Below are 276,321 nucleotides of genomic sequence, written 5' to 3'. Positions count from 1 at the left end.
AACGCGGGCACGCCCAGGTGCCGCCTGTCCTTAGCATGGGCAGGCGCTGTTTGCCCGCTCCAGGAGGTTTTTGACTGTCAGAACCTTCCTGGCCCCATCCCGCTGTGGTCAGCTTGCAAACTCGGCGCCAAGATCTAAAGCTGAGGAACACCTCGCCTGTGCTTTCAGGATCTTTGAAATAAAAAGAATGCATCGGGTTTGTGCTTTCTTCATTTTAAAGTAAGGTGGTTATTTCTGTCACAGAGACAGCTTGAAAATTTAAACCAATACAGACATATAAATTGTTGCCAGGGTTAAGTCGAATCAGATGTTTCCTTTAGAAAAGAAGCCATCCCCAAGCCCACGGCCAGTGAAGGCAGATGGTCTCTAGTAGCAGAAACAGGAAATTTGCACGGGGTGAAATCGCTCTGGCGTGCTGCAGTATGGTCAGTTTGCTGGACCAGTGCAAAAGGCCTTCAAGTGAGAGCCTTGACTCAGTGTCTCTTCCCTGCTGTTATTAAGAGGCAAGTTACAGCTGGGATTGTCTGCCCTGCAAGAACAGGGCACATACCTTTTGAAATTCTGTGTTCCAGTTCATGGTCACAGTGATGCCAAGGCATAGAATTTCAGGAGTCAGTAGCCCCGTCCCTCCATTTCGCTGGAGGAGTGTTAGCACAGAAGTTGGTCTGTGTGCTCAGCCAATTTTACTGGCTGGCTCTTGCAAAGGCTTGTGTTTCTCAAATGTAAGTAACTCATGGGTGTCAAGGTGATGGGGTGATACCAGCTTTGGTATCTTTGGTTCCTCTAGGTCACTGGGCCAATATATAAGGCCTTCCTCAAGGTTTCTTCCTGAAACAGTGAACACATGTCCCTGAGGTTGCAGCCCTAGCCTCTCTGACTTGAACTTGAAAACAGAAGTTTCTCTGTAATTACCATCACTACACCTTCATTTTAGGATCAGCAAAAGTGCCCAGCTGGCTCAAGGCAACTCTGCTTAGTGCAGTACCCTATTCCTGACACGAACCAGCACCACACCACAATGGTTGAAGAAAACAGAAAGAATCCTGCAGTTGTCAGAAGTAACACCTCCTCTGCTGGCTTCTTCATCTTTGGAAGTCTGATATTGACTTAAGCCCCAGAGCATGAAATTTAACATCTCTTTCACAGACTACACATCACACTGGCTATTCCAAAGCAGAAAGGGAAAGGGAAGCCTCACTCTGTTACTTTACAGATAAAAAAGAGTGCCTTGTCCTCCTGTAGCCCCTTCCTTTATTTTAACTGTGGAAAGGACAAAAATTCTGTGGCCCTCTCTTTGTAAGAAGTAAGGTGACAGTTGTAGCTTTGATATTTTTGTTGTTTTGGTTTAATGCTCTAAAGTGCTATTGCATTCCCCCCAGCTGGCACAGAATAAAGCAAGGCCTGGGCTACCTACACGCAGGAGAGGAACATCACTGCTGCAGTGGCTGTCTTCAGTGCCCCCAGTCTGAAACCCACTTATGTAGCTCTTCTCAAACTGAGGGGATGCCCCAAGAAACATCCACATGAAGGAATGCAGGGCAGACCTGCTTCGAGTAGGGATTGGCACGTGGATGGGAATGCAGCAGCACCAAGAGGCAGGAGGGAGCTAGGAGAGGGGCTGGCAACACAAGGAACATGAAGGGTGTCCTTGACTGCCAGAAGTGAAAAATTGTCCTGGCATGTGTTCACCTCAGCACAACTTCACTTACATAGATTAAATCAGAGTCCAATCTTGCTGTGTGCCAAAGGTACAGCAGTCTGTCGAGATGACAGTAGCAACTGCCTGGTGGTTTTGCATGTCCAATGCAAGCCCTAGTCTCACCCAAGAGGAGAGCAGCCCAGGTCCTGCTCTGACTTGTGCTGACTGCGCGCTGGACTGCAGGAGCAGCTCAGGAGTGGCTTGGGCCCCCCAGAGGTAGCAGGGAAGAGCTATGGCTGTCAGACTATCTGGAAGCTCCCTTCAGGCTGGAACTCAGTATAGCCTATTTTCAGGTCCTTTATACCTCTTGAATAGCCCAAAAGCATGAATGCCAGTGATGAAAATAGGTGTCATTATGTTATGCTCATAAGCGTTGTTAATATTCCCAAGAGTGTTCTCTTCTAGCTGCTTGGAAGCATACATCATCAGTTCCATAAGGAAATACGTCATGAATCATTGCTATATGTTGTGATTGGAGAGATAAAATACCAGAAACTCCAAAATGGAAAATGCCAGTTTTTTAATGGAGTAAGCACAGGTACTATGTAGTATTAGAAATACGACTTTTCCTTTGGAATGTCCATGCTCTTAAGTGTGAAGCCAGAGGGCACTGAGCAAATCAAATATGTAAATTAAAATTGGACACGAGAAACTTTCTGTGCTCATCTGTAATAGCAATGGTAATTGAAAATGATAAATATAGAAGTACGCATATGATTGAGTGTATCACCAACATACAGAGGTATTTCCTTTTAATTTTTAGCATATCAGTATAAAACATGTAGTGTTTCATTGTTTCTGAAATAAACATTTGGTGAGAATTTCAGCTCTCTGAGTTTATAGACACCACTAGGGAATTCTTCATTTCTGACAGTATTATTTTACGTAAATGCTTTTCCTTATTCACAAAAAGGAACTATCCTTCCATTGAAACCAGCAGACTTCTGCTAGCCAGCTTCAAAGGAAATAGGACTAGGCTCTAATTTGCAAAACAGTATTGGAGGATATATTGCACCAAATCTAAACTATACAGAGAATCACAATAACAACAACAACAACAAAGCCATTGATTTCAGTAGGCTTACCTTCCTAAGTCAATATGAGTTGGAAAGTAGTCTTAAAAGATTGCAGCATGCTAGCAATAAAAATTTATCATAAAACTCAGTGCATTTTCAGGATTAATTTTGCCACAAACTTTCAAAACAGCACAACTTATTTATTATCTGGCATAGAGACACTCAGGATAAAAAAACCCACTGGCTTAATAGCACTCAGTCAAATATTTAGGTCTCCTCAGAAAGCTGACAGCATCTAAAATGAGGCATGAGTTTCATAGAGCTGATGTTAATTCATTCCGTATATTTAGCTAAATAAAAAACCAAAGCAAAACAAAACAGTATTTCAAAGATGCTTACTGCACATACTTATTTTACAAACTGAGACCAGGTACTCTCTGTGCAACGATTACGCATATTGCAGCTTAACCTGGTGAGATGGTATGATTTGTACTCAGACTTTTTGCTCATAAGCATTTCTCAGTGTTTGCCAATGTTCAACAGTGTTGTTACCACCCATACAAAAGTTGGCTTCCAGGGGGGCTGTTAGAGAGCTGGAACACCTTCTTTGACTGTTCCCTATAGTGTAAGATAGAAGAAAGGGGAGAAATGACTACTAAAGGGATTCAAAGATACAACAGACATGTGTTCTCAGATACTTACATGCTTCTCTCTTAGATATCAGTCCCCTCCGCTCAGCTCTCTAGTCTGTACATGAAGAAAAACATAACCATAGTTCTGAAAATCAATTGAATTGCTTTGACTGCTCATGCTTGATAATCAAAATAAGTGTAGGTGTATGCATTTGCTGGACCAAGCTAGAGTGCTGTCCAGACTGCAAATCTAAAGATGATACCACCAGAGAACATTCTCTCAATTGAACTTTCTCCTCTGTGTTAAGAACCTGCTGAGAGAGAGCTTTTTGGTCTGATGAAGTGAAAGCATGCTAATGTGTTCCACTCAAGAATAGGGATTATCCTTTAGACAGCAGCGGCTGGCAGAGGCAGCTGGCATCCATCTGGTTGCTGTGGCAGGTATCTGCATATTATCTGCCCTGGCAGATCACATCCAGTCTTTGTAATAGTATGCTTTATGAAACTTGCGGGAGTCAAGAAAGTTCAGGATTAAGACTGTAATGCTGATTTTCTCTGTAGTGAGCCATATAAAAAAACTTTACCTTGACAAGTAGTGGTCTTTTGAGATGTGTCTTGTTTGCATCCCACAGATGTTGATTTACTATTAAAACAATACTTCAGACGAATAATGAACACTGACAGGGCCCAGATTCAGAGGTTATAACTTCCCTCTAAATTCACATGTCTCCTCTTGTTATTTGATTGCCTATAGGCCTCTTGAGATGTCCATGCAATAGGAAAAATAGAGACTTAGGTGAAGTTAAGCCCTCTGAATCTGGATCCTGGACCCATTACAGAGCTTTATGGGCAGTGAAGAAACTGAATAATGTCTGTAATGTCTGTTTGGAGAGGACTCTGGAATTTAGGCTGGGGTTCTTCGTAAGACTGTAAGACTTTCAATAGGAGAGGAGCTGTATGTTCATAAAATATCTTTTAAAATTCCGTTTCCAAGCCTCAAGCCTTTGTTTCAGTGACTTCCATTGAGAATTTAGACAATGAGTTACAATTTTTGCCTGTAATACTGGTCATTTCTTCTGCTGCTTGTTATGTTTTATTGGAATAAATATGCTTATGTCACATGATTTTATCCATATAAAATCTGCTTTTCTACAATCAACAATTCCACACAACACCAAAATTCCTGCTAAAATGGGGCACTCAACACCACTGAGAAGTGAAGAGAAACAACCCAAACTGCCCAGGAGACAAAACCGAAATGTAGCAGACGAGGCTCAGCATCTCTTCTGTTGCAGGGTTTCCGGAAGGATTGAGCACACACTGTTCCTTCTTCTGTTGCTTTCCTATTTCTCATTCAGTTTAGATGTTCTTTAGATGTAAAACTCTATGATGGTGTGTTTACTGTGTTATTTATACATTAATTTTATTGAATTAATTAGCAACACAATCCAAACTACCATCCTCCTCTGTCCGCCTGCACATTAATACTTTCGGGATTAAAGTCCACGTACAAGTTCCATCACCACAAGCAGGGAATTGCATTGGGCCACTCTCAGTGGATTCCTCATTCCTCCAACGCAAAGTGCAAGAAAATAAATTTAAAATGTAATTAAGTCACTCAGCAGCACGCTCCCCGCCTCTCATCACTTCCCTTCTTTGCCTTCAGTTTCCTCCCTTCCGCTGCTTCTGGTTTTTTGCCCTTATTTTGAGAGACTGACTGACTGCATTGATTTCCACCATCAGCCCATTAGGCCACATGTAGGCAGCCAGATCTCCACCCAGCTCATTTTGCCCACTGCCAGCTGCTGCACCTGGTTTCAGCGCAGCTTATACACACACAGCTTCTCCACAGCATCACCAGGAGTGGTCATCACTGGCCACCATTTCGCACCATTCCCTCCAGCCCCAACTCCCCCAGCACAATGGTGCAGGCAAGCGAGGTATCTTAGTGTTGGGTTTTGGTGGTGAAACCACGAGCCCTTACTGTGTAAACACGGGTGGTGCTCAGTGGTGCCTGTGGGTTGTGGTGGAAAAGGGTGGAGCTGTGCAGCCGCGCGTTGGTTTGGGGCCGGGAGGTAGCTGGGGCAGAGGAAGGGGAAGCGAAATGCAGACGAGGTGCTGGGGCCTGCCAACCTATGCTGGGGAGCTGCACGCTGCAGGGGCCTTCACTTAGGGATGTTTGTGTGGGAACAGAATGGGGAAGCATGAACTTTTGCCATTGTGACCCCCTCATCCTGGATGACTCACGGATGAGATGGGGCAGATACATCCCTCCAGGACTCTGGGATTTCCTGCCCAGTCCGATTGAATGGAGATATCACAGCCACTGGGTAGATCCTGCAAGGCGCAAAGTATTAGCCTTAGTTGTGGTTTTTGTATGGTGTTCATTGTGCTGACGCCTATGATGAAGAAAACCAAATGTTTTGCACAAGATGTTTGTTTTGATGTTGAGGTCTGTGGATTTGTGTCTAGATTGTATCACTCTTTTCATGAAGCTATTTGGTGCTTAACCAGTTTTCTTGCAAATACAAGGGTAAAGCTGCTCCAGTAAAGACAAAAATATACGTATCTTTCTTTTCTTATATATATATTTTTAGAGTGAAGACGATTAAGCACAAGATGTTATGCTAAAAGTCATGCTGCATGTGTTACTGGACAGCAATGAGTTACTGAATGTTCATACCTTTGGATGCACTCACCTGAACAAGCCTTTCCCCATGACTATCACTGGCAGGCAGGTATCTGGGATGATGACAGCAAATGATGCCCAATTACCAAAAATAGATTCCACGACACTTAGAACAGAACATCTACCATGTTATGGTAGATATACAATTTACCCCACCAGACAGAACAGCATTTGTTATATTAGACTGATAACATGCATCACTTCCTTTGGCAGCATGAGTATACAGTTCAAATCTGTTGGAGAAATGGGCATTGTGTGCCACCTGGCTCTTGTTAGAAGACAAATCTATAGGGAATTGATGACAACATAGTCCTCTATTCCCTCTTTTCTCACACATGCTGCAGGCTGCCTGGTAACCTCCTTCCCTCCACAGACAAAGGGGAGCAAGGGCTGAACTGTGCCTTCTCAAAAGGCAGCCCTTTCCCCTCCTGGAGGTGTTTTGGGGAACAGTGGACAACTCCACACCTTGTCACAGGCCCCACGCTAGGGGCCAATCTGACACGGAGAAATCGTCTCCTCCTCCCCGCCTCCCCCTAAATTCCCACTGATATACTGGAATTCAGCGTAGTGTGCATCATGGCTTCATAGCTGTAAGACTGGCTATATTTTTCCTTCACTGATCATTAGTTTGTCAGAGTCAAAACAATACTAAATTATAAAATAAATTCAGGACAGAGGCTGCCAGCTTCCTTTAGCTTTATTTTGTTTATTTTTCATTTGTCTGCAGCCACTTCCTGGCTTTAGAAAATAGTGTTGTCTGTGACTTGTAAATAAAATTAGGTCAAATAATAAAAACTATTGATGGCAATATAATAATTTTATGGCAAGTGATTAGAAGGATGTAAACAGAATATTACAACTTTAGGATGTGTACGGACGATACAGCATGACTTTCGCAGGAAAAAGACTACCCAGAATTCTAGGGCAGCAAGCTGCAAAGAGCAGTTAAGTGGAAAATGGATCTGTTTGCATATAGATGCCTGAGAACCAAATATAATTTCCTATTAGATCTTTTTAAAATCCCATCCTTTATGCCTGTTTGCTAGCAGAGAGGACTCTTTAAATCAATAGCAAATTGGCTAAGTGACAAACTTGATCAAAGCCTCATTATGCATGAAAATTTCATTTTGCTGGCTCTGGCATTATGAGGGGGAAGGTTTTGTGGCTCTCTGTGTTTCCTTTGTGCTTTTCATGCACTATAAAGGAAACTGCAAATTTCTAAAATCCCCACAGTGGGCATAGGGGAGCAGAGAGAGGATGCCAGCCCCTCATCTGTTGTCATCCGGGAGGACAGTGACAGCCCCTCTGACTCCAATGCTGTCCCCAATGCTGGGCCCGCAGAAGGGTGAGTGTCAGGCCTGGGGTGGAGGGCTTTAAGGGTGGGAAAGAGGTGTTCTTGCTGCACTGACAGGTCATTTTCTTTGGAGCTGATGCTAGCTGGTCCACATGACCACCACCCCTAGGCTTCTCCAGCCTGCAGACAGTCAAAGTTTAACAACCCCAAAAAGACAACACAGATCTTAAGATGCAGCCCCAATCCCCCAGGGAGAAGCAAGGCAACACATTGATGCCACCACCTTGCCTCTGTTAATGCAAAGTGCACAACACTTCGGGCAGTGATGCCTGTAGGACAGAGCCACCTTCCCCAGCAAATCCACAGAGGCTTGAGGAGATGCCTCCATCTCCTCCATGATCTATGGCCAATCAGAATATCTGGCCCAGGGCCTAAAAACACTTCTAAACTTGTGTCTCCTTATCTCTCCTGAAGAACTAGAATACTCTTTCCTGCCTCCCAAGAATTATACAAAAATAAATCTTCTTGGATCTGCAGAATGCTTTGCTGACACTAATTGTGTTATAAGAAAGAAACAGATTTATTTTTAATGGAACAGGACACTCATTTCTAAAGAGCATGTTTGAAGTGAAAAAAGTATTCAAATTTAATAAGAGGAGCAACATGACCTCTGCATACTTCCCATTGCTTTAGCAAGGCCAAATCCTTTTAACTTTACCTCAGCTTGTGCTAATCTCCATGAGGGCTCTACACACAGGAGCCTTTGCCAGCACCGAAGCTTATGAAGATGACACTAGTTAGACTGCCTAGAATCAACCACATGCTGCTGCAAAACAGCTGGAAATTACTATTCTTCTCCCTCCATATTCATGCCCCCTCACCATGATACTGTCTGAAGTCTTCTGTCTCATCCTTCTGCACTTCTGTTCCCTTCCCTCAGTCCCAAAGCCAGTCATTTGTTGGGACAGATGCAAGGCTTGCTGGGGGCATTTTCTCCCTTAGGACATAGACAGTTTGCTCCATCAGGGTTTTCATCACCTGATGATAGATATAAAGGACAGTTTTCACCTTTCATTCCTGTGTGCCAGCTGGCATCTACAGAGTATGCCTGGGTATTTCAAGGAGGTGAAGGGGTGTCAGTGCCTGGATCTTGCTGGTTTTCAACCGAGCGACGCACATCATCTGCTCTGACCCATCCTCTACTCTGTGTCACTGCAGTGTGAATTCTTGAACCTGCAATCTGCTTGATTTCTGCCAGTAGTAATGCCAGAGAAAAAGAAAAATTACAGCTGGATCATCAAGAAAAGCAACCGTGGAGTGGGGCATTTTCAGATTGGTGAATTGTACCAGGACACCCCATCTGCTCCAGTTTTCAGCTCCATGGGAAATAGGTAGATCAAATATCCAACAGAGGGAAATTAATTGGCTGAGGTTGTAACTTCATACACACGTTTGGTGGAGGAATACAATAGCTAGATTTCTAAGATTTCAGCCCGACCATTGCAATGATGATACTCAAAAGAGAAAAGAGAAAGGAAGAAAGGTGCTGCTTGCCGCAGCTTTATCTAATACGATCTCTGGTTACTGCTGAGGAAAAAGAAACCTGCTTTGCTTTAGGAAGCGAAGCAGACCCTTTCTGTAGCACCACCAAGTGGTTGAGCATCTCTGGAAAATCCTGTCTGCAAAACAAACAGCAGTGCCTCACAGCAACATTTTCTAACTACTTTACAGTCTTTTAAGTGGTAAATATGATTTTTGGCCTGTAAAATGGATGTAAATTTGGATTAATGTCAGTGAAGCTGGCCAGAGTGTGGGTGAAGACAGTATTAGATGTGTTGCACTCAAAGCTGTCAGGAGAAGACTGACAAAACCTTAATACTTATCTAGTTTTGGTGTGGGTCAGCAGATCTCTTGATCTCTGAACCAGGACATGGATGTATTAGGAGTGCTATAGGCACAGAGTGAGAGACAAATTTTTTCACTGGTAAGTGGTATCAAGAATCAGTGGTAGGCAAGATCTTGAAACGCTTTTTTTTAGCAGAATTTACTTTTCTTCTCCTGGAAAAAAAAAAAAGTGTTAATTTATAAATCAGATTTAAAGTGATTCATGCAAGGGTGATAGAAATTAAGACAGGGGCTGGTTCCTGGCACCATTAAAGGCTGCTGGTGTAAAATTGTCATGTGCCAGTGATATATGACCAGTGAAACTCTTTCGTATGACATGTTACAAGCTGTTGCCACTCTATCTTCAGGGTTGCTATTCAAGGAGGGTTCCTTTACCTTGAGTCCTGTTACAATGGAGAGGAGCCTCTAACATCTTAGTTGCTCAAGCTCACCCCCACTACAAAGAGACTTCCAGGGAAAGGGATTGCCTGGGATGGCCTTTGTAAAGCCTGGGTCCCAACATGGTCCTCAGGAGCATAGAAGCATCCAGCTTAGGAGCCCAAGCCACTGGCATTGTCCTGTTTACAGCTTATTTGAACCCACAAATCTGACTCATGGAAAGAGTAAAGTACTGCTCCTGGAACAGACCATCAGGATACATCTGTGTAAAACGGATTTAAGCAGGTTTCAATGCAGGAGCAAAACCCTTGCATCTGTGGTAATTAGCCCTTAGAAAGGCATGTGGTGTAATATGTCTCTCAGCTATCATGTCCTCCTTTAATTGCTGCATTCATCAGTTGTAGGTATCATTAGGTCTCAGCCAATGACCCCTACTTGTTTTCTGGCCAAGAAGCTGGACACTGAAGCTTGTGTTCATCATTGACCTTTTGCATTAGCTCTCTTCTTTCTCCAGGAACAGCAGGGACCAAAGGCATCTCTACCCTTCACGGGAGCTGCTCAAGTGAAAAGAGCCCCAGGAGTAATAAAAGGCCACCTTCTTCTGTACCAGCTAATGCTTCTGTAATTAAAAAAGCAGGTGTTCAGTGGCCATTCTGTTTGCCTGCCTGCAAACTTGCAACACAGCCAGAGATGCCCGAGGTGCTGCTGTTTGGAAAGCAGCAGAAGGACTCAGCATTCCTAATGACAGAGATATGTTTTCAAAAATACAATTCTTAGCATGACAGGCAAAGATGAAAGGGACCTGACATGAAGTCTGAGGTGAAGATTTGCAGATTGCCGTTTCAAGAAGAGCAGCTGCCAGTTTTGTTTGTTGTTGGACTCATCCTCCAGTATGATACTGCAGACATATAATGGGAATATTTTTACTTGAAAAGAAGAAAAGCACCAACACACCAGGATCCATCTTAAACAAGCTTCTGAGAGCTCAGTGTGATTTTCAGAGGAAGTGATTATGCATGGCTGCCACGGCATTGGATCAGAGCATGGCTATTCAGCACTCCTGACGGGAAGGCTAGATTGATCCTATGGGAGAGTAGATAAATTGAGTCAAAACACATGGCAGAGTCTAATTTCCAAGGGATTATTATAATCAATAGTAACTCTGTGTATTTGTGCATGTATGTCCATGATATAACAAACAGCAGCATATATATATATATATGAATATATATAAACAATAATATCTACATACATGTATGTATGTACACGTGAAAGCTCATATTGCTTGAACAGCTGTAGTAGGGATCTTGTCAACATTAGCTACCAATATTAAAAGTCCTTTTATGTTTATGTCAACAAGGAGTTGAAATATTGTTCATCTGTAGCTTTAAAAATATAATCATAGCACTACATTCAAGCTTAAGTCAAGCTGACTGTTTTAGTACAAAGCTGGGCACCTCATTGTAGCTCTGGCCATCTGCATGCACGCTATACTTAAAATGGAAAAAGGCCTCTGGGGAAAATGAACCAAATTCACCCTGTGTACAAGCAGCCATGGCTCCTTTGAGGTCTGTGGAATGTATTTGTTTACACCAGTAATGGACTTAATCCAGAGACCATTGTTCTTTATGAGACCTCACTTTTCTTTGTGTTTATGCCAGTGTAATTCCACTTTGGTAGGAATAATACTAATTCATATAAGTGGTGAAAAATTTTATTTTTGCTTTTCAGCATAGATGCCAGATGACAACTTTTATAGCCTGTTTCCTTTCCTACTTTACTGTAGTTTTTCTGCAGGTGCTGTTCCTCTGATTTTTTACATTTACTTCAGATTTCCATAGTCTCAAAGAGAAGGCAACCAGGCATTCAGTGCCCATATCAACTACCTACTCCTTAGAGTGGATGTTTTTCCCCAGTTTTTCCTGATGCCAAGGAAAAACTGATTGCCATGTTGCCTTCACCAGCATTTCCCTCCTGCCACCACCACAGCTGCCACCATTCCAGCCAGGAAGGGCTGTGCTCTCCAGAAGTTCATTAATGCTACTTGTTAATTGCCCAAAGACTGGAGACAGAGGGGTTCTGTTTCATGTGTATGAGGCATCCCTTATCTTCCTTGTGGGTTGGCTGGGTAACCTGATTTTCCCTGGAGAAACAGCTAGCAGTTAATAACTAAGGTGATATCAATAAAACCAGGTCAAAAATAATAGTGTGGAGGTAGCAGGCAGCATTGAAGAGCATCAGAGCCAAACAAAATGGCTTAATATTTAGCAGCCAGGAGTGTAGACCACAACAAGGAAAATGTCAACTCTCCCTATAATGCAATTATCGAAAGCACACATCTATCTCTGCTCTTTTACTGTCAGACTTTGTGTCTCTGGACTTAACTTTGCACCCAGTGCCACCAAAACAATTACCTTTTTCCCTAAGTTTTGCACTTCCGGTCAGTGGCAAAACAGGTGAACAGATTTGGACTGCTGATTTCATACAGGCTACTTAAAAGAGACCAAGCACACCGAGGGTGTGGTAGGAGAGGTTAAAGTACAAGCTGCCTTTCCTGAAAGCCTGTCCTCTCACCAACTGATGTAATTTCCCCTGATAGCTCGAGCATTAGCCCTCTCTTCAGTTTAAAAATGAGTCCCCGAGGAGCCTAAATTAAAGATGCCCATACAAAAGTGCAGGGCCTGACCTCTCACAGCTGCACCAGGCTAATAGTGATTCATTGTGCTGCTCCGTGTTACAGTCCAAGGGCAGAATAAGGGGGCAGGGGAGGGCTACGGAGGCATTTCAGGCTCCTGGTTAGCTCATTCATAGACATCTGGTGTCCCGCCTCCTCCTCACGCTTCGGTGCATCCCACCCCTATTGTAAAGAAAATCCACTGCTTTAGAGATCTGAGCTGCTTGGGCTGGACAAAGACCAAAATTAAATCCGCAGCTGCCCAGGAAGAGGCTTTCTCTGTCAGGGGTTATTATCGAGGATATCTGATGAGAGAGCGGAGCGGGGAACTCCCCTCACCTCTGTCAGTTCCAGTTACAGGTTTGGATGGATGCGTGCGCACATATTTGTCTTCCTTCACATAAATAACACGGGCCACTCTGCAGCTGATGTGGACTGTTGTGCCTCCACTGACCCAGTTTAGCTCCAGAGCTTTATGAGAGGTATGTGACCCACTGCACTCACCACGTTTGGCTGGACTCTGTTAGCAGCCTGCAGGAAACACTCAGTGTCACAGGGCAGTGAGGCCAAAATACCCTCATGGCAGCTCCTTCACCCTCAATGAAGTTGCATCAAGGGTAAATTTGAATTGACAAAGGCCAGGTCCTATTCTCACTTACCCTAGAGAGAACCTGGAATTGCACCACTAGTTCCCAAGGAGTTATTTTGGATCTACAGGGGCACAAGCATGAGCAGAATCTGGCACTAAGTTTAAAGGAGCAAAACAAAGAGAGGTTTATGCAAAAAGGAACAGCAGCAGGTGGCACGTATAGGTTATATAGCCCCGGGTTTTGAAAGGAAAAGAAACATAAAGTTAATAGAAAACCTTTGTGGCTACTAAATATGTTTTATTCTTGAATCCCCTGTAGAACTGATCAGTCCCACAACTTACAAAAATAGATGCAACAGGTGTTAGTTTGAAGTCTTTTGTGCTTCATATTAAGGGCACTCATGAAAAGTTTATTGTCACTGAAACCTGGAGGAGAAAGCAGGATTACTGTGGAAAAAAAATCTGCCCTGCTACACTAGAGCACATCTGAAGCTATTTGACCAGGGGAATTTTAATCTACATCTCAAAAGCTTTGCATATCTGATCACCATTCCTGCTATCTCTGTCTAAATAGCCTCATGCTGGCAACCTGACCTATTTAGTTGGTGGCTGCTCCTTCTGTTCTCTACATCTCATTTCTTCCAAGGCATGCCTTGGAAGAAGATGAGAGTTGTTATCTGATTTTCTCTTGATTTCATTCTTTAATCTGATGTGTTTCCCGTGTTTTCTTGGGCACATCAACTAAATTGCAGCTCTTTAAGACAGCCAAAGACAAGTTGCCGCCTTGGGACTGACTAGCCTGGCTGCAGCATGGGGGTGTGAACATTATGCAAAGAGCAAGATAGGGAGCTGAGAGTGGGATTTCACAGCTGCTGTGGGGAACTGGATGACTGAATCCCATTAGGGTTGCAGCAAGGTTTGGCAACCTTGCTCTTCCTGGCCTCCTTTGAAGAAGACTCAGCACAAAGCTGAAGTTTAAATTTTGCATGAAGCAAGAGGCACTGCTACTCCCACAGGAGTGAGTACTGCTCATTGCTATTGCAGTAGCTGAGCTGGAGACTGTGGAAGGATCCCCAGGCACAACTCCCATTACCTTACATAAGGATAAAAGGGACTATAAGGAAAAATAAGGAGAATTTCAAGCATTGTCAGAAGATATTATCAGTGTTGAAAATCTGTCCAAATCTGTCCAGGCAAATCAGCTAGAAAGGTAACTGCAATATATACCTGTACTTTGGAAGACTTGTACATGTTTATACTATATTTAAGAAATACTATAAATTATAAATTATACTATATTTATAAAAGTGATCAGTGTTCTTCAGAGATCCACAGGCACTTTAGCAAATGCTGTGTGAATTACTCATGTGATCTCTTCAGTCACCACAGAAAGCTTGGTCAGCAGAAGCTGGCTTCCCTATGCATCGCTAGGGCAGCAAATGGGAAATTCTGCCCCAATTTGAGAATACTATGGGATTTGGGACAGCAGTAGGCAGCTAATCAAAGTTTAGCCCAAAGATGGGCCCTTCCAGACCTGTTCTACACAACATCTTCATTAATAAAAGTTCTTGACCAATTATGGAATTGTTTTACCTTTAAAGTACATTTACTTTGCCAGACAGATGAGAAAGGGCTCTGATGTCTCAACAGACCAAGCTACAAAATTAGGTGCTTCAGCGTTACATCTTGTCCTAAGGGTGCCACAGTGTTCCTTTGCCATCTGCTGCTGGAGCAGTGCAGGAGGGTGACCAGGCAGCGACGAAGCTCTGCACCCTGCTGAACCCAAGTGCCCTGGGAAGGTCTCCCACACAGCTGCTTACTCACATTTAGACACAGAACATTGTTAGAGCATTGCAACAACATGCTGTTTTCTTGTCATTTGTAAGCATGCAAGAGGTTTTTTGATAAGTAAAAAACCTACTTTAAAATGGCTTAATTTTGACTTTGAAAAGAGACAATTGAGTTGAACTGCCTTGAAATAGTGTTTGTTTTTTACCAAATACTCCTATTGAAAGGAGCAGAAGAAAGCAGGGCAAGAACAGACAGACCCCACAGATCCCTACTGAGGGTTAATATAAGGCAGAGCAATATTAAGATTCTCCACAAGACCAGGACTCATATTAAAGAAAACAGTTGTTTTAAATAAACTTACTGGTAGAACCTGCATTAGAGAACTGCCAAAACACTCAACCTTTTTTCTCAATAACTGCAAAGAAGACTCAAAAATACAGACAGACAGAGGTTTCATTGTCAGAAATGTGCAAATAAGATAAAAATGTACAAGAAGAATTTTAGCTACACCTAAAATGTTGCTATTTTTGAAAGCAGTCTAATTGGTGGTCTTGAGCCTTTCACTGCACTTAAGATCTTTCCCCAGAGGGAATTTTCTTTAACTGCAAGGACTCACTCTGCCACACTGCACTGGAAACAATATGAGAAAAGGATTTCTTCCAGTGGTAAAAGCATTTCAGCAAGCACACTGATGAGGAATGTCTGGGATTTAAATACAGGGAAACCCAGAGCTGACAGCCTGGAACAGAGGGAGATGTAACAAGGCAACTGAAAAAAAAAAAGAAAAAAAAAAAAGAAAAGTTAATGACAAACATGTGTAAAGCATAAGGCAAGAAAAAGAAAACAGGGAAAGAATGGCAAGGATCCCGTGGCAAAGTGACCGGTGGTGAGCTGTCATGCCCAAAGCCACAGGATGAGGCCCACAGCATTTATTGCTCACTGGAAGTAATTTTTCAAGTCAAGGAGCAATACTTCTTTAAGAAGGGTAACTGAAGGGTAACTGAAGCCCTCTTAAAACAAAAGTATCATTGAAGAGAGACTAATAAATCACCCAGTGACTAGATTTTTTCATTTGTAGTGAAGAACTCCTCTCTCAAACCAGGTCGTTGTGTCAAGCCCGTCCCTGTGGTATTAACAAAGCACTTCAGGATGTGTTTATCTCTATTAAGTACAAACTTAGGGGGGACCTAAGCACTTCAAACTAGGTGTCAGCACTTTGGCTAGGAGTTTTGACTTACTGCTGGGAGAGTTAGCTGCTAGCCTGATCTTCCAGCCCCCCTTTGTCTGTATAAACCCATAGTAAACCCCTGCTTCTGCTTTCTGGATGCAGACTGGAAGAGAGGGAAGGAAAGAAGCTCCTCTGGGTTCCTCTGCCCAAATGTATATGCCCAACTCCCAAGCATAGGCTTTTGCCCAAACACTTTAGGTATAGAGGAAGTTTGGGCTCACACTCAAGATACAGTAGAGCTGCACCCTCCAAAACTCTCTTCCTTTTTGCAGGCAGCAGTAATGAATTTGGCAGGATTCATGCGGTGATGTACATTTGCTTGTTGCATTCTTGATTCCTTTTTGCAGGAATCAAGTGCAGATCTCTAGAGTCAGCCACCATCTCAAGACAAATTTACCTCTAGATTTTGTCCAGCAAATGTTGAAATCAGGGCTGCCTCTAAGTAATTCAGGCAAAAATGACAAACACTGAACTTCACTTGCTATAGTACATTTTTTCTCAGTTCTCTTTTGCCAACACAAGAAAGCACGCCTAGTCTTGAATGGGGATTGTGCAGTGAAGACCGTAAGCACTTAGATTTATTTCAATGCTCTTCAGGAGGAGGATAACTTTTTGTTATGGTGACATGAGAGAAATTGAAAGGAACAGTAAACAGCACTCCAAAAACTCTTCTTAATAGATGTGTTTCTTTTTATAGTTCAAATACTTTCATGAAGAGGGATTTAGCTCTGTGCAACCATTTGAAACAGAAGCTCTGTTACTGAATTAATTTTATAGGTAAAGTAGTAAATTATACCAGTTCTAATTACTGTGAAATAGTAAACCTAAGGAAACTGAAGAGCTCTGTGAAGGCAAGAGAAAGCAAATCAGGATCTGAACAAAGGACAAAGTAGTATGACTTAGATTAAGCCTTTACTCTAACTGTTTGAGGTTTGGGGCAGACCTTCACATGTACAAGCGCTGCATCACTGAGCCACAATAAGTAGAGAGTCAGCATGAGTTCTGCAAGGGGCAGGTCCCTAAGATGTCATATGAGACACACAGTTCTCTGCCAGAAGTATTTGCAGAGCACCCACTACAACAGCAAGATTACATGTGAGTAGTGATCCCCCAGACCAGATGAACAAATAATGAAACCTGTATGCAACCCCTCACCCTACCCTTGGTCATTCCTGTAAACTTTGGTGAAAGTACATCACTTCTAGAGAATTCAAACGTGTGATTTCTGTCTTGCATTATGGAGCTGCCAGCACTTCTGGAGCACTTAGCTGCAATGCTTGAAGTCCTTGATCTTATTCCTTGACCTGAACCAAAAATTATTTTTAAGGGTTGTATTTAACAAATAATACCACTATCTATTGCCAACTGCATTATAAGTATTCCCTGTCCATACTGAAAGAATGGAGAGAAGAAATAGAAGATTCTTTGCCTTGGGAAGATTTATAAACCAATAAAGCTCCCAAAGCACTGGAAAATGTATCATGGGGCTGGAGGCTAGAAAGCAGTATGAATCTATTCTAGTTGGTACTTGCAAATTTTGTTTTGTAACTGAATTCTTTACCTTCCCCTATCCCTGTCCCACACACAACCACTCCAATGACTAAGGAAATCAACAGAGAAAGATCAATGTCCATGGACCTTGGATCTTATTGCATGAAAGATGCAATTCCACAGAAGGCAGGGAGGGGAGGATGTAGAAACACCTAAAGTTAACATAAAAATGTAACAGGTGCTTTGGTTGCCACCAGCCACCTTGGACTGCTGGATCTCTCTGCTGTGCCTTACTGCTTTTGCACACCTTGTCTTTCTCCCTCTTCTTTCTTGATCAGCACCTTTGGGCAGGGCAATTCATGTCTTTGGGCAGGGAGTTTACAGTGGACAGAGGGAGCAGTGACACAAAGGACAACTGTAGCCTGCAGCCTCACTTCCTACAGCACCACAGCTGAATTTTCCCTGTGTTGTTACCAGATAAATGTGCATGTGATAACACACTCTGAATGGTGTACAATGTCTCATGGCCTGACTTAATCAAAAGAGGTTCGTCTGAACCCAAAGGAAGCCATGAGAAGTCATCCCACTGTTTCTACAGCTGCTGCAGCTTTAAAACCCCAGTGACTTAGGGAGGGAGGTACAGGGCTGTTTCCAGTAGTGTCCCTAACCTGCAGTCACTGGGAGGCTGTGACATTCTTCTCGAATGCTGTAATGCAGTTTGATCACCGAACACATTCTACTACAGAGGTACTTTTCATGGCTCTAAGAGGTTATTATCACCTCAGTTAATTATCTGTAAGGGTTCAGACTCTGGCAAACCTTAATTATCCTTCCATCAATCTCATGCTCACAAAAGCTTAGTAGGGCTATTTTTAGCAGTACAAATATCTCCTTCCTGAATGGAAAAGCTGCTCTTTTACTTGCATATCTTATTTTTAAATGTTAAACACATTAGACAGAACGAAGAGGGGTATTTTCCTCTCTTAGAAACCATCCTAAGAATGTGTAATCCTTAATGGATGTGCTAAAAACAATACCATCTTCAGACCTGAATGTATGATGTTAGAAATCTGGTATGGGGACGAGACAAAAATTATCAGAATGGGGTGCTTGAAGTCCACGTTTAATCCTACAAAATATGTGACTGGGAGAGTGGTTTGGTGCCCAGAGCATTCCAGTGGACAGGTGCCTAAATAAGTCTTCTCATCCAGCGCCTGTTAGGATAGGGTTTGAACCTCTGGGCACTGGCATTATATGCTTGATGTAGGAATAACACCAGCTTCATTCATTCAGAGCACTTCGTTCATCGTCGCTTTCGTTTCTAGCTCTGAGGGTCGTGATGGGATCTCTCAAGGCATCAGCTGAACATGTACCAGCGTAGCTACTCTGCCTGAAACTCCAGGCAGCTGGAAACAACATTATCAACTGTCCCTCAGTGAGGTGTTTACTCTGGAGCTTAATGATGAGCATTGGACTGTCTCAGTTTGAACAGAAATAGCCAGTAAACATGCCCTGAGGCCCAGCCTGCTTCCCCGACACCATAAACCACATTTGTTTAAACCATAAACCATATAAGCCAGTACTATCGTCTCTGATAATGTTCTTATGCTGCTGTGTCCAGACCCTGAGAAGGGAACTTGAGAAATGAAAGGCTTGCTCAGTACAGGAAGATCTGTTAGCTAGTAGGTATTCTGGTAAGCAATTCTGATGCACTCATAGGAAAGGAGAGGATTTTCTGAGCTTGAGGTACTGGAAATCATTGCTGGGTGTGTTACACATTTTTCTCTGTGCCTTTGGGTGAATTGCTTTGGCCTTAATTTTGTGTCAGGAAAGAAAAGAGGAGTGTGGCTACTGACTTCAGTGGGATGTGGATCAGGACCCTTGTCGCTCCGTAATTTTTAAGTTTCCCATCTGTGTGAAAATTTTCTTTTAAAACCTCACTGTTTCAATTTACAGACTTTGAGCACTCCACAGAGGTTATCTAAGGGAAGCTTCCCAGACTGCACAGATTGGAAGTATCCTGCTGCCCTTCCCAGGTCTCTGGCTCACAAGCACACCATCTTGCAGGTTTGATCTCACTCCCTTGCAAGAGCATTTTGAGTTTCCAGGGCAGGGAAGTACTCATCAATAAGGTTTTTTGACCTAACTGACACCAAAGTGTGAACTATGCAAACACACTCTGGGAACTGCAACGTTTTGGTTTTATGCCACTAACAAGGATGTCCATTATCTATGTTTCGATCACATCTCTTGCAGTGCTCTCTCTAAACAAGTGGCTCTGCAGTGGCTCTCATCTCATCTGGTTTTGCTTGTGATTTCAAATTATTACTGTAAATCAGTTATAATGTAAGCATAATATTCTGCATCTCCATGCTATGTATATCCTGATGTGAAGTTTGGTGACAAGGGAGAAAAGAGGGGAAAAGAAAACATTATCAAAACTTTGTTTGAAAGTCAGAGCAATAAAAAAAAATCCTGAAAGTTTCAAGGCAACCCTGATTCTTTCTCCACTTGTTATGTTTTCCATCCTTACTCATAACTCTAGGATTCCTTCCCAACTCCAACCTAAGCAATATTGACAGGAAGGGATTATCCGCTGGAATTTGACATATTTATATCTAGAGAGTGCCAAAGGAAAGTCTTTCTGAGTGGAACAAAGCCGGCCTTATTTGAACCAGCTTCTTCCTCTAGAATTGTAGATGGACATCAGGGTGAGGCCCAGGAATTAATTGTGTGATAATTTTTTTCCTCAAAACTATTTTTTTCTAAATAGTATACACAGTAAAATGAAAAATTGCCTCTTTGGCTTTTATTCCTCTCACAGTGAAACTGGAATCACTTGAGAAAAGATTTGTCCCCTTGATGCTAAGCACAGCATCGAGATAGCATCATGTTGGAAAATATTTTGAGATGTATTATTTGCATATCCATGGCAGCCAAGGGGACACCTGCTCCATAAGCTCCAATATAAAAAAAAAAAAAAAGCAGAGTTCAGGGGTCTCTTTGTCTGAGGTCTAGCAAGCTACAACTGTGATGCTGTATTAACTCTGAATAGCTCCGGGCTTTAGTATTTGCATTATAAATGCAGGAATTATCGAGCTCTGCTCACATAAAGAGATTTGCAAGTTCTTTCACTTTCTGAGTGCATGAGCAAGCACTGACTCCAGAGAAGTTACATTATATTGCAATAAATTGTATACTAGACACTCTGGAGAGGTTTTGATATGTGAGCAAGCAGAAAATACACTTCTTGCTTTGGTGTCCAAGGCAGAATTGCCCTTTGAGCATCCCCGGTCAGTGTTAGACCAAGTGGCTTCTTGGGCAAAGGAATCGCTTTGTTTGCTGTTTGACCATCTCATGCCTGGATTTACAAATAATTGTGCACAAAGTCCTGAGCGTAAATATTCTGACTCTGATCTCTGGCATTGGTGCATTTCTGCTCATGGCTGGCAGATGGTGACAATGATTGAAATGCACACAGAAAGGCCAGGGCAGCAGCAATGTGCAAGCACTCAGAGGACCAACAGGGATTATTATTATGTCACAGTGCTAAGTATCACATACAGCTGATATTAAACCCAAAACAGCTGCAGCTTCCCCTTAACTAAACATTTATAAACCAACCAGGTGATGACACAATAGAGTAATAAGGCAGGAGAGCATTAAACACGGCACACGGGCGGGTGCCGCGGAGGGACCTGGGCAGGGACCTGGGCAGGGGCAGGGGCAGGGGCAGGGGCAGGGGCAGGGGCAGGGGCAGGGGCAGGGGCAGGGGCAGTTGGCGCCTGTCCTTTGCCAGCCGAAGGCGCCAGGCCGGACATCTTCCCGGTCCCTGCCCAGAGAAGGAATTCCAGAGGCTCGGACGGGCGGGAGCACAGCCCGCCCGCCGCCACCGGGGGGCGCCCGCCGCCCTCCCCGAGCCGGGCCGCGCCCTCCGCCCTGTGCGGGGCCGGAGGTGGTTCGCCCTTCACTTCATCTCCCCTTTCCCTTCAATCCTCCCTCCGCTTTTCCAAGGTCTAAATAGGCCCAGTTGTTCAGTCTCTTCTCTTGGAATATCTTACCTTCGATCATCTCCATTTTTCTCTTGGCGGGTCTCTCCAGCCCAACCACTCCTTTCCTGCAGCGATTCAAACTGGACAGAGACTGCCCTTGGCAGTGCCGAGCCGGGCAGAAGTTTTTGGGCTGCTGTGGTGTTTGTACATCTCAGACAGACTTTTCTCCCATGGTCATTAAACTTCTCGGCAGCTTTGTTTACAGTACTAGCTATGTCAAATAAGATGGTACAAAGACTAAATCACTAATCCATGTTTTAATGAAACCTCTAACACACACATTTAGGCCACCAGACCACCCATCTTGGTTATTTCACTTGAGGCAGTGGTTGAAACCCCGCTGGGAGAAGTCCAGGCAGCAGCACAAGATTTATCTCCACCACATTTGCAAACATAGCTATTTGGGCAAGCCCTTTCAAGAGCGATCAAGTCCACAGTGCCTCAGTGTAATGGTTCCTCCCTTCAGGAGAGATGAAAATGAAGGCAGACATTAATGAACCGGCTCGATCAATACCTCATCAATCAGGTGGACAGTTTCAGTTGAAATTTGTTACTGAAACAGCACATTACTGATGAACTAATAATATAAAGGAACATTAGCAATGCAATGTCTTGCTTGAGACCTTCTCTACTGCTTTATTACAAAGTGTAAGAACTAGGACTGCATGTGCTCTGTGAGCATTTAGGAGGGAATTAGAAAATGTTTGTATTGGATGAAAATGTCAAGCCAGATCTAAAAGCTGAACTTCCAGCCTGCCAAGGGATCCTTGTCTCTGTGCCTGCCTCCAGACATGTCATTATTTATGGAGAATTATTATTCTTAATTATTATTCTTAGTTAAATAAGTAATTTCAATAGCTTGCCATAAAAATTAAGTTACTGGAAGTGTAAATATTAATTTTTTAATCTTTGAGATCAAATACAGCCCAGCTGCACTGCTGGCTTTACAGCCTAAGTTCCATTGTCATGCAGCTACTACTGTCATGCATGACTACTGTCATGCAGCTTTAAAGTCACTTTGTGCCCTTTGCCAGCTTGTTGTCTACATATTGTATCAAACACCTTTAGATGCAAGGGCGTGGGTGCTCACCTGCCTTGTTGAGCATATGTATTTTAATAACAATTAGCTATTTCTGTGACTTCAGCCTCAAGAATTGCCAGGATATGATGATGCCCATACTCCTGAAAACACCCTTTCCCAAACTTTTGAAAGGCAGACATCCATCATGAACCTGGTATCAGTTTATGGGCCTTACAATCCAGCATTCAAAGCTAAGCAAAAGGAGCAGCTTTGGAAAGACTGCACAGGTTCTTGCTGTACATTGTTTCTGTTCTACATGCTTTGGGCATGGAGAAAGTCTTACCAAGGCCTTGCTGGTGGTGTCTGACATGGCACTCATTCATTGTCTAGATCATGTATTTCACACCTCACAACCACCATCTTGGGCTTCCAAGCCCAGTAGTCAACATTGCCACATTGATCTGACTCAAGCCCCGTTTTCAAGCCTAGGCTTGTAACCACAGTAGGTAAGAGCACCTCCACATTCCCCCACGGCAGCTGAGACCAAATATACGGCTGCAGCACATGTGCTGCTTCCCCAAGCCCTCTCCTGTACCCCACTGGAAGCATCCTGGGAAACACAACAGTCAGTAAGCAGCGATCAAAAAAAAGGTGCAAAGAATATTCCAAATGTTTATTATGTATTAAAAATACTGCAAATAAGCCATACAGTTCATTTCACAGTAACCTAAACAACGTTGTTCAAAAACTCGAGAAGTCAACAAAGAACAGTGCAGTTCCAACAGTGACAACAATGGTTACCTTAATGCCATGGGTCCCTCTTCCTTTTCTGTTCACAGTGGGAACAACACTAGATATGGCTGAGTATCTTATTTACCTAGGAGAACTCCTTTTCACCTGTGCTGTTCCCACAAGCACATTACTTCTGGGAGATGCCATTTCTAGGAATTCTTCATCTAACACAGTCAAGGATCTATCTAGTGCAGGCTGAGGTGGGCACGATGCCCATGACCTATTTCCAAGGCATCCATGTGCACACTCCTTTACCAATTCTTTGGAAAAGTTCAAAAGTAAACGTGAAATATTAGAAATCCTCTCCAAAAAGACAGAAACCCAAAAAACCTCCATGACAAAGGGGTTTTTAAAAGAGCATCTAGAGAATTATGACACTTTCTCCTCACTCTCAGCCATCTCCTAGAAGGATCCTGATGCCCCAGCCTGATGACAAAAATGGTGACAAGAATCAGGCACCAAGTCTTGAATACGTAACAAGAGTTCAGGTCACTGTCAGCTGTGTGAAAACTTGGAAACGTATATGCCATAGAAGCAATTCTGCTGATTTCATGGTGATTTTCCTTCTTGTGTGTTTTGGAGTGTATTATTATTGTTGTTAGCATGCTTGTTAGATATGGAACACAACGGGTGGAATTTTGGTCCTTTACTCTCTCATTCAAATTTGTGATCATTTTTACAGAGAAATCCTGTATCAAAGACCAAATTAGGCCTTCCCAGGAAAGACACAGCTTCATCATGTAAACGGTCTAAAAATACGACAAAACCATTACTGTACCCTCTTGAAATTAATCCCATCCTTCAGATGTCCCTTCCAAGCACCGGTCTTCTGCACCAGCAGCCGAAGATGCTGGCAAAGGAGCCTGTTATCACAAAGAATCAACCTCTCCAGTCACGTAGTGGAACCCATCTCTTAGGCCTTAGCCCCAGGCAATGCCACTTACCTCAGACTTGTGTTAGCTCCTTGGTACAGATTAAGGATTCACAGAAATCTAGTACAGCTCAGCTGACACCTGGTAAACTGGACACATGGCTGAGTCCCCAACTCCAGAAACAGATGAGGTGCTTCAAACGTGCTCCCCACTTAAGTTTACCACACTAAACAGTTAAAGACAGGGTGTAGTTTTGCTCATTTGTTCCTGAAGCCAAAACATACCAGTAAAATCCTCAGTGTGTAGAGAGCAGCTGTAGCCCTTCTGTGTGGGATATCTGGTGTCATAGTGTGAAACACCTTCATGCCATTAAATATGTGCCCATGCTAACGAGGCTGTAAAGCCTTGGTTACACCATTACAGTTACAGCGGTACAACTTTATAGAGAAGATGAGCCCTTAGAAACTCAACCCCCAAGTAACTCATGTTTTCTTAAAACAGAATTTAAGGAGCAAACAAACAAACAACAAAAACCCCCAAAACACTACACAGAAGAGATATAAAGGAAATAAGCAGAACTGTCTCTATTATTATTCTCATTCTCTTTGGAGGTATCAAATTGCTTTTAAAAAGAGTAAAAAATGGGGCATACAAAAGCTATTTTCCTTAATCCATTATGTGCCCAAGAAGCACTGCTGCCTAAACTTTTTCATGTATTTTTTCTACTTTCACAAACAACCTTTCCAGATCATTCCTCAGGTCATCTACTGAGCTTTTCACAGACTCTAAGTTGTTCTCATTACTTTCTATTTTCACTGAGTAGGCGACTAAACTATCCACTGCAGTTCTTATCATTTTCAAATCAGAATCCACCTGGCTAACAGAAGATCTCAGTTCATCTACAGAGCCTTCCACAGAAGAAAACTTCTCAAGGTAGCCTTGAGAATGTGCTTGACCTGCCTGAAGATTTCCTTGATCCAACAAAGTACTGATTTGCTTCTGGACATCCTGGAGAGCACCGGAGGATGGCAGGTCACTGATACTTTTCCTTAAGTTTTCCACGTCATCGTACAGCGAGGTCTGTGCTTCACCAAGACTTTTCAGAACATCTGTGACTGAAGTTACATCCATATTTGAGAGACCCTGAAGGGTACTAACGCTTTGTTGTAGGGTACTGAGTTTATTCTCATATTCTGCCTCCTTAGAAAAGAAAGATTGCAACTTTTCACTGCTTTGAGCAACAACAGAAGTTAGAGACTCCAGGCTGTCTTCTATATGCCTCAAGCGAGACTCCAGTCCTTCACTGTTCTTCCCAAAAGTTTCTAATGCTCTTCTGAAGAGTTCATTATCTTCCCATTTGTTGAGGTCAGCTTTAACTTGCAGTAAATCTTCATCAAGTCTTTTAATGTCACTAGGGAGCTGCATAATTGAATCCTCAGCTCTCAGAACTTTCTCTTGTAAAGCTTTTAATGAAAGGTGCTCAGTGTCTGCAGCCTCTTTGAACTTCTCATGTTCTTGTTTGAGGTTGACTAGTTCTTTCACTTCAGTATACACATCAGACTCCATGGAGTCTATTGTACTCTTCAAGGTCTCTATGTCCTTTTCTTTGATTTTCATGGATGCTTGCATCTTATCAAAAGCATCTTTTAGCACCTTAATTTCATGTTTATACACATCTGCCTGTTCTAGTGAACCAACCTTTGTTTTCATATTGTTGATTTCATCTTGGCTCCTTTGCTGGACTTCAGTGAATACAGCAATGTTATCATTTATAGACTTTGTTAGCTCTGTTAGTCTCTCTTCCACTGTGTTTTCCAGAGATGTGAAGTCTCGTTCCCTCGCATCCTTCACCATGTGGATGCCATCAGACAAGTCTTTCAAAATTTCATTTTGCAGCTTCTGAAGCACTTCACTGATCCGGTTTATCTCACTCTCCCCTTGTTTAACAGCCTTCTCGGTAACCTCCTGCTTCTGCTGCACAATTTTCATCATGGATTCAAATTCTTCAAATGTGGTTTGAAGAGAATGTACCTAAAACACAAATACACCCAGTTAATACCTGTAATTTCATCCTTTCCCTTTTTGTCCAAGATCCTTATAGCCCTTGTTACCAAATGAAATGATCATCTTGCAATCCTTCATGCTCCCTGCCTGAAGTGACCCTATGGCACACAGGTATGGGAGGCATAACAAGTCCGGCTTCTAGAGCCTTACAGCTCTATCATAGATACATATCTCTTCTGTTGAGCATCCCTGGCCTCACTGACCTGTCACAGATGATCCAGCAAATCCATGTCAGTGAAAAAAGAATTCAAGTCTCCAGACTTTGCATACAGACCACAAGTCTGTAAGGGAGGAAAGGGAGGGGGGGAAAAAAGCCAAAAGAACATCTGGCATCAGCTTCTGAATATAGAAAAGCTGGGATTACACTTTATCAGTCAATAATAGCAAAGTCCAATTCCTGACCATGAAAAAGGAGTTTCACAGTAGACAAGAAAGAGAGGCAGGAAAAATCAGGGGGAAAAGGGAGCTGGGATGGACTGAGGAATAGGAGCAGTAATCATGACATTTTACTGCTCCTAGACACCAATGGGGACACAATAGATCTTTCTTGCTAAGTATTTTTTAAGATAAAAAAAATTAGAAAGGCTTTAATGTTCTAAATACTTAGTACCTCCTTATTCTCACTCCTGCATACACCCACATGCTCTCAGTGAACAGGGCTCATGCATGTACACAGGCAGAGAACAAAGGCGTAGCAGCTGCCAAGGGGCCTGCCTTGCATCTAGCTCAGGTTAACAGAAAGTTGCTACCACCGGATCAGGTAGGCTATTAAACTTCCCAATTACAAAAACTACCTTTACAAGTGGGTTTAGTAGCAGGAAGAGGGAGAACGGAAAGTGGTGAGTGGCCACCACTTTCATTTACTTTCACATTCAAAGGTAAGATCCAGGCCAGAGAAGAACACATTACTTCATTTTGAGGCCAAGCAGAGTATCGGTCTTAAGACTGATGGGTGTGTGGGTTGTACCTTTTTCAACTCGGTAAAGCAACATAAGAACTCCCACTGGCTGCAACAGGAATCCATCACCAGAAGATACCTCGAGGCTTTGGCAGGATGGCAAGTGCTGAGTAATGCATGTTGCCTTGCCTCACGCTACTCCCTGTGCCTAAGGGGTATATTAATCAGTGGTGCCACATGCACTGCCATGTTTACTGATTAGATACACAGCTGGAGGGGTGGTTTTATTTTATAAATAGAAGTAAGTATATTTTATATGGTCCTAGAAAGAAATACACAGAGCTGTCTTTTTTTTCTTTGCAACTCAAGGAAGCTCCAGCAGTTCCCAGTCTAACTTTGAACCTAGAAGTTATTTTCAAAAGACTTAACAGACTTCCTAACTAAAAATTAAGTTATTTTTATGTGTTTTTGCAAAGCCCTGGCCAAATCCTCTTCAGTTTTCATGGAAGTCTACACTGTGTAAGGATTGTAGAGTTTGCCATGAGATTTGCCCTTGCTTCAACAGATCACTCCAGTTTGAGGAATACCCATAAAGGTGACTTCTTTTTTCCGCACTCTTCTGTAAAAAGGTTTCTGACGATTTTACATTCCCCACACTGGTATTCTCTAGTGCTCCCATACCAAACTAGAAATGAGCTAAGGGGAAGGGGTGGAGAACGTAGTACTACATTGCAGCTGTGCACATTGGAGAAGGTAGCATTGCTATGCACATTGCTATGCACATTGCACCAGCCATTAGACTGATTTACCAACCTCATTTTCATTACATCTTAGCTGTCATTCATTCTGATTCTTTCCACAAAGAGGTTTTTCTGTATCACTATAAATGGAGTTTAGAAATCTTACAGGAGGGCACAGGAAAATTCTCCCCCTCTTATGACAGAATTTATTTTCTTTGATGCACTCCAATTAAATCACCCCATTTTGTATTTGCAAGTAACTACCTTCAATTGTCAGTCTAAGAAAAGGCATCAGAAATAGCCAGAATGCTCCACAGGGCCAGGTCCCTGCTGCAATATGACTGACAGAGACAGATCCCATCGCTCCACAGTGGAAGTACTTTATACCTGCTCCTCCACTGCCTTCAGGCAATGCTCATGGTGTAAAAGTTGGAAGCTATTCTCCTACACTTCCAGCTGGACCAGCCATTTGGAGATCAGTGAGCTCTGATATAATTAAATTGGCCTTCAAATTAGACCAGCTTCTAATCTGACCTGTCCTAACCAAGAGCCACCAGGGCCCAAAGCAAACCCCTTGCACAAGAGGGGTAAAACTCACAACTCCAAAGCAGTAGTTCATATTCACTACGCAGTGGTTTGTGTGCACCTGCAGGTGAGTTTGCCTTTTTGCCATGCCTGGCTGGTAAGGTTTGAGCCATGAAATATTTGACATCGCATATAGGACATAAAAATGTACCTACAGCTAATGACTGTGTCTTCTCTAACTGGTCATATTGTCTTGTGTTTAAACACCAAACGACCTTGGCCTCTCTGAGAATGGTGCTATGTTAAAGACTAAACTTCCACATCATTTCCTTTCTCCTCGATGTGTAAAGCAGATGAGTTTACATAATGCTTACTCCTGACAGGAGCTCCCTGCAGTCAAAGACTGAAGGGCAAAGCCACACAGCAGCCTGCACTGACCACATTCTGCAAGTACAACACAGGATTCTACACCTTTGTAAAGCAATGAAATACAGCCTGGTCTCCTCTCCTTCAAGTACATTCTTCTGTAAAGACAACACCAAACTACAGCAAGCAAAGCTTTCAAGGTTACATCGAAACTCTGTGTGGCCTCTTTTGCCCACCTTTTATTCTTGCACTACTGTATGTCTAACATCAGCCATCTGCTGTACACAGGCAAGTAAGTTTCAGTTCTCTTTGAAACCGACTATTTATAAACTTCCTACAATATAGGAAGTTTATAAATATACCTGTATTTATAGTATATACTCTCCTAGAATATGTAAGGCGTACCTATGATTTTCTGCAATGACATGGAGATGGAAGGCAGCAAGTTGTACCCATTCCGTTGCTTGGAAGGGCTTATATATTGCACATACATCTGGGTTCTGTACTCACATATTATAGTTTTACATCTTGTAATCGCAATTTCTTCCTTCCTACTAACAGTCCATAAAAATGCCTTAGAAACTAGTAAAAAGCAACCTTTGCTAGTTCCAGTCATGGCCCTGTCAACAGTGAGTAAAACCCCCGGATTTAAAATTAGCTTCAGAAACAGCACTATAGCCCCGAATTTTACAACCCCTTTCCCCCCTTCACGCAAGTTTTCCTTTTCCTTCTTGTTGTATGGGAGAGGAAACACCAAGACTGACCCTACAGTCTCCACGTGGGCAGGCTGCTGTGCTTGTGGAAGTACTACCGAAGAGGATCTCTGCCAGTGCCTGCCCCCTCTCCCTGTCCCCCCATCACCAGCCCAGGCCCAAGCTCACGGGGAACACAGGGAATCTGGATGGTTTGCCGTGCAGAGAGCAGTCAAGCTGAGACAAGAATTTCCTTTTCTTTGATCTGACTCGGTCATAACTTTACATACCGCCTTCCAACAAATTTAACTACTCCCTAGACAGGAGCTTGGTTGCATGTTGATGATATGCATTCATAGATGCCATTTTTAAAGGCTTCAGGCACCCTAAGATGTACTCAGTTGGGCAGTGCTGTTTGTGAAACTCCAGCTGAGAGGCTAGTCAGGGCTTGAGTGAAAAAAATGAGAAGGGAAATGAGCATTTATTTCAATTCACTTGAGCCACACCCTGTGCCAACAACTTCACAGCTCTTCCAGAGTCCTGGACTGCCTTGGACACTGCGTCTCACTCCCTTGGCCGGAGACAGCAGCAGGAACGTGGGAGGCAGGGTACAGCAGAAGCAGCGTTTCTGGCACAGCCTCTGCTGTTCGGTGAAGCTGACATGGGGTTTGTTTTCTAGAGAGTGTGGAGACATCGAGACAGGACCCTGCCACGTCTGACGGCGCTGCCACATCGGCACATACACCTGGCCGCTCGATGCGGCAGCTGGGTTAAATGATTTTCGGGCCTCGGAGATACAGAATTACGGGCCGCAGGCTCTCTCGGAGCGGCAGGTCTGCACCGCTGCCAACACGTAAGCGTGCGGGCTGCATTCCATAAAATGGCTTCAGGCCCAGGTCCTGGAAAAGCGAGCTGGGGGCTGCGGCCACTGCCGCGGGGTCCCGTCCCGCCCCGTCCCGCCCAGCTCCGCCGCCTGGCAGGGATTCCTTGCTGCACTGAGGCCACGTTTGCAGGCACGGGGAAAACCGCGGCCCTGACTCCCATCTGCCCCTCTGATGCCATGAGAGCATCTTTGAGGGAGCACAGAAGGCGAGGGGAAGGCGGGGGGCGGGGGAGCAGGACAGATTTGCTTTCCCGCAAGCCGGGCCATCCGACAGAGGCACAGCTCCTTTCAAGGGGCGAACCCCACGTCCTGCCCCCCGCCCCGCCGAGCAGCACCGAGCGCCCAGACGGTGCCTGGTCTCCCTCCCGCCCGCCCCCGGCGGTGCCCGGCGCCGCGCTACCTTCTGCACCACGGCGTCCAGAGTGCCGGCCAGCTCCTGCCGCTGCCGGACCGAGGCCTCCATCTCCCGGGCGCTCCGCCCGACCTCCTCCCGCAGCTGCTGCACGTACCAGCCGGCGGGCAGAGCGGCTCCCAGCACCACCGCGGCGCCCAGCAGCAGCGCCCAGCCGCGGCGGGGGCCGGCGCCGGAGCGGCCCCCCCCGCCGGCCCTGCCGCCCCGGCCGTGCCCCGCCGTCGCCGGCTTCTTCGCCGCCGGCTCCTCGGCGCCGCCGGGCTGCGCGCCCTTCTCGTTGGCGGCGGCGGGCGGGCTGCCCCCCTTCGCGCCCCGGTGCTTGGCGGCCGACATGGCGGGACGCCGCCGCCGTCGTGCGGAGAGCGGGAGCAGCGGGAGCAGCGGGAGCGGACGAGGGAGGGAGGGATGGAGAGAAGGCGGGGGCGCCGGCCCGGGCAGCGCCGCACTCCCCGCCCCGCCCCGGCCCCCGCCCCGGGGAGCCGCCACGCACACGGGGATGGGCTGCGGGCCGGGCCGGGCCGGGGGGCGGACGTGGCGCACACGGGGGCCCGGGGGAAGGCAGCGGGACGGGGGAGCGGCGGATGGGACGGAGGGGCGGCCCTCGCCCCACCCCGCACTGACAGAGCCTCTGTCGGCTGCGACGCCCGGCGCGGGGCTGTGGGAGCGGGGTGCTCCAAGGCCTCCGCTCTCGCAGCTCCAGTCCCCGGGTGTCCCCCAGCCCAGCCCAGCTTGGTCCCGCTGCTAGTTTTTAGCCTTGCGGGTAGTGTTGGTGGCAGAGCGCGGCGGCGTTCCGCCGACGCAACTTGTGTACTGCTGGGTTATGATTTGGGCTGGAATGACTGCAGCAACTCCGGAGTGACTTGAGAGCAAGGCGTGGAGAAAAAGTTCTTTTCTCCATCCGCAACCCTTCCATCCCCTATCCCCCTTCTAGTGGCTGTAGAGCAGAGACTTGGCATCGGGCTGGTCCCTGGGGCTCCCAGCAGCTGCCCTGGCTGGCAGGACCGCTCCTGGCCCGACACCAGCGCCCATCGCTCACGGACGGCTTTGTCCGAAAGCGAGAAGAGGCTCAGCACCGCGAGTGCCCGCGGAGCCGTTCCGCTCCGAGCCTGCTCCGTTTCCTCCCCACGCCTACAGGAGCCCGCTGCCTTCATCTTCCCGACGGAGCGAGTCCCGGCACAGGATAGGGAAGGCTGAGCAGGCCTTCTCCCTGAGCCGCTGGCTCCAGCTGGAGCCGCCCCGTGTGCGCAGCACGGGGCCCCGCTTGTCTTCTTCATGCTCTCTGTTTTTCTCCTGCGAATAAAGAGGCAGAGGGAGGTGAAAGCTGAGTGATTTGGACATGCCGGCAAGAAAAGGAGAGTAGGGAAGGAGGGAGTGGGGCAGAGCAGAGGGATAAGGTGTTGGTGCAGGAAACAGTTTATTGTGCGTTATATTAATCAGCAGTCAATTCGGGGGGCAGCATCGTGTTGCTGAGGATCCTTATGCAAGGGAACTGGGTGGGCTTGAACCCGGAATTTTAGGGCACTGGTAACAGAGGGTTGGATATGGGTATTCTGCGTGGTGAAAAGGGGAGGAGAACGTGCACTACACCTCTCTTCAGGTGAAATGGAGATATCATATGGGAATTACTTTAAAACGTCTTTTGAAAACCTCACAGATTTTCCAGCATCACAAAGAGCTGCCTAAACCCTTTGGAGAAACTGAGTAGTTTTGTCTTAAACTGTTATCATAGACTTGCTTGATTGTAGAAACTTGAAAAATACAACATAAGTCTCCTTCTGCTGTCTGTCTACTGCTTTGGACCAGACTATAAAACAGGTGTTAGCACAGAAAAGCTTAACTGTTTCAAAATTACATCTTGAATTCATCAGTGTTGTCCTTTAGCCCAAACTGGCTAATGTAATGACTATTGTCTAATAGGCATCTAACTGCTCTGCCAGATCACTGATGAGTTTTAGGGTGTTTTGGGTCTAGACCCTTAATCACTGATGGCTTACAGGGAAAGATTTTTTTGTGCCCTTTTATGTGAAGTTGTCCACACATGCACAGTGCAGGGCCAAGGTGTGTCACTTCATCTGATTATTGTAACTGGGTTACGATTCTGTAAGTGAGTTTTAATTTTTACAAGAAAGGACTGGGACATATTTTCTTTTAACCTTAATAGATAAATTGCAGGCAACAGCAATACAGACTTTTTAATATACTAGCTGATGGAGTAGATTGCACTTGTATTTGCTTGGCCTTCTTCAGTTCTTTAGTCCCTGTGCTGATGTCTCATTCACTGTTCTCTCTGAAACAGGAAGCCAGATTTATCCTCCTGTTCAGAAACTCTGTCTCATAATGTGCCTGAAAATTCAAATGAAGATGCATATTGGAAGTTGCTATTTTAGAGTTAATAGAAGATGACTTGCAATTATATGGAGTCTGCATGTTGCTGGAAGCTTCTGTGAAGCACACGAATCCAGGATTCTGGACCTAAGACAGTGCTGTAAAAGCATCCAATGTAACAGAGTTTGTACTGGAGAATCCTAAAATTCTAAAGCCTAAAAGCCTAAAAACATGCTAAAAATCTTCTCCACTGATTGGTCCCCACACTTCCCCGTGTTTCAAACAGAAAATAGAGCAGAATAGAATAGAATAGTCTGGGTTGGAAGGGACATACAACAATCATATAGTTGAACTGCCTGATCAAGGAGACTACTCAGTTTCTAGCATCTCCTTCCTCCTATCCGATAGACATGCTGAGTAGTAAGGGTGTCAGGATGGACTCTCAAGGACTTTTGAAAACTGGCTTTCATAGCATTACAGGACAATCATTCAACAAAGTATGCTGATCCCATATTGTCCCTTTCTTTCATGATTATTAAGACCAGAGAGGCTTCTATAGCAGACTTCTATTACTGCCTCTGCCTCGCATTCTCTCAGGGGTTTCATGACTAGGATCATGCAAATCAATTTAGACCTGGGCTAAAAGCAAACAACTCCTAGACAAATAGTAGTAATGGTGATAGTTTCAAAAGGATTTGTTGTTTTTTAAGAACAATGCAACAAAAAGTTTTTGGCAGTTGGTTTCTCCCTCAGACATGCTATCCTCTTCTGTATTTTAATGTTTCTATCTAAAGCTAGCTTTTAAAAAGTCTGTATTCATGTTTGTATCTGTTAATATTTGCCCATATTAAAGATTTGCTTTTGTGTGAGACAAAAGCAAATTCCGTTCAAGACACAGGGCCAATGAATGAAAATAATGCTTTAAGGCTCTACTGGGCTCCTGGGCAAAGATCTTAGAAATGTAGCTTCAGTGTCTCTAAGTCATAAAAATCTCAGTAGCAACAAGCTCTTTCCAATCCTACACCTAAGCTGCTGAATTGCTGGTGCAAATTCAATTAATTTCCTTCTCATGCTTTTAACACTGAAATGTTTGGCCAAGAGGCATTCCACAAGTGGAAGTTCATTACATTAATATGTAACTCCTCACAAGATAAAAACTTGAGGCGCTAATGTATCTGTTTCTCTATTTGATTACAGCAAGAAATTAAATCAAGTTTTGTCTTGGAAGACCTTTTCTTGGTCTTTCCTTTAATTACAGTACATTCTTTATATAGAGAGATTACATATATATATATATATATATATATATATATATATAAAACTTTAGGCTGAGTATTATTTAGAAACAGGGAATCTTAAAGCTAGCAGGATGACAGCCCCTGATGGCAGCCCGGCCATGGAAATACAGTTCCATTCAATACTTCTGCCAAGGCCTAGGGTGAACTGAACTGTTTGGTCTGTACACGGTGTTCTAATCAGTAACTACTAGAATGAGTTATAAGAGGAGAATTTATAGTGAATTGTCTCAGGTATTTGTGTCTCAGCACAATTCTGTCAAATGCACAGACCTGAGACCAAAAGTCAGTAGCTGAGAGGATGTTGGAGTGACTGCACGTTATGGCCACTACAACAGAACTGGGTTAACTGATTGCCCTGACCCTTACAAGTAACAGAGAGCTTGCATGGGGTCAGGAGTTGTCTTAAATACATCCTAGAGGTGGCTGGAGCTGATAAGAGGGGGCTTGCACTAAAAGAGATGAGGACCCCTCAGAATACTCTTGTCTTGCTCAATAGCATGAGAGCAGAAATCTTCAGCAGCAAACAAAGCAGCCTGGGAGGGCTACAATAGCAGAGTTTCCACAGTAAAGATCTAGCCACAGCCGTAGTTGTTTCACACTTTATGAGAAGGGGGATATTGGATTTCTATTTAGAAAGGGCCTAGAAAGACCAGGATTTGTAGCAGTACCCTAAGACCCAGGATTTTAGCTCTGAAGCCGTTTATTTCAGAGTTTACTATAAGAACTGAGCCATATGGACTGCATCAGAGACAATAATCAAGAGGATGACCAATGTTAAGTATCAAGGGATGTAAATCTCTTTCAGGTAGTAAGGCAGCATAAGTAACTCATACCATTTCTCCTTCTCCCACTTGGCAGTGACAAGGAAGATGTTAGTGATGTACTAACCAAGGCTTTTCTCAACATGGAATCAATACAAACTATTTCTGACCAAGAATACCATTCTACAAATAGCTTCTCATTGTATTTGACACAGTGGGTAAAACTCTTTATTTCCTATGCACAGAAAGACCAACGACTAGTGCTGAGGGGAGCATGCAGGGGAGTGTGCAGTAGGAATTTGCTGAGGTGGTAAAGTTGCTAGACACTGCAGATTGGTGTAGTTGGGGAATTTACTGATGTACCTTTCTCTCTCAAAAGCGCCAATATTCTGTTTTGCCTCTGTGTGAATTTAAAGCTAAATACTTCAGTGGGGAGAAGCAGCAATTCTGTTTGCCTCTCACAACAGTTATTTCTCCTTGGAATACAGGAAACTCCACAGAAGAACAAGCTGATAAAGCATCCTTACACCTGCCTTGTAGTCTTTTTGTCTTGTCCTTGAGCCTATTATCAAATCTGGGCCTGATGATCTCAGCCAACCCAGAGTCTTAACATCCATCTGTTAGCGCTAAAGCCAGTCTGCCTGGCTCAGTTATTAGGATTAGGGCAAAATATCTTGTGACTTCAAGTTATGTTCTCAACTTAGTTGTCATGGGACCTGGCATAAACAATAACATGCCTTGCCCTTGCCCTTTCCTCCCACTCTAACCACCAGTTAGCCACATACTGGCACATTTCTGACCTGCAGGGCCAAATGCAGCTGCACGTCTTACCCACTCGGTAGCTGCGTTGCTGTTTGCTGGACAAAGTGGTGCATTAATTGTAGGCTTTACTGTCTTTTACTGGTAACAGTAAGGAAAGGTTATGAACCAACCTGCTGCAAAGGTTGAGCACAAACTAGTCCTTCATTTCAATTAACAGTGCTTCTGTAGTGAAAGGCCAAGAATTAAAGTCAACTTGAGACACTAGTCAAAATTCCAAATTTGTACCTTTGTTGTGGTTTAATTCCATCCGGCAACAAAGCACCACACAGGTGCTCACTCTCACCCCCCAGTCCCCGCCCACTGGGATAAGGGAGAGAATCAGAAAGTGAGAAAGCTTGTGGGTTGAGATAAAAGCAGTTTAATAATGGAAATAAATTAAAATAATAATAAATAGTAATGAAAAGGAAAATAACAAAGAGAGAGAAATAAAACCCAAGAAAGGCAATTGATGCAAATGAAGACAGTTTCTCACCACCAACTGACCAGTGGCCAGCCAGTCCCCAAGCCGTGCTCTTCTGCCAACCTTCCCCCTGTTTTTATTGCTGACCATGATGCCATATGGTATGGAATATCCCTTGGGTCAGTTGGGGTCAGCTGTCCTGGCTTTGTCCCCTCCCAACTTCTTGTGCACTCCCAGCCTCCTCACTGGTGGGGTGTGGTGAGAGGCAGAAAAGGCCTTGACAGTCTGGAAGCACCGCTCAGCAGTAACTAAAACATACCTGTGCTATCAATACTGTTTTCAGCACAAATCCAAAACACAGCTCCATACCAGCTGCTGTGAAGAAAATTAACTACCCCAGGCAAATCCAGCACATATATGCATGTGCTATGTAAGACACAAGGACATTAATCCTCTTAATTGAGCAGAACAAATTTAAAGGCTGTACAGTTATTTTCCTGCCTGACGTTGTGGACACTCAGACAACGAGAAATGAGTGTCATTTCGCAGTGGAGAAAATCTCTGCAGTAGATAATCTACTTCAAGATCCATATACTGGCCTATAGCTTCAGTGCCTCTAGATCAAGAAGGAATTGAAACCAAAAAGGAGGTTAAGTGCTGAGTACTGCAGTGTCTAACTTATTCTTGGCCTTTGGACTGGAATCTCAAAGCATGTCCTTGGTGCCTCTGCTATGCACATAGATGTACCTCTCTGATAGCTAGAGAGAGACAGAGAGATAGACAGAGCAAGCTATGCACTTAAGAGTGGGCTCCAAAACACCTATGTGCTGAGGGAGAAGGGCACTGCTACAGTTGGAAAAAAAAAAAAGTTGTTTTAAAGCCATCTCTTTCTGTAATGCCATCTCTTATTCTGTGATTTAGGTGATATCCCTGATATGCTTTTTCTTTAAAGTTAATCTTTCATATAAGGAGCTAGTTTACTTTCTGAGGCTGAGGTACTCCTTTCGTTTCTGTGCAAGCTAGGCCACAGAGCAGCACAGGTTTCCACAATTGCCAGTCCACACAGACAGCACACAAAATGGACCCTGAGTCACTGGCCCTGGTGTTTCCACGAGTACTCTTTGTGAAGTTTTAATTTATAAATTAATTAATAAAGCTGTTTCAGCAGCCATCACAGCAAGGACTTGAGTTTTCCCCATCTTTCAGATTGCATTTAAGCAAAAATGGATGTAAAAAATAATAATAATATCCATGGAAGCGATAACAGTCTTGTACAAGGAAGTCTTCATCACGGTCTTCTCCAAAGCCCTTTTGATCTTCTTTCAGACTGTCGTTGCCATGTGACATCCACAAAGTGGGGCAAAGTGGGGCAAACACAGTTATTTAAAACATCGTCTTCTTTACAGAAGCTATCGGATTAGGCTGTTCAAGTTAATCCCATTTAATGTCTCTGGAGGCCCGGCTCAGAGCGGCAGGGCTGACAGGTGCTCTGCAATGCTGGGAGCAAGTGCTCCCACTCCAGCAGGGCACTTGGCACTTGCATAGCCAAACTCCATTCCCTGCTTTCAGCCCTTGCTTTTATACCTGAGGCTAATGGGATCTGCAGGGGGCTTTGGTCTACAGTGGGTGAATACAACACCTATTCCGTATAGGTCACTACATATGCTAAAGGTTATTTGCAGGAAGGGGAGCTCGATGAGCGAGGCTCGAGTTAGTGAGCTCTTGCCTCAGAGGTGACTTCCAGTGTTTTGCCCTCCGTGCTTCCTGGTGGGTGAGGCAGTGGTGGCACGTAGCTCCTGTGACAGGAAGAGATGATGACCCTGACAGGTACTGCTGGCCCGGTGGGTACGTGAAGCTGCCCAGTGCATGAGGTCAGTGCAGCAGTGAGCAAAGCATTTATAATGACAGTGCTGCACTGCCCCATGCTGCGTTCCTCAGCGGGCGCTCAGCAGGCCTCCAACATCGCAGCCATGAGCCAGACGGGTGAGTAAACTCCTCCCGAGTGGCTCCTCTGAAACTGAGGGGGCGGGGGTGGCACTGGGGGCCCAAGATGGCGGGGGGGGCACCTCACAACTCCCCCATCGAGACACGGAAACCAAGGCAGGAAAGCGTACTTAACGCTTCCTCAGCAGTGCAGTGAACAGAGATGGGCACACTCGCCCTGAGGTTGCCCCGTTACCCGCCGAGCACAGGCGCCGTACCCCGCACCCCCCGACTCTGCCGCTGTCCCCGTCCCTGAGGCGGCGCGGGGAAGGGGCGGGGCTGGCGCGGGGAAGGGGCGGGGCCCTCCCGGGCCGACGGGGCCCTTCCGTAAACACCACCCAGCTCTTCCCCTGCCTCCCCCCGTGCGCCGGCACGGCCCATTGCCAGCGTGGGGGAGTCCGCGGGAGCGTCTTCTCGTGTCGCCTCATGTTTCTCCATGCTTAGTGCCCGGGCCTGGGTAGAACGAAGAGATGTAGACAGTTCCTGCCGGGATAGGCGGACGTTGACCTACGTCCCTTGGGCTAGCTTGCCGCTGGCAGGCAGGAAGAGGTGACGCGCCTCCCCCCCGCCGCTGGCAGCAATGGGCGTGCCCGAGGAAGACACTAATAGTCCGGGCTGGGTCTTTAAACCCGGGGGGGCTGTTCGGGGCCCCGGCGAGCGCCGCGCAGGACGGCCAGGAGGGACGGCGGGCAGTGACCGACCGGGGTGAGCAGGGCAGGGCAGGGCTGCGCTGCGCCGGCCGGCGGCCGTGCCACGCGGTGGGGTGTCCGGGCACGCACGGGCGCTGAGCCGCGGGGTGAGCCCGGGTCAGGGCTGGCCCGGGGGCTGCCGCCCACCTGTGCGGTGCGGGTGACTGGGGGGCGGCGGGCTGGCCACTCGCTCTGCTGCCCCTGTAGGGCACCCGCTGCAGCAGGTGGGTCCCGCAGTCCCTGCCCTGGGTCGGTAGTGCTCCTTTTGTCCCGTGTCTAATGGGCTTTCGCCGTCCGCTGGTGCCAGCCGGCATAGGGCACATCCACGGGGTTCCCCCCGTGCAGCCCCGGTCCAAGGGGCAAGAGTCCCCGGCATCTCCCCGGGACACTGAGGGGCGGGCGGCCGGGCTCGCCTTCGCTGGGGCTGACAGAGAGTTCTCGCTCTCCGCTTCTGCCCTCCCCCCCCGGGCCTGCCCTTGGAAACGTTGTTTGTTTTGGTCGGGGAGTGCCAAACTCCTGCCTCTGGTAACTATTAAAAACATGGGGCCAGGGGAGGAGACAGGCAGTGAAACAGATGGAGGAAGAGGAGGAGCCGCCGGCTCCCCTCGGTGCCGCTCCCCCCGTCCCGCGCAGGGAGCGGAGCGGGCAGGGCAGACACGGGCTCCTCTCGGGACCGCGGGCAGGGCTCGGGGACACGAACTCATCCCGCTCTTACCGACAGTTTTTAAGCCTTCCTGAAGAGAAGTCGCTGTTCAAAGGGAAGAGCTGCGGAACTAAAAAGCTAGAGGGGAGAAATGACGGCTGTAAGCTGTGGAAAAACAAGCAAGTAACTCTTAACAAAGGCTCTTTTCTGCTCCTGTGCCGCAAGTGCTGGCAAAGGTGGAGTCAGTGAAAGGGAAACTCGAGCCCAGATGAGATTCAGTCGGTGCCAGCTTGAAGACAGTAAGAATGTGAGCCCAGTAGGATAAACAAAGTTAAGACCTTTATAGTGGTAAAACTAGACTGTGCATTCGTAAGTCCCTGTGTCCATTCACACTTTCTTTGAACAAAGCAGGGCTGTGGAAAACCTTTTCTTGAAGATGGCATCTGAAGGAAAAAAACCCAAACTGTTCCAAACGGTTGTGTTTTTTGTTTTTTCCCCCGGGTGCTTCGTAAAGTAACTTCTAATGCAATCCTTCAGGAATAAAAAATGTATGTCCTCTAAAACTAATCTGATTTTGCAGTCTTGATTGGTTCTAAGTGATCAGTTGGGTGAAGTGGTGACCATATGAGAGCAGGATGCCTTCAAGCATCTACAATTTTGTATTCATTGTATTTTTAGTAAAAGAATAATTCACAACTGTCTAAACAGCAGCAGAAACATGAGAATTCAGTTCTTCATTGTTAACTAGAATCTTGGTGTTGCTACATTTAGAAGATACTTTTAGCTTGGTCTCCCATTTAGAGTTTATCATTAAAAAACCTGCAATATAGTAATGAAGGCCTCTGAAGATACCCAACCTAATAAGAATGTAAACATCAGTAGCTTTTAATGCAGAAGAGTAAAGCAGGTTGAAAACACAGGCTGATCCTTTTAATAGAATAGGTAGGATATTAAGCTTTGCATTAAAACAACAGCCTAATATGTAATACCTAATGAACAACTCAGAAAAAAAATATTGTCTATTCAAGATGGTGAGTTACAAAGAGAGATTAAAAGGCTAAAGAGCTTTCTGAAATATTTTACGTGGCCATTATACCATTTTAAACTTAAAATTACTTATGAAGTTGGCCATTACTAATTAATGAGAAGCTCTGTACTGTCTACAAAAGTGTAAGAAAAATCAACTCTTCCAGTGTATGCTATAAAGAAAGGACTGACTCAGTTGTCTGTTGTTGTAACTAATTAGAAATGCCTTTTTTGGTTTGTACTTGCCTTTGATATGCTCAACAGCTCTATTTTGCCTAAGTGCTTTAGCTGTTAGGCAGCATATAGAAAAAAAAAAACTACAGTTGGCACGTCCAGATTCTGCTTGTATATTCATGTATGTTTAGTTTGGTGTGTTTATCTTTTAAGCTTAGAATTTAGCAATAACGTTCTGAATTTGCAGCATACACCCATTCTTCCTTCCCATTGTGTTTGAGGCATCCTCCTAGGAAATGTATTTACTGTGGCAAAAGATTGCAATAATTTTTGTGTGTCATCCCCTATTGCAGTGTTGAAACTTCTTATTTAAGTTAATCCTTCTGAATTCTGTCAGCTGTGCTGGCAGCTCTGCTATCTGCATGTGTGTGTGTATTGTATATCTATATATATATACACATATATATACACATATATACATACACATATGCAGATATGGTCCTGTACATCAAGATATGTCTTGGGCCTCTTTGAAATGCAAGTATTTGTTGCCAAAAATCCTTTTCTGGGACTAGTGTGTAAGGGCTTAATGTATGTAGACTTCTAATTTGTACCTTAACCATTTGCCCGTCTTGGGAATCAAGATTTGATTGGAAGATGGCAATGCTGACTTGCCTTCATGGCTGGTTTAGTACTTCTCTTAGGAGCACCTTGTAAATCTGAATATTTGTTAGCATTATTCCAGTTTTTAGGAAGTTCTTGGAATGATGATGTATAAATTGTGTGAGAATTCAGGGGTTTTAATGGTCATTTAACTTTTTCCATGTACTTAACACCGGGACTGAAGCAGTAGACTCCTCTTGAAGTGCTCATACTAGGCGAGTGATTTACAAGACTCTTTGTGCCACTTCACTGCTACCAACGTTAATCAAATCTTTCGATGGACCACGTGCAACATTAACCTTTTGGAGGTTAGTTATTTATGTGTAAATAAAGGGGTGTTATACATGATTGAAGCCTGGAAATATTGTGTTCTCATACTGATCCAATAAAAAACAGTGGGAGGGTAGAGTGAACTTTGCAGGCTCTGTAGGGTTACTGAGTGATTCCACATCAAGAACCTGGAGTGTGTTCGACAGATGGGTTACTTGTCATAACTAGTCTCTGGTCAGCACTGACTTTGAGACCTGTAACACACATTTTAATTGAAGAAATAGTCTCTGTTCTGTAGCATTAACTAGTGATGACTCATTTCTAATTGTACCATAATACAATTCACAAGCCAAAATATCTCAGCCTCCTGGGTTTTTTAGGTTCCCTCGCAACTCTGTCTTGTTTGCTCAGTCCTGTTTTAAATATCTGCTTGTTTTCAGTTGCTTGGTAGAAATTACAGAATTGCTGTTCTAATAAGAGTTATGATGTTAAGGATCACAGGTAATGCTTCAAGTCTTGAATGCATGACCTCTGTGTCCTAGTCTGTCCTCTGTATCATACTGGCTTCTCCAGCAGGGTAATAAACTATTAGCTGTATTCTTGCTAACAGGATCACTTCTTTTCACAAAGAAACAGCAAGAAGTATGACATAAATAAGGGGCTCAAGTGCATCCTCTTTCCTCTTGGGAGAGGAGGAAGAGTAAACATGCACTTAAGAATTGTTAATCATCTCAATTAACAGGGAAGTGCTCATCAGTGTAATAGCTTGTCAAGTTACAAAGGCCTGTTCAGGATGAGCTGGTACCCAAAAAGTCAAATGCTCTAAGCTGTAACTAGGTGCCAGCATAAAGAGATCTTCATTCTTACTACCTTTTGTCTATCCCAGGACCCCACAATATGTTGACTCACATAAGTACACACAAAGATCATCCTTTTATTGCCAAAAGTGGCTTTTTCCAAGTTCAGCAGATGCAGAGTGCAGTATTCTCTGCTACTGGAGTTGATGCAGTTTAATCATAAATGAAATTATATTAGTTAAATTTGCTGGTGGAAGCCATTGTTGGCTATGTCTCTTCATAAAGTTTACTACAGAATGCTTCCTGGCCATAATTAGAGATGGACAGCTACTTTTGGTATCTGGGCCAAATTCCTTTGGTAGTAATTACATATGACTTCCAGCTTCTCATTTTAATAATATAATGAACATATTTTTTGCTTCCTGTCATACAGCTATTAATCATCTGTATGACACTGTGCAACTGTCCAAATTTTCTGCAATTGCAGATTATATGCCTGGAAGGCAGTTTCTTTACATAGAAGCACTATGAAGTGTTACACTTCAGTGGTGGTTGTCTATGCTAAATATAACGTTAGAGGCTCAGAGTTGCCATTTGACTGAAAACGGAAAACTTATCCGCCCTCACCCCTAGGAGGAGAACTTTTTGGGTCTATGCCATTGTTGATCTGATTCTGAGCACAGACCCACCTAAAGCAGCAGGCCAGACCTTCAGCTACACCCCGTCAGGAATGTAGTATTCTAAATTACTTGCAAATTCTCCCCCTGCAACTTCTGTGTTTGCTTCACAAATGTTACACTCGATGCTGTCTGTTTGTGGAAGGAAGCTCATTGCTAAACATCCCTTGGTGAAGTCAGATGGGGGATGGTAACATCATGAGATGCCTTTATGGACATTGAAAACTTAGAAAATTCTTGCAACAAGCAGCTTCAGGGGTTACTGTGGGTAGTCTTTAATTTTTTTTTTTAAATATAACCAATTTACAGACTATCTCTAACATAATTATTAAGGTATGAAACAGCTGAAGGTACAAAACTTTCTTACAGAACAGGTACAGTTTACTGATAGCTGTAGGACTATGCATGTCAAGCCAGATCCTTTCTGTAACAGCTGTAACACATTCACAATATAGTGATGAGCATCTGACTGTTTTGAAAAACAAACAAAAAAATTAAGTGCTGGTTTTATGGGAATTGTATTTGTCTTTCCAGGTCTCGTTTACTGTTGCAGCTAAAGGGAATCAGAATGCCTCTCAATGATGACCAGAACAGTGATTCAGACTCTTCACGCCTCTCAGAAAGCACAGCAGCTTCTAGCGACTCGGAATATTCAAGGCAGAGCTTTAACAGTGATTCTTCCAGCAAACCCAGTTCCCCAGCGTGTAAGCCTATTTCAGCCTTAGCTGCACTGTGCATAGACTAATAAGGCTAACTTATCTTGTTTCTCTTTGCTGTCATGGGTAGAACCTGGGATTCTGAATCTGTTTAAGAGTATTAAGAGAAAGGCACGGCTTTCTCTCTGCTGTGAAGCAGTGCATCTCCCTGTGTGTGGAACACCACCAGCAGCAGTATCCATGGGGGTCTCCCTGGGCACTCCTACCCTTCAGAAAGTGTAAGAAAAGTGTGCCACCATGAACATCCTATTCTTGAGCTAACCTTGGCTTTGATAGCAGTCTCCCACTCAAACAGATATTGCTTTGTGCAAAGGGTGGGTTTCCTCTGTTTGATGCCTGTGCTTAAAAATTAATTCTGTAACTTACAGATTTGTAATACTATATCAAGTTATATGAATTAATCTCTAATTCACATTTTTCTTTCATAAATATTAGAATCAAATGGAAAACGTACATTTGCACAAAGAAGATAATTTGAGTAATGATAAATAAAACCTTGGTTAAGATGTGGTTCACGTTTGTGTCTGTAAGCATTCTCAGACCATGCAAACTTTTTACATCTGTGTAAGTGAATCTTACATTAAAACAAGTCTTTTTAGTGGAGCTGCAATTAGCAGCTGGCTCTTTGTTACCAGTCTTCCAAATACTAAAGTTAAGTGATAGAATTTTGAGGTTTAGAAACTTTGGGAATTCGCCCTTGCTTTCCAATGTAGTGTTTGTTTTGTTGTTACTGCTTGTTTGTAAAAAATGAGCGTAACTAAGGTTCCACAGAAGGTGAAAGATCTGCTGATCATAAGTGAGGGGTTCTCAAGTCAGTAACTTCAGAACCTTCTCAACAGGCAATAAAACCACAATATAGCCATTATGTGCTGAGAATTATAATGGACATCTGATATCTGTTATCGACCATACTTTCGATCTGGTAGATTTTACACAACAGTTAATAGGAAATTTGTGGAATGCAAGATCCTGTTTTAAAGGGGAAATAAAAGATACCTTAGTTCAAGTGTGTACATACAAAATTGCTTCACAAAATGTTTTGAGGTTTTTGTGGTGTTACCCCTACACACACCCCTGATAAGCTGGGAGTTTCCTGAATTAGTGTTTTAAGAAGATATAAAGACCTGGTAATCTTAGGTTGTTTCTTCTAGAGTCCTAGATTTCAATTAGCAAAATTCCTGTGTTTCAGTATTTTTCAATTGCACTTATCAACTACAGATACTTGGCTTGAATTGATCTTGTTTATTCCAGCAGCAAGCCCTCCTAAGGTTATTACATTTGATGAACTGATGGCAGCTACAAGAAATTTGTCAAACTGGACTCTAGCTCATGAAATTGCTGTAAATGCAAATTTTTGCATAAAACATGAAGACTTCCCACAAAACAGGTAGGAGCCTGAATTTTGCAAAAAGCAGCACTGGTATTGGGAAGAGAAATGAAGGGAGCGTGTTTTGGGAGCTGTGATCCACAGCCCAAGGAAGATGTGGTTGCAGGGCATAATATCTGGTGAGGTGTTTCCCAACAAGTGAAGCATCTAAAATAGTTACCAAGGATGAAAGCTAATTGGGAGTCTTTTCTGCATCTAATTGCCTTACTCCACAGCTTTGCAGGCACGGTGAAACAAATTGTACACAAGGCATTTTGGGATCATTTGGAATCGGAACTGAATGAAGATCCTCCAGAATATGAACATGCTATCAAGCTCTTTGAGGAAATTAAGGAGGTAATCCTCCTTCTATGTATTGTTTTGTCAGCTTAGGTCTGAGATCTCTTAGTTCACTGAAGGGTCTGCTTAACTTAGTCAAGCCAACACCTTCAAGTTCTTCCTTTTAAGATAAGCCATGGCTTGCATTTGACAGTATATTTATATTAACCAGGAATATGTCCACAAACACACAGTGGCATGTTCACTCAGCTTTCACTGCGTGATGAGGAGTTAAAAATGATCTCTTTTCACAAAGCTTCACATCTCTGCTAACCTATTTCCAGAAACATACTGTGAGCTTAGGGCATGAACAGAAGTATAAACATGACTGCACCTGCCTACTTAGACTTCATTGTTTGACTATCACACAGGTGAGCATACAAACCTTCAATCCTGGCACAATGCTAAATCTTCCAGAATTTTAACTTAGTAAATGTTTGTTTTACAGGGCAGCCTCCCAGCTTTTGAAGGAGTCTAGTTGTGCACTTGCTTTCTGTTTTACTGACTTTGAGCATTTTTGGAGATCTGTGCTGTGTAACAGTCCTTTTACCCCTGCTACCTTAGATAATGTTCAGTCTTAAAATGTGTGGTTATAGTCTACATATACTTGACATTAGTATTAAAATCTCACTTCTGTGTGTTTACTAAGTGGTTTGGTTTTTATTAATAAGCTTTTCCTTTTTTTTTTTCCCCCTCTAATTTAGATTCTTCTTTCCTTCCTGACTCCTGGAGCAAACAGGATTCACAATCAAATTTGTGAAGTTCTAGATACGGATCTTATACGACAGCAGGCAGAACATAATGCTGTTGATATTCCTGGGCTAGCCAACTATATCATCAACACTATGGGAAAGTTGTGTGCTCCAGTAAGAGACAACGATATAAAACAGTTAAAAGCAACTGACAACATCGTAGAATTACTGAGGTTGGTATTGGGTTGAGGTTTGAGGGCTTTTTAGAGGGAAAAACCTCTTTCCTGAAAGAGTTCTGGGCAGTAGAAATGGGGGGTAAAGCCTTAACAAGTTTTAAATTGTGTCAGTTTACATAACACCTGTTCTGACACCCTGGCCAGATTATGTATCTTTGTAATGAAATGGGTAGGATACCTCTATGAAATTAGGCAGCTCTGAATATCTAAGCCAACAACTCTTGCAATAATCTGTGTTTCAGAAACTGGTTTTTTCTGTCTTGTTCATCCTTACAAAATGAAAGCTGCACATTTGTACTGTTCCTTCTTGAAGTGGTTGTTGCATTCTTTCTCTGGCAGGCCAAACTTCAGATTAAAAGCTCTTTAGTTAAGATCTTATTACTTGAATTTGAGTAAAACATTTGCATAAAAGGGCATAAGCCACTTTACTGCTCCTTAGGTACATGGAAATATTAAGAGTAAATGCTGGTTGTTCTTCTGTGGATGTATAAGGACCAGGGCAACTGGTTCAGAAGGATTATTTATCTTGGTACAATCAGGGTGACTAAAAGGTTAAAATCTCTTCGTTTGGACTGAAATTGATGTAGTTCCTGAAAACCTTTCTCTTACAGTTACAGGGTTGCAGCACTTAGTGATGCTACATTTGTCCTGTCTCTGTAACTTAGGCCAATCCCTATATACACTGCTCCTTCATGTATTCCAGATGATAGGTAACATCTGTTACTCTGAAATACCAATGAAGGAGTTTACTTCTCTCAGAAGTTAAAGTGCCAATGTAAACATACTTCACATGTGCAGGTTAAAATCAATAGACTAAATTAAACTCTGAGATTTTACCTTCTTCCTTTCAGACAAATATTCCACGTTTTGGATCTGATGAAAGTGGATATGGCAAACTACACAATTAAAAGCCTTAGGCCATACCTCTGGCATAATTTGGTGGACTACGAAAGAACAAAATTCCAGGAAATTCTTGAAGAAACACCAAGTATGTATCGTGCTATATTTAATTCAGACTTTTCTCTAAAAAGAGGACCATTTAAAGACATGCTGTGGAAATCTATAAGTTGCAGTTAACTTAGAGGAAAACTTCTATTTCTTGTCTCTAAGTAATGCAAAAATTTTTTGACAAGCAAGCTACCACTGGGTGATTGCTTAACTTGCTATAACGTTTATTTATCTGTAGTCTGGGGCATTTTCAGACAAACTTATATTTGCCAAACTGGTTGGTATCTGAAAAACAAACAGTGACTCTTGCTGTCTGGATGCAGAAGCCCTACACAAGGATGACACTTTTCTCTCTTTCATGCACAGCAATTCTGTTGTTAGTCTGAACTAAACATGTAAAACCAGTTAGTGTGTCTGAAAATTGGATGGGATAAGATCAAGTTTTTTAATAAACAAAAGGCAGGCTCTGAACGAAATTTCTTGGATGATGCAAAGTCAACTTGATCCACTATTGTAGGTTTTGTGTCACATGGTTAAGTAGTGTTCAGAAATACATCTTCCAAGAAGAATAAGTAAGCTTGCTAAAATCTGGAGCAGGGGCTTCTAAAATGCACTGAGCCACTGACGGGGCCTGCAGTGTTTGTATACACAGCCTGAGGAAAAACTCTATTAGCAAATTAAATGCTTTAAAGAGTTCTGTTTCTCTTCACCTCTACTTTTCTGTCCTATGTCCCAACTTAAGTGGCCTCTGAAAAACAATGCTTTGGGACCTCAAACTTTGATACTTTTTCTACCTAAAAATCTTGTTTGAAATCTAATAATTTATTTCTGGGTTTCTACAAACTAGTAGAGTATTCAGGTGACCAGTGGAACATGATCAGTGGAAAAAAAGTGAGGGAAGGAATTGACTCAGCTGTCGACTATATTTGAGTCTTCAGAAGTTCAATTCTCTTATGTGTACAACTCTCTTTTTTTCTCAAGGTAGTGCTTATTTTGATGAAGGCATGCAGTAAATCTGTGCTATTTGCAATGCTTAGGTGCCCTGAATCTCACAACAGAATGGATAAAGGAATCCATAGAAGATGAATTGTCATCTATTTCTGATGAGTCTTCATCGTCCCCTGGTGCTGATAGTAGTTCAAAACCAATTATTAGTCCTACACTGGTGCTAAACAATGGCTACTTGAAACTGTTACAATGGGATTATTGCAAAACAATTCCAGAGGTAAGTGTATTTTGGTGTCTACAGATTTCCAGGTATATGAAATAATTGGTGTAAATAATAATCCCACTATTGAGTGACAATAAGTGGATGTTCTCTTGCACTCCTTAAATTACTGCACAGTAAATTTGAAATTTGGAGATTATATGCTAGTTCAGTTTCTGAAATTTGAGACAGGCAAGTCAACAACTAGAAAAGAACAAGGTAAAGGTCGTTTTCCCTCTCTCCAATCATAGCTCACCAGCTCCAACCTTAGAGCAGTCTTGGCTGTGGTCAAAGGCCGGGCCTTATAGTCATGGTACTTGGCTCTCTGTATCTTTACAAGAACTGACTGTAGCATCCTGTTTTCCTAACAGCAGCAGGAATTTGTGGGATTGCTCTTTAGAACAGAATAAGTAAAAACTTGAAGCCCTCTAAAGCAGATATTTATCCTTTCTCAGCGCGTGTTTCAAGAACCAGTGTTCAGTTTTTCCCTTCAAGTCCTGATTACTGACCTCTGCAACTTTCCATAACTTTCCATAAAGCCAGTGTGAAATTTGCCATCAGTCAGGGCTAAAATTTGCATTTGCAGGGAGGGCTTTAGCTACACTTAGGATGGCTTGGCAGAGAATTTACTAAATACGTGGGGATGCTCTTGATGCTCTCAGTCCATGGATAGAAGGGAAGCCACCTTATTCTTACCTTTCTGTGAACAGTTTTGAATAAGAGATGCACACAGGTGTCCTCTGGTGGATCTAATTTGCCAGACTATGAAATTGCTACCACCTACAGTTGGATATTAATGTCCTTGCTGCTCAGTGGAGGGATATGATTAGGATGAACTTTTTTTAACCTAAAATAAGTCACTCCAGCCACATCTCGCTGTGGGAATTACTTATGTTCTTGGTATGATTAACTGGCTTTTTGCCTGTAGCAGGTTATAATATCATTTGCAGAACCTGCTCTGGTGGTTGTCAAGCACAGTTGTTCATCATTATCTGTCAGTTACAAATCCTGGCATTTTTCAAAGGACAGAAATCCAGAAGACTATTCTGTTTGTAAGCCTGGTCACTGCAATGTCTTCTGGATCCTCTGAGCAGTCCACATCATGGGCTGAACTGCTGGTTGCAGGCTTATCAGCATTGGTGAGGAATGAGATGCAATGGCCTCAGTTTCCTCTGCACTGAAGGCATTACTTTTCTTCCCACCACAGGGTTACTTCTGGTATTGTATATAATGCCACTTCATACTATACTACATATTTAGGGTATCTCACCTGCTGTCTCTTCTGGCTTTGCATATCTGTGATTAAAAAGAGTAATGCTTCATGACTACATCCTAGATCTCTCCTTTTCCTGTCTGTCTCCCTCGTTGTTCCTAAATGAGTATTATTGTTTCAATTCCAGACTCTAATAACAGATGAAGTTCGTCTTCAGGAGTTGAGAGAAAAGCTCAATCAATTAAAAATCATAGCCTGTATTTCTCTCATAACAAACAATATGGTGGGTGCAGCAATTGTAGATGTGCCTGATTTTGCAGACCAACTGAAAAGGATCTCTGTTCCTCTTCTTGAAGGCATGAACAAGAAGTAAGGCCTTGTTTTTATCACTCTTATTTTTTTGACAGGAAATAGTTGGAAACAATTCTGATGTCATAGCTTGTTATTAGTAGGAATATACCAAATTTTAATAATTTATGTATTCCCTTCATAATATAAGTCCACTGTATGTTAGACACATGTTTTCAAAGTTAGATTTTAATAATCTTAATCTTGATGTTGGTGTACAGAATTTGGAGCCTAGTAATAAAGTTCATTCATACACTCCTAATATTGGAGAAACTGTGGCAATACATTCACTAAATTGTCTTGCCAATTGCTTCAAACTTGTAGATAGTTCAAGTTACTTGGTTACCTGTTTCTGCTGCTGCTTGCACTACAAGCAAGTCTGATGTTATAAAATAGTTTTCCACTCTGCTTTTTCTCATGAAATGCTATGCACATGGCCCAGAAAAACACCCAGGCACAAGGGCAAAGTGAACTGGTGCCACTGCTTGCACATTTGGTATTATTTTTCCCCACCATTTGAATCACAATTGGGTCCTTATTTTATTTTCCACATAGAGATTTTCCTGTATCTGTAGATGTACATAAATCTGCAACAGTAAAAGATAACTTTTCAAAATTCTCTCATTGCAGAGAGCAAGTTGAAAATAAAATGGAAAGGAGACAATTGAGGTCACCTTACAAGCTATGCCACAGAAACTGCAGAAGTTAATGCTTTTCTGTTTCTTCCAGATCCTTTGATTTGAAGGAGGCTCTGAATGCTATTGGTGTCCAGATTTGCAGCAAAGTGAACAAGTCTCTAACTGAAAGAGGTCTTCCCACTCTTAGTGAGGAAATGCAGAGTAACTTAATGGGTCAAATCGCTCATATTGTTGAGAAGAATAATCCTGTCTGTTCCTTGATTGGTTAGTAAGATACTACATAACTGTGTGTTAACTTACTCCCAGCAAGCTTAATCAGCTGTCTAGCTATCTTTTAAAAGCACTTTCTTACTGCAGTAAAATACTGGCTCAACTAAGACTAAGGAAATGTTGTCCACCTATAGATGCTGTTCTTGGTGTGCTGCAGAGCATTTCTAGTCGCAGCTAGAAATAATTCTAAAAGTGCTTGTACAGACAAGCCTAGACAGCCTGGTATTTTGGAGAAGAATTTGGGAAAATGTGTGCTATTCAGTATCCTTTCTGTCCGTTCTGGGTTTACCTAATATGGAATAGACTCAAAGGAAAAAAAACCACTAGGTTTAATGTAACTCGTTGCAGTAGATTTATGCTGTGTCCATCTTGTAGTAGCCAAATTTAAGAAGCTTTCAGTATTGTTTCCCATGCCAACACAGTCTTGGGAAAGAGTTACTGCTTACATAGTTGGATTTTTTTTGCTGTGTTGATGTGCTTACAAAGCAACTATGGCTTCATCTTGCCATTCATTTGTTCTGAGCATACTTTCTATTCTATTTCAGACAAACGAATCCAGCTCTTCTTGAGAAGCTTGCTTGCTCTTCCAAGTGTCCAGAAGTGTATGCCTACTATGCCAGGAGGCCTTTCTGTAATTCAGACAGAGATGGAGTTTGTTGGATCTCAGTATGCAAGCATTGTAAACTTCAATAAAAAAGTGTATGGACCATTCTATGCAAACATACTTAGAAAACTACTTTTTCCTGAGGCACCAATAGAGAAAGCAGAAGCAGAAACAGCTGGCAATTAAAAAATGTACCCTTTTTTTTATTTTCCAAGACAGAGTGGAGAAGTCAGATCTCTAAGAACAGCCTACGCTGGTGACTGTTGATGAAAAAGGTCTTGTAAAATGTATACAGATAGTTTCTGAGATTCACTGTAAAAAGAATTAATTTCAAGCTCATATATATATATATTTTAAGAGAAAAAAGTTTGTTTAATGGATTGTCACTTGTAATAACCAGCGATTTATTAATTTTCATGGCAAACATTTATTAGGATTTGCAGTGGGAAAGAGCTGGCAAAGTACTTACTGTTTTGCCACCAATAAAACAAAGTTATTTTTCAACTCAAATATATTTACATATAGCAGTGCATATTATGCAATGACAAAACAACTGTAGATAAAATGTACTGTGCTTACATTGTATTTTTGTAGAGTAACATCAAAGACAACAATTATGTTTCTGAAAATACTTCGAAGAAGAAAGTATAGCATAACTGCTTCAACCAAACCCAGGTTCATACTAGGGCAAGTTTGGGTACTCCTGCAGTTACTGGAACCAGAACTTTGCCTCTGTTACATTAAGGAATGCCAGTGTTATAAGCTGTTTGCAATATAGCAGTTACAGAAGCAGCATTCACCACTTCAAGCAGGAATCATTGAAAACTTCTCAACTGTATTGAGGTTAACGATAAACACATAAGAAACATGATGTTGGGGAGGTGGAGTAAATTTCTGTATATAATGTTTATAAGCATTTTGTTTATTCAGTGGAGGTCATACAGATCTTTAATATGTGTATGTACTGATCTTTGATCTTAATGGATGGGTATTAAGTATTTTCAAGTTAGGTCTTTCTGACCTTTATTCCCAGAAGCACTTAAGGCTGACCTTACAATGTACCACAGAACACCTCCCCCTTTTATGCCCTCATCCAACAGACTATTAGTCTTTCACAACAGATTCTTAGGTCTGAAAGCAAGTACCCAAATAACTAGTCATTCTTGAAAATGTGATTAGATTCACTTTTATGGAGTCTCTGAGAAATGCTGCTGTTTTCTTCAAATTCCTTTGGAATAGGCCCCAATACTTAGTTCCCATTTAAGGCATTGGGAATCTTGCATACAGAAAATTAATAGGCTTGAAACTGAGAAATGTGGAAGTGAACTTCTCCAAGTTTACACAGGCTTTATTTTGCATATTTCAGATTACTGGGATTAGACACTGCTGGAATACATAATATAGACATGTTCTTGTCTATGAAATTGAATAATTTACTTGAAAATGATATTTTAATATATTACCATATAATAGTCCTTTTAAGATGTCGTATATAAAAAACCTCAGTGTGGTACAGGTTATAGCTTGTTTTTAATATTTTATATTACAATCTATTTTTTATGAAGAGACAAAAAAATAACCTGTAAAAGCTTAATGTGTCACACAAATTGTATGTGTACATTACTATGTCTATCATAGAGGTCTAAAAAAAACTGGGCATTATTAGCACTGTGGTTTTGTAGTCTGTTTTTACAGGATTCTGTACCCTTTATAGTAAGGGAAATTAATTCTAGTCAGTTGTTTCTCAGTGTCCAAGGATGTTGGTCACATGTACATGATATGGAAAACTTTCTTCAAAATGCCTTTTTAGAAAAATTTCACTAGTGCACTTCTATTCTAACCCTTGTAAAAACATTGCACAAAATAAAGATGAATACATATTTTAAAGGGAACTGTCTCCTGGAAAACCTGAGAGAAAGGAACTCTTAGAATATAATAATTGTGCCACTAGTTAAGTCAGGCTTGCTCACGTGAATATGGAATTTTGATATGCAGTTCATGGTCACCAAGAGAAAAATGCATTTCAAAAGCAGTTAGGAGGAATTAAATCTTAGCGATTTGCTACATCTTGAGAAATACCTAAATGATTCTGAGCTTAGTCAAAAGAGGATTTTGTAACATTTGAAGATGATTGCTAACGTGATTATGAACTTTTTATCATAATACTTCATATATATTGTATTGTACAAATTAATATCAAACTATAGATCTTTAAGGAACTGGGAAAGCTGTCGTACTAGTTTTTACCAGTAAATACTCAAAAAGTAGGGTTCATCTGTGGGTTTTGGTGATTAAGATGACTTGCAAAGGGCATTTTATAGCATGGCCTATGTTTCAAGTGATTGTTTAATGTTTTTTAATGTTTCAAACGTGGACATTGCATCTGTTTAGTGACATATGTTGCATGCTGTTTACGCTGCTGTGGCTGAAATGCACTTGCCTCTGCTCTGACATTGTTCTTGTGAAACAAGATGCCATTCTGTAGCAGCTTTCTTTGTTAAAAAAACCCAAATACTTGAGGGCTTGGATGCATTAAATTTTGTTTGTGATACCATCAGTGGTGAAAAGTTATTTATATAAACTTTCTTAAATGCTGTGGATTGTTAAATGCCAAAGGTAAATGACTGCACTAATAATATGTTGTGACCCTTTTTCTGTAGCTTCTCGGGAGCGGCTCAAAGGTAGAGGAGTGACTTTAATCCAGCTGCACAAATAACATTCAAAACAGCTGCTTGCTTAAATCTGACTAATTGGAAGAAGAATGTATTTGGTTTGCATGGCAAAGTTGGAGGGGTCGGGCTACAGGGGTGGCTTCTGTGAGAAGCTACTAGAAGCTTTCCCTGTGCCTGACAGAAGACTTGCCACGTACTAAACAAATTTTCCAGACTGACTGTGCACTTTAGGCAGGAAACCAAATAGAATTGGTCTGAAATATTGCCGTGCTTTATGTTTAACCTGCGCCTTTATGTCCGAGATGCACAGAGTGCAGACCCAACTCCGTGAATGTTACTCACGGGGAAACTGAGCCAGAGCAGACGTGTGTAAGCACTGTTTTCACACTGCTTTTAAAGCGTATTTAGCAATGACTATATGTGAACTGGCAAAAACTTACTGCCACGGGAACCTGCAGAAATCACTGATGTTTCTCGTTAATCTTAAACTGAGAAAGATGAGTAGTCCCCTATTTGGGATTTTGGTTTCTCTACAGCACTGGAGAGGGAAAGCAAAAGAGCTTGTAGGTGATCAAGCTACAGCATTCAACATTAAGATAAGAAAAAAGGCAATAATAATGATGATTATAATAACAATAATGATGCTAAAAGCTTATGCCTCGTGTTGCTTTACATGATAAAAATTGCAAGAAATGAGTTTGTACCCCAACTGCTCTGTGTTCCCTCCGGCCCTGCCGCCTCCTGGATCCCCGGCTGCGACGCCGAGGGGGGCAGTGGCCGGCTCAGGGATTCTGGGAGGACCCCGCCCGAACGCTGCCAGGCGCTAAAGCCCCGCGGGAGGAGCCCGGGCACTGGGAGGGGGGCTCTGGAGAGCCCTCACTGCTCTCAGGCATCGCCCTGCCCGGGCTCCGCGGGGCCGGAACCTTCGGGCGCGGCGCCGGTGCGCGGGGGGACGCGCTGGGGTGGAGCGCCGCGGTCCGTGGGTGGCGGGCGGCGATGGAGGCGCTGGGGCTGGGGGCGCTCAGCCCGGAGCAGGCGGCGGCCCCGGTCAACACGGTGGAGGTCAGCGCGGGGGGGGGGGGGGGGCGGGAAGGGGCGGCGGGCGCTCCCGGAGCGCGGCTGGGCCGGGCCGGGGTGAGGTGGGGTGAGGGGGAAGGAGCCCGCCTGCCCGCCGTGCGGGACCTGCGCTCGGCTGCTGAGGTGCCGCCCCGTCCTCAGCCTTTGCCCGGCTCGTGTCCTGCAAACGCGGGCACAGAGGTTTCAGCCCTTTAAATCCAGCTGATTGCCTCACGTGGGCACAGAGAGGAGATGAGGGCCGAATTTCGAGTCCCTTTGGTTCCACGGGGCTTTTCCTGTAGGAAGAGCACTCCAGGCGTGGAGCCTCCGTGTCCAGGGTGCCTGGCGCTGTGTTTTGCCATGAATTCTTCTACGTGCTCCTACACCGTGAACTACAGTGTCACATCACAGCCACGCCGTGGCCGCGTGCTCCTAAATGCTGGGTGTCGGAATTATGAGATGTTGATGCTCCGTGGATATTACTTTCTGCAGGAGCGGAGTGATGCGACCTCATTCTATGCTGTCTGGATATCTCTCCTCCCAAATCTGGGATGGGCTCCCCATGCCGCGGTGAGAGAAGATGGGGTTGATTTAAAGTGGTGTTCCCTGTGATCACTGAAGAATAGAAATAGGGGAAAGTTTGTAGGAACCTTGATACGCTTAGCACTCGTCAGCCTTGCTGAATCTTTGTAGGAGTCAGGGTTCTGGTGGGTTTTACAGAGACTTGTGTCTACAAGTGCTGCTCCCAGGACTGACATTCTTGCTTATATTTTGTAAAGTAAAAGTCATAGGAAGTCTTCCCTTCCTAGGAATATAATTTACAGTGTTGACAAAAAAAATGCTAGTTGATCTTAAATGAGGACATAGTAGTAAGGAATTTTCTAAGAAATATATATTCTCACAGAAGTTGCCCTTGGAAAAGGCAGTGTGCTGAATAAATATTACTCAGTGCATCCTGAGTAAATATTGCATAGCACATATGGCTTACTAAGATGATCCAGGTCATTTTTATCCATCTATGTTGGCTTTAGAGAGTCTTCTTTTTTTTTTTTTTTCTAAATGGATCTGATTTGAAATAATGTTAGTGACTAAAACCCAACAATAATAATAAAACAAACAGATAAAAAAGGTCAAGCATCTGAGGTGTTTGGTTACTCTTTGGAAAGATATTTCAAACTGTTTTTTGTTTTCAGGAAAAATGGAGACTTCTTCCAGCATTTCTAAAGGTTAGTGATACACACTCATTTTGTGGCATGAGTGCTTCACCTCCATTCTGACTTTACATTTCCCTCTTCTAGCTTTTGCTGTTTTTTGCTATTCCCAGAATATCTGTTCTCACCTTTTGTGTGGATTTCACAATTATTATTTTGTTTTTAGTTCTCTGCAGTTATGGATAAACTCATTCCATAGATCGGTTTCCTTGTTAATTTACTGATTATTTTGTGGACGCATCCTCTTAGAGCTTTGCATATTCATATGGCTGTTCTCAATGAACAGTGTATATGTGTAATGGTTCCAGATTATTTTACTGTTTTACTGGCACTCAGAGTCCTTATTCATGGTCTTTACACAAGACTAGTGTCAGGTTCATGACTGTGTTTGTCATAGGCAGTGTGTAGCCACAGACGTGGATTCTGCAAGGCTTGAACACGTTTGTCATCTGAAAGAATTTAGCACAGATCCAAAAGTACCTATAAATGCTTATATCTTAATTTCTGCCCTGTATGATTAACATTATTGAAGCTAATTTTATTTGCTGCATGCATGTATTTTTCAGGTGAAAGGTCTGGTAAAACAGCACATAGACTCATTCAACTATTTCATCAACATAGAGGTATGTGCTTACCTGGTGGGAAGAGAGGAGCTTGCAGTACACAGAAAAGGCACATGGTTCTATTTTGGTTTTTTTTCCCCTCCAGATAAAGAAAATCATGAAGGCCAATGAAAAAGTTACAAGTGATGCTGACCCAATGTGGTACCTGAAGTAAGCATGAAATGATTTCCATATGAGTAGCAGCATGCATACTGTCTCCTGGGTTTGTTGTTGCCTATAAAATGTTTGTAGGCACTTGTGTAGGTATAAATCAGAGAGTATATTCTGTGGCTTATCTCTTATTTGATGCAATGAACAATGAGAGACTTAAAGAAGACTCATGTGAAACAGACTTAATAACCAGCTGTTAAAAATACCTTATGTCACCATTATTCTGTAGTTCAGTAATCTCAGATGACAGATTGGAGTTTCTCTTTGTCTATTTGCAAAGGTAACTTGGGGTTTATTGCTTATGCAGGTTAAATTTTAACTAACTAGACCACAACTCAAATACAGTGAATTACTTTGGGAAGAATCATTGCTCATGATTAATCAGCCTGTACATCAGAAGTTACATCAAAGTAACTTCATTTTTCAGTATATGTAAAATTTTGCTCCCTTCAGGTTGCCTGAAAAACATTTGGCTCATTTTGAAACTGTTTGTATTACAGGTACCTCAATATCTATGTAGGTACTCCAGATGTGGAAGAAAGCTTCAATGTGACACGACCTGTATCACCTCATGAGGTATTAATGTTTGCATCTGTCTTATTTGTTTGTTTGATCTTGGGAATGTCTTGGATAGTAGCTGCATATCATTTTATTTTGAGTACATGCATGCTGTGTTAGGTGATACAATGCCTGCCACCATCACTGTGGAAAGAAGCCTCAGCAGTTTAAACATCATGTAATAAAGTTTTTTAATTTAGTTTTTTAATTGTATTTTTTTCTGACGGGTGAATATAGCTGTATTCTGTAGTTCATAGTAGGTGAATTTGAGTGGGTTTCCATGAAAGTAATGAAAAGTACTTTGCTTGCTTAATCTTGTGACACTCCTTATGACAAAGCTTAAGTCCTCACACTACAATGTAGTGTTCTTTGATATTAACTTCTTTTTAATATTAGCCTTGCTGTTGTCTACACTCTAAGTCACTTCAGTCTCCCTTTTCCTTGTGGTCTTCTTTGGGAACATATATCTGATTTTTTGCTCATATTTTTTAAGTCTGGGTCAGAAAACAAATATGGAAACTTTGAGCAGAAACAGATGAAAGTTGATAACATTATAAGAAGCTGCAGAAGAACATTAGCCTTATGGGGAGTATATTTAATTTCTTTGCACCGCTGTAAGCATGTAGTTTAGCAAATGGACTGTGTACTTCTGGAATAAAGATGCATGTTGGAGAACAAATGCTGTTCTGACTGAAATCAGAAAGTCTGTTGGTTTTGACCAACAGGATATAAGGTAGCTTCTGTATGTGCAAGAAAACCATAAACTAACATAAACTTCGGACCTTTTAGGATTGTTTTTAGGTATCTAGAGCCTTTCAGTTCTCTTGAGAGATTGCTCAGGAACACAGTTTTCTCTCCAGATACTGTGCTTTGAGATTTATACCACTGCAACAGAGGTGATGACAACCTCTTTTTGGCCTCAGAATGGGAACTGAGCTTGGAGCTTGCTCTCATTTACCGGCATACAGCCTGTTGTTAACCTCATAAATCAGCTCATATATCAGATGCTTTTTTCCTTGCTATATCCACTTGATACTTGAAGATGAATTGTTTGGGGCTTTTTTTAATGTAATCTCAATTGCCATGGAATACATTCTGTACTATGGAGGAGTTCTGTAAAAACAAGTCGTTTAGTGGCTGCTGCAGGATCTGTCTCCAGTGACCTGACTCAGATCTCGTTGGTTCAATGGAAAGCTTTTAGGGCCAGTAACTCAGCCATTGACAGTGCAGTCAGATGTAACACATGACAGTTCATGCATCTCACAAATGTGTAGCTAATGTTAAATCAGTAGATATGAATGTGCACAAAATGCAATGGGGAAGATTTATATGAATGAAATTGCATGCAAAAAATTATTTGTGACCAACAACTCATATCCAAGAACCCAGGTATTAAAATGCTTGATTACTTTAGAACTAAAGTGACTGTACATGCAGAAGACGGCAAAATAAATGCTTCTAGATCAGATTGACCTTGAGATTAGAATAACCTACTCTTGCATCTCAGATACATCCTCATTGATACCTAATGTAGTGCATCTTTTCTCTTTATTTTTCAGAGTGCTATCCACACATGAAGGTCATAGTTATTTTCTTAAATAGGATGCTGTTTAGGTCAGGTCAGAGGTACAATTTAAAAAAAAAAGAGCATCGGATATGTATGAACGTGCCTTTACATTTTTCTTTTGAAGGCTTTTAAAATTCCTTCCCAAAGACACCTAAAATGATCAGATTTTTGTGAGGGTCTGAGTCTGTATCAAGTCAGGCCTATCTTTTACCTTGAGGTGTCTGTAGTAAGAAGGAAGGTGATACAAAAATGCAAGTGGTGGAATATTACACTGTAGTTCATAGTTCATATTTTATATCTATGTCTTGTGTTAAAAAAGCACACACAGAATCCCAGGGCCTTTTTTTTTCCCCCTAAGTAGTACTAATGAGGCTGTCTAACTCTCCCTCTCTTGCAGTCCTTATGGGAGTTTCATGAACTATTCATACAGATGAATTTAAAGTAATTAGAAAATGGAAATATTCTCAGTTACTTTTAAAGTTGATGAAGTTGCTGTGAGCACAATGGGACCTGGTTTCCTGCAAGTCACAGTTTGAAAATTGCTGGTGCAGTCAGTATTTTATTACTAGAGAAGTGGTTTACTTCTTAATGTGGAGAGAAGGAGCATCCAGTTTGCGATAATTCTTGGGGCATATTTTTCCATACAGTTGCATCTTCAACGCACAGCACAATCTTAGTTGCCTTTTATTACTGCATAATCAACTGAAGGACTATAGAACCATAAATGTGCAAGTCTGAACACTGATAAACCTATAATCCTGGAGCTGAAAGGTATAAAATGCTCAGTGAGGTCATGAATGACCTGCTGCGAGTGCTCTGTTGTGTTCAGCAAATGCAATAAGGCTGGTCTTGCATGAAGATATACAATACCTTAAGGACTGACAACAGTCTTAGAGTGAGACTGGGGATCAGAAAGATCAGATTAGAAATGACTGAGCCTTGAGCTATATAATGTCCTAGATATGTATATCCTGCTTCTCTCGCTCTCTGAGGAATTGGCAAACAGATTCTGCGAATCTTTACAGGAAGTGATTCTCTATTGAGCGTTCTGTAAGTCATCTTTAGAAATGGTACTGTATAGTGACATTTGCTCATTCTGTTTGGTAAGGTTACATCATGTCTCTCTTACTCTTCCATTCTGTCAAACTTCATGTGACAGCACAACTCTTCAGCTGTTGAGAGCCTTCATATAGAAATGTCCCTGAGCTGAGCACTGCTCAGACATGGTATGGTCTTTGTGCTGAGTAGACCTGTTTGTTTAATTAAGCAGTTTGGAAGTCATGCTCTGCAGTGTTGTCTTCTGAAGACACAGATCTACTGGCCTCTTTTGAAACATCATACTAGTTGTGTTTGGATTTTCTTGGGTTTTGTTTTAAATAAGAGAGTCTGTCAAACATAGTTCAGGTTCATGGTCTTGGTCAAGCTTTGCTTTGCTTGATTTCTTTGTGAGGACTTACAGGACACAGGACAAACACATGGGATGTTTTAAAAGAGATTCTTCAGCTTGTAAGTCAACATATAACAATGTGACTGTTCTCCTTTTAGTGCCGCCTGAGAGACATGACCTATTCTGCCCCGATTACCGTGGATATTGAGTATACACGAGGTAGCCAGAGGATCATCCGCAATGCGTTACCCATTGGCAGGTAAGGTACTATATATTCAGCTTCTGGTATTAGTTTTCCTTTTGTGCCATGCTGGGAAGAGTTTTTACTGCAAAATACACGTAGGCTAACCTTACTTCCTTGTTAAAAGAATCACTGAGCAGGCAGATCTTGATAAACAGCTGTAGAGGATGTGATTTTTAGGTTCTAAGATTTTGTTTTGCAAAAGTGTCTGATTGTCTCCTTCCAAAGATGTTGTCTATGATTCTATTGATATAAAACCAAGGAGGGAAATACCTGAAAGAGTACTGGAGCTGCGAGTTGCATTATTGTAAAATGAAATCAAGCATGTTTGCTTTATAGCCAAATTACTCAGTCTTCCATACTTCATATGTAGAGATACATCTGTGGAAGTTGGATGGTAAAATCAGTAAAGCAAGCATTAGTCCTGCTGTACAAGGTTAAGCTCTCATTTAAAATTGGTTTAGTTAAAAACTACAGTTATGTCATCAGAATGGTTTTAAGGGCATACATGCAAGAAGTCTTTTTGCTGTTAAAAACTGTTAATATCCAGTTATTATTTCCATGGGAAATAATTTTCCTCATCTGTCCCTAGTATTATGCTGGTTTCCTTTTGCCAGGTGAGTATATACAATGCTTGTTTGACATACAGTTCACACTGGGACAGGAAAGCTGTATGTCCTTTACACTCTTATTTCCATTGTTTGGCAGAGTCACTGATAACCTGTGTGTTTTAGAAACAAAACAAATTTAAAAAAGCAAAAAAGGCAGTATCTTTGGACCTTTGTGCCTTTAAAAAGGAAAATTTCATTTGAATGCTTAGTAGCATTCCAAATTTTCAGTGCTTTTATGCACAGTAACTCAATAACTTTATTTTCCTTTTTTTAGATTTCTTCCTGATAACTTCTGATATTTTAAAAAAAATTAAAATATCCCCGTAAAGAGAATAAATTGCTGTTCTCTGTGATGTAGCAGCAAAATATTTTATTGTGTGCAAGCAAAATAAATAAGATACTTTAAGACATCTGTTTCATTGGAGTTTTCAGTAATGGCATATGAGTACTCTGTTTTGCAGTACCTTGTACTAACTGGTTCCTGCTTCTGATATAAATAGCCAATGCATTGTGTGTGATAAAAGATTTTGCTTGTTATATGAAGCTTCTTATCTCTAGGAAATACTTTCTCAGTGAAATGATTGGAGCAAGTAGGTTATCTGCATAGAGCACTGTAGTGACAAGATAGCTTTTTATACTCTGCAAAAATACAAAATTTGAGTTCATCAGGGTTTTTTTTAATGTATAAGAATATGAATATAGCAAAGAAATTAAAATAATTTATAAGATTTGAGTACAAGAAATGTATCCTGATCTTATATTTTATGGAAGTCAAATTGAATTAATTATCTCAGAGATTGCAAATAGTAGAACTCATGAATAAATTTTGTCAACATATGTCTTAGAAAAAAACACCTGGAACACAGATCTTATAAAGGCTGTCCAAGAAGTGAAATTCTGTAAGGTGGATCGAAAGTCAACTTTTTTGTAGAAGAGACTGAAGGGCATGGAGGTCTTTTGGTAGATGTAGTGATAAACTGTTCTTATTTTTTGCAAAATACAGCTTTCTCTTTGGAAGTAAACTATGATCTCTTTCAAAAGTTGTAATGAAAATCTGAGAGTGGAAAGGTACGCTCTGAAGCTGACTATAAAAGTAAACTTTTTAATAATAACTGCAAAATCATTGCTAGTTATTTGTTGAATAAGCCAAATTGAAAGTGAACATTCCAATTCCCTGATTTATCTCAGGGTGGTAGAATAATTTGGGTTGAAAGAGACCTCTAGTACAGGCTCCTACTCAGAAGGGGGTCAGCTCTGTGATCAAACTGGGTTGCTCAGTGCTTTATCCTTTCAGGTCTTCATGACCTCCATGAATGGAGACTTCCCAGCTTCCCTGTGCAGCTTTTCCACTGCTTGACCGCCCTCATGGTGAAGAAGTTTTGCCTCATATCCAATCTGTGCATCTTTAGTTTCTCTTCTTTTTTAGTTCCCTAAGCATTGAATTAGTTTTTAATTTCTTGGAATGTTTTTCCACCACATGTTGCATCACAAAATGCTTGCTGCAGACTTCTGTGCTAAGACACCAGAGAAATCAAAGCTCCTATTGGGGAAATTTCATGCTTAGGTTATGTATTAGAGGCACTGTCTGTCTGCAGCCAGAAGGTGTCATTCCTATATGGGAAATGAGATATGAACTGGCTTTATCTAAGTAAAGCTGGATCTGCAGGGGCACGTTCTTCACTGCAGCCTGTTTTCGGAGACCAGGAGTTTTTGCATGAGTTATCATTGGCCTTGGTGACTCTACTTGTCACAATACCTGTAGTAGCTGCATAACCTTTAAGTAGGAAGTCTGTGGTTTCTGCTAGTTGGTGTCCAGTTTCAGGTCTCTTTTCAATTACATGTTCAATCAAATAAGGTGGGTTTAAAGGAAAAACCTGTTGGTTATACCATGCATGTGCTCTAATTACCTTAAACATGTTTTCTCCAGTTTGTTCAGTGTGATTTTTGTTCTGAATTTGACTCTTCTCTTTTACTCTGAATCTAGAGTAAAATTGTAACTGGTTTTCTTGCAGGATGCCTATAATGCTGCGTAGCTCCAATTGTGTTCTTACTGGGAAAACTCCAGCAGAATTTGCCAAACTTAATGAATGTCCTTTAGATCCAGGTATATTTTCACTCATGTTCTTTTTTTTTTTGCTGTCTGTGTTTTTGTTTTAAATTATTTTCAGCAAACAAATACCTCTTTGGTATGTTTCCTGCCACCATGAAGTCATTGCAGAAACTTCTCAAGTGTATGCTTGTAATGAACAGAAATCATCAGGCTTTTGAAAACAGTAAGACATGGTTGAGAGCATGGATAGTTTGTATTTGTAGATGAAGTTTTCAACCACAAAAACAATATACAAAAAATTTTAATATTGTATTTTGAATTTTGTATATAGTATTGTATAGTGATTTGTGATATGGGAACAGAGATGGAGTTCATTCGTGAAATCTAAGTGGATCAGGGAAGAGTGGAGTATAATGGTGTCCTCCAGAGGGGGAACTCTTCCTTTGCTGCCTTTTATAAATCAGGAATAAAGTGTTACATGGTAATATTTGATATGTACAGAGGAGATGAATGTTTGATTTTTATCTGCTACTTTTGAAGCATGCACTGGACCTGTGCTGGGCTTGCTTGTGGTGCTAAGGTACAGTGACGTGCGCTAGAGGAGCATTAATAGATACAGTTTAAGAGAGGAATCTAACATGGCTCATGTGCAGATTCCTTATATTGTCTTAGATACAACAAAGGTATTAAAATACATTTTTAAAAATAATACAAAAGAAGTTTCTCCCTGGAGTGCTGAAGAGACCAAGTCAATAATTATGGAAGACTTATTCTCCTTATTTGATGTCTTTATGATATACTCTTCTGACAGGCAGTATTTTTACCTAATTTATCAAACTAACAATTCTGTTATGTCTTTTAATAATTATGATTACGTTACAGTTTGGAGGTTTTTTACAGCTTTACTTTATCTGTGCCTGTGAGTTCTTTTTGTCTGAGTACTTCTTAAATGAAGTCTTAGATCTCAAATACTATATGTGAGCCTACCAAAAGTCCTGTTTTGTCTAGTGAAACATATTTGTAGTAATCATAAGTTCCACACCAAGTTTGTTCATTACTCTTTTAAGGGAGAATTTACTCTTCTGTTTTGCACTTTGTGTATTTACGGTTTACTTTTTAATAATTTATGTTCAAAGACATATTGAAGGAGGCAAGTAAGGCACAATGGTACTGACATGTCAAGTCTTTCTTTTCTGTTGCCTAGGTGGCTATTTCATTGTTAAAGGTGTAGAGAAAGTCATTCTTATTCAAGAACAGTTATCCAAAAACAGGATCATTGTGGAAGCTGATAGAAAGGGCACAGTTGGCGCTTCTGTTACCAGGTATGGTAAATGCCTGCAATTACATAAAGGAGGTAAACTCAAAGCTTTAGAACTTCATTGCTGTAGTTGAAATAGCTGTGTAGGTTTCTTCCATGTATAGTTGAACAGGAAAAAGATATAGATATTCAATGTCCCTCTTTTGCTACTGTCATTTTGTATGCTAAACATCAATCCCAAAATCACTTAGTACAGTATTCCCACAAAAATCAGTGAGAGTTGCTCATGTGCTTCAGGATTTATCCCAGATTAGGAAAAGCAAGTTTGAATTTTTAACAAAGTGCACTTCCTAATTGATGGTGTTTGGTCTCATTTTGCAGCAAGTAACATGAAGTTGCTGCAGTGGAAATTGGATGTAACCTTTTGTCTGCCTCTGCATCAAATTGACATAAAAACTTTTAAAGGCAAACACAGTGGAGAAGGAAACAAATATTTTTGTACTGCACAAATTACTGAAAATAGCAAGGTAGTTTAAATTCAGCCTTTCCTCAATGATTAAGTTTTATTTATATTTTGTTTACCTTCTGGTTGGTTTCTTTTTAAGCTGCATCTGGTATAATATGGTGCTTGTCACTCAAATGTGAGGGCTGTTTTTTTCTTCTCCAGAGGCCTCTCACACATCTCTCCTAACTACTTTACTGTTTCACAGTAAACCTAGATGAGGTTAACATACAACAGAGTACGGTTACCTCATTACTGTTGTTGCAGCAGTACTTGTGCACAGTTTGACCTTGCTGGTTACATCAAAATTGATGATAAAAGCATGCAAAGATGATTTTGAAAAGTGCAGACTTCTACTTACCTAAGTAAGTATCTACTTACCTAAGATATTACTTAAGTAAGTATCTACTTACCTAAGGTATTACTTAGGTAAGTATCTACTTACCTAAGATATTCCAAATAGTCCCCATCACAGGTGATAATACTCTATTTCCTTGGAAATACAGGCTGATGTCTGGCTGTTTTAATATAATTTTTTAAAGAGGAGAGAGTGGGATTAATTCAGCTGAAAGATTGTTCAAGCCTGCTAAGTTTTCTATAAAAGATTTTAGGAGTCAGTGCAAACATTCTGTTGGACATAATATTATTTTTTTTAACTTCAGTTCCACTCATGAGAAGAAGAGCAGAACAAATATGATTGTGAAACAAGGAAGATTTTATCTGAGGCATAACACTCTATCCGAAGATATTCCCATTGCTATCATATTTAAGGTAATACAGCTGTTAGTTTGGGGGAAAAAAAGGCAGAAAAAAAGCTGTGCTGCAGCTCAAGAAGGAAGATTGGCAGCAGCTCTCAAGTTAACGTGTACAGAAGGACTTGGCAGGGCTTAGAGATTGGAATTTTTTTCCCCTGGAAAGTCATCTTTATTGTACAGCAAAAAGGAGAAAAAGTGCCGCGTTTTTCTGCGAGGAGAGCACTGCTGTGCCAAGACAAACGCCTGCCACCCTCTCACTGCCTTGTAAGGTCCCTCTGTTGCTGCAGAAGGTCGGAAGGGTTTTGGTTTGTTATGATTTATGTTGCAAGCTCATGTTAAGGGTCTTTGGTTTTGACCCCAGCCTGTTCCCAGCTGTGACTTGTGTAGTGCTGAGTAGTTAAACACCCTTTGATTCGGATTCAGGGATATGGCATAGCCATGAGCTCACTTATACATGACTTCCAGTCATAGCTGTAAACAAAACTGATAGCCTGTGGGGCAGTCCTGCAATTCTTAGACCTGTTCCTAAATCCGATAAAATGACTAGAGTGGCTGCATTTCCTGAGCAGTTTACTTCACCTGTGAATGAGCCCTGCCTCCATCCCAATACCTCAGAATCCCTGCCTTTTCAGTGAGACTCACCAGTATCTTCAGGGCAGTGAATGCATGGACAGGCACTGTAGCTTTGAGGTGATTTCTGGTGGGACTGACAAAGGGCTGTGAGAGGCATCCTATTCTAATGCTGGGCAAGAACTGGGGAGTATTGCCCCTCCAGCTGAGCTGGTGACAAGGCTGTGCCTTGACCCTGATTGCCTGTGAAACTGCCAGAACTGCTTTCTTTCACTCTCTGCTTCTCCCTTTCATTTTAATTCACTCAAGGGTGCACACACTGAATGTGTGATCAGTGTGACATAACAATGACTTTACCGTAGCTGCCCAGCAGGACCAGGAGCAGGCTGGTAGCTCATCTGTCTGTGGAATCAAATGCACAGACTGCAACCATGGAGGTTTTGGGTGGACATGCACTGTCCAGCTGCTGGAGAAAAAAGGAGGGCATGGCTCATGGGACTTGTCCTGCCAACAGCTGGGAACTCCTTCCTGTCCTATAATGCTCTGCTACTGCCTGTGGGTTTGCAGCCTGATACACTGTGTGTGCAGAAGGAAATTGGGCAGCAGCCTTAGAGTCACTGTTCGCAGGGAAGGTGGCTTAGGGCACAAAAATGCCACTGCTTGGATCTAGGAAAAGCCCTCTTTTTGTCTTCACTGTAGTGTTTTGCAACACAGGTTTGTAGCGGTAATATCAGCTCGAGAAAATGATTTGCCAGGAGAGGGCAGTACGTGCTCACGGCATCCGAACAGTCTGGGCCCGCAGCGCTGATGTGTTGGCATCGGCAAGTGCAGGCTTGTCAATGTGACCACAGCTCTTGGGCTGGGTGAGAGCTGTAAGAATCGGTTTTCATGTAGGAAGTGCTTTGGTACTAGAAAATAGTTTAATAATTGAGTTTAGACTTGAGAAATAAATATCTGTTATCTCTGATTAAGCAAATCTCTTCAAGTTGGAGGACGTTTTAGTGACAGTGTTAAAGGAGGTTGAGAAATTATTTATGGACAGAAATGCCTGTAAAAGTGCCAGAATTAAGTTAAAAACTTTTGTGTTTCATCAAAGTGTTAATGTGGCTCTTAATCCATTTGCTCCATACCAAACAGCTGGATTCCACCTTCACTTACAGACTTTTATTATATTTTGTCACCCCGTGCTGGTACAGACAAATACCTGCTCACGTAGAGTAACTGGTCCAGGTTATTAAGTCTGAGGAGATTGTTATTGGGTTATTTTTCTGAAGCAGGATTGTTCTGACTATTTGATCACCTTCTGACAGTGCTTGCTATAATTATCTATATATGTATCTTTTATATTTTAAATAATCTTGCATAGTTTTTCATTTATTGAATAAGAGGTTACAGTTTTTAGGAACTCTTGGCTGTACTGCTTTTTAATTGTTTATGTTGATTTAATGAAGTAGCAAATTAGCTGAGTGTTCCATTCTTGAGTGGTACTTAACTGTTCTCATGAGCAGTCATTTTCCTTACCTTTCCTTTAATGACATGAAATTTGGGGATCTTCTGTCCACTTTCTGTGAGTCTCCAGCTGGAACCTATAGCAGTCACCAGTCTCTGATCTTTTTTTCTTGGGCATTGCTGTGTTGTGGTATTGCTTTGTTCTATTTAACTACTAAAAGCAAGGTTACAAACACAATAGCCCTGAAACTGGAGAATCCCTAAGTTGGGGATCCCTGTCCAACCTCAGCTCTCTCATATTGGCGGTATTGTAAACAAGAGATTTGTTGGAAAACCTAGGAAAATAATTCCTTTCTGCTGACACCAGGCCTTGGGCATAAAGCATATGTCTTGTTTTACTAGTAGATGTTCTGCTTCTTGTCACGTAGAGATCCACATCTGCAAGGGGCAGAGTTAAGCTGCACAGACAATCTTAAGTGCTGAAGTTTTGATTACCTTTGAATCCTTGCCTTTTACTGTAGCCAGCTTCATGTGTAATTTCTAATTAAAAATAAACTGAGAAAGCAGTGGCAAATACTGCTCTGCATTTCCTCCCAGACCAGCATCCTGGCTCCGAACAAGTTCCACAGACCTCTGTGTTTTGACTAAGAAAACAAATAGTTATTGGTAGAGGGCTGCTATGCAGTGCGTGGGCCACCTAGAGGGGACAGTGCTGTCAGGGACTCCCTGAGAGTCAGTGGGAGAAAGCTGAGCAATTTTGAATTGCCTTTCTAGTCCCAATAGCTTTAATTGACCTGGTGTTCCTGCAAATCACTTAAGAGATAGATCAGGTGCAGAAAACCATTGTAATATTAGAGAAAAGAAAGCAAGTATTGGAGATCTATCATCTACTGTGGATTTAAAGCTATTGCAACTGTAAAGTGGAGGTGTACTAATATATCCCTTAGACATTTTTGTCAAAAAGAAGGACTGTGAAATACGGAGCATTAGAAACACCACTACTGACAGAGCTGACACCTAAAATTCCTAAAGAACTCCCTAGACTGCAGTATAAGATCGCCCTCATGTTCCAGGCATAAAGTCAGGAAAGACTTAAGGCAAGACCTGAACATAGTATTCCCTGGCCTTTCTTTTGGTGAGGAAGCTGTGGGGAGGGGTGGAAATAGGGTGGATCTAAAGGTCCCTTTAGATCTGGATATGTAGGGGGACTGGATCATATAGGGTCACCCTGAAGGAGGCATCTGCCTTGCAGTTCATCTTTATCCATAACTGCAAGCCCAAATGATGTTGTTCTGCTGCTTTGATTTTCTGCCATCCAGACCTGTAAGGATCTTTGGGGTTGGCACATTCAAATGTTTTACAGCCAGTTGTGCCAAACACATATAAGTTGTGGTTTTGCGAAGTTTAGCACATTGACCACAACTAACTGAAATTTGATAGGCTACAAATTTGATAGGCATAGTGTCTGTTCTAGGACAGACTTGGAGTATCTGCTCTTCAGATGTGGAGTTGTTAGAGATTTGTAGCTGTGCTAGCTTAAACAATCTTCCCTAACCTTTCTTCTTAGAAGTGACAAAAGCATTTGTGCAGTCCCTATATATGTAAATGCAGTCTTTGGTTTGAAGTAGTGATATAAATTGGACAATTTTGTCCCCAAAGTATGTATTCATTGAGGTTCGAAAGGGCTGTTAACTGCCTTGTAATGGGAAACAGACACAGCTAATTTGCTTCCTGCTTACTTTGTAACACTTCTTCATTAGTTAATATAAATACACAACCGCAGTGCTATTTAGGATGTCCTGAGTTGACTTGCAACCCGGGGAGACCTTTGTTTTAGCTGTGCCAGTTGTGCACAGCTCCTGGGGCTGTGTGAACTGTGCGTAGTGGCTTTTTGAATATGTCAGACTGTGAGGTACACATGCTTTACCTGGGGGGCTTGAGCAGTTTTAGGTAGTAGTGAGCATTAGGGGACATGTGGAATATTTGTGTGGTATGTAAGGGTGTTTCTGTCCTGAAAAACGTCAGGATTACAGGTGAGATGGTTTTGCAGGGAGCTCACTACATTGCAGTGAGTTAGAGTTTTTTGAAGGTAAGGGCTGTTTTTCTTTTGTGTTCATGATCTTGATTTGGTAGACTTGAGTGAGTCCTGGGAGCTGAAGTAAGTGAAGGTTGCATGCTGCACCAAAACTGGTGAGAGAAGGAAGAGAATTATAAGTAACCTAGAGGGACTTGAATGTTGAATTTTACGACCTGAGTCACTAGATGAAGTATCTTTAGTTTATGTTGGAGCTCTAAGGAGCTGCTCTAGGACCTGCGGCAAAAGATTTGAATAGCAGGTCGAGTTTCATTTTTACAAACCTGTGTTAGGCTTGGAGCTGTTTAGGTGCAACTCTAGAGGAACAGCTGAATGGTGGTCTTACTGAATCTGCAGGATTATGAGTTCCCATGGCTGTAGTTTCATAGCTCGTATCTTCTGAATTATGAAAGCTCCAAACCAATTCTGTCTGTGATTTCAACCTTGAACTTCCCTGACATCTTTTTAATCCAGTCATCTGCCTGTCTCCATTCTGTAATTTAGCCTGATGGACTGCAGAACTACATTCTAGGGAAGTGCCATGGAAACGCCTAGACATCATCATTAAGACACCAGCTGGGGGAGGAAGAGCTGGGCTCACACTCTCTCGTGCACGCTCTCCTGTGTACGTGTGTGTGCACACACAAATATTGATGTGCACACGTTTTGGTCAGTGGGAAGCTCTCTAGTCCTAAGAAGTGATTGGCCCTATTTGGACCACTTTTCCACTTGAACTCAGGATGATCTGAATATTCTGAGTGCTTGCTTTGACCTGTCTGTTTTATGTCTGTTGACGACTAACCTTCAACCACGCTCTTCAGCAGCCTGCTACCATCTTCCTCCTCATCCTTTAGCTGCCACTGTCAACTTATCCCTTTACAATGACTCCTTCTTCCCTCCCCTGTAAAATTATCCCTATGTGGCATTGCCTTCCAATCAAAAAGAAACAAGACATCTTGTCTCCTGGTTTGCTTTTATGTTGATTCCCTTTCCCTCAGCTTTGTCCTGGGACCATAAGTGCTTTAAGCTTAGGGCCCATTCCTACATTGCACGTCCTCAGTGTTTCTGTAACACAAGCAACAACCAAGAAATATTTTGTTGCTGACCTAATGAGGTTACAGGCTAATTCTGAAGTAACTTTTTTGGTTTAGTTTGGTTTTTTAGTTGTTGGGTTTTTTGGGGTTGTTTTTTTTTTTTTTAGAAGTGTAATATCAGGGCCAAATTTACTGAAAAATTAAATGTTAACATTACAAACTGTCTGATAGCAGCATGGGCCTGTTGTTTACCCTGTTAGTTTTGCAAGCAGGTGTATTTTTGCATGCAAGTTTGCTCAGGATTGTTGAGATTATAGAGGAGAATAAATAGGTCTACTTTTAGGCTGTTGTATCAGCGCATCATCTTCAATCATTTGCCTAAGTTTTTAGTCATTACTCATAAATTAATTTCTCCCCATTTGCACATATCTAACATATATGTTTGGTGGCAGATCCTAGCCTTTCCCACTCAGAAATTCAGAATTCTCAAGTGAATTTGCTGTTACGAAGTTCAGCTAGAAAATCTGTGCTGGTATAATGAAACGTCCTATTCTCATCTTTTGATCAGCGAATCATCAAGTTAGAAAAAATTATCAATCCTCTTTAATTTACTGTGGCTTTCTGTTTTTTAGTGGACAAAAGAACATAGTAAAAATGAAGATTGACTTTTTTTTCCACTTGTTTTTTTCACTTATTTTATGGCACTGTCTGGTTGCCATCCCATAGTTAACCTGATGGACAGAAATAGGGTGATATCAGCTTGCAGTTGATGTGCTTTAGATAAATACATTTGTGGTATATGTGCCTAGAATGGCACAAGAATTTTGTTCTTCTGTAGGCTAAGTGCAATAATTTTATGAATCCAGTTGTCTTTCTAAACTAGTTTGCTGGTCAGCTATTAAGTCCTAGACACATGGAAAAACTACTGTTGTGAAACTTCCATGCTTTTGTAGACTTTCTTACGAGTCTAGCTCTCGGGCAATGAGGGATTTTGTTAACTTCTCTGCTGAGGTTTTTTAACTACTGTGTGACCTTATTTAAAAGGGTGAGGAAGTGTAATAATACTTGAAAAACAGAGATCTCCACTGCAGTAATATCACATGGGCAAATGCTGGTTCTGAAAAGAGCCTTGAGATCAGAGGGGTAACTACTCAGTGGGAACAAACTGTGATGAAACATGCTTACCCAGTGAAGTAATGGTGTCTTGATTTGGCACTCAGCTCTGTCTGAGATGGTGGAATTGTGATCTGTGCTTTGCACTAAAAGAGGAGTGTCCTCACCCTGTTATGAGCGTATGGTACTTTTTCACTCCTTTTAATTTCTAATAAACCACAAGGTGAAAAGACAGAGTTTGAGTTTAAAGGAACTTCAGCCAATCACTTCTTTGTTGAAAAAGAAAGAAGTGAAAGAAAAAAGAAGAAAAGGAAGCTGGATACTTCACAATTAGAGCAACAGTTTTGCAAGGGAATAGCATTAGCTAGGTGTTAAGCAAAGTGACACTCAATGAAGGCAAAAAGAAGAGAAGGTATTTCTGTGTTTTTGAGGAGAATGTGACTTTTTGGGATACTGCCAGTTTTTAATGAGAACCAGAATACTAGGATCTACATAGGCCATTATTTACAATGGTCTTTGTGGCAGGCAGTTTGGAGAATAATGTGAATGCAAACGTAACTTCCTCACAAAGTTCTGAGAAACATATTATAACTCAGCCAGAAGAGGTTTAGTGAGATTATTCCATTTCTTGGTATGGCAGTGCTCCAGGCAAATGTGTGAAGGGGGGAGCTTTAGCACCATCTGGAATCCACAAAAGCCTTCACTGCTGGCTACCACCTTGAAACACTTACTGATAGAGAGATTTTTCTAAACCTGTTAAGAGCTTTCTTAGTTTATTAAGCTCTTTTCCGCGGTATAAAGTCTAACAAGGTGTCCAAGGATCAGTGAAATAACAGAATGTCTTTCAAGTGGAATTGTGAAGTCATCTTCTAAATGCAAAGAGCTGCAAAGGAGGTAAATTGTAAACGTTTCTCAAATATGATGTGCTACATCACAGTCAGCTGAGTTTGCAGAATTGCTTGTGGTAAGAGACTGTGTGTACTCTTTCAACAAATTTCATCTTCCTTTCTTTATTCTGACTTGGTTTTCATTGTTACACACATTGGGTTGTTATTACCTAGTTTGTTTTTTTCTTAAGAAAAAAACCATAGAATTTAACTCGTATCAGTGAAGGAAAAAAATGGCTCCCCAAAAAGTCTGTGTGTTCCTGCTGCTTATCAAGATTTCCATTTAACTTTCTTCCATAGCTAGAATATGTGCTGCCAGTGCCAGATGGCACAGTTTCTTAGAGAAGAGCTAGCTCTTGCTTAGTAGTAATGCAGACAAACAATACCAAATTAGCATAAGCAAATGTCAGTGAGTTAACATAAAGCCTTGTTATTTCTGTCTTTTCTTCTTTTCCTAGGCCATGGGTGTTGAGAGTGACCAGGAGATTGTACAAATGATTGGCACAGAGGAACATGTGATGGCTGCATTTGCTCCTAGCCTGGAAGAATGCCAAAAAGCTCAGATCTTTACACAGATGCAGGTGTGTCTTTTCACATGGCCAGAGGCCATAAAAATCCAAAGACAGTGGGTATTGACCACTTTGCTGTGTCAGCAGTGGACATACACTTTTGTTTTAAGGTTTGTTTTGGGGGGTTATTTTAAGCTGTGGCTTTTTAAGGGGTCAGGACTTGTCAAACATGAGACTTTGCTCTCATTACTTAACTGGGGAAAAAAAAGTCAAAGTCAAGAAAGGCTTTGTTTTCAGAAGCCTGATATTATGTGTTAATGACATGACCCTATATATGACAAGTAGCAATGTCCATAAAATTAGAGGGGTTTTTCTGAGGACTATGCCCATTTTTAAATAGGAATTGCACACCTCATTTCTCAGAAGCCCTATTAATGTGGATATGACCATTTCATTATGAGTAGATGTTCTCCTCCAATTCTAATCTCTTGTATGAAGCCCATAATAGTAGCCACCCCCTGTCCTGCTAAAGATTTACCAGAGTTCTCTTAGCTCGTGTACTTTTTTAAGTAGCTGGAACATGGGCCATTTTTCTGGGAGCATTTCCATCATGTACATATTAATCTGCTAGAAGAAGCTTTTGAAGATTAATCTTACTTTGCTCTTTTGTTGTAAACTTTGTCAAATGGTGATGCTGGAGGAACACAGATGAGTGTGAAGCATCCAGGAGGGTAGAAAAACAGAAATAAAGAAGTTACTCTGTGCCAGAAATGTCAGATGAAATTAATAGAGAGCTAGCTATTTGTGGAGGAAGGCAAGAGATGGAAAGGATAGTCTGTCATTTAGTAGAGAGGGTAATTCTTTCGCACAGCTTCATGGCTTCGTTTCCAGGCAGGAACTTCCTGTGTGGGCTTGGATAGTTTCTTGACTCTGAATTCTGCAGATTGATTGACAACTGGTAAGAGTAAGAATCCATTAATCACTGTAGAGTACTCCAGGAGACAGACGTGGATGCCACACAGTAGCTTTTGTGGATATTAAACAGTGAGTGCTACCTCATGGTTTAATATCTGAATGAAACTTAGCAAGTACACAAAAGAACCAGAGGTTAAAATTCTAATAAATTAACTAGATGTCTTTTGCATTTATAGAATTCTTTTTTCTGTATCTCTACAATATTCTTTTAATATTGTAGTATTTATGTATATTCACCACTTTCCATTCCAAATGTCATCAACCTATGATAAGCATGTTGTATATTTAATTATAGTAAATTGTGTACATTTTCAAGAGGTTTTGTTTTTATTAGCATCACTTACATCTTTGTTGGTTTGCAGGTTGCTTGGAGTTTGTATCATCTGTGGCTGGTGGGATTGCACATGTTGAGGAATACATACAGATCTCCGTATGTGTATATTTGTGTAGGTTACAATTCTGATATTAACTCAGGTTAATTCTGTTTCTTGACAGGCATTGAAGTACATTGGAAACAAAGTAAGAAGGCAAAGGATGTGGGGAGGCCCAAAGAAAACAAAGATGGAAGAAGCCCGAGAGCTGTTGGCTTCAACTATTCTGACCCATGTTCTTGTATGTAACGTTCTAGTTTTTTTCTAAACTGGGATACGGTTGTGTAATTATTTATGCTGTGAGCTTTGTTGGCAGAGAAAAATGTCTTTGATGTCTTTGTAGCTGAGATAAAGTAAATCATCCTAAAAATAAAGGGGAAGACTTGGATTGAGTCAAAGAAATCTTTATGAAATCCTGTACCACTGAACTACTTATCATACTGTGCATTTTTTTTTCTGTACTGCCAGGCAGTATCGGCTGTTAGTTCAGGACCTTCATGTCATGACCTATACCTTTATTCTGATTTACTTTCATTTGCTATCTGTTTCAAAGTCACTAATGTATTTTTTTTTTCATTTTTTAAGAAAATAAAGCTCACAAATCCCTTTTGTAACTCCTCAGTCAGCCCAGATTACCAATGATTTAAACGGATGTGTTTGTCTGAATAAGAACTAAGGAAGTGATCCTGAAACATTGGTATATTTTTGTTTCATTGAGGGTTTTTTTGATTTTTTTGTTTACAGGTGAAAGAATTCAATTTTCGTGCCAAGTGCATATACACAGCAGTGATGGTACGCAGAGTAATTTTGGCTCAAGGAGAAAATAAAGTAGATGACAGAGACTACTATGGAAATAAACGTTTGGAGTTAGCAGGACAGGTGAGTTTTTACTTCAGAGCAAAGTGTTGTTTTGGGGTTTTGTTATTATCTGCTTTTAAAAATGCAGGATAGGGAACATTTGTGTCTTCTCAGTTGAAGTGTTTTTCCTCTCATTTTATTTTTGTTGGCTTTTCTGTGTTGACTCACAGATATGCTTCCCCAGTTGAGACTAATAAATTATATCCTCACTTCTGTATTGCCTCTTTATACCAGATAAAAGGACAGAGCAGTGCAAACAAGGCATCACTTCTAGTTCTGTTGTAACACTGTTAGTGCTAAGAAGACAGCATTAAGATCCATCTTCCAGTGTTCCCCTCTAAGCAGCTGTGTAAGGCAATAAACTGGGAACAAGGAGGTGCCTGCATGTCAGGTCCAGGCTGTCCCATTGTGGAGAACCCAGCTTGTGTAGCAGCTCACAGAACAGCCACTCAAACCTCCTGTAATTTGGAGCCCATAAGATTGCTTATTTGTTGTCAGCTGCTTTTCTGGCCTCTAGAGTAGCATGAATTAACAAAGTAAGTGGTTCGAGGTTAACTGGAGCAACTAATGAAAGTGGATTGTGTGGACTTCTCTGCCTGCAAAATTTTGGCACTGGAAGTGGTGGAATCAGTAACAAATGGCTGTGAAGGAGGGGAGTGGTTTGAGGTCTCTGACTGGCACCATTCTTCTGCAGAGAGGGTGGCAGTTCTTAGCTATTGGCCAAACTACATTCCCCTAATGCTGTGGGAATTTGCTTATCAGATGAAGGAACTGCATGGATTTTTCCTTGCCATGTGTGGTTATTTGGTTAAACAGTTTGTATTAGGATTGGACTTACATTAACACCGAGCACAGCAAGTAAGTTGGAGTTTTGGTATCATCCCTAGTTGTTGATCATGATCAGAAATTCAGACCATAAACTAAATGCACCAGATTGCAGAAACTCTGCATCTCTGCTGCCCACACCATTTGTATTGGGTTTTCTGTTGCAGCACATGTAATGATATCTGTTCCTTTTTGCTCATATCCCATGAAAATTCTCATTTTATTGTACTTTTTAAGATGTGTGCTTGCATGTTGTCTCACACTCTTCCTTCCCACCCTGCCCTGTCCTCCATGCACACATGTAAACACACACACAGAGAGCATGCAGTCATTTTAGAGTAAGAAACATGTGCTTTGCTTCCTAGTTTTCTGAAGAAACTAAGATGACACTCTTGAATGGATTGAAAGCACAAATATAAGGGAAAAAAGTCTTCCTAAGCTGTTAGGAAAAGAAATTAATTCTTCAAATTAGTATGTTTACTGTAAATCAAATTTTTAATCTTCTGCTAAGGCAGAATATATTTCTAAAGTGTAAGGGGTAGTAAGTGGATATTAGGGCAATATTCTAATGGGATAAATATTTTAAGCTGTAATGGATTTATTTGGTTTCAGGTGTAATGTTGCTGTAGTTCAGTATGACTGTAATCAATAAAATTAGTTGTTCCTTTGTCATTGTATTGTTCTTACTTAACTGGATTAAAGGATTAAAGGAGTTTTTCCCTGAGATTTTTAGAGGCAGAAAGTAGAACAGGTAAAAAAGTTTTCTACAAGCTGTAAGAAGAATGCCTCTGCTCACACAGATGTTAACAACCAAAATAGTTTTAAATTAACTGGGAAGAGGTTTTAAATGTAGAGGGTCATCTTAAGAAAGCCAATATATTTCTTTTCTACATCAAGGGGAACTATTCAGGGGTTGTAACACTTGATTAAGAGTAGTTTTTTCTCTCTTGTCGTATTTTAAACTCTCATTTCAAGCTGAACACTTGAATTCCTCTTTGCCACGTTATTGGTGAAATATTAATTTGATTGGATTACAGACTAAAAAGTGTGGAGATTTTTTTCCAGTTTCTAAATGTTTATGTTTAGCTAAAGTTTCTGTGGATAAAATGGTTGGTGGTGGTTTGTTTGTTTTGGGCTTTTTTTTTTTTTTTTTTTTTAATGCCAACATGTTCCTGGCATAAAAATCCTGTTGATTTACAATTTGAATAAAGAAAAAAAAAAAAAAGAAAGTATTCCCATGCGAGAAGAAAAACATAGCGGTCTAGACAATGTAAAGACATAAAAGGCATTGTGTTTATAAAAATGTGTGAAAACAATAGCTGCTAATTTCACACCCCATGGGACAAGAGAATACGAAATGTGCTTTAGCTTTAGATAACAGAGTTGTATCCACTCGCCAAGCTGGTTTACTGAGCTTTCTCTTAGTCTTTCTGTCACTAGAGGCTCGGTAGGCCAGGTGCCAGCTGAGGTGTTAGCAAAACCTACCGATTTCAGGCTTAATCTTTTCACCTACCTTTTCTCTTTCCTTAATGTGTTCATTATTTGCTAAGCATTACTCTGTTCTTTGTCCTCATTTTTTTTTGTTTCTAATGCAGCTTGCTTTGTATGGGTGAGATATGGAACAGCACCAAAATCCGGCACCCTGGAAAGCAAGGGATTTCTACCCTGTGACAAAAGAATACCGCCTTGACTTCAGAGATTGCCTAATCCCAGCTGTTCTGATAATATAATTAAGGCTGCCTAATGTCTTTAATTTTGCAACCAGTTTGTGTGAAAGGGAGAATTTGGCACTCTAAAGGCTTAAACGCTAAATAGCAATCTCAAGGCGCCTAATTAGAATTCTCTGACATTAAGCTAATTGCTGAAACTGTATTTCAGCAGCTTAACTTCTTTATTAATTTTTCTTAGGATTTTCAATGAAAATCAATTGATGAGCTGTCAGTATTTTTTTTCCTTAAATATAATTTGCTCTTTCGTGCTCCTTTCTGAAGCAGGCTGAAAGGCCTTGGACTAACTATGAAATCCACTGAATATTATCAGTGGCATTCCATCCTTTTTCTTTAATCTCTTGCTCTTGACCTAGATAATGTGGTTATTGTGAGATTCTTCTTTGCCAGATAGTCAGAGCTCTTATAGAGCAAGAATCTGTGAGTGAAATTGGCAAAGTATGACACTTTTCAGCCTAGCAAATAGTAGCAAGTTGCTGTACTTGGGGTGTAACTCACATTATTAGTTCAGGGAATGGGAAGGATAGTGTGACTTTATAATCCCAATGGCATATGGAATTATGACATTTTTGCAATTTTGCGATCAAGGAAACAAATATGTAGACACTTTCTGAGTGATTTTTAAGTGTTCCATTAAATGTTTTGTTAAATGTTTAAAGGTTGCTCAAACTTGTGGAGATCAAATGGATGCCATGGTTTATTTCAAAGGAGTCTAGTTCTTATTTAACAAGACTAACAGTCATCTTAAAACTGTGCAGGTTCCTTACTTTTACTTTTTCCCTACTTTTGAAATTCTTCCCTCATAATCTAGTTTTTGGAGACTCCAGTGGGTTCTCCTTCCTAATACAATGCTTCATAAAAGATGCTTTTATTTCTGATGGAAATCTTACTTAAATTAACTGTGATATCACAGATGAGTTGCAAGTGACTGGATTTCTTTTGACAGTGGTGACAGAATAACTTTGTAACTGTTAAGGGTATTATAAACATCAGAAGGGAAAGAAGGTCTGGGACAACTTCCTTTCATGCCAAGATCAGCACTAAAAACCCCATTTTTCAAGCAAAATGTCTCTGTTCAGAGTGGCAATAGAATTCCATTTTTGTCAAGGGTTAGCATACAGCGTGTGTTGTCATTGGTTTTACAATTTAAGTGTTTCTTGTGTCTTAAAAAGTAGACTGTCAAAGATAATCCAGTCTTGCTCTCTGAGAAGGCCAGTGGGAGCATTTTGTTGCAAATCAAGGATCTGTCTTGAGCTTCCCAGTGTTATTTGCTGTACTTATATTCTTAACTGCATTTGTGATGCCAGTGAGGTAGCTTATAATTTAAGTTAGCTGCTTTACAGTGTCATTTGCCAAATGCTTTGGTCAGCCCAGCTGGGGAATGTAGGTAGAGGAAAGCAAATGAAAGCTAGTGGACAATCCCAATGATAGAGGAATGAGTGTTTTGCTTCCTTGTCTCCAGAAGGTGAGGAATGGTGGTGACTATGTCTGACAGAGACAGTTACAATTCAGTTTAATTCTGCGTATACAGAAATTAAATGGTACAATTGATTCCAGAATGTCTTAACTGTGATGGATGAATACATGGATTGTTCAACACTACAGTATTTGTACACTGGGAACTACCCTTTCTGGCTTTGGTAGCTACTGTGTTTTTAGTTCTTCTGGCACTTGGAGCTGCTGCAGAGTTGAGTCCCAGGACAGGACTGCTAGGCTTTTGAATTTACCGTTTGTTTGCAAAGCTAAGCATTGTGAACACTTAAAATGTATCATGTAATGCAGATTTAAGTGTTTTGAAAAGCTGTTAGTGTCTGCAAGGATAGGCTGAGCAAACTGAAGAAGCAAAGCAAATTGGAGAGTGAAAAAAACTCAGATCACAAACTTTGGTAGCCTTTTCATGGCTATTTTCACAACTAGAAGTTATTAATATACATATACAGGAAATAATTGGTTTAAAAAGCAGCACTTTTGAATGGTTCTATTGCTGGGTTGTTTTATTTTAACTGACAAGAAGCATAAAGGCAGAAGTATTAAATGCGTTTCCCCTCCCTTTCTCCATTTCCCTTAATCCAGCTGTTTTGTATTTCCAGCTTCTTTCTCTTCTATTTGAAGATTTGTTCAAAAAATTTAACTCTGAACTGAAGAAGATTGCTGACCAGGTAATCCCCAAGCAACGTGCAGCTCAGTTTGATGTCGTGAAGCATATGCGTCAAGACCAGATCACCAATGGCATGGTCAATGCCATCTCCACAGTAAGTGGGTTTGTTCTCACTTTGGTATGTGAAGTTTTTTCACCCTAGTGGAAAACGTTATGGAAATGTGCAAATTCTCTTCTGATGAATCTACTGGTTTTTGTTTGAAGAGGGCATCTATTTAACATCCTTTATAGATTAAAGTTACAAAACTCTGTCATGGACAGGGCTTTTGGAATTCACTGAAGAATAAATAATCATCAAGCCACTTTTATTTCAAAGTGATGTTTTTGTGTTTGTGAAGGAATGGTAGAAACAAGCAAATTTAGAACAGTGATCATTGTATTTATCCGGCGTGCTGGCTTCTAGGTTCTACTTGACTATGGTGTGTTTTTTTATTATTGTCTGGATTTAGCTAGGGTCTGGTTACATCATTTGTCCACAAGATGGTTGGAAAACAGCGTGAAAACAAACAGAACCAACCGACCAACCAAAAACAAATAAACAAAATAAAAACCCAAACAACACCAAAACCCAAAACCAAAAAAAACCCCACACCAAACAAACCAAAAATCACAACCTTAAATTTGAGCTCTTTAAGGGCAGTGCCTTTTTATTTTAAAGTTGCTACTATGAACAAATTTTCAACTTACAAGTTAGTACTTCTCTGCTAATGATACTGAACTATTTAACAGGGAAATCTGCTGCATGCCATAGTATTGAAAAAAAAGCCCTGATAATTAGCCTTTAAATATTTTTCTTAGTTGGATTTTAGCCTGTGTCTGCCTTCTGCTGGAATGGATATTTTCATTCATGCCAGTGACAAGAACAGTAATAGTTACTAACTTTGTATTTTACCTCAGACATCTGCTAGAGCAATTTGTGAGATTGTTCCTGAAACCTGTCTACTCGCTTGTAAATTACTTTGAAATCTATGATTTTTTAAAAGAAATTAGATTAGACTTAAGTATTTTAAGAGCTGGTAAAAATTGTGGAACCTAATTTTTAATCTCTGGAGTTCTTGAGAGGGCTTTTCTGCCTAGCATGAAATTAAAGTTTTTCTTTTTTGGTTCTTGTGAACAAAATTAACTCCACAAATTGCATCCAAAGCCACCAGCAGTCTGTAACTTACAAATCCTGGTGTTAAAGCTTATCACTGTTTAATTTTATGAGTGCCCCAAATGTAGTTAAATCTCTACAGTGCATGTAACCAAAACAATTGACAGATTTGTTTCTCTAAATGCTGGGGCTTTCTTCTAGCCAGTGCCAGTTTTTCCATTTGGACTGACAGAGATAAATCTGCAAATATTCAGTACATATTCAGTAAAGTCTTCCTTCTTCCACTGTCTTTGGACTTTTTTTTACTGCCACATAAGCAGTTAAACACCATCTGCTCTTAAGCATTGAAAAATAATTTATCAGGAACAATGCCCAGTGCATACTATTCAAGAGATTAAGCAAATACCATGAAAATCATTCTTGGAAATGACAATCTCCAATCTCACCAGAATGCTTCGATGATATTCTCCAAGAGCATGAAATAACTCGGCGGATTCATAATTACACCAGTAGCATGCAAAAGAATTCATAGCCCTGCTGCATCAACTACAGTGGTGTTCAGTGATATTTCCTACAGGTTGTCTTCTTACCCTGGAAAATACCAGAAGAGAGGGTAGGTCAGGCAATAATGCCACAGACCTGATAGAAATTTCAGCATCTGAAGAATCACCTGATGCTACTGAGGGAGCAGCTTCCCGTTCACAGGAGTTCTTGATAGGGAGCTCTCAACTGAGAGTGGTCTCGCAACTGCCCTGGGCCCATTTTGGTTTGGGATTTTCGGCAAGTTTTGAAGGATTCAGCACAAAGAATTTTTCGTAATGTTTCTTCAGGCACCATTTTTACCTCCTTTTTCCTCCAGTCTTTTTGATTTCAGATTCTTGTGGGCAGTGAAGAAGAAACCACATGCTAATTGAAACTACAGATGCAATAATTTCTAGTGTGAGGAAAAAAATACTCATTTATTTTGGTCTTCCACTTATATTCTCATAATTCCTAGTCTTTAAAGAATGAAATGGTCAGTGAGTGAACCCTTCCCAAGAATGCTGAGGAGATGAACAGGTTTCTTTTGACTGCCTTACCATTGGGCATTCCATCTTCCCATTTTCTGTTACAAATTTGAGACTATTTGATAGTCTCTTCAGTAGAAGAAAACAGCAAAATCAGTTGTATCAGTGGTGGTTTCTCGCTGTTCATCACTAAGTTGGATTGTGCTGTTAATGTGTAAATAAAGAAACCAAGCAAATCATCCTCTAAAAGGGTTTGGTGTAGTATAGCAAGCAAGCTTCAAATTATTTGTTAGTATTGGGTAGCTGAGTTTGTCAAAAAGGCTACAGGAATTAGCAGAAGGCAATCCCTGGGGAAATGTTATCTTTGGACTGACCAGTAACATGGTGCCTGGAGTGAGTAGTTGTATTTCAGACAGAAACTTTCCGTGCCCAATGACTCAGGTGCTGAGAACTGTATCTGGCGTAGATGTCACGAAGGCAAAACTTGTAGAGCCAAATTTCAAGATTACAGTAGAAATTATTAAGTCTGCTTGGCATTGAAACATATTTTTGTCCTAGAACATTGTCTGAACTCTCTTTTCCTAATGAAAACCGCAAGTGATAGTTCTTGTGACAGTCCTGAAACATGAAAACTCTGGTATATGCATGGATCTTGCATTTCATACGTGGTGGAATTCTACCAGGGAAGTTGGGTAGACCTACTCCACACACACAGAAACTCTTCTGTGAGAAGACACATCAGTGAGTCTTTTTTCTCTGGATTCTAAAAACAAAAGGCTTCAAGAAAGTACAGAGGGCTTTGATGTCAGACTTCTCTAGCATAAATGCCTGTGCTTCCTACAAAAATAACAGATCACAAAAAAGGCAAAAGTGGAAGCTGGTGGGATCTATTGTAAAAGTGTTACTTCACCCAAAGACCTCTTTTTACAAAAAAAAACCCAACAAACTATAAAACGAGAACAGAAAATAATTCAATTTATCTAAATTTGAGTATAGATTTATCTGTAAGGGGCAGATGAAGAAGAATCTTTGTTTGATTGACTATATAATAGCAAAAGTATCCTCTCATCTGAAAGAGCAGTTCTTTTGTTTCAACTTTTTTTTAATACTTAGTACAGATACACTGTAACTAGGAGTTTATATGCAGATAGGTAATTAGAAAGTTGTTTTATATAAATGGGCAACATTTGCTTTGCAAAGCTCCTCAGCTATCATTCTGTCTAGATACTGGAAAAATTCAAGACAGGGATAAACTGAAATAATTTTTTAAAAACATTGTATTCTACAGGGAAATTGGTCTCTAAAGAGATTCAAAATGGACCGCCAGGGTGTGACACAAGTATTGTCCCGCTTGTCTTATATATCTGCTCTGGGAATGATGACTAGAATCTCTTCTCAGTTTGAAAAAACAAGGAAAGTGAGTGGTCCTCGATCACTACAACCATCTCAGTGGGGGATGCTCTGCCCTTCTGACACTCCTGAAGGAGAGGTGAGAAATTGCTGTTTTGCTTTCTGTGTTTCTTATCCTGAGGAATGGAGACACCTGTTTATTTTGAAGCAGGTGATCCTCCATCAGAGGAAGAATTCTGATGAGGAGGTTTCTGGAGAGGTAGATTATCCTCAGCCTGAAAATACAACTTGTCCATCTTCTGACAACCCTCTTTACATCCTGGTCTTCCTTACTATATTGCCTTCTTTCTCCAGAGTGGGTTGTCTGGAAACAGTTCTGAAATCATTTAGCTATATGAGAACAACATGAGGACCCCCCCAATTTTGCTGCAGAACTACTTATTCCCTTTTGATCAGAGCAGAGGGAGGGGAGTCCTAAACTCCTGTCCCTTTGTTCTGTAATAAAAGTTCTGTTTTGAAGTTGCAGCATCAACCTGCAATTTTTCTAGAAACACGTACCATTATTTCTTTAGCCATTAGCTTGAGGAACAAAACCACCTTTGTATATTTTACATTAAAGATATCATCCAGTTATTTGAGCCAAACAATTGATGCTGACAGTCTTTGGTTTGTTTTCCTTTTTTTCTCTTTTTTTTTTTTTTGGAATATACTGGAGAGGGGGGAACTCTGAACTTTCTGTGTTAATATGTAGTCAATATGAGCTAGTCTCATTAAGCAGCTGAAATATAATTGCACTGTATAATGTATTTGGATCTTTTTTCATTTAAAAGCATCAATGTTTGTGTCAGAACTTACAGAATATTTGGAAAATTGATAGACTGATTTTGTATTTCCATTATGCTGCTGAGTAGCTGTTGCTTTGAAGAGAGAAATACAGCATTATACATGTTTGGATAACTTAAGAACTACAACTTCAGTGCCTATATTTTTTATTATTTTTATTATTTTGTAAATGCTAAAACACTGGAATAGAAGGAATAAAATATGTGTGATGTGTTGCTTTTTTCTTTTTTTTTTAGGCTTGTGGTTTGGTTAAAAATCTTGCCCTCATGACTCATATTACTACAGATATGGAAGATGGCCCAATTATTAAATTAGCCAGTAATCTTGGAGTTGAAGATGTCAACTTGCTCTGTGGTGAAGAACTTTCATATCCAAATGTGTTCCTTGTTTTCCTTAATGGTATGTTACTTCTCAGCAGTCTTGACTCTGATTTGTTGCTGACAGAAAGTTAGGCTTCAGAAACCCTCCAGCAATTTTTGGAACACCGTAGATGCTGTTTTCCACGTGTGAATAATTTCCTCTAAATATTTCTATAGGGTTGGGCAAAGTGGACAGACCAGATCATGACACTTAGCTGCATGAAGTTGGGTCTTCAGAACTCTGACTGCAGATGTCTGTAGCTGAGAAATTGAAACTTTTTTCAAATTTCAGCCCTGTTTTTAAGCCCGCTTGCAGAAATATGTACATTCGACTACAGATTTTTTTGTTTCTTCAGACATAGACCAAGGGTGGTGCCATTCATAAAGTACTTCTAAAAGAAAATAACTGCTAAATTTGTAATACATTTATAAATTCAGAGCTTCATTTACAGAAAGTGTTTAGTAATCTGTAATCTCTATTTGTTTTTATACGTATTCGTGCACTTTAAAGTGCCTTTAAGAACAGAAGCATCTATTGTTTGCAAAGTTTAGCAATGCTGTTCTCTTTAAAATCACCTTTTAAGGGACATGTTGCTTTGTGAATGATTAGAAAAAATTAGACTTCGGAAAACAGGCCTCTCTTCTTTGTTAAAGGGATGATTTGGCACATGTGCTCTGCGTCTGCACGTTTGTGTTTCTTTTACAACTGATCTTGTAGTGTTTCAAAAACAACAGGTACTATGATATTAGATTTCAAAGTACTGACATTTTTATAACTACAACTGTGATTTAAAAATAGCCTTTTGTCAACAGCATCCACTTCCAGGGACTAGTATGTAATGTCTGTCACCATGAATAAGTTCTCCATTTACCTTTGAATTAAGCAGAATTTGTTCTTCAATCCTGCCTTTTTCCAATAACATAAAAGCAGCACTTGACCAAACTGCATTCCTTTGCTCTGCTTTTCTATAGCAGTATGTTAAAGATAAGATTCAGTCAAACCACATGCACCCTCTTCTGTCTTGTTTTGTGGTCCAAAGGAGAGTGCAGAGCCAAAATATTGTACTCTTCCTTCACAAGCTCAGTCTGTGGTATGGAACAAGATAGTGTTTTGTCAAATGTAGATGAACTAATACTAAGTGAGGCAAAACAAGTTACTGTTCAATCTACTAGTTTGTGGGTTTAATCCATAATAAAATTTCAGACTTGTGAATGGATTACTTGATCCTGATTTAAACCTGTGACCTAAGAGGGCAGAAAATCTGTTAAGTACAAATCCTTTAAGCTATAGAGACCTTTGTATTGTCTTATAAACTCCCCGAACTACCATCCTTTGTCTTCTCTTTTGAAGTTTTGTTTAAAATGTGACCATGCTTATGTTTATATATTGAGATTACTTTGGTCAGGTGACTCTCTAACTGAATTTTACTCTCTTGTTTGTTCATCATGCATCAAAATACTTAAGTATGAGCTAGAGTGCCCTGCTAAGATAGCTAAGTTGAGCAAAGTACCTGCAGGAGGAATTGTGGTGATGATGTGAGTGATCATATATATCAAAAATACCAGGACTTTCTAAAATTTCAGACAAGGCAGCAGGACAGTTCATTGGTCTGTTCTTGGAGACTTTGGATCTGTCTCAGTACAGGTGAAATTGCAGACTTCAGAATTGTTGTTTACTTGTATGCCAAGTGGTGAATGGCCACCGGAGCAGAAACATATTTGAAGAACGCTGGATGAAGCACATCATTTGGCTTCTCAGGCTATTTGGAGATGTGCAGGTAGATAACTTGTGAAATTCTGACAATTTTTTACTTAGAGGAAAAAAGAACCAATTCTTATACACGTAAGCAAAAAGAAATTTTACGACAACTCTTATTATTTGCAGGAAGCAGGAAGTACTTCTATGCATGCTACACGTGATCAGAATTTGTAAATAGAGTTTTAGATGTGCAAAGGATGCACCAGATATTTATTCTCTTTCTGAATAGGTAACATCCTTGGTGTCATACGTGATCATCAGAAATTAGTCAACACATTTCGGATAATGCGTCGAGCAGGTTACATCAATGAATTCGTTTCCATCTCTACCAATCTGTCTGACAGATGTGTCTACATTTCCTCTGATGGGGGCAGATTGTGCAGGTAAACATCCTGTCAGAATTATCTCACTACTGAACTTACTGTAAGCACTGTGTTATGCACTGTACAGATACAAGCAAATTCAGTAAGACTCGAGCATCTTTTTTCTCCTTAAATAGCCCTCTTTCAAAACAGACAGGTCTGAAAATGTGCGATATAGTCAAGCAACTTATAAAACAACAAAGTCCAAATATATCCATTTTACCTGTAAACAAAAGTCAAACAAAAAAAAAAAAAAAGAGAGGAAGTAAAATCAGTCTGACTGACAACTCCAGTAATGTTCAGTGTCCTTGGAGGAACATTTTGTAACTTCCTGTAAAGTGAGAAACAAGCAGCCACTCGTTTGATATTCCATGAGTGTCATATCACATTTTAGACTGAGAAGCTGCTCTTTGTCTTCAAGGGCAAAACTTCTGGTGCAAAACTTCCTCAGGCATGTATACTTGTTTGCTGTAATACAAAGAAGTATGTCTCACAATTTTGGGTTATTTCATTGCTTACCCTTAAGTAGACAGGGAATTCAATAAGCCTGTAAGAAAGGTTACCACCTTGAGATGCTTGTGGTCTTTATTAGATAGAAAGAGCACCTGAGTAACAGTCATGTCATGGAGGAAAGCAAAAAGGAATTGGCTAGCTAAAATGAAAAGGAGTAGAACATAACAATATTTTGAGGCAGAAGATCATGCTGATTTATAGTAGCAGCTAGAGACCCCAGTCAGATTATGACAGCACTGTGCTAGGTTATTTATGAGTAAAACATCTCCAGGCCCAAGTAATCAGCCTGAAGAACAAGGCATAAAAGTTGAACAAAGCAGAGATTGGGAGAGGCAGAATGAGTTAATGAATATATACATATTTTAACATGGACTAGCTGTGTGCATATTTTGTGTGTACTTTAACGAAGCAGTAGTCAAAACTGCAGGTGGCGTTCCACCTTATCCATTTATTGAATCTCAGAGTGTGCTGAATACAGTTTGAGGCATGCTAGAGGCTCTAAACTAATAAATGTACAAACCATCAATTTATCATACCGGGTCAAGAGATCCAGAGTAGGGGCATATTCAGTGGCAGAGAAGTCATTCTGCAGTCAGGGTTCATATCAGCCATTCTGTGGTTTTGGAGATGCAGCAAAGCTTACAATGTCTAATATAAAGATAAGGGAAATCATGTAGATTTTCAGGAGTTTACCAAGTTTACTTTGTGGCACCCCTCACCCTACAATTGTTCAAATACCCCTGTTAACCATTTTAAAGTGCTTATGAGTCTTCTAACCTTATTTAGACTTTAGAGGGGACTCCACAAGTATCTTGTAGCTATTTGCTGCTCTTTATAAAAGCAACTTGTCCAAATAGCAACAGCCCTTGACGTTTCATTCTTGCATGCCATCCTTTGTGTCAATGTTTTTGTTTGGTAAAGAAGCCTTCAGAGATCCATGTGCTGTTGAAATTTATGGATTCATCTGAGATCACCCTTAGTAAATGCCTGTACTTTACACCATGTAGGTAACCACAGAATGCATTCTCACATGTGGACACTTGAGCACTGACTGCTCACTCAGTGTTCTGTGAAGTCCGTGCAATAGCCACAGTACTTAATCCCATTCTTAGCTTAGTAGATTTGGAAATCTCTAGTCTTTAAAGCTGTCATCATCTGTAGGTAAAACTTAGAAAAAGGTTAGTTTAAAGATTTAAAGGGGGAAAAAAACAACTTCCACCTCAACATTGAAATCTTAATTTTTCTGGTACTCTTTTTAAGTACTTCATAGACAATATGTCAAACCAAGGTCTGAATAAATACTGATTGTATTTATGTGGATTTATGAGTTAAAGATGAATAAATTTTAAAAGTAATTTATATAATAGGTTGTGGATAGGTTTTTAATAGAAGTGTAAATTAAGTTACTTGCCGAAGTATTTGCAATGACAATCCTTTTTTTTTTATTTGCAGACCTTACATAATTGTCAAGAAGCAAAAACCTGCAGTTACAAACAAGCATATGGAAGAACTGGCTCAGGGATACAGGTACACAACTCAAGTAGACTATATTAATCTTCAGTAAATAAGTACTGTGTGGAAATACTTCAGCCAGTCAGTATTTCACAATCTTAGGGTTAGCTATGAAGAGAACAAGTCTACTCTCCTCTATATTAATCATTGCTGTAATGGAGATTTTCTGTTTAAGTCAAATTAAGTCTGCTCTTCTTGTTTTGTTACTACAATGAAATTTGGTGATTATACAGAATAAACACTTTTGACAGCCTCATCTTTCTGCAAGTGGAAGGCCTGAGGCAGTGTCATCCTTCTCCTGACTGAAAAATCAAATACCTCGAGGAAATATCAACTTGACCATCCTAAAACAGGCACATTCAGAATTAGTTTTAGAAGTCCTTTAAAATTCTTAGTTTGTGTGTTTGAAAAAAACACACAAAAGTATTTAAATTTAGCTCTAACTAAATTTCACGAAACCATCACAAAAACTTGCGTGATTACCCCTGTATTTTCTTACATTTATCGAGATGATGAGTACATACAGGAAGATTTCATTGCTTGTTCAAATAAGTAACATTCGTCAGTCAGACTGTGTGAAGCAGTGACTGGGAAACAGGATTACTTTAAAAATACATTTTTCTTTTAATATATAATATGCACAGAAATTTCCTGTAGAAGTATTTATCTGGTTTAACTTTACATATTACATTTCTTTAATATATTTACTATGATTTTATGTTTGCAGAAATATAAGACAGTACTTGTAGTGTAATTTTTAATTTATCTGTAGGAATTTTGAAGACTTCTTGCACGAAGGCCTCGTCGAATATTTGGATGTCAATGAAGAAAATGATTGTAACATCGCACTATATGAAAATACAATTAATAAGTAAGTATGCATTCAGACACTGACACAGGAAAAACTTTCATAGGTGACCCTCTGAAATGCAAGCATATAAATAATATTACTGTTTTCACATGTACACACTGCTCCCTGCGAGTGGTTGAAACCACTCCAGGTGAAAGCTAAAGAAAGAAGTCTGTTCACACACATCCTAAATTATCTACAGGATAGTTACAGTAAATGATTTTGGTTTTGGGAGATCTGTTCCTGCCAGTAACTCCTAAAACAGTGGAATAGTTCAAGGTTTATCCTTTTTTTCTCTGAATATGGCTTCTTTTTTTTTTTTCATTCTAATCATTGGGCTGCTCATCGTAAGTAATTTTATACAAGAGGTACCCAGAAAGCAAATGGTTCCACATGTTAAATGATTATCTTAGCATGTCACAATCATTGTTTGGAAATCTCTCTTATGTCTGTTCAGCGACTCTAGACAGCCACCTTACAAGAAAAGAGGTAAGGGAATGAGACCTTCCCTTTGACTGTTGGATGTATAATAGGCCCTGATAAAAATGTCTGTATCATTCTGTGTATTCTTTACCACATGTGTTGAAAACATTTTTGGTACGTGGTTTTCATTCAGAAAGATTTCCAGATTTGTTGTATTTTCCACATACCTGAAGGACCTGGTGCTTTTTTTTCCCCTCTGATTGTGATTAAAGAGCCCACGTTAAAGGAAGAATTTTTAAAGAATTTTTAGGTCCTATCTTTTTAATTATTTTTTTAATGTTTCTCTGACAATATCCTGTAAACTGAAGGCTGTGTATGAGATGTTAGAACTTATCTCCTGAAATGTTTGATCAGCAGATTTATGCAGAAAATGCATTTTTCAAATAATCTGTCCTGGTCAAGTACTCCTGGAAACCAATAGAAATACATCATTGATTTCAGTGGAGGTGGATGAGACCTTCAGTTATCTTTAACCTTTGCCAGATGAAATGCATTAACTCTGCTAATTAAATTGCATTGCTCCTGCCCAGGCTTATGAAGACTTTATCACTTTAAGAACTTACTCTTGCATGCTCTTGACTGACTTCTATATACATGGGTAAAGACACATGAATAAAGCACACACAATTGCTGTCGTTTGTGCCAAAATTAAATAATTTCCACAGAGCACCAGAGCCAAGAAATTTAAGTTACAGGACACCTGACTCAGCTTGGAAGGTTAATGGGAGTGTATCCCATGAAATCAGTGCTTAGGCAAAAATAAGAGGAGACAGTGAACTCCAGTGGACTAGTGTGAGGAAATGACTCCAAAACAACTGGCAAAAAGTTGGGAGATTCTTATATTGTCTATTTTGAGTTTAGCTTCAATGCTTGTGGCTAACGTGCCATAAATATCTGAGCTTGCATCGTATGAGCACATTGCTCCTTGTGTTTGGTAATGATATTCCCTACATCCTGAGTAGTTGATTTGTCCTCCTTTTCCCCAGATGACCATCTTGCATTTGAAATGGCATGACCATGTTGGTACAACTTGTTCTCCACTATTGTGAAGTATCCCGTTAACATTCCTGCTTTTGTAATGTAGGCTTTTTTTAGCTACAGTATCCTCTCTTTACTTTTCCAATCTAATTAGGGGGATTTTCTTTGAGGGATTTGACTCTCTTTAATGCATTCAATTTCTTCCTTACACATCTGTAGCTCTGATTTTTAAAACTCACGAGGTTGCCTTCCTTTCTTGGGCCCGTTTCCAGCAGTGGCATTTTTGACCTGCAGAAATTGAACTGCTCTGTAAAGTTTAAAGGTCTCTCATTACCACTGTGGAATACTTCATAAGATACCGGAATCTGCATGTGTTGCATCATCTTTGGTTGAAATAGGATTGACCTCAATGGAAAAAGACTTGTGTTGAATATCCTGTCTGAAATATGTAGTTCCATGCACTTGTACTTTCTGAAGAGATTGTTGAACTTCACTATCAGTAAGTCTTAATTAAGCCTCTTGTTTTATTGTTCGAGAAGTGTCAGCAGGTCTGTGAAGTTCTACAGAATAGGGGAGCAGTCTCTGCTTTTAAGTTTGCTACTGGCTCTTGAGACCATTTTGCTATTATTTGACTGTAGTTGGGATTCTACCATTTGTATTTTCTTAAGACAGGCTTTAGTTAACAAGTGAAAGAAAATAGTGGCTGTTTTCTGTTAGCAGGTGATTTTTAGGTTGCTCAAGCATATTTGTGATTTATAAAGATTTCTAGGACTGATAGAGGGTTTCATTGGCTTACTTCTCAGGGTTTCCAGATTTTTTTTTTCACTTTTCAGATGGCATTTTTTTTCCAGTAGTACATACATTGTTTATGTAAGTTCCTGCTGGCACTTGTCTTAGACCTGTATGTACTTGTGGGTAATTCCTCAGCCTTTGTGAGCTTATAGTGCTGTCATAATAAAGATTTTTCCAGTCATTTCCTTTGCAAGGTTTCAAAGTTTAGTAAAAAAATGAATGTGTTTAAATAATTAAAAGAAAGTCTTCCAAAAATCTTCCAAGAGAAGTCAAACATTAAAGATGGGATTTTCAGAATGCACTGGGTTTAGATGTGTGGGAGAAGCAATGTATGCCTCAACCCAAGCTCTGTGTAATAAATCCAGGACATGAAAGATAGGCTTTGAATAGGTTTGGTTATAATTATCTGTGTTTCATAATTCCCCATTTCCTAGTTACTTATCTTGATTTAAATTCATATCTGCTGCAGCCAAGTTTTATTGTACACTTCATCCTTAGTTATTAGTCACTCCACTTGCATCCCAATGCTTGCTATGGTTTAATTGTCTTTATTGAGCATGGACTTTCTCCCATGAATCTCATGCCAGATAGAACAAATTTTGTCATCTCTCAGTCTTTACTCCTTTACCCTTGTCTTTTTACTTCTCATCACTACTGTCTTTTAACAATACAATCACTTCCAAAACATTTGCAGAGCTTTTGAAATAGTGTTTCATTATGCCATATCAGCTGTGGCACTAGGTCTAGTTTGGACACAGATGTTTTCCCTTTAACTGATGCTATATAACTAACCTTGGAAAACCAAAACTACCCTTCTAGTGTTTTTCAATACCGCACTCTGTCTTGCTCTTCATTCCTCCATCTCCCCAGCGGATTTCTGGATCTCTTAGGTTAGTAATCTAACAGGGAAGACTCTCATTACATGAGGAGACATTTCTTAAGGCATACTCTATAAACTGATGTTTTATTGTCTTACTGAGCTCCCTCAGATTGTTGTTATCTGGAGGCTTTTTTTCCCATGATGGAATAAACCCTCAATTATTTCTCCTTCATTTCTTTTCATATGGAAACACTTAATGTCAGAAGAAAGTTGCTGTTGGGTTTTTTTTAAATAAAAATAAAAATCCCATAGTGAATCCATGTCTTAAGGTCCTACTGACTTACATGTTCCTGAACAGAATTGGAAGTCTTATGAGATTAAATTAAATAAATTCTACTTGTTTGTTCACAAGCCTGCCATAATTAGTACTCTTTCTTTTAAGAGATACAACGCATTTGGAGATTGAGCCTTTCACGCTTCTTGGTGTCTGTGCTGGGCTGATTCCATATCCTCACCACAACCAGTCCCCGAGAAACACTTATCAATGTGCCATGGGGAAACAAGCCATGGGTAAGACTTTATTTTTTATTCCTTTTTGAAGTGTTATATAGTTTTTGAAGCTATGTAGCAAAAGTGACAAACAGAGAAATTGTTAACGTAAAAGCTATGCTAGAAAAAGTAAAAGAGCACTTTCCTAGCTTTGAGGAAAAAAGAGTTTACCTCTGAAAGTTGGAAAAATTAAAATGAAAAAAATACCAGTCAGTTTTACTTATTGAAGACTATATCTGCAGGTCTTAAGACTTAAAAGAAAAATTGGATAAACTGGGACACTTGTGCTTTTTTTGTTGGATTTTATTGATGATCATCATGACTTTTGAGTTTTTGGCATAGCTGCAGGATTGGAATTTTTTCTCTTTATGCTGTGATGTACTGTGTGTTTCCAGACAAAAAGATTTAAAAAGTGTACTCACAAAGAGAGACAGAGCAGAGATTGAGGAGCATTTCCCTGAATAGTTGAGTAGGTGACCTAAAAATAAATATATAAATAGTTAACATTGTCATCAGAGAATAAGAAGAATCGAAATGTGAAAGAGAGTGATTAGTTACTTGAGCACTTTCTGCAGCTGTAGTTTAGATTTTGGACTTTTTCTGTTTTGGATGAAGAGGGTAACTAATGCCTCAGCAAAGTGACTGAAACAAAATTAGTTTCCTCTCATGTAATCTGACAGTGTCGTATCTGGTCACTCAAACCCAGCTGTTCTGTAAATTTGCTGTTGTGGGTAATTGACACCAGGTAAGTTCTAATCCTTCCTTTAAAACACAGCTAAAGTAGCATTAAAGCATCCAAGTCATACAGCCCATAATCAAGCCAGAGCAAGTCCCACAAAGGACCTGAGCAGTCATACATCGTTCACACAGCTGTATTCAGACTAGTGCTGTACTTGCCACTTTCATGTCTCGTATTGATGGCTTGCTTGCAAGTTGAGAGCTACAGTAGCACAACTTTGTGTCGTGAAGAAACTAACACTTCAGTTGGGTTTACTAAACCTTTTGTTTTGTTCTGTGTGTTCAAAACTGAAACACTGCACCTTTTGTGAGGCTTCTTCAGCATAATTAATAGTGAAGTAACTGCCTTATACTGAACTGTCATGTTCAGCGCATCAAAACAGCAGAAAATAGCAACAGATGTATGTTCTCCCTTTAAATTAAAAGAAAAAAAAAGGGAGGAGGGGGGGAAGAGGAGCAAGGCAATCTTTTTCCTTACAGTTCTCCCCCGTCCCATTATCTTTCCCCCACCCCCGAGTCTCTATTTTATGACTATTAGTCTCAGAAGGTTTGGTTAGTTACCACACACAGTTAAGCAGGATCAGTGTGTACAGAAAGCCAATTCAGTATCTGTGGAGTTCTTTTGTAGTTTTCTGTGTGAAGGTTTTTTTCCCCGTTTTGTTTTGAGTGTCATTTGCAATTCATTGTCTGTGTTTTCTGAGGTTGGTGTATTCAGCTGCTTTGACCCTAGGTCTTGCACATTTAGCTCCTTGGATACAATCCTCTGACGTTCCTGCTGACGCGAGGAACACAAAAGCCATTGAATATCTTGAGCAATAAAAAAAGCCTTTGTTTCAGTTTGTTATGACAAAACACCTGACTGAAAGAATAAGCAGCTAGATAAAAGTACATTTTAAAAGTTGGCACATGACTTGAGCTATATTTTTGAAGTATCTGCAAACACCTGAAGCTTTTTTAATAACTGTTTTAATAAGTGGCAATATATAGGGGCAGAAAAGATTTTCTCTACGCTTACTGACCAAATGAGATCTAGGGGATATTCCTGAAACATTACACATACTTTTTTCTCTTATTTTTATGAAGAGATGCTTCAAACCCTCACCTTTAAGTAACCATCCACCTTTTGTGCTTTCTTTCCCCACACTGAAATTGCAGAGCAGGTCTTGGTCCAACATGTGGAAATTGATATGTGAGACCTCTGTGTCACTCCCTCAGCCGTCAAAACCTGGGGGAATGGAAGGAACCCTGGGGTTCAGACTGGGAAAAGAGAGCCTTGAGCTTCTCAACACTGACCCACCCCCTCTGACTACATCACAGGGCTGTGCCAGCAGCTTTGGACAGTCTTTGCTCTTTTTTAAGCAACACTAAGCCAGGGAAAGGTGTGAAAGCACAAGTAAATGGAGAGTGGACATCAGAGCTTGCAACGGGGTCTGAAATCTGGTATCCCTGACAAGTCCTAAAATATTAATGTTTCTTTAGGGTAGCATTAAATGTCCTGAAAAATACCTCCCTTTCATGGGTAGATGAGTGATCATCTTGGATGCGCTTAGTGAGAAAACTGGATTTCAGTAATATTAAATTGCAATTAATTCCCTCACTTATAGCATAGATAATTTATCATATGTTGCAGGTTGAACTGTAAGACTGAGGGGAAGTTAGGTAGCAAATACAACAGCAGCTTCAAGGACCTCAGTTGAGTGTTGACATTTCAGTACAAGGTTAACAGTTGTAGCTTAAAATCTCAGAAGTATTTAAGATTAAAATACAAGATGCTGTACTGTTTGCATTCCATGTGTTGCTAGAATAATGGTTAAGAGGATCAAGGGCTTCTACAGTTAGGGAAATAGTTTTAAATTATATTTTTAATTCCATAGAAAAATAGAAGGTTTTACACACTACCTCTGTGACTGTGAAGTGTTATGATATTACAAAAAAAAAAAAAACCTCTTACTGTATCATGTACATTCTACTTTGCTTCTGTGAAGCAGTAGAACCCTTTATATACGGCTTTGCCTTATGCAGAATGTGTTAAAATTGAGTGGAGAAGAATCATGTGCTTCAAGGAACTGAGGGCTGGTGGTTTTTTGGTCTTTGACACTTGTGAAAGGTTTGTTGATGGACTGAGAGCCAGAGTCCTCCCAAATTTTGTACGGCTATCCTATGGGCAGAGAATCTAAACAACCTCAAAGCAAAAACAGCTGTTGCTGGTCATCACAGCTGGGTATATTGTGGCCACAGCTCTGTTCTGCCACTGCCCTTTGAGGAGTGTTTGTGCTCTGTGACAGTCTCATTTTGACATCTCTCCCTGGTGGCAGACACAGACACGCTGAGGCAGAAATCAGCCAAACTACTTCCCCCCATTTACCCGTAATCTTTTTAACTTACTTCTTAATTTTTATACAGTGAAAGGAGAATTACTGATGTTTAACATCCAGATCATTTAATACATGTACTGTGAAAATCTTTCTGAGCAGAGTTGGAGCTCCCTCCACAAGGTTTACTACAGCATTTAAAAAGTGTACTTCTTCCTCTCTTGGTTTGTGCTCATATAAAAGGACAGAATAGTAGAAAATCCATGGTGAAAACAGGGAAAATACAGAAATACAGCAGTTCTTTTCTTGGCATGTGCAGTAATAGCCCTTTTGGCTCAAGTAGGTTGATTTCTGTATCCTTGTTAATTGTGACTGTATAGTTTAATGTTGCTGTAAGTAATACACCAGAGAATTGGATTAACACTCATTTTAGCTGGCTGTTTGTTCTGGTGTGTTCTCAAAACTTTCTGCATCAGAATAACAATGCCTCATTTATGCTAAATATCAGTAGATAGCATTTTTATAGTGATTACTTCACATTGAAGAATGATCAAACGCTACTTTAAAAGAAAGAAAAAATCTGACAGGAAATGGAAAAAAAGGAAGGAATGCACACGTGCATTCAGAATATGTCAAGTACTGAGAAAAGCAAGAAAATTATCTTTGTTGTATTCAGGTCAACCTTGTGTGTTTTGCTTTAACCAGGGCTAATTACCAATGAAAAAAATTGGTTCTTGCTGTTGGGATAATTATAAATGCAAGTCATTGTGAGCAGGGTTTGTTATGGTGAACTTTAATTATACTTTACTTTTCCTTGACTGTTTGGCTGGAGCAAACAAGGGCTGTTCTTTCAGAGAGAAAACAGAAATAAAGCTGGTGACTTCCTTCATTTCAGTGCCCACACAGAGGTCTCGTCCCAACACACCAGTCCTCAGAAGAGAGCTGCTGCTTTATTTTAAATAAGCAGATTGTGGTTTAAGGCTGTGGTTTGTTAGCCCAGTTTAGAGAGAACATTATTTGTAAAACCATTAAATCCTAGCAATTAGGAATAATATATGGCATGCTTTTTTGGTTAATTTATTTCACTTGTACTCTTGAATCACTCTCTAACCAGTTTCTTTTCTGCTAGGATATCTGTCATAGATATATATGTTTATGTTTTCCATTTGATATGGTATTTGACTCCTGAAGAATTGCCTGAATACAGTGTATTACTGACTCTCAAAATCTCATTAATGTCAGTCTCTCCTGTCTCCTGAACAGTAGCAGTTCTCTTAGACTTACCTGAACCTCTGATAAAAATACAAGCTTTGAAATATGTGAAACATCTGAAGAGAAATCATTTGCATTACCTGAAATATGTAAAGGTGTCATCTGAAATCCTTGGTTTGGAGGAGACTTACACAGATTGTTACTGGAGTGTAAAGGACAAGTTTAGCTATCTGGTGCTCCAGACTTCATCATGTCATAGCATCCCCAACCAGTGAACCATAGCAGGTGCCACATATAACCATCTCAGAGGAGAGAAGAATTGCAAGAATTTCAAAAGTGAGGTTTGGCATGACTTGCTCTGGAAAAGATTTTTCTCAACGTCAGGAAAACGTACCTATCTTTGAAACATTTAAGATGAACTTTACAGTAGACAACCTGTACTGAAAGCACGCAAATTATTCATTCTAGATGCAGAGGGGAAAATGGTCTAAACCTTTAAGTTCTTGATTTGGAAGTAGATTTTCCTATCTGTATACTGGGAAAACCAGGGTTTTTTAATCAAAGTACAACGAAAACAATGCCTAATTGAATTCTAAGAGAATATTAGAAATAGTAGAGCCTTCAGATAGTTGGGTGACTGCAAAGGTCTTCAGGGTTGATGAATCCAGGCCCTACCAACTTGTGTCTTACTGGAGACAAAAAATACTGTTCCAGGATGATTAATTTTCTTATCCAAGACAAAGATAGAAAAGCAACTGCTGAAAAGCAAGAAACAAGTAAAGCCTGTCAACTCTACCAGATTTTTCTTGTCATTTGAAAAAGCTGTTCCTGTGGCTTCAAATCTACTTTCCAGAACTAAAAAAAAGCCAGGTGTGGAAGAGCCTGCTGTAACAGTTCATTTTCAAACAGTATCTGTTGAGCTGTCTCTCCGTTCTCATCCTTGGGAAGGATAGACCTATTGTGGTTTGGGAGAGAGAGCTTAGTAGCAAGGACAGGATAGGTCTTTGGACATGCTCATAATGCTGCCTGGTTTTAGAGATTTGATTTTCTAGACATTTCATGTAAATACAGGCATTTGGAAGTTGCAAGTAGATGCATATAAAATGTGAAGCTGACCTCCCCTATGGACAGATTTGTGTTCAGATGTGCTCTTTTCTGGCTATGTGAAGTCTTCGTTATACACTGGCTACTTTGACCTTTCCAAGAAAGCAGCCAGACTCTGAAATTGCAGGAGAAAATAGAAAAGCCTTTGAAAGACTTATATCCTAAGCACAAGCACTGCAGAATATTTAGCGCTTAAAACTTTAAAACAACTTCTCAGACTATAATTTCTTAATTGCTCAGAGACATAGCATAGTTGTGGTACAGCAAACTCTAATAACATACGATTGCCTTAACTTTTGTTCTGCCGCACAACGGTTTATGTTTCCCTGCTGGGTGTTAATTATTTTTTCCTCAGATTTCAGAAGACGTTTTGGCAGTCTGATGGGACAGGGCCAAAAATTTCAGTCTCAAGCTGGGAGGTCTATACAAAGGGTTGAATTCTGAACTGTAAATTTAAAATTAATTTCATGTAAAAAGACAAATATATTATGAGTGAACTTCTACTGTAGTCCTTTTAGCAATGATGCTTCTAACTTCGGAAAGTAAATCAGTCTTGGCTACTGCTAATGGTATGCTTTGTTCATGCTTTGTCACATTCTAACACAGGCTACTGTTGAACTAATTATTGCCCAGAAAAAGGAAGGAAATATGATGTGGGAGATGCAGAACTTGATCCACAGTTCCTCTTGAACTCAGTGATAGTCTTTCTATTGATTCTCATGAAATTTTGGATCAGGTCTCTGAAACACAAGTTCAACTCCAAAAAAAACCCAGTTGTGGATATGAGAACAATAAAAGCAAACTTCCTACTTGCAGTATTTGGTGTCATGATTAAAAAAACTCTTATTTGCATTCAGTCAAATGGCTTTTTTTTGTTGTTGCTCTTTCTGTATTGATGCTTAGGTTTTCCCTTTTCAAGAAAAACTAAATAATTCTTTCTGGAAGCTTAAATGAAGAAACTACTTACATGTTTATTTAAATATAATAATGTAAAGTTGTTTTGATTTGGTCTCTTATAAATTTTTTCCCCTTCTTTTCTTGAAGAATTTCTGTGTGGTTTTAGTTAATTTGCACTTGGGTAATTTTTGTGCCCAGAACATTTCTAGAAAACTCACTAATGTTCACATACTTTTGTTTTTCTCTTACATGCAGGTACTATTGGATACAATCAAAGAAACAGGATAGATACCCTTATGTATCTCCTAGCCTATCCACAAAAGCCAATGGTAAAAACAAAAACAATAGAACTGATAGATTTTGAGAAACTGCCTGCTGGACAGAATGCCACAGTCGCTGTGATGAGCTACAGTGGTTACGATATTGAAGATGCTCTTGTCTTAAATAAGGCCTCTTTGGACAGAGGTAAGAACCATCACTTCTTTCCCACTTCTCTAGTGTGTGCTCCAATACATATTCTAATAAACTTGTTGTCTTGTAGTGCTATCCTGTAATAACTCTTACTGCAGTTCTAAGCATTAGATCTCCAGTTAAGAAACTGAATTCCAAAAGTCGTTCGAATGCTTTTGTTTGTTTTCTGTGTGAATAGTGATTGTAATTCCATGCTTGCAGTACTGTGGTGAAGTTGCCAACACTCAAATAGACTTCTGAGCCCAGATATTATAAGAAAAAATGGCTAACTTCTGACCTCAAATAAAAAAGTGTAAATACTTAGTTTACAAAAAACATAAGGTATTAGTTAGTCTGTTCTGTTGGGGTTGCTTTTTAGATGGTTACCTGAACCTTTGTTCTTTGCTAACAGAGAGATCTCATTATTTTCGCCAGTAACATAAGCAATAGATGAAGTTACACTTGTGAATAGATTTAGGAAAGGAATAGAACCCAAGGCAGTTTGTGTTGTTGTGAGCTTGCTGCTCTGAAGGAGCAATAGCAGTATTGCCTACTTTCTGAGAGAAAATAATAGGATTGTCCAAAGCAAAATAATTCAGCATTTATTCAGAGTTAAACTAATGACCCACTTCCTTAAAAAAAATATCAACTCTGCAGCACAGTGTATTTTAAGTAAATGTACATAAGCACCAAAGAGAAGGTTAAGTGAAACCCATGTGTGCTCTCTCTCCACACTTTTTCAGGGCTTTATGTTAATGCTGCTGGGGGTTGGAGAAGAGTTGCCTGAAAACTTAGTCTCTCTTCTCTCTCTTTTCTAAATAAATTCCTTTGAGAGCAGACCCAGTGCAGTGATCAAATTGGTTTTAGTTTCGGGTGGCCAAAATCAGATTCTTCCATCACTTCATTCCCCCCCCCTCCAGCTCCCTTCCTCCTAGTTGCTAGGCAGCAATAATAGTATTCCTAGACATGTATCTTTGGCATTAATGTCTGCTGCATTTAATTTACGCCTTCTTTTCTAAAACAACAACAGGCATGATTTAAAACTGAATGTTTTCTGGTAGACTGGTAACATTTACAGGGAGAGCTGTGGTGCTTGTCAGGAGTTGCTTGACATAATCTAAAAATATAGATGTACTGTATGTGGCCATAACCATCTTTCAAATAAGCTGAATTAACGCAGAATTACTAGAAAGCCTTGCTCTTGGTTGTCTGTAATTCTAAATGTGATTAAAGTCTTTGGTATCATGATTAGTTGCTGTACTTGGAGAGAAATTCCAGAGATGCTACTTTTCTCATCTGAAGCCAAAAAACCCCTTATTTTATAACACTATATGTAATTCTGAATTCTTTTGCTTGGGAAAAAAACAAGTGAGTAATGGGATGCTTATGTTAAACACTCAGTCATTACTTTCCTGGTAGACTAGCTTGTGTCAGCCACAAACATGAGTAAAAGTTCAAGTTTCTTAGAACTCATGAAAGGAAGAGATGCTATTCTTGTCCTGTTACAGTCTCTTCTCCTATGTTTGGTCTCACTGGGGACCGCCAAAGGTAAGAGAAATGATGTGTGCCTGTGTGTGCAGAGATATAGAAGCAGATGAGCACAATTCAGAATAGGATTGTAGTCCTGTGTCTAAAAAAAGTATCATATGTGGTCTGATGTTTAAATTGTGAACCACTAGGTATCCAGGTACAATGTTATGCATATTCAAGCCAATGAATAATCTAACTAATTAAAAAATATTCTATGTTCTGTAGCTCAGTAGGTGGATCAGCCTTCTTGTTTGTGTTGCATTTTAGGTTTTGGAAGGTGTCTGGTATACAAGAATGCCAAGTGTACGCTGAAGCGCTACACAAACCAGACATTTGACAAAGTTATGGGTCCAATGTTGGATGCAGCTACCCGGAAACCAATCTGGCGCCACGAAATTTTAGATGCTGATGGTATCTGCTCTCCAGGTATGGCAGACTGCATGTTCGTTCATGGCATGTTCAGAATCTTAGTAGAAATTAATGCTCTGTTACTATTTCTTGTGCACCTGGCTTTACACTTAGTGTTTTGGGGTTTTGTCGTGAAGGTTGACAGTATTGTAATGGAAAATAAAAAAAAGGTCCTGAAAGCAGTGTGGTGTACCAGTCATTGGGGGGGGGGGGGGGGGGGTTTCTGCATTAGAAAAGGAGGCTTTATATATTTAAGTAGAAGAGTGAGTCTTTAACAGTGAGAATCTGTTGAAGCATTAGAGCTTGTATTCTTCTTATATCCCCAAACTGGCAAACTTTTAGTACTGTAGTTTTTTGCAAGTTGTCTCTCGTGTTCTGTTGTTTTTTTAAGGATATAAATAGATTCCTTGCTATTTTGATTTCATGCATCAAAATTTCCTAGCATGCTGTCAGTTAATGAAGTTGTTTGAGGAATTAAAACCGTGTGGTTTTAACACTTTAGAAAGACGTTGTGAGAGAGATAAGAAAATAAATACAACTACATTTACATAGGAGGATAAGTGTATAACTTTCCAATGGTAATGGATTTGAGAAGGAATCCTCCCATACTGTCATCCTTCAGTTAGAAAATGGCTTAATAGATCTGCTGAGATCCAATAAGAAAGGTGTTGTAAAAGGCACTAAACTTAATTCCATTATAGCTACACTATTGGGTCAATTTTGCTCTTTAGCACATCACAATGGAGCTTTCAAAGTTAATTAAGAAAAAAAAAGGCAAGAATCTTCTGAAGTATTAGGGTAGATAGGACTGGGTTGGACTCCAGACTGAGACTGTTGTCAGCATGTGGGTAAAAACCTATTTGAGATGGTTCATATGGACAGAAGAGGCACATACTGAAGTTTAGTGTAATTTTGTGAAGAAAATGGGAGGTGGGTACTTGGTGTGCAGTTGTATCACTGGGCATGTTACTGATTTGTTTTCTATGTGAAGGGCAGGATAAGGGAATGGAATGGGAAAAAGCTATATATGACACCAGAATGAATAGAAATATGTAAATGCAGGGAGAGATCGATGTCAGAAATTTAGATGTGAATTTCTAAAATTTGTTCATTAAAGTGTTGCTTGTTAATATTCTCCATACTTAAAACAGATGACTTCAGATATTTTTTGTGCAGTCTTTTGACCAGGGTATGTTGAATAGCTGTTCTCTCAGTGCACCCAGCATGCAAGCTGTTCTGTTTTGGTTTACTAAAGAAAGCTAGTTTAATGATTCCCTTACCATGCAATATTTAGTAAAATAACATGGCATACTTCCTGGGCATGTTCCTCCCAGTTTGTTTTGCAGCTTACGGTTTTTTAAAAGCTTAAAATGTATTTCTAACACAGGTAGCCAGATAGGATTTCATGGTGCTTTTTTTTCTTGATCTCTGTAGGTGAAAAAGTAGAAAATAAGCAAGTCCTTGTGAACAAATCTATGCCAACTGTGACCCAGACACCTCTGGAAGGAAGCGGTGTGCCTCAGCAGCCACAGTACAAAGATGTGCCAGTAACGTATGTTGCAACATAACTTTATAGTTGGGGAAGGTACATGGAGGAAAAGTATCTGGGAAAATACCAGCTTCTAGAAAACTCAAAGGAATAAAATTCCCTCTGCAAATTAGATCGAGTTCTCTAGGCCTTGATTTTTCAGGGCCTTGGTTATTCTCAGAAGTGTGTGGCCACTTACTTACTCACTAGTAAGTTAGATTCTGACACTTGGAACGCTGGAATTGTGAAGAGAGGGAGGAACTCTCCTGAAGATGGATGCACAGAGAGGCATCCCTGAGTAGGTTTGGAGAAAGTGAGGAGAGAGGTAAAATAGTGGAAGAGGGAGGAGATGTCACTCATGATGAAATGGTGGAGAAACAGGAGAAAAGCAGGATGAGTGGGAGGGCAGAGAACGTATGTACTTAGAGAGGTGGCACATGTCCTCCATACTGGCTCCCACAGAAAATGGCCAGTGCTGACTGGTGCTCAGCCTTTGCCTTGCCGGGCAGGAGGCTGGGAGATGGAAGTCTTCCTATCTCAGGGGCTGACAGTCAGCTCATTATGGCCATTCCAATCGGAAAGGCACCAGTGAATGGGAAAGAACAACCAGTAAGAGGTTTTCCCATCTTGTCCTGAAAGAACCAGAAAGGGCTTCTGAGGTGTGAGATTAAAATTTTGCATTAAATGTAAAAATAAATAAATAATGAAGGGCTTGTCACTGTTTTGTCAGGAATAACCTTGACAGTTTGGTAAATTAGCAGAGAGAAAGGCAAGCAAGTGGTGCCCAGATCAGAAGGGCAGGAATCACTTTGCTGTACATTTTTGTGTTTCATAAACAATAGAAAGCTCTAGGTTTACTGCACGAGCTTATTACTAAGAAGTGAGGCAACAATATAATTTTGTTCTTAAATATTCAAAATATATTTCTTAAACTCCCTTCTTCAATTATAACTCTATATTTAGCATTTTTTTGTTTGACTGAAGATCAAGAAATTTTAAATATATAAGGAAGCTTTTACTGTCAAGAAATGCCCATGTGACAAAAAAATAGACCTTGCTCTTTACAAGCTCAGCTTAATTCTCCCTTAGTTTCTGTTGTATCTCTTGAACCTTTTATTTTCCAGAAACATACTGTACTCTGGACTTACATGTTTACATATATATGGGGAGCAAAGATTTTATATATATATATATAAAAGTTCCAAGATTACAGTTTGGCCAGAAGCTTACCAATACACAGATAGTTGTTTGCAACTTGTGTTTGGTTCATCAAAGTAAAACTAATGTTTTTGGCTTCTTCTACTAGCTACAAAGGCGCCACTGACTCTTACATTGAAAAAGTAATGATTTCATCAAATGCAGAGGATGCTTTCTTGATCAAAATGTTGCTAAGGCAAACTAGACGTCCAGAAATTGGAGATAAATTTAGCAGTCGTCATGGGCAGAAAGGTAAGCTACACATTAATAAAAATAAATTCATGTTGTGTATGCCCACTATACATACACAATATCATCATCCATGTTTTCATTGATTAGTTCAGATCTTTTATGAATACAGTGACAGAAAACCATATTCCTTTTTTTGTTTGAGTTCACCTAATTTAGCAATGATGTTTCTGAAACTGAGGGCAGGTATGGACAAACACAACTCTCAGTGGACTTATGAATCTGGAAAATAGAAAAAATAAAATAAAAAAAGAAAAAAAAGAAGGTTGAGGTTTGGTTGGGTTTTTTTTTCCAAGGTGAGAATTTGGGTTTAGGTGATAGGTTTGTCAATGGGTTATCGAGAGAGAAACTGGAGAAAAGAGTGAAAAGGCCTATTCTGAACGGACAGAAAAGATCAGAGATTAAATGGAAGGTTTGCAGTCATCTGTGCAGACATACTGCTCTAAAGACTGAAGATAGATAGCTCAGAGCAATAGTGTGAAAGGGAAGCAAATCAGGAACACAACTAGGAGTGTATCAGCAGAGACCGTAAAGAAAATGAAAATGTTTTTAAAATACACCTGGGACATGATCTGGAGCACTTCTGGATCTTCAAACCAAAAACTGAAAATGGGTTCCTGCTAGGAAGCTGCTTGGTGACTTGTAGTTCTCAAATTTAATGTTAGTAGTAAGATGAAAATCAGTAACTTGTTTTCTTATCTACATTGGACTCCCTTTGACCCTAATGTCAGAAAAAATGTTTCAGATCATTCTCTCTGAATCTCAAAGGGTTGGGAGGTGTGAGAGGGGTGTTAAGAAAGAAGTAACTGAAAAGAGTCTGACTGTGACTAATTTAAAAACATGTTTTAATCCTATTGGTCTCAGTGTGGGGACAGGTTTTGACATGTTCTCATCTCTCTGTACACTTGGAAAATCTAGATTTTTAGTATTTGCAGCATGACTTTCTGCCTTACAGTATGTGCTGTGCTCTTACCTGAATGTTCTGATCTTGTTACATTTTTAGGTCTTATTTTGGTTTGAGAAGATTGATTGGTCTCTTGTCAAATGTGGTGGGGAGGTAAAGAGTTTGATATTACCAAATCCTTTTCATTGCAGCACATACACCCCTTGTGATCCTGCCTTAGTAACTACTACAATAAAAACTTACTTCCTTACTTTGACTTCTGAGGAACTGAAGCAGAACATTGAGTGTGAAGCACACTAGCCTCTGACATTTAGTGACATAAGTATCTTCTAGGCCTGTGTGGAGAGCAGAGGGAGGGAACTGAGGAAATAACAGAGGACATTGTTTAGATTTGAAACACTAATACTTAAAACTAGTTGTAGGTAATGAACTTTGCAGAAATGCATCAAATTGCAGTACTAGCTAAGGGACGTCTTGCAAACCAGCTGGCCTCTTGTGAGCAGTGTTCTCTTTGTCAGAAGACACATGGGAGAGAGTGTTTTGTGTTAGGAGGAACTCCCCGAAAGCATCCCTTTCAGCACCTTGTGACAGTCCTACTCCTCTCCCAGCATCGTGTTGGGTTTGATCTTGTGCTGATTCACCAATTCATTTGTTATGATCCTGTATTCCTGGAGCAGAACCAAAGAACTGTGTGAGCAAATATGCCCTGGAGTCAGCAGAGATCTGGTACTTGACAACGTCCATATGTAGATCTGAGGCAATGATAAGAGATGAAATTGCAGCATATGTCACTAGTAGACAGGCAGTATGCAGCTCTGGAGCTCTCGTAAATGAAGCTTAAACAGAATCACCTCCAGCATATTTAGTGCTTGCGTGACTGAAAGAGGTATGAAGAGTGGTTGCTTACAGCTGACCCCAGGCATAAGCAAGAAGTGATTCCTGTGGAATGTGACATTTTTATAATGTTCCATGCCACTGTTCACTTCTTTACTCATGTCTGTAGCCTGAAGTCAAACTTGAACTCCTTTATGACTTTCCAGGGCTATGGAAGTACATAAGCATCAGTGGCAATGAGATGGCCAGGTGTAACTGAAGTGAAAGACTATATCTCTGTCATGAGATGCAGAGCTAACCACAGTAATCCACATTTCTGCAGTCTCCAGGTTAGGTGATCAGGACATCTACCCAGAGCAAACTTGTCAATTAGAAGAGATAAAATGGGTGCAGAAGGCAGTAGTTGATCAAAGTGTCAGCTGTTACCAGGTGTTGCCTCAAGTTTGTGTGTTCTCTATAAGACTAGTGAACGCAGCTTTTCTCCACCTCTCTCCAAGCTTTTCTCCTCCTCTCACCCATACTTCACAGTGTCTTTCCACAGACCCACAAAACTGGTTCTTGAAACTCTGTATTCTCAAGAAATACTTCTGTTGTTTCTGTTGTCATTAAGAAATAGAAACTCTTCTGATGTGCATTGAAACATTTCTCCTGATTGTATTTTTAAGATGGCTTTTGATCTAAAAGTAGGAAGTTATTCTCACTGAGTACCCAAGCGATTTGGAAACCAGTACTGTTGAAGGTTTCAAAAAATTAAAGAAGCAGCAGTACATTCTTGACTTTCCTTATAAAATCCAGGCTAGTTCTTAGCCTTATAGGATAGTTTCGCTAGGTGATGAGAGAAAGATCATTAGCTTCAGAGGCAAACAGAAAGAGCTGAACAGTTGCAATGATTCAACTGCCCTATTCCTTCCTTTTCTCAAGGAGGGTCCTCCTTCAGGAAGATTTTGTGTAGAGTCTCTTTTAAGTACTTCTTTAGTCTGATGCACAGTGAAGTTGTGCAGTGCTTAAAAGCCTATGACTGCTGTTAGAGCAAAGCCTATTTCTTGATATATTTTGAGCTTCGCCTAATTAGACCTTTCTCCTTAGAAGTGATAAGCAGCATTTTAGCAGCAAGTTATTAGTTATTATATAACAATACAGTTGGTACTCTGCAGGACAATTTTTCTTACTAGAATTAAAAAAATACCAAAACCCTACAAATTATATTAAAGAAGCTGCTTGGTTAATCATGATAAATATTTATGGAGATTTGCATGAAAAAATTAAGCAAGTTAAGTTTTTCTCCTCGTTTGGGCTATTGATGTGCACCTATTGAAATAGTTAGTTGAACAGAATTTAAATGGAACTGATTTTCATATCTCTTCAAAAAGTAAGAGAAAGGATGCTCCACAAATCTAGAACCATCAGAGAAGAGAAAGTGGAAGAATGACAGAAGGAAAATGAATTTGTCAGGCAGGCTGCAGTATTTCTTTAGGGTGCAGAGGGCCTTCCATACCACTAAATGTACATAAGGCATTTCACAGTCTAGAGCAAACCAATACCTGTGGAAGTCCCATGGTCATGAAAAACAATATCCTAAATGCTGTAGGGAACTTTGAGAGCAGCCATGATTAGTCTGACATTGCATCAGGAACATTGCAGCTGTTGTGTTACAGAGTTTGCAGGCATGTGCTTGTAGCTGTGCAGTATACCAGTCTGTAGTAATCCCTTGTGAGCAGGGGAGTGATCATATTCTAAATTATTACCTTCTACTAGGACACATAGCCTTCCTGGTAGTAAACCTCCCAGTTCACTGGCTTGTATTGCGTTATGGGAAAAGATGTTACAGTAAATGGGAGAAAGGAGAAATAAAGATACCTTTGATAGATACTTAGAAAAAATACTGACAAGAACAGTTCCCTGTTTTGCGACTTAAGTATACAACGAAGAACCAAATACTGACAATGACAAAACTGGAGAAAAGGTATGAAAAGGAAAGAAAAAAAATCTCCTTTGATAGCTGTTTAAAATGATATGTAGTATCAGCCTTCTCTGACATCAAACCGGGGAAGGATCAGTCATAACAGAAGAATATAGACAATCATGAAACAGAAATCGTAGTATTAACAGTTTAACTTTTTCCATTGAGAGAATTTTTAATTAGCCCTGGATTCTTCTCTCATCTTTGTCTGAATGCAGGTGATTACTACTCCAAGTTTAATTTGTGAGTGTTAGCTTTAAGCCTGTTATAGGGCCGTTTAAACCTATGATGAGCTTAAACTAACATGTACCATGGTTCAGTGAGAAGGAGAGAAAGCATATTTCTGTCTGTATTGTCAATCTTTTTTGTAAAATATTTTTATTTTCTAGAAGGAATGCATGAAGATGATATTTGATTTTATGGAATTGTAATAGTAGTAGTTTGAAAATAATTAAATATGTGCAAAACAAGAGATTGCACAAACCATGTCTCAAGTTTTTTTATGGTCTTTTTCCTGTATTCCAAATTGATTTGTATTTCAAAGCTGTGCTTTGTCACTGGGGCAGAAGGAAGCAGAGTAAGGGAATTAGAAAGTGTCTGGGATACAACAGATTAAATCTCACAAACCAGCTTTAGCCTTTTGTTACAGAAAAGCCTTTCGTTAAATATGTAGGTAGATTTTGTAGGCCTCTGTAATAATACAGATCTATGTCACTGCCTCTGTGTTTGCTACCTTCTTTGTGTCCTCTCACATGCCAACATGGTATTGGCAAGGGTCACCACTTCTGGCGTGTCCACCACACCCTCTTTTCGCACGAGTCCATGCTTTAAGTGCACACCTTCCAAACTGCCTGTAAAAGGTTGCCTTTCCTTCAAGGCCTGTCAAGAAAGAAGTATATGGGGAGAAGGAAAAAAAAAAAAACAAAACAAATGAGGCCACTATGTTGTGTTCTGAAATGCAAATATTTTGCTCTATTTCAATATTCATCTTCAAACTGGATGTTGCTGGAAGATCTTTGGGACTGGGACTGTCCCTGTAGTCTGTAAGTCTTTAAGGTTCTGCCATCTCACAAATGAACAGCTACCTACCAGAGACGATTTATCCTGAGCTGCAGGACTTTGTTTTAACTATATTGCATCACATATTTTCCAGAAGGATAAAGAAACCTTTTTTGTTAATTATTTTGCTGTTTTAATCTCATATCCTTCAAGCAAAGTCACTTTTCAAAGCACAGAAGGCTAAAGAGTTGTTAAGCTAAAGGAGCTTCATCTGAGTTCCATACAAACTAAATTATTATATTTCCAGATTTCCTCTTGCTTTGCTACAAGTCACAATGAGGAAAAAGTTGGGCTCCTTTGATGTGAAAAAAGCAATATAACACTTCTCTGAAAGAACATTTCTCAGTCTCTCATGTGAAAAAGGATTAACACCTCCAACAAAGGTCCTGTAGATCACAGAACTAAGCAGCAATACTGAACAGTATTCCTGAGGAGTGGAAAAACTGTATTTAAGCAAGAGATTGTTTGAACTGGCAAACAGAAGCTTTTTAATAGCTGAAGATCTAAGATAAAGGATTAAACCTTTCTGAAGTATCTGCACTTAAACAACTCTAAAGACAAGGAAGCAAGTTTAAATTCATGAAAGATGGTCTTTGTTTTCCTAAATGAACCATGTTCTTTAGTGTCAAAACAAAATCCATTCACAGCATTGTCAACTACATAAACTTCATGACAATACTACTTATCTAACAAAGTTGGACCTTGCTTACTTTCTGAAATTTTTTGCTAGTTTGAGCATCTGCCTTCTGCCTGCCCAATTTCATAGTTGAGAACAACTTATCTTTCTCCTTTTAATGGGCACTTGTGCAGTGTGTATAAGCAGAACATGTAAAATAAGATGTTAGTTTTAAATGGCTACTTGTGTCATTTTCCCCCATGTTACAAGTCGGACTTAGTACTTTATCTCTAATAGAACATCAGTGGGTTTATAGTAATTAAATGGTTGAAGTGGCATTAAGAAGAATTTGCTGTTATCGACTGCAGGAATGTGTGATGATTAGTAGTTATTAGGCATCAGGAAAGGTAGGGATTTCTTAGCTTATTTTTATCTTCAGAAGTTGAATATGAAAAAATGTAAGAATGCTATTAAAACTTCTCATGCCGTTTTTTCTATTTATTTTTAACAAAACTACTGCTTGGCTTGCTGTCTTAAGAAGAAAATCACAGCATTTTTTTATCTCAAGCAGCAAACAGGTAACCTTCTGACCTTTTCAGTAAATCCTCAACTGAACCTCTGAAATTAGGGTGATTTAGCGTTTTATGGCACAGAATAAAAATCTCTAATTCTGTTTCCAAATAGTGTATCCTGAACACACATTTTATTAAGCTCCTGACTCATTCAGCCATGTGTATTTTGTAAAGTTCCTATGGTTATTGTTTTACAATAGCTGCTTCCAGAAGCATTGTAAGGGTTTCAATTAATCAGCTCTTTGTGTGCTTCAGACTATGCAAATTTATCACATCAGACCATTCAGCAGCTCATGGGAAAGCAGTGTACAAACTGTATTGTCTTCTAGCACCTCCTCTCATTTAGAGTGATGTTTTTAATAAGAAAACTAATCAAGTTTACTTATGCATTATTTATCTGTTAATTTTAATTCCGTTCTTTACCTCTTATGTCAAATGGGATGTAGCAAGTGATAGGATAGATCAGTGAATGATTCAATATTGAACAAAGCTGATGCGATGCAGCACTTTTTTCTTCTAGACTTGTTTTATGCTTAGTTAGCCAACGCAGTATGTAATTAGAGAGTTTTGAAGCAGCTGTACTTTTTTTGTTTAGCCTTACTAATTTTTGCAGATCTGTTTGTCACTTGTCCATAATATACAGCGCTGTGTTACAGCTACAACTTCGCTTAATTATGTGACGTAGTCTTATTTCTCAGGAGTATTCCCAAATTCTGGCAGATCTGGTAAACCAAAAATAGATGCCTTTCAAGTTAGTTTTAGTTCTTTTGACACCATGTCATTAGAATAAGTAAACAAGTGCATTTAGTAATGCGCTTCTTTTTATCTTGCTGATAGAAGCTGGTATTACTGCTGCTTCTATTCACTTGTCTCCTTTGCTCTCTAATGTCCCTCCTGCTGGTAGTAATTAGTTTTCTATATTAGGTTGTTTTGACTTATTTGATGATTTTTTTTTTTCATTTGGCATGTGTGTGTATAGAAGGCATCTTATCATAGCCTGGTGAAAAACTTTCCCATACTGTTGTGTTTTGTCCCTGCCCCCTTCCATCCACCCCCCTTCCCCCTCTGCTAAACTGGGGTTTTACAAGTCTGGGTATGTTCGTGGCTGTCAGCAAACTGTAAAACCAACCACATGAAAGGCAGCAATTCTGGAAACCCAAGTTTCTCCTGATTAGGAAAAGAAACTCTTAAAGGACAAAAGTACAGGGGTGAGGGGATCTTTATGCTCTGTCAGGGCCTTGTGGAGGTACATGGGTTTGAGATGCTGTCAGCATTGATGCTGATAACATGTGTGGGGCTGGGGGCCATCATGCATAGTCAGGGGGCTGTCATTTACTGGCTGGCATACAATAGCACTGAAAAACGCTGCCAATGGCTGTTTTATACTTGCATGTTAAACCACTGTAGATGTCTGATTTAGGTTTATTCTAATTTAAACTGTTACCCTTGCATTAAGCTGCCATGCTTATTAATGCAATTTTTTTTCTTTTTGATGTTGTAAAAATTTTGTAGCATTTTCACTGATTTTCCCTCTTAAGGTGACATTATGAAATTGATGTGCAAAGTTTTTTTCTAGAATTTAATTTGGTTTTCAGTTGAAAAGAAATGAGATGTTGCAAGCTGCTAGATGCTTTTTTGCTCAAACATATAACCTTCTAGTTAATCCACATTAAAAAAAAAATTTGTTTTTTGCTTTGTCTACAGCCTTTTCTGGTTGTTAATATTTGATTCTTGTACTAGATGAGTCTCCAGAATGTACAGGTGAGAGCCAATTCAGGCCCACTGCAGTATAGCACTTATTGCTCGATTTCAGATGCAGCGTATAAAAACTGTGAGAGGAAGGGAAGTAAATGCAAGTCAGTTATTCTGTATGTTCTCTGTGAATGCTGGGGTTCAATTTTCATGTGATGTCTAAATCAGTAACAGTTAAGAAATACTAGCCTGTAGTAAAGCCACAGAGCAAAATTGCCCACTAGTTTTAGTGTGCCCTATTTATGAATGTTGTATGAGGAGTACTTGGGCATCTCAGTTGTGAAATGCAGTTCATACTTGAACAGGGCAATATTTGGAATTTGAGGCTGTTTTGAATCCAGCCTCTTCTTTTCTCTTTACTGTTTTATTAGCCAGTTGCAAGTGATAATTCCACTTACGTGGATTAATTCACTTGATCGCTTTTTTTGCAGCTGTTGGCTTGCCTGGTACTCCCCTGCTGCAAACCCGGCTCAGTGATCAGGCATGAAAAAGAGTAGCAAATTCAGGAGCTTAAAGTGCAGACCTGCAAGCATTAGCCTCTCAAAGAGCTTCTGAAGGCAAGCGATCACAAAATAAAACCAGGTTTACATTTTAAAATGAATTGAAGTTATTTGCTTCTAGAAGTAGTGTTGTGTGTAGGAAAGGTACCTTTCAGCTTTTTTAACAGTTTTTATGAGTAAAAATGAACTTTCTTAAAACATAGGGGAGAAAGAAGCTTCTCTCTGTCCTCTAAATACACACAGACGTGCTATAGATCTGTTAAAAACTCAGCAATTTCTTAAAATACAGAAGCTTAGAATTGAGGCTTTTTAGCTTTCCCTTTTCTCTTTCTTCTTTTTTTTTCTCCCTCTGTAAAACAGAAAACTTTATAAATGGCCTAGTGAGCTTCACATTGCTGGATTCTGTCTAAATATTTTGTTTTTAACTTCTAAGCTCATTATGCTGTCTTTGTGTTAACTTGTATTAAAATCTGTCAGCTATGACTGGTCTCATAACCACAGTCAGCGGACCAGAATAAGTTAATTATTTACTTGTGTCACTAGTGCTCTTCATCTAATGAAATGCACAGCTGTGTTAGATCTGCAGTTGGGTGTGTAGGTCCTATTGTTACACAAGTCAGCGGAGGGTAGAAGCCGCTATGATGGAGAGCCCTCAGTTCTTTCTGCTGTTCTGCCTTTCTGTGTCGATTTCATGGATCTTTTATCATTCACTTTCACACAAAACAAACAACACAGTGGCTGTCTGCTATGGGAACCAGCTTGGCATATAAAAGGTTTTCAGAGCCTAAAGTAATTTTAAGTTAGCTAAGATTTAATTTTTGGCTTACAGGTGCCGTGAAGTCCAGATGCAACCTAATGCTTTCTCAGAAGTAAATGCAAATAAGACAAAATGTTTGCACCATAATACATATACAAGAAAGTATGTATAAAATTTTAGGACAAAACAAAAAGCTGTGCACACAAGAGATAGGGTGTTGGTGTGTTGTTTTTTGAGTTGGTTTGCTTTTTTTTTTTTTTTCATTTTCAGCAAATGATTGCTGCTTGGCAAGGGAGGGATGGAAGGATGTTACTGATTTATCACAGTAGAACAATGAAAATTAGTTTCAGTAGGTTTAAAAACTAAATACAACAGCACGCACACACCCCCCTTTGCCCCAGACTTTCCAATCCTTTTTTTTCTGCTCCCTTCCCCCACACTTACCATTCTCATTCCATTAGCTACTGTCCCATACACCTATCCCTGTCTTGCTTGGACAGTGGAAGAGGAGCTCCCTCCTGAGCAGACGCCAATATCCCCCTGTGAACTGGCTGGTCAGGGGATGCCTTTTTAGGGATGTAACCAGTACTCTCAGTCTTCCAGGAGCCCCCTCCACTCCAGGACTGTTCCCAAAGTGTGCTCTGGCACAGTTGCAGTAGGCTGATCTCAAATAGCTTGCAGACTTTTTCAGCTCTAAGGGCTTCTGGAAGAAATTGTCCAGCTGAAACAGTAGCTTTGGTTCAAAGGAGTATGGGCTTAAGCAGCTGCATTTTAGCACCTGAATTTGAATGTCAAATCTCTTGATCATTTATAGCTGCAATGCACTGATCTGTAGAATTCACTGTAGAAACAGTTGTAAGGGTTGTAAGGAAAATCTTGGGATGCATGATAAAGCATTTTAAATGAGTTTGTGTGTTTCTGTTTACTCTTTCCTCAATAGTTCTAGAGTATGGAGGATTTTCTTTGTTTTACATCCAATACTGATAGAGATTAAAAAAAGCTTCCAAAACTTTTAAAGGAACAATTTGTGTTCATGAACTGACAAAATCAAAACAGTCTGTGGAGTGGATTGTACTTTGTAATTCTCAAAAGCAGTCTTTGCTCAGCAAATGAATGTTACCTGAAAAAATCATTGTTGGTTTTTTAATGTATTTTCCCCTGCTTATCTCCTCTCAGTCATTGTCAAAGTCCCAACTTGATATGTTTTTATTGACAGTATTTAGCAAAGATACATCTGATAAACAAATTTCAAATCAATAATAATTTTTTATGTCCAAAGACATATTGTAAGAGGCCACCTTTCTTAATATTTTTCCCAGGAAATTATAGCATCAGCTTTAAAAAACAGATCTCCCTTGAGGTGTTCCAGTCTGACTGGACAGAAGTTTCTGATTGCCTCTGAAAACTGGACCTAAACTTTCTTTCCTAATTTGCTAACTCACAAACCACTGAGAGCTTTATGTAAGCATATGCTAATTTTGCAATTCCTGTGACAAGGGCTCTCTTCTAGTCTGCAGGTTGGGAGCACTGGCCATGGTAATGAATCTGGGTAAAAAGTTATCCATGAGAAAGAGAGGAGGAGGAAAACACTAAAGAAAATCTGGTGATGAGCGTCAGCCCTGCTGGTGGTTTGCTGTTTTGTGAATTGAAATGTTTTCTCTTCTGCAGGGGTGTGTGGACTGATTGTTCCTCAGGAAGACATGCCATTTTGTGATACAGGAATCTGTCCAGATATCATAATGAACCCTCATGGCTTCCCATCGCGTATGACGGTCAGTGGTTATGTTACAATTAAAGAGACAGTGTCGCCCAATAGGGAAAGAGGAGGAGGTTAGCCAGAAGAGACAAAAAAGCTTGAAGCATGATTTCACTGAGAGTATTCTCCCGTCATCATGCCACACGCTTGCCCTCCTATAAGTATCCAGCCCTCTGTTTTCACCTGTTTTGAAACATCCGACTGTAAAAGGAGTAGGGATGCAGGCTGTTTGTGCATCATTCTCATTTGGTTCTTTATCAAGCTAAGAGGAATGCAACTGAATACTTGACTTGCATCCTTTCTGTTTGAAAATTTCTTCCTCTCCCTCCTCCTTCCCTATTGCCTGTGCCCACTAAGTTAGCTGGGGCTGACTGTGAGGTGAAGGTTGAAGAGGAGTTTCGATTACAGTTCTAGACGTATATATCTATATATCTAGAGTTATTACATTATACCTGCCTCACTGGAACTGATGCAAGTCTTGCACCTGTGCTGCAGGGTCACACTAAATACCTCACCACCTGGCCCTTATAGGGGACCTCACTGATTACTTGGTACAGCCTCTGATCTTTATTCCTTTGTTGGCGTCTTCCCTTCTGTTCCCCCTGCTGCACTGCAGCGTGTCAGTCCCTAAGGCCGTTTCCTACAGCACACGGCCACGCTGGAGGATGCCCATTTTCCAGACAACTGAAAAAAGTGGAACTACCTGACTCTGGATCTTAAGAGGTGTTCCCAGACCCTGCCATGAGTCCAGTTTTCCCCCTTCACACAGGTTCTCCCTTGTTCTTGGGTTTCTTCCACTCCTCTTGTTGCTTGTAATAACCCCGGCTGCCATGTCGGTCACTTTGCCTGACAAACTTATGTGCCCATACTAATGACCAGGCTGTTAACTCTGCTTTTCTTTGCACAGGTAGGAAAGTTAATTGAACTCCTAGCTGGAAAGGCTGGGGTCCTCGATGGCAGATTTCACTATGGAACAGCTTTTGGCGGCAGTAAAGTTAAGGATGTGTGTGAAGATCTTATTCGCCATGGTTATAACTACCTAGGGAAGGACTACGTAACATCTGGTATCACTGGGTAAGAATCTGCTGTATAGATTTAGATTTTTCAGGAGAGGTGGGAAATCCTGTTGGGACACATCTGAAAAATCTTCTTATGTCTCAGAGCAGGGACTTTCTCTTATTTGCAAACTGCTTTGTGAGATGGAGAAAAGAGGATGAAGAATGGCATGAGTTTATTTTTTCTTAGAAGTATTTTGTGGTTCCACGTTTTAAGAATTACTGGTGTGTATGTTGTATAATGGGAATGGCCCTTGTGGTACATATGAAAATTTCCCAGCTTTTACTGCCTGACAAAAAAGCTAAAATCAAGGTTTTCTTTCTGGCAGATTGTAAGAAATTTCAGGTTTCTGTTGGCAGAAAGTCTTATATGCTTGGAATGAGATAAGTATTTTCATGTTGACTTTAATAATGCTGTAAATATGGATTTGGAGGCAAGCATCTGTTCCTTGGGAATATTTTGTGTGCACTCTTTTTTTTTTCTTTCCTTTTTTTTCTTTTTCTTCTTTCAATTATACAATGTTTCAGTCTGGCATAATACTCTAGTCTGGAAACTTCCTGCTGTGTTGATCAGACTGGCTTCTGAGAACAGAGTTCAAAGAACGTAAGATAGTTTAGGAACAGGAAAAGGCCATATGGCTTCACATGCCTGCCCTTCCAAAATGTATCTTAATCCTACCTTCCTGCTATTTTTATTATCCTTTCAGTCCCCTTCTTCTCAAGGAAGGAGTTTAGGTCTCTTTTGCAAGTTTTTTTTATATACTTTTTATTTTAATTGCCTTTCCTACCAACTTATTCCATATGTTGCTTCTCTTTTTGTTTCAAAGATACGATTTTGTTTTCCTTATTCACTCCATATTCCATAAATTGTATATTAAATATTCTGCTGTTGAAACACTTTCTATTGATGTATCATGGTAGCTTTTAAAAAAATCTGACTAATCATGTTTCCTAGGGAGAATAAAATCATTTAGCTCTAAAAATCCCCCATCCTAAAACTTCAACTTTGTAGTGCCCTATTTAGAGAATTTGCTTAAGGATACTGATATTTTTTTCCAAGCAGATTTCACAGGCTTAATCTGTTTGTTATGAAATTTGAAGGCAGATTTCATAACAATGTGAAAGTTTGCAAATTTCAGATGTCTAGTTAACTTTTATTATTTTCTTCAATAATCAGCTTTTGGAATAACACTGCGTAACGTCAATAATGACTCTGGAAGGGAGGTGCAATACTGTTGTCTCCTGCTTGTTTTTACATTGTACAGACATTTATTTCTTTTTTTAGATGAACCAGTGGCCAAGCTGAGTCTGTCTGTGTTAAATCTGGTCATTCCTAGTTCTGAAGGTGGTAGTTGGGCTGAATGTGGTAGCTGGGAAATGACTGAGGGCTTTTCACTGTTGCTTTCTGATCTTTAGGCGCTTACACAGTTCTTACAGTTGGGGGTGTTTTTAACACAGAAATCTTTAGCCATTACTCCAGCTCATAGAATGGAGTAACACCCTCTATTGCTTACAGATGTTCCCTTGCTGATGCAAGTGCCTAAACACGATCCTCAAGAGCCCTTTACTCGGCTCATCTGAGCCCCCAGTGCCAGCCAGGGCAGAGGTTTTTGTCCTGTGGATGCTGAGCAGGGCTGAAGGGGCAGCTGTGCTCATGCACAGCTACTCCAGGAGGGTTTCCACCCATCTGGATCTTGAGTTGTGCAAGGAGTGGAGTGCAGGGAGAATTAGTGGCTGAGTACTTTCAGGCTCATAGTGCGCCAGTGCTAAGCTATTCTTGCAAATGCAAATTTCTTAAAGTATTCCTACAAAAAGGGTGTTTTGAGCATTTATGCTGCATATATTTGTTTACGTATATGCTTACCTTTGTGAAGGAGTGTAAATAGAAATACCCTAAATCACCCTTCAGGGTCTGATACATTTACAGTCCCTGTTGGTTACTGATGACACTGTTGAAACAGTCTTGTACAGGGAGAGGAGGGACTTACCATGGTACAGCTGAGACAGGCACCTGCAGCTGTAGCAGCATGTCTGCCCAGCACAGGACCAGAGTTCAGGAGCTTGTTCTTCTCCGGAGAGGATACAGCAGCATATGGTGTTGGAAGTGTTCAGAAGGGTTCCCTGGGAGTGGGGTTCAGACTAATTGCCCAAAAAGCCCAAACACATTTTTGTAGGACTCGTGATTTCCAAATTGTTTTGAATTTCTCCTATGCACGACACTCTTGTCTCTCTTAAGTTGATGTGTGATAACTGTGAATATTGGTTTTCTTTTGATTTTTATTCTTTCAGGGAACCTTTGGAAGCATATATCTATTTTGGCCCTGTGTATTACCAGAAACTAAAGCACATGGTGTTGGATAAAATGCATGCAAGAGCTCGAGGACCCAGAGCAGTGCTCACCAGGTATTGTTACAGGCTAAGCACAAAATTCTTGTGTACATTCAGAAGTGTGCCCAGCTGATGATGCATATAAAACAAAGTTTGTTTACCTTCTCATACTTGACACAAAATGCTATGACCTATCATTACAGTGCTGCAGACTAAAAACTCTCATAGTAGTCTGTGGCAGGAGTTTGTTCTGAATGTCCAGAATGTGTGGTCCAAAACTAAGTCTGCTTCTCAAACTTGTTAGCAGTTGCTAAAAATACCACCTGCTGAATCACAGTACACACTGTGGCTCCTTCCTGTCAGATTGCCTGTATCACAGGTATCTTAGGAGGTTTGTTTTTTCTAATTTTGTACTTCTACAAAATCAGTTATGAGTAGAAGGAAGAAATTCTTTTCTAATATTTCAGCACCCTTTGGTAAACAGCAGATTAATATTGATGCAGCCCCTGTCTTCGCCTGTCAAGACAAAGTAAATGGATTGGCCCTAGTGTAGTGCAAGCAGGCATTAGAATAATGTGCAGCCCTGGTGTACTGTACTTTGCCTTGCAGACTCTTCCATTCAATTCTAAAACTGAATTTAGGCTTGTATGTGCCAGTTCGCCGTTATCATTCAATACTCCGCTGGAGAATAGCACTTTCACGCAAGTAAATGGCAAAAGTTACAGAGATTTCAACAGTGAACCTCCCTGTTTATTTGCCCAGTTACAGAGATGTCTTCAGTTCCTTTGCACTAAGCCTGAACTTGGTTTTCTCTCCAGCGAAATGATTACTTACCGTGTTGGTGTCTTCTGGTGTCAAATTTTGAAGTCAAGCAAGTATACTCTGAGTAATAGGTAATATAAGCTCCTGAAGGTGGAGTGGACCCTTTGGGGAATTTGAAGCCTCCTGCTTTTACTGGTGCTACTTACTTTTTCTTCTGAAAGCCAAGCTCTGTGGCTGCTTGCACTCACATTCTAAATTGCTGATACTCCTTACTCACAAAAAAGAATTTAGTGGCACAGGCTTTGGGGATGCTTCTAGTGGGTCATTTAGTTCACCTCTCTTCATCACAGTAGGATTACTTGCCAAAACTTGCCAGAAAATTTATTTCCAGCTAATCTTGAATTTTCTAGCAAAGACTATTCCAAATGTCCTTTGCTGTTCTTTCTATACTGTTATGTACACCGTTATACCTCACCTGCTTGCATGGTGGTACTCTTTGACCAGTCAAAATTTGTACTGATTCTGATGGTAGAAATCTTTGTACTGTTTTTAAGATGTAAGCACAGCCGTGTCTATCCTGCCCTTACTCTTCCCTATAACAATCATCATTCATATTCTTTAATTCTTAATTTATTTTTATGCCTCTTATCATATGCATGGATCCACTTCTCCTGCTCTGTCTGCACGATAAGTTAGCAAGTCTGTCCTCTTATGGGTACAGCTTCTACCTGTTGATGTGCTATTAGAGAATGGAGGTGCAGGTCTCTGCTGTACTTGATACAGAGGTGTCTTTCTCTTTTGCTTTTCATTGCATATTTCCTGTGCCTTTTTGCTTTCCAACCTCACACTGTCTGTAGGACAAACTGAAGTTGTCTCGCATTTTCCGTGGAAGTAAATACCAAGGCAAGAAATCATGACAAGCGTTCGTAATTCTTGTCTGAACTTTTCCATCAACCACACTGAGAAAAGCAAGTGTAGCACAACCATTATTTCCTACCACAACTGCTTGCTTATATGAACATAAATGATATTCCCAAATAATAGGCTATCTGCCCTATTTTCTCTTCTTCAGTGTGTTAGGCATCTTATTGGTGCTTCACATGAAAATTAAAACTCTCTGTCTTAGCTAACAGTGCACAGGGTTTACTGGACCTCCTGGCTTACCCAAATCCCTTGATCTGCTTTTGTACTGTTTCCCCAACCTGTCAGCTGTTTAGAGGTACTGAATTTAAATGAAACCTAAATTCCAAGTCAGCATAATGTTTATATGTAAAGATGAAAGTGGTGTTATTTCCCCCACCCCTTACTTTCTGCAAATTCTTTGTTCCAGTCAGTAGCATCATACTGTGTAACTCCAGCTCTTTATCTGACTTTCAGGACAGCTAGTGGATGCTCAATTTATGCTGCCTCTTGACTAGTCTTTTAGGAATTTTCTTTTTTCTCCTCAACTAATTAAACATTTGTTATTGCTATTGCCTCTGTGGAGAAAGTCTGCTTTGCCAGCTTTCATACTCACTATTGTTTTATCATCCATTGCACTTCCTGGAGAGTAGATTGCATCTAACATTCTTTTTTGATTTCAGAAGTAATCCTGTAAGAGCTTCCAATGTGGAATTTGGCTGTCACTGTCTTGAAATGCATTTTGTTATATATCAAATGTACCTTAACTGACAGAGCAAAGCTATATTTCCATCTGGAATAAGGCAGAAGACTTGAGCTTCTTGAACATCACTGATTCTAGCTATCGTCCTGATTAAAACAAGACTTTGTAGAATTGCAAAGCAACACTTTTTGTCAACACAGTCAAAACCCACCAGGATGTTGCCCCTGAATTGGTACTTGTTAAATGAACCGCAATACTTAATTTCAATGCCATGAGTAGTTGACAATTAATTTATAACATAGTTCTATATATGGTGTTGCCCAGATACCCAGTCCTGCTAAATCTTTTTAAAAGATAAGCTGCTTTTAGTTTTTCTTACAAGAGAGCAATATAAGCTTTCTACATGTATGGTTGTTCTGATGGACATTGTCAGAGCCAGTTCCTGTCATACTGCAGGGAAGCAATGTGATGACACTGGTCAGGGCTCCTCTCTGTGCTCTGGGGCTGGGAGAGGACAGTACTCCCTCCTGCTTCAGGCAGTGTTTTTTAGGTAATACTCCACTTCTTGGACATCAGTGTTTCAGCCAACTACTTCATTTCGAATTAGCCGCTGGTTTTCCCTAACAGGCACAAGGGAGATCTGCTGAGACCTACAAGGCCTACTTTTATTCATGGGGGTAGACTTATTTCTCCCCACTGACCAATGAAATAAGGAACACGACCATTAAGCTGAATGCACTGTTCTTGCAGAAAATGCAGAATTAGTGCAAATGAGTTCTTAATGTGCTTAAAAACAGTGAAGTTAATTGTTTATGCTTTTTTCTAAAGGCAGCAGTTAAGTAGAATGAAGATCACTTGGCCTTATTTTTTATTTAAAGAGTCACTGTGTTTGTTTTAGCATTTAAGGATTTTACGAACTTATCTTTTTTTCTTAATAATAAAAATACCTCTTTTTAATGATATTCCCAATCTTGTTTTCAAGAGTCTGCTTTGTTTTCTGATGTTATATTTAGAATAAAGAAAGAAGTTAGTTGCCCAGGGCAACAGCTGCAGTGTACATGTGTATAGAGGGAAAGGGGAAGCTCAAATGCTTTATAAATACTGTTTAAACATAATCAACAACTTTTGGTTGTGAGGAATTTTCAAACTCATGTGAGCTGGAAGAAGAATCTAATAGACTTAAGAAGCGGAAGATAGACTTCCTTTCAAAGGCCCAGTCTCAATACTGAAATTTTTGATACTTAAGAAAAAATATTTTTTAGGTAGGGATGTTTTTGTTTTCTTTTCTTTTAATGAGGTCATGCTGACAGTGGGAGTGAAACAAAAAAGCTTAAGGTTCGAGTTGGTTTTTTTGGGGGGGGCCTTTTTGTATTTTTTTAATGGGATTTCATCAGCCTTAGAAATCTTCATCCTGTATCTGTTGGAAAACCCATGGCATATCAACCCATGGAGTTGAGGCACCATAATTTTTCAAGAGATTTTATCCTCCCACAGTTGGATTGAGGCTTTATTTGGGCTCACGTTTATATAGCTATTTTGCCATTTTATCCTGTGGAACAGCACCTGGTGAAACTTCTAAAAGTAGGCTTATGCATTAAGTAATATTGTAAAAGTCAGTTTGTAAAAAGAAGTCGGGCACTTCTAGCACTGTAGCAAATGCCTGTATCATTGGAGGTCCAAACTGCTTTTAAAATCTGCCTCTTGGGTCTTCAGAAGAGAAACTGCATTCACCACAGGGTTAGTCCTTTAAAACACATCTGAACAGTGATGGTGCCATCCTCTGGGGAGGGGGCCCTGCAGAGTTTAATCAGGATGTAAACAACTTCTATCCATTCTCCCAACAGTGGGAAAAACAGAAGGTTATATGAATGAAAAGGATGATTTGAATTACAAGCAGATTAGTTTTAAAGTTCCAGTGTGGTCAAAGTAAGAGAAATTACTTCTCCCTAAAAACAAATACAACTTATATCTTTAGAAGATATTTTGGTCTGGTAATTAGATGTATTTTTTACTTGTTACAGAAAATTATTAGATATTGAAAACTTTTATAAATCCGTTTCTCTGAGTTGCAGTAAGTTGGCAAAGCCTTTTTTTTAACGTCTTCAAAAATTCAGTTGTTTGAAATAATATTAACAAAATATACTTCAAAAGTTATAGGCCAGATCTGTCATTGAATATTCTAGGTGAAGTGCAGTGCTACAGGCATCGGAAACAGGAGGTTTCATTGAGCAGTTAAGCCTCAGTAACATTTTTTAAATTTCTTCTCCTTGCTGCCACGTTTCAGAAAATATATGAAGATTGAAATATTTAATAAATATATAATAAATGTGTTTAATATAATAGTGCTTCAGGAATTTAGGATTGGTTTTGCCTCATAGTTTGCTCTGATATTTACAACTTAAGTGTTACAGCATTGTGCTAGTACACGAGAGTAGAACTGATACTGTACAAAATTGCAGTATGACGAACAAGGTGTTAAAAATTTTGACTGTGTCCAACAAAAAAAATGGCTTAAGCAGTCTTAATGTTAAATAATATATTGTACCTTACCTTTTTACCTCAACATCTTTAGTGTGTACTTATATTGCTTTGTTAAAACTTTCCTCTAGCACTATAAGGACAGGGAATCTTCCCAAACAATAAATAAGAGTTTGACTTGTGTTGAGGAACTAGAAAACCAGGAACCTATACAATACAAAAATCAGTCTGTTACCCATCAGACATGAAAAAAACCCCAACAAAAACAACTAGATAAATACTACTTAAAAAATAAAAAGAGTAGGATTTCATAATGAGTTAACAATATGTGTACTACTTGTTTGCTGATTTATTTTGGTATTCTCTCCCAGATCAGAAACATTTTTATTTTAAGAATTTAGGTTTAGCTGTAGTTCAGCTGAAACATTAGGTTGATGATTGATTTATTAGCTGGTGAATACTGATTCATCATTCAGCTACGAACTATAATGAATATCTCATCAAAAAAGAATGCCAGATCTGTGTCCTGATTGTCTTGGATACTGTTCTGTCTCTTGTTCTCACTGACTCAGCTACATTCTGTGAGGTAGAGCTGTGGCCTGATGCTGCAGTTGCTGTTGACAGAACTAAACTACATCATATTGCTAGTGCAGGAGCAACACATTTGTGAGATCAGCAACTCTGGTTTGTAGACCGCAGTTGTCCATTGATCTTGTACTCTTCCTGCAGTTTGAAGCCAGTCATTCCTAGAGTGATAGAATGTATGTTCTGGAATACTTACTACGTTTTTTCAAATATTTATTTCAAAGGCAACCCACTGAAGGTCGATCCCGTGATGGTGGTTTACGTCTTGGGGAGATGGAACGGGATTGTTTGATAGGTTATGGAGCCAGCATGCTTCTGTTGGAGAGACTGATGATTTCAAGTGATGCCTTTGAAGTGGATGTTTGTGGACAGTGTGGCTTGCTGGGGTACTCTGGCTGGTAAGTTGTCAAGTAAATATGCCTCTGTGCAATAGAACTTTCTCCTTGGTCATAGTGCTTCTCCATTTTCAAGTGCTCACATACACCAATTAACAGTCCTATGCATCTTAATCACAAGAGTGTCAATGTTCTAAATCGGTATTTGGAAGATTGTTGACAGGGGATGGTTCTTTGTTGTGGTCTGATTGGAGTTAGTACTAATTTGAGTGTGTAATCAATGGCCCAGAGATCTCTCCTGTTGTGGGAGCACAGGTATTCTCATCCACAGCCGTGGATCCAGCTGTGCTTGTGGGAAATGTTCCTTTCAGTCTGTCTGCTGACTTCCATCCCATCCTTGCAAGGGATTATCAAACGCCCAATTATATCATCTGTTTTTCATAAAGGGGAAAATCACTGTGTCAATGTACTTGACATTTCTGCCATCAGAAATGAGGTGACTAGCTAGGCTGGTTGCACACCTTCTTGGTACAATCACTTGTCAAACCTCACAAGGCTGAAGAGACGGTGGGCACAGAAGAACAGGAGAAGAAAGCAACATCCCCTGCTTTCTTGTCCTCTAGCTGTGGAGTTCATCATACCATGCCTGTGTTCTGTCCCTCCCAAATGCCTTTTGCTTTGTAGTCTTGTAAAACAAGGAGTTCCTCTTCGAAGCATCAGACAAGTGCACCAATCCCATGTTGGAACTTGAGAGACAAGCACCTGTTTGAAAATTTAGATGGCTTTGCCCACCTGCATTGTCCCTAAGCAACTTCTCTCTAGACTAGCTAATGATTTTGCTGTCTTAGTCTGAGACCTAAACCAGTACTGAGTTTGTCTCCAACAATCAAACTTTTTTATGTAAGGGAAACATAGAACTGGATGTCAAAGCTGTGTGGAGCTCATGATTTGTAGCACTGTGTGCTTTGCTTTAGCCATCTTTTCTCTTCAGGAGTTTTGAGATGCTAGATTTAAAGTTGCCCTGTAGCATGCTGAAAATACACCACTATTATGAGAAGATAGGCAAACTTCTGGTTATGTTCTTTAGAGGTGAGGGAAACATTTTGCTTTAGCTTGGTTTTGTTTTAGCCAGGCAGAAAAGCAGACTTATGAGACTGGTGGGAATTTGAGATACAACGTTCTTGCAAACTTTGTGAAAACAGGTGACCTGGAATCCCATGACTAAGGGAGGAAAAAATAAATGGTGTGAGTTCAATTTACAAGTTACTCTAATATTTAGGGCAGGGAAAGATGGAGAGTTTGAAAGAGCAGGAGAAAGATTGATTTCTAAACACCTCAAAAGAACATTGTTGGAAACTTGCCACATCTTGGATATCAATATCAATCTATTGGGAGAGGCAGGAAATCGGACTTTATTCACTTTAGTGCTTCAAGAGTGATTTTTCCATGATATAATGAAGTAGGAAAGTAAGGTGTGTTCTCAGTTTGTAGGTGTGTAAAAGTGGCAGCTACTGTTTCTGCCCTTGATCAGACCGTTCTTCTAAGCGTGTGGCTTCTGGCCAGAAATCAAGCACCATATTTGTCTGCTAACAGCAGCAGTTCTGCTCCTTGTGGAGCAGAAGTTCAGACAGAGGTAGGAAACACATGTGTAATCCAGAGGCAAGATGAGGCCTACTCTGTGCATCCTGTTGTGGTTGGTGATTTTTAGTTGGGCGTGGCCCTGCTGGTTTTTGTGCAGTAACTCTTTTTGAGAGTCCTGTTTTGCTTGAGTGTGTGTTCACTGCATCTAAGAACTGAGGCCTTTTTCTGATCCAGGTCTCTTAAAACTACTACAATGCAAATAATAGTTGAAGGAAATTGTGTGAAAGGAGGGACATGCCATAAGTCAAACAACCAACCACTTCTAACAGTGTAAAAGTATTGCCTTAAAAAGAAACTTGCGTGCAGATACAGCTCAATTATTTTTTTAATAAGACCTTGACTTTCAGAGCAGTCCTTGAAGATTTTCAGAGCAGTCCTTGATTTTCAGAGCCCACAGGAAGTGAGGGTGCCTTGAAGAAAATTAGGACTTTGAACTTTAGCAGTAATATTACATTTTATTTTTAAGGTGTTGTCAATACATTTTATTTTTTTTGAAGTTCGCAGCAAACCTTAGTAACTCCTTAAATAACTGTGAAAGAAACTACTGTCTCAGACAGAGCCAGACATTCTTGCAATCTGACTCTGTGAAAAGCTGTCTGATGTGTGAGTAATCAATAAGAGAAAGTTTCTGCTAAATTATATGCTGTGTCTACCAGTAGCTTAAGCAAGTGGCCCTATAATGAGCATCACAGTAGAGACCAAGTCATTAAGAGAAACTTCCAAACAGGCCTTTTCAGTGACTCTGGCGTTAATAAGACATTGCTGCAAGAAACCTTTTAGAAACATTGTTTGGTGGCTAGCATTAAGAGTGCATATCTTAAGGAAGATGAGCCTTTCCTCTCAGACAAGGACTAGCCACTGGATATGTTTTTCTGCAAGACAGTAACGGCAGATCAGTGTTGGGGCCTGAATTGGTGTTTTTGCAGAGGAAGGAGGCTGTTGTGGCAGTGACAGAATTTGTCCCTGTAGAAAATGCAGTTGAAACTTACTATGATGTACTGGTTTTATGCAAATTTTCCAACTTTGCTGTTGTACAGATGCTCAGGGGCAGAACTCCACTGAATGCAACGAGCAGAATTTGGTCCTTTTTTGATGATACTTTGAGGAGTTACTCTGACTGTGAGCACTTTAACAAATACATGAAGAAAAATTTTGTTCCTGGTTCAGATTCAGCCTTGATACATTTGCCTTTTCATAACCAGTTCAGTATCAATTCTAGTACCAAATGGTCTTTCAAGTACTTGTTTCTGTGATCTGTTTGACAGAGTTTTGTGCTTACTGCACCTTAAACTTTCTGGGTGGTCTCCATCAAAGTACAAAGCAGGCTTAGAACGGTGTAGTGAGTAGTCTGTGCTCCGCAGTCTCTAGGAGCTCTAATCAGATGCCAAACATTGCACAGCAGAAGAGTTGTATCTTGTCAGGCTTCCAAAGTTTGCAAGGCTGTTCCTGTTGAGAACAACTGCTTGCTTGTTGTCATCGGAGAACAGCTCCTGTTTAGATCACTTCCTCCCACCATAAAAATATACCTATCCCTATAAATATGGACTGGGAGAACAGTCCAGCAATAAACCTGCAGTTGAGGTCTATTCTGTTTTAAAGGCCTGCTAACATTTCCCTTACCTAACAGTGTCTACAGGAGAGAGCATGTTCCAGGGAAACACCTAATTCACTCTATTACCTTCTTACTGCCTATAGTCAGATTTAGACAAAGCTAAAGCAATTACTGGGAATAAATAAAGCTTAATTCCTCATCACAAACTGCAGAAATGTAATTTAGACTTCTGTACCATTGGCTAAAAGTTTTCTTGGTTTAAAAAAAAAAAGAAAAAAAAACCATGTGAAAGTCACGGCAACTACAGTTTTCTTGGAAAATAACCAGCTCTTTGACATGCTCCTAAAGTCTGTTTGTACAAGAACTAGCAGACTCTGAAAAAGTAACTGGAAGGCTAATGCCAACCCTCATAACCAAGAACTTTACCATGGGACCTGACCCCACTGACTTCCACATGCTGTAGGTCAGGTTGTTCACTGGTAACAGAAACAAGACTAAGCACTGGCTTGATTGTAGATGCTGACTCTCAGCCTCATTCTGTACCTCAGAAACTTGTAGAAGTTTTGCTAATTCTTCCTTAATTGGATCTTCAGACTATTATGACTTTATACCAGGAATATGATTTTGAAACACAGGAACAAAAGAAGAACTTTTTTAGACCATTAGGAAGTACTTAGTCACTCTCCGTTCCCAAAGAACGGGGTTTTGCAATTCTCCAAAACCAGAAGATGGAATATACAGAAGAATGAGGAACTAGGGAGGTTGGAAAATTATAAGAAATATATTTAATTTTCTTTGTGTATACACAGAGTAAGAAATTAAATAATTTAAACAGTTTCTACCACCACTGAACTTGAGTCCCAATACTGGAAAGATGGCTGAGTGACTACCCTATATATTCCTTATGTAGTCAAGTTTATATGACAAAAAATCCCTTTCCTCCAGAATTTTAAGATCATTATTTGAGCAAAGAGCACGAAGGATGTGTGTTAAAGCAGTTATACTGGTTTTCTAACTTGACTAAAGCTTTGGCTGTTCACACAGATGTAAGATGAGAGGTGCCTCTTTTCTGGAAAGTGAAATTATTTGAGATATTATAGGGTGAAATTGTGTAGAAAGAACCTTCTTTCTTCCTGCATCTTCTTTTTGTGACCTATATATGACAGAAACCAGACCATTAACCATTTTTTGAGAAACACTTAGCTTTGTTCACCTCCTTTCTGTCGTTAAGCAGTGCTGAATTTGTGTTGACAGTTCTGTGAGTGGTGAAGAAGTAGAAGTCAGTCCTGCTCAGCTCCTGAGCATTGTGATTGTCCTCCAAGAAAAGTGCAAGTTTAACATTAAGCTCCTATTGGCTTCAGTCAGATTATTTAAGGGCTTAAAGTTATGACTTACTTAAGTGCTAAAATGTGTCTCAAGCACTTTGCGCTTCCTAGGACTGAGACCACTGTTTAAATGCAGGTGGGCAAAGAAACCAGTGGCTAATGGCAATTGTTTCCTGCAGAAATTCATTTATGGACCAACTCTGACTTTCTTTTTATTTGTTTCCCTAGGTGCCACTACTGCAAATCGTCGTGTCATGTGTCTTCCCTGCGCATACCTTATGCCTGTAAACTTTTATTCCAAGAACTGCAGTCAATGAACATCATACCTAGGCTAAAACTAGCTAAGTACAATGAATGAACAAGATGAAAAAGATAGAAAAACATACCTTAAGAATTGAAATCCAGCATATACAACTGGGAGGTTTTTTGGTGAACGGGAATAACTCTAAAACCTGAGTGGGTAGAAGGGAGGTGCAAGACAGTAAGAAATCTTTCTTACGTATCCTCCCCATTTTTAAATTGACATGAAAGAGTCTGTCAGCAAAATACGCTAGGAGCAGTTCCAAAAGCCTTGATTAGTCGTGAACAGGACATGTGGGAATTGTGGAATAAGACCATGATCCAGCAAAGCATTTGGATTACTTCAGACAATCCCATGCTTGCTTTTGAAAAGTTCTTTGCTGGACTAGGGCTCAAGCTGAGCTAAATACACATCTTATTCATAGAGGTTAAAAATGTTTTCCAGACCAGTGTAATATGAAAGATTAATAAATGTTTTAAATAATACTGGGTGAATATGTTGATAGTTGTGTGAGGATGGTAAAGTCTTGTAATGTCTAAACCATTTTCCTCTTCCTATAGCGTTTTGTTAAAGCGTTGAAATTTTCTTAAGTAGTGTCAAGCTTAGAGAAATTAAACTGCTTTCTCAAGAACTTGATATCAGACATTTTGAGTGAAATTTCAATGTGCAGGTGCATTTCTGTGCAAGCAGTGGTGTGATTGTGCAGGTAATCTGCTTTCAGCTGAATGTTCTCAGTTTGCATGAAGTTCAAGGGAGGAGGTGACTGCACACATAGCAAGTGCATACTACAGCTTACAGATACCCATTCAGTTTCTACTGAGTGTAGTAGATTTGATAATACACTGGCTCAAAGCCCTGAAAAGATGGGTTGCAAACACTAGTAATGATGTATGCTGTCATAGGACTGTAGAACTTTTTTAATATATGGGCATAACTACTTTTTAGGAACAAAACTAAGCATACAAAGAACAAGAAATCCTTCACTGACAGTGAAGCAGGTTTGAATGACCTGAAAGGATTTAGAAAGGGAACAGCTGAATTTTTTCATGAGATCTAAGGCCTAGAACTAAAGCAGTGGATGAACTAAGAGTAGCTTAGTACCCTAAACTCACTTGAGCCCTTACTCAGCAAAGCATGCTGTTAACTCTTTAAGCAAAGGAGTAGTCCCACTGAAGTCCACATGAGGTCTGTGCATGTCCATGTGCTTCAGTGCAAAGCAGCACTCTGGATCAGTGAGGATACAGAACACTGCCTATCATGTGAAAGTCCTGAGTTGCTCTTTGTCTCCTCATATGGCTGAATTGTGCGTGCTGATCCTGCTGATCCTGACACTGTTCATGCAGTCATGTTGCTGCTGTTCTCTTAGCTGCTTAAGGAGCACAGACGAGCATCAGCCTGAGTAGGCTTGCTTTTTAACCTTCCACCAAAATGCTTGAAATAGGAGTTTTGTGTTTTGGCTTAAAAGTCAAGTCTGAAGAAATAGATTCTACTTTTCTTCACTTTTTTCCTTTTTTTTTTTTTCCTTTTTATTTGTAATTGTACTAATGACGACACAGATGTCAACACAGCACATTTGGATTGGAAAAGCTCTTGAAGCACTTCTACCAGAATCTGAATAGCTCGGGGTTATTTACAAAGAGTTATAAAAGAGTGACTGCTTCGAACTGGAGGAAGAGGTTAACCAAAAGCCCCAACCAAATGAACAATCTGTGCTTTGGTGCCTGAGATGGCCCAGCTGCCGCTCGGGAGCACCAGCAGAGGGAGTGAGCCTCTAAGGCTACGTGCTGGCCTGCACCAGGGAAACCTCGCTGAGGATTCTTGCTTGCTAGTTCTCTCTTAAGTGGTCTCCCACGTTGGGTGGCTGGAGCTACAGGACATGAAAGACTGTGCAGTGTGAACAATTACACCTGTGAAAATTTAAGCAGATACAGCAGAGATAGAGGAGGAGCAAAGGAGTGTGCTCATGAGCAACCCCATTGAGAGAACAGGTCTGTGTGTGGACTTGAGGGGGAACCTTGCAGCTGGCTTACCTCAAGCCAGTGAAAGCATGGGAATGAATGGTTTTGTGAGGCTGAAGGAAATCCTCTGTAATAGCTGAAGTTTAGGAAGAAAGGGGCAACTTTAAGAATGATGGATCCAGTAGAACGTAGAAATGAGACATGTCTGGCAGTAAGTTGGGGTCACCCACTATCAACTAATCTTATAATAACTACCTCAGTTCGATTTACACATCACTGCTGCCTAACCTAAGCCTGTACATACACAGGAGGCTTATCTGAGTGCAAATTTGAGTTGAAACTCTGATTTTCAAGTTTTATATTTCTCTAAGAGGCTGCCTAAGTTCCCTCATAATAGACACCTGCAAATAATCTCTTGGCAGTGGAATAAGCATTACAAAACCAGCAGCAGAAACGGAACAAACCACTATGGATTCCTAGAATATGGTTGGTCAAAGTGGCAATTGAAGGAAGGAATCTTACTGCAGTCAGGAAAAATTACATTGCGTGGACCGATGAGGTAAAATGCATTCTCAGAACCTCAGAGCTGTCACACTACTTTCCTCTGGTGAGCCTCATCTTTGCAGCCCTTTGAATTATCTTCCCAGACAATCTCCCCTCCCCCCCTTTTTATACCATGAATGCCTTCACAAAGAGGTCTTATGTCAGCTCGCGGCTGTACGGCCGTAGCTACACTTGCCCAAATCAACCCTGCCATGACTCTGTCTAACTGCTGAATTACACACAATATTCTGAACAACACTTGACAAAATCTGAAGGCTCTAGCATAAGGAGCTGTGGCTAGAAAACTACCATGAAGTTTTAATTCCATTGCAACTTCTTTAATCCCTGTATATAGTGTCCAGGACAAGCTTTCCAGAAATGCTGTTCAGCATGAAGGCCATGAGCATTAGTCCCAGCTGAAATGCTGAATACAGTCCACTTTCTGCTACGAGCTAGAGGTGTGTGCTGCGATAGAAAAGACACCTAACTCCATATGACATGTTTAAGTTGCCATTTACTTTGCAGATAAAGGATTCGAAGCTGTGTACCCTGTTGAATACTGTACATGTCCAGCCCTACTGTTTGGCTGTGAGAAACAGAATGAAGCTGAGGCTGGGCTGCAGGATGCAGTGGGGCAGAGCAAAGTACAGGGCTTTTGGCCTGTTCTGGAACTGTGAGCAAGGTAGGTCATTTGTTTAGGGTTCAGGAAAACAGCTTCACTTCAAATCATTTACGTAACCCTTACTAGTTTTTTACTTTTTTTTTCTTTAAGGTAAATGTATCTAAACATAGAAACTAGAAAAACAAACTATAAAGAAAAATGAAACCAGACTGGCCAATTTTGGCTTTCAAAGAGGATATATTATGAAATTTGGGCATACTGAGATGTAATAATTTTAAGGTGTGAAAAGTAAAGAGCTCCCACTAAGCATAATTGGTTTCGTTTGCAATGTCCATATCTTCATTACAAAGAAGCTTCAGTGTGCAGCAAAGAGAGCTTTTAATTCTTTGGACTTCTGACTTGTTGCTTAAACAGGGAGGAAAACCAAGGAAAAATACAGACCCATGATGATGAGAAATCACTGTCTTTTCTCATGTTTTTTAATGGTAAATAGAAAAATATCTGTGGTTTATAGCAAAATGGGAGTACATCATAATTAAATGCCTATGAAGACTGGAGGATATTTCATTGGTTTGTGATAACAATGTAATGAATAGTGCTGTGTGTCTGAAAGTGGATTTGGAAGCCCTGCTCAGACCACACCTGTAAAGCCTGATGGCAAGAATAGCTGGCATCACACAGCTGTAAAACCAAACTAGAGGGGCTGAAAATGTATCTGTACTTTCTCTGCCTTGAGGCTCCTGAGGACAAGGATGGCCCTAATGTGATGGAGCACAAGCCTTGAAACAACCTGCCTGGCTTGCAGCCCTCCCCCGTGACCCACAGAACCCTCCTCATCCGTGTCCCAGCACAGGCACCTCTGGAGCTGTGGCACTGAGCTGGCTGAACGCTGCTGAGAGCCCCCTCCAGCCAGGCCTCTCCTCCCATTGGAGCTGAGGATTGTTTTACAGCCCATTGCCATTTCAGCAGGGCCACGGGGCACTTGATGAATTCCCGCCTCTGAAGAGGACGTGACTTGCCCAGGGCCACAGAAAGACTGTGCCAGAACTGGGATCAGGGCTCCACGGTCCCCAGGTGCCAGACACGTGCTTGCCTTAAAACTGAGCACTTCATCAAACCGTAAAATCCAGCCAGATGGTGACTCTTTGCTATTATCTGGATCAGTGCTGGGAGGCTTAACGTGTGCAAGGCACGGTGAGGATGCGGATTCCAGTTTCTGTGTCTAAGGCTCAGAAGCCCGGAAAATGGATCCATTATTTAGACCTAAATCGTGCTAGAAACTTGAACATATTTGAACACAAGTTCTGACTTCAGTCCATTCTCCTCATGAAGTGTTTCCATCTCAGCATGGACCCACCAGTTTCAGTGGGTGAGCTCTTTCTCTGGAAAGTTCTTTCAGTGAAGTTCTTTCTTTGGGAAGGAGTAGAGAAGTGCAGGAGTAAGGACAACTGCTTTGTTGGTCTTACTCTGTCCTGGATATGTGGCCCCAGTCAGACTCTGTGCTTTCAGGTAGCAAAGACTGCATGAATTCAGTTTTGCGTCTCAGCAGTTATTGAAGAACTCACTGTGTGAGTCTAGGAGGCAAAATACACCCTCCTTGCCTTCCATACTTATGAAAATACATCCCAGAACACGAGAACAGTTAAACGCTCCAAACCAAGGTCAGAGCCAATACAGAGAATTTTTAAAGATCCAGTTTTTAAAAAGCAGTTTATATGGCTTTATTCCTGTCTCAAAATCAACAGCAAAGATTTTGTGGTACACCCAGCAAATGGACTTAGGTCTTTGTTCCATCTTCAAAAAAATCCTTCCAAGCACATGAGCTGCCCATTGCTCTTTACATCTCACTGCTAGGGGAAAAAAGAAAAAAAAAACAACAGCTATATATTTCTCCTAATTGCAGTTACCCCTTTACTTGTTTATGTCCTGGGGCAGGTACCTCTAAGGTGGTTCCAGTGACCACGTATTTTTTCCAATAACTTGGTTGTGCATGTCGTTGTCCCCTCCTCCCAGTCAGTATATAAGCAGAATGTTAGTTCCAAATCAAAAGCAATTCCCTGCTGGTAACTGCAGCAGAGCCTTTGTCTTTCGCTAGCATGAGTTTTGGGGAGCTACTGTGACCTATGCATATGCTTTACCATTCCAGACGGTGCATGGTAGTTATTGTCTACTCGACAATAAAACATTATAAACAGAAAATTAACTCAAAAACTAAGAAAGGAATCGGTGTGCTAAATAGCAAAGTTCTAATTTCTTGCTAAAATTGTGTTCTAATAATGGAAACAGTTTTCCCTTGAACTCCTAGTGAATTGCAAACAAACTGCATTCAGGCCTCCCCCTGCCAGTCAGAGGCAGGCACTGAAGGTAATTCTCCGTGCTCCAGGCGGATCAAAAGAAGCTTATTATCAGTCTATCATCTAAAAGGATATGACAGCTTCACATCCAGTTGTTCGGCAGCTGAGATGCAGTCTGGAATGGATCTTTTCTGTGTCTGTTGTCTGTAACAGCTTTTAGGGCTGACTCTTCTTCCAATACACAGTACAAATCCTCTGGTAACTGGTACCAGCCACACACAACAAAAGCCTGCTAAATCTGGTGCGAGCTCGGAAATCGATGACTGCTTGCCCTTTTCTCATACTCAAGTCAGCAAGTGTCTCCCAGACTGAGCATTCTGGGCAGCAGCCCTTGGGACAGGAGTTCTCGACTCCCCTGGATATTGATACTACCCAGAAGAGTGAATTCCCTCCCTCCATGCGGACTGACCAGTGTGAACAAGATATTTCCACTGATTCATTTTGGCGACACTGGCACTGCACTGCTTCATAAACCTGAGAAAACTCGGGCTGGGCAAAGTTCCTTTCACAAGCATTAATAAGAGGAGATCATTTAAGACTGACCTTTGCTCATCTTCAACAAAACTTGGCTTCAGACATGTCTACAGTTACAGCAAGCCAGCCACAATTCAAGTTACTTTTCTTTCAAGCTAAAAGGAAGGTGCCCCCTGCCCAGTGCATGTGCAATCCATCATTTGCATGCGTCTGCTCTTCTGCTGCTTTTCTCCCACATACCTGCGTATGTGCCTGCCTTAGCCACTTTCGTGTGGTGCTTGTATCAGTTAAAGCCTTTTGAAGGAATCGGTGCACGTGTTTACATAGGCAGCCTTTTGATGTTCCTCTTCCAGTTCCTGCATCTGTCAGCATCATGTTCCCCAAGCACATACACAGAGTTGATTCCAGAAGTCATCTGTCAGCTTACTCCGTATCCTGTCCTTCACCTATATGAATAGCTTCCTCAGGGGTGTTAATATATGTAAAATAAAGTTAACATTTCCTGTTCTGGTAATAAAGATGAGTAAGTGGGAAAGAGAAGCCAACACAGAAACAAGATCCTTCTCTGTTTCTTCCACGGGATTTGCCCAGTAGATGAAGATAGCAGAAACAGAGGAACAGGGCTGGGAAGGAGGATGGACAGAAGCATGGGTTCATACTGAGAGGAGGCTGCTGGCGCGGGCAAGAAAATATGGAAGCTTTCACAGACCACAACCACTGCTAAAATAATGAAGTGTCACTGTGTGTTTGGCTGTTGCCAGCAATCTTACAGCCTGTGCAGAGATACATTGGATCCAGAGGGATCCCCTGAGTCACTGAAGTCAGATCCCTGGTATTGCAGAGAACCATTTTACGTGACTCCTTTCACAAGCAATTCATATCCGTTCCAAAAATTAATGCAGGCTCTCGTCCCTGATAGTCTATGGGAAAACTTCTGTAGAACTTCAGCCTAAAGTTGCCTTTAAATAGAATTAGCTAAATTAATAGATAACAGTTTATACTTTTTTGTTCCTGTGCCAGTAGTTTTCTTTTGTTGAAAATGCTTTTCTTGGGTTTTTCCCACAAAATATTTGTTACAGTTTCATACAGGTATTCAGAGTCTAGTACCAGAATAAGAGGCTTTTTTTGGCAAAAAAAGTTTGTGTGGTTACAGCCTACTGACACAGTCAGCTGCAGAGTGGTAGACGAGAAACTTGCTTTTCTGAAAGATCTCAAATTATGTAGGTGATAAATTGATATGAACTGTCATACTTCCACTCTGCTCTGCTTTGCTAAACCATCAAAAGAAACTCACTATCAGTTGGTCACCTAAAAGGGTATGTCAGCTTTGCCTCCAGTTGTTCAGCAACCTGTAATGTGTTTTCTGTTCCCTTGATGACCCTGCTCTTACCTCCGTGCACCAGGACAAGTTTGTATTCTTCTCAGAGTCCCTCTCCACTAAAAATACATCATCTGATGCAGTGTAGGGTTAGTGTCTGTATATTTTATGGCTTGTAGATGATCTATGTAGGCAAGAACTTGGAGTGAAAATTCCCAGTTGTGTACTTTTTGCATCCTTGCTGAGACCTGCCCGTTGTATCAAATCGAATCCTGCAGCATATATGTTAAAAACAAACAAACAAACAAACAAACTGGTGACTTGCAATGCTTCCATCTGAAAACCACCAGCCTGCAGCACAGGAGATGCTCCATGCTTTCAGAAGAATCAAGCATGTGATTCTTTTTAAACAGGTAAGCAAAGTCCAAACAAGAAACAATAATGGAGATATGGAAGTGCACCGAGGTGATCTGAGACACTGAGGGGGGATTAGGTAAGCAGGAAGGCAACATCATCGACATATTCCACAAGAATGTGGGGACAGGAACTAACCAGGAAAGGCAGGGGGTAAACACATTGCAACAGTACCTCTGGTCTAACAGAAGTGCTACTGCCCACACATCATCCTCTATAGCAAACATGGCAAAGAACAGCCCAAGCCTCTAGATATCCAGGCGGCACTAAATCCCACCCTTCTCATCACCCCCAGAAAGAACATAACCCTGTGTTCACAAATCCTGTGTTTTTATTTTGCTCATCCCTGGAACGTCAACAACACGGGAGCAGCTCTCTGAAGGTTTACACCGGTGAAGGCCGAATTTTCACACGCAGGTGTTCCACGCTCCCAGTAGCCAGGCCACTCCCTGCCGCTGCCCTCCTGCAGCGGGAGCGGGCACCTCCCCGTGCCCGGGAGCGATGGCGAGTGCCCTCGGGCTCCTGCCGGCCCAGGGCTGGGAGCCTCAGTCCCCGGGGCTGCCGAGGGCTGTGACCACCCCTTGGAAGCCTTGCAGGCACCAGGTAACTCCCCGCGTACCGGCAGCGTCTCCTGGTTTTTAAAGCTAACGCTAGTTTCAAAACTCCTCCGAGACGAGCCCTGCTCAAAGATAAAAATATCCCTCACGTTTTCGTGGGGCTTCTGCCTCCCCACAGGCCCCTCACCCACGGGCTTCCCTCGGGCTCCTCTCAGGGCTTGCACCATCCACGGTAAAGCCTTGGGAGAAAGAGAAAAGGGGATAAACCATAAAAAGGTGGGGAAATGTCCCTGTTTTGGCGGTGGCAATCAAAAATATCCTCACCCACACCGTAAGGCCCACAGGGCGTTTAGCGGTGGGGCTGAGCGTGTCCCCCTCGCTGTGCGAGCGGGATGCCGGTCCCGATGCCGGCGGGTGTGAGGGAGGCGAGCGGGTCAGGGCCCCGCGGGGGCGGCAGCAGGTGGCCGAGAAGCCCCGAGGAGGCCGGGGCGGGGGCGATGGGACCTGGCGGAGAAGGCCGGAGCAGCAGCAGGAGCCGCGGGCCGCGCCGTCGAGGGGAGGCGGCGGCACAGGGCCCGTCGTGCCTGTCCCGTCTGGGCCCGGTGCGGTGCCACCTGGGACAAGGCCAGCCCCGGCGGCACAGGGGTGGTGGAGGGAAGGGAGGTATGGAAATCCGCCGTCGAGAAAGCATAGAACCCTTTCTTTGGGTTGGAGTTGGTTTTTGACAGGGAAGGGGGCAGAGGGAGGAGAAGCATCAGCCTCTCCGCGCCTTGCTCCCGCCTCGCCCGACAAATACCCGCGGCGGGCAAAGCCGGCCGGCCACCCCTCCGCCACCGCGAGAGCTTCTCCGCCGACCCTGGACTCGGTTTTTGCACTGTGTCTCTCCGGTATTATTTTTACCGGCTTCCTCTCCGTGCACACTGGGCTCCCCGCGCCAAAGCTCAGCCAGGGGGTGCGCACCGGCGGCCCCCCGCTGCCCGCCCGCCTGCCTCGCCGGGGCCGAGGTGCCCCGCGTTTCCCCCGCCGCCGGCCCGCCTGGGGATGAGAAGGCACTGCGGAGCGCCAGGCTTCCCCTTTAACAACCTCGCCGCTTGTTTTGCTGTGTGGGGTTGGTGGTTTTGTTGTTTTTCTTTTTTTTTTTTTCCCCGAAGGGGAGAGGGAAGGGGGGTAGTCTGGGTGTAGGGAGGGGAGAGGGGGAGAAGAGTGGAAAACGTTGGCTCTGTCCATGGTCAAAGTAATTCAGCTATAATCCCCCTTTCTCTTCCTCTCCTGGAGCTCTATTCATATTCTAATCACAGCTTTTCCTTCCCTAAACCAGCCACTTTTATCAGAGCCCTAGCTTTGCACTTTTACTTCCACTTCCAGCACATACAACCGCATGCAGAATAAGCAACTTTTTTCAGCCTCTGTCCTGCCTGCCTCTCCCCCCTCAATCCTCTAACCCGAAATGGGATCTTCGCATCCTGGGACTAAAGCTGGGAGGCAACACCAGTTCGAAAACGCACCCGTTCGGTTCTTCATTTCTCTTGGCAGTCGGGATCACCCACCCCCCTGCTTTCCGCCGGGTCCCACGGAAAGCTCTCCGGGCCAGCCGCTCTCCGCTGCCAGACAAGCCGGTGGCAGGCGGCCCCCACCCAGTCTTGCCCTCGCTCCCCGAGGCCCGGGGAACGCATGGGAGTCCCTGCCGCAGGACTGCAGCGCCAGCATCACTTGCCGAGACACTGGCTGCTTCCCTCTCCCCTCACACCCCCCTTTCCTACCCACACACATCGTCCTTTTTAAATTTTTATTATTCTACAATAAACTAAGCTTACAAGATACTTGGGAAGCTATGCAGCTTCCAATGCCATGTGCCCGCTAAGGATCCCAACTCAGAGCCCATCGGGAGGAGGAGAATGAGGAGGAGGAGGGGAGCTCGGCCGCGCTGCACGCACACTCGGCAGCCCCAAAGAACACAACCCCAAACCTACTGCCCGTTTGAAGATCTAAGCCAATTTTGATCTCGGGCTGTAATGAGCCAAGGACCTTGGGTGGGGGCTGGGGGAGGGAAGGGAGGAGTGGAAAGACCGCTGGAACTTTAAATAAGAAAAACGTTTCTAATGCTCTAATAGAAGAGGGAAGTCGAAGTGTTGGGATTGCGTAGATCTAAGGCCCCCCTTTTTGGAGGAAAGCTTTTCTTATTCAAAACAGCATCACAATGGGCTTCACATTGAGCCTTGCCACATCCCCATCTGAGTAGCAGCCATTCATCAGGCTGGCTGGCCTATCAATGACATTTCTCCCATCAGGGCTTCTATAAAATGATGCTTTTTCCCATGAAACATCCGCAAACATTTTGACGGGTCTGGCTTTGCCCTGCTGGATTACGGAGTGTCCCTCTCTCCCGCTCTACACCCCCCTCCCCAACTATCTGCCTCTGCCCTCCCTCCCCACCCCCTCGCCGCCACCCTGCTCCCTCTCCCCCGCGCATCTCTGAGATAGGGGCTCTCCACACCCCGGGACCTTGGGGCTCCCGTCCCGTCCATGGGAAGAGCATGCATTGCGGGTTGCTGGAGGAACCCGATATGGACTCCACAGGTAAGTCCCCCCCCGCAGGCAGCGGGCTCTTCTCGCCCGTCAGGGAGGACTTTTTAACTTGACCGTGGCGGCGGAGGCAGCGCGGGCGGCAGCGGGAGGAGCTGCCCGCCGCACCGACCTCGCAGGCAAATGAGCCCGGGTGTGTGCGGGGGAGCGAGGTGCGGGGGCCGCGGAGGGGGAGCTCTCGCTCCTGGGCTGGAGGAGCCCTGCGGTTCCACTTGCAGTTACGATGGAGCAGAGGGTGGTTTTTCTTTTTTCTTTTTTTTTTTTTTCTTCTTCATACGCTGCCGGCCGGCAAACTAATTGCCCGTCCTCTTCTACTTTTAGACGCTCGCTTAGGTTTGAGTAGAACCTTTCAGAGGGGAGAGAAAACGAGGTTTATTAAGGAAGATGGTTGGTGGGCTAGGGCAAGCCCAGCACCGAGGTCGTCTTGTCCCGCGGGCAGAGCCGGGACTTGGCCGATTTGGAGAGAAGGCAGTTTGGGGAAGGGCAGGGTGGGTCTCTCTCCCCGCTCCCCCAAACGACGCCCTGGACGATCCGGCAAGCGGACGGGAGAAGGGCGGCTGGAGTCCCACCAGCGAGCGCCGCCAAAGGGGAGAAGCCCCGGCGGGAGGCTACGGGGACGGCCTTAGTGGAGAGGCCGCCGGCCTCGAGGGCCGCAGTCCGCGCCCCGCCATCCGACGGCCGCCTCTGCCGCCCGGCCCGGCCCGGGGACGGCGGCGGGGGACGTGGGGCGGCGGGTGCCGGCTCTGCCCGGGGCAGGGCCCAGGCCTAGGTCTATCCCACGGCGGCTGTCAGCCGGCAGCCTCCCGAAACCGCGGGCCCAGCTCTCCCGCTCCCTGCCGCCGCCCTGCCCGTTCTCCCGCGGTTTCCAGCGGCCGCAAACGCTGCGCTCTGCCCGGGGCGCAGCCCCAGCGCTCCCGCGTGCAGCGGAAGGCAGGCGGCCGCCACGGTAACCTTTGAGATTTTCCTTTATTTTATTAGCACAGGAAAACACTCCCTGGTCCCCTTACTCCATCCCTTCCTCCATTTCTGCCTGCCTGCCTGCCTGCCCTCCCAGGCGTTTCCCAGGCGGACAACTCGCACTTTAGGGACGGCCCCCGCTCTGCCCGCTCCTGATCTGCCCGTCCCCTCCTGCAGCCGCTGCGCCGGCTATGACTGCCGTGCAGGGGGCAAGGTGGCCGGGGAAGTGGAGAGCTGAGCTGTCCCAGCCCCGCAGCCGGATCAGGTCCCCTCTGCCCTTCCCCGACGGCCTCGGTGGGCCGCGTTCCGCCGGTCTTCGGGGCTCCGCAGCTCCGTCCCGGCTCCTCCGGCGTTGCCGGCGCCGTGCTGGTGCAGCTGGTGCGGGTGGGGACGGGCCAAGGGGCGATGGGGCAGGGCAGACCCGGCCTCGGAACCGCTTCGCTCCCTGCCATCACGAACCCGTCAAGGGCTCTCCCATCCCTCGTTTCCAAAGCAGCCCGATGGGCATTTTTGTATAATTTAAATATTGATTAAAAAAAAAAAAAAAGAAAAAAGAGAGAATGGGAGGGCGGGTTGCCCGACCCCGCTCGGCTGTTCCTGCAGCGGTCCCGGCGCGGGGCGCTCAACGCACCGGGTGGGCTCGGCCCCTCTCCGGCCACCGGCGACATCAGCCGGGTTTGGGCCACATTTACTGCGGGGCCCCCAGGACTGTAAAAACCCTGGCGGGCTGTTCCTGGGAGAAAGCGTTCGGCGGGGAAGGAATCGTTGTGTTCAGGTCAGAGCGCGTGCAGGAGTTAGTAGGGTGTTAGAGAAAGTTGCTCTCCTGTCCGGCAGCACTGCCGAGGTGGGGTTAAGGGAACGGGCGGCATCATCTCGTTGTCGAGTGGAACGGGCTTTTACGAAAAGAAAAAATCAAGCGTAACAGAAAAAAAAAAAAAAGCCCCGCGTTTTCTATTCCTCCTTTAAGAATTGTACATCCTCCGGCTGAGCCTCCGTACTATTCGTTCCTTAATTTCAGTATAGTTATAATAAATGGCAGCATGATTGATTAAGATAATATTAATCAAAAAACATTTTAGTCTTGCTAAACAGATGGCAAGAAAAGTGGAGCTTTGCAGTTGTCTCATTCAGACACCTTAACCTCCCTTTCAGAGGACTTAATCCAATTAGCTTTTCTCCTGAGTTTCAGTTGTTATGTAAAGATCCTTTTGCATTGTGGAGAAATATGGCTTCATTGAAAAAAATAAGTCATGTTTTAATTTATCCTCAACAGTTTTCCCCGAAACCAGCGGGATTAAAAAAAAAAAAAATCACCCGCGATTCTAATTTTGAAGTAGGGGAATGGTTTCGTTCCTTCACCTTCCCCCAGCAGTGCCGTGTGCTTCCACCGAGTTTGGTTCCCGTTTCCCTAACCTGTAGAGTGACCCATGGGGGCTGTCACCAAGGCCGAGGGGATTTCTGGCCTCACGGGGTCTCGGGGAGCCCCCAGCCCATCCCGGGGCCCGGACAGCGGCAGCGCTCCCGCAGCAGCGCCCGGCCCCGACGGCCCGGCCTGGGCACGGCGCGGTGGCGCTGGCGAGGAGCTGCCCTCGGAGCTCTCCCGTTGCCCTCAGGCCCGGCCCGGGGTCGGTGAATGGGACACCCACCCCGGAGGGCCACACGCCCTTCTCGGTGAGTTTGCGGCATCTTTCCTCTCACCGTTTTGCCGCCGCCTTTAGCTGCGTCAGGCGCCTGCCCGCCCCCAGGGGTAGTTTCTCGGACTCGTACCTGCCCCCAGCCAGGCCGGGAGCCGTCGAGCCGCCGGGGAAGTGTGTGGCCCCCTCTGGGGCTCCCCCGCCCCTCCGCTGTGGGTCACAAAGGGCTCATCCCGGGAGGGCTGTGTCTGCGTTTTGGGCTTGCTCCGCCTGCCCTGCGCTCGGCCCGGCTCTCACCCCGCAGCCCCGTCGGCAACCCGACACCTCTGTGCCCGGAGCCTGCCGGGGAACTGCGGACCGCCGCACCAGGACCCCATCCCCGCCCCCGGCTAAGCGCACCGGCGGGCTGGGTGCTCGGAGCCAGCGCCCCAGGGCGCCCCGAGGGGCGGCTGGGCCGGGGGAAGGAGGCTTTGCGGGCTACCCCGAGCGTTAATAGCGGGTTTCCACAGCCGCAGCCCCCCCTAGTGACATCGGCACGGTGAGTGCGGGGCGCTGCCGGCGGGGCAGAGCTCTGGCCCCGGTGCTCAGCCCCCCCGCGCCGCCCCAAGGGAGCTCTCCCACGCAGGACTCCCCGCCGGGCTCTCGGGGGCGCCGCCCGGTCGGGAGCGGCGTGCGGGGCCGCGGGGCGGTGTGGATTTCCCAGGTGGCCCCCAACTTCTCTTCCCCGCGGCATCTGCCGCCCCTCTCAGGGAGCAGGAGCCGGAGGAAACAGAGGCACGTTCTTGGAGCGCAACTTTTCTGCACAACTCAATAAATATCCCTCGTTATTTCAGTGTTGGAGCCAGGCAAAACCTCCGCTGGTTTCCAGGCGCTAGATGGATGAGGTCCTTGGGACGTGAAGCTGAGACTTAGGAGCTGATCCAAAGCCCATTAAAATGAGCAGAAAGCTTTTCAGTGCGGTCAAGGACACTGGGATTAGGCCCTTAAAGCAGTTTGTTTGAACCACGAAAAGCTGGTTCTGCCGCCTGGGTTGAAAACTTTGTGGCAGTGGCCAGATTTCAGTCTGTCTTCTTAACAACATAGACAGGTGTTGCAGCAGTGGTGGGTGGGTGACCTTTGCGACAAGCCTGCCATATAAAATGATCTAGCATATAAGCACTGATTGAAGGGAATTAATGGCTTTCATATCCTGGTTCAATTAATGAAATTACCAATAGTGGTAGTAAGTACTTGAATGCTAGTTGGGAATGGAGCTGTGACATTTCAGAATATATGTGTGATGCTGAGTTGTGGGATCCTGCATTCCAGTTTGTTTAATCCAAACGAATGGTTGGTTTTGCTTCTGAAAACTGTTTGCTTTGCTTATTGCAACATAGTAAAGAGGAAACTTGCTATTGGCTTTTTCCCCCTTACTTTCCTGGAGTACTTTTCGTACTTAAACAAAAAAGTGACTTACTTTTATTGGAATAAGTAAAAAAAAAGTTCTTTACTGTTCTAGAATTTGTGTTTATAAAAGCTCTTATCTGCTGTGCAGTTAAGATGATCCAATGATTCTTTGGAATTCTAAATTTGATATGATACGGAGATGCAAAAGAAATACCACTAGTCCTTTGTATAGTTAAACCTGAGTATTTGTCCTATGTCATTTTGTGTCTCATAAGCTTTCACACATGAAAGAAATGGAGCAGGGGGAAAAAAAATCAACCCAATATAAAGTTTCTTTTTTCCTGCTGCCTGTGGAGATCCTGCAGGCAATGTTTGCGCTGAAGGGCCTGATCCTTGGCAGCTCCCTTTGCCTTCAGCAGCAGCAGAACTGGGATCTAAATGTAAGTCCCATCACTGGATTAGGTCTTCATTCCTGAGGGGGTTTTATTAACTTTGTAAAATCTGTAGGAACTTTTTTAGAGGTTTGTAATTTGGTCAAAATTTCCTTGAATTAAGTTTATCTTCTAAGTCTGACTCAGAGAAAAGAACAATTTTATGATATATTTGTCTGTTAATGAATTAATTCTAAAATTCTTAGGGAAGGGGAATTGTGATACTTTTCACTGCTCTGCAATCTGTTATTTACCTGCAGTAGAGAAAAGGTCTTTAAAAGGATGGAGAGAAAAAAGAACTAAAACAAATATTTGCATGAGAATAGCCAGAGAACTGTAGGAAACTATTTAATTTATTTAAGGTGCAGTTTAGGGTTTATAGTCCTCAAGATTTTATTTGAGTTGAACTATTACAGAAGGGACTCTGGATTCAGACAGATAAAACTTTTGGGTTTGAGACTGTAAAGAAACCCATAGACTCAGTCTATCACCATTACACCTTTGCTATAGCAAACATACATGGAGAAAAAGATCTTCTTGAAATTAGAAATTAGAAATTTTGTGCTAAGATACTTGTGATGCTGCTAGAACTGTCCCACATAAAGTCATTGGAAGAGTATCCTGCTTCCATCAGGGTTGTTGGCTTGTTTGCTTTTAGAAAATAAGTCTGGGTTTCAGCCAGTGATGCAGTGAGTGTGCAGGCAAGGAAGAAGGTTAGTGTAGCTGTAAAATCTGCAGCATCTCCAAATGTAAGCACCTTTGCCTTCTTCCACCTTAACTTGCAACTGGTTTGCAAGTTAGGACAGCCATAAGGAAGTGCATCCCCTGGGATATGATTTCCATACATAGGATTTCACTGCAGCAAACTAAAGATCAAATCATGGGATCACTGAAATCCGCGTGGTGATGAAATGATAGTGCCTCTTCAGATCAAGACTTTTGAAGAGGTGGCCTTAAATGCAGCTGGGGCTTGATGGTTCATAACAATGCCTTGAGAGCAGTGGTGGGCTGTCATGTAACTAATACGAATATAAGGTCAGTTCTTTGGGGATACTTGATGTGACATTGGAGTCCAAATAATTAGCTCACAATTCTGTGAGCACTGAGGTTTGTGAATTTTTTAAGTTCGCCCACTTGTCTGTTTCCCTGCATCTGGGCTGGATTTTCTGTTTGTTTCATTGTGTCTGAAAATGAATACCCAGTGTGATCCGACCCTGCTGGAGCCCAGCACTCCAGCAGCCAGGAGATTTGATTGCTAACATACTACTTAGGAAGATGGATAGCATAAAGGATATTTGATGGCTGAGCGATTCTATAGATGACAAGTGTAGGAAGGAAGAGTATGTGGCGATGATTAAGACAGTGGAGGCCCGCATAGGTTTTTTAATATGTCTGTACTACGGGCATGTTTACACACATCTTTCAGGTCCTACAGGATTATATATGTGTGCCAAAGAGTTTCTGTGAGCTTTTAAAACTGTGGTGCAATTTGCTGTTGGAGATGGGTCCTGATCCTGCAATGGCTTCACAAGGGAAACACCTGTTGAAGTCCATGTGTGTGCCTGGGAGGTGGCAGGTGCCCAGGGTTAGCACATAATGATCCCTCCCCACAGCTGGGAATGTGTAATAACTTAATTGTAGCTATTTTACATACATAACTAGCAGTACTAAGCTGTCTTAATTTACATTTATTTTTTCTCAGGAGATTTGCAGCAAGAACAGTTTGTTAGATATAAAATATTAGCCAGTCTTAGAAACTGTGCATTAAGTTGGCGTCAGAGTCTCTCTTGCTTGTTGCTGTGGTTTCATTCTCTGTATATAAAGAAGTGTTGGTTAAATACTTTTGTCCATTCTTCCCTTTCTGATAAATTTGAAATTAGGAAAAAGTGGAGAGGGTTAAATATAGCTTTAGCTCTCACTGTACCCAGGAAGAGACAGCTTATTTGCAGCTCAAATTGCCCCAAGGCCGAAAAGCAGGACTCAGCACTGCCTCGTTTCCTTCACTTCAGCTACAGTTAAGCACTTTGTTTTCTTTTATTGGTAATTGAACTTAATTTCTCTGAGATGGAAGTTGTTATAGGAACCGAGGAGTTCATTCACACCTATGAATGATGTGTTCACAATTAATTAGCAGCTTATCCTGAGCATTTTTGTGCAGGATACCAAATATTATCGTAATGGCAAACAATATATCTCAGATAGCTGGCACATTCTCTGAACCTTACAGCCCTGGGGATTAGAGGCATTCATTTCAGAGCAGTAGGCTGGGTACATATGCTGGGATTTCATCAGTTTTCTGGTCTTGCTGTAGTCAGGTGCTGTGATCGTCGCTCTGACAAACTTCGTGCTGAAGCTTTCAGTGCTCATGAACCCCATGGCAGGGATTCAAACACTTAGAAACACAAAATCCTCTTCTCTAGGAGCTTTGATTTGCTTGCTGAGATCGTATCTAAAAAAAAAAAAAGGATATTTGCCTAGAATTAACGACTACAAGTTTTGAGCGTTAGAAATTACTGCCTTTTTTTTTTTTTAGATAATACAGTGTCTAGAAATAGAACTACTTGTCGCTCACCTTCTCTTTTTTCTCTTCTTAAACTTGCACTCCTTAGAATTGTACTCTCAGACTCTCCTGGTTCCTTAAATGCAACCATTTTTACTAGTTTGGCTACTTGGGGCAAAACTTACAGATGCTTGTATTAAGTCAGGTAAAATTCATTATATGAAAAGTCTTACATGCAAGTACAAGTTTTCAGGGGAGATCTCCAAGTCAATAAAATAGACATGAGCTTTCTGTTCTTGTATAGACCTGTAAATTCAAATATAGCTTGTGCTACACTTGTAAAGCAATAAAATACCAGAAATGTAGTGACAAACATAATTAAAACTAGCAGGAAAAGCAAAAAGTAAAGGTAAATACAGATAGAACTGAACGTTAGAAGGGTTAACATATTTACCTCCCCCCCTACAACCCCCAACCATTTTAATTGTTGAACTATTTCAGAAGTGTTTAAACCACCTCAGCTACAGCTGGAGGGAGATCCTAATTCACTAGTCAGATCTCATGAGAGGTCATCTAGTGCTGGGAGAAACCACCTGTGTCCCAGAGGTAGGACCCCCATGGTGGCAGCAATGCATACCTGATTGAAAAGACCCCACAGAACATCCTTTTCTACAATCAAGGACACTTTTCAGCACTCTGTAACAAAGGTGCAATCTGTTGCAAAAGACCAAAAGTTCCTGTGTGGCAGAGGAAAAGCAAGAAAGGCTATACCTTTTCCTAATATTCTCAGATCTTACAGAAATAGACCATTTGTTTATTACAATTCATGGATGGTTGTAGGAAGTAGGAAAAATCCTATCCTTCAAAGGGGAAAAAAAATTCTCAACCACCTGGCTTGTGTGATTCCCACTCTCATCTGACATTCTTTTTAACCATCAGCATGGGTCAGGAGGTCCTAATTAAGCAAATAAGTATTTAACACTGTTAACTACTAGCTCCCCTAGCTCCTGACTGTTGCTCTCTCTGATGCTGTGAGGAAAGTAAAATCCTTCTTGTTTCTTTATCCCTTAAAAAACTTAAGTAACATGAGAAAGTAAATATTCCTGGCTGGTCCTTAAGGTTGCAGTGGCCTGATAGACCCTTTAAAAAAATATGGAAGCTGAGTACTGCTCCATGAGTGCCCTGTGTCCGGGTACAGCAGCATCATGCTGTTCCGTGATGAGAGCTGCTTGCTCCTGTGATGGACGTTCCTGGGTGCATGGGCTCATGTCATGGCTGGAGGGAATGGGCTTCCATGCAGAGACTCACCACCTCCCATTCATCTCCATGTTTCTCTCTGTTGGACTGGGCCAAGCAGAGGGCCAGAGATTTGCTGGCTAGCACTGTTGGCACCCCGGGGGCAGCAGGAGAGGAGCTGTGTCCGGTGCTGTGTGTGAGACACAGACCCGACCAGGGAAGACGTTGTGCAAGAGCCAGACCAGGAATTTCGGCACGACAAGTCTGCAATGTGTGCCTTGTGTAAGTAAAAGGCTGCTTCTTTTGGGTCTCTTGGGGTCAAGGGTAGAATCAGCTATGTTTTAGGCATCAAGGAAACTTTGGCCTTAGGAGAGAAAGAGTGCAAATGACACATTTGCTAAACGGCATGTTGTGTTTGCATGCCAGCCTGTGTCCCAGAGGGGCCTCCTGGGTGCTCACTGTGTGACACCATAATGTCCTAACTCAAAGGAGGAGCGCTTAAGAGACTTACGAGATCCATGGCAGACCAAGGCAGCAGCCAGGTAAGATTCACTCTGTGCCCTTTGGAGGCTGAGAGCAGGGACTGCTCCCAGAAAGGTGCCCTGTTCCTTTCTCCCAAGCAGTGGCAATAACACATCCTGCTGGTTGGGCTGACTGGCTAGCACAGGTTTCCCAAAGTTTCTCTCTCTTAAATGTAGAGTCACAGGAACAATACTGGTGCAGGGGCCCCTCTAATGCAAACATTTTTTAAAATCAGTTGTGGTAGGGGTAGCAAATGGCCTCCATTGTAACGAAGTGGGGAGGACTGCATTTACAGAGCGGTTTAATCACATGGATGGAGCAGTGTGTTCACCTCTCCTTCTTGCTGGGTCATTTCCACTTTGAGTTCTGCAAACAGACCGTCCATTGAGCAGTTAGTATTCAGTCCTGAATATTCAATACTAGACTCTTGTTTTGGTGAGTCTTGGGCAAAAAAAGAAGGAGGAAAGAAGACTTCTCTTTTTTCTCATGTTCCCTCCCTGAGTTTGTTTTGCATATTGTTCAGCGGAGACTGGAGACTTCTCAGAAAAGCCAGGCTCCTGGTTTTAAAAGCACTGGTCTACTTGTATAATACTTTCTAAGGGGAGGGAAGACACAGTGTGGAAGGGACTAAATTCATACAAGGTTTACAAATCTGTGAGTCTAGGCACACTGGGACCTGGCAAAGACTTTTTGTCAACCCCATTTAGACTATAAAATTAATAGCATGAAATGCTTGTTCAGTATACACAGAATAGTTCGAAGAGGTACCAGTCTTTGCAGGGTATGTTATGATGATTTGTTGATGTCCCCTCTGCTAGTTTTGGTAGGCAGATATTCTCTGGGTGCAGCCTGAGAGCTGAAAGAAGCAGTGTTCGTTTCTGTCTGCTGTGCCATATTTGTCCACAAAATGTTTGTGAATAATGTGATGGCTGCATCCTTTGAGAGTAGTGAGCAACAGCTACATCTGGAATAGATATCCATAAAGTGAGGAAAGGTGGCCACCATTTGAGTAAACGTAGCGTCTCTTACCTTTGATTCACATTCTTTTTCGGTCAAGTGATTGTCTCTTTCTTGCTGCTATGACTATGTCCTGACAATTGAGGGTTTTTTGTACATATGTGTCTATCATCTTATGTTCTTTCAATCTGCCTTACTGGATGCTGTTTCTAATGAGAAATATTTACTGTAGCCTCATTCCTTCAGGAGCTCACCTCTTTTCTCCCAATTAAAAAAAAAAAAAAATCTCTCTGTAGTTACTTTATTTTCTTCTATCCTTTATTTCTGACCATGCCCTTTTCTTTCTCATTCATTCTTTTGTTTCCTTTCCTTTTCTTCTTCATCTCCTTTCCAATAGCCAGACTTCTCCCTCTTCTCTTGTCTCTCTGAGCCCCACAACCAGGGTTTTGTGTATCCTCCACCCATATCTCAAATCTTTTCATTTTGTCATCTTTGTGGGCCTGTCTTACTGATGTACTGCTGCCTCTGTGCCAAATTGGCCTGTCTGCTGGATTCATCAGCTCCTGAGGCAGAGGGGAAATGTTTCATGGGTACTTGATGCAAATTCTGTTTCTTGTTGAGTCACAGCGTTCCTGTTCAGCCAAATGACTCCAGCCTGGTGCACTGGTGAAGAAGAGCTGAATTAAGGACTTGAGGACTTTATGTCTTCTGATACACACTGATGAACTGAGGGGTAGTGGCAGCAGTTGAGAATGTTTAACCCAAAAGCTAATGAGCTGAGACTGCTGCAAGGTGTGAGTATAAGACATGTTGTGCAAGGTACCCAGAAATTAAGGCCCTATGAGCTCTCTTGTGGGTCTCACATTAATTCTATAGCATAAGAAGTTAGTGGTATCTGGGGCACAAAGGGCATCAAGAAATGCTGAGCTTTTTTCTGGGAAAGAATAGGTCTGGCAATGATCAAGAGGCATGTTTGCATTTCCTTGGAAGGAAACATTGCAGCTAAATCAGAGACAATGATAGCATTTACACTGATTTTTACAGCAGACCCTGAAGGACTGAGGAGCTGTAATGCATCATGTTGTGGAAGCATGAGGGTTCACTTTGCTGTGTGCAGAGTTGGTACTTGGAAGGCACATGATGTGTGTGATGATCTTTACTGATTAAAAGATTGGCTGCATGTTGCACAGAAAGTTAAAGTTCAGCTCTGGGAGAGCTGAATTGGTCAGATACTGGTGTCACTAGCTTAAATGATCCTAGGGGAGCGCGAGGAAATGTCACTGCACTGAAATCAGACCAAGCGAGGTTTGCTTTGCCATTAAATGAGTAACGACCTTGATGAAGCAAAAGCCAAGTGGCCATTTACTGGTCTGGTGAAGCTTCCTTTTCAAAATAAAACAATAGGTAGCATCTGTGTGTGTGACTGGGAGAGAAAAAGGGCTACTCCCTAATTATCATGCATATCGAGTTGGAAATGCAATAGCAATATGTTATGTGATTCCAGAGAGGGGAACAGGTAGGACTTCACAAGTCTTGTCTGACGAATGCTCGAGGCTGCCCAAAACACCAGAATCAATATGCAAAGAAATCTTATATTCTAGGGTTATTGAGGGTGCTTGATCTACATTTGGGGTGCAGTTTCTTAACAAGGAGCATTGTTGGTAGAGTACTTAAATGAAAGTATCACATTTAAATGAACTTCTGCGCAGTGCAAAGGGTAAGCAGAATGCAACATCTCATAAATTCCAGTTTTCCTGCCGAAGTATTCTGGAGGAGTTAAATTATGAACTGTGGTGCTTTTTATTATCAGTTTAAACATGGCATGCCAATTTTATATACTTTATCAAACAGTTTAGTAGAAAATCAGTACTAGGACCAAAGACCTGGTTAAAAAAAAAAAAAGAACTCTCTCACATTCAAGAGAATCATTCTTTGCATTCTTATGATATCAAGGCGAATCTTCACAATGCTTTACCACAATCACAAGTCAAAGAAAAAGAACAAAACCATTCCTGCCAACATCCAGTAAGTACCCTGGGCCAATGTCCATTAACCCTGAAATAGTTCCAATAGAATCGTATGCCAAGAAATAAGAACAAAAGAAAGGACTGAAACAAGAGTGCCTGACATTTTGCCCTGCTGGAAATGAAATAAAAAGTTAGATTAGCAAACAAAACACCAAGGTATCTGGCAGCTTGTCAGGGAAGCGGCTCTGCCATCTGCACCTTGGAAGAACAGAAGATGGCTATCCAGGACCAAGGAGGACACTGGCATGATTTCCTGTGGAGCTTGAAGAGGTTCCTGACAGCTCACACACACTGACTGAAGGGAGTGTGCCTTGCTGGCCGATAGCACCGAATGACAGGCTGAGGAGCAAAACTAGGCTCTGTATGGCAGGTCCTCCTCAATGGTCAGAGAGGAGCTGGTTTGTGAACTAGGAGTGTCTATGTGCTGAAGGAATCAGAGGGAACAGCAGCTGGATGATGGCCCTGATATGGTCTCGCAAACCTTTCGTTTGATTGTGGAGAGGAGGGAGATTTTGATTACATCACCTGTGAAAACATATGTCTTAGAAAATTCCTGTGTGTGTGATTGGCTGTCCCACATAGCTTGTTCTGCTTGATTTTGGTTTACAGGGGGTTTAATGCCCTTGATGGGAGCCAGTGGCTGCCAAGCCCTGTCATGTTACAGGCGCACAGTTGTTCATTACATTGTGCAGAGAGTAAGCCACAAGATCTTGTTCAGGTCTTGCTTTTGCAGTAGATTGAGGTTTTGGAGATAAAGTGATTTTTGTTTGTTTTCTTTCAAGCAGTGTGGTTCTTGAAAAGCTTTAAATGTGCTGCTGCAACCAACCTGAAGAGAACTCCAGCAGCGTTATACTTCTCAGGTGGCAGATGTGCCTGTAACCCAAGAGTGCTGGGCTGCAAGGTGTGAGAGAGACAGAATAGGACTCCTGCTTCTACTCAGACTAAATGTTATGTACAGCAGGTACTAGAATAGGCTTTTAATAATTTGAGGGTCAGACTTCAGGTTTATCTCATAATCATTACTCCTTAGAGAAAGGGGTCATCTCTTTTGCCTTTAAGGGACTTTTAAACTAGTGGTTTGTCTTCTAAGGTGATATGACAAATTGATCCAAGACACTGAAGTGCTACAAGGTGTAGTCTCCACTTGCATCAGTCAAAATATTAGACATACTGGCTCATTTTTTCTTTACTTTCATATAGCATTTAGAAATTAGATTTGCAGCCCACTAAGGGATGGCCAAAACAGGCAGACTGCTCCGACAATATGAATTTAACAGCTGTAGAGGTTAGAAGTTCTCTGTCCACAGCAACGGTGCAACACAGCAGGAACAGTGTCTGTGGGGTGCTGGCATATCTAAGACCATGTTCAGCAAGATCAGCTCTGAAGAGAAAAGCTCGAGGAATCATGCAGACCTCAGCACTTACTCTGAGACAGACGAAAGAAGAAATTCTTAGGGTAGTGATGGTTTCCTTGATAAGAAAAGATATAGAGTATCATCCTATCAACTCCAATGAAAAATATTATAGTAACAGTACCATGGGCTATCAAACTGGAAATGAGTGGTTCCACAATCTTCAGTCAGCCTCTTGAGCTTTTGAGTTACTGCTTTTACCTGCTAAACCTGCTGCCTGCAACCACTTTCTCTTGGTCCAACAGATCAGATGAGCAGCAAGGCAGTATTGCTGGCCAGCTCAGTACTGAGACACTTGGCAAAGAGATGCTGTGGGAAGAGATGAGTAACTCTTCCCTCTGAGAACAACGAACAAATAACTCAGAGGGGTGCTAAGACTCTGTATGCATGAGAGGAGTTCCTCCTCTGTCACTGGAACTGTAAAATTAAGCCTGTCATCACTTCTGAGTATTCATTTTTCCAACATGTCCTCTTGTAAATCCACTAAAATTTGGTTGTCCCTTTGTATTTTATATACCTTTGCTCACAGCTACTTACTAGTGGGGTTTTTTCTACATTTACCTTGAAAAACTGGGGAAAAAATTACAAGAGCAACTATGAATGCAAATAAGGAACTGGACTGTGGCAGCTGTGCCATCCAAGTTGGTATATGGCTAAGGCAGTGGTTTGGGTCCTAACAAATCTTTCATTCTTATTCCAGTGATAACTACTTCAGTGACAAGCAAACTTATGTGAAAGAAATGCTGGTCCATGTGCAGCACCCTAAGTAATTGTGTCATGCTTATTTGTGAATTGCTTTAAAATTTGGAGTAGGAGAGCCAACTTAGAGCTGAAGGCATCTGAGAGGGATTTTCGTGCCATTGCTAGGGCTGTGGTGAAACAAATGATTGTGCAAACTGATACTGTGATTACAAAAAGCCTTGACTATCTCTCTAGGACATGGGAATTCTCATACAATTTCAGAAAAAATAGCAATTCACAGTTATGCCAGTGATACGACCACATCCAGATCAGAGGATATGGCGTAACTGGGGAAAACCAGTACTGCTTACACCACTGTAGGGAATGAGGTGAGCAAAATGCAGCTCAGATTAGGAGACCACAGAGTCTCATTCTGCCTGTAAAACCTCTTAATCTCCTTTCAGGGTGCACACACATGCCCTCGGGGCTGCAGCCAGTGGCTCTGGGTACACTTGCCTACCAGCTGTGTGGCACAGCCCCTCCGGCAGGTTTTGGCATCCTGTTTGGGTGCTGAGCAGGACACAGTGCCTCACAAAGGCCAGAGGAGGATCTGCTTACAGGTTGTGCTATTACTGAGCAACGCTTAGCCCTCCTGGCAGGACAGGAGCAGCAGAAGCCACTGCCAACTGCAATCAGGCCCACCTCTTCTTCTCCTCCACAGAGCCTGAGTGGCTCTTGCACTGCTCCTGCTATGGCCACGCACATGAGGGAGCAATGGGTGCTTTCTGTTCTGGGCTGCAAATATGCTAAGCCAATAACCACTACAAACGAGGGAGTAATTATCTCATTTAATGTACTGGCATTACACAGGCACCTCTGCTGTATTTCTCTCACCTCAACTGAGGCTCTGTAGGGAGAAGCCTTTCAAAGGTGTCTTCTAGGAGCAAACCCTTCCTTCTGAAGAAGATAGCATGTCAAAATAACCTGTCAAAGCTATATTTGAAAAACATTTGTGCTTCTCATTTCTGAAAGTTCATGTAAGCTCCTGCCACTGAGCAGCTCTTGTGTGTTTCCATCTGTTTTGGGGAATACTGGGTGTGCCTTCCCAGTTCAATGTTTGAAACACCATGCAAATAAAAATATGCTTGTTGGTGTGAAGAGAAGAGCCTTGGTAGGGACAGGGCAAAGCTACACAGGCATCTGTTCTGCCTGCTTTTGAAAACAAGTTCAGTTTAAACTTCTGTTGTTAAAAGTGTGGTGGGCACATTTAATGGAGGTGAAATACTCTTGTGCTTGAGGCTCAGTGGATGTGTTGGTCTTAGCGAGATAAGGATCAAAAAGAGAAGAGGCAAAATGAGGGCCAGAAGTAGTTCCATACTTCTTTTTTAATCCATTTTTCAGCATTTTATTTGGAACAATTTATGTTATTTTTTTTGTGTCACAGTAAGTTATTCTGCCAGAAAATTGACACTGTAAAAATTATTGTAATTTGAATAACCATATCCTTTCCCTCGCATAGGAATCCTGCAGAAGACATAATGTGTTTGTATTCAGTAGTGTACAAAATTATATAGCAAAAGTTTGAAGGCTGAGGAACACAGTTGTGTGTTTTGCTATAATTCACTCTTGATCTTTGGGAAATTAAACAGTTGACCTTATATTTAAAGATGCAGCTTCAAAATGCCATTAAAAACACTATTTGCTTTCTTTGCTAATAGGATTGTGATAGTTTCCATGCTGTATCACAGTCCAGAATTATCAGCATGTGTCTATACTACATTTTACTACTAGATATTAATAAATATATTTACTTTGCCTTGATGTTTTTTGACTAGTGTTGACCCTTGCTCTGTTGTACTGTCCCAGTACAACTGAGGGTACAATATGCTGGGGCTTAGGATGGGAAGGAGTCCCTGAGAACAGAGAGAGGAAATGCCTTAATGCTTGATACACTGAAAATGCAGTGAGTGAAAATACAGCCTGTATTAGACGGGATATATTTTCTTTTGCTCTCACAAGTGTCTCCCACCAGAAATTTTGAGTTTCTCGTGTTGTGTTAATGATTCACCACTTTATGAAGCCTGATATGCACTTCTGCTCCGTCGATGCCTGAACTCTCCATTACTCTGTGACTGTTTCTGATGTGAAAACCTGTCTGTGAGAAGTTTATGAGGTCCAAGTGCAATAATTCAGGCTTTAATCACATTAAAGCTTCCATACCACGTGACTCAATGTGTGTTTAGAACAGTGGAGCGATATGACTGGTGTCAGCCTTGGGAGCAAGTGATAGAACCTGAGCCTAGTGACACCAGGGGTTTACTATGGGTCTTTTCCTGCAGCTCTGCAGCCAGACTGCCTGGGACAGGCCCCAGTGTGGCCCAGTTGTACATCCATGTGTCGTGAGGAAAAGAGAATTTGACATGTAGAGGGCTTTACCCAGCGTGTTTGTTATGCTGGAGCAGGATCTAATGCTATTAACTCTTACAGAGCTTCTAAAAGTTAGATTTAGTTTTGACTTTAGATTTTGTTTGCTCTGCCTCTTTCTCCTATTTTTTTTCTTTTCTTTTTTCTTGCTTGGTTTTATTTTAGGCAGATGCTATCATATCTGCAATTTGCAGGCTGCTGAAGGAAATATTTAAAATTTTAGCAAAACCGTGGCTGTATTTTTATTTTCTTTTAATACCAGAAGACATTGTTAATAATATGGGTAGTTTAAAGCCCTGTAAAAATGTTTTTCATTATACAAACAGTAAAAAATTGCTACTTATAAAATGAAGGCATTTATTAGAATATGTATTTATTTATTAATACTTTAATAATTTGGTTTATGAGATAATACAATCTTTAAATGGTTAGTCAGTGTTGTCACATTTTGTCATCTGCCACATAATTTGACAAATTTGCCATAAACTCCCTGACATTTTTGCTCAAAGAGTTAGTTTTCTTCTTTCTTTGGTGCTAGACAGGTCATGTATCTTTTCAGGCTTGAAGAATTTCTGTCAGCTATTTAAATGCAAGGCCACAAAGAGAAAGCCAGACTCAGGCTGCAGCAAGCTCAACCGGACCAAAAGAGTTGCAGCACATACTTAAACAGTAAATGTGCCCTACTCCAGAGACTGTATCTGTCAGTGTAAACTGTGTTCTTTGCCAATGGAAAAGGTGGATGTGTGCAGTTATCAGAGATAGTAAGTGAACCAGGATGGCGAGAATTGTTATCAAGTGACACTTAAAAAGTTTTTTTTCCCCTACTACTTAGACAGGGAATGCGACTAAAAATGGCTGCTGCCAGTTCCCTGCTGCCGAGGGAAGAGGATGCGTCCCAGCTTCCCAGCTCTCGGTGCCGGGAGGAAAAGAAAGGGCAGAGCTGGGCATCGGTCTCTCCTTGGTGCTAATGGCAGCTGCCTTTGCTTTTACTCCCTGCAGCTGGGCTCAGAGCCAAGGGAATTATATACAGCCATGGCTGTGTGCTGAAAGGAGGAGGAGGAGGAAGGGTAATCTTTCTCAAGGCTTCTTGCACCTCTCTCTGATGTTGCCCTCGGCAGCAGGTTTCTCTCCACCTTGCAGGGATCTGGGAGGATCCACGCTCCTGTCCTCCAGCCCATGGTACTAAAATGGGACAGGAGAGATACTGTTTGCTGCGTTTTGGGGCAGTAAAAGCAAGCTGGCGCAAAGCAGCCGTATCGTTGTGTTGGCCCTCAGACAAGGAGGTGATACACCCCCAGCCGAGGCAGCCGAGCAACATGAACAGGGAAAGCCTCGAAGATGAGTGAGGCACCACAGGCTTGTGGGTTAGTAACAGGGCAGGGGCTGATCAGACAGCCCAGGCATCACTGGCAAGTTTTACATTGCGGTGTCGGCAACGTTAAAGTGATTTTTATACAAAGCTGTGTCGAATTTGACGGGAGGAGAAATACCCTTTAAAAAATCTATTGACAACACGTATTATTTTTGCTGATTTTCAGGGAAGTGCCTCAAAGGAACAGGCTGTAGGGAAGAGGCAGTGTAGTTGTGAGGGACCTTAGGCACAAGGCAGTTTGATGGTGAATGAATAAGATGCACACAGGGACATGCTTGTACTGATGAAGGCAGAACCACAGCATGTTCCCCCTCTGAATACGCAGGCAAAGAGGCAGAGGGAAGGGAATAGCCTGGAGCTGCCACAACACTGCCTGAAAACCAGAAGTGCACAAAGTAACAGTACCTGAAGTCTTGTGGCAGGGCCTGGAAGTCAACCTTGAAGGGTTCTCAGCAGATGCTTTCCGATGTCCTGCACAGGTGCAGTCGTCCCTCAGGTGCAGTCGTCCCTTTTGGTTGTCTCTGGGGCACTGGAGAGCGTGTGTAAAGAGCAATATGTACAAATTTGTGCAACTGCCTGGGTTTAAAAAGCATTTTTTCTGTAGGGTGTATTTGGTCATGACTATTCGTCTATCTGTTTATTGGCATCCAGTGCCGAAATGAAGTCATACCAACTTTTATCTTCTACAAACCAGATGGGCAGCTTTCCCAAGACACTGGGTTCCTGCTTTCCCTTCAAGCCGGCTGCTGTGATGGGCTTTGCTGGCTGGCAGATTGCTGCCTGCACTGTGCAGGTATCCTGATGTGTCTGGAGCGGGGGGCTCATGGAATGGAATCCGAAGCCATTTCCATGTCTTTGAAGGTGTTTCTGGCTCTGGCAGTTGGCTGACAGCGAGGTCTGTTTCCCCTTATTTCTTGTGCATCTCTTCACTCAGCGGGGTTGTTTCCTGTTGTAACTTGTGGTGTTCCCTTACTGCCTTCTCACCTATCCCTTCTTTTTTGTGCTTTGTCTGCAGGGAGCTCTATGAGCATAAGCTCATTTCTGACCATGTTCACGCCCTTGAAAAATAGCCTTCTGAGGGAAGTCAGTTTATTGTAGCAATACCCAGGGATTCCAGACAAACTCAAGGACTCATATTTCATACTTTGTCCAAGGAAACACATAAGAAGGTGTAACTTTTGCCCTGAAGATCTGTAAATTCTGCTGAGTCTGGTGCATCCTCTAAAGTCATCAGGGGATGTAAGTTATAGCTTCCAGAAAGAATAGCAGAGTCAAATCAATGTAATGCTGTAGGTAACTCATCTGACTGATGGAAATAAACTGAAAGTGGGAACAGAGGGAGGATAGAAGTGGTTGAATTTGCACTGTGGATTGACAGAGGTTTGGGCAGCTCAGTGGCTGCTGACTTGCTGTGTTGGACTTTTACCAGTGAGGAAAAGATCTTGGTAGGGCCTGGGACTCCACCAGTGTGAGTGGAGTCATAGGACTGGACTTCAAAGAACACAGTTTGATCCTCACTGTAACCAGAAGTCACATGGATGATTGATTACATGCGTTAAGATTTGTTTTCAAAACCAGTAGAAATACTTGAGGATATACATCTTTGCCAGGCTAAGACTTGGAAATTATTGCAATTTCTGTGTTTCAATTGATTTTTATTTTTTTTTAATGTATCATGTCATGGGAAGGGGAGAGAATATCCTGAGAACCTTTGTTTTGTACACAGAAGTGTTTCAGCCTCTGTAGTTTAAAAACAAACAAAAAATGAAATTGAAAAGGAACAGCTAAATTTGAAAGCAAGAAAGGATTTTCTTGCTAAATAATGTCAGACTGAGCATGTTTTTACAGAAATGTTACAGAACACCATCTGTTGAAAACCGGTACTTTATTTAGATTTATCTGTTGCCAGTTTATTTTTTATGCAAAGAAAAACACACAAGAAAAGATCATCTTTGGTTTTTTTTGCAGAGAGTTGGATTGAAAGATGTCTCAATGAAAGTGAAAACAAACGTTACTCCAGTCACACCTCTCTGGGGAATGTTTCAAACGACGAAAGTAAGTAACTTGTCATTCACTTAAAATGAGTGTGAACATGTCCACGTGCTCATTTCCTGCTATGTAAGTTGCTATATCTTGGTGACGTTTTTAGTACTGCATAGTTTGAAAAGTCAACTCACTTGACATATCCAATAGTTTTATTATTTTTTTTAATATTTGCTTTTTTTAAAAAAAAGGAAATAATATATCTATTACTTAAAACAGCTAGAAGAATTTGTATGTCACTGAATAGAGATTGGATGACCTCTAAAATGTGCTGTTAGTATCAGCTTATGAGTAAAACCACCTGTTTTGCTTTTCACTGGTGAACAACATGTGGCTGAAATACAGTAAAAAATGTGCTGCTTGTCAATTCTACTATATCAAAGCATACATAGGAAACCTTTCCTTTAAGAATTAAACAATCATAGCAATAAAACATCATATACTAAACCATGATACTGATTCCTTTTCAGTCACAGAGAGGAAACAATTATCAATCTAGCTGATTTTAAAATAGCTATTTTTTCTTATCTTTTCTAATTATCATCATTTCAGATCTTGATTTTTAACAACAGCAGGTAATCAAAAAGACTCCAAAGTAGTTTAAATTAATCAAATAATTTCTTTTTAAAATTGCAAGACAATTCTATCTTACCATTAGTTTTCCCTGTTTATGCAATTTCTATTCTGATTAATTTACCTAAAGCAAAATACTCTTCATGTTAGTTTTCCTCTCAGGATTTCATATATTTGTTCATGTTATAAGACATGGACGCAGACAGAATTATTTAATTCAGTAGCTCACGTTTCCTAAATAGAAGTTTAGAAAGTATATTTTAAATAACTTCTTAGTTGCTTAATGTCCCATTTACCTTTTTTATATTTTAAGATAATTACTTTATTTTGATATCAGGGTAAAATTATATGCCTTGCAGCACAATGTTGTAATGGGACATGACATTTGCTGTAGTTGGGACTTATTTGTCTGGAGATATCTTTGGAGGCAATATCTCTTCTGAAGGAGAAGGGTGGTGTTAGTAGAAACATAGTATTTATTTATGACTCCCAAATGGGCAAGGATCCTTAAAGACAGACAATAAAACTAGGAGAGGTTTGGGTTTTTCTGTTTTTAAAAAGTAAGGGATTAGAAATTAATTTATCTTTAAAAATTGTAGTGAATATACAAACATCAGCTTGTTAATTTGCATTTTATGAGAACCTGTGAGAGATATGAATTCGATTTCACTCTGATTCTACTGAGAAAGTGATGAAAGAAATCTGTAATAAATGAGATGTGACTTCAGACTCCTAATAGGGCCAGAATTCAGGACTCAACTCTATTGACTTTAGTGAACTTTCCTTAGACTCACAGTTCAAGACAGTATTGTCAAGGAAATTATTTAGCACCATTAGCTACATTAATAGTAAAATTATAATTTCACTATTACAGGTCTCCTTCTATGTTTTGTTCTAGATTTGTTGCCTTAAATAGGTTGTGGCCAAACTTGCAGTAGTTTGTTATATGTGCTTTAAATGGGAACATGAGAAACTTCCACCTGCCTTGAACCTGTGTGGGTTAGCAAGAGCCTGTATTTCAGACAGTGGCATAGAGAAGATAGGATAGTGGTTCCTTCTGTTTTCTGGGACCAGAATTAAGGGGCAGGCAATGCTAATGAAAGGAGGTGAATTTAGAACTGATGGAACAAATATAGAAATGAATTTGTCCCACTATTCATGTGCAAAAGACATTATTGTCACAGTATATTATGGAGACCCAAATGAGAGTGAGAGTTGATTTTATCTGGCTTCCTTCTTAATAGCCAGTTCTACCAGATGCTTCCTTTGCACTGATTACCAGCATTTCTGCAGTGCAGATAAGAGAATTAATCCACCTGAAAAGTCATCCTTGTTTTGAGGGGGAGGTGAGAGAGAGAGAAGAAGGTGAAGAGGAAGGAGTAGGAAAGCAAAATAAGCCACTTGTCCATCAGCAAGACCAATAATCTGTGAAATCCAGAACAAACTAGAAGTTTCACCTTAGAAATCATTGTACTGTGTGCTCCTTTCCAGCCCTGGAGTTCTTTCTAACATTTCTCTAACAGTGCCCACACACCAACCAAGACATTTCCAAACTACTGTGTCACTTTTTTTCCAGCCTCTGTCATACACTTGGAAACAGCAGGAGGCAAAATGTTTTGAGAAAACCTACGTAACTCTATTTGAATTCTTCAGAATGGTGATCAAATTGCTGTTGTCAGTGTAGCTCCGATTTTCATCTGGAGCCAAAAGAAGGCATCATCCATCCTTCCCTTGACTAGTTTTTTGTCTCTGAATACATCAGATAGTGGTTGGCTGGATTCTACAAGAAAAAAATGTGGGTTTGGTGTTTGGTTGGGATTTTTTTGGCCTTGTATCCACTGAAGATTATAAGAACTTGCACTGTGAACTGATGATGTTCTTACTGAGCATCATGCTTGCTCTTGTGACTGTTTTTTCCTGGATGACTTTAGAGTTCACAGGGGTTTAGGACAGGAGTAATAGTTTTGCTGGTCTCCTTTTCTACTGATGAAGTATGCTACAGAACCATACTTCAGGCCACAGGGGCCCTTTGCAATCTTCTCATCCAGATACCTCCAGGCCTCTTAAACCTGCATTAAACTGTGAAAGGAAGCAATGACTCACAGCTGAGGATTCCCATGATCGCTGTGCTTCTTGGGGTGTTTCTTACCCTTTTGAAACATTTTATGACCTCTTCCAAAAAAACCTTTTATATTCTAATATAAAAATTACCAGTAAATTTTATTTCACTTTCCAGTTTTTTAAACACTTTCCCTCTTACCACTTCCACACTCCACATATTAGTCAAAAGACTCAAAGAAAAGGGAATGGTACAACCTTGCATTCAATAATTAAAAGAAAAACACCCTCACATTATTTTCTGTGTACTGTGCATTGAGCCAGATTAGCCAAATTGAAATAGGGATCTGGAAAAATGCAAACAAAGGCTTATGAAAGTTTCAGTTCCATTGGAAAGAAGTCATGGTGCTACTTGGTGAAGTGGAAGGATTGCTTATCCAAATTTTCTTGCTTAGTTAGAAATGTGAATGTGTAGAGAGTTCATATGAGATAAAAGAAAATATTCACACTAGTTTTTGTACTTCAAAAGCAGTGTTCAAAATCCACGATCTTACCAGCTGAAACGGACTTATCCAGCAGCTTCTTTTCTTATTTGAACTATATTTCTTACTCTTCCATTAAAAAAAAACTGTTTAAAAAAGAGCTACTTGTTTTCATTGAAATTTTCCTTGGGGAAAATTCTTTCTTTTTCAGTCATACCTGCTCAGTGAGAACTCTGCTCCTATGTTTCTCAGAGGGTTTTAGAAAATCCCACTGTTTTAAAAGCACAGAATACATGCTAATGGTCCGGAATCTCATTTATAGCTACATGTAAGAAAGAGACAAGATAGCTTCTTACTATAATTAAATTCTAGCTAAGGCCAAATTGCTTTTGAGAATAGTCAGAATGTGGCCTGCAAGGGCTACAGAGGAGGAGGCTATTCCTCTGAAAAGTGTGGAGCTAACCAAACAAATTATTTTATCCATATAAAGCTACTAATAGCATGTTAGCTGCTTTTGAGACGCATGCAGGCAGCACTGGAAAGTAGAGAGTTCTTCAACTACCTCCACAGTGGAAAGAAGAACTTAACTCCATTTAAGTTATGACAAACAGACTAGCATAAACCCTTCAGGAAAAGGTGTGCTAATGCAGGGGCTTCACTTTGGGTTGTTCCACACACAGTGTTTAAGGCAGGACGCTCAAAGAGGTACCGAGCATAGCTCCTATTGTCTCCATGTCTTGCCCCAAGAAGCAAGAAGTCCCTCAAGCTGTACCTAAAATCAGGCCACTGAAGTTAGAGGATGCCACTCAGAGCTCAGGGAAAGCCACAAAGATACAAAGAGAACTCTACTCTGGTGGCTTTGAAACAGAATTTTGAAAATAGAAAGGTGGAGCTGTTATCGAAGAAACTTACATGGAGTTCGGGAAGAAAAAGATTTGCTGATATCTCTGGGAGCCAACAAATATTGATTTTCTATGATGATCCTTGGTTTTAATATCTTTGAAGGCCCCTTCTGTGCTGAGTCTTACTCATTTGGATTTTAAGAGTATTGGATTTTAAAAGGTATGAGTTCATTTTAATCTACAGTGTTGGTCTGATGGGGACTGATAAATGAACAGGCCAAAAAGTAAGAAGTGCATTTTCCCTTTCCTTTTCCATGTTGTGCAAAGAGTTCTGGGATTAGACTCGAGCCAAGAGTTACAGAAAACATTCCTTGCTCAGTATGGAAGCCATCAAGTGCTTCTACCAATCAAAATATAAAGAATAGGGATATTTATTATTTTCTGCTAGTCAATTATCTGATAAGATTATATAGTTAAAATGTGCAAGGTAGAATAAGGTGCTTTTATGTGTAATGCTGAAAGTTTGTATTTCTAGATCCTCTCTATTCCTATACCATGCACAATTCTTTCCATCTAATAGAAAAGAGAAAGTTTTCAGAAAATAAATACTTTAGACAACACCTGGTGAAAATGAGAAATATATTGGCTGACAGTTGGTCCACTGGCAAAAAGCAAAGTAGGTCTGTGTTCTTGTACAGAGAATTGGTTTGGGGGGAGACAAGCACTAAACCTGCGAAAAATTTAGTTTTGTTGAAAATCCACTTTTCAATGGGAAATAGTTTATGGGAAATGATGCTTAAATATTTTTTTGGAGTAAATTTGGAGTCCATCATTCTCCTGCTTTGTACAGAGAGACAGTTCATGGAGGATGTTGGAGAGTCTTGAAGAAGGATCTCCAGGAAGCAGACATACCTGAGGAGGGAGATATAAATTGCAGCTTATTATCTAATTGTTAGTTCGTGTTATTAAAACAAATCCTTACATGGGAGGAGCTGAGTAAGGCTGGCTTGAAGTGTGTCTGAGGGCAGGTAAAGCCCCTGCTCAAGGGTGCTCGCTCTTAATGCAAGCAAAAAACAGCTGGGGGAGGAATGGAAGGAGTGTGGAGACCCTAATATTGTGTAATTTAGATATCGACTTAATGTGTGAGGGAGTGTCACATATCCAGGAGGGAATTCGGTCTGGTTAGCACAGGTGAAAGCCACCCGGTAACAGGTCCTTGAGCGTGAGGAGCGGCAGCCGCGGCCGCTCGGCATTCAGGGCCCGTGTGCCGGGGGTTTGTTGCACGCCGACCGTTTGTTTGGGACAAACAAATGAAAAACACAATTTAAAAGTGATTTGAGATGTGTATGTTGGTCCTGTGCGCTGAATAAAAGCGGTCCCTGAAAGGCAGGGAGGGAGTGTGCGGCCCAATAATTAGGGGCCCATTGTCATGCAGATGCAGAAGGGGGGCTGCGCTGGGGGTCCGCGGGAGCTGCGAAATGGGATTTCCTGACACTCAGGGGAGCGGCCGAGCGGGATAAAGGATGCTCGGTTAGCACAGCTTCCCTGCGTGTAATGGGAGAAATGCTGTGGCGCGGAGGCTGGAGACAGGGCGTTCCAAAGTGGGGTGTTACGAATGTGCCTGGGTTCACGGAACAGCACAAAAGGCTCCCGACAGGGTCTCGTGTTCAGAGGAGGTCGCTCGTAAGATCGGCTCTCTTAAGATTCAGCATCCTGAAGGCCCGCTTAAATAACTTCAAAAAGTTGATTGCATGAAGAAATTAAACTTGCAGTGTGGTGTACAGGCATAGTGATTTGTCTCGTTGTTCAGGTATCGAAGTCTTCTATGCTGAAAGCTTTCATCAGGGACAAAGTTGTGAAAATACCAAACTGTGTTTAATACAACAGTGTTTCCCGAAGAATATCCTTCTGTAGCTGCTGATTGTGCTTTACTCCAGCTTTCACCTAGGAATGTTTTATATGTTTCACAAAACACAATTTAATAGGAATTATTCTATACATACTTCTAAATTGTTTCAAAAGAACTAACGCAAACTAGGAAGAATCCAGTATTTGAAGTTTTATTTTAATTATCTTTTTCTTTGTTCATCTTTTATTTAAATTTTTGTGAAGTCAGAAAATCAGAGTTACCTTGAAAGCAGTTAATGAGGAATACTATCAGATAAATTATCTGAAAAGGAATAAAGTATATTACAGAACATATACTTCTCATTCAGAATCAATCTTTGTAAATGTATAAACAGCTAGTACATATCATATGTTAGGATTAAACAGTGGATGAACCCCATTAGTTTAAATGCCTTATCTAACATAAAAATTAGGTAAAACAGCAGTTCCCTTAAAGCAGGTCAAAGTGTTTATATGTCCTCACATGCTGCTAGAGATCTAAGAGTTGCTTTTGCTCCATATAAATTTATCCTTTTCGGTGTCATTCTTCCTAGGCACCACTCTACTCCTGCTATCAGTGGTGTTTGCGAGGTTTATTGCCTCAAGCAGTATCTACAGATGGTAGTTTAGAGAACATCATTATTTACATTTCCACAATTTAGCCGATATTTTGAGAGAGCTTTAATACTTGAGAACATTTTAATAATATTTTTTAATTATTTTAATTTTTTTTAGTGAATTCCTTACCATTCATAAATAACTTTTTAAAAAATTACTTATCAGTTTACAAATGCCTGGGAAATTCCCACTGAAATTACATAGCATTTTTTTTTGTTTCTTAACAGATGAGGAAAAAGAAAATAATCGAGCATCAAAACCTCACTCGACTCCAGCTACACTGCAATGGTAAGATGCCTTTTAAAAAAAATCAAGAAAACCTGTTAGTGTTGTTTCTTATGCATTTTCCAGAGGAGGAGAATAGAGCTCTTAGACATTTTATACAGTTCTAAAGAAACTTTCACTTTAAGTGTTTAATGTGCTATTAGTATCCTGTACAGCATTTCTCAACAAATGTCCTACTCTTAAGGGATTTGTTTGAATAGAGGAAACTTCTGATATAGTTTAGAAGATCTACTTGGCATATTTGTTTGCCACCTTGCCAGCTGGTGATTTGTGGTTTGCCATTATTGTTATATTTATTACAAAAAGAAAACTAGTACTGAGAGGTTTTTTCAAGACTCACATTCGTTTCAGTGTCTGATGAAGCCCACCTTTACCAGCTATTTTACCAAAATGGGATCTATGTAATAAGATGAGTAAACATAAATAAAGGTATTTCACTGGGAACTTGTTTCTTTACACCTATTTGTATCACAAAAGTCTCATTTTTCAGAAGTTCAAGAAAAGTCACTTTCCTTGAACAGACACTCAAGAAAAGGAGTGATTACAAACAGAGAGAAAATTATTAAAATCATAGTGAAACGTCATAATGATATTTTATTTTTTTTTTCATTACTCACTCCCACAACTTCCACACAGTTAAACTGGATAATAGAGAATAAAGAATTATCTAGGTAAAATAAAAGAGCAAGCAGGGCTTACCAGGCCCAAATTCAGAACAGTGTTTATTTTGCAGTGAAGTCAGTTAAGAGTCTTTTCCACAGGAGCAAACAATGTTGTAGCCAAGAAGCCAGCATTAATTAGAACGTGCCAATGATACTGTTCCCAACAGAAAACATGCAAATACTGTAAACAGTCTTTTGCCAAATACTTTCAAGCTTCCTCAGTCATAAAGGTTAGTAAATCCCTAAACTCCTGGGATATTGAGCCCTGCTGGAATGTACTGTACACACTTAATGCTCATTCAGCAGTGTTTGCAATAAAATCCTAAAATTTTGATTCTGAAAAGGCTGCTTACACCTTCTTCCCTTCTCTCTAGCTAGTGTAATGGCTTACTACCTCTCTTTTGCACTAGGTTTCTTACATGTTGAGGTAGGTCAAACATTCTTCCCTTTGACTCTTTTGGAATATCTGCAATTTCCTCCATTTATTTTCCACCCAAAATTCCACAAGGGAACGGAAAGCAAAGAAGTTTTAACATTTAAAATCTTTGGCTGCTGTCAAACTGAATTATACAATTGCCTAATTTATCAATAGGCTTGTAGGTAAAAAGATTCCCAGCTTAGTAGCCATACTATCAAACAGTTTTCTGATGGCTTCCATGTGCTTTTCAACATATGTACTGCAGCTTTGAATTTGTATTTCCTGGAGGACTTTATATTCTAAACAAAATTACAAGCTCAAAATTTAGGGTCAAATTGCTGAGTAGTAAGCTTACTTTGTGTGAAGATGTGGAGTTTTCACTGTTCTGGAGTATCAGACACATTAGCATCCAGCTATTTGTATGCCAGAAACACCTAGCAACACATGGGTCAGTAAATTGTTGAAACAGCACTGCAAAAGTGCTTCCTGTAGGTTTAGCCTTACATGTTTGACAGTTTGGCCTGCTCAGGTGTTGTGGTTTAACCTCAGCCAACAACTAAGTATCACACAGCCGCTCTTTCCCCTTCCTAGTCCCACTGGGATGGGGAGGAGAGCTGGAAAAAGATGAGACCCCATGGGTTGAGATTAGAACAGATTAATGATTAAAATAAAAGTAAGATGATAATAATAATAGTAATAGTAGTGGTAACGAAAAAGAGAGTAATGAAAACCAAGAAAAAACAAGTGAGGCACAATACAATTGCTCACTGCCCACTGACCATTGCCCAGACTGTCCCTGAGCAGTGATCGGCACCTCACAGCCAACTCCCCCTGGTTTGTGTACTGGGCATGTTATTCCATGGTTTGGCTAGTTCAGATCAGCTGTCCTGGTTATGTGCACCCACAGCTTCTTGTGCAGCTCTTCACTGGCAGAACCTGGGAGACTGAAAAGTCCTTGACTTAGGGTAAGCACTACTTAGCAACAACTAAAACATCACTGTGTTATCAGCATTATTCTCATACTAAACCCAAAGCAAAGCACAGTGCCAGCTACTTGGAAAAAAGCTAGCTCTATGCCAGCTGAAAGCAGGATCAGGCCTCACACCAAGTATTTGCACAGTCAGGAAAGACAAAAAAATTTAACTGGATGTGCCTTAGGCAAACATACATCCCAGCTTCTTACAAGAATCTCTGGGCCAGACTCAAGAGGTAGAATTGGTAGGGTAAATTACTGACCAGATTTCAGGACAGAGTATCAAACTGCCCTTGTTCTGGCAAATGGAAGCTTCACAATTGTCTGCTGAATCTGGTGTCTGCCAAATTAAAGCTGGTCATGCTTTTCTGTTAGATACTTCTATCATTTACAGCTAATGAAGGCAATGGAGTGTCAGAGAACAGAACCAGAGGAAATGCCAGTTGCAAGGAAAAAGAAGAGGAAGAAAGCAGTAGGGAAAGTGCAGCAAGCCATAAGGGGGAATAAGTACATTTTGTCACATGGTTCACATTGCCATCAACTTTATTAGTTATTTCTTGTCTGGCATCTGGCCAAAAGGGGCAAACAATATCAATCCCATGAGGATCTATCCTTAATGCTTGTGCCTCTCCAAAGGCAAAGTATGTTGAACATTTTAAATGTGGAGGAGGAAGAACAGCTGAAGAAGCCAAGAAGCATGTCTGGATGGCTGTCAGCCTGGCTAAATATCCTTTTCCTGGAAACAGGAATGGTGCTTTTGTTTTGTTTTGTTGATGACACAAAATGAAGTGAAAGACCTGGTAAATGTAGCACTGCTGCCAAATACATCATAATTGGGGAAACTATGCAAGCTTGAATTTAAAGGTTAAGGCATGAATACAGCAATATCTAGTATCCTGTGCTTATTCCACATTCCTGTGTTCATTATCATCTGTAAAGCTATGGCTTGGCTCTAAAATGTTCATGATTATTTCATTGGTAAACTGGTTGACCGAAGTGCAAGTGTGGAACTTTATTTTACTTAATTTTGGTGTGTGTGTATGTCCGCTTCTCCAAACACAGAATTATTCCAAGTACAGTCAACCTAATTCTATGCAGTTTTGTGGCTTACAGTGTACATAACAGTATTGTGAAGCTAAAATCAGCAAAACTATTCTATTTTCTGCAACAATTATAGAAAGAATTAAAAAAGAGGAAGGTAAAGTATCGTGAGGTAATGGGTTCTCCCCAGGTTACTACTTCCTCAAAAATTGTTATACTGCATCAAAATTAATCGGTTCTGGAATCTTTTATGTGATTAGCAGTGGTTAACATCACAGTTGTTCTGTGGTCTTGATATAAGTAAATAAATCTGGAACAAAACTACAGACCTGATTCTGCTATAGAATAATCTCATTTAATCTCGAACTATATGAGTGTATAAAGAGGGAAGCAGTAATAGGGACAGATAAAATTGTCATTCCTGTGGAAGTATTAGGGTCTTTATTCCTACACTGTAGTGGCACAAAAGGTCTCATTGTGAACTACTGGATTTCATGTAGCTTTATTACAACATTCAAAGTGTTTATATATATATATATGTATATGTATATATATATTCTTTCTGGAAATGATTTGTTAGGTAGAAGATTGCGTTCATTATCTTCCTACAATACTGTAGAATGAAGCTGGATTCAAAATATGATAAAGTTGTTAAATAAAAGACAGGAAAATAAAAGAAGTGGAGCAAGATGGGTTTTTGATCATTAAAAAAAAGTTCAGGTATAATGGGGCATTGTTCAGTGTCAGACTAATGACTCTCTGTGAAAGAGAGGAGAAAAAGAGAAAAATTCATCAGATATGAAGAGAAATAATTAACTGCTTTTCTTTCTGTCCTGTCTTGGTCACGGAAGCTGACATTCCAATTAGCAGCTATAGTATACAAACGAACTCTCCAGGTTTTGAAAGGAGGTTTTGTTAAAGCGCTATGAATTTGAGGAAAGATGCCATGATGATATTTCTGTAGAAACCAAGGAAGAATAGATGTTTCCCATACAAACGGAGTCCATTCATCTGGCCGGATATCTTATTAAAATAGTTTGCAGTCACAAATGATCACGATAACTGAAATGGAAGGTAGGTAGGTCCTGAAAAAGGCAATGAAGGAGAGAAACTAGATATTTGGAAGGTGTTCTACAGCTACGAAATGGTAGGGGATCATTTGCTGTAAAATTGGAGTTTTTTGAGAATATGTATTAATTTTTCAATACGTTTAAGAGGAAGTTACACCTAACTTCTTCTCTTACCCAGAAGGGCAGACAAGCACAAAAACACGCATTTGCGTATGACTGACACTATGGATGACAAGATTATTTATAGTTTAAAGTTAAGTGTGTACGTAAATATCTCTTGAATATTTTTGGATAAGCAATAATAAAAATTTCATTTCAAAGGAATGTTTCTTTAATCTATAGATTTATAATGAGACCAGTTTCAAATTTTAAAGATTAAGCATGTGCCTACTCTTATATTTGACACATAATATAAAATTTTGTAGCTTCATATTTGCATGTGCAAATAAATAATAACTTCTTAAAGGCTGAGGAAGATGTTATCTCACCGAGTTTTTTTCAGCATTGTGTTCAGATCATGGATTCTTTTTTTTTTTCTACTTTATCCACAAATAATAGCAAGAAAATATTTTACAGTAAGATTCTGTGCACACTCTTGAGTATTTGCCAATAACTTGCTTTAGCTGCATCTGCTTCCTCAAGGTAAGCAATTTTGCAGCTGGGCAGGAGTGAAAAGAGTGTCATGAACTAAAGGTGACCTGTTCTGTAAAGGAGGAGAAAATGCTTCCCCTCAGGGAACTTTTACTGTTTCGTAGTTGTACATATATTTGTTTACTGCAGGATGCACTGAGAACTCACAGCCTATAGTTTTGATAGCAAGTATGAACCAAATAAAGCAAGTAAGTTTTATGGAAATGAATTGGAAGGAACACTTAGGAACAAAGCAAATTTAGCAGACAAGAGGAAGTCAGAATGTTTGGTCTTAAAAGATGCGGCTTTGTGTACTGTTTACCATACAGGACATCCAACATACTTGCAGTTCTCTCTGTTTGATATTTTCTTTTTAAGGCTGGAGGAGAACTATGAGATCGCTGAAGGTGTTTGCATTCCTCGAAGTGCTCTCTACATGCATTACTTGGATTTCTGTGAGAAAAATGACACACAACCTGTTAATGCTGCCAGCTTTGGAAAGGTAAGTCTAAAGCAGCAGGATGACATCTTAAGCTCTCACCTGGTTCATGTGCATCTGTATTATTGAAAATAATTATATCTTCCATTTGAGATTGAATGAAAATATTTTGAATGAAATATCTTATGTGTTCAAGTTATTGGACAAAGGCTAAGATTTTAAGCATTTTGATGGTTGGAATAATTTCTAATCATGGCTAAGCTCCAAAATACTTCAGTCCCAGCCTAGCTGACAGTGACATGGTGTACAATATTGGCAATTAAAGCTGAGTTGGAAGCTGAATACAAACCAGTGTTAACACATCTATATTGTGACCTGCACTGCTTAAACAAATATATAACTTTTAAAAACAAAAGGGTAAAACATCAGTCATTGAATTTTGGAGCATGTCTAGCCCATTCTTGTAAGCATGATATGGAGATCCCTGAGTTAATAATATCAAATGATATGGCAAATTCACATGGTGGAGTACAATGCCTCCAGATGTGAAAGTCTAGAAAGCATCTAGCTGCCTTTTTGTGGCATTGGAGGTACAGGCTGCCAAGTTATCTTTGCACTGTGATTCCTGCTCTAGTAAGAACCACTGTGGTTAATTCCAGATTCACAGCAGAGGTGCATTCCTACCACAGACACACCTCTGCATCATCCAGGTATGAGCAGTAAAGATCTTATGCTCTACACAACTAGCAGATGTTAATAGCTGGCTAGAAGGTTACATAAAGTTCATATTTTGGATTTTCTGGCCAGCTGAGGTTTTCCTCTCAGTGAAATATAGGGTGACATTTAAAACTGAAATTCTAATATAGAATGTGTCGCAGATCTTTAAAACTTGTAGGCTGTGAAAAAAACAAAGTGTAGAATTTGCCACTGTTTTTGAAATGCTTGCAAGCATAAGTCTGAAGCCAATTGTCCTGCAAGATATTCTCTTTTAGTGTTTGCAACATTTGTTCTGTAGAAGTGCTGGGTATTCAGAGGAGGAAAAATGTTCCTTGGGTAAGTGCCTGTGTGAAGAGTAGGTGAAGGAGAAGAATGTATTTAATGAGATGACATTTGCTGTAGTGCATATTTAGGTAGGTAGTCTAGCAAGGAAAGTAAAATGTACCATGTTGTAACATTACTACGTTTGTTGTGTCTTGAAGACCTGCACAGCTCAGTAGAATCTGTGTTAGTTTTCTTTTTAAAGACAATGTGTGTGAATGAAATTGCTCGTTGTACGTATTCTTGCTACCAAGTGTAAGTGTAGTGGTAACATTTAATTTAGACAGACTGAGAACAAGAAACAGATTTCGTGTAGACTAACACATTTGGAACACAGCTCAAATTTACACAATGTTAATTTTGCTGCTGCTAAGAACTTCTGTAAATTGTAAGGTGTAAATATTCTGAAATTATTTCATCAGAACGTAAATTTACTGGGGACTTACTCCACAATTTTTCGGTATGTGGCAGTTTTGTAACACTGTTTAATACTTCATCCTACTCTTCTCCTGCCCCTCACACACCCCCCCCCCTGTTCATTGGTAGGAGTACCTTGACCTAGCAGGACAGGTACAGTGACTTCCATCCAAAAATCATGGCATTCCAATGTGTTCTTCGTGTGCCGTCCAAGTGTTTCCCACTCGATTGCGATAAAGTTCTGAAGCAGTGATGCATGAAACTTCTTTTACCTTGTTGTGAAGAGGAAGGAAGCCACACAGAATCATCATAATACTGTCTCATACTAGTACCTCATGTGGCCATTAGTTTTGCATCTGGGAACTGATGCTTCTGCACTGGTGTGTCCAGGAACCTCAACACTGGGACGAATATTGTAGTGAAACAGGCTTCTGCATCTTCAGAACCTGGAGCAGACCCCAGTGGTCCTTTTCAATCTATTACTTCTAAGAAAATATACTGTACAATTATGAAGATCTGTAAGGCACACTTCCACTTCATTCTATCAATAGCTTGCCATCAGCTTCTCCTTTAGAGCAGGTACATGGATGCAGTTTTAGCCAACAGAGTTGTTATTATGTGACTTAAATACCATCTTAGAAATGTGTGTTGCATAAATGCCTCGGAGGCAGTAGAAGCAGTGCAGTAAAATAGGTGCTATATAAGGGGTTCTGCGTTTAACTGCTGAAACAGAGACCCCAGACATGTTTGTCCTCATTGGGAAACATCAAGAGCCCTGCAGCTGTCATCTCCTCCAGAAAAAGGAGTTAGTTGTTCTGTGAAATTGTAGACAGTTCGCCTTTCAGTAGACCACATTGAATTTATGATTCATCTTTGAACTTTAGCTCTGTGGTCAATGTTAAATATTTAGGCTTTTTCTTTAACAGACTGGTAATTTTTAGAAAGAGAGAGGGAGTTCAGCACATTAAAACAAACTTTAATAAGTAATATCCTATGTATTGTTACATACTCAGTTACATCTCACTTAACAGAACAGTGTTGATTTCACTTTTAAAGCTACCACAGGAGACACATGAAGCTTGTCTGAAAGTGTTGCCTCCAGATTAAGGTTTTGTAGACAGCACTTCAGCCCATGTGTTCTTCTTAAGCCTGATATAAGTCAAATATAGCCACAACAGAGCGTGGCAGGGAGAAGAGACAACTTGTTCATGAACTGCTGCACTAATGAGACTTCCTACCATCTCCTATGTTCCCTAAATCTTATGGAATATCTACATGGTTCCCTGAAGCATTTCCAGGTCCCAGTCCCTACATCAAGATCTTGCTTCTTTCAGTTTTCTCACACATCTGTTGCACCTTATTTCTACATTATTTTTTGATTCCCTCGTGTCTGCCTGTTTATTTTTCTGTCTCATTTGTTCTTCCCCCTCCATGCAGACAGCTGGGCAAGAAGCAGCACATGGGGTGGCTGATTCAGATCAATAGAAGTGTTGACTGGTTGCCTCATGCTCATGGTTGTCCAGTCAGGCAGGGCCAAATGGATAAGCTAAAATCTGAGATTTTCTTCCCTGTCTTGTCCTCAGCATTAACATCAGTATGTTCTCCCCACTCTCCAGCCAGTATTTTCTATTATACTGCTGGGACATGGACACCAGGCACTTGGTAATATTGCATTAGTGAAACCAAAATTGGTCCAAGGGGTGAAGAGATTAACAAAGAGACAGTAATATTTTGTAGACTGATTTCTGAGGAAATCAGGCTAGTAGCAATTAAAGAAATAAGAAGAGTAAAGAACAGAATTACTGTATAAATAAACATCTTTAAAAAAGCAACCTGTACTCCTAAGCCACATAAAGTGCATATGAAATTAGGAATACTTTAGTATGGTTATTAATGTGATATATTCTTATATGACAAAGTAGTTGTAACTTTAACTTGTTAGCCAAGATTTTAGTGTTTTACTCACCCAATTTACATGTGAAAGTTACAGGCAGTTTTATTTATACTGACATTTACCAATCTGCTATGCTACCTAGCCTGCCGTAACAGTACTTGTCTGCAAAAGGCAGGACCAAGGATTCTTTTATATACCTTAGCTAAATAGTGATTAGGAAGGGCCCTGTAATTTGCTGGTTACAGCTCAGCATCAAGTTAAGACTCCAGTGTTAAGCTTCTGCTCTTACTGTAGACAGCAAAGCGTATTATATGCAACAGGATCATGATTTCACGTAAAAGTGAAGCAGAATAAGTAAAAATGTTCCATGCAACCACTGAAAAGACAGGGAGGTACAGTGAGGCAGGGCAGGTATGTCATTGAGTTATTAACAATTAAATGTTGCATATGAGAACAAGCTCTCTCACAGGGAACGTGTTTAGACTGTGAATTAGTCTTCAGGCAGAAGGAGTGAAAGCCCTGTTGCTGAGGTCACTTAAAAAGGACGGCAGCCTTGTGCCCCTCAGCCCTGTGCTTCGAATGCCTTGGGCTCTGCTCCGGGATCTTGTGGATTTGGAGAGCAGTTTTAAGATGTTTCCAATTGAAAGTTCTGCCTCTGCCTGCAGCAGGGAGTGCAGATGTATGGTTTGTGGGGTTTTTTTTCTGAGCAAAAAGTTAACATAAAACACCGGTGATAAGTACAGTGAGCTAAAAATTACAGTGATGGGTGACAATTCTGACATGCCATTCTTACTGGGTTTAATTGCAAAAGCTAAATCATTCTGTTTCGGGGCCTTCAGTGAATCAAAAAAAAGCAGGAATGTTTTGAGCATTTCCAAGCCCCTCAGTAGCTATAGTGTATGGATGGGTACCATAAGGCTCTCCTAGCTGTACCATACCGCCCAGCTGTTCACTGGCAGATTTCTGAGCTTCTCTGTCACTTTTATTTCCAACTCTGATTTTTGTTCTTATTTCTTTTTTGACCCTGTATGTACATTGTTTTCTTAATCAAGACCCCTGAAGACGTAATCTTCCTCATCTTCAGCGGCTTCTCCTATCCTACGTCTCCTCAGTTCCCTGCTTTAAATTTACTGTGCAGTGCTAAGTCCTCTGCCTGACTCTGCCATACCTCGCACACAGAACAGTAAATATCTCCTGGTGAAACTTCCTTTGCATCCTCAAAAAGCATTCTTCCCACAACTCCCATATGCCCCCTGGAGGTTAAATACTTTCCTCTTCGGTTTTTCTTTTTTTCTTTTGGGCCTTTCCTGATATGTCTTTTGACAAGCAATAATAAATTAATATTTGAAAGGGAAAACGAAGAACGCTGACACTTTTCAGGGTGGTTCTCCCCCAGCCTGAGGTTCCTTTACATCTTTCCAGCAGCATAAAGAGGTTTAACGTGGATGCATGCTCACATGAATTTTGTTGCTTCCTGACTGTCTTTGCTGTAAGTGAAAATTAGATTCCAATAAATGCATTTCACTAAATAAAGGGCAAAGTCCACAACCGATTTGTAAGATTGGTTAGGAAAGAACTTTTTTTTCTCAACTAGTTTGCTTTGCTCCAGGGAAGTACAAGTTGTACCAGCCAGATTCTCTTTTTATCATGATGCACTGTCTCTACACCCAGAAGTTTTACCAGCAGGACTTCTGCTCCAAGCATGATTAACATTAATAGGATTTACACTTTCATGCTATCATACCATATGATTTTAATGTTTGAAAAGGACAGACAAGTCCTTTATTGACACCTCTTTGATAATGACATTGTGATGGGATTATGTTCTGCTTTGTCTTTGTATTGAAATGTACGCCCCAGGAAATTGCCTGTTGTTCATAAGGAGGTACTTTCCTGAAGATGTATTTTTTATTTCTTTACTCTCAATTTGCTCCTAAGTAGCCTCAATAGTAACTGGTTTAGCAAAGCCAAGTTTACTCCTAGTACTCTCTTCTGATAGACTAAAGTAGCACTTGCTTTATTATGAACAATTTCTACAATATTGAATACAAAAATAGAACTGGGAAAAAATCAATCTAAATCTGAGAATGCACTTTCTGTTACTGCATCAAATGACTGCATCAGTCTGCCAGTGCTATCTGAGCAGTGCCTGCTTTTCCTTCATCTCTTTTTAATAGCTGAGGTTCCTGACTGAAGGACAGTTGACAGCAGTGTGACTTTTCTTCCCAAGTCGGAATCTTCTAGGCCAAGCTCCTCTGATGAGACCATAGTAGCACAAGCACTGCACAACCAAGCAGTCATGCTGGTGTGGGGAATGATGGTCCTACAGGGTAGCTGGAAAGGTATTTGGTCCCTTGGCTCTGCTTCACTGATCCCTTGTATTATTGCAGGTTGCTGACTATTGTCATTTTCTCCACAAGCTTGGAGAGTAAGGAAACCAGCAAACACGCCTCAGTTTCTCTGGAGTGACTTTTCCTTTCTCAGTGCCCTATAGGAATGGGATTTTTAGTGGCTTTGCAAGTTCAAGCATCTGGCTTCCAGTTAGGCTTTGAGCATGAAGTAGAGTGGCCTGGGCTGCTTTACCTCGTGCCTTGTCAACACGACCCCAAGGCTGTGCTTACAGCACCGGGTCTGCCAGAGTGCAGGGATCCTGGCGCTCAGCCTTTTCCCACAGATATGTTGGGTGATGGCAGCGAGAGGGCTGGCACCAGTACAGAGCAAGGGGAGTTGTGCAGGGCTTTAGGTCTGCTTGGCTTCAGCAAGTCAGCACCAAAAGTGGCTGCAGCTCAGCTGAGGATCTGAGTCAGAGCATTTGATGTCTGCAGTTTTATTGGGATGCAGTAAACTGTTTGATCATGCCTTAGGCTGAGTTCCATCTGGCCAGAGGAACTGCTGAAGGAGGATATTATTGTACATAGATGAATCTGAGGAGAGGTCTCACAAGCTTCACTAAAGGGTCCAGTTCAGTCAGAATTCCTCACAAAATCTGATCTCCATAACAGGCAGAACTGGGCACAGGCAACAGAGAAAGTGCCAGCAGGCTTTTCTGCCTTGCTTTGCAGTATCAGGTGAGATGTATAAGCGATAGAAACAAGTTCTTATCCTACAGCTAGACTGTGCCCTAACCCAAAAATTGTGAAAGTAAGTGAAGAGAAATGGGAAGGTTATTGAATCTAAACAGACAAGAGATCTGTGATCAAGAGTGCATTACAGTCTTCCCTCCTGGCCATGCAAATAAGTAAGCAAGAAGTAGAGAGGGTATAGACACAGTCACAGCTCTTCTTCTTTTCTTTACATGGTTTGGTGGATTTGAGAGATATGAACTGTATTTTGTAATGGACTACTTTGATCTTTCCTTTCTCATTCTGACAGAGTGCAGTTATTAGGTTGCAAATTAGTTTGATTTTATTTCATTACTCTGTGAAGTTCTAGAAGCATGGGTAGAATTATTTCAAATAGAAAGGAACAAGTGTCATGAAAAATAATGTCCCTGTAGATCAGGTCCATTGACAAAATGATTATGCCCTCTGAAAAGCAGAAATTTAAATTATTGCAGAGAAAAGCCTTCTAAAAGCCATCCTCTGCCTATTACCCCCAGAGCAAAATTTAGTGTTTTGACATAGGAGGGAAGAAAAAAAATTGCTTCAGAAATTTCTAGACCTCTGGTTTCTTCCATCCTTATTTGTTTGCATAAAGACAGGCACATAAAATGCTTTATAAGATTTTTTTCTCCCCTGATTTGTTTTGACATCTCATATCATAGACAAATTTAGATGGAATAGTTAGGAAACAAGAAGTTCACAGTTTGATAATGAATGCAATGAGGAGTGATGGGTCACAGTGTAGTGATGAACACAGAATATCCCTGCCCATGGCAGAATGTTCGGAACTAGATGGTCTTTAAGGTCTTTTCCAACCTAAGCCATTCTGTGATTCTGCAATTCCTCATTTTAAAGCTGGGCCTGGCTTTGCTTGTGTTGGAATGTTACAGTACTGGAGACGTGAGGAGAGAGGCAGTGGCAGAAGTTACAGCTGGCAGTAATCAGGTTGAAGGAATGCACCCTTGCAGCCGCTTGAGGGTTACAGAACAGCTCCTGCAGCCTGCCATGTCTAAGGGTAATAGATTGTGCAGACTGTAACACAGACCTGTGTAGAGGAAGTGCATTTTCCTGGCTGTTGCTCATAAAGCTCTCTCTGTTATACATGGGTGCTCAAGTAACCCATTTAATTTTTATTGCCTTATTTTAAGAATGACCAGAAATACAAGTAAATAGATACTTAATTCAAGTTTATTCAGACACCTCTATTGGGTTTAAAAGCTGAAATGGGATAAAAATCCTGTTAGCTCCAAGATTTGCGCAACATAATTTGAATGTTGTACTACCAGTGTTGCAATCTCATCATGGGAGAACATGAGAAGATCTTTCTTTCTTGCATTCACTTTGGCTGTCCCATACATTCAGTGTGTCAAGGTTACAGCCTGTCAGAGAGAAAAATGTCCCCTTCTGTTCTTACCTGCACAGACATTCTGAAAATCACGTTTCAGGATTGTCTGCAAAAGGGTTAAACAAATGCTCACCTGGTTATACTAGTCCCCTGAAAAGGTGTAAACTATATATATATGTGTTGTTCTATAATGTAATGAATTATATCTGGCTCTTATGTGTGCAGTAGGCACTCACCAGAAGAACCGTAGAGCTGGGAAAAGATAAGACTGTTCTTAATATTATTGTTTTTATTCGAGAAAGGCATAAAAGGTGTTCTGTAGACAGAAGGTAAGATCAGGTCTTAAGCAGAGCACAGAGAAGAGAGGGAGAACACATTAAAGTTTAGTAACTGAGAAAAATGTTGCAGGAGCGTTGGCTTCTGAGGCTAATATAGTAGGGATAGAAGTTACTTCCATGTGAAACTCCTGGTCTACATCTGTCTCAAAACCAAAAAGCCAGGTAACATAAAATAATGCCTAACAGTCAAAACTGCCATGTAATTTAGGTGAAATTTCACTTGGAAAATGTAAAACCTGTACCTTTTTACTCAGCAGATCTTATAGGGCAGCTGGAATTTTGGTCACTTTGGAGAAGTGTGAAATGAAATTTCAGTTCCACTGAAGGACAATGGTAAAAAGGTCCGTTCACTCCAAAATTCCCTTGGATACCACCCATGAGATCTTTTTACCACTGCTTCTGTTGAGAAGCCAGAGCTTCTGTGAGAAAAGGGACTGGGCTCCATTCAGAAAGCAGCTCAAACTGCATGATCTGGTCTTGATTCATTTGCTTGTGCAACTTCACTGCAGTGATGAAAGGAAAATGACCCAACTTGATTTTCAGATCCAAACCTAAATTTTCATGTCTGACAATTAGGATCCCCTTCCCTCCCCATAAGATTGAAAAGTTAACTCATTTCCTCTGTAGGTCTTTAAAAATTAATAAACATTAAACCTATGAGACATATTTTATAGAGTGACTTTTCAGGCTGAAAATGATTTAAAAATCAACATTTTGGACCCTTCGCTTTTTCCGTTGATTTCAGCACACAGTGAACTCCACTTTGTCCTGCCTTTACCAGTATCATTGCACAGGGATTTGCATAAACATAGCTTAATATAAACATTTGTATGAACAGATAGTTCTCTTAGTACTTGACTTGTTTTATTCAGAACACAAACTTTAATACCCATGCATTTTTTACAAGCACCTAGGTATGAGTATGCCGTGTTATACATATTTTACATATTCAGCATTACATAAAAAAAGTCCTGACTTTTTTTTTTTCAGAAGTTTGTTAGATTATTCTCTCTTTTTTTTTAATTATTGATAAATGATATTTTAAATTATGCATACTTTTTAGATGTATTCTGAAAGGTGTATCTCATTTAAAATTAGCTGGATTTAAAAAAGAAACAAAGAAAAGAAAAAGAGATCATCTGATCAACTACTTCATTATTCTTCTCTTTTTCTTATCACCTCTGCCCTGGTATGTAGAAATTGGCTGATTTATTTAAACCCCAGAAACTCACACGACATATGGTTCATAAAGTAGCATTTACAGTGTGCATTGTAACACTTCATTGCCACTAGAAAGACTTGAAAGTAATATGGGTTCATCCCATTCCAAAAGAAAAAATAGAGTAAAACTATCTCTAATATTAAGTTAAATGCTGAAAAATCAATTTTTGGAGAGGAGTGGTATTTTCTGAATGGCAATTGCCACCAAAAAAAACCCTACCAAAAAAACCCCTACAGAACCAACCCTAAAAAAAACCCCTAGCCCAAAAAAACCATCCTCAGAAAGTAGTTCTTCAACACTGCCTTTTTTCCCACAGCCTTGTGGAGCCCCCAACCCTGTCTGCAGAAAATGAAAGAGAGAGGGGTGGGATTAATGTGTAATTAAAGGGAATTTGGAAGGCTGAGATGTTGCGGAATGTTAGATCAGTAGCTGGAACAGCATGTGGTGTTCTTTAGGCAGGCTTCATTGAATCCATACAAAAAAAGAAAGAAGGGCTGCTTGCCTGTCTGCTCATTTATCAAACAGCTAGGCTGAACTTTCACAGCTCCACAAAAGTGTTTTACTGTTTGCTGAAGTTTTGCTCCAGAAATTAAAGCTGAACAACCTAGTGACTCTGAGTCTATGCTGCATTTTTGACATCAGCCATGTCTCGAAAAGCTCTTGGAAACCAACCCAGGTCAATTTTTACATGATACAAAGGGAAGATGAATATACCTTTCGCTAAAAAAAAATTAAAATTACTGAAGAAATGGTCAAATATGTGACATTGTAATGTCTTTATTTGTGTAGCACCTTTTGATCCAAATACATGTTCCAAAGCTTTCAGTCATCAATCAGGATTAAATATTTATCACTGTGGTAAAATGGTTAATGGAGAAAAAAATCTATATTATCTAATCAATATAAATTGATTTTTTCTAGTCGAGCAGTCATATTCCATCTTGTGTGTTTGTTTTTCTTTAATCTTAGTTGGTGTTCCCACCCAAAGAGGAAGCATTTAGCAATTTAAATAATGAAAGCACAATTAAAATGGATTAAAAATTTTAAAAGGAAGAAATTCCTTTCCAAGTGATTCTTCAAGGCTTGCTGCAGTCTTTCTTGCATGACTGTTCTCGCAGAAAAATTTTCCTCCTACTTCAGACCACACTGAGAATCAGGTTCAATCCTGTGAGGTGCTGAGCACCTCCTTTCCAGCAACTACAGCAAAGCTTCTTCATCAGGATTAGCCTGGTTGATAGAGGCTCTGATGACTGAAGGCACAATCTATGTTCATTAATCTATCTCCTTAAATGCAACTGGCACTAAAGAAGTTTTGTTTTACAGTAGCAATGTTCTTTTAAATCTGCTGACAGACTAGAGTCTGGGTTCTTGATAGTATCCTGCTGTTTTTGAGATGCACCTCTTTTCCATAGAAGATTCATTGATTACAGGTATCTTTACAAATGTCACTGAGAGTCTTCCTTGGTAGAAATGGTGCCCCTGTCAAATACCAAAATCTTTTCGGAGAATCATCTGTCAGAAAAAGAAGTGTTTAATGGCAGATTTGTGAAGGTCCATAGAGAACTTTGTTGATCCTACAAGCTGACAAATAAATAGTAGGCCAATTCTCATTACAATTCTCCTTATTTTAGAGGCAGAACTGATCTGAGATTTTTAAGGAAATATGTTCTATTCCTGTAACGTCCAAAAGTATTTAAATTAATGGTAGTTAATGGAGTTATACTGAAGTTTAAAGAATCTTTCCCCTCTTTCAGTAATGGAAAAAATAAAAAGCTTTATTTCTGATTTCTCCTGCCATGTATGTTGCTGATATTGCTGTACAGTTTTTCTGCTTTTGTGCCTTAAAAGTCCATATTAAATTAATAAATGTGCTTTTCCATTTTTCTTAATATCAGTTCTATTTATTTGCAGATAATAAGACAACAGTTTCCACAGCTAACAACAAGAAGACTTGGAACCAGAGGCCAATCAAAGTAAGCACTGTATGGTATTATTATCACCTTGCACAGGGCCCTGTCTGGCTCTTGCTTTACTGAATAGAATAGTAAAAGAACAGGGAATAATTTGTCCAGTTGGGGACTTAAAACCAACTTTGATGGAGGTTTCATTGTAGTCTTTACACTGTCTTACTGATTCAGCAGTGATCCTGCAAAGGTGGTCTAATGGAGGCCTTTTACTGATTTCATCAGCAATATTTTCCATGTTGTTCCTATAGTGTTTTTCATCTCAACTCACTTTACACAACGTAAAGAACATTTACATCCAGGAGTACTGGAACTACTGTTGGAGGCTGGGAAATGACAGCAGGTTAGCATCATGCTTCTGTTTAGAGGACCAGTGTCAGAATGCTGTCTAGAATGTAGGTAGGAACACGCATTGGCCTAAAATGAAATTGTCCACACACCTGTATTTAGCCTCCATTTTGCCTGTGTAATGAAATCCAACATAACTTTAAGTGATCAAGGAATTAAACTTATTGCCTTACCCAAAAGATTACACTTCCTGAAAACAGTTCATCCTAATTCCAGAATAAGAAACTGATTCTGAATGAAGTATGCACTACCTTGACTCTTTCCAACTGTTGACAAGATGTGATTCTACCAATTTATGAAGAGGATACAGCAATGTTTTTATAGTGTTTTTCTGCTCGTGGACTCCATGAAAGTTTTCTAGTGGAGCTTTGAATCTTTTTTTTTGGCAAATGTAAGGCCTGAAAAATAATAATAACTACTTTTCTTGATTAACCTTCACAGAATCCTACAGGGTAGCCTGAGAGCAGTGTCTGTAGTTCACAAGCAGAAAACTGTGGAGAGGAAAATGAAAATCTGAGATGGTGTGTTTGCAAAATTTCGTTGCTAAAGTTTCCCTTTCATGACAGAGCCTAGAAATATAATATTCCTAAATGCTGAGAAAGAAATATGCTATTAGAATTGAACTTACATATTCAAGTTAGAATGACCCACTCTTTAAAGGAAAAGAAAACCTAAGATACTAAAAGAAATGTCATTAAAAATAGCTCTACTCTGCTCTTCTAATAAGTTATCCCTGCCAAGCTGTATCTCTTTGATGGGACAAAATGTCCTTTCTCCCAGGTTGATATTTTCTTAGTTTTTATGACCAAGCTTTCTTTCTCTAGAGCAGACATATTAAAGCAGCTAACTAAAGATTTGAGATCCATTCCCAAATGCATATTTAGAGTTAGTGTAACATCAGTTATAAAAGCCACCAAAAATCTCTCAGGTGGAAATTCTGGGTGAGTGCAACGGCATATTAGGAAAACTTGATAGGTCCAGAATCAGAGGATTAGGGTTTAGCACTGAATATAAGTTTCATGGAGGTTCATAATGGCAGCGTGACAGTGTGCACAAATTGCTTTATGGATGCATTCATATGAAAGTACTCACTGTCAGTCATCATATCCCTCTGACATCAGCTACAACTTTGTTATTTGTCTTCCCATTTAATGAAAGGAGTGAGCACTGCTGCATTTCCAAACTGGAGCTCCACCTGCAGCTCCAGGAGTCTCTCGGAGGAGCAAAACCCTCCTGATCTGCTGACTGAAGGTGTCTTGCACCTCCAAAAGCCGTCTCTTTACTCTCAATGAGGCTAAAAATCAATGAGACTAAATATGTCTTGCATAATTTCCCCCTAACCTGTCTGCCTGTCAGAGCAGCTTTCAGGTCACATACTCCTTTCATACCACTTTTGCAACTGTTCTGCTCCCTATATAGCAAATAAGAAAGCGTTTCTGTTACGCAGAGAAACTACATGCATGCTGTACTTCTTTAGGATAAATACACTCTGTGGTAGACCCAGCACAGCTGTAACTGAGTACTGATTTTGTTTTCAGAAACATCTGACTACTTTCCAATTAAGCGTTATGTAAAGAAATTACTTTAGACATTAACACTTCAGTTCCTTTATCACCAACTGTGCTGACCGATTGCTGCCAGTATGATTTTCATTCTGCTTCCCTGCTACTGCCAAAGGAAGTTCTGCCATAGAAGTGGTTAAGATTATCTGACTTCACACTGTTCTGCCTTCAGTCTTTTTATAGCACGGCTGCCTCGTAACATTACAAAGTTCAGAGCTACAATGGTGCTATACTCCTGGCCATCAGTTGTGAGCCTTTCTTCCTTGCAGCTGGGTTTATTGATGTAAGCATGCAGCTGTTCTCTATCTTGCTGAGCTTAAATACAGTTCCACCACAGGTGAGCCATGAGAAGGCAGCTAAACATAAAAGCCAATTTCTTTCTGTACTGTAGTCTGAAACTCTTCCATTACGTACACAAGATGTTAGTTAAACCAATGGAAGCTACATGGTTTGAAGGGAGTTTTGCTTCTTTAAAGGAGTGCTGCATGAGGGGAAAAAGCATTCCACAAAAAAGATTGTGTTGTCTCCATGTTATTATTCTGCATATCAAAGTTTCAAGCCCTGTTTATTGGATTAAGTTGTTTTGGGTTTTTTTGTTGGTTTTGTTTTTCTGAGAGAAATACATAAAAGTGCTTGAAAAAGACTCTATGTAAACTACTCCAGTGAGTTTTGGTCATTTGGGATGGTAAAATTAATGAAGGAAGAATCTATGGGGAAAAATTTTGGAGTAAATTTGGCTATTGCTGTCTATATGATTTTGAAGCTACAGAAAACTTGGCAGTAGTTTACTGCCAAGTGCAATATATCAGGAATTAAATAATGCACAGTGAAACTTTACTTCAGTTTCCAGACTTTTTTTTTTTTTTTTGACTGATTTAAGACAAAACTTGATATGAGACTGACCTCTGTTTAAATTATACAAACCTCTCAGTCAGTCTAGAAATTTAGCAGTCCGGTTTACTCTCACTTCTTCCCTCTGCCCCCCCCTTCCCTCAGAAATTTTGTGGTGCTACCTCCCTGTAGCATTTCCTTTTGGCTTCTCCTACCCCAGGTATAGCACGCAGGACATACAGAAGTTTTATGGCTCTTATGTGCAGTGTATGCATGGCAGCTACCAGGGACCAAACTGGGGTGTTACTGTTCAAGCTAAAAAGCCAAACTTCTCTAGCTGGTGTCATAACCCCAGTGTTAGCACAAACTTGCCATTAGTTATCTGTGACAGGTCACAAGCAGTCTGGAGCCTGGTTTCTGGTGTAGGATGCATGTTTTGGTCTAAGCTCTGATGGGCATATTTGGAGCCAATAGTGTGGCTTTCTAAGGTATCGAAGTCAGGAAATCCCTCTCACAGCACGTCAATTTAATGTTTTAATAAATTTCACTTGGATTATTCAATACTGAGTCCAAAATAGCTTTTATTTTTAAAGGAAAATATGGAATGTCCTCAGTGGGCATGGCAAGGGCATCATGTACTAGAAGTTTGCTACAACTACCTGGGCCTCCTCTCAGCCTGTCTGTGCTGGTAGACAAGACCAAATTTCTAGCTCTTTGCCACCATTTTCTGATGGGGATTATGACATGCACTGATCTGTGGGTGAATGACTGTGGCTGAAAAAAGGAAAAAATGTCACCCAAGTTAAACTACTGTCTCTTAGATGTTATTCTTTCATTAATTTAATTGATGAACTTTGTAGGACCAGCCAATTTGCCTAAAGCAAATTTGTTTCTATTCAAGTGAACAGATCTGGTGGCAGAACTCTGAAAGAGTAACTGACTAGAGAGTAACAAACATCCAGAGATTATAACTTCTAGTGCCATCATAGTGGGCTCCAGAAGACAATGTCTTATTGTGATCTGATAGGTATAAGGAGAAAAGCGGAGGATCATTGAAAATTCTGTCTAGGAAATTAGGCTAATGCAAAAGTATACCAGCAATACAATCTTGTGATGCCTCTAGCAATCATTACAAATCTAGCTGATGGGTTAGTGGTTCCTGAAGCTGAGAAGCTGAAACAAATTTAGGAAATTATGGAAGGACTAAGATTACCTTTGATGCTTTGATGCAAGAGTTTACTTGAAAATCACTACTTCCATCAGCACCTATAATAAAGCTGAGTTGTAGCATAAACTGGTGCCATAAGACTACCAATCCATTTTTGTTGCACAGCCACACCGTGTCATTCCCATTGTGGTCTGCTGAGATAGTGTTGTATAGCTACTCACCTAAGCCTAGTGCTGATGTAGGGTATGAAGGAAATAATTTGAACTGTACATTTCCTGCCATCCATTGCTTTCCAGCACAAGCCTTTCTCCCCCTCTTTTCTTTGAGGTGTTTTCAATTTTTGAAATACTTCTGATCAACCCATTTGCAGTAAAGACTCACGCTTTTCAGGGGCCAAAACAGCCCTCAACAGTCTGAGAATCGGGGAACTGAAATAACAACAGAAGGGCCAGTCCAGAGGGTCTGTACTTCTGCTTATTGCTGAGCTAAAGGAGCAACTGCACAGCAGAGCTCTGCCAACAAGTAGCTTTAGGACACTTTTTTTTTTTTTTTAACTAAGAAGAAAAAAGTGGAATTTCTTTCTTTCCTGCACTGCAACAGAATAGAATCACAAAGAATGAAAATAAGTAAGCTCAATATATTACCACAATGTTCTGCTACTGCATCAATGATTGTTAATAATATGTAAACTATTGCCCAATCTGTTTTGCTATAGAAATTATCAATTTCTCTTGTCTCCATATATTTTTTTCAAAATTTCAAACAATCCACTTTATAAAATATACATCTCTATGTATCAGGTACCATTATTACGGAATTGCAGTGAAAGAAAACTCCCAGTATTATGATGTGATGTATTCTAAAAAAGGAGCAGCTTGGGTCAACGAAACAGGAAAAAAAGAAGTAACCAAACAGACAGTGGCGTATTCACCACGATCCAAACTGGGAACATTACTGCCAGAGTTTCCAAATGTCAAAGATCTAAATCTGCCAGCCAGTCTGCCAGAGGAGAAGGTAACACTTTGGAAATCTTTTCTCAGCTTGTCTTGGGGTTTTTTTCTCTGCTCTGGATGAAAGCTTTGTCTACTATATAAAGACTTTAAATTAGAGTAAGTTTAATAATGCCTTGACTTGATTTATGGAGGACTGAATTACTTCATCTAATAGGAAGAAATATCTTCCCTTAAAATAGGCAGCTGACACTATCAGTTGTACAATATTTCTAAAGCCCACGCACACTCTTTTAAAACTTACATTACATACAGCAGGTGAGATTTCAGGGCAACTTCTTAAATACATTATAGCTCTCTATCTGTGAACACATTTGGTGGCAAATTGAACAACAGTTCTGATGCTTTCTTGAGCAGAGAGGGACTCAGTGCATTTCTTATCTTTCTAGACTAGAAATTAAGAGAATCCTATCTGCACACATGACAAAAATGCTCTGGCTTCTCTTGGCTGAGCTTGCTAGTTTTCTGGTTCTATTCACATGTGTAGTATCAATGTAAAGTGGACAAAAGAATAGGGTTTTATAGTTCTTTATGTCCTAATTAGAGCCACATTCTCGTCTTTGATCTCACTGAGGCTTTTTGCTCCTCTTACATTTGAAGAATCCCCATTGACATAGAAAAATCCATGAATTCAAAGGGAGAAATTACTTTTAAGAAGAAAACTCATTTTACGGGTAATATAACTAATCTAACCAGACGCTAACTGATTTCGTTATTTTTGCAGTTGTGCATACGTAAGATAAGAAAAAACTTACTTTTTCTGTGCTCTGTATTCTGATTTTTTAAAAGCAGAATTCCTAAAATAGAATGATCTTTTGTGTGTCTCCCTCATTCTTTTTCAGGTTTCTACCTTTATTATGATGTATAGGACTCACTGTCAGAGGATACTAGACACTGTAATAAGAGCAAACTTTGATGAGGTATGGTTACAGTTGTAGTTTAATGATTACACATAAGGTATTAATGGATCTGAGACTCTTTCGTGTGTGATATTATAGACTTACAGTTCTGTGCTGGTTGATCCTTTTTATGAGAAATGCACAATAGCTATACTTGAGTATATACTCTGTGAGCAATAGCACTAAATCTCGCTTTAAAAGCTGTGTGAGTTAGAGGAACAAAAGCAATGGAAATGTTTTTGTCCCTTTGTTCTCCAGCAGGATTAAGGTAGCAATATCCCCTTACAAGACATGGGACAATCCACAACTCAAGAAGTGTGTCCACCACAGCTTTTCGAAGCATTTTGTTGGGACTGAGCAGTTTGAAGGAATTCCTCTCAATGTTCAGTACAGACCCAGGTCAGGTGTCACAGCCAAAACAGTGGGCTCTGCTGGTCTGTTAACAATGATACAGAGTGGTGGGGGGCTTACAGCCTCCCAAGTATCCCAGAAAGCTATAGCTGAAGTGTCCAGTTGCTCAGCTGTACTGCAGCACAGCTAGGAACGCACACGCTGCTCAGCAGCTGATACCATCTGTTAGAGGTGGATAAGGTTTGTACCTATTGCATATCTGACTTAATCTGAGGGTTTTCTGGCAGTGCATGCAGACAACTTTATAATTAGAGCTGAAAAAATTAAATGTTAATGGGATACAAGCAGTTTTATATTATGTGGGAAGAAGCTTCTTCTAAGCCAGGAAAGCAGATCTGACTGTAGAGATGCTGAGGACCTGATTCGAATATGACATTCAGGTCCTGGAAGAAAAAATCAAAGGAAACAGGTCTTTTGACTTTGTCTTCTGAACAACAGGAAGAAATTTCCTGCTTTTCTTCTTCTCATTGTTTAATTCTCACAATCTTCCGGTTTAAATCTGTTTTTTCCCTGTTGTACCCAGTCTAGAAGTTTCCCTGTGAGAAAAATATGTGGTACATATTCGGGAAATTTGGCTGAGTGAGTTTCAGAATACTTTATTAAGAGCAGAATGCTGTATTTTGTTAGGCAATCTGTTCATCAGGATCAATGGTGGGGAAGGGGCTGAGCAGCAGCAATACATAAATGGCAAATATTCTTTACTGTACCTGGTGTGGTTATTTACTTCACTACAGATTGCACACAGGTTATCATTCATGAATGCTGGTGTTCTGACCCGTGTGGAACTGATCCTATCATTCTCTGAATAACACCTTTATTTCCTAAATTAAATTTTTCAGAGGTATATTTTGTTGTGTCCTAAATCTCCTCCCTATTTTTTTTGCCTTTCTCCATTTTTTCTTCTCTTTCCTTCATATTGGAGGAAAGAAGAAATCCAGAAGTGTAGTGTTTCTTTCCAAAATGAAGACAGAAAGCGGTGTATTGCCCCCTTTAAGCCATGTGCTATCCTCCTCTCCCTCATTACACCAAACCGTAGATTGCATTCCTTTGTATACAAGGTCAGAGAGCAAAGAGAGAGAAAAAGGCTTGACATGTGGAAGCCAAAGAGTTACACTCACCAGCCACTGACGGAAGGTAAAAATATGGTGGTTCCCATGAGTCTCTCTGCTGTAGTAACACAAAGACACCCAGTAACCAACTCAGAGTGTCTCCTCACCCTTTGGTTGATTCTTCCACTGAGTGCTGTGTTACAGTATGAGCCTGTCTAGTTAAGAAATATGCCTTGCCTGTGTGGCACACCATCAGACCTACTCTGGGGCTAAAACTAATGCTAGGTAAGCAGGATCATTTCAAGAGAGAGGTATTTGTGGCCTTTGATTATTTTAATTTAAACATCCCTGCTTCTTCTCATGATTGCAGGTTCAAAGTTTTCTTCTGCACTTTTGGCAAGGGATGCCTCCTCATATGCTGCCTGTACTGGGTTCTTCAACTGTAGTGAATATAGTGGGAGTTTGTGATTCAATTCTGTACAAGGCAATTTCTGGAGTTTTGATGCCAACAGTACTACAAGCCTTACCTGACAGGTCAGTATAGCTCACAGCACTGACCCCTTCTAGCTCAGCTGTCTTTGTTGCATGTGTTTTCTTCAAGAATGACACCAGTTCCCAGAAAGCTGCTTGCTGCCACCCATTTTCTGAGTTTAAATCACAGTGTCAATTGAAAGGAGTTGAAGAGCTTACATGTTCCTCAAGAAATGTTCAGATTTTAACAAGGCTTGTATTATAAAAAGCTTGGAGGGTTGGGAGTTTTTATGGGATGATGGATACCACCTTCTTCTTGGTTTCTTAATATTCAGCTGACAGTTTTGTCCCAACTTTCAGGGAATGTCAGAAGTCTGCAGGTTGCAGAGTACCACACTGTCTTCCGAAAATTTCTGACACTTTTCTTCTAGTCTGTGAAAACAACATAACTGTTCTAGATCATTATGACAAGAGAAGGTGGCCTGACCACTCTGTTTGTAAATATTCACATGTATATTCAGGCACTGCAACCTAAGCATTTCTCTGTGTATACAGTCTAGGAACCCAACTGTTATTCTGCTTGCCAGGAATATAAAACATTAAGATCATACTTGTGAAACCTTGAAGAAGCTGATTTAATTTTAATACTATCCTATGAAGAACAGAAGCGTGATTTGCTTAGGATCATTTTATTTAATAAGTATTTGCCTCTGTTGTTTCAAAGCTAAATTCACTTTTCCAATCCATGCAGTAGATTTCAGCTGTTCTCTTCCTACCAGGAATTCACATGAGTCCAAGAAGTCTTGTTTATATAGGAGAAACAGGACAGAGACCAACAGTCCACAGCAAAAAGTATAGTCATTGAGTGCAATCAATATGTCTCTCCCTTTGTTTTTCCTAATATGAGTATCAGGAAGCTATTTTTCTAGATATATTTGTACATCTTTAGTATTATTTGACTGATGCAGTCCTGATGCAGAGCAATTTGTTAAGAATATTGCTCTAGGAGTTTCTTATTGATGCTGCGTATTATCCCCAAGATTTTAAAGTGTCTCTAATCACAGAAAATATTTTCAGGGTGTTGTTCTGCTCCCCTGTGTGCCTTTCATGACTGCTAAAGTACAGAATTACAGGCAAGGTATTTTTTACACAAGAAATCTCTTATAAGCATGGGCTTTTTTTGATAAGACATGTACATTTTTAAAGGCTTTCCTTCCCCCTGCCCCCCCCAAATCTATTTCACTGGAAGGATTAAACAGAACAGCAGTCCTTTTCTCAAGCTGCTTAGTTCTTTCATAGCAAATAAGGAGAGACTTGAGTGTGAATATAGACTTTTGTAATGCATATAAAGGGCCAGATTGTGGCTATTAAGCCATAGCCTGCACTGGAGGGGGTGAAGAAGGGTCTCATTGCAATGGAAGCTCCTGAAGGAAATCTTGCTGACTCAGCCAGAATCCTCTGAGATACTTCCTGGGAACAAATTCTGGCTATCCAGAAAAGCCACTTTTTAGTGAGCACAGCAGTTGTCATCCATCCCTTTTCCTCTTTAGCTCTCTTTGTGGAGCAGAGCAGGCGTATGGCCATGTTTATTTTACCACATCTCTTCTCAGTGCAGTGTGTTAGGAGTACAAACAGAAAAAGCTTCCTGGTTGAAAGAGGAAAGTTCCTTGTACCTTTCCTCTCTCTCTCTCTCATTTGTGTATCTCTGCTATTGCTACAGGCAGTTCAGCTTTGTCTGTCAGATCCAGCTGTTAGGGTCCCCTGCACAACACTCTGCAGCTCTTCCTGCAAACTGACATTTTATACTGAGGATTCCAAGAAGAAGAGCAGAATGGATCTCCTACCAAGTTTAACAGGAAATGATGGAACCATCAGGAGCGGGTAGCAAGGGAGAAGAGAGAAATCTCACTTGTCTGGGAAAGTTCCGCTCCTGCGCAGAGCTAAGCAGGCAGGTCCTGCTCCACCCCCGTTTCCCCCACCTGTGTGGGCTTGGCCTGAAAATTCCTCCCCTCCATCATCATCCCCACTCACTGGTTCTGGCCTGCAGCATAGTTGATTGTTGCTCCACTTGAACATCCTTGTACACATCTGTATAAATCTGGGCACAGCTGAGCAGAAACCCAAAGCTCGATTTATTGTCTTCTTTAAACGGTTGTGATTTTATATTTGTACAGAGTATGAATGGTTTTATTTCAAGTAGGAATACTGTTTGTAAGTATCAAAGCAGTGCCACGCAGAGACTTTCATTCTTTGTGAGGTTTTGAATATGGTGGTATGTTTTACTTTTGCTGCAAAGTTTTCAGCAGTTTCAGAAGTTTTTTGTCGTGCCTACAAACTAAGATATGTTAACAACTCTGCATAATAATGAGTTGCAAATAAATGACTCATGGTCCCCCACATTCAGATTTTATAGTATAATGCACAGAGTAAATGTGTTCTGATGTAGTCATTCCTTTTTGCAGTTTGACACAGGTGATCCGAAAGTTTGCAAAGCAACTGGATGAGTGGCTGAAAGTAGCTCTCCATGATTTGCCAGAAAACCTACGAAATATCAAATTTGAATGTATGTATTGCTCAATCTCTCTCCTGTTAAACTGGGATGTACAGTGTTTATTGATTACAAATTAATTGCAAGTGAGACTAGTGCTCTTTTAGGAACCTGTCATCATTATAAATCTTGCATTCACTTGCACTCTTCACTTGTTCGTGAGAACCAATCCCATTTAGTGAAAGAAGGCTCTGCTCAAAATAAGAATTTCTTTTACTTTCTTGTGGATTTTGATAAGAAATTAATTTTGTTTATAGTAAGAAAACATTAGGGATGATATTAGGCAAAGAAAATTATTAAACAAACCTTTAGGCAAGCAGAATTTGAATACAGCTTGAGGCCCTTACTCAAAAAAGTGCCAGAGTTAAAAATGAAGGAGATCAAATTACCCTGTCACCACAGGAAAGGGCACTAGTCCTTTTCAGACGTGCTTTGTAGATGCCTGCAGTGCACATCACCTATTGATAAAGCCTGCTTTATTTCACGGCTCTCAATTCTTTGCCTTTCATGAGCACTAAATTCCACACCACAAAGTTAAAAGAAAAAAAAAAACTAATTTAGGAGAAGGATTAACTATTTTGATCAGCGTGGAAAATTAGGTGTATATTTTACTGAGAACAGTCAGAATGAAAGTTGGAACAACTGATTTTAAGGGGGTTTGAATTGTTTACTGATTTGTTTAAAAATTAAACAAAATCAGGGCTGAGAATATGCTTTACCACATTTTTACCAGTTCAAAAATGTTGAGAATCTTCAGCAGCAAAATCTTTTCCAATCTTATAGGTAGAGAGAAATAGTTGGATGGTGTACTCTCTAGTCATTCTCAGTCTCTGTTCTTTAACTACCTCTATGTACAGTACAGAGGAAAAATACTCTGTGGCCACATCTAACATCTCTTTGGATATACCTGAAAATCTGGTGATTTTGATATAAGGAAAATATTGTGTGCATCCTGCCTTTTACATGAGTCTTTGTTGCTTCTGCAATTGTTTCCTCCTCATCAGAATTGGTGATAGTGTACACAGCCAATGGAGGTACTGAAAGGAGTGAATGCAAGCTTTGGTAATGTTTGCAGTTCCAGAGTCACAGATTACAGGCAAAATATGCACAAACCAACATTTTATAAGTTCATTTTCCAAGTACAGGAAATATCATAATACAAGGTCCATGTTGTTTGCAAAGAGCTAAAATAGGAGCAGAGGACTGGCAAGTACCTCCTGAGGCATTTTAGTCCATAATGTATTAGCATATCATGCAACCACTTTCAGAAACTGATCAAATTCTACCTGAAACTGTATCAGAGTTTAGCTCCTACTACTTCAGTCAAAAGACTCCTCCAAAACTTGTTTGCATTAAGACTTAGCAACCTTTTCTCATTTCCACACATAAGGTAGCAATTGATATTTTATGCCCACTTCTCCTTGCACCAACATTTGTCTTCCCATTAAATAGTTCTTTCTGGTCTTCAGTTCCTTTGTGTAGCAAGAGAAAATTTGCCATGCTGAAAAAGCAAAGCTCTCCTATTGTCCTCTATGTTTCTCTTGTCACCTCATTATTCACAGCATCTATAAATCATTGCTTGCAATATGCCTCTGTAAAACTGATTGAGCATCCAGATTTAAGGTTTTAGGTCAAGGTTTAAATTAAGTGAAAACTGGGTTATTTGAGTGAATTTTATATGGCCACAATTTTATATAGGAAACTGGATCTTGTTTTGTTTTATTTTATTTTGTTCTCATTTTAATTTAATACTTTCAGGAATAATTTTCTTTATTTAACACAGTGTGTAAATATGCATCTCTTCTTTCCTGCAGTGTCCAGAAGATTCTCGCAAATACTCCGGCGACAGACTTCACTAAATCATCTCTGCCAAGTAAATATTTCAGTTACCTAAGTTTGATGAATGCCATTTTTACTGACTTTTCAAATAATTTTATGAATTGACAGGTTAGACTTTACTCAAAGAGGAGGAGATCATGTTAGCAGTTTGTGTCCAGTATTTATTGTGACCATCTTTACAAAACCAAAAAGTAATCAGAAAAATGCTTTTCTAGACAACTGGCAATTCTTGATTATTAAATCCAGCAGGGTATTTTCATGAAAAAAAAATTATTATTTGATTTGAAGAGATGGTTCGTTTCCAGTAAGTAAATATGAAACATTTCATTGCTTTCAGAGCAGTGTGTATTAGGCCAATTGCAAAGCAAGAAAAATTTCTACCTGCCCAACAATAAACTTCAAGTCTAATTTTATATTACAAATCAAATGCAAATTGGGAAAAACAAAACAGCTGAACCACTGGGCTTTTAAATAGACATGGTCGTGTAACCATAGCAAGTGAATATAAAAACTGCTCTGAAGTGTTTGGTTTTCACCAGTTCACCTATCAATTACCCATCAAAAAGTCATGAGGCCAAATTCTGCGTAGTATAAAAAGGGAGGGAATGCATGGAGCTAATTAACATTTCATCCAGGTATTGGAGGGGATAGTTTGTTTTCAATGTCACACTGAAAGCTCCATTTTTGGAAGATGCATCCAACGCCTCTGGTTAAATCTGCGAGAGGTGAAGCCCACAGGAAGAATCTCTGGGGGACAAAATTCTTTGTAGCTTTCTTCCTCCGTTATTTTAGTGGTGGAGGCAGAGAAACCAGCATTACCCTTCCCCAAATATAGTGGATCATCACCAAACCTTGGAGGTCCATAGGAATTTAGAGGAAATCAAGATAAAGAGACCACAACCCTCTGCATCAGACCTGTGATCAAACAGTTTACCTACATGAAGGACTGTTCCAAGTGCACCACTTCCTTGGGGAAGCCGATAACTTTAGTGCAAGTTATCATCCCTGCTTAACTTACAGAGATCCATTGTACTTTATATGACCATGACCTTGTGTCACTTCCTTTCCTCTCAGTCCATCCTCCCCATTATCAACAGCAGATCCCTGTCTCAGTCAACCAAGACACATATCTGATGAGGAGGCAAAGGAGGTTTGACCTTTTCATGTGGCTGAGGGAAGAATGAGAGTCTTCCAAGTCTGGGAGAGGGGAGGGTGCAAACCTGAGTGGGGTTTGTTTGGTTGTGTCTTGACTTTTCTTGTTGCTTTTTTGTTTTGAGCTGAAGCTTGCCATAAAAACCAACAGAACTGTTAGAGATTGAGGGGTCTAGCAATGGCAGCATCAGATTGGTGTTACTCCTTAGGGTTTGGGGTGGATGCAAGCAAAATACTTGAGTTGACTAAAGTAGGCAAAATTACTTGAGAAGTCTCCTGTTTGAGGGCCCTGTAATATCCATAAGACATCAAGCTGGTGGGTGGGGGTCCATGAGGAGGATCAACTTAGTGAGCCTAGCTAAGGAAGCGTAAAAGGGGATAAAGCCTATTTTTTAACCTAATAAAGCATGAACTAATGAATAGATTGGATTGGATTACAGGCATCAAGAACAGTGATCCACAGTGCAGACATCACATTTCAAATGCTGGAGGACTGGAGGAATGTGGATCTGAATAGCATTACCAAACAAACCCTCTATACTATGGAGGACTCACGGGAGGAACACAGAAAGCTCATCATACAATGTAAGAGCAGAACCTTCAAATAAAACCAGGTGAACTTGGTTTCCTGCTGCAAACAAAGCTCAAAGAAAGTAGCACTATTTTTGCAGCCATTGGTTTGCTCACAGGCTTAAGACAGAGACATTTACCAAAATGTAAGGCAAGGCCCTGCCAAGGCCTTATGCTTTGTGACATAGATCTGGGCACTCTTCCATTAATGAGTTCCTTTCTAGTATCCAGAACAGCCAATGGCACAAAACTTTCACCCAAATTCAGGATTTTTTCCATGAAAAACTAAATTTATGAGCGAACCACTGAATATGTGAAACTCCATTCTTTCCTGCTGTAGAATTGCAGGAAAATTGTCTTTTGAAGGCCTTGAACACTCAAGTGGCTGTGTATTTGAGTCCCTTATAAACTTGTTTATAAAAAGCTTCTTTTCACACCGTGTTTTCACAAACAAGATCATCTGATGGGGTAAGCTTTCACTGTGAACTTTCATGAGTAATTGGAAGTCCTATATCGAAGAAGTTCATTGGCTAATTTAGCTTCTGTCTTGTATAGTGAAGGGCATGGACTTAAAAGTGACTTTGGAGATATTGGCAAATTGGTTTTAGAATCAAAGATGTTTTACAAATATAAAATATACCTTCCGTAATCCAGCAAGTGTTTCATGGTTGCAAGCTTAGGTGTAACATGAAGCACATTGAGTTTTGTTGATCTGAGGCAGCAGAGCTTTGCCTCTAGCATCATTCATATCCTCACTTCCCTGGGAACACACCTGTTGTATTACCATCTCTCTCCTGAGAACACCAGTCATCTTTTATCCAGATCCAGCCTTAATGGAGTGCAAGCTGGACAACCACTTGTGGGAGCCCAGCAAGGGTAGGTTTAGTGAGGTAACTCTTCCACTGAGTGGCTGGGAAGAGGAGAGGTGACACCTTCACAGGTAAACTGGACCCTACAAGGTTGACTTTGACAGTCATTCCACTGTGTTAACACTAGAAGTCTTCTCCTCTGTTCAAGGATGGGCCTTGCATTCCCTGTTAGCTCTGTTTTCCAGTGAGAGGTGCTTGGTACTCTTTCCTCTCCTTCTTAACCCTTTATTCATTTCCTAACAGGGCCCTCTTCCCTCTTGAGGAGATAGAAGCTTGACATGGCAGCAGAGGAGGTAGCATATAGTGAGACTGAAGTCCAGAAGCTGAGTGCATCCTTCTGTTATCTGTTCTGTTTTCATTATCTAGCCAACATCCTCGCATTGCCTGAAAAAGAGAGTTCCCAAAGTTACACTCCCTAGCAGCAGGAAAAATTTTGACTGCCATTCAGAAAATCCTTAATGTTCAGGAAAGCTTCTTGTACGTATGCTAACTACTTAAATAGAAACTTTTGTGTAATAAAATCAAACTGAATTTTCCTGAATGCTAATGGATTTGAGCAAGTTTTTCCATATTTTAGGTCCATACTGCAGCATTTAACATCCTGCTTTGCAGAGGCTGCTGAGCTTTTTGGGCTGGAAGTCAGCTTAAAGAAGACAGAAGTTCTCTATCCACCGGCACCTCAGGAAGTCTTCCATCATCCCCATATCACCATTGGCCAATCAGAGCTCAAATCAGTCCAGCAGTTTAATTACCTAGGTAGCCTCATCTCCTTGGATGGTAAGATTGACAGAGAGATAGACAACAGGTTAGTAAAGGCATATAGTGCTTTCGGAAAGCTTCATAAAAGAGTTTGGCGAAGTAAACACCTCAAGAAAAGTACAAAGATCAGTGTTTACAGAGCCATAGTGCTGTCTACTCTCTTATATGGATCTGAATCTTGGGTCATCTACCGCCACCGCCTGCGACTCTTAGAACACTTCCATCAGTGCTGCCTCCAACCAATCCTAAACATCCACTGGTCAGATTATGTGACCAATACATCTGTTCTAGAACAAGCAGCAGTCACAAGTATTGAGGCCATGTTGCTGAGAACACAGCTGTGCTGGGCAGGGCACGTCTCAAGAATGAAGGACCACCACCTCCCTAAGATCCTGCTTTATGGTGAACTTGCCACCGGCTGCCGCAAGAGAGGAGCCCTGAAGAGAAGATACAAGGACTCCCTGAAACAGCATCTCAACCTTGGCCATACTGATCAACATAACTGGTCTACTCCAGCCTCCAATTGGGAGGCCTGGAGACACACCATCTACAACGCAGCTGTCTCCTTTGAGATCACATGCAGGATCACTCTTGAGGAGAAAAGACAACGCAGAAAGAACCGGGTCTTGTCAATACCACCTAAGGAGTCTTTCTGCTGTGCCTTTTGTAACTGAACGTGTCTACCTTGCATTGGCCTTTTTAGCCACCAGTGTGTTTGTAACAAAGGTGGGCAGAGCCTTTCCCAAATCTTCATTCGCAAAGCCCAGCCACAAATGAAGTCCAATAAGTAGTTACTCGGAAATGGTAACTTATTATGAATGTTCATCATGAGATGGGATTCCACTGAGATGTTCTTATATGTAGCGAGATTATTCTAGAACTTACATTTTTTTTTCCATCTTTGATGTTTATTCTACTTGACTAAAGTTCTTTTTAAAGGCTACATTCTGTGTGACTTGTATGACATGAACTTAAGGCCTGCTTTCACATTGTGGTACTACTAATCAAGAAAGTACAATTGCCATCTTCCGTAACTAGAAAAAAGTAAACATGTTTATAAGCCTTTAAACAAGCTTAGAGAGAAACAGAAAAATCACTGGGCATAAGAGAACCTCTTTCCCCCTCTCCTCTGGTAGCTATCTCTGACATTTCTACTTTATTCCCTCTTTCTCAGATCCTGTTGAGGTATTTTTGACAAGCGCTAAAGGCTAAAAGTTTACTTTTCTCAAATAGGTTGTTGTACACAGTTGTATTGCTCCAGCAGCAAAGCAAGCAACTGATTTGTTTTTCCACTCTTGCTCCCCTCTTTGCACAGCATATGAATTACTTCATCTGTTGTATCAGGCAGTTTTTGTCCAGCCAAATATTCAGGTAAGGAGACATTTAGATTCCTCTGTGATCTTGTTCTGAATAAAAGGAGGTTGCCCATCCAGTAAAACGATGAAAGAAGATAAGGGTGGCCTAAATATCCTTTCTTCCCTAACTAATGTTGCTGACAGGTCAGCCTTTGCAAGTCTAAGTTAAACAAAGTTGTAGTCAGGTGTGAAGCAAATGCATTCCTGGTCATCTTGCTGATTCAACTTAAGAGACCAGGGAGGTTTTCTTTGCTTTATTGTCTGATAGCCTCCCTGGCTCGTATCTCTAGCTGTCATTTCTAAGCTTTGCCTCCTTCACTATCTTTTCTATGGCAGGAAATTCCTTCCTCCTGTTATTTATAACTAAGCAGAAATGGAAACGCATAGCACATTGAAATCATCCTGCAACACAGCAGGTAGAAAGTATCTTTCTTGACTTACTGTGCCTTTTATTTTAGCTGAGTTGAAGAATAGTTTGTTAAGGTGTCAAAATACATGATTCTTTGTCTTCCAGCCATTGGTTTTCATAAATAAATGAGGCGCAGTTTTAAGGGCGGCATTCCAATGACTCATTTTTACTTATTGTATTAAAATATTAATATTGGAAAAGCTTAAAAAGTATACAGGTTGCTTTTTGCAACTCTTCATAATAAGTATAACATTTCTGCAATGACAGCAATTTGCTTTGAAGAAGTAGAAGTTTATGGAAATTTTGTGTGTGTGTGTGTCTGGCATTGCAAACAGATGATTTATAGCAGTTAATTAATGTTTTTGCAACTAAAGCGTTGTACAGATTAGTGTCCTACCAACAATACTCATCCATTTGGTGCCTAGAAGATTCTTTATGCATTTCTAAATCAATATTATGCATGACATTTTTTGTCACCAGGGTCCATGCTGACTTTCTCACTCTTTGTAGAGAATGCCACAAAAATTTCACTTCCAGGCACACCCGATAGCTGAAGCTTAAATCAAAATAGGTTCTAATTAAGAAATAGGTTCTAATTTGCCCACATGAAAATACCACTTCCAATGATTGCATCACTTCCATAGAAACAAGATAAGAGACCGAGCAAACTTTTTGGGTCAGCACCAAGATGAATTTATTACACTTATGCAATCTATTACAAAAAAACCACAGTGAACTTGTGATGCTACTGGCAGTCTTTTTTTATTTGTTTTTCTTTTCTTCCAAATGTAATCCAAGTACTGAGATGGGCTGTTGTTTTGTTTTGTCTGCCAGTATATCAGGAGTTTGATCACCTTTTGGAGGAGCAGTCCCCCATTGAGTCGTACATCGAGTGGCTGGATTCCATGGTGGACAGATGCGTTGTAAAGGTTGGTAAACAGGAGCAAGAACCTGAGCCACTGATGTGCATTATGAGCTCTATTGAGGTCATAGATTTTTAGAAAAAATAAAAATAATTTTTTTAAAAAAAAAGAAAAAGAAAGGCATTGGTAATAAGCAGGAATAAAGCAGCAGTGGGCAAAATCTCACCAGTTTTCATGGAGAATTGCTCACATTCAGGATTCCACTTTATTCTGCACTTGTTTATTTTATCCCAAAAGATGGTATTCAAGAATGAACAGAGCTGAGATTTCCAATCAAATCAATATTTCAGGAACATGGAGAAGTAGATTAAGAGTCAGAGTTGTCCTAATGACATAGTACAAATAAAAGCATAATCTAGTCTTCTGAGATTTTTATGAAAAGGATATTTAAGCTAGTTAATTCATTTATATATAATCAAATGTAAGGATGAAAGCCTATATTACCATTCAATCAAGGGCATATTTATGTTGACTTTTGAGCTGATTTGGATACCAAGGACTTTTATTTTAATTTAAGTGCATGCAGAAGCCTACTAACAAAGCTTTAAAACATATTTTCAAAAGCAATCAGTCATCGCCATAATTTTACATAGAGTATGAAAATATGTGACTGACTATTTTAATTTCTGTCACTAACAATATTTCGTATTAGGATGTTCTATTAGAATTTCAACTCTTCATTCCAGTTCACAGAATCACAGAACATGCTGAGTTGGAAGGGACCCACAAGGATCATTGAGTCCACCTCCTAGCCTAGTTGTGAAAGCTCAGAAGCAAAAACAAAACAAAACAAAATACACTGCCTCTCTCTCCGCTGCAAAAGGGCCATACAGAAAAGAACAGATATTTCCCTGGATTACTTGAAATATTTTGATTGTTTTGGGGAACTTTTGCAATTTGAAATTCAGACCATGACTGTTAATTTTAATGAAGAACCTGAATGAATTCTAATAGATGATTGGGTAAACCTAATTCTTTAACTCACGTATGGCTATAATAAATCAATTTTTGAAGAGTTAATGCCTGAAATGTGCTTTCTGGAAAGTATTTTTCCTAGTTAAATGACTAAGTGAATTCACAAAAATAAAAACACGAAGGAACAAAAAACTTTATGGACAATACTCTCAGACACATGATGTGACTCTTGGGTATGGTCCTGTGCCCAGGAGTTGGACTCGATGATCCATGTGTGTGCCTTCCAACTCGGCATGTTCTGTGATTCTGAGTTCAAGAAGCATTTATACTCAATATTAAATCTTAATTGAACTATTAATATAAATTTTCAGTGTAGATCAAACATTATGGATTATAAATTGCTTCCTTGACTAGGAAGCAAGAATGAACATGTAAGTAATTAGGTTAAGATGAAGATCAGAGCAATTTTTTTGCAGTCCTTTCATCATTTATGAAGGAGATTCAGTCTTGAATAATACTTCATTAATTCATCTTTCTGAAGGTTGTATATGGTTATGTGCTGGTTTTCTGTCTAAGGCCATTTAGAGTTTGGGTTTTAGTAATTTATAATGTATATTTTAACATGAATATAATGGTAAGTAGTTTTCCAGTATAAAAAAAAGAAGATGGATATGTGCATCATTTAGCTGTATTGCTGGTAGAAATGTAAGTTTCTTCTTGTCAGACATATTTGTCTTCTTGCAGGTAGCTGCCAAGAGACAAGGCTCTTTGAAGAAAGTAGCTCAGCAGTTCCTCCTGATGTGGTCCTGTTTTGGCACTCGAGTGATTCGGGACATGACTTTGCACAGTGCACCCAGCTTTGGTACTTTGATTTTGTTGTAATAATTGCATGTCACAGTCAAAAAAATCTGTATCTTAGCTTGTAATGTACAGTTTAAGTGAAAATATAAACAGTTCTCACACGTCCAGGCATCATTAAAAAATAAGCTGGGGCTGCTGACATTTGGAAATAATGCTCAGATAGATGTCTGTCTTCAAGATCTAGCCAGGTGAGCTGAAAACTTTACTGCTTCCTTCTGTTTGCTGTTAGCCAGTAGCTGGAGTGATCAGTCCCCAGGCAGCTGGAGGAGTCAGTTACAGGAGCGTTCCCTAGTGCACTTCAGCACAAAGTGAGCCTGGTTACCCAAACCACTCTGACCACGTGTTGTGCCAAGAGAGATGACTTTGTGCTGAAGTGGATGAAAAGCTCTCCAGTGAACCACTTTGCCAGCTCTCCTTTTAAAGGGCATAGCATTTGAAACTGGTCTTTGCAAAATGAGTGAGCTTCTATAACCTGGACAGATTCTCTTACAATTTTTAAGATGTCAGTCAGGATGGAAAAATAGATTTTTACTTTTTAAATGAAAAAGCATCTTGCTTTTCTACGGAGCTTTAAATGGGGCTTTGTCCTGGGATACCAACAGTTCAGATTAAAATCAGTTAAAAGCAAGAATGTTTAGACTACTGTGTCATGGGTGTGAACATTCACAGTCGATTGGGACCAGATTTTATGTGAGGGATGGTTTTTGTGGTACATTTGTCTGAATATGTTAGTAGAAGATCAATAGAGAATGATTTTATATGGGCACTGAATTGAACAAGTGCAAGGATTTCTACCAGCTGAGCTTTGAAGTCCTTGATCCTTTTAGGACCACCTAACAGCATAAATTCAGATACTGTCAGACAGGCACAATATGATATTTGTATTATATATTTATATATTTATAATATATATTTATAGTATATATACTATATATTTGTATATAAATTATTTATATTTTGACCTGAAACTGCTTTCATTCCCATTGTAAAAGACTTTTCCAAACAGATATTAGTGAATCATCATTAGACATTAGGATAGTGAGTGCTCCCAAGGTGATTACAATTTCCATCTGCTAACTTGTGTTTTCAGCACCAATATCCTAGTCACGTCTATTTTCCACTTCCTTTAGGACTCATTTGCTCCTTAAGTCACTGTGTCTTTTATTGTGGGCATAAAAATAGCTGGTACTGCTTAACAGTATACTTTCCTCCAGTGTTCAAAAATCCCTTTGCATGAGTACTGAATAAATGCTGAATTTCCTTTTCTAGAACCTTGGGTTGCAGCACTTCTCTGTGCAGGCACAGTCCCGACCTGTGAAAGACACCGGTAAACAACAAATGAAAAAACATTCTGTGTTAGTGCAGTGTTGAGATTATATTGTTACTCATGAAATGCTGACTTTAAATTGCTCCTAAGGATTCATTATTGCTACTGAAATGCACATTACAACATTATTTTTGTCTGTGTTCAGGAGATGTTCGTAACCTAATCAAGCATCCTCTTGTTTCAGAGTAAGATTCACCAGAACATCTTTAATCAAATGGGGATTATCTAAATAGTCATTAGACCACTAGTTGTCTTGATGGTCTGTACAGTGATCCTCTGCTGTGATTTCTTACTTACTAGTGGAAATATTTATGAACTTGCTATATAGTGAGAAAATGAGAAGACAGAATTATTTGTTGTTGCAAGTTTGAGATGCACTACAATATAATATATCATATCTATCAAAATAACTTACCTGTTGTCTCTCTTAAAATTTTGGCATTTGAATTTGTCTCTTTTTTTGAGATCTTTAACTGCTCAGCTGAGTTTGTAGGGTTTGGGGTTTTGTTTGTGTTTTGAGTTCACTGAGTATATTTGTGTGTACAAATGTATGAGTCTTCTTGTATGGACACACACCTCTGAACATTATTTTGATATGTTTATATGTAACTACAGTCCAGAAAAGAATGGATTGGCCATAGTCGACATGTTATTCGTGGGCATGTGATTATAATTAGAACAGGATCAATAACTGCTTTTCAATTTGGCAGCCAACTCAAGAGTTTGAAGAAACCAAATTATCATACTCAGGGTGAAGCTGAGATAGTTTGTGATTTTCGTCAAATTCAGAAATCTTTTCAAAAATAAAATCAAAGATAATTCTTTTTCACCTGTCAGATTTTGGTGCTTAGACCACCAAGGAAGTTGGAATACCTGGCACTGGAGTGACTGGCACAGAGATTTGATTCTGCAGAGCTTTTAAGAGTGGTGGCATGGGCAGGTTGAAACAATCCCTGGCAGAAGAAAAAAGCTTCTCTCTCTTGCTCCCTCTCTCTTTTTCTCTCTGCCTGCCTCCCTCCCTCCCTTCTTCCTGCCTATGCATATCAAAGGCACAGTTGGTGGCACTGTTTGGGTAATGCATCCAGTGTATAAAGTAACTAATTAGTAATAGAAGCTCCATGATTTTGTCCTGGAAATCTCGCTGTTGTTTTGCTAGTTACATGTAATTGCTGTATCCCTTAATAGTTGCTGATGCTTACTATGCCTTAGCTTAGTAATCACTGTCATAGTTTCTGTTAACTCCTGAAAATCAGAGCCAAATACTATTTATCATTGTAACTACAGTCTCTTGAATGACTTCTTACCTTTTCCTAAAGAAGTAATTGGTTTGCCAGCCACAGCTGGATCTATTTCAGTATTTAAAGATGCACTTGAAAGAACTAGAGTTTCACATGAGAAACAGTAGATTGCAAACACAGAATAAACTATGGTACATCATGCTGAATAGCCATTCACTGCGAGGCTGAAATGCATGCCCTGATATTGGTTTCAGTCTATAGCTTATATTTAATTCAACCCATTTAAAAATGTAAAAATATTGCATTCATTCAGTACGAAAAACTTGTTTGTTTGGTGTCTTTCACACAAACTCTGGGCTCAAAAACTCTATGCAGAGTTTAAAAATACACAGTGGGAGAAATAATAGGAGAGGAAGAGAGAAATTCAAAAGAGCGACAAGGGCACTGGAGTGTTTTTAAGTGCTGCATTCAGTATTGCCAACATCAAGTCTTCAAAATAAAGCATCAGACCCCCCGAAAGCAAACACATTTTTTAAAATAGCAGATCTTGGGTTCCTGTCATTTGCTTGCTATCATTACAGTGTTTAGGGTTCACACATAAAGTGTTTTTATGAAACTACAACCAGCTTTCCTTATTTTTATTTTTAATTAAAACTGAGTAAGGAGTTTGATGGAAAATACTAAATACCTTAGTTTTATATCACCATATGAAGTTTGCCAGCATTTTGTCCTGTTTTTTTTTTTTTTTTGCCTTGAAAATACCTGTTGGTAGTAACTGCACTAGAGTAAACAGAAACTTTCAACTGAAAAACTCTAGTCAGAAGAAGACTGAGCATTTTGTGGAGATTCTTGATAATCTAGGTTTCCAGTGGGGAAATTCTAGGTCAATAACAAGGGGATCAGTCATGTCTACTGTCTTTATTGTGCTGCTTAGTTGAATAGTATTTTATTTAACAAGATTTTGAGCTAAAAAATTTCTAAAAATGTTCTCTGCAGTAGTTAAGTGAAGGTCCCCCGCTATTTATCCTTGAAAGGCTGGGGAAACTTGTTACCATTTTGATTTGTGTAGTCACATGAAACAAATGAAGAACTGGAATGCTTCAGGTTCACCAGCAGCCAAAGATTCCAGCTCATTGCAAAGGTGTTGCAATGACTGTGTCCTTTTTCTGTGCTGCCTTGCCCAAGAGCACAGAGGCCCGGTGGAAACCTCCCAGGGTGTGTGCTCAGCTCATAGCAGTGATGACAGAAGCCATGCAGGGCTGGACTGAGAGAATGAAACACAAAGACCATCCAAGTGACAAAGAAAAAGTCTGTGCTCAGCGCCTTGAAAGCTGAATTGCCGATTAGATTTAAATAAGGATATAGGGTCTTTCAAACCACTTCTGCCCTTCAACAGAATGTTTGAGTACAGAAGTTAGAGTAGGAGTAGTTATGCTTTGTTGTGATGAAAACTGGCGTATCGAGATAAACCTTTGCTGTGAAGAAACCAGTCACTATGAAATTTGATTGTATTTGGAACTTGTTTGATCTTTTTCTCATGGAAGTATTTCTCCTCTAATGTAGTAATGGAATTTCCAAAGGAATACATCCAGATGAGGAGTTTCTTTTGGTTTTCTTTTTGTCTTGCAGTAGTTGATCGCTGTTTCCAGCTCAGCTGATGATTTTTCTCTTAGTTTAAACTAGCTGCTGGACAGGCTGTTATGTTAACCTGACTGTATTTGCACTTGTCAGAGTTATTTAGTAACTTGGATGAACATGTAATAATCCATGCCAGTATAAACCCCATTGGATGAGAAAGTTCTGTTTGGAGCCATTACAGGTACTTGACATCATGGAATCTATTGCATAAACTGACTCAACTCCAACTTGATACTTCTCAGTCCTCCCCTGCAGATGGGTGTTGGTCTGTTCAGGAGGGCACCACACAATATCTTAGCTCTGATGCTTTGCTCCTCTTACTTTTCCCTGAAATGCATCTATGCTCTATGCTTACATATCTTTTTTTTCTTGTGGCTATTTGTGCTCTAGGGCAAACATTTCTTCACCATACCTGATACGTATCCTTCTTTATAAATTATGGGAAGCAACTCACTTCTTTTCTGCAAAATAAAGCCAACTGTGCATTTTTTAGTCATTTAAAATCTATTATCTGTTGCCCACACCCTTCTGGTAATCTTCTCCATACCAGTTTCTACTTGTATTAATTTCTCTTGAACATGGGTAACTAGAGTTATATGCAATGTTCTAAGTGAGGTTTCACCAGTGCCTTGTGCAACAGTATTAATATTTCTGTTTCTATAAGGAATTATATAAATCAGGGGATGATATAAGTCTCCAAGGGCAGGACTTCTTACAGCATGCTATTAAACTTCATTTCCATTACTATGGTCCATAGTATCACCCAGTCCTTCCTCCTAACAACATTAGCAAGTTCTCCATCTGTATTCAAATCTTACTTGAGGATTTGTGGCGGATAGCTATCCGTATAATCTCCTTTCACTATTGATTTTCAAAGTACTTTTTTAACTCCATACTCCACATATTCTTTTGCCCATGCTCTTCCCTTAATTCCTTAAGCCTTTAAGTTTTCCACATTCCTGTAATGGCAGTTAAGAGGCAGTATCAAGGGCATCTCCATAGTTAAGCACAGAAACAGGCCAAATGTTATGCTGCTATGATTCAAACTGATAATTAGGAAATGGTAGCGTAGTACTTCTTCAGTAGAAGAACTATGACAGAGCAAAGCTTTGGCACAAATCTTTTCCTTTGAGACATCTACAGTTGCTGCTATTGTCTCCATGTTTGGCAGATACTGCACTGGGGAGATACCATCAAGAGATTTGAAAGGTTGCTTCTACCTTCCTATTGATTAGTCTCATTTCTTTGGCACAGGTAGTTCAGAAAATTCATACCAGGATGTGTTGCTAAGGCAGCCAGTTCGGGATTCTACTTCTGACAGATAATTATATCTGACCCTTTAGATAAAACGAAACCATTTCACTGTAATGCAACTGTCAAAATTGTCATTCAATGCTAATGTAGGAGAAGAAAAATCCATCAAGTTCCAGCTTTCAGTTAGGTGACTTTCTTGCACCCTAGACCACAATTGGTTGTAGAAGCCTGTATAAATCCAGGAATGAACAGGGTTTACTACTCACCAGTTTTATTTTGACCTCTCCTACCTCCAGTAAGAGAGATACTTCAGTGGCAGTAACATATGGAGGCAGTCCTAGCAGTACCGTTTGTGTTGAGCATCATAATAATTGGTTTAATGAGTGTATTGAGACAGTCAATGGCTTTTTTGTTTTTTCACTTTATTACCAGGGTCGTTTCACCTTATTCACTTGATGTTTGATGACTACGTATTGTACCTGCTAGAATCACTCCATTGTCAGGAGAAAGCTAATGAGCTAATGAGGGCAATGAAAGGAGAAGGAAGCACAGGTGAGTTTGTTCTTTTATTAATCATGTAATTTTATTCCATTGGTTTCTCTATTTTCTATGTGGGGATATTTCTTTATCCTTATCTAACCCACTGAGGCTTATCTAGGAGCAAGGTGGTTTTCAGTTCAATTGTGACATGAAATAAATCATTTGACAGGCATCCCTGGTTAACACATTCTGGAAGAGATCTGCCTGCTTCCCAGTGTCACTCTGGATGTCTGAAATCCCATTCTTAAGCACTCAGTCAGTGTTTCACTAAGAAATTTTTGTACTGAAACTTTTACCTTAGTTATTCTGTCTAATTGATTACTGCGTTTCAGTGGACCCAGTGTTAATAAATTCACCGATATCAGTGGATTTTTACCAGTCTAAATAAGAGGAAGAGATATCAGAAGTGAGAAAAGACAAACCCTGGAGCTATTGTTTCTGGTACCCTTATGTTCTGAGTGCCTGTACGGAAGGAGATTCTGAGTCCTGCTCCACTCTACACTGCCTTGCCAGAACAGAAGCAAGCAGAGGTTGCCTTTAGTCTTTCTACTCTGGGCAATCCCTTGCGATGAGGGGTCCTCAATGATCTTCCCTCCTTGAATCTCCCATTAATTTTGTCAAGTTAAACCTCTCTGTCACCTTTGGAAAGCTTCATTTTCCGTTTTAGCTGTGGTTTAATGTGTCAGCTTGTAGATTTATGGGAAGAGGAACATTTCAGTGGTTAGAGTAATATCTTCTATGTGGTTGAAAGACTTGGATTTAATTCACTGCCCTGCCATAGCCTCTTGGGTTTTTAACAAACAAGTTGCTTATCCTTGCATATTTTCCACTACCTTTAGCAGTTAAACCATCCAGGATGTCATCCTCTTTAGTCAACAAAGAAAGAGGATCGTGACAAAAACCACTGGAATCCCCTGGAGATTCCTGTTTCTTTCCCATGTCTCTAGAAGGTGTAGGAGCGCCTAACTCAGAGTGGACTCCTAATTTTAGATATGTAATAGCACATTACAGGGATATAAGCCTTAAGCTGTCCATGCATGAGTTTCCTATCCATACAATAGCAAAAGTGGTACTTTCCTTGAAGAAGTCTTATGTACATTGAGGGTTGTAATGCTGAATGTTACAGAAGTACTTCTTTCAAAGATTTGTGGTTTCTGCTATATATTTCTTACGCTCTATGGAACTTAACTGCTTGAATTAATATTTTTTTTAGTTTCCCTGAGTCTACCTTTAGCTATGTTTTATGATTTCTCTCTCATTCTGCAGCAGAAATACGAGAAGAAATTATTCTGAGTGAAGCAGCTCCTCCAACTCCCTCCCCAGTGCCGTTCTCCCCCGCTAAATCTGCCACCTCAGTGGAAGTGCCCTCTGCCCCATCACCCATCAGCAATCAGTCCCCAGAGTACGGTGGCATAACAGCTACTACAGGTAGGTAGGCTTAGGCAACTAAATCTACTTGAAGGTGGCTTTCGCGCTTGGTGACCTGATATTGAGCTCGAGAAGATGATGTGCTGGCTTGCAAGATATGAGAAGCCTTCCTAAACCAGAAATCTGTTCTCACTGTATCCAAACATGATGTGCAGTCTATCAGGAAAAAGATATGATATTTGGATATTTTATGCATTTGAAGGAAATGTACCACGTATTTTAGGTTTTGTGAGATTTTCAAAATCTCAATTCAATACTGACTCAGGAATTCCTACAGGGTGAAGTGAGACATGGGTATCTTTCAATGCATTTCACTCCCAAATATGTTTAAATAGCTGTGCAAGTTTCTCTTGGGAATGTTTTACATATCGCTGATAAATTTCATCTGTCAGTGTTAGAGACTAGGAATTACATGTTTGAAGCCTATTTTCAGTTTTATACTCTATAATTGCAATTCACGACGCTGTTGTATTCTGGTGGGCCCACAGATTAAAAAAAATCTGCACTTAAAGGTTGTCTTAAATTTGTTGGTAGGATTGACAGAAAACAATAAGCATAAAACTAGCTTCTTGTTTGGGTTGTATAAATGGTCATCATCCTCTTTACTCTAATGTAAAACTCATTACCTTTTGGATGTGGGCAGGACAGTCTGCTTGTATGAAAAAAAGAGTGTGTTTTCTTAATTCATGGAAAGAAACTTTCAGAAAGCATTTCAGGCAGTGAAATTCCAGCTTTACTGCTTCTCAGTGAAAAGGGTGTATAATCAGAATGTGGAAACTCTCGCTTTTGTGATGTACTAGAAAAGTTACAAAATCTTCTTGAAAAATGTCATAAAATGATGACTTACCACACTAGAGAATTTGGCAGTGGCTGGACAACTAATAAATCTTTCTGAAAAATATTTTTCATGTTTTCAAAGGCGCCACAGGGAAACATAATGAATAATTGTGGTGGAAAGAGATTTAAAAACATTTCTCCCTACATCACAACTTAAGGTTTTCTCACTGCTGGAGACAATATATTTTTAGGAGGGAAATAGGATGGTATTACACCCAGGACAGTTAGACGAGAGACAAATGATTCCCAGACATGGTAGGTTTAGATCAGTCAACAGTGGAGGTGGTGTATATCTGTGACTCTTGTTGAAACGTTGATTTTACAGGTAATTTGGTCTGTAGGCATTGTGGTCCAATGAGATCGTTGTGATGTCAGAGCCAGAACTTAGTATGACACAGGGCTGTCATCATCATCATGGCTGGGCTTCGTGAACGAAGATTTGGGAAGGACTCTACCCACATTTGCTACAAGCACACTGGTGGCTGAAAAGGCCAATGCAAGGTTGACACATCTGGTTGCAAAAGGCGCAGCAGAAAGACTCCTTAGGTGGTATCGACAAGACACGATTCTTTCTGCGTTGTCTTTTCTCCTCAAGAGTGATCCTGTGTGTGTTCTCAAAGGAAGCAGCAGCGTTATAGATGGTGTGTCTCCAGGCCTTCCAATTGGAGGCCAGAGTAGACCAGTGATGATGATCAATATGGCCAAGGCTGAGATGTTGTTTCAGGGAGTCCTTGTATCTTCTCTTCGGGGCTCCTCTCTTGCGGCAAGTTCACCATAGAGCAGGATCTTAGGGAGGTGGTGGTCCTTCATTCTTGAGACATGCCCTGCCCAACGTAGCTGTGTTCTCAGCAACATGGCCTCAATACTTGTAAGTGCTGCCTGTTCTAGAACAGATGTATTGGTCACATAATCTGACCAGCTGTACCCAGAAGTAAAAGACTGCAAAGAAGGAAACTGTGTTCTCTCCAGGGCCATTGACAGCAATGGAGATTTGAGGGACTTGTGTTTAGGGTGCAGATACCATAACTCTGTCTGATTATCACATAATAGTTAACCCAGAGCTTATTCCATATTTCTATAATGGGCGTTTTGCCAGGTATCTGAGCTTCCACCTTCAGCTTACTTAACTTACGCACAACTCTAGGCAGGTCTAAGAACTGTGTAAATCTTATGTATCCCCCCCGAGTCCCACCAGTAATGCAAAGGAATGGCTTTACACAAACATTACAATCTCTTTTTTTTCATCTTGTCCATTATTTTATTACAGTCTGATTTATTCTCTCCCTCTAATATTTTTATTGAATCATAGAATGGTTTGGGTTGGAAGGGACCCTAAAGATCACCTAGTTCCGACCCCCCTGCCATGGGCAGGGATACTTTCCAGTAGACCAAGTTGCACAGAGCTCCATCCATCCTGGCCTTGAACACTTCCATGGATAGGGCATCCACAACTTCTCTGGGCAAGATGTTCCAATGCTTCATCACCCTCACAGTAAAGAATATTTTCCCTAATATGTAGTTTAAACCTACTGTCTTTCAGTTTGAAGCCATTTCTCCTTGTCCTGTCACTCCATGCCTTTGTAAATAATCTCTCTCCATCTTCCTTCTAGGCTCCCTTCAGGTACTGGAAGTCCACAATTAGGTCACCCTGAAGCCTTCTCTTTTCCAGGCTGAACAAACCCAGTTCTCTCAGCCTTTCCTCACTGGAGAGGCGCTCCATCCCTCTAATCATCTTGGTGACCTTCCTCTGGACTCGCTCCAACAGGTCAATGTCCTTCCTGTGCTGGGGACCCCACAGCTGGATGCAGTGCTCCAGGTGGGGACTCACCAGAGCAGAGCAGAGGTGCAGAATCACCTACCTTGCCCTGTTGGCTGTGCTGTTTGTCATGCAGCCCAGGATGCAATTGGCTTTCTGGGCTGTGAGCACACATTGCCAGTTCAAGTCCAGCCTCTCATTTACTGGCAACCCCAAGTCCTTCTCAGCAGAGCTGTTCTCCATCCGTTCATCCCCCAGCCTATGTTGATACTGTTGATACTGATGGAGATGTTTGCCCCAACCCAGGTGCAGCACCTTGTACTTGGTCTTGTTAAATCTCATGAGAATCCCATGGGCCCATTTCTCGAGCTTGTCCAGGTCCTCTGGATGGCATCCCATCTTTCAGGTGTGTCAACTGCACCATTTAGCTTGGAGTAATCTGCGAATTTGCTGAGGGTGCACTCAATCCCTTATCTATATCACTAAGGTATTAAATAACACTGATCTCAGTAAGGACCCCTGAGGGACACCACTTGTCACTTATGTCCATCGGGACTCAGAGCTGTTGCATCTACCCTCTAGATGCAATTGTCCAACCACTTTCTTATCCACATAGCAGTCCCCTTATCAAATCCATCTCTCTCCGATTTAGAGAGAAGGATGTAGTGGGGGACTATGCCAAAGACTTTCCAGAAAGATAAATGACAGATAAATCACATCTGTAACCTTTCTCTTCTCCACTGATACAATCGCTTCATCATAGAAGGCCATTAGATTGGTCATGCAGGGCTTGCCCTTTTTGAAATTGTGCTGGTTGTCCCAAATTACCTCCTTGTCCTCCATGTGTTTTAGCATAGCTCCCAGGAGGATGTGTTCCATGATGTTCCCAGGCACAGAGGTAAGGCTGACAGGTCAGTAGTTCTCAGGGTCCTCCTTTCTACCCTTTATAAAGATCGGTACAATGTTTCCCCTTTTCCAGTCACCTGGGACTTCACCTGACTGCCATGACTTTTCAAACATCATGAAGAGTGCCTTGGCAACTACATCAGCCAAGGAGACTGGGATGCCTCTCTTTTGGGTCCCATATGACATAAATGTCCCATTTATGTACATACAGGTTGCTCAGAGGGTTTTGAACCTGATCTTTACTTACAGATGTAAGTATGTTAGTATGTCCTGCTAAGGCCAAGGTCTGCTAGTGTGAAGTCTCAAGCCAGAAACAAGATGGTTTGGGGACAATTGTGGAAGAACCTACTCCCACAGTACAGCAGTAGAACTTGATGTAGTTTTTCCCACATCAGAACTTTTTAGGCAAGAAAATTATTTCTGATTATTTTTACATTTTTTAAAAAATTTTGTTGTGTTGAATTGGATTTTACTCTTGCCATCTGGTGCAGTGTCACTTCTGTGAGTGTGAAAATAATTTTTGCCTAGCATAAACCAAACTTGTCAATACAAGTAGTGGTCTGGTTAAGATTAAATATGAGTATGTGGCTGTTTCTTGTTCATAATTTGGGCAATTAATAATACCTCTGTTTCCCATGTTCATCATGTAGATGGACTGATCACCTTTCTAGTTTGCTAACCATTACACCATGGAATGCACTGTTAATTCACATAAAGCAATATGAAATAACAACTGTGTCTCAGATACAGGAAATTGCTATACTTTAAAATAGGAGTGCTGAAGATGCATTGCATATACTAAAACTATTTTATATACAGATCTGTGGCATTAATACAAAGAATATTTTGGAAACGTGTTCTGGAAAGGTGTATTTAAAGTATTCATTTTCATCCCTGTCTTTTATGAGGTAAATGTAAAACTCTGCTTTGCACATCTTGAGAACTAGTTCCATTGGTTACCATTAGCTTTCAGTTCCCCAACTTAAAGTATCATTAACTCTTTCTTGTTTTTGGAATTAGCAATAAAAGTTAACTATTAAACTTGCATTTTAACCTCTTTGCCTTCAGTCAGTGGTCAGTGCAAAACCAAATTAAACTGTTGCAATTACATGATACTGAGCAAAAGAAAGGTAAACGCTATGTATCACAGTCTGTGGTAGAACATCTGGCATGGCATTGCTAACATTTTATTTAAAACTTTTTGTTAGGTTACTAGACATTTAAAAGGCTAATTAGTCTTCATCCTTTCTAAATCACAAAGGCCAGATTAATGATTATTCAAACTGCAACAATATTGTAATAAAATTGATAGCGGTATGGCTGACTATGCTGCTCCCTCTTAAAGCCCCTCTTAAAGTTTTTATTACTCATTTACCAATGTAATCATTTTTAGATGGCACAGAATTAACTCTGAATAGTAAGTAGTTCCTAATGTGTTATTAAACTATGGAGTTTACTGTTCAGTTTCAAAAAATATATGCTTAAAATGAGTCTTCAGGTCAGCAGTGGTCATTAAGGGTCGCTGTTTTTCTAAGTCCGGGCTAGGTGTTAAAGATCTGGGAGTACTTGCACAGAGCTACCACTTCTCATATTTGTGTATGAGTAGAACAAATTTTGGGGTTTTTTTCGTAAAGCTTTAGCTCCTGGACTTACACGAGTATTTGAGAACATCAGCTCTTCTCCAAAAATCAGTTCAATTCTAATAGCTGCAGAGTATAAAAGTCAAGGGTTCCAACTTCAAAAGGCAATTCTCCCTTTCAAATGGAAGGGCTTGTGTTTTTCTAAAGCTGATAGGTAAGGTAATCTGTTCATTGTGGGAGGACGTGAGGGGGGTCTGACTGGATTTCTGTTTGCTTGAGGTTGACAGTACTGCTTACTATGAGACACAGTACACAGTGCTCTGAGTGTTTCACTTGTATTGTCATGGTCATTTACTCCAGCATAAAGCAGATATAAAATGCAGCACCATGAAGCAGCTTTTGGGGTTTTTGTGCACTGGTGTACATGATGACACCAATAACAACAGGGCTCTTGCTGGACTAAGAGCAGTTCCATTTATATTTGGCTCCTCTGCAGGTCAGATGACCTCTTGGTTAGTATCCCCAAAATCACTCTTTTTTTTTCAAAGAGAAAAGAAAAAGGAGTGATAATAAGTGAATTTCCCTATTTTAATCAAATCCTGCATGTTCAGAACACAAAGCAGAGCAAACTGTTGCTCAATCACTATTGTTTTTGCTTATTTCAAAAAAGCAGTTCAGTTGGGTTCAGTCATATCTAAAAGAGACTTCATCTCCTGGAGTTCAATTCTGTGACTAGCTGAGGAAATTAATCATTGAGGACTGGGACACAGGCATATTGAATACAATATTAGATAAAATGCAAGGGATCTTTTGGCCCTTTTATTACTCTTTGTGTTAGAGGTAGGAAGGTCATGAGATTTTTGGATTAATGGTCAATTTCTTTCTGGGAAAAAATAAAATCTGGTCAAAGTAAATTTGTGTTTTATGGAAAAGTGAAAAAAAAGTGAAAAAACCCCTCCCCAAAAATAATGTTACCTAAAAATAAGTATTTGGGTTTTTTCACCATCTTTGTTCTCCTTCTTTCTTTTCTCTTTGTTTTGCCTATTGAATTTAGGCTTGTTTTGAAACAAAGTTTCAAATTTTCTTTTGGAAGATAACACTTGAAAAATATGTTGACCTTTTGAAATTGAAATGTTTCATAAAAATATTCTGTAGACAAGTTGTTGATAATTTCAAAACAGTTTTTCTCATGTTTTCAAATGAAGCTATTTGGTGACCACATAAGTAGTTTTGGGCCCTTCCACAGAAACTTTTTTAGCGAAGGCAGCTTCCTTAAATATTTGCCTCAACTCAAGGAACCTTGACTGCTTATATCCACAGCAACAGTGATGGGCTGGATTATCTTTGGTCTCAGGGATCTCAATGGTCCTCTGCAATGGGAGGACATGAAAGACTGAAAATTCAAGTCAGTGGCAGAAAATGCAGGCATGTGAAAACAGACCTATCACAAACACCCTTGGCCATAGTACAAGGATGTCTATTATAAGAACAACAAATCACACCCTGCTGAAATATTTCAAGCTGGACTTACCTTGTGGAGCTCAGAATGCCTTCATTCAGCCCTAGAATTAAGCATTTCCCATTTTAAAAAAATATTTGCCTGATTTTGCCAAATAAAATCACACATACCTGAGGAAAATTATTCACAGCTGAGATAGGCTATTCATTCCCCAAAGCCATGGAGTGGGCACAGACCTGGTAGTATAATCACTTCCCCCTCTGAATTATGCCCTTTGATACTACAGGAAGTCCTAGAATCCATACTGAAAAAAAACTAGTCACCTCCTGCAATTCCTTTTAGCTGATGAAAAAGAGTCAAGAGTGCCCAGAGACCCCCAAACTTGTGTTCACATTGGGCTAAATTCAGTGTTCTGGTCCTCATTTACAGGGTAATCTCAGCCAGTATGGTCATGACCTCCAGCGAGAGCTATGTTATACTGGAACAATGGATCTGTCAACCTCCTGAGTGAAAGGGGTGTGTGCAAAGGACAAAGGTTTCTCAGCAGCTGGCTCGTGAAACTGGAGTTCCTGCCTGGAAGGGATCAGGATGATTAAAAAACTCAGCACCTTCTAAACAAAATGGAAAACCCACTTCTTTGCTCTTTGCTCTTCCCACAAACACTCTACATGAAAAAAGAAATTAAGTCCAGTCCCTGCTGCCACAAAAAAAAAAAGAAGAAAAAAAAAAGAAATATTATTTGCAGGAAAGAAAAGGCCAGGCAATTTCTGTCTATATACTTGCTATAATTTGGAGCTCTTTGTAGTGTTGCCACTACAAGGGCTGGTACCTGTTTGGGTGGAACAGGTACAAGCTGCAAAAGGACTCAAGAAATTTATTTGCGCAACACTGTTTTTTTTTTCTAATCCTTCACTGTTCTGATCATACCTCCTGCCTCAGTCCAGGCAGCCCTCTTCATGTGAGAGAGACCTCAGGGTTTGGTGTATCGTGCCTGAGAAATCTTAACACTGTTGTTTTTCTGAGTCCCATCCAGGTTTTTTTTTTTCTGAAAAATTATTTCAACACCACACTGAAAGTTCACAGTGTGAGCCATCCCATATATGTTTCATACTTCTGGATCTTTGCACACTCCAAATGATTGAAATGTATTTTTACTTATGCCTAAGATATGACTGGTTTGTTCACTTTGGTTGATAGCCTTTCCATTATTATTGCCTGTTAACTTGTTTTCCTATCATTCTCTCAAAGAATGACACCTCTATGGATGGCAGCCCATGTTAACTCTGTTCCTTTAACATTTGTTTGTCTGCAGGGGCTATGCAATCCTACACATGGTCACTCACCTACACTGTGACAACAGCTGCTGGGTCACCTGCTGAAAATTCCCAGCAGCTGCCCTGCATGAGAAGTCCACATGTACCCTCTTCATCTGTCACACACCGGATACCCGTTTATCCCCACAGAGAAGAACACGGGTAAGTCACCTCCCAGTGGCTTGGGCTTTGTTTTGTTTTGGGGTTTTTTTGTAGGTTTTGGATGAACTTAGGTGGTTTTTTTGAAATACAATGGAAAGCTATTTCTTGATGCCGTAAGTCTGTACTGCAGAGATATTGGTATCATAATTCTTTGGCTGTTGTTGCTGTTGTATAATTATATTATGTCTTAGTTTTATAATCTCATTTAATTCTATTTAAAACCACAGTAGGCCTAGAGGATATTTTCTAAAACAGAAGGTTTCAATAGATTTCTTCTGATTTCTGTTTCCCTGTGCCATGTTTTATCCCAAAAGCTAGACGTGCCTAAAGAACAACTCTACTATACCATGTCTCAGGAGAGGTGATCCTTCTCCTCTGGTCAGCACTCCTGAGACCACATCTGGATCCAATTCTGTGCTCTCCAGTACAAGACAGACATAGGTATACTGGAGTAAGTCCAGAAAAGGGCCACTTAGATGATTATGGGACTGAACTATCTGCCATAGCAAGAGAGGCTGAGAAAGCTGAGGTTATTTAGCATCAGACACAGAAGGCTCAAGGAGGGTGTTCATCATGGCTGAGCTTCGCGAACGAAGATTTGGGAAGGCTTTATCCACATTTGGAGGGTGTTATCAGTGTGTATAAATACCTTCTGGGGGATGTAAGGAAGATGGAGAGAGATTCATCTTAGTGGTATTTAGTGACAGGCCAAGAGGCAACAGGCACAACTAGAAATACAAGAAATTCTGTTTAAACATAAACAAAACCCCTCCTTGTTTTACTGTGATCAAACATTGGAGCAGGTTGCCCAGAAAGGCTATGGAATCTCCATCCTTGCTGATATATAAACTCCATCTGGACATAATCCTGGGCAACCTGCTCTAGATGATCCTGCTTTGAGCAGAGAGGTTAGACTAAACAAATTCTACAAGTCCCTTCCAACATTAATGATTCAATGACTACTGTTAACTTGTGGACAAAAAAACATTCAAAGATTGGAGAAATGGGCACATTTTCACTATAATATTCTAATCCTATCTCCATCACCAAAATTTGCTCAAGGCTCTCAATTAAAATAATTACAGATTTAAAATTAAAATAAGTATATATATTAAAATAATTAGAAATGTATGTAACATTATTTGATCTTGAAATACTTTAGACACTCAGACTAAGTCTCTCAGTGCTTTTTTCATCAAGCAACACTTCTGTGCCATCCACATCTGAGTGTATAACTCATAGATATCCATAACTAAAAAGAAACAATTACAAACTAACTGGTGGAAAGGGGCCAGGCATACAGCAAGATTAGCAAATGCCCAAGTGCTGCTATGATGCAAGAGGTTCAAAAGGCTTCACTGAGTTCCTCAGTCTCACTGCATACTCATTAACTTCGTAGAAGTGCTTTCCCAGGGTGGAAGATTCTATACTGTTTGGAAGGTAGCAGTAGATTAATTTGAACCGTGCATCTTCTTCCCTCTTGGATGTGATTAGGTTTAGATATCTGTTTGAAAGTCACTGCTAAGTCCTTACTGGTAAAAACCTGAATATGGAGTTATGGAACACCTCTCTTATCCAGCAATTTGACCGTTTGGTGGAGATAGAAATAGAGCAGCAGGGAGGTTCAAGAGATAACAGGATGCAAGAATTGGAACAGACCACAGTAAGGCAGTACAAACGTGTGTGTATATGTGTGAGAACTCATTGTTCCTAAAGGAATCTCCTGCCTCTGGTGTTTGATTATGGTGATTTAAGGAAACATTTTAATCTAGGTGAATCAACTTTTCCGAAAGTCAGCGAAGATCAAATGTTCACGTGGCTACACAAAGACGGGGAAATTGCAGGGTCTACACACTTTCTGCTAGTGAATGGTCTAAATAATGGTGGTCAACAAACACTGACCCTGCAGTTTACTATAACTACAGAAACTGCTCCTTCCTTTTCCCTGGCTGTTCCTAGACAGGAGGTTGAGAATCAAAAAAGAAAGTAGACAAGTTCTCCAGCCTCACATCTCGCTCTCTTATTGAGTTGGCTGTGCTAAAGCTGTATGTAGTACATTTCAGATTCAAACTAATACACCCCTCTGCCTCCCAAAAAAGGAACATCTGACCACAGTGCAAGGAGATAGCTGAATTCAGTACAGTTCTTTAAGTCAAAGCTTACTATACTTCCTCAGCCTGGATAGCAATTTACTAGGAACATGGCACTAAAATAACAATAAAAGGGAAAGATACTTCCTCCTTAGAAAGTGCACAACTGAGTCTGCAGTTTAAAATTAGTCACAGAAACGTGCTGAATCTCTCTGTTGTTGTGTTAGACACGTAATTTCACTAAGTGGCATCTGCTTCCCATCTGACTTGGGAAATATCTTTTTAAAAAAGATTTTTAAAATCATTCTCTTATTCCAAAAAACTGCTACTGTATGTTTCATAAACGTTCTGGAATTATTAGTTGGAATACAATTATTGTGCACATTAGAAGTTTTTTTTAATGTATTTTAGATACACAGGAAGTTACAACTATGGTAGCTATAGCAACCAGCATCCCCATCCAATGCAGAGTCAGTATCCATCCTTACCACATGATTCTGCTATTTCTGGACCACTTCACTACTCAGCTTACCACAGAAGCTCTTCACAGGTAAGTTGCAATTATTATTTGTTGATATTTATAACATCTGAAGTAAATTTTTGTTTGTAAATTTATCAGCCTATAGGCTGTCTGAATCAATCTAATCTAATCAGTCTAATCATTAAAAGCTCCTAATTTTTTTATTTTCTTATATCAACTAGATTTTTTTTCCATTTTGGTGGAGATCAGAAGTAGCCTTAGATTGTGAATATAAAGTACTAACTCTAAAATACAGCAGACTGGATTATGGAAAGTGTTTCTGTTTAAGGAGTAGCTAAAGCAAAAATGAGTATAACTAGTTGCATGATTCTTAGATGTTGGGAGTAGGAAGAGATTCTTAAGAAGAAATGAGAGTGTTTTCATAAAGCTGAAGACGTAGAGGATGTACTGGAATCTTCTGGGGTCTCTGCTTTTGAGAATACTCATGTTTAGGAATTTGCCAAATTAGTGAGTTCCGCAAATACTTTGAACAACTTCAGGACACCACTGCAGAGGTTTTGTTTAATCTCTATGCTATAGTCTCCTTCTATAATGCTGAGAAATTATGTCAGTAACTCTTTCACTTCACAAAACTGAGCCAGTAGGAACTAGCACAGATTAAGACTGAAGATGAGATCTGGCTATAGTTCAAAAGTAGTGCCACTGTAGGAGGGCATTAGTACCTCATGCAGCTGGTGCTTCCACGGTGTAGGCAGCTGCTCTCTGGGCTCTCTGCTGGAAGATTTGCAAAAGGTGGATACGGGGTGGGGGGGTGAAGGCATTAGGATACTCCACCCACATGGCACCACTTACCCTTTATCTACTGGAAATTTATACAAGTATATTAGGGACTGCCAGGCTCAGCTATCATCACGGGACTGGAACAGTTTCATACCAAATGCAAAGATATGAATTTGGTAATGCTTTGAACTAGAGTACATGAACCCTGCCTCTCATTCTGGTCTTTGTTATTAGTCTACCACATGATCTTAGAGTAGTCAGATCTCCTTTTTATGCTTCGTTTTCCCTAGCTGTAAGATAAGAATAATGGTATTGATCTCCTTAAAGCTTTATAAGATCTGCTGGGAAGATTGTCCTGTAAGAACCCAACATGCTCATTTGGACCAGCTCAGCAATGGCTGCTTAGTTTATGGAAAGGATAAGCTACAACTTCTAACCCGTGTGTAGTACCTAGTCTATTGGACTATATGAGGAGTTGTTGTTTAAGGGGTTTTGCAGCTGCTGTATCTTCAATAAGAACAGTGACTGGTCATTTAAGTACAGAGTCCTATGATAGGTTTGTATTCCTTCATTTTTTAGTACAGGCCTTACCCTGTTATCTCAAGAAATAAGTAAAGCAAATCAAGATCAACACATTTTTAATTTACTGATATCCTGGTTAACATGTTGTATGCAAACAGTAACATACACTGAAATCAGGCAAATATTTTTCATATTGTAGTAGGCCATCTCTACAAGTGCAGATGTCAGATCATAGATCATTTTTTCGTCTCTTGCTAGTCCTTGAACTGTCCTGAAAATATGAAGAACAGATATACTTTAATGATCACACTCGAGAGGAAAGTGATTTCAGTTTGTATTTAGCATATTCTTTCTCATGCTGCTTGTAAACTGAGATGGAATTGCACAGCAGGACACAGCTACCAAAACCCTATCAATGTGCTTGTTCTGCACTGACAAGAGCTACAAGCTGAAACCTTACTTTCAAAAAATGATCTAAAAGTCTAATGGTTTGATATAGAATTTGCTGACAGTCAAATTTAAAGCTAAATTATCTTTTATAAGATTCCTGCCCTGATAATAAATCCTTTATTAGCTACTTTTTACCAAAAAAAGTCATAAGATGTCCCTAATAAGCTGTTAGGGAACTACTCTTTTTCTAGCAGTCTTTCTGAAGGGAATATGGTGCAAGAAATTGCAGTAGGACTCGTGATGTTGCAAAATAGAAATACAGGAAGCCAAATTTACAATGAATATATCTAGAGCTGCCACTATACTGAAGGCAGAGGAGTTGCAATGTGTAGTGGTAGTATAATCAGTTGAGAAGAGGAGGCATTGACCATGACTCTTAAAAAGAACTCTTTGTTATAATCTACATTCAGGCCAAATATAGAACTCTGGCTCAACTTTAGTCTATCATCCTCTTTAGGACAGTGTCTAGGGGTTAACTCCTCAGAAAAAAATAAATGTGTGCGGAGGGTGTAAATTCTCCTCTGCAAACATGGATTCAGGGAGAGACCTTGTCCCAGAAGGGGGCTGAGCCAAAACAGGCGACATGTAATTGAGGTGGATTGTAGACTGCCACTATAAACTACTCATTTGGTCTTGAAGAACACCATGTCCAAGCCTTTTCTGTGGAAGAGAGTGACATACTCCAGGTTTTATCAGCTACTTTGAGGTTTTTGGTTCTGTTACTGGAATCTTTAGAGTGAGGCTGTGGTGGGGAAGAAGTCACACAGCTTTTACTATGTGCAGCTCTCAAAAAATGCAGGTGGGGGTCTGGCAGTATAGGCTGACTAATTTCCACTGATGGCTAAGACTCTTTCTGTGACAGAAACAGTCTGTTCAAACCTTGGTCTTAATCTGAATTTTTTTTTCTTTCATCAGCATCTGTGAATAGTTCTCAGAACAGTTCCTTCCTTGTAATTCCAGGCCTGATTGTTCATTTCTTGACTTGGCTTACTGGCCAGGAGCCTGATACACAAATGAAAATGGTTTACAGATTGATCTGTTACTGCCTAGCTCTCTAAGCCATAGTGCAGAAGTGCATACAATACTCTGATGATACTCCATCATCATATAGAAGGGGACCATTTCATGTCTGTACACAAACACATCTATACCAACACCATATTTCATCAATTCTCTGCCTCTGCAGTTTTAGGTACCAAGTACCAGGGTAGAAAACAGGCAAAAACTCTGTCTAAAAGCCTCTGAGCGGTCTAATCAACCGATCTTGACCTTAGCAGAGAGGTGCCTCCTTCAAAGGTAACCCCTTCCCAATGTCCCTACCTAATCCACCTCCACGATGTAGGCTTGACTGGCTTCTGAGCACAGCTTTTGCCTGCAAGGTTCGCACTGGTTAGACAGGTCTTAATCCTCTCTCAGGCGATCCATAAATATTTCAATTCATATCATTCTACCTTTTCCTTTAACACAAAGTAACTCACGACGCAGCCATTTTTCTTTGTAGATTTCAAGGCTAGCACTTTTAGTCTGAAGGATAACTAGAGAGATCTGCATCAGTGCACATTTTAATATATCTGGTAAAATATACAGATGCACATCGTATGAATGTGCATCACTGTGCATGCAGTATGAAAAACAGCAAACATACAGTATCTTTTTTAAGTACGCTAATGTGTAGCTGTAGTGAATCATACTGGGGTCCGTTTATCCACGTCTTCTCTCTAGAAATTACTAGAATGTGTGGAGGAAAAGTCTTAGAAGCAGGGTAAATAGAATTTGGTCCTTTCACTGGCACAGCTATGCTGTGTTTGGCAAGAGCTGGCCTAGGGACATCCTGAGTAGGAAGCAGCAGCTGGACTGATGTATTTTGTAGCAAACCACTCTACATTACCCTGTCTTTGAGCGATTTTATACGTACAGACTTCGCAATGGGTTGCACGAAACATACATTCTCTTGTTAATTTTAACTCTGTTATGACTGCATTGAGTGCCCTAAGGCTTTTTGGTGTGACGAGGAATACGGAATACTCATTCCCTAATTATCTACTTTTGCCATTCAAGACATTATAGATCTGCTTCACTGCTCTCACGTCCTTCCTGTCACCTTTTTTCCAGAGTTAAATGTTACCATCTGTTTAGTTTCTGTTGTGACAGATGCTCTAGAGATACACAGGAGTTATGCAAGGGTTCCATGTGCACTGCAGGGCAGGTGTAGTCTGAGGAGCGTGCGAACATCCCGTTCTCTCAGTTGTGTTGAGCAGGGAGCCTGATGGAGCTGAAGCTCCCATCCACCCTTTCTGTGCAAACCTGAGAGTAGATAGGAGGGACTCAGTCAAGAAGCAGCCAGATCGGCCACCTAGATCTGAGAATCACTCCTAGATGCCGCACTAAACACCACCTCATTTTACCTTTTCTCCTTTGCCACTTCCGAAAGTGGGACAACCACCTCCAAAAGGTCTATCTCAGGTGCAGGAACTCAACAGAGTAGCATAGCAATGTTTCTTGTTTTGTTCCTTGTGATGCAGTTCCTACTTAAAGACAAGCTGGTTTTTTTGGGTTTTGTTTTTTTGTTGTTTTTTTTCCCCCCTGTATTTATGAAGACCATAGTACAGATGGGTGTTATGCAGTAGATTGGGTCTGTACTACTCAGAGGCCCAGAGCACAGTATTTGGACCATAGTTAAAGGGACTTTAAGCTGTATTTGTACTCTGACTCTCCTAAACTGCTCTGTAGACTGCAGTGGTCTCACATAACTTCCCAGGGGTGTAGCAGCATGCAGCTCCGTTTCTCTGTAAAATATTGTATGCCAAAATTCTACTCAATCATGTCTTCATTTCCCTTCATATGCCTCTGCAGCAGGATTTACATGAGAGCAGTACTGGAAGACAGCAGTAACTGGGTTTTGTTACGGTGGGGAAACCAAAAAAACCCTCTCCCAGACAGAGCCCCCACTTCAGTGTCCATTATTGTTGTTCTGGCCCATCTACTTAAAAAAAAAAAAAAAGGAGGGCAAAAAGTTCTTAACTCCCCAGCACATACACATTATAAACCCATGACTATAGCAATGCAGTAAGAATAATAAACCCTTCCCAATAACCACTTTGTCAACAAACAGCTGGTAATGACAGAAAGACAAAAATACTGTCCAAATCTCACCCATGCAACAAGAGTCATTGTTCCAAACTGTATAGCTTCATAATGAACTCGAGATTGTTAGCATGTAATTGGAGTAATTATGTATTGAATGCAACAGGAAACAGATGTCTTAACTTCTCTTTAAATAATTACAAATAGCATTTTTTTAGGGCTCCAAATGCCACTCCCAAAAGCAACAAAATCACTCAGATGGACTTGGAAGTTTCGCCTAACCTATTTAAGAGATTCAGTAAGGTTGAATTTATGGAGAAAAGTGTCAAATTAAGGGTTATAAAGACACAATCAATAGTTTAGATTATGTCATTTTACGAGATTTTAAACATATTTTTATGAACATAATTTATAGCCAGCTCTTCACAACTGGTGCAGCTTCTGGTATGAGTTATTTTCAAGCCCTAAAGTACTGGCTAACATACATTAATTTACAGCATTCAGCAAAAGTGTGAGCTAATGCAATGTAAAGTCAGAGACACATTCATAAGGAAAATATTTTGCTCTTTGGACAGAGACACCTTTCACCTCCACTCATAATTTGTTGGTGAGTTGAGGATAAGGATAAAGAGATTATTCTCCATTCTTACACTGCAGAAACTCAGCCTTCAGTATATGGGAGGACATATTTATCATCATATTTTCTAAAATAATACTAAAAGAAATTGAATTAATTTTACTTTTTTGGGAAAGACCTTAACAATAATCTGCTCAAAGTCTCCCAGACTTAAAGGGCTTCTTGTCTGTCTAACAGCAGCAGTAGCAACAAGTGTGAGTTAACCCAGAAAATGGTAATTTCCTGTCAAGAGCCCTCCAACAAATGTCGCTTTTATATCTGGCAAAGATCACTAGGCCCCAGTGTTTTGAGTTCAGCATGCTTAAGCACTCTTCATTAAACCGGATGTAGAGTGTGAAAGGTGATTCAGGCAGCATGGGCAGGCATCCGCCCAGATGGCTATGCTTTGGACACTCCAACAAGGCTGAATAGATGCTTCATTGGGTGAGTTAATAGTCAGGCAGGGGCAAATGAGTACTTTAAAAATATTGTCTTTCAATAGTCTCTTCACTGTAGGGAAAAAGAAGTCAGTGACTCATTTGCGATTAGCTGACCTACCATTACAAAACTTTCCATCTTGCATTCAGTCATAACAGAATTTATTGTAAAATGCTAGATATTTAGAGTCCATGTTATTTTCAAGCAATTATTCTTTTTACATTCATGACACATTCATAAACACAGCTGCGTCGGGTGCGCTGGATGAAAAGGAAAAGCAGCACACTGTATCCTGTCCCCTCATGCACAGCCACTGCCCTGAGTTCTTAGTAAGCCCTAGCATGGCCTGTTGGCTGCAGATAGGAGGAGGAGTATCTTTCTTTTTCAGTGCATCCTGAAGTTCACTCTGGGAGCCAAGATTTCATTTCACCGATGGTACAGGTTTTGGGGTTCCAAACTACCAAAGAGACATGATGTGGCTTACCCACACAACGCCGTGTACAGCAAGGAGGCCCACCTCAATATTCCCAGAGTTCATTTTCTTCCTCTTACCCATAGATTTTGCAGTCTACAAATTATCAAGTAACAAATTATCCCAGCTGAAGACAGAGTTTCTCTTGGCATTTGTAAGGGATATGAAGGTGGGTAATTCCCCTGTTGTAAGTCACGAGCTCAGTTTCACAGCCTCAAAGGAGAATTGCGCTGAGTTGGGATGGCAAGGGCTTCCGTCACGGTTAACAACAAAGTAGATCAATTACCTCACTGGAAAGAAGAAAAGAGGTAATCATTGGTGTATTGTGGCAGAAGTCTAGGTTAATATTGTTAAAAGTATATTTTTTAATACAAGAATCTACAGTGACTTCAGGTATAGATCAACGGGTAATAAAGGCAAAGACCACAATAACTGGTATCAAGTAAAGCACTACTGAAGACAAAGAAAAAGGTTGTTAGCTTTGCCCACATCTTGCATCTCCACAGGTAACATACAGAAAACAGAAAGTTAAAAATGTGTTAATTTGTGTGGTGTGATTTTGTCCCACTCATCTATCCTGGTCCTGACTCTTACCATCTCAAAGATGACACAATCATTAGTGGGACATTTCAGATCAGCCAGGAAAAACAATTTATGGATTTGACAACTATGCAAAGGGGACTTTTCTTCAAAGAACTTAACCAGTGGATTATATCATGTAGCAGGAGGAAACAAAGAGCCATCCTCTGAGGACTGTTCATCTTCTGTCTCAAATATTTATCTTGAGACTTGATAAATTCTTCCAGTTGCTGTAGACAGGGCATAAGTGACTCACTTTTACTAGATGGCTGACTTTTTGATAACTAAAGTTATGGGAGATGAATTCAACTCTGAAGCTATAGTGAATCAAAAAACAACTTGTTTCCTCTATATTCGTTATGGCAAGAGCTTTCTCTAGGCAAAGGCAGTCAGCAGGCACTGGCAGTAAGGTGACTTCTGTGTATTGCCATGCAGACCAGGAAAGCAGCATCCTAAATCTGTTATCTAATCTCCCAAACATTAAAAGTATGAAAATTGTTCAACTTTTTCTGGAATCTCTTGTATCAGCAGCATCAGAGTTGAAGCATTGACATTTCAGTATGATGCTGCTGTTTAACACTGTTGCAGCAGCTGATTGCACAGGTAAATCCAGCCTCTGTGGTGATGAGAAGTACATGCTAAATAATGCATCATACAGCTTTGATGTCTTCCCTCTCATTTGCCAAATGGCCTGTCTCCCCAGGACACGGAGGAATATGCTAAATCACTACCTACAGTATGTTGGTCAAAAATAGTCTTCCTTTTTCTCCTCTCTAATTAGGAGTGGCCAGCGTGTGGCTTTGAGCTGCCTGAGGCTTGTGAACTATTTGAATAGGTTTGACAAGGCAGGGCTGCCTTCCTGGCTGCGGTCTGAAGGGAGACAGCACAAACTCCTCAGGGGACATTGCTGTAATTGCCTGGGGCTTATGCAACAGTTGCTTATGCAACTGATTAACCCTGGGCCCATTCAGCACTGGAGTAATGTAATGAGACACTTAGGGAATCACTGACACTTCCCTCCTAGGAACAACTACAGCAGCTCTTCTCTCCATGAGCCTCAAAAATACGGGCAAGGGGTTTTACAGTCCTCAGCCTTATAAAGCTTTGGCATGCAGCTTGAAAGGTTTGTAAGCATCAGGAAAGGTGATAGTCTTACTATAGTTCTGTTTTGGTGACAGCTTTCTAGTTAAAGAAATAATACAATGTCAAACAACCTAAGATAACAAAATTTTAAATTATGACACTTTTTGCAGAAAAGGCATAAAGAGGTAAAATGTAGAAGCTCTGAAGATACATGGCTGGTCAAGGGGAACAGGGATCCTAACCATCTCTCTGATGCAGATGGGGGACAAAACAGGGAAAGCCATTTCTTAGACACAGAACACAGATGACCTGCTCCTGCAGCACCAGCAATAAGATAAACACATGTTAAGCAAGCACTCATAAGTACAATTTACTTTCGGTTGCTGTGGCTATAGAGGGCAAAAACTGTTCTCTGTTTTCCTGTCTATCCTCTCCTTAGCACATCTTCTGCTTAGTTGAAGCCATTTGTCAAACTTCTTTGATTTCTAGTTTCCAACTGTCACTGCGAATAGCTGGGGAATAGAGAGATTATTCTTCTTCTGCCTGCCTCTTTTCACAAGTTCTCCAATTAGCTGCTCGCTCTGAGGCCAGACCATACTGTTTTTCTGCAGGAACTGGGAGGATGCCTTGTGAACATTCAAAGTGGCATGCCCCTTCCCAGCAATAAAGATTCTTTTGCTCCTCTCCCTTGAAACTGAGTTGAGTGAGCAAGAGCTGGGACATCTTATACTCTGATTTTTAGTAAATAACAAGTTTTCAAGTAAAAGTGGGAGAAAAAGATTAAATTAATTTATTTTTCTGCTCCCAGATATAGCTGCCAGTGCCTAGCACTTTGATAAATTAATTCAATATTTAAAAGCAGTGACTCTTTTGCAAGGCTTTCCCTGAAACTTTGTTTTACTGCAGACACTAGTTATCTGATATTCCACCTTCAGTATGACGTCTTGTTGTTGGAGAGCTCCTAATTCATATGATTTTGTCTTTGTTAAACACAGAATTGTGACATCATCAGCCCATATTTTAAAATTAAATATATGGCAAACAATTATTTCATTTGTTTTTATTTGTTTGTTGGTTGGTTTGTTTTTTTTTTTAATTGTAGTACCCTTTCAATGGCCCAACATCAAGAATGGAGCCCTGTTTGATGAGCAGTACTCCCAGGCTGCATCCCACACCGGTGACTCCTCGCTGGCCGGAGGTCCCAGCTGCAAACTCCTGCTACACAAGCTCATCCATGCACTCCACAAGATATGGAAATTCTAGTGACATGTACACCCCCTTGACGACACGCAGAAATTCTGAATATGAGCACATGCAACACTTTCCCGGCTTTGCCTACATCAATGGGGAAGCCACCACAGGCTGGGCTAAATGAAAATGACTGCTATCAACTAAGCACACATACTTAAAAAAACTTCATGTTATGTGGGACTTTTCATGGATGTTCTTCAAGAGAGGTGAAGATGGAAAAGATCCCAGGCATATAAACGTAGTTCATAATGTGGGCAGATTGCAGACTGGTATGACTGAACGTTCCTGTAGCTGAGAAAGACTTTTGTGCTGTTCTAGACCAGTTTTTGGGCCAACCTGTGCCTTTTTTAATTCTGGTATGTGGGCCAACCCTGTGTGCTGTCAGTTTGAGTGAGCCATCTTTGCCCCCCTCTCTTATTGACAAATGTTAATGAGTCTTATAAAAAAAGTACTGGAACAAGACCTATTTATAACTTGAATTAAAGACAGGAAATTCACCCTCAGCAAAACTCTGTCAGCTGTTCATCTTTTAAGCTATTAATGCATTCCTTAAAAACCATTCTGCAGAGTCATCACTTATTCATATCAGTTTCTCTATCTGGTTCCTTAAAAAGACACGTGTTGCTGTAGGTTTCAGTTTACACCTAACTTTGTATATTGATGCACCTTTCTGTTGATCCAGTAAGTTTGATCTTTACAAAAGAGAAGACATGTAGCATTGAATTATACACTGCCTTAAGTTGACTATTGTTCTTATTATATATGTATTTGTGTTAAGTTTGCACAATCTGGAAAAATCTAACTTCTCTGGTCAGTAATGACAAGGTAAGAAGGGACTTGGGACTGGGAAGATTTTGGATTCAGAGCCACATATGTTAAATATGATGATATGAAGCAATTATATAAAGAAAATGACAATGCAAACATGATTATTCACTTAATTACCTATTGACAGGTATGAAAATGTTCTCTCAATTCCTTCACGTGGTGATAATTCTATATACGTCTACAAAAGCAAAATTCAAAGCTGTGCCTTTGAACTTATTCTGTACTGTGTATGTGTGGAGAAATGTATTGTATTTTGGGGAGAATTTTTCTTAGACATTTTCTGTCAGATTTGTAGCTATTTGTGAGATTTTGTTAGTTTTTATTAACATAGCTTTTTCTTCTGTATTATAAAATGCACCAAGCAATTATGGTGGACCTATTACCCTATGGGTAAGAAAAAAAATAAATGGAAATATGACAACAGGCATTTTAGTAATTGTTTTGTAAATAAAATCTTTGATAGCACCCAGTGTGATGATAACCACGACTATGCCTAAAATGGACATAAGTGTTATTTGTACAGTTGTGCAAGATATATGAGGGATTTTCGCACCCAAATAAAGTTCTTGAAATTAAATAGGTGCTATTTAAATTCACTTAAATACAAAAACTTCTATAAGATGCAAACCTTCAAGAAATCTTAAATGTAATCATTCATGTTTTTATCCAGTGGAGGACTTGAGAACAGATACAGCTCATAACAAATGAGTAGTCCTACCCCTATGCTTGCAGCTACAGACTGCTGAAAGGCTATGACAGGAGAGATGATTCCATATTGCTCAGTTTAAGCCCTGCTGTTGTTGTTCACCCAAGGCATTGTGTTCCCTGAGGCAGGTAAGATGTGCTGTCTTCTTTACAGTACCTTGTAACAAACGTCGCCACGGGAACACTGGAAATGGAAAAGTCATTTTTCCTCAGGTAAGTAATAAAGGGGGCAAAATTTAACTAATGGGAAAACTTAACTAATGGGAAAACTGGTGAGAGTTTGGGGTCTAAAGAGGAACGTGCTGGAAATCTGCAAGGACGGAGGGAGAAAGGCTGCTCCAGGCCATGTTTGGCAAATGTCCAGGCTCTTAAATACTCAGCCAAGGTGGGACTTTCAGAAACACACCAGGAGCCAATCTCCACCTTCAAGTACCTGATGAAAATCTTGTTCTCTCAGTTAGTGTTACAGACCTTTTGAAATTTTGCCCCTGTCAGCTTGTGTTATTACGAAATATACTTTTACTCTTCACTTTTATTAACGACAGGGATGATCAGGCTTAGGCTAACTCATTTGTTTTATTCTTATTCAAGTTCCCTTCAGGCAAAATGGGCTACATGGTGAAGAAAGATTCCCATGAGGAAGTTTTTTCAATTGCCAGTCTCTAGCAACTACAGTTTTGATGTGTTTGAGACCAAACTCCTATATTGCATTTTGTTATTGAAGATGTTTAAATCAAAGCATCGATTCTGGCCTATTAATTTTTAACAGGCATAGAAATATCTGCTTCCTCAAGACCGTGTGAAATTAGTATGAGAAAGACAGTGACACTAGAATATAAAAATACACTTTATTTTCTTCAGTGAATTCCAAATCTCTGCATTGCTTTGCATCTGACAAGAGCTCAGTGTGACCCAAATCACTCAAGTCATTATCACTGGAATGTTGATCTGTCTCCACTTACCTGATGGGCTGTTGGTCATGACCTGCCATGGTCCCTCCAAGGAACAGATGCATTGTTAAAATGTTTGTGGGCAGAACTGACCAGGAAGGATCAGGATGGAGGTGAACCCAAGCACCACTCAAGAGAAGCCAGAAGCACTTCCTATGTTTTTCATAGTAACTTGTTAAACCAAATGAAGTCTAATCCCCATTGACTGAAAGAGAGGAGAAAATGAGACTATTTTAGTATATAAACATGCCATATCCTTCGACATGTTTGGGGACAACTCCATTACCCTGATTTCAAGAGCTACGGCAGACTGTTCAGGAAGGAAGATGGATATTGGACACAGCAATAATAAAAACTTTCTGAGCAGAGAACTGCAACACCGTGCACAAAGGCCTAGGAGACTTTGTTCTAACCAACAGCAGCACCACAAAGCTGCTCATAAAAACAGAGCCAAGAACATCATCAGTCAGATAGGGCTTGGGAACTCTTTTGCAAAAGAATGTCCACAATCTTTCTTGGTTTTTTAAATTAATTTAGAATCTTGTGTTGATGCCACAGGAATCTGAATGTGTGCTTCCAACTACCTTTGAACTGCTTCCTGATGAGGGCTTTGAAATTTAAACTGGACACTCATGGGGAGCAATATATTGATTGCCAAATGCCACTCTACAGAGGTCACCATCACCACCTGCATCAGAAGTGCTGCAAGGGAAATCAGGCCCCCTCCCTGACCACCACAGGTCAGAGCCCACTGTAGTAATACAAACCACTGGAACTTTCGGGTCACACGAGTGTACACCAGGTTGGGAAGTGTAGCAGCTCCTGAGAGGATGATAACCTCTGGGTAGAATGGCTGGTTTGGGGCAAAAATCTTTTAAGTCATTCCAGTACAAATTGCCAAACCTCCTAAGTTAGATTCTGCAGCCTTTCCCTTGACCATAGAAACTAAAAACTGCTCTTTCTTGCTTACATATATAAAGTAAGTTTGTGACTACAGAAATGTTTCTGAAGAAGCTTTTATACCACATGCCGAAATATTCAGTCCCAATTTCACTTTCTCTTCTGTTATTATTTTCCTTTTTTTCTTATTTCTCTTTTCTTTCTCATTTTTCTTTTTCTTTTTTTCTTTTTCTTTTTTCTTCTTCTTTTTCTTTTTCTTTTTTCTTTTTCTTCTTTTTTCTCTTTCTTTTTCTTCTTTTTTCTCTTTCTTTTTTTTTTCTTCTTTTTCTTTTTCTTCTTCTTTTTTGCTCACATTCTGTCTTTTTTTTCTTACAACAAATACACTTTTTATTAAAAATGTGATTTTTTTCATGGCCTAAAACATAGGAAAATAAATTATAGATACTGGTAACATACACAATAGAATATAAATTAATATTATATATTACAGCATAACTTACATAACATATATAATATTTTTAAATAGATGTATACACACACATAAATGTATATGTATGCATGCGTATAAAAATCCATCACAATTCTTCAAGATTTTTCATTACCAGGTAGAAAAAAGACTCAGCGGGGGAAGAGCAGTGAGAACACCATTCAGTGGCATGAATCCTGTTTTTGTCAGGCTACCTCTTGCTGTTAAGGTCACTACCCTTTGACAAAAATGGCCTCTGACCTCCCCAGCCCCACAATTCTGTTGTGACTGACCCTGAAACCCATGAAATTCAGGGGCAGACATTGCTTTGGAAGGTTTAGATAAAGCTGACTAACATGGGAAGGGCGCATGGTATGCACCCATCTGAAAAGGTCTGGCAGTTCTTTGGTAGAGGATGCAATTTATTCTGTCTCCCTCTTTCATTGAAATCCTAATCCTTCATATGCTACATAAAGTGGAAACTAAAACGGACTGCTGATGAATAACAATGTGCCTTTAAAGGGTAGTAACAGTTCCTTAATCTTTATTTTTTAGGTTTTGTAATTAAAAAGAAAATAATTGGCTATGTACAATTAAAATGAGTATTTTGCTGTGCTATATAGTAAATCTAAGCAGGTTTATGATTTACTATAGAGTTGTAAATCCGACAAGGAAAGGATTATTTTCATTGGGTTTCTCTCAAAATCTGCATTAGTATAGACGTGGATCTGATTCAGAAGATATGGCTGGATTTTGTTATTCCTTGCAGTCCAATGACCGTACTGTTCTGGTTTTATAGCTCAGTTCAACCCATTGTGGCAAGAAACCCCCACCCAGAAAATTCAGATCCTAGTTTGGCTCTGCATCTTAAACACATGCAGGGATACAGCAACAAGTCTCAACACCTCCAGTGCTCATAGGAGCCACTATCCATCTGCAGGTGGAACCCTGCTCCAGTGGTATTTCCCACCATGGAGCCAGTCACTTGTGAGACTAAAGGTTTCTCTTTGTGACCATCATTCGAGGACAAACTGACCGCACCTCCCTTTGAACATAGTGTTTTGTTAACTTCAATATATCATTCTCTGCTCTCTGGACACTTAATTTCGATTATAGGGTGCCTTGAATATGGAAATACTATGTGTCTTCTCACTGTAAGTTAAACCCACGGTCTTGCAAAACTCTTTACAGAGACATTGTTCACCTTTGCCCCACTCTGCCTTCCTGCCACCCTCCCATGCTGCCACTTCCTCAACAAAACGGAGACTTTTCCTATACCACCACTGCTCTGGGACGTTGGACTTGAGCGAAAGGGGTTTGTTTTGCAGCCAGACGTTGTGTCAAAGCCCCACTTTAGGGAACAGACACAGACTTCACCCGTGGTGGGGGCCCAGTGACCAAAAAGTTTGAGGAAAGGTGGCCAGCCCTCGTTTTGGCAGCCTTGCGCCTTGTGATAGCTATGGTATGCGCAGGGCAGGTCGCAGAGAGCAGACAAGCCTAAGGAGGAGGGATGAGCCACTGGGCATCCCCATGGCGCGTTCCCGGCCTGCCGCGCCCGCCCGGGACTCGAACCGGTGCCTTCACCCCGACCCACCGCCCTTCTCGGTGGGAACACCCGGGGCTGCCCGGCACGGACTGCAGCACCCATCGTGCCCCGCGGCACCACAACCTCGGGCACCCCGCCGCGCGCCCCGGCGCCGCGCCGCTCGGCATGCTGGGAGTCGTAGTCCTCTCTCAACAGCGGCCTGCCGGAGGCGCGGCAGCCAATAGGAGGGCTCAGGGCCGCGCGCCGCCGGCCCCTACAGCCAATGGCGCGGGAGCGCAGCCCGTCAGTCGGGGCGGTTCCCGAAGGCAGCGCCAGCCGCGTCAAGGGGCGCGGCGCGGGAGGTCGGGGCACAGCGGGGCGCGGCCGCTGCCGGCGGCGCGGCGCGGAGCGGGGCAGGGCAGGGCGGGAATGGAGCCGGGCATGGAGCTGGGCGCGGTGCTGGAGGCCGTGGAGGGGCGCGGCGGTGCCGAGGCGGTGGAGCGGGTCCTGGCGCGTTACAACGAGGAGGTAACGGGTCCCCTCCCCCGCCCCTCTGCGCCGCTCCCCCGGCGGTGTTGCCACCCCGCCCGCCCTTGGCAGCGCCGCCGGCATCGTCCTGCTCCCCCGGCCGGGGCTGCACCCTCGCCCTCCCCGGGCTGGGCTCGGCGGCGGGTCCCCAGCGCTCACCGCTTCTGCCGCCGTGCCCCCAGCCAGCGACTCCGGGGCGGCCCGGCCCTGCCCTGCCCTGCCCTGCCCGGCTCGGCACGGCACGGTACAGCCTCCCGGCCCTTCCCTGTGCACTCCCGTCCGCAGGCCGTGCAGGGCACCGCGGCACTGCCGCGCTGGTGAGCCAGGGCATTGCCCAGGGGAAGTCAGACTTTCACGGGAGCACAAAGCCAGGGTTGTCGCGGGGAGATCCAGCCCGTGGTCGGGCTCGGCCCGGACACCTTCAATCTTTTGGTCGGGCAGTGTTTTGGGTTATCGGTGATGGGGCTGTATAAAGAGCTATTCCACAGCGTACATCTGCCTCACAAGTCTTTTAACCGACATATACCGCCGAGAAGAGGTTGGACAGAATAACACTGGAGTCTCTTGGCTACTTGCCCACCTGCCACACCACCGTGCACCTGCCCGAGGTGCTGCCCTTTGTCACCGGCTCTGGAGAGGCCTTCCTTCCACCGCCTGGGCAGTGCCCGTGTCCATATGCAGTGGGAGGCAGTCTGTGTAAGATGGGCCGCCAAATCTCACCTCATTTTTCTGTGTTTCCGGTCAAGCAAAGCGAAAAGGGAGGGAGACAGCTCGGAGCAGGTTGAGCTTTTAATGCTGACAGGTGTGAAAGAGTACCAAGTGTCTACTGCCCTTGCAGTGTGATATGTTTGTGCTCAGTCAAGAAGTGAAGGGATTTCCTGGTAATGCAGGAAAATACAAATTAGAGTGACAGTACGTGTTAGGTGGATTTTATTTGCCCTCCCCCTGCCCCCCCCCTTCTGATAGGGACATTTTGACACCTAGATTTTAGTAGAGCAGTATAGTCCCTTTTGACAGATTACCTCTCGACCCCTCAGGTGTCTGTCGTTTGTGTAGATGCTTGTGTGAGTGGTGCACAAGTCTCTAAAGCTGGTACTGACTCAGAGTTTGGCTTTGGATGTAATTTAAATGCAGTTGTGTTGAACTAACTATCAGCTGAAATTTAGGAATCTGTTACAGGAACAAACATTCAGATTCATAGCCAAATGAATGTGGATTGGTGTATAGTTATTCTTCAGCCTCCAAGAGGTGTCTTGAAATTTGCTGCCTTAAGTGCAATATGTTTTAAGACTAACAATAGCAGTAACTGGTTTCTTAACTTAAACTTGAGCTTTTGGGCACATGAAATTCAAATGTAGAGATAGATGCAGCTGCAGGGCACTTTTTCTGAGGGATTGGTAGACCAAGAATTTGTTAGACACATTGTTTTAACATACTGGCCTCTGAGGTACAGAGGAAGGGTTCTGATTGAGGAGAATTTTATGTCTGTCCTTACTTTTCAAAGTGACCCTGTGTTAAATATTAAAAAGCATGCACAAACATAATTTCTTAATTTTGCTGTATTTGGGTTTATGCCTTCTCAGTAGCTTTCTGAGATTATTTAGACTTGAGTTGAATTGTCAAGGACAGAGTGAGAGCTGATGCAGTTTCTGGCACTTCAAGTCTTTGAATGAAGTTTTGGAGTTAGATGTGTAGCTAAATATTGCTTTTGAAGTGGGATGGGAAACTTTTAATACTGTGTCAATATAACATTACTTTTTCTGTGTTTGTTACAAGTTTTCCATTGTGTTTCCTACCTCTCTTTTTCTCTACAAGGTGTTCCTAACTCACATATTACCTGTGGGCCACTGATGACTGGGCAGGGCACTCCAGTTTCCAGACCTTTACCCATGCCTCTTCTGGGCTTTAGGTTTCCTTAGGGTTTTTTTCCAAATAAGAAACTTAATATGCTTTAGTTGAAAAGAAAGGATGGATCAAGTGTAGTGCCAAGATGCAGGTGGCTGTAGAATAACTATAATAAGAGAAATCAATAGGTCTGTTGTTGCTCCTCCGTGGTGTTCCATTTGCAATTTCCATTGCAAATCTCTGTTCCTCCAGCACTTGGACTTGTTGCTGTCACTACATTTCTTTTGTAAAATTTCCAAAAATATTCATGTGCAAACAGAAGGGTTGCCTTCTCTTGGTTAATTACTCATCATTTAATGTTCACCTGCTGTTGACTGGCATGTTGCTGAACTTGTGTAGTTCAATCAGGAGCCTTGTAAGAGAGAGGAAGGGAATTGTTTTCCTAATGTTGAGAGAGGAAGGGAATTACTTTTCTACCATCCTCCAGGCTCTAACTGATGTTGGTAAATTTTGATGGTAGGGTAGATGTCCAAGGTCTTTCTGTGTAATTGCAAGCTTGGGTCACGAAAGGTAAGAAGTCCATGAATGTGCTATGGAAGGTCACTTTTGTTTTCCAATCACTTGCATGATGTAGCAAATTGTATATTAGAAATAGAAATTGAGATTTTTATTTTTTTTCCAGTCATTCATCATGCTTAATCATTTAGCTTGGAAGTTGTAAAATGTTAAAATAATTGTCCGATGTTACTGCTGTTTTCTTTGGCTGTCAGAATAAACTTTGTCACATGAGTAATATTTCACTAATAACATACTTCAGGATACTAACATAGAACTACACTCAGCTGCTGTTTGAAGTGTTTAATAAGTACTCCTTGTTAGACCATGTCTATCTTGTGTTTAATTGTGCCAGAGAAACAAATACCTTGGTAATGTGTTTTGGAAATTGCCAGAATACAGAAAGTGGTAGTTTTTGTAGCAAGACTTATTTGATTTATACTACTTGTTTTCTGGGCAAGATGATACTGTGGTTGTTCTGCTTTGGAACAGTCAGTGCAGTCAAAAGCTTGTAAACAAGATCTGCTTGGGAAAGAATCTGAGGAATAAGGTATTTGTAAAACACAAGGCTCTAGTTTATGTTTTTTTCACTCTGTCAATGCCACGTGTGATGTGGTTAATGCTCATCAGAAGTGCAGCCTGTAGATAAAGGCTTACTCTGCACCAGCAATAGTTGTAAAACTGTTCAATGAAGCCACTCACTGGAGCTCTCGCTGTTGAGTAGGATGGGAAAAGGACATGAATTGCCATGGTTATGGACTCACTATCTGAGGCTGGTTTTAACCAGACTACTGAAATTTTATGATAATTTTGCAGGCATTACATACTTAGCAGCTGATGTGCATGTAACAAACTCTTGTCTTTATTTACAGAATCGGTCCATTTTTAGATTTGATCCAGCAGATGAAGACAAAAGAAAGGTAAGTAAAAGAGGCTGTTGAGCTGCATGCCTCAATGCAGAAGTATCAAAGCAGTCTCTTAACTTAGTTGCCATTGTAAAATGGTGCGAGCAGTGATTATAAAGTTAAGTTTTAATTTTTGTTTCTTCAGTGCAAGAGACGGGACAACTACACATTCCCTTTTTTCCTGAAAGAGAAGACCAAATTTCCCTAGAAAAACCCCCAGTCTTGAATGAAAGTAGTAACAGAAAAGCCCATAAATAATTTCACTGGGTATAGATTTGGAATGAGATGGAGGAATAAGGGTAAAGATAACTCTCTGTATCTGCTGAGATAAAATTTTGCAATAGATTTTCCAATTTTCTCTCTTCTCAGCATGTAGCAATATGAAAGATGTATTTCTTATCTGTGTTAGATACTTAAATAATACTAGAGACTAAGATGAAGTAATAGGTACAGAGGAAAGCTATGAAGCTGTAAGGGAGGCAGAGCTACAGAAGGCTATTAATTCAAAGGCAGAGGTAATCAGTGGTATGTGCATGTCGGGTTTCAAAGATGGGAAATGTTTGTGTGTTGCAGTGTTGAGCTGTGCAGGTGTGTCAGGGCTTAACAGATCCCCTGACACCCACCCACAGCCTCGTATTTGAAGCTTGGACATGGCTTTTTTTATTTTTTTCCTGTTATTTTTAGAGTGTACTATGTAACAACAAGACTCTGTTCTGTAATTAATTTTTGGGCTGATTTGCATATTTATTCAGAAAATGTTCATCAGTGAATGAGGCTGCGTGTTTCTGCTATTTCTGGAATAAACTCAAAGCTTGAAATCAGAATTGCAAGGTTCCTGCAAGGGTAGCTTGTTTGAAATTGGACACACATAGATTCATTCCATGATTTTGTGCAAAATCTAAATATTTTAAGGTATTAAGTCTTTTCCTGGTAGAAATGGGCAGGATGATAAATCTGTCCTTTGCATTTGCAAAACCATCAGCTGTGTAATCCTAAGTTACAATTCTTTATTACACAGTCAGCTTGAAGACCTCTTAGCTTGACTTTACCTATGGCTTTACTCAAAGCTGACATTCAGTAGTACAGTGATGGACTGTGTGTGTCCTTTTTGATCTGTAGAACAACTCAGCTGGGATCTTGATTTAGATTTCTTACTGTGTCTGTGTTTGTACGTCTCCTTCCTCACCATCCCTTCCATCTCTTTCTACGTTGTGAATGAGCAAGTGTCTAGTCTGAAAAACAGATTGCCAAATAGAGAACATAGGAAAGGCTACTCAACTGCATATGCTCAGTATCTTTAGCATCTGTAAAACACTGAGCATTCTCTTTTCACCCTTCAGTTAAGATAAAAAATAAAAATGTTTAAATTGAAAGGGAACATAGTACATATTCTTGCTAAGAGCAAATTGCTGAAGTTGTCAATAAAATTGATGAGAATTGCTTGAAAACAACATGATGCAGCCTCAGGTTCCGTTTTTTGTTTAGTTAATGTAATTGAGTTGATAGTATTTGCAGTTCTGCTGCTATTAACTTAGAATGATTGGAGTGAAAGAGAGTCTAGACAAAGGGTCACAATCCATAATGAAGTCGTATGGTAGACTTGATGTTCAGCTACGGGGACAAATACAGAGGGATTCATGATTTTGCCATTGGTTTCTGGTGCTATTGAAAGTTTGCATTATAACCTGATGAACGCAACACTTACTTCTTACCAGTCTCTTGCTGCACATTGGGTTTGTTCATGGCCTAGGAGTAAATTTGCTTATTTACTGCAGCAAGCCTGACAGACTTTGTTGTAAGGCATTAATGTCTTTACTTGCAAGAGTGCAAGTAAAAGATCAATTATAGCAATGCAAGTTTTTTCTCTGCCTCATCACGCAGGTTCAGCTGTGACCTTAGGATTACATCAAGGTTGTGTCAGTAGTGTGGTTGTGTTGAGATGTAGGTGTAACTATGCTTTAAGCTTTTCTGCATTGGGTACTGTTAGGGAGAGGACAACCCATACACAACAGTGACATGCTGTAAAATATGAAAGATAGAAGGGCAAAACTATGGCTTGACTGGAAGCTGGGTAGATTGGATGGAATAAGTTGCTCTGCAATGATATGGCTATCAGAGCATGATGCTTTAGGCTATAACCTAACTAAATCAGCACTGACTTTGTAATATTGAATTCCAGGAGGAAAGTAGGTTGTGTCCTCTAGAAGGCAGGAAAATGCTGTCAAGTGTGTCTATCTGGACATAGCCACAGGACTTTAATACATCACAGGGTGATAAAAACACAAGATTGTAATGTCAGGTGTCCTTGTATTTGTTCTGCTTTGCTTAATGATGTATGTGTCTGCATTGCCCTGTATGGTGGATGCTATCTGGATATAAATCAGATGGCAATCTGTGTTGTACTGTAAGATCTGCTCAGATACCAGCCATATCAAGTTGGTACCATTCCTTCTTAACTTTTTATATACTAATAAAAAACTATGAATTTCTGAAAGCCCGTTTTCAGTTTCTGTGTGTAAATTGTATAGAAATTGCCAACCAGAAGTAAATGTGTTCTGGCATAGCAGCTGAAATAAAGGCAGCAATGTTGCTTCTGAGGGCCTTAGCCAGCTGTTAGAAATCTAAAATATTTGTCTCAACCAGTCAAGAAGCTGTTAACAGTGTTTTACTGGAAAAGTTGAGTGTTCAGAACTGTGACACTTCACAACAGCATGTCATGGTTGATACACAGTTGGTTCTTTAGGTCTGTGCTGGAAGCAACTCCAGAATATTAATATCTATTCACTTGACCGGGCAGTCACCTTGGAGAGAGGTGTCAGGTGTAGTGTCTCCCTCTCTGTGTGGCACAGTGGGTACTTCAGCTCAAGCCTCACATGTCGTAATACAAAAAGGGAAGGGTTTTTAGGACCACTTTATCATTATTTAATAGCTTTGCTCTCCATTATTTATACCTTGTCAGGGCCAAATACTGCTGCTGAAGTAGCAACACAGTTGTGCAGTTTATAGACTTAAAATTTTAAGAAAGTTATAGCGCTGTTTGTGCCCTGGAAATGTCTGTCAGCACTGATTGCCTAGTTAGCCATAGCATTCCACAGCTAGAAGTTGCTACAGCACCATTTTTTGAGGTGATATAACAGAAAAAGTACATTTGTCTGTGGTAGCAAGCAAGACTTTTTTAAATTGGATGGAGATGCTGAGTTCGGGAGAGGAAGGGTTAAAAAAGGGAGCAGCAGCCAAATGTTAGAATATTACTTGTATTCTTACCAGAAATGGAAAGATATTTATGATTCACATATTTCCTCTTCCACTCTGTACCTTTCATCTGCTTGACCTCTGGTAGTACTTGCAACATCTGTTTTCTGCTGTATTAGCTCTAGCTTACTGTGTTGGGTCAGTTCTGTAATACAGATCTTTAGAGTTTTAGACCAGTTTTCTTGAATTACTGTTCAGGTTCAGTTTGAACAGGATGGGTCTAAAATTCAGTGGGAAGAAAATCACCAAAATAGTCTTTTCCTATGTTGCTGAATGTTTTCAAGGTGTTGAAATAGCTGTTGGTAAATCACACCCAAATGTATTGTGGGCCTTTCCCAATTAAATTCATGATGTGGGGAGATTCCTTAAGGCCGTGGACAGTACCATATTTGAACTTTGGAAAGATGGAAGCAGTGAAGTATGTTAATGGAGCAAGATGCTGTCACACTCTAAATCTCAGAAGAACCTCATTCTTAGATAGTGCTGTTGACGCTGATGCTTCAGGGAGGTCTGAAGGTTCCTGCAGCCACCAAGGCACAGGGCTTTTCTTCTCCCAGTAACTTTGTTGCAAACTTTTAAAGTCTGTTAGTGAGTGTCCTGTAAAAATATTAAGTTCAAGTGCTCCTGTGGGCACACTGCTGGTGTCTTAGTTGTTATTGTTCTGACTTTATTGGAACCCTTAAGGGATTACCAGTCTGTAAGAGAAAAAAAGTTACTAAGTATCCTTCATTAATACTAAGCTGTTGTGCTATTTCCCTCTGGTCTTACCAATTCCCATCCAGCTTTTTTCAGTTTTTTACATCTCTTAGGGTTTGTGACAAGCCAGTGAAACCCGTCTCTCCTTTTAACACCCTTCTTTCACCACTGGGTTACAGAGGGTGAAAGGGTTCTCCTTCTCCCTGTCCAGTGGGGAGGACAAGGAGGGCTGCTGTGAGTGCAGCTACACAGGATTTCACCTTTCTGTGACTGAAGTTTATTCCCCCAGTTGTGAGAACAGGGATTACCGTGCCTGCTCCTCACCTCACCTGCAGAGTTTTGTCTGCAAATGCTCTCACCTGTTCAAATGTGCAATTTGGGCCTCTGCCATGTCAGAGCTGGCAGGCTCCTGCCAAACAGGCCAACCTCCTGCTGTCAGTACCAGCTGAACAATGAAGTTTTGAAGTGAAGCAGACTGAATCCTCAAGGAATGCAACTCTACACCTTCCCTCCTCACCCACATCAGTCCACAAAGACTAGGCAAAAATTTGGCATGGCCTTTTCAGAGGAGGTTATCTAATTGTCCTGTTATTCAGCACAGTTGATGATACATGTTATATAAACGTTGTCTTGACTTCCAGAGAAAATGAAAGTTTAAACTAACATTTCAAATACTCCAGGGCTTACCTTCTCACTGCCTTGGATGCTTGCTTAGCTCTGTAATCTAGTGGAAACTTAAACGCAGAAACTAAAGACTTGTACTCCCCTTTCCTTCCTCCTCCTCTCCCCAGTCTAATTAGCCTATGAACAAAGGTGATGGAAGAAAATGGAAGTAAAGAAATAATACCTTTTTGCCCAAAGCTACACACAACAGGTCTGTGGCTGAGCAAGGAAGAAAACACAGGTCTCTTGTGTCTCAGGAGAGGACTTTTTCTATTGGTCTGTGTTGCTTCTTAGCATCGAGGTTTACGTTGTCAGGATAAAGGACCAAAATGGATTGATGTTTTTTTATTCATTAAAACAAGACAATAAATGGATTTTTCTGGGCTTCCTGTTTTAACACACAATAAAATTTTATACTACAGCACAGACAAAAAGAATGGTGTGTATTGGTCTGTGTTAATCTTACTATTAGCACAAAAGCTGAAAAATCATGAATTTTAGAGAAATTAATGGATTTTATAATATAAAAAATAGTTTAAAAATACTAGAAACTGCCTTGAGTCTGTGGAAAAGTATATGAAAAACATTTCTTGCATGCCTGATGAAAGTCCATAACTCATCTGAATTTTGAAAGGATAGAACTCAAAGGAATGTTAAAATCTTAGTGACTTAGAGGTTAGCAATAAAACCTGTGAAACTAGGACAGTCATCATATATGTTGTGGAAGGGGACATACCTTGCTGCCTGAATTTTCACTTCCTGTCGTTTCCAACCAAATAAATGAAATCTGTGTCCCTGAGTTTGTGATGCTAATGGCATACAAGGTGGTGGAAGGAGCACCACCTAAAGAAAATGAAAACCATAATAATGCTTTTGTAGTCACATCCCTTCCTGTTTCTCCTCTCTCTGTGCATCGTTTCTGTTGCACTGTCAGCGCGAAAACAGAAAATGCGAAATTGTGCTGTATGGCATTTGGTTTTAGTTGTCTCCAAGGCAATTTCCTAATAGGATGACTTTTGTTTCTTCAAAACTTTCCATGGGTAGTTCTTCAATTATAATCAGATGCTGTAGCTTTTCCTTGAGCTGCTATTGGCACTTGGGATCAGCCAGCAATGATTCCCTGTCATGGATATTGTAACTGAATGTTGATTTCCCTAAAGTCACTATTGATGGCTCGCTGGAGTCTGACTCCAGAGAACTTTGTCAGCAGTTCCTATGTGTTTTTCACATATGTGAGTCTTGTATCTTCAAAAAATAGTGTGTGTGTGTATATATAATGGCTAGGAAGCTTAGTAACCTGTTCTTAAGTTTGTAATGGCCAAGCTTTTAATCTAGTATGCAAAAGACTATAACTGATGCTTTTGAAAATAAACACTAACCTTGCTTGTATTGTGAAATATAAGCAGCCAAGTCTTCAGGAACATGTAGGAAATAAAGTACCTTACAAGCACAGTGATGGTTTGGGGTTTTTTAAGTTGTAAGCAGGTAGCTAAATATCAAAAAAAAAAAATCTATTTAGTATCTATCTTTAGTACAGCTGTTCAGAGTTAATCCTCTTCTGTTGCTACATTTCAGTAAGATTTGAAGCCAGGAGATGATTTTATAATCTTTAATTAAATTGCAAGGATAGCTTTTAAATGTATAGAGGAAGGGTTACACTTCCACTGGCAAGTCAGCAGGAGTTTGATACCCTTTGGGATGCCTCCTGCAGTGCTTTTGACATTTTACAGTGACACTTCCGTAGCAGCAGGTGGGTGCAACTTATGGAAAAAAAAAAAACCAAACTAAAAAATCAATCTGAGGTTTGAGAGGCCTGGTCTCTTTGTAGTCAAATGAGTGTTCAGGTTTTATCTGATTGAGGTTAAAAACCAGAGCACCAGATGCAAGATTTTTGTAGGCAATGCTGCTCACCAGAATGTGGTGTCCCGCTCCTAAGAGGAAGGGAGCACCCAAGATTTGTAGATGGTCACAAAGGAAGGACAAAAGTCAGATGGTCTGCAAAAACTTAAAGGTTTTATTAGCAAGTTATACACTTGGCCTGGAAATTGGTATAAGTTAGTCCCTTATCTTCTGGTATAAACACAAGTGTGGTGGATTTTGAGTAAGGGGTAGGGCGAAAGAGAGGGAGAGAGAAAGATCACCAGTCCTGGCTCTGGCATGAATCCAGCTGATGGAGTGTCCAGGGTCCTGGTGCACATGCACACTCAGGCTTTGTGGGGGTACCTTTTTATAGATAAGTTTTCCCCACAGTGCAGCTAAGTTTTTTGCTTTCTATGCAAATTAATTATTATACACAGTTCTAGACTTTTCTGGAAATAGGTCGAGAGCTTTGAGGGTCTTTGGTGGTCTTGATTTCCAGCCACTGGGTCAGCCTTTGGTCAACATTCCATGCCCACTTCTCAACCTTGTTCCTGTCCTTGTGCTGTACTGTGTTGTGCCTATCTCCAGGAGCCAGAACAGGGATGTTTGTCCCAGAAAAATGCTGCCCTACCTCCGTATGGCCTCCTTCTCCAGCCACATGCTGTTCTTTCTCACAGTATGTTACTGCCAACAGTCCTTGCTTGTCTGCACAGCTATCCAGCTATCAGGGTTTGAGACATACACATTAGCCCTTTATCTGCTCAGCTTCTACACAAAAATGAGGGGAAGGTCCCCTTTATTTCAGTGGTATTGATCAGATCAGATAATTTATTAAGTGATCCTTGGTACTTAAATGCCTAGAAGAAACCTTCAGCACTGTTAATGAGAAATCAGATCTGGTTTTGTGCTGTATGTATTTACTGATAATGCAGTCTGTCTGGCTCAGTATGTCTTTGAAATGTCCATTCAGCATCTTGGTGTTGGGAAGGCTGGTAACTTGGCTTCTAGTGTTGTTAGTATGGTTCTGCCTACACAGCATCTGAAGAGAGGGAGAGTCCAGTTGGTGAACCAGCAGTTGAATTTGAGTAAATTGTTACAGACCACTTTGTTGCAGCTGATATAAACAAGGAAGAAAATAACTGCTAAGTCTCATAGAAATGTACTTAAACAGAGAACAGAGTAAACTGGCATTTTCCTGGAGTTCTGTGCATTGTCCATTCAGTTCTGTGTTACTCCTCAAAACCAAACAGGCTTCAGGGCTGTTGCTTCAGCTTGCAAAGCACAGTTCATTGTATGGAAATCTCTCTTAGCAATAGAAACAAAATTCTTGTAAGAAGTTGAGCTGTGACTAAGTAATTGGCTGTGGATCTGGACTGTCATTTTTTGTTTCCTAGGCATTTTTAAAAACACTTCAAAGATGCCACCTTCAGAAACATTTAGTGCAGATCTAGCATACCATGCTTAAGTCAGGGGGTTGTATAGATCTGTGTGAGATCTTATGTTAATGTTGAAGCACTCTTTGTATTTGAGTATCTTTTTCCAGCCACGGTAAGTACCTCTATGCCTGTACAGGTGGTCAAATGTGGTTTTTATAGTATTACCATGTCTTTAATATTCTGATAAAGATTTCTCCTGTTGCCTCTCTGATAGTAAGAGGTGGAGCTCATTCCTTGGTTTCAAACTTTCTACTGGATTAATCTAGTCAGAGCTGTGGAGATGCAGTCAAGATCTTGGTTGTCTGGGTGGTGCTTTTGGGTGGGCTTAACCCCAGGACAAGCATACTAGAAATCATATTGAGAGTTCCTACTGTCTGACTTTGTTTACAGATTGTCTTTTAACATTGTTGAAGACTTGTGTTGTTTTCTCCCTTATTCTTCTGGAGTGTCTGTTCTAGATTTGCTGTAGACTTAATGTTTGTTGTTTATTTTGTTAATTTTTTTTATTTTGGCTTTAGTTGTAAGCGATCACAGTAACAAAACTTGCTTGGATGTCCTAAGTGGAACCTTTGTTTTGAACTTTGAGTCAGGCTGATGGGCTTCTGTGCTCCTCACCTTTTCGTTATGGTGGTGATGGCGAAACACGAAATTCCAGAGACCATTCCCCAAGAACTGTTTTATACTTTACTATGATTCCTATGCTTTTTGTAATTACTTACGTGACACAGATGCTTGAGACCACAATATGAATTTCAGGTCTTAAGCAGACTTCTGCACTAGGGCTGTTCAACTCAGTTGCTGCTCTGGCTTCTTTGGTAATTTATTCATGTTGATGGTCAAGACACAAAGCTTGGGAGGTGAGAAGTGTGGAGGAACAGTGTCCTGTGTGGTACAATGCAGTTTGTATTGTACTGGGAACTTCTTTGTAACTGTACTTCTGACTCTAGTACCCCAGAGTAGTAGTAATGTTGTCCTGAGCTTAAGGCATAAAAATCCTATGGAGTCCTCTCACATCAAGCAATCTCTTCTGTCCTGTCTTTTCTGCCCATTAATTGATCGTGTAATTGTCCATTTCTGTCTTATAAAAGGTAATTCTTCTGTAATTCAGATGTTACAGTTCTGACCTGCAGGTTATTGGAGTGTTGTATTTTTCTCATACTGCATTTAAATGATTAATGTTTACCCCTGCAATCATGTGGGTATAAAGTATCAGTGAAGTATTTTGGCAATAGTGGCAATTTTGACAATAGAGAATAGCATCTGCCATTTTGCTTAATGCTTTTGGAAATATTGATGTATTTGGATTGTATCCATGAGGAAAACTGTTTTTGGTGCTCTCTGGAGGCCTTTTGTAACAGTTTATATTTTGAAGAGCTAATATGGAATACCTACTTTCTCAAGTCAGCTGGAAACTCAGAAGTTGTATGGAAGCTTAGCAAAAGTAGTTTCTTATTGCCATCAATATTTTGACACTAAAACTGTTCCTTTTTTGTTTGTTTGTGTTTGCCTAGAAACTGTGTGAGGGAATTCTAAACATCCTTGAAAAAGACACAAAAACATCATGTCAAGTTGCCTGCCTGGAGGCCCTCCGGATTCTCTCGAGGGACAAGAAGGTTTTAGTGCCTGTAACCACAAAGAGGAACATGCAGATCCTTATGAGGCTAGCAAAGCTGGACAATGTGGAAGATCCTTTGGAGAGAGTGTCTGAATTTCCTGTTATAGTAGAAGCTTTAAAATGCCTCTGTAACATAATTTTTAATAGTTCAGTTGCACAGCAGCTCAGTTTTGAACTGAATCTTGCAGCAACGCTCTGCAATCTTCTGCAAAAATGTAAGGACCAACAGTGCGTTGATGACATTAAATGCTTTGATTTGCGTCTGCTCTTCCTCTTATCACTTCTGCACACAGATATTAGATCACAGTTGCGTCAGGAACTACAAGGGGTGCAAGTTTTGACTCAGGCTTTGGAAAGTTCCCTGAGTGTAAGATGGACAGAAGAATATAAAGCAGCGGAAGACCGTGACAGACCTCCTCTATCTTTGCAAGAGACAGATTGTGCCATTGAGGCACTAAAGGCTCTATTTAATGTAACACTTGACAGTTGGAATGTCCACAGCAAGGTAAGGCTTAGCTGAGGTGTTTTTTCAATTGATTTTGTTTAGCCTGGGAGAGCCAGAACCAGCAGGTAGATACAGAAGAGGCAGTTGTTGTCCAGGCCCCAGGGCAAGGATTTTAATGCTTAATTTTTGCTCTCTAATTTTGATGGAATATAGTTGCATTCTTCAAAATAGCAGCTAAGGTAGTCTTCAAATTTTGCATCCTAATTTTTCTATATGTAAAACCAATCTGAGAAAATTTGTCTGTCTGAATTCTGAATGTGTCAAGAACTGATGATCTTGATCTTTCAAGAGGTGTTGAGTCTTTAATGCTCATTGCGTTGAATACCAAAATAACATTTTTGTTCTTGTTACTACTTAGGCAAAAAATCTAATCCATATGTTTTCTATGTAATGGAAGAATAGCTTGGATTATATGATGCGAGGTAAAATTGTATGTTTTTTAATAGAACATGCAAAAAATACTATTTTGTAAAAGCCTGAGGTTTACGAAAGAAGATAAATGTTGTTCACTAATGGCTAGGAAAAGCTGTGTAATCTGAAAGTATCAGATGGCTACATCTCTGGATGTATAGCAATAGGGTAATAGAACTGAGAAGACTCCCTTGTTTTCATCTGTTTTTCTGAGCATGACAGTAGGTACATGAACTCTAATTTTGAATAACCCAAATCTGTGCTACAGTAAGAGAATTATATAGGGAATCTTTCTTTTTAGTCCACATCATATTGTCTCTAAAACGTTGTTGTTAACTTTTCACTGACCATTGTAAATATGCAGAGTATAAAGCTGATCAAAATCCACAGTAGTTAAATCTGACAAATAATTGTTCTCTTTAGTGCATTGGACTAGACAGCAAATAAGACAGTAATCATAACTTTAAGGAATATAAAACTTGAGAAAAGTCTGAAGTTTATTCTCTGATTTAATGTCTCAAGGATATGCTGAATATGAAATCCTGAAATTTAACATTGAGTGATGAGGAAATCAGGGAAGGTAATACTTTGAGTTTCAAGGAAATATAAACAAAGTGAGGTTTCTTTCTTCTGTTAATATTTCTGGTTTAGATCTTTATTAAAAGTATTTTTAACTTTGTCAAAGTTCTTTGTATAGAGAGGGTAAAAAAGAATGTAACACAGCTTTATGGAAAACTGGGAAAAGAAACTGTATTACATGTTCACCTCTTAAAAAGCTAGCTCTTGAAATCTGGATCTTGATGTTGGTTTACTCTTACAAAATACTGAATCTGTAGAGATGCAAAGCCTAGCTCACTGCACACAGGCAGGCAGGAGATGGCATGCAGTTGTGGTGTTACCTGATGAGGTTTCATGTGGCTGCTGTCTGTGGGATGAGGAGGCTTTGTCCCACAAATCTTTTCCTCCTTGAAAAGTCCAAGCACGCAGCTTTTCTTTTTTTTTTTTAATGAGAGGTTAAGACATCCTGGGGCAGGAGAATTTTATTTTGTGTTTTGAGATAAAGCTTATTAATAACTCTTTACTAGAAGTTCCTAAAAGCAGGGAACCTTTAATTAAAGAGCTTTTTAGTAGTTGATAACTGTTAACCAGATATGTTGGTTGACATTCTGCTGAGTGAATGTCCCAGTGGCAGTTTTAATGATCTGTAAGAAGAGTAAACAGCGTGTTAATGAGGTGGGCTGAAGATACAGAATTTGAAGAGGTTCCAAGCAGTAGACAGGTTGAAAAATAAAAGGAGAGCAGAGAAGTGAGGTGTGAGGGTAGAAAGCTAAACGAGATCCATCCTAAGGGGGACAGAACCATTTGAAACACCAGTATTTAATGACTGGAGACGGTTTCAAAGTAGCAAAGCCAGACAAGAGCTGCAGGTGGTATAGCCGGCAGATTTGGATGCTGATGCTACAAAAGATGCATTGGGACGCTTTGTGCTCAATCAAACACACCAGAACATATGATGGATGCCAAGAAGACCTATTGAAAAAGGGTGAGGACAAGGTTACACACAGTTAAATGATTGCAGTTACTGGTGCACTTTTGTGTGGCTGCTGTCTGGTGGGAGGTTGGAAGGGGGAATTGCTTGGAGGGAGCAAAAGTAGGGCAAATAAGATTGCTGAGAAGTTACTAATGAAATGGAGGAAAGGTCTCAAGGGAACAAAAGCAAGTGAATTAGGAAAAGAAACAGACTGAGTGGAGGGAATGAAACTGTTGGCAGCAAAAGGCCTAAATGAGGAGAAGGCAAATTAAATGAAAAAGGTGCATAATCTAAATCAAGAGGTGGTCTGATGTAAATACAAGAAGGAAAATAGTGGTATATTAAGAATAATGTTATGGAATTGAGCAAACACTTGTAACTGGTTTTTCTGGTAGTGAGGGCTCATTTAACTGGAAAATACTCCCTAGTGACTTTTACAAGGCCTAGTTCGAAGTCAGCTTATGACAGTTATGTTGAATTAAGCATTTAGTGAACTCTAAGGTACAGTCCTTTTATTAATAGGGATGGATGTTATGATCTAATAGGTATTTCCCGTCTTTAATTTTTATTATTCTAGTGACCTGAAACCCTCACTTGCAATCTTCAAAATGAAAAAATATCTTCATAATTTATATTTATATAGAATGAATCTCATCAATTTCGTTACATGGCTGCCATCCTTCGACACTGCTTATTAACCACGGGCCCTACTGAAGACAAAACTGAAGAGTTGCACAGGTTGGTGGAACTGCAGAACCAGTCCATGTTAAAAGACTTCTGTTTGGTTTTTTAAGTAGAAATTACTTTGACTAAAATCTAAAATATAAATCTGAGAAACAACAAAAACTATTCATTTGGAGTAAAATATTGTTTAGGCATGTCCTCTGTTCCAGATAGAAAGTGACTGGCAAGGTTGTTATTTTCTACCAATGATTATGAAGCTCACCTTTTTTTATGTGCATGTGTGTGTATCTGAGGATGAAAATACATATGGAAGTTCTAGAAGTAGTGTAAATTGGAGTGGAATGCAACTTCTGTTGTTTTGCACAGAAGCTGATGGAAAAACTACATTTTGAGATTTTCATATGTAAGTTTTGCAACTCTGATGGATTGGGATGGAAGTAACAAGTTGATATTTTATCTCCAGTAGTTCTAGGCTGGAAATAAAATATCAACTTGTTACTTAAAAGTACAAGCATTTTTTCCTTTTTTTTTTTTTTCCCCCAAAAATGAGTGAATCATCTTGCAGTTTTAGGTATGTGGGCAGGGGGGTTTCCTCAGTCCTGCACCCAACTGTTAGGTATTTGCAGCAAAAAATTCAATCAAAAATCAGTTTCTTTTTAGTGAGGTAGTGGTTTTCTGTTCAGTGTTATTGTTCTTTTTCTGTGAAACTCTTACTTTTATCCAAGTAGGTCAACTGTTCACAGGGCCTGACAGTACAGTAGCTTCAAACACAATTCCCTGTTACCTCTCAGCAGTGAAAGAGTGTTGCCATTTTCTTCTTCAGAGGTGTCCATAAATCTAAGTGTAGGATCTTTTGAAGATCTTCTGAACGAGCAGTCTCTAGGAAGAAGGATACACAGTTTTTCACACCCAGCAATCTTGAAAGTGTTAAATGAACTTGATTAAAATCTTGGAAATCTCTCAGAGATCAACAGTCTTAGTAGGTGAACCCTAAAATCCTACATCAGAGCCCTGCTCAGCTGGTGCAGACTAGCTTGGAATAATTTAGTATTCTGTGGCAGTAGTTGCCATGACTAAGCTTGGTGATGTGTCCTAAAAGGCAGTCAGTGCTACTGCTTATGGTGGGCATTTTGAGCTCTCATCCTCCTTGAAGGGAGGGACTGGTGGGAATAAATTCCCCACTGCTGGGCGAATTTAACAGTTGTGGATAAATTGTACAACTACAAGAGAGAGCCAAATATTCTGATGAATTATTATAGAGCTGATGCTCTTCCCAAATTCTGTTTCATTGTCCAGAAATCCAACTAGTCTAATCACCTCGTTAACTACATTGCCCTGTAAAATTCAGTTATCTTGTGCTATTGCCGAAGGATGCATATTATTCAGGTCCTTTTGGTTTTAGCTTTTGCAAACACTTGCAGATGAGATCTAAAAAGGGCTTTACATAAAGAAGTAGGAAGCTGTGAAGAATATGTAGTATAGGTGTGATTGTTGTCCTTGTTCTTTTCAGTCAGAAGGGATATTTTGTGTAGTGATGCTGCCCATGTGGACCTTTTGGAGACACCACGTCAAGGCAAAGGTTCTCTATAATTCTGAGAGGGTGAAACAGAAAAGAAATGAGGACAAACATCACTGCTTTGTGTCACTTGAGTTGTTTCCCCTTCTCCATCAGACTTAGTGTAGCACTGCATCACTTTCTGTTATGCTGAGAAAACAACTTTCTCCCTCTGTTAGCAAACTGTAGCTAGTTTACTTAGGTAAGTTCATAGAGTAAAGAGTGCAAGTATAGCATTGTCAAATGTAGTATTTGATCTTGATTCACATGCTAGAAGAGCTCTGTGCAGGTTTTGACTTTTGCGATTCAAATATTTCAGCCCATTTGCAGAACCTGAGTTTTGTCTTTGAATGCTACAAGGATGTAATGAAAGCTGAATAATTGAATATGCTTTTCTACCAAGGCTATTCATCACAAGGCAACTCTGGAATAGAAAATCTATAGTCAGAAGTAATGCCCCTGCAAATCCTCAGAGGGATTGGGGCCTGGATCAAGGGCCCCACTTCAGTCCGCTGATGTATTTGGACAAGCAAAACTTTAATTCCTGGTAGGAGCTTCACTAAGGAATGAGTAAACTCTTGTTAGGAGTCTGTAGCTAAAAAAGAGAGGCTGTGTCATCATTTAGGCTGTTCAGCATGCTGGACTCTGACCATGCAGTCTTTATTGCTAGAGATGAGGTGTGAGTCAGAGAGCAGAGCATAACTTCCAGCTCTGCTTTCCACTTGGAGCCTATCAGTAAGGCAATTAGGAAAAATCTGTCAAAAGTAAAATAAAATACAAACAGCGTTGAATGCAGAATAAACTTTATGAAGCATCAGGGAGACATGCGTGTATTTCTTAGGATTGCCGATGACTTGCACTTCCCTAAGTTTATTGATGTGCAGAAGCCAAGATGCTTAAATGAAGGGTTTGGGCAGCCTGTTAAAGCACATCATTTGAATGCTTGTGCTCTCAATATATAAGTTGAGGATTTATTTTATGTGAACATCAGTGTTGGATACATGCTCTGTGCCATGATGTACTGATTGTCAATGTGACTCTATTTCTAATAAATAAGCAGAAGTTACCTGTAAGAATATCTTAACTAATTTAGTACCTAGTATTGTTGTCATTATTCTGTCATGTCACTACTTAATGTTTGAATATGAACAGCTTAAAGTACCACATATTAGAGTGAGTGCCATTTTTGCCACTAACAAGGTTTTAATCAAGGCATTCAGCAGCTCTAAATAGGCCTTTGCTTTTAAATTTGCATATCAGGAGGGGGCTGGGAGCATGAGTGGGTGGATGTCATGTCCCAGTGATTAATGATCTCTAGGAAGCCAAGAAGGAGAGAGTAATATACGCAGTATTTCTACCCCCTGGAGTAGGAATGCAAACACTATTGTGCAGATCTGTGCATAGTCACTGACTTCCTGGTAGCTGGAGAATTTCATACACTCCTCTACCACAAATAAAACTGTCAGTGGAGTGACAAAGATCAGAAAGCCGGGCTTCATTTATTGAAAAGAATAGCTCAGACACAGTGATCCAGAAAATTAATTTTGTAGGTGTTTGGGAACTTGGTTGTTTAATAAGAAACTGGTAAAAAGAGAACTTTTGATGAAAGGCCTGAAGGCACCAAATATTTGTTGAATTTCAGTCTATTTTGTTTCTGACTATTCCTGAATTATTGGAGAGGAATAACTTCCGTGATATAAAAGGCATATCTTGAACAGGAATTAGAAACAAAACAAAGAGAACAAGCATTCCCAAAAGTAATAGTTGTCTGAATTTCAATTGCTAAAAGAGCAAAAGGGAGATGGCACAGTGTGGAACAGCCACCCACTCTGATCAAACCAGAACCAGCACATTTGTTAGAAATCCTGTCTTGTCTGATCGCTGCAATTTTCTTTCTCTTTTACTAATTCTTTGTTAGAATTGTATTAATAACTTAAAAACAGAGGGCAGCTTCTAAGTAGATATTATTAAAAGTCTTAAATGAAGTTGTTTGAGAAGTTTTCTCCATTCTTGTAACACTTCACCGATTGTTGAAACAGCAGTGCTCATCGCTTCATTGATAGCTTTGAAGTCCGCATATGTAAACCTGAATAGTTCTGTAGTATTTCTAAATACATCCACTTATAAGTTTAGTTGGACATGAGCAAGTAAATAATGACAGAATTCTAATTTTTGCAGCATCTGTGTAATTGAACCCAATATTCAGCAACAGTGCAAACACAAGTCAATGTTGACAATGAGAACAGGATAGATAGCAAACTCGAGGGATGTGTACCTTGCAAAGTAAGTTCCGTCCTACTCCATTAAAGAGGAGGGAGGAATCTTGTGATCTAATTTAAATCACTTAATGGCTCTTTGGGAAGCACTCCTCTTTGTGTGTTGCAAAATGTGAAGATGCTGGTTACTCTACTGAAGTAGAGTAACTATGGCTGGTTATTACTGAAAGGTAGTGCTTGGTAAATAAACTTGAATCTTTTTTTAATGTCTTAAAAGCCTTCTGTATTTCATTTACACTACAAGCTAAATAAAAGTGAAAATATTTCAGAGGACCTAAGAAATTACCACCATACCCTACTGTTACAGCAGGGGGAAATGTTTTCTATGGTGTACTTTGTCACATTAATGATGGTAATGCAGATATGTGGTAAAATGTTTTAAGTTTCAAGGAGGAAAAAACTGACCACTGCAAATCAATGTGAGAGTTCCCCCTACTGTCCTTTGAGATCAGCTGCTGTAGCTCACTGCTGGAAGCTGTGCCTTATCCATGGCATGGGGAACTGTGGGGGCTGGAAGTATTACTGCACTGCTGCAGTATTGCTTTTGGAGCTTTTTGTCTTTCTTTTTCCTTGTTTGTCCCAAGAGCTGACACTCAGGCGATAATGCGTGCCACCTTCTTTAAAACCCAGAGAACACAAAATAAAGCATTGTTTGAGTTGTAGGGCCTCTTTTTGATCATAGTTGTACAAGCAGTTTATGGGGAGTTGTACTCTGTTTTTAATTCTTTCTTCCAAATGAATAATGAATTTTTAAAATCTGTTTCAGCAATGCAATCAACCTCTTAAGCAATGTTCCCGTTTCTTGCTTGGATGTTCTTATTAATCCATCATCCCAAGAAGAAACAGATATAAAATACAATGGTATGAATATGGGAGCAATTCAAATTTTACTGGATTTCATGGAGAAGAGAATAGACAAGGTATGGGCTGCAGGGGTTCCTTGCAAAAGGGACCTCTTTCATTAAAGTAAAAAGTGCACATATGTTAAGCTTGTTCCAAACCTTCCAGCCAGTATTAGCACAAATATGGATGTTCTTCTAGATTGTGAAACACCTCAAAGTTTAGAATAAATTCCTGTGAATATCTGAAGCTACTTGCTTGTGCATGTGTGTGTGACTATGTAAAAGTTCATATTTTGGCTGTCATATAGAACTTCATTGAAGTGTTCATAGAATTTGTAAAGGAAAATTTGTTACAAAATGTTTTAGTTGTATTTGGTTTTATTTTAGGGAAGCAGCTATAGAGAAGGTCTGACTCCAGTTCTCAGTTTATTAACTGAATGCTGCCGAACTCATAGGAATATCAGGAAGTTTATCAAAGCTCAGGTAAGTAAAATATTCATCAAAATTTGAATATGGAGCTATTGATAAACTTTGAGATTTGTACATTAGTGCAGGACAGTGCTATAGAAATAATTTTTCAGTCATATGAATCAGTAGATATTGTGGCCTAAGTTCCATGATACATTTTGTAGTGCCGTTAAGTGATAACATCAGGGCTATTGTAAAGCTATGTTATTGTGAGTCACCATGGATCATATGAGATGGGGCAAAGAACTCCGTGAGATCTGTCCTCTTACAACTGGCATATAAAAACATTTCCGTGCAGTTGATAAAACTTTGCAGAACTGTGTGGTAACCTGTGAGAATACAGGTGTTTTGATGGGTTCTACTTGAGCTTTAATTTGACCTCAGCAGGCAGGAGTCATTTGGGTTGAAACTTGTGTGCCAGTGTATATAAGCTGTCCTGGCAGAGTAAAACTCTGTTCGTGAACAGAGACGCACTTCATCCCTCGGTCTTTTAAAGGAGCAGTTTAATACAGTATGGACTGTGGGTTGGCTTTTTACAGGAGAAAAGATTTCCATGCCATGGTTAAAGATCTAAAGGGTCTGTATAGTTTGGTGGTTGGGTGTGGTGTTTTCTATTTGTTTTGCTACTTCTCCTCAAATCAAGTGGAGAGAAGTTAAAAGATGAGCAAGGGAAAGACAGCTGAAAGCGGCTGAGAAACGTTCTTTTTCCTAAGCTGCAGTGGTTTTTGGGTTGCATCCTGGATGCTGCTCCCAGATCAAAGCTGTGCCTGAATTCATAAATGGAGTTTCAAACGGAAAAGAGCATATATTTCATGCCTGTTTTATCTATACTGGAAAAGTAGTTTTGAGGAATTTAAGAAACTTGCTCTTGTTTTTTATTGTTTTTGCTCGCAGCAGTTCTTTCTCAGGATAATCTGCTGATCTGTTAACTAAAAAAAAAGTTGCAGAGCCAAATGTTCAGAAGCTAGAAAATGAAGTTGTCTGCATGTTTTTACGACATCTCGGCATCTAGATGTCAGGATATAATTGCATGCTGACTCCTACCACAGGACCACTGCCTCATATAGTGCAGAGAATGGATGGATACTGTTAACTGCATGACTGGATGTTTGATATTTTGAATTACCCTCATTGTTAAGTGTTGGCCTTAGGCTTTATTTATTGTGCACTATTCAAATTGTGATCTGAAGACAGTATGATTAATTTCCTGATGGACTGTCCCTATGGCACTCATCACTGTATTAGTATTAGAGTACTCTAAAAACATTAATTCATTCTTACAACACACTGTGAAATGACAGTCATGGTACTATCCCCATTGGGGAGAGTAAGCAGGGACAAAGTAAAATGTTTTTGCTAATTGTTTGAATATTTAGTTTGAAAAAGAGGGGTCTGTTTTTTTCAAAGTAGTCAATACTGTAGCATTCATTTGTTTAAGTATCAATTCCCAGTGAGTCTGATTTCAGTAGTAATTGTACAGTAATTTAGCACAGGACATGACATTTTACATTAGACACCTAGAAGACAAAGGACCTGCAATTTCTTATGACAATTATTGGCATCTTTTTTTTCATTCCCAAGTAAACCATTGAAGATCCTTAATTCTTATTAGAGTCTTCAGATCATTAAATATTCCATACTATGGCCCAGATTTGTTTCCAGATCATATCATATATCCTGTGAATGTGAAAAAATTAGCGTAGATTTTGACTCTGAAGGCATACACACAAGGAGGCAGGACTTAGTTTGCCAAACAAGCAATTATTCACACACATCCTGCTTTTCCTGAGGGTTGAAGTTACCAATATTAATGACACTTGATGAGAAAATAGTGTTGAGGAAATGTTAAATAGTGTTTTCTCCAAAATATTTCTGAAATTTATCTTGAACTTTTAAAAGAGTGTTTTCTGGGAGAAGTATGCATTTTCTCTATACATGTAGAGCCCATTTTGAAATTCAGCAGTAGAAATTTGAAGTAGAACTTGCAATATAACTTGTTTTTCTGCTTTTTCATTATAAGCATATAGTTTTTCTATATAAACTACACATCATGTTAGTATTGTGAGTTTCCTTAGGATGGTATTTATAATGCTTTTACCAGATACCTGAGCAAAACAGAAGACACAGAGAACATGGGGTTACTGCTGCCTGTTGACCAACTGTTTTGGTACACCCATTTGTGCTCATAAATTCCTGATAATTGTATTTTCAAAGTCTGTATTTGAGACCGAGTGCTTTTCTGCCCAGAATGATAGATCGGAAGACTTAAATATATTAAGAAGCAAGAGTCATTACTAAAGCATGTAGGCATAGTTGGCTGATTTTATTGACTTTTTTTTTGAAGAACAGAGCTTACAGTATTTCCTTGTTCTGTTGGCTGTGGGAGTTTTTGCAAGTGTTGGATAGATATTGCTGTGCACTCTATGCCATTTTTTTTTTGTCCTGCCAGGTACTGCCTCCATTAAGAGATGTGTCAAATCGTCCAGAAGTTGGCACAACAGTGAGAAACAAACTCGTGCGCCTCATGACACATGTTGACCTTGGAGTAAAGCAAATTGCAGCAGAATTTCTTTTTGTTCTTTGTAAAGAGAGAGGTAAAAATTACTTTTCCTTCTCCCTTCTGTATAAGGTCTTGCTGTAATTTGTACATTTGCCTCTTGCTATAACTCTCAATTCTAGTAGCAGTATGGTGGGGTTTGTTTTGTAGCTGACTATAGCTGAATAATTTTCTGTATGGCTCTTTGCAGTCGATAGCCTGTTGAAATACACGGGCTATGGTAACGCCGCAGGATTGCTGGCAGCAAGGGGCCTGTTGGCAGGAGGAAGAGGAGACCATTGGTACTCAGATGATGAAGATACAGATACAGAAGAATACAAATCCGCAAAGCCAAAGTATAGTAGTGTTTTCAATTCTACATATCCTGTTGTGATTTAGATATTTTTTTTTTTTTTGGACGTAATTTTTTTGTTTCACGTTTTCCAGAGAAGCCAGTTTTGGAATTACATGTGCTTGTACTAACTACTGTCTTCTGCTTAATTCATGATCTAATTATTGAGAAACCAGCCTCTAGTACTGTCCATCATATAGTCATATGGCTCCAGAGGGGAAAAAAAATCACAATGACAATGATTTAAAATCAGCCTGAGTAACTATTTAAAATTCAAGTGTGGAAAGAGATTTTTAATCAAATTTTAGAAAAAAAGTTATAGTAACAAACTTAGCAAGGATGGCTTTTGCCCCAGATTTTCTAGGAACTCGCATGAAGTTGCCAAACTGCAACTATTGTTTGTGGGGTATATCCCTGTAATGGAGCAAACAGAAGTGTCAGATATGGCTTAAGATTTTAATCGGAACTTTGTTGAAAAGGAACAAACCAGTAGGTCTAGTTTCAGTTTTGGTCTAGCTTCAGAATGGTGGTTACTAAAATTTTCCTAAAAAATCAAGTGGGTCACATGTAAATATGGAAGGAGGAAAATAATTTCTATAGAAGTTATGCATCAGGAATCCAATTTATTTGAAGGACTCAGTGATCATATAGAAGCTGTCTGTTGCTTTTTATTAATTGTAATTGATTGGGTGTCAGAGGTTTCAGTTTGCCATGTTACATCTAAGATTTGATGGCATTTTAAGTAGGTTCTGAAATTGTTGACAGTGGAGATCTGAAGGTTGTTATTTTTCTGTTTTACTGTGTTTTCCTTGAATTACACATATGTGGTAATATGATGTGATGGAGAGTTGTGGTTTATTGAAAGATTCTTATTAAGGTACATGAATGAAACACAGGATTAAACGTATGAGAAGTTACAGGAATTACATTGCTTCTCTGTGAAGAAATTAAACCAGGAAGTTTCTTTTTATTTCTGTGCTTCAGGAATTTTTTTCTTGCTGTTTTCTCTCTGCTCTTCTTTGAAAAGCCTGACATCCAGTTATATACATATAAGTGAAACTGTAACATCTATTTAGTTAAAAACTGACACTTAAATGAAATATTCAAGACAACTGTCAGCTGATTTATGCATCTGGTTTTCTGTATGGCTGTTAAATGTTTGTGATTAAAGTGTTTGAAAGGATAATTTGACCTGAAAGTGTTCTTTAAAACTACTTCTCTGCTTGTTACCATTTCCATAACACTGTTGACTTGTTTTAACAGTGAAAATAAAACTGGCATTGTAAATTCTCAAAGTAAAGTAACTTAATTTGGTTTGACCAAAAAATCATTATCATGGGAGGGCAATACTAAACTAATACAACAGTTCTTCATGAATAAGGAAATTAACTGGAACCTGTCTATAGTTTTAAAATTAAGCCTGTACAGAACTAGTTTCAAACATGTATCTGTCATTCAGTTCCCTATTTATGTCACTATTACTCATGACATTGTCATTGCACTATCATTACTCCCCTGTGTGCAGGTTATAACATAACAATTACTGGGGGGCTGTGCATTTCTGGGTAGCTAACAAGAAATTAATACAGTGAATCAACAAGAAGATAGAATCACATTTCATGAGAAAAGGCTAAAAAGGGAATAAATATGAAGGTTGGCTATTTGTAACAAAAACTTTCATGCGCAGTTCAGACAGTTTTAGTCTTGGTGGTTTCCGTTAGTTCCTTCCTCGCTATTAAGAAGATAGAAAATGTACATATTTCTACAGAAATGTAAACTGTATTGTTTTTCCACCTCCAGCATTAACCTTATCACTGGTCACTTAGAAGAACCAATGCCCAATCCAATGGATGAAATGACAGAGGAGCAAAAAGAATATGAAGCTATGAAGCTTGTCAACATGTTTGATAAACTTTCCAGGTATTGTATTCTAGCTGCTTTTGAGAAAGGCAGCTTGTGTCCTGGCTCTTTGCTAAGGTCTGGTGCTTCAAAACACTGCTAGCATCAACTTCTTTGGAGGATTAGGACCACTTTAACTGCAGAGAAAAATGTTTAACACTTCAAAGAAAAGAGTGGTATGTTGCAGGACTTCAGAGGAAACCTCTTTAGGAGACGATAGGACAGAATAAGAAAGATGTGGTGGTGAGGGGACCTGCCTCCTGAATAGGTAGGCTGATGTTAATGGAGAGAATTTCTTTTAAAGTATGGGACATGATCCAAGCCCAAGGCAAATGTACTCATTTTTCCCCGAGTCAATCAGTAGCATCTTATTCTAACTACTTATCTCTGCTACTTATATGAAGAACAAATACAATGTGAAAATAATTGTAATCAGAAACAATAAATTGTATAATGGAGCAATTAAAATGGAATTTACGTTTAAGACTTATTGCGGATTTATTAGATTAAGTGTGGACTGGATTACAAATCAGTCTTTGTAATTTGTTTTATGTGACTAAGGTAATGCAATGAAAGGAAATGGTACTCAGTGTGACATACAGGTGTACAGTACTGATACAGAAAGTTGATCTTTGTTTTATAACTTTCTACGTACAAAACGGGTACAAAGCTATTATCTGTAACTTTTTTCGCTTGGATTCAATACACCTAGAATTTACTGATTTTTTTCTTTCCTCATACTTGTAGATTGCCTGTAGCTTGTTTTCTGCGTAAGCAGAGTTCTACATTCTTGAGGAACACTTAATGTAATACCAATTTACCATTAGCTGTAGGAGATAAATATATAAGTGGATTGCGCTTCAAACATGGGAAAACTCAGCAGCTAGAAATGTGTTTGTTTTGTGAGAGCGTAAATATTCAAATAACAAGATCTCTTGAGACAAATTCAGCAAAGCAAGTAGTTTGCTGTATTCCTAATCTTTATTACAGATATTCAGCAAAACAAGTATTTTTACATCTCTAATAAAGATTAGGAATACAGCAAAATATGCAGGAGAATCTGAATTTTACATTAACTGTCAAAGACTGAATTGCAAGCAGGATTGAAAGCAGGGAAGAAACTTGGAACAACTGGTCTGAGACTGTCAGTGAAGTAATTGGATACTTTTTCACATTATTTGCATGGAAAGCAAATGCAGTATGTCATAGTCTTTTTAGTAAAGAGAAGAAAATGCAATGCTCATATAATCTTAATTGACCTACTTTTTAAATTGGAATCATTGCTATGTAAGCTAGAGAATAAAGATGCTGAGCATCAAGGGTACCACAATAAAATGACTAAACGGTCTAAAATGTTTTTTAAAAAGAAAGATTGAGACCGGAGATGAACTAAGACTGCAGACAAGTCAGTTGCTATCACTACAGCAGTTACACAAGAACTCCCAATGGCACTACTGTAGCATAAGAGCCTTTTCAGTTTGGAGGATTGAGACACCTGCTGCGGTGCCTGCTACAGACTGACAATGACTGAGCAGCTGCTGCCCTGTGCCGACACTTACCCTCTTGGCCGGTAGCACTACTGTCACCTTGGGCTTTCTGTGTCACTTACTTCCACCTGCAGCTTCTTCTATAGTACTTAGACTGCAAACACTTCAGGGCTGGGACTCTTTGTGGTAAGGTTTTTGTTTGTTTAGTGTAGTGATTACTGTGGGGCAGTGTTGTTGGTGTGACCACTTTAGGGGCTGTGATAACATGAATAAAATCATTTGACTGTTCTTCCCACACTTTTTGTTTTACTAAAAATCGGGGAGGAGGGAAATGCTGGCAGGAAGGAAAAAGAAAGTAAGACTTGGTCTGGGAGGCTGTAGGACATTTTTCATGAATGTAATTGAGTGGGCAGCCGGGAGCTTGGAAGATGTTAAATAAAATGGGAAGCTGCCAGTCTTGTATACAATAAGGAGTTAGTAACACGCTGATCATACTCAGAGTCCCTATCTGGTTTTGGAATAGAACACTTGTGCTGCCTCAAGCTTCAGCCCTTCAGTGCTGGGAGTTTTCAGACGCTTAAATCTGTGTTGAATGCGTTTTTGCCTTGATTTGCACCCCACAAATGCAAACCAGAGGTTGCTTTGGTAGGAGTCTTTGGTTGATTCTGGAGTTTGAATCTTGCTTTGAGGCAGACTGCTCGTGGCAGGTGTCCTTACTTCTGCTGGTCTTTGTTGTTGTCATGGTAGGAGGGGAAATACACCATGAACAGTTTCAGTTTGGTGCAGTGTTATAAGTGCTTGCAAGTGCCGTGTTAATAAATACAGCGTTATAAATGTTGTAAGTGCTTATAAGAGGGGGAGGAAGTTGAACAGGAACAAAGAGCTGGTTCTCATCTTGAATGACTTTATGTAAATTTATCTGTGTAACTTGAACAAGAGCTTAGAGTAAACTTGCGTGATGTGCAGCAAAACTGGTTTAGTGCACTGGTATTGTCCCAGGAATGGAAACTAAGCTTTGAAAAGCTGACACACTTTTACTGGAGAAAGATATGAAAGAAAACATTGAAGGACTGACAAACTTGCTTCCACTCCCTGACTGATGAGGATAATCAGGCCACTCTGTCACTGGAGTATTCTAGATATGGCTTTGACTGCCTGAGTATCATTTTTGAAAGCTACCTGATGACACAAATTGAACTCAGAAAACAAATTTGCAGAACAGTGCTGCTTCAATGAAAAGTTTATAGCCTTCATTAGTCCTGCTGTTTACACTGTACCCTGTGTACAGGTTTATGGAAGGTATGAGTAATAAAGGGACACTTTTTCCAGTGGATTTTTGCTTTTTGGATTTCTCTTTATTTTCACCATTGACAATGAAAAATTTAAAATTGTTGAGGTGATGTAAAACTGATTCACGCATTTGGTCACTTCAGGTCATACTTCCTAAGTTTTTTAGTTCTATTAGGTTGTTGGTGTTTAGGCCTGTTCATGGGGTAATTGACAATTGATGAGGCTAAATTAAAATTAATCACCCAGTTTTGATTTATCCAGATACAGGTAGGAAAGCTGAATATTGTTTCTGAACCCATTTCCCTTACCCCAATATTTTACCATAGACTTTGATTCTACAGAAGCTTTTATAGAAATTAGAATTTTGCTCAAATTTGGCTGGACCAGATATTTTTTATAAAATAATTAAATGTATACAAATTATAGATATAAATGAACATGAAAAACCTTGATTACTGCAGCTCTTGAGAGATGTATATATTACTTAGGTTGATTGCTGGATGCCTGAACTTGGCCCTGATGTGACTCTATGGGTATTGTCGGCATGAAGTGTCTTGTTGATTCTTCAAGAATTGTTTGGTGACTGTAAACCAGTGTTCTGTGCACATGATGCACATCTTTGAGCTTTGAAAAACTCCCCAAATTTGCAAAAATATTTAACTCAGCCTTCCATTTTTTGCAAAATATCAAGTTAGCCACCTTGAGTCAGTGTTGTATGATATTCTGTCTATATAATGGATTATTGGAAATACTCTGTGTTAATTAAAATGTCTGGGAAAAACGCTAACATTTTTTCTATTATAAATGGCAGGTAGAATTGTATATTAATTGACTAATTTAAAATGTCAGGATGCTTTTTCCAAGCCAACCTTGTATTAATAGCAAGAATCCTTTTGCTGATGAAATGGTCTCCAATTATCACAGCTTGGGTTTTGTTGTACATTGAACAGAAGTCAACAAAATGAGTATGGAAGAGAACCTGTCTAAATAAGCCACCATACTCATTAAAAACACAAAATTAATCATAGGATCAATGAAGAAGGCAATGTTACATAGATTTTTTTTTTCTTCCCCTTTCTAATCATAGAACAAAATAATGTTACATGAAAGGATCAGAACTATTATGTAGTACTCAATTATGAGGAGGTGAATAGGTCCCCAACATACTGTTTTATGAAAGGAACAGACTGGTGTTGACATGACGGCTGTTTGATTACAGACACCATCATTAATTCCCTGTGTCAGCACTGCCCTGTGGCAGAGAGCAGACAAGAAAGAGTCACCCTTCAAAACAAGGGAATGATTTTTAAGTCGTTATCAAGCTAAATGGCAAGCAGGAAGCCAAAACTTGTATAGATATATTTGAAGGGACTCTTGGGAGATCTGGAAGTGGGAGAAGAGAATGCATTTTACCAACTGTTTAATTATGGTGTGTTTCTAAGTACACTTGAATAGAATGCTTTGTCTGTATTAGAAAAAGAATGTTGCAAGGTGCATTTGAGTACGTGGGAGGTCACATAAGGATGTTCAAACATGCATAAATACACACATTGTGTGCTGGTATAGATCTTCGTGGATACAGAAGAATTCTCGCTGCCATCTACTAGGCTGAAGCTTTCAATGTTCGACTCTATAGTGTACTATAGACATCCAGTTTCTGGATAGTAAGCTGTCTGCTGAACTGGCAGTTTCTGGCACTTCCCTTGCCACCTTCTATCTCACCATAAACAGTAAGTTCATCCTCAATTAGCCCAGGGTATCAAAGCACAGTTGAGGTCTCTAAGCAGCCAGTGCTAAGTGTGCAAATTGCTGAGGCTGGCAGGGCTGAGACTGTTCATGCCAGGTAAGGATAAGCTGTGTGGGCTCTTGCACGGTCCTTCGGTTTAGCTGAGTGATGCCTCTTGCAATTTTTTATTATTTAGCAGAGAATTGTTCCAAACTTCAGAAACTGCCTTTTTAGGCAGCCCAAATCTTTTCATCTGTTTGTCTCTCTCTGTAATTTTCCTCTTTGGAAACCAGGAGTAAGCTTGTGTGGTGTTCAGAGCTGGCAGTCAAATCTTCACTGGTGAAAGGATGCCATGTTTTACACGGGTTTAGGACTAGATTATGGTTAGAAGAAAATAGGCTGATCCCTGCTTCTCCTCTTTCTTCTTCTTTTGGTGGCCTAGCATATTTCTGCATTCACACAGTTCAGTTTTACTGTGTAACATTTGCCTAAGGAAGGATGTATAGAGTTCAGCCTTCTAATACAGAGAGAACAACAAACTGTAACAGCCATCTTTCATCCTGCTCAAGGGTTTGCAAAGCATGAAGCTCATGCAGGGACAGAAATGTACTTGATAAACATCTTTGCTATTCAGTGCAATGCAAGCTCAGCCTAGGTCGAATTGTTAAAGCCCAGAGAGGAGGAAATGCATCGGGAATAACCCTCAAATGCAGTACAGCACAGTTGGCTATGGTGCACTTGGAAATGAGCAGAGTGAGCTAAGAAATGGGCTGTTGAGCATCATGAAAGAAAATACAAGTGCATATCCATGACTCAGAGTTCTGCATTGCATTGTCACGCAAAACTTGGTGCATTTATCCCCAAAAGACTCCCAAAGAAACCACAGACCAAGCTTTGAGCATAAGGATGTGTCTGGTCTCCTGCATCTGATGTTCAGTGTCTCTGCAGGTGACCCACCAGGAGAGAAAACATTTGTGTCAAGTTCTAGAGTGTGTATAGTGGGATGTGAAAGTGAAGCTTGAAAAGGGCAGTTGCAGAGAAAGAGCTCTTTCTTTATAATTGACAAGTGACGAGATAGGACTTCTTGACTATTTACAGATATAAGTATCTTTGTGAGGAGAGGGAGGTCCCCACATAAATGGACCTTGCGCCCTTGTTTTCCTGTGTTTCTCTTCCCTTTTTTTGAACTATTTCTTTATCCCTCAGTAATTATCATTTATTTATTACCAATATTAAATGGTAAATGACTAGAAAATTATGTGATTCTATGACTTTTGGCTGCAACATTAAATGTTGCAATATAAGAATGTGCATTGGGATTTTTGAAACAAAAATCTAGGATCCTCTCAGAGGACAAGCAAAGGTATTTTGGCTCTTTGTGGCCATTTTTTTAATTTTAGGACTTAAATATGAGCAAGGACTTTACTCTTCAGATTACTCTTCTTCAGAAATAAGTGTAATAGATCACTTTTGAGGCTTGAACTTCAGTAAGTGGCACTGAAGAGTTCTTGCAAGGTGGCGAAGGACAGTTGTTTTGTTATTATGGTGTTTAAAGTTTGAAAGCCAAAAAGACCTTAGATGTATAGGGTTTTTTTCCTGTGAAAAAGAAGTCTTTGCTATTGGACAGAACTCCAAAGCACTCCAGCTTTGCCTTTTGTGGGACCCCTACAGCAGGCAGGCAGAGTTCTGGTCCTGTTTGGACACTGTATCTGTAATCTTCATGTTTTGAGCCCTTTCAAATCTGATTTCAAGTATTCTTTTGATCTCTTCTCCACACATCTCCAACAGATTCTTGAAAATTTAAGAGTGCTGTCATTTGGGCAGAATCTGCATGCTACAGATTGCATTACCTGAAGCAAGAGGACTTGCTGTCAGTCCTTAAATAATGGCAAGCCCTCTCCAGTCTATTTAAAGGTAGCTCTTACTCTTCCACACATACTGAGGGAGAGTCTGGCCCATGCTCTTTGAATATGGTCTTGCAAACCTCCTTCCCTGGCCTGCAGCTTCCCACCAGACCTGGTTTAGCCAAACCACAGCAGGTTCTCCACGTCCAGTTTCTCCTGTGGCATTTTTGATCTTAACCACTGTCGTATCTGATTGTCACATCTGCACAAACAGCTGCGTTTATCTTGCTGGTCTCTGCTCTTCCTGAGCAGAAGGACTCTTTGAGACTTAATTTGACTGCTTCTTGCTTGTACAATATCTAGCAGATGCCTGCCATGTAATTCAGAGGTTGCCTTTCTTGCTGTTCCTGATGTGTTAAGGTTGGATCACGAGCTGTGTGCAAGGAATTTTTGTCCCTTTTTTCAGCCAAGGGAGTAGTGCTGCCCAGACAGACAGCTGGTGAGATGCTTTTGCTTTGCCATTGAGTGATGCAGTTTTACTGTCTGTGACTTGGGAGGGTGGTAGATGTGTGTTAAATTGACAGTTTTACTGGGCTGCCTTTCAAGAAAGGGGTAAATTGTCATCAAACCTCTGCTCCTTTATTTAAGGTGACTCCTGAATATTTAGAGGTATTTTCCCTTTTTTTTTTTCTTTCCCAGCAGAAAATCAAAATGTTTTCTTTGACCTTACAGCTTCTGCCATAATCCACCTACAAATGAGGTGATAAAAAGTAAGGATTAAATAAATCTTTGCTAATACTTTTTGATTGGCTTAATCAATAATTAATCATCTCTTAGATGAGGCTGTAGCTTGTGGAGTAGATATAATTGGATTAACTGCTGAGCAGCCTTTGGAGCCTTGAAGAGATTAAAATGGCTGTAAATCCTGTAATTAAACTGCCACAAACAAAAGCAATAGTATTAGAATCAGTCAGCTTTTTTAAAATGAATCAACAAATACTCAAGACACCCTTACTAGTGGTATAGGCAGAGTCTGTTCTCTTAACTGATTTATTTCCTTCAACAAGATGAATATGTATCAAATCACTGTTTAAATTGCTTGGGCATACATTAGCCAGAATGGCAGGTGAAATTTTAGGAAGAATTGGCTCTCAGAGAGCTTTTCGAAGAAAAGCTAGTTTGTGTATCCAAAACAGTGAACCTGCTCCTTGTCTTGAGCCTTTTAGGCACTGACTTTTCATGGTGTCTTTAATTGGCTAAGTAAGTTTGGCCTAAATGAATGAAGTCTTTATCTGTCCTGCTCTTCCCCTCCCACCTATTTGGGAAGGGGTTTTTATGCCTTTTTCTTAAAAACGGAGGGCTTTAGCAGAAATAACTTCCTTTTAAAGGCTCATTATATACTAAAGCATATACTGTATGTGACTGCATTATACATATGTGAATTGGTATGTGTGCCTATGCTAATATATGTTCTTTTTTTTAAATCTCTTACAGAGATGAGCTTATAAAACCAATGGGAGTGCGGCCGGATGGCACAATGGCTCCTTTGGAAGAAACAGTCAGCCAGTACCATACCAACAAGCAAGAGAGTTCAGATTCAGACTAAGGCATCACCTGCTTCACTCACAATTTGCCTCTAATCCACACTTTTTCTTAGAGCCACATCTTTTATCTAGGCATTTTATCCTCAAGTTAGCCAGCATAACTTTAACTGTTCTATTATTGGAATATTTAAATGATGGATCCTGTGCTGTAATGTCTGAATTTTTATTATGTCTCTTTAGAGAACATATCAATTTATTAGTTTATGATCTTTATTAATTTAAAACTAAACGTATTTCAAAGGGATAAAAAGTGAAAGCCTATAATGTAAAATAAAATATGAACACTTTCATTTTCCAGAATCCTGTTTTCTGAACTCTGTAGGTTTTCTCACTCTTGATAATTTTTTGTATTGTCTTGTCAGTCTTCCTCTTTATGTAATTGTAATTAATGAAGCGTGTTTAATTGATGGCATTAGGAGGAGAGGGTGTTTAAACTTAGAAGTCTGATTGACCTTGTGAGGCTGCTTCAACTGGCATTGAGCAGTGATTTCAAAGCTACCCTTTTTAACATTGTCATGGGGTTTCTTACTGCTACACACTTCTTGGGTTAAGCTGCTGCTTAAGATTTTAACAATGTGTCAGTCACTGCTGCTAAAAACTACCTTTAAATTGGGAACAAGATCATGTACCTTGTATGTCTTCCCTCCCTCCCCTCCCTGGTTAAGACCACACAAATATACCTCCCCTCCTCCCCTCTTTGGTTAAGTAAAAACATCCCTACTCAAAACGGTGTTCAAGTATGTACACTTAAATGAATGGGAGTGGACTGAAGTGAAGTGCATGTGCCAGTGTTTTACTGAGTTGGGGCCTACTTTTGGAGATTAGTGGGTACGCCTCACTTGAAGGGAAGTCAAACTAATCAACAAAGAAATATTTCCCTTTACAGAGAACTTAGAAAGCAGTGGCATAGAGAGTGGGAAGGTGGGAAGGAAAAGTGTCACTTTCAATTCTGTACTCTTTGAAAACAAAGATTAAAGTTTTAGGCGTGCTGCACTGCTGTTCTTGCCTCTTTGCCTGCTTGGTTTCTAATTCCTGTTTTTGCACAGAAGCATGCACATGCCGTTCCCTGTGAACCTTTCAGAGGTTGGTTATGGTTCTCCAGTTTGTTTTTCTTTCCTATGACTTGACACTGGTTCCCTGAACTAAGGAGGTTGATGTTCAAAGGGGGTGATTTGGTATGAAGTTGTGCTGTGGTTGCCTATGCGAGGAGCTTCCACAGATCTCCTTAGTCTTCCAAAAGAACTGAAAAGAAAAAAAAAACAATGCACTGCTGTCCTCTCAGCAGCGCATCTTGTGTTTCCAAAGGACAGTGTCCAGCCACATCAATGTCCTTCCTACCCCCTGCCCCCAAAAAAGTGGGAGCTTAGAGAAATGTATACAATTAATGTCCCTATGCTGGGACCTTTCTGAATGTTAATGATATTTTGGGTTGTGACTTGGCTCAGTCTATATTTGCTGCATCCACATGGATGCAATTTGCTGAGGGGGAAAAGGAAGCCACCTTTCCCACACAGCAATAGCTAAAGAAAAACAATGTACTGATAATACTGTAATTGTACCTATTCCTCCTCCGAAAGAGGGAGGGAGAAGTTGTCCAGGAGCAAGAAATATGCTTGGCTGCCTCTAAGCTGGGTCTCAAAAATGGAATTCTGGATTTAGTATCATCCACTGACTGCTCTGAGCCCAGCACAGGCAAGTATAAACTGCCCTGCAGGTGCAAAGAATTTGTGAACTTTCCCTGAGGAGCAAAACTGAACTAGCTTTGCTAATGAGGAACTGAGCACTGTCTTAGTATCAGCTGAGGCTCATTCTTGGGACTGGGGAATCTGTTGTTTCAGTAATGGGCCTCTGAATGGATTGCTATAGAGGGCAAAATACAGAGCATGAAAAAGGGGGAAATCTCAGTTTGTTGTTTTACAAGCTGTAGAATGTGCTCCTACAATTAGCTGGTTAAAGAGATTAATAAAACAATAATGGCTCCAGGGACCTTGTTACAAATGGTATAGCATGAGGATTTTGGGGTCTGTCTCCTGTCATTTGCCACAGGGCAGCAATATTTGAAATAAACAGTTCTTCTCTTTAGTTTATCTTGGAAAACAGATGCTTCAAGTAAAAAGAAAAAGCATAGGAGGTTCTGCCTGAATCTAGCTCGAGCAATTGTCATAACTGGGTTCCTGTAGTGCAGGCTTATGTTGTCAAATTAATAACTTGTACTACTGCAATGCCCCAAAGCTGTTCCAAGGTGATAGGCTGCAGGATTTTTGGCTTATCTTTGAAATGTGACGTAGGTCCAAACTTAGCTGCGCTGGTTGGAGATCTGGGAATATCTTGGGACAAAGGTTCTTCAACTCAACAGTGCATGTGCTTCCTTTTGTGGTGTATGGTATTTTCTCTTCAAAGGAACTGTGCGTGTGGTAAGATTTCTCTTGGAGGGAGTCTGGAGAAAAGTGAGTATTTGGAGGTTAAAAAAACCCAAAACCCGAAAGAGCTCCCTGGAATTTTTTGTTTACTGTGAAATTAAGATTTTCTTCTGGATTTATTTTCAAAGTTGAACCTCCAAAATTGGAGGCTTGGGCACCTGAGCTTTACTTAAACTGGCAAACTGGGCAGTGAGTCTGACTGGTTTGGGGAATGCTCTCTTTTCCCTCCCCAGCAGGGTACAGAGGTGCTGCATCTGCATTTGAGTCAGTGTCAGACGTTCCTGGCCGATGTGACCATGAAATCTGCTGCAGTCAACAATGCTGTAATACCTGGTAGTCTCAAACCTGGAGAGTGATGGGAGGTTTGCTGCCTCAGCAGGTCTGGTAGGGTCATCATATATGTATCTGATTCTATTATTTCATTCAATTATATGAAACAAAGATAATTGATTATATAAATGCATACTTTCATACTGTAATCAGGAAAAGGATCCCTTCTGAGTAAGATGTCAATAAATTTTCTAGCAGTGACTACAAAGATGTTAGGTAGTGGGTTTCAGATACGTGTACTTTCATTCCCAAAAAGCCTTTCCCAGTCAGTCCCAAAAAACAAAAACTTGTGTTTCAATCTTTATTTTGGCATCAACAGTCCAAAGCAACAAAGTTCTCATTAAAGCTCGTCAATGATTTGGAAGCTTTGCTTTTCTTTGTTTCCCATTACAGTTATGAAACAAAAGATGATGGGATATTGCTGAAATTTGACAGAATACTTTGTTCTTTTGCAAAATAATGCAGATGCATTTGTTTAAATGTTCATGAAAACTTCCTGGCAGGTATTCTCAAATGCTAATTGAAACTTTATGTGCCCCAAAAGTGGTTTTCAGGAAAAAGGGACATTTACAATCTGTTAAAAATGTTGTTGTGAGAAAATTACCAGAACTTTAAAGAAAGTTGCCAAAGAGGAAAACCACATTAGCTTCAATGTTTTGAATATGCAACATTGCTGTATATGTGCGTGGCCAAAGTAGATTTTTCACCCTGTATCTGGAGTTTTTTCAAGTACCTGAAAACCTGCAATGGCTTTAAAATACCGAAAAAAGCCAAAACCAAACCCCAGAAAAACCAACCAGGCAATTTCTCTCACAGTTCTCTAAGTAATAATTTTCCCCTACCTGGGTGAAAAATCAATTGTCAAAGGTGGCTTTAAGGAAGAGGATATTACAATGAAGCTGTAGAATTAGTGGGTTGCCAAGCACCCAAGTCTGAAAGAAGAAAGTAAACCCCAAAGTATACAAGATCCCAAATCTCCTGAAGGAGCATTCCACAACATTGTACTGCACCTTATTACCACAAAACAGCTAATAAAATCCTGTGCTTTAATAAGACTGGCTGTAAAAAGACGGTTCCACTGTTCAAACAGTTGAAAGTCAGACTTTGCTAGTCTTTGATGAGCAGCAAGTTAAACAGCTGCCCAGGTCAGATTCTTTTCTGGTCAAGCATGGAAAAGTGATGATTTAGTAGCAGTGCAAAGATGCAGCTCACTTTCAGATGAAAAGAAAGAAAGAGGCACAATTTAATCCTGCAAATTAAAATCTTTGTTGCATTTACATCTTAGTTACTTGGATGGCTCTGGCCCTTATGAAAAGTGATAGGGAACATTTCCCAGTCTCTTCGTGCAAAAGAGTTTGCTCATCCTGAAGTTGGTTCTCTCCAAAATACATGTCACTCTGGTGATGCAATGTTTAGACCAGGAATTTTGGGGGGAAGTGATGTCCTTTTAGCTTTTCCGTGTATTCTCCAGCTGGCTGTGCTTGAGAAGCAGCTCTCTCAGCAGTGGCAGAGGAGCAGGCAGAAGATCCTGGAAAGGTATGCTGGAACTCCTTCCTGACTTCTTCTGCCAGCCAGCTGCTTGGGGGTGACCTGAGTGAGGGCAGCAGAGGCCCTGCCTGGCAGAGGTGGGACCTGGGAGGCCATACTGCCCATCTCCTGCTGAGGTCCTGTGGGAAACCATAGCAGACACGTGGCTGCAGGGCAGATGGGGAGATACAGGTGGATATGTGGTGTGGGAAAAGGTGGTGATTGCCTACTTGTAGTAAACCTGGGTATTTTTCAGGGCTCCTCCTCTCACCACCAGCAACACTGTCTGCAGGTGAGTCCTGTTAATCCTCTGATTTTACCTGTTACTTGGCCTAGTGGAAGGCTGTGCCTTCCTTATGTTATTGCCTTTGGTTTGGAGAATTGGTCATGCTTTGGCTGTTGCTTGTCTGTCCCTCATTTGGGAGGTGTGCCACCTCTCCATGGCTTGCTTTCCTTCTTGAGAACAAGCCCATCTTCCTTTCTCTGTACAAGTGAGGAGGAGGGGGTCCCTCAAGAAGGGATCAAACTCATTTGTTGGGAAGGAGGTAGGAGCAGCTCTGTCTTCTGTCTATGAAGCACCAGAGCCACTTTCAATTCCACCATGAGACAACTCGGAGGGCCAGGCTAACCTACAGCTACTTCCATCTCAATGGCTTCTGTCCAAGCTTGAGGACAGCAGAGAGAGTCTGACAGGTACGGGAAAAAAAAGTAAAACTCAAACCTGACCATTGCCACAACCAGTCCAACAGCATCATTTGACAACACATGGTCAGCTCCCTGTCCGGGCTGGGAGCTACAGGG

The 276,321-nt window shown here is 40.5% G+C and overlaps 5 protein-coding genes across 14 annotated transcripts; 4 read left to right on the top strand and 1 right to left on the bottom strand.

Annotated features, from left to right (window-relative positions):
- Positions 1 to 23,111: 23,111 nt before the first annotated feature.
- Positions 23,112 to 31,143, bottom strand: CKAP4 (cytoskeleton associated protein 4). Its single transcript, XM_032689079.1, has 2 exons — positions 30,692 to 31,143; positions 23,112 to 26,154 (listed from the first exon to the last, which is right to left on the bottom strand). Exons 1-2 carry the CDS (start codon positions 31,034 to 31,036, stop codon positions 24,823 to 24,825), a joined length of 1,677 nt encoding a protein of 558 aa, XP_032544970.1. The 5' UTR covers positions 31,037 to 31,143; the 3' UTR covers positions 23,112 to 24,822.
- A 7,680-nt stretch (positions 31,144 to 38,823) lies between these two features.
- On the top strand, positions 38,824 to 54,362 carry TCP11L2 (t-complex 11 like 2). 8 transcript variants are annotated; one of them, XM_032688624.1, is made up of 12 exons: positions 38,929 to 38,997; positions 39,703 to 39,931; positions 41,675 to 41,795; positions 43,766 to 43,935; positions 45,199 to 45,334; positions 45,550 to 45,670; positions 46,357 to 46,577; positions 47,432 to 47,568; positions 48,566 to 48,753; positions 50,136 to 50,317; positions 51,026 to 51,198; positions 51,750 to 54,362. In XM_032688624.1, exons 4-12 carry the CDS (start codon positions 43,800 to 43,802, stop codon positions 51,992 to 51,994), a joined length of 1,539 nt encoding a protein of 512 aa, XP_032544515.1. In that variant the 5' UTR covers positions 38,929 to 38,997; positions 39,703 to 39,931; positions 41,675 to 41,795; positions 43,766 to 43,799; the 3' UTR covers positions 51,995 to 54,362. The 8 variants fall into 8 exon arrangements, with proteins under 8 accessions (XP_032544511.1, XP_032544512.1, XP_032544513.1 ...); XM_032688622.1 differs by lacking the exon at positions 39,703 to 39,931 and having other exon boundaries at positions 38,887 to 38,997; XM_032688623.1 differs by lacking the exon at positions 39,703 to 39,931 and having other exon boundaries at positions 38,907 to 38,997; positions 41,672 to 41,795.
- A 1,083-nt stretch (positions 54,363 to 55,445) lies between these two features.
- Positions 55,446 to 131,054, top strand: POLR3B (RNA polymerase III subunit B). Of its 2 annotated transcripts, XM_032688977.1 has the most exons (28): positions 55,446 to 55,542; positions 56,730 to 56,762; positions 57,314 to 57,370; positions 57,456 to 57,520; positions 58,021 to 58,096; positions 61,191 to 61,291; positions 63,897 to 63,988; positions 65,139 to 65,256; positions 66,357 to 66,465; positions 74,035 to 74,157; positions 75,556 to 75,672; positions 76,176 to 76,310; positions 80,932 to 81,093; positions 84,388 to 84,588; positions 85,529 to 85,691; positions 87,640 to 87,793; positions 89,738 to 89,812; positions 90,570 to 90,668; positions 94,163 to 94,290; positions 100,788 to 100,997; positions 102,780 to 102,938; positions 104,355 to 104,472; positions 105,755 to 105,897; positions 116,517 to 116,620; positions 117,512 to 117,678; positions 119,949 to 120,062; positions 125,640 to 125,813; positions 130,497 to 131,054. In XM_032688977.1, exons 1-28 carry the CDS (start codon positions 55,477 to 55,479, stop codon positions 130,624 to 130,626), a joined length of 3,393 nt encoding a protein of 1,130 aa, XP_032544868.1. In that variant the 5' UTR covers positions 55,446 to 55,476; the 3' UTR covers positions 130,627 to 131,054. The 2 variants fall into 2 exon arrangements, with proteins under 2 accessions (XP_032544868.1, XP_032544869.1); XM_032688978.1 differs by lacking the exons at positions 55,446 to 55,542; positions 56,730 to 56,762; positions 57,314 to 57,370; ... (3 more) ...; positions 63,897 to 63,988; positions 65,139 to 65,256 and adding an exon at positions 65,611 to 65,719.
- A 9,924-nt stretch (positions 131,055 to 140,978) lies between these two features.
- On the top strand, positions 140,979 to 232,759 carry RFX4 (regulatory factor X4). 2 transcript variants are annotated; one of them, XM_032689512.1, is made up of 18 exons: positions 140,979 to 141,386; positions 160,900 to 160,986; positions 167,662 to 167,722; positions 172,892 to 173,015; positions 184,219 to 184,280; positions 188,981 to 189,194; positions 190,033 to 190,110; positions 191,920 to 192,083; positions 194,483 to 194,583; positions 196,383 to 196,441; positions 198,000 to 198,144; positions 202,356 to 202,450; positions 204,104 to 204,221; positions 210,110 to 210,229; positions 211,484 to 211,645; positions 219,496 to 219,658; positions 222,160 to 222,298; positions 231,356 to 232,759. In XM_032689512.1, exons 1-18 carry the CDS (start codon positions 141,344 to 141,346, stop codon positions 231,626 to 231,628), a joined length of 2,208 nt encoding a protein of 735 aa, XP_032545403.1. In that variant the 5' UTR covers positions 140,979 to 141,343; the 3' UTR covers positions 231,629 to 232,759. The 2 variants fall into 2 exon arrangements, with proteins under 2 accessions (XP_032545403.1, XP_032545404.1); XM_032689513.1 differs by lacking the exons at positions 140,979 to 141,386; positions 160,900 to 160,986; positions 167,662 to 167,722 and adding an exon at positions 171,797 to 171,887.
- Positions 232,760 to 237,313: 4,554 nt separating this feature from the next.
- Positions 237,314 to 272,236, top strand: RIC8B (RIC8 guanine nucleotide exchange factor B). The gene is made up of 10 exons (XM_032688949.1): positions 237,314 to 237,406; positions 240,679 to 240,726; positions 250,130 to 250,738; positions 253,324 to 253,418; positions 257,962 to 258,115; positions 258,425 to 258,520; positions 260,955 to 261,099; positions 261,253 to 261,397; positions 263,194 to 263,313; positions 271,134 to 272,236. Exons 1-10 carry the CDS (start codon positions 237,320 to 237,322, stop codon positions 271,243 to 271,245), a joined length of 1,611 nt encoding a protein of 536 aa, XP_032544840.1. The 5' UTR covers positions 237,314 to 237,319; the 3' UTR covers positions 271,246 to 272,236.
- The last annotated feature ends 4,085 nt before the right edge of the window (positions 272,237 to 276,321 follow it).

The sequence above is a fragment of the Chiroxiphia lanceolata genome, chromosome 5, assembly GCF_009829145.1.
Source record: "Chiroxiphia lanceolata isolate bChiLan1 chromosome 5, bChiLan1.pri, whole genome shotgun sequence".
In the NCBI taxonomy this organism is placed as follows: Eukaryota; Metazoa; Chordata; class Aves; order Passeriformes; family Pipridae; genus Chiroxiphia; species Chiroxiphia lanceolata.
Note: the sequence above shows the minus strand (reverse complement) of the source record. Positions and strands in the feature narration are given on the sequence as shown.

What these genes read in the sequence shown, in the direction of transcription:
- RIC8B (XM_032688949.1), top strand. Translation starts at nt 237,320, where the DNA reads ATGGAGCTGGGCGCGGTGCTGGAGGCCGTGGAGGGGCGCGGCGGTGCC. An exon ending in TGTTCTTTGTAAAGAGAGAG is followed by an intron (nt 261,100 to 261,252) that starts GTAAAAATTACT and finishes GGCTCTTTGCAG; the next exon opens with TCGATAGCCTGTTGAAATAC. An exon ending in TACAAATCCGCAAAGCCAAA is followed by an intron (nt 261,398 to 263,193) that starts GTATAGTAGTGT and finishes TTCCACCTCCAG; the next exon opens with CATTAACCTTATCACTGGTC.
- CKAP4 (XM_032689079.1), bottom strand. Translation starts at nt 31,036, where the DNA reads ATGTCGGCCGCCAAGCACCGGGGCGCGAAGGGGGGCAGCCCGCCCGCC. An exon ending in TGGACGCCGTGGTGCAGAAG is followed by an intron (nt 26,155 to 30,691) that starts GTAGCGCGGCGC and finishes TTTGTGTTTTAG; the next exon opens with GTACATTCTCTTCAAACCAC.
- TCP11L2 (XM_032688620.1), top strand. Translation starts at nt 38,873, where the DNA reads ATGGGCGTGCCCGAGGAAGACACTAATAGTCCGGGCTGGGTCTTTAAA. An exon ending in TCTTTGAGGAAATTAAGGAG is followed by an intron (nt 45,671 to 46,356) that starts GTAATCCTCCTT and finishes CCTCTAATTTAG; the next exon opens with ATTCTTCTTTCCTTCCTGAC. An exon ending in ATTGCAAAACAATTCCAGAG is followed by an intron (nt 48,754 to 50,135) that starts GTAAGTGTATTT and finishes TTTCAATTCCAG; the next exon opens with ACTCTAATAACAGATGAAGT.
- RFX4 (XM_032689512.1), top strand. Translation starts at nt 141,344, where the DNA reads ATGCATTGCGGGTTGCTGGAGGAACCCGATATGGACTCCACAG. An exon ending in CTACAAGCCTTACCTGACAG is followed by an intron (nt 192,084 to 194,482) that starts GTCAGTATAGCT and finishes TCCTTTTTGCAG; the next exon opens with TTTGACACAGGTGATCCGAA. An exon ending in ACCACAGAAGCTCTTCACAG is followed by an intron (nt 222,299 to 231,355) that starts GTAAGTTGCAAT and finishes TTTTAATTGTAG; the next exon opens with TACCCTTTCAATGGCCCAAC.
- POLR3B (XM_032688977.1), top strand. Translation starts at nt 55,477, where the DNA reads ATGGAGGCGCTGGGGCTGGGGGCGCTCAGCCCGGAGCAGGCGGCGGCC. An exon ending in GAACTGGCTCAGGGATACAG is followed by an intron (nt 89,813 to 90,569) that starts GTACACAACTCA and finishes ATTTATCTGTAG; the next exon opens with GAATTTTGAAGACTTCTTGC. An exon ending in CAGTCGTCATGGGCAGAAAG is followed by an intron (nt 105,898 to 116,516) that starts GTAAGCTACACA and finishes TCTCTTCTGCAG; the next exon opens with GGGTGTGTGGACTGATTGTT.